We start from the raw sequence: 252,433 nt of genomic DNA on the forward strand, positions 1-252,433 counted from the left end.
TTTTAGCATATGTGAGCTAGTATTAAAGTGGGGGTGAGGCAAGGCAACAGGCTCAGGAGGCAAGAGCAATCTGGCAGTTGGAGGGTTGCTGGTTTGCTCCCACCCTGGGGGTGTCGAAGTGTCCCAAACACAACCCAAGTGTGTCGAAGAGCAAAACACTCATGACGAGCTGGTTGGTGCATGTGTCCAACAGCAAATGTGCTGTGAGTTCTCAGTGGCATCACGATAAAATAATACGCAGTACTAAGAAAAGCAACTAATGAAAGTGATGAACGCAGTGATAAAGATCAGCCTTTTTCAAATAGTTTTATGCATGACGAACTAAAACTATTTGACCCTAACAATGACATGTAAAAGCAACATCGCCTTATGCAATAGAGCTTATATGGGACTAGGTGATGATCAATACGAGCAGCATAAAAGTGACAAGCAATACCATTTTACCAGGTATTCTTTCTTGCAAAAGTAAAATGCCTCACCGAGGGAGTGTGTGGGCTGGAGCGTGCACGATTAAATGGCAACGGAAACTTTGCAAATGCAAGCTGCAACCTCCCCGGTACAAAAACGCACACAAGGAAGTCAGATACTGGGAATCCTTTCTGTAGCATAATTATGAAACCGTTGTTATTTCAGATATGTGTATTGCAGTCTTTAAAAAAATTATTAGCTAAATATCAAACCACAATCTGGAGGAGGCAGGGGCGGGTTCCCCTTGTAAATTCGAGGACAGTCTCAGTGTGGGGGTGGTTTGACACCGTGCCTTCATCATATCCAGTCAGTGTTGTTGGAAACTTCTAGTACTGCTGTATGAGCTTCTGCAGCCTCCTCTGGCCTGCTTCTTAATCTGATATCATGAGCATTTGGAGGCGGGAAAGCCTCACTCTACACCAGGCTGTATCTGTTTCTGGATTTCAGACCAACTTCTGCTCTTTATTATTTACATGATTTGTCATGTGTAGCCACATTCCATGATGTAAACCGCAGCTGACAAATGTTCTTGTCTTGTAGCATTTTATTGTGGTCTAATTTAGGGGTGAATCGGTCATGGTCCTTATGCCTAATGCCTGATTGAGCCAGGGTAACTGGTGGAAGCAAAATCCACCAGGACTGGAGTTTCCCATCCCTGGTCTACACCCTCCATCCCAACCCACCATTGCTGATGTACATCACCTTATTTGGAGGGAGCAGAGGCAGTGGTTTTATATGTGTGTTTTCTACTGCAACCAGGTTATTCCACACTTTTCAATCCGAAGGTGAGCTGTGCATCTCTGTATTTAGGCCGAATCTCCTGTTACTCACGTTTTACACTGTGGTTATGCGCACCAAGCCAGCTGGGGGGACATTCCTTTCTGCAGTTATGTGCTGCACTGCCACAGTCTGAGATCTGTGAGAATTCAGTACCAGACTGTAGGCATATCACTACACGGTCAAAGGGCACTTGGCAACCCCTCTTTAAAGCAGTATATTACTTACTGCTTGTGCTGGGCAACCCCGGATACACTGTCCTGGAGGGTTGTAATGGGCTGTCAACTTGTGGTAAATATTATTATTCCAGCCCTAGGAATAATATAAAAATATAATTTCATTTTGCTACTTGTGTTTTTCCTCTTCCTCTTTGAGCAGAGTGTTCTGTCAAATGGCACACCAAGTGAATGTGTGGGCCATAGCTTGCACAATTAAATAGCAACAGAAACTTTGCAGATGCAAGATACACAGACCTTAAACATCTATTACAGGGAATCCATTTTTGAAACCGCACACACACACACCCACCACCTGGAAGATGTAGGGGCGGGTCCCCCCGGTAAATTCGGGGAAAGTCTCAGTGTGGGGGTGGTTTGACACCGTGCCTTCATCATATCCAGTCAGTGTTGTTGGAAACTTCTAGTACTGCTGTAGGAGCTTCTGCAGCCTCCTCTGGCCTGCTTCTTAATCTGATATCATGAGCATTTGGAGGCGGGAAAGCCTTACTCTACACCAGGCCGTATCTGTTTCTGGATTTCAGACCAACTTCTGCTCTTTATTATTTACATGATTTGTCATGTGTAGCCACATTCCATGATATAAACCGCAGTTGACAAATGTTCTTGTCTTGTAGCATTTTATTGTGGTCTAATTTAGGGGTGAATCGGTCATGGTTCTTATGCCTAATTAGCTGATTGAGCCAGGGTAACTGGTGGCAGCAAAATCCAGCATACACACCAGCCCACCAGGACTGGAGTTTCCCATCCCTGGTCTACACCCTCCATCCCAACCTACCATTGCTGATGTACATCACCGTATTTGGAGGGAGCAGAGGCAGTGGTTTTATATGTATGTTTTCTACTGCAACCAGGTTATTCCACACTTTTCAATCCGAAGGTGAGCTGTGCGTCTCTGTATTTAGGCCGAATCTCCTGTTACTCACGTTTTACACTGTGGTTATGCGCACCAAGCCAGCTGGGGGGACATTCCTTTCTGCAGTTATGTGCTGCACTGCCACAGTCTGAGATCTGTCAGAATTCAGTACCAGACTGTAGGTACATCACTACACGGTCAAAGGGCACTTGGCAACCCCTCTTTAAAGCAGTATATTACTTACTGCTTGTGCTGGGCAACCCTGGATACACTTGTGGTAAATATTATTATCCCAGCCCTAGGAATAATGGAATAATATAATTTAATTTTGCTACTTGTGTTTTTACTCTTCCTGTGAAATGGCACACCAAGTGAATGTGTGGGCCATAGCTTGCACAATTAAATAGCAACAGAAACTTTGCAGATGCAAGATACACAGATCTTAAATATCTATTACAGGGAACCCATTTTTGAAACCGCACACACACACCCACCACCTGGAAGATGTAGGGGCGGGCCCCCCCGGTAAATTTGGGGACAGTCTCAGTGTGGGGGTGGTTTGACACCGTGCCTTCATCATATCCAGTCAGTGTTGTTGGAAACTTCTAGTACTGAGCTTCTCCAGCCTCCTCTGGCCTGCTTCTGCATCTGATATCATGAGCAGTGGAGGCAGGAAATACTAGCATCTCAACCTGCCTGTGCTGCCTTTATCCCTTACATGAGTCACATGTCAGAATCATGTGCTAGATGGTCATGTAATCATAGTTATTTTCAGTAAATGTTTTGCCTGCCACAAATTACGCAGACGTCTACACTGAATTTCAGGAAGTGAAAGCACAGATGCTGTCTTACATTTATGAACAAACATGCTTTTCCAAAGGCTATTTGATTTGATATATATTGAGATACAGACAATGCACTCTGTAAAACTACTGTAAAACAGAGTGATGATTATGTTGATATGTTCACTGCTATATAGAGTGACTATATTTTGCATAATCATTCTGGAGGGTGTCATTGAAATGGATATAAACGGCCTCTACTGTACTCTACTTTCCACTTTTTATAAAACAAAGGCGTAGTGGTTAAGGTAGATGACAAAGTCGGTGGTTCAGTGTGTGTGTGCGCGTGTGCGTGTGTGCGTGTGTGCGTGTGCATCACCACCTGGTTTGAATAACCGGATGAGTTTTATAATACTGTTCTGCCATTATAGTGCACTTGCAAATCAAACTGGACAGGAGGATGTATTGCACTTGTAACCATGACTACTTAGCAATCACTTTCAGTCTTGGTTCCCCTGAGTCTGATTGGTACACAGCAAAGAGGGAAGTAGACTGACGGGGGGAAATGCTAGGGGAAAGTACAGCACTCGTTTTCTTCCCCAAGTAGGATTGACTAATTTTGAAGGTACACGGGATGCATTTAATTCAATCTTATTGCAGTGCATTCTTTTTTTGTCACTGATATACATATATGTTTCCACTTCCCTTTGATCAGTGTGAATGTATCCAGACCCTGCTTATACAGGCTGGCCCATGCTCTCTGAATGACATTATCAACATGCTTTTGTTTTTTATCACTCCTTATGCTCCAGTTCCAGAAAGATATTAAACTGGATCACTTTATTCCTGTGGGTGATTTTAAAAGGTTAAAAGGTTGAGGTCTGCAGCTGTTTTACTTGAGATTGTATAAATGTGTAATTTGTGCTTTTGTATTGAATTTTATGTTGTTGTTGCCGCTTGCTCCTCCCTTGGCCAGGGCTCCCTTGTAAAAGAGATAACCATCTCAATGGGCCTCACCTGGTTAAATAAAGGAGAAAAAAAATATGGTCAGTTAGTCAGCTACAGTGTACTATCTCAGTATTGGCTCTCAGTAAAGCATGTTGATAAAAAGGAATTATAGATTATAAATGATTATAAATAAATATAAAGCTTTCTAAGACTGTCCTCGGGTGTACAGCTGTCAGCTCACCAAATTTGTTTCCTTCATTTGTTAGCCGTTACATTTTTAGCCTTAGATAGGTTTTTGTTTATTATCTTGTGATCTGTGAGCACATGTACTCTGCCATATTTACATAAATATGGGGATGGAATACACTCAGGTTACTCCTTAAATTGAGCATAACAGAAGGTCAGAACCTGCAGTGTGGGAATTGTTTTATGGAGTTTCCAGGCCTATTTTGCAACATTTTTGTAACCCTTGTGTTGTCTTAAGGGTCATGACCCACCACTATATTGTACAGCAGAGAAAATCCCCTAAATGATCTTTTTTCAACTTAAATTTAATGACAAAGTTTGTGATGAGTTGTTGTGACAGGTTGTTTCTTCATTTGGGGTTTAAAATTCAAGCAGCTTTATTTTAGGGGTTAGTGAAGGCGGGTCCTTTTTGACCCTTAGGACAAGGGGAGTTTACAGAATGTTAAGACTACACGAGGGTTAAAGGAGAGAAAACAGGCCCACTCCCCTTTCTTATATTTTATTTTTTTATTTGGAAGGAAGCAGCATGGATAAATTAATCGGGGCGACAACTCAGTGCCATGGGGGGATTGACACCCCCCAGTTGGGCCGATTTGAGTCGGCACCCTATGGTCTACACCGCACATCTCAACTTCACATTTTCATGTATTGTTTTGTTTGTTTGTTTATTTGTTTGTTTTTTCTTGCCCTCTTAGTACTGGCTCTCACCTGTATTGAGTGCTACTTGATTTCCACGGAAACACAGATCCACGTGCAAGGGAGGGGCTCGATTCCAGGAAAACAAACCCATTTCTCCTCAGTGCAGGAGGTAGAACTGCAAGCAGGGCAGATGCCAAGCACAGACTGGAAAGCAACAAAAGTCACTGGGAGTGTTTTTTATTTTGCCTTTCGAAAGGTCACAGAATATGCAATGAATATGCATAGCACGCAAAGGTATTTGACTACACAAAAGAAAATAAATAAATAAAAAGCCCTCAGGTGCTGGCTGTTGCTACAATGCGTAATGTGTGTTTTTTTGACTAATAAAGAAGTGAGGCTCCAACTAGACCTACCCATGTGGCATGACACCAGGAAGAAAGAACCGAGAACAATAACTTGGGGCCTGATAACCCTCTGAGCCAAAGGCTTCGCAAGGGTATGAATAAGGAAGTCAGATGCCTGTTTGAGTAACTCTTGTTTCCTGTCCTGCATGGTCTGAATAAATGCCTGCCTTACTTCCTCATATGACTAAGACAGAACACACAAGTCAGGCTTTCAATGCTATCAAAGCATTTCACACAGCTAGGAGTCTTACCCAGCGCACACGGCTTGCTCCTCTCTCCAAATAACCACAGAGAATGTAGGTAAGAATCTCTTCTGTCCTGTGTACAAACTGCATTAATCAAGCATTCATTTTGTGCAGGGGATTGATACAATTCAGGCTTCCATTCTAAGAGCGACTATATTAGCATTTGTGTGTGTGTGGGTGGGTGGGTGTGTGTGGTTCTCAGTCTGGGTCAGAGCACCCAGTGTCAGACAAGATGAAACAAAATGTGTAGGATGAGCAGAGACAATCATGTTGTGAACAATTCAGGGGAACTGACCCTTCTGTTATCGTACAACTAGCACCCCAGAGTTTCTGTTCACACAAAGGGATTTAGACTGAACGCAGTTAGGTTTGGGCAATTGTAAAATGTTAGCCTCTACATATAGCTTCAGTATCACAGCTGTGTAGTGTAGTCAATTGTTTTCAAACTACATGCACATATTTGCCATGGTTCTTTTCTGATATACAATGTGAGAAGAAATTTGTATTTTGAGTTGATGCAAAGTTGAAAAGTCAGTGTGGTGGTGGTTCTAGTTGTATTTTGTGCTTCAACTGATGCAGTTATTCTGGAAACATTTTGACAATATATTTCAACAGTCATTTTAGATGAATAGGTGAAACACAGCGTAATTAAATAACAGCCAGAGGGTGGATTGCGGTTCACATTAGCTTGTGGTGACAGAACATGTTTAAAAGATGGGGAGGAAGGTGGGAACACTGATTTAATGTGCACGCTGATAAATTGTTATTGATTAATAGAGTTGAGAAGAACAACTACAGATATGAAGCTTTCAGACCATTTTATTAGATGGGATTTTTTTTTTAAACAAGGAATTAATAATGTCACTTGGTCTTTGTCATTGCTGGAGTGTGGTAAGGCTTGAAATTGTCATGTTGTAGATAACCCATTAATTTTTGTATTTTATTATGATTATTATTTTTATTTAAGAGTGTGTGTGTGTGTGTGGTGGGGGACATCTCCAAAAGGCCCGGTAATCTTTCAGCCCTGGTGTTTTGAACCTGTGCAAATGGGGCGACATGGGACATGGGACATGGGACATGGGGCGACATGGCTCAGGCAGTAAGAGCAGTCGTCTGGCAGTCGGAGGGTTGCCGGTTCAATCCCCCACCCGGGCTGTGTTGAAGTGTCCCTGAGCAAGATAGCTAACCCCTAAATGCTCCTGACGAGCTGGTCGGTGCCTTGCATGGCAGCCAATCACTGTTGGTGTGTGAGTGGGTGAATGAGAAGCATCAATTGTACAGCGCTTTGGATAAAGGCGCTATATAAATGCCAACCATTTACCATTTCAATCCCAATATGCATGTGTAAATTCTCTTTCTGTGCTATATTCATTCCTTTTGGGTTTTATGTCCCAAGACAATAATATCAATAGCACAAATGTCAGACTTCATAATCAGGCCCTTTGTCCTTCCATACCGAGTATTGAGACAGAGTTTTTAACAGCTGTGACGTGTGTCGATGTCTGTGTGCATGTGCATACATGTGCGTTTGCGTGTGTGTGTTATTCATACATTTAAGAATCTTAAGTATTTAAAAAACTTTTTACATAATACAAGCATTTGGGCTGAGCAGATACATAAAAAATATATATATATTATACATTGTTTAGTGAATGTCCCTTGTAGTGTAGGTTTCAGCATATACTTTTTTGGAGATTAAGACCAGAGAGTCTTTTCCCCTATAGGGGATGGAATTGAATATCCAGATCTTAAGAGGATATACCAGTACACAGAGCTTTCTTTTTTTTAGAGTAATTTCATACAAATAACATCTATGGAAAAGTGTATAGATGTATCTGTTGGGGTGGGTGAGTGGTCGAAAGGTCACATACCACATGACAGTGTGTCACCTAGGAGTGAACTTAACTTCTTTTGCATTAATGGGTTTCTTGGGACTTTCCAGGTGTCTCCCTTGAAGAGACATAGTTACTACACACTGGAATGATTCGGGGCACCACAGATTCCATGGAAACACACTTTCATAAGACTTTCATAAGAGGGCAAAGCCATTAAACCCACTAATCACACTCAGAACAAATACAATGTGAATCAATGTGTGTGTGTGTGTGTGTGTGTGTGTGTGTGTGTGTGTGTGTGTGTGTGTGTGTGTGTGTGTGTGTGTGTGTGTGTGTGTGTGGTGTGTGTGTGTGTGTGTGTGCACAGGTGCATATGTGTGCGTGTGTGTGTGCGCGTATGCGTGCATGTGTGTGTGTCCGTGTGTGTGTGCGCGCGTGCGTATGTGCGCGCGTGCGTATGTGTGTGCGTGTGTGTGTTCCAGCTTCAGAGTCGTCACTGATCATATCACAGAGCAAGCGACCGCACTGAAAGCGCCTGTGACAGCTTCTTGGGCTTCCTGTGTTTACAGTGTCAGAGCATGCCTCACATCTGCGCAGCCACGCAACTTTTCCAAAACTGTGGCCGTCGCCGTGGAAACTGCGTGGATGAGATAGAAAAAGAGTGCGAAGGCGGGCTTCCCTCTGGCAGAACCCTCCGACGCTGAGTGCTGACAGACAGACAGACAGACAGACAGCATGGACAGACAGCAGAGCAACGTGGAGCGCTTTCTAAAGCTGGGATACTCCTCCCAGGACATTGTGCGGGTGCTGCAGAGCATGCCGCGGGACTCCCAGACCAACGACATACTGGAGGAGCTGATCAAGACCTGCCGCAGCATTGGGCCTCTGCACTCCTCCCGGCCGGCCAACCTCAGCCCTCAGCTGATACCCAGGGGCTGCAGTCCTGTGCAGGCACCCCAGCCTAGCCCCACCACCCAGGAGAAGGAGAAGGAGCCAGCGGGAGGCTTCAGACCCGTCGTCATCGATGGGAGCAACGTGGCCATGAGGTGAGCGATCTGGACTGGCATCCATTCAAACACAGCATCGAACACTCTTTATGAGGCCGTGGATGGCTGCAATTCACATTTACTAAGGTTCACCAGGAAACTTCCACAAGCTGATCTTTATAAGACCAAAGTTCATTTGCACAAGAATTGAAACAGGTTTTTGCTCAACAGGTCGTTCTTGAAAGGGTGTTAGTATAATGACAATAGAATGAATGGGAATTACATCACTCAGTGGTTCAGCCTCTCTTCCATTTTAAGATCAGGCAACCGCTCGGTTCCAGGAACGAAGCAGTGGCTGAATCTCAGCTCTCCAAAGGAACCCTTATTCTGATCTCTGCCGTGTATGGGGTTGCCCCCTCTCACATGAGGTGTAATGGTGTGTAGTAGCCTAACTTGCAGGTGAGCGGTAGTGAGAGTTCACATCCAGTAGTATAATGTTTGTCCATGCTGTTTTTCAGGTGCACAGTTAATATACATTCTTTGGCAACTTTTGTTTTTGTAAAAAAGCTTTATGATGTTGATCTTCTCCATTCAGAATCAGTTTCTGAAACAGGACAAACAAGATACTCTAGGGTTGGGTGAGTGAGGGTGAAAGAGCTCAATTCAGTTTTTCAACAAAAATGAACGAGAACTCCTTTAGCCTATTAAAAGCATTACCTTTTTCCGGTCAACTGAACTTCACGCACAAAATCCCATTAGCATGCGTCCCATAAATTTGTTCATTTTAAGCGTGTGAACATATTGACTAAGGGCTACACACGTGGACACCAATACAAAAGTCTCTCAACGGTTTAAAATTAATTCTTTGTTTTGCCCCTTTGTACCCGGACGGCAGCTCTTCCCACGAGACGATAGTTTAATTGCTGTGTGCCAAGCTTCGTCTGACTTCCTGTTGTGCTTTCTTGAGGGCCGGGGAAACCCCCGTTGCTCAGTTACACCAGCTTGTAGGCAAATATCTCTCATCAAATTGGTAGTGACTAGTTTTGAGAGGTGTCACGAGGACCCCAAAGTCAAGCTCCGGGAAATGAGTCTACTTGATATTCACACGCCATCAACATTTACTGTAATTGTGTTATTTTTGATGATTGATGGCAGGGATCATCAAATCCCGATGCTCGAGGGCTGAGAACTGCTGGGTTCTCACCCTTGATTTTTTCACCCTCAGACTTGATGATCCCTGATCTATGGTAATGTATTGTGGCAAACGGGTTAATTCTGGCCAGTTGACGTCATCAGTTTTCAGATTTTATAATGTTAAGCTGCAGCACAATAGACCTACATCATGTATAAGCAAGCACGCGGAACTGTTTATGTACTTTGGACTTTGATATGTGCCCATATTGTTTACTAGCCATTTGCAAAGTCACCATGCTATCATCACCAGGCACTTTCTACATGCGAGTAAAAAATAGGATTATCTGAACCAAGGGCAGATATTTGCTGACATTACTTTCAAGACCGAAATAATCTGTATTCTGATTTCTGTAGGTTTGTCAATGGGTAACTATCCATCGTAATATACACACTCCTACTTGTAACTTCCTCAGCCTATCAAGGGTCGGCCGTGTTTGAAAACATTGTAACTTTAATTTTGTTTCTTTCCTCTTGTTGCAGCCATGGTAACAAACAAGTGTTTTCCTGCCGTGGGGTGCAGCTGGCAGTAAAATGGTTTTGGGAGCGAGGTCACCGTGACATAACCGTGTTCGTGCCACTGTGGAGGAAGGAGCAGGCCCGAGCAGAAGCCCCTATCACAGGTGAGACGCACTGTGCTGCTTCAACCTGCCTGCCACAAGAGGGCACTAACAGCTAAAAAGTCCATCACAAAATCTTCAGTACTTTATACCTGACCTGTACGCGTTCCGTTTCAGACCAACACATCCTTCTCGAGTTGGAAAAGAAGAAGATACTGGTGTTCACGCCCTCGCGCTGCGTGAATGGGAAACGGGTGGTGTGCTACGATGACCGCTACATCGTCAAGCTCGCCTACGACTCCGACGGCATTATCGTGTCCAACGACAATTATCGAGACCTGCAGACTGAGAAACCGCAGTGGAAAAAGTTCATCGAGGAGCGCCTGCTTATGTACACGTTTGCCAACGACAAGTAGGTCATCTTAAATTCATGTTGGGCATTCTCTACAGGATGGGGGGAAATGCAATAATGCATGTTGTTAAAAAGTACAGTTATTCGAATAAGAAATGCTTGTCTAAATCAAGGAGAATCAAATAGTTTATAGATAGATGATGCATTGCAGGTGGCACAGAGCTTCCCTTTTGATGTACAGAGCATCATTGTTCATTCACTTTTTTTTTTGTCCAGGTTTATGCCTCCAGATGATCCGCTGGGAAGAAACGGCCCAACAATAGACAACTTCCTGAGAAAACACCCCAAAGTCACAGTAAACAAAAGACAGCACTGCCCATACGGTACGTTCCTTACACATACACCGCCCACATTCAGTACAGACCCAGAAATATAACTCAATTAATTTTGGCAGCTGAATTAAACTATGAAAACTTTCTGGAACAGAGGCATGTGCAAGGTTCAGTTCCAACTTGTGACGATTCATATTAGTTGTTTTAAGCAAAATATTTGAAAGGCCTGTTCTTTGATTGCTTTCAAAAGACATGAGGGCATTCCACATTGAGCTCACTCACATCAAAGGCTCAAATGACCAAACTCACAGATTGGCTGTCTACAGCACTGCATCCAAGCAGAAACAGCTGAACAGTATAGCATATTTTTCAGCAACAGTAGGGTCAACATGCTAATTTAACATGGCTACATGTAGGTCTCCTGTAGGCACTGAAGGCAGGGCTCCAGCCCAAGACTGCAGCATGTCGTTCACATACAAATCCCCCCTATTTCCCAACAGGGAGGATAAAGGGAACTGCAGAACCAATGTCAGGCCTGTAATTATTTCCAGGAAATGGACACAAAGGGCCAACATAACACAAAGCCATGTAACCACAGAACACCAAGTTAGAGACTAGACTTCAGTATCCATCTACAGAAGAAGCACAGGAGAAGCTTGTGCTATTTTTCAATGATCACACATCTTTGCTAACAGTTGATATTAAGTGACACAACACTGAGAACTGTTAGTCTGAAAACCTATAAACTGTGCCTGTTTGTTTCTCATAGGAAAGAAGTGCACTTACGGCGTAAAGTGCAAGTTCTACCACCCTGAGCGCAGCCAATCTCAGATGTCGGTTGCCGATGAGCTCCGTGCGAAGAATAAACTGGCTTCGGGCAGGGATCAGCTGGCTGACCCACGGCCCCGTTCCCCCGCCAACGGGAGTCCCCCCTCCACACTGGCGTGTTTCTACGAGCAGGACTGGAGCCGCAATTCATACAACAGCCCCAGCACCACAGCGCCCCCTAGCCAGGAGGCTCCACACAGGTTCTCTCCGAGCGAGCTACTGGATAGCCCAAGAGAAACCGGCAGCCCGGCTCACCTCCGAAAGTCCCCCACCTGCCCGAGCCCCGATGTGGATGAAGAGTTCTCGTCCATTGAAGCCTCCGTGTTCGGGCTGTCCATCCAGGACCCAGCGTACACCACGGGCTCCTCCTACGGCTATGGCGGTAGTTTCGCAGGCCAGAGTCGGAACCACAACAGCGGGGACTACTGGCTCTCCAGCGCTCTGAGCAGCTACACGCACAGGCCGTGTCCACGCGGTCCCGTCCCCGGCTGCTGCTGCTCCCCGTTCGTGCGGCACCAGGGCAGCCTCGAAGCCAGCCAGGACTCGGACAGCTCGGCTTCCAGCCTGGGCCTGCAGTGTCACTCACACAGCCCCTACAGAGTCGCGGTGCCCAGCAGGGAGGCGGGGCGCTGGGCGGAGGACCACCGGCAGCCAGCCCAGCCCGGCCTCCACGGCCCCAGGTGGGCCAACGGGAGCGCAGACCCGCTGAGCGAGCAGAGGAGGAGCCTCAGGATGCAGCTGGGCACCATCTTCCCCCAGCACGCCGTCGACGACGTCATGAGCCAGTACCCGCGCACCCTGGACACGGTAGAGCTGGTGCGGCTCATCCAGGCGTTCAGAACCAGCCGCAAGCGCTTCTAGACCCAAAGTCAGCATTACGCATGGCGCGCGTCCCTGGCTCCGCAGAGGGGAAACCAGAGACTGTAATGTAGCAATGAATAAGGAGCTTTCACTAAACTTAGCAGTGCAATGCACTGTTCCTTCAAAGCATCAGCAGAGAGCCAAATGTACAGGTGCAAGGTCTACATTTCAAAGCATTGTTTGAATGGTGTTGAATGTATAGGGTCTTGCCAAGGCTTGTGAAGAGCACGCAGATTCGTCAGTGCTACTCAGGTGTGAATTTAGCTCAATCTGACCAGTTAAGGTTTCTCAAAGCAGCATGTGTTGTTTTACTGTGTAGCCTCAAATGAGGAATGTTTTAAATGTATGCAAACTGCTGATCGTGAGATCACATTGAATAACTACTTAAGATACAATTTCCAAATATGACTGTTGTATCAACCATTTCGTTGGATGTAATAAAAATGTATATTGCCATCTGTGTTCATCGTCATTAATGCAGCAATTATCTTGCTTCGAAGAGCCAGTCTTTCCCCTGTATAATCTCTCAGTATGCAACATATACCCTCACTCAGCACTTTATTAGGTAGACCTCTACACCAGCTTGTTAATACAAGCATTTAATCAGCCAATCGTGTGGCAGCAACTTAAGCATACAGACATAGTCAAGAGGTTCAGCTGTTTCACATTCTGACATTTCAGACCAAATGTCAGAATGGGGAAGAAATGTGATCCAAGTGACCGTGGAAAGATTGTAGGTGCCAGACACGGTGGTTTGAATATCTCAGAAACAGCTGATCTCCTGGGATTTTCACACACAACAGTCTTTAAAGTTTGCGGATGTTGCGAAAAACAAAAAAAACATCCAGTGAGTAGCAGTACTGCGGGCAAAAAGGCGTTGTTAACAAAGATCAGAGGAGAAGGGCCAGACTGGTCAAAGCTGACAGAAAGGTGACGGTAACGCAAATAACCACACATTACATCAGTGGTATGCAGAAGAGCACACAACACATGAAACCTCTGAAGTGGATATGCTACAGAAGCAAAAGACCAATAAGTCTAATAAATACCTAATAAAGTGCTCACGGAGTGTATAATGCACCACATCCTCTCATGAAGATAAAACACTTGAAATGTAGCAAGCTTTGAAAGTTCTAACATGACATTTGTAGTGATTGTCTGCCCTCTGCTGGTTGGTGGGGGAAAATCGTTTTACACAATTAAACATGATTTCTCACTGAGAGCCTTTATAATATGAACAAGGGAGGCAAAAAATGTGTATTAAAAACATTTCAGAATAGATTTTTTTATTTTTACAAATAACTTATCTGTTACAAAGACAGTTTCCCCCAACTAAAATCAAAAAAACAACTTTAGATATCCAAATTAGTTTTTAATTAATAAAAGGTATGAACCGACTCGATCTTCACACAGAGCTGCAGAGGAAGCTGAGAGCTGGGTTTCTTTTTTAACGTGAAAAATGAACGAGGAGGTCGTAAGTGCTTCAGAGACAACTGAGATTAAGAACTTTTTTTCCCCCCCAAATTAATATTCATGATCTTATGCAATTGATTTCCTTTTTTCAAAAAACACATTTCGACTGGCAACTGCATAGATTTATAGAAATGATAATACTATTGAAAACAAAAATGTGCTGCGGCATATCAAAACGCGTGACAAACTTCACAAATCTCTGAAAAATACTATTCCAAAATACAGGTAAAAAAAAAAAGAAAGAAAAAAAAAAAAGGTAAACGTTGAAACCGTCCTCATCAAACCCTTTAAAGAAAAATTCGGGACAAATTCGGGACTGAGTGGGTAAAAAACATGTTATTGCCCTCTGTCTTCTATTCTCACTGAAAAACACAATATTTTTTGACATCAACAAAGAAACAAGGCTCTTACAGAAATATCTCGTGATCAAAAAGAGTAATTGTATTGTTGATTTCCTTTGGCAAATTACGATTTCATGAATCCTGAATAGCAACCCCAAGTCGGTCTTGCGACCACACCTCTTGCATCTTAATGCAAGTTATCGCATCGTAAAAAACGCACGTTTCTCGCCATGGAAGTTTAAAAATCCCCAAACGTTACACCTACATTCCAGTTGTCAGATAAGATGGCAGTTTGTCATTCGTTCTTATATGGGCTTTTGCCAGTCCCAGAGATCTCTGGCGTTTCAGAGAAAACTCGCGTTTCTCTTTGACGTGGCCGCATCTGCAGATCATACGAGGGAGAAACAGCATTTACAGAAGCCATGAACAGACGGAGCAGGAAGAAGGTTCGTGTGTGCATAGATTCATATTATTGCTCTTCCTTTACGTAAGGCTTCACACTTGTCACAGACACCGAGTAAAAAGCTTAAAAGGGACACCGTGCTTACAAGGAAAAAAAAAAGGTTTATCAAGTCTACTAAGCTATAGTCACAGGAAATACAAGTGATTCATAGTGTGAGGAAGTAGGCACTTAAAGCACATTCTAGAACTATGTACAGTAAGAAGCTCGAGGGTATTTTTTTCCACTGTGTCCTGTACATAACATGCATGCAGTTTAATTCTCTTTTTTTTACTTTTTATTTTTACTTTGGATTGGAGGGGGAGAGGAGAAAGGGAGACGACAGAAGGCACGTTTTCGGTGGCAGTAACACTGCTTAATTACCCCGGTCATCCTCTGGAAACATCAACCAACTAGTCTTAGAGTAGTCTTGATCTTCTGTTTAGATGCGTTCGCGACAGCTGTTTGGCCTTCTCGTCCGTCTCCACCCCTGGCTCGGTTGGAGAACAGACGGAGAGGCACAGCAACACCTCGGAGGTGTGTGTGTGTGTGTGTGTGTGTGTGTGTGTGTCTGTCTGTCCGATTGTGTGTGGGTGTGTGTGTTCGCCACCACACCGAAAGGTTAACACTCATTAATACTGCACTGGGAAAATTGCGAGGCCCCTCAAAACAAAGTCACCCAGGAAGCAGGAAGGGGATCCCCCACGCATGTGCTCGTCTCCAAGGTGAGGTATGAACAGCTCTGCTGGCTTCTTAAGTAATACAACCTGTAAACACTATCCAGTCAGGCCTTCAATGGACAGCAATTTACCCCCAAAAAAGTATACAATAAAATCTTGGAAGAAAAAAAAAAAAAAAAAAACAACAACAAAAAAAAAAAAAAACAACAAAGACGACAAAATTAAAAACCCTGTCCATATCTTCTTATGGCTGGAAAAGAAAATCCCTTTTCCCGACGGATGCGGATTGGATAGCGGTAGAAAAGAAGGGGTCTTTGGGTGCCGTTTGGCTCAGAAGTGGCGTGGGAACTCGCACTGTTCACAGCGGTTGAGGGCGGGGTGGTTGAGGAAGGTGCAGGCTGTGCAGCTCCACTGCGTCCCCTCGTCCTCCTCTGCTGCCTCCCCTACAGTCTTTGGGTTCTTAGAACTGGACTCTGGCAGGAGAGGAGGAACGCAGCAGCAGTTACTCACACGCGCATACGCACGGACAATCAAACACACGTGCACACATGCACGCATGTACAATCAAACACGCACGCACGCACGTACAATCAAACACGCACACATGCATGCACGTACAATCAAACGCGCGCACGCACGCATGCACGTACAATCAAACGCACGCACGCACGTACAATCAAACGCACGCACGCACGTACAATCAAACACGCACGCACGCACGTACAATCAAACACGCACGCACGCACGTACAATCAAACACGCACGCACGCACGTACAATCAAACACGCACGCACGCACGTACAATCAAACACGCACGCACGCACGTACAATCAAACACGCACGCACGCACGTACAATCAAGCACGCACGCACGTACAATCAAACACGCACGCATGCACATACAATCAAAAGCACGCACATACAATCAAACACACGCGCGCACGTACAATCAAACACACACGCATGCACGTACAATCAAACACGCACGCACGCACGCACGTACAATCACGCACGCACGCACGCACGTACAATCAAACACGCACGCACGTACAATCAAACACACACACGCACGTACAATCAAACACACGCACGCATGCACAATCAAACACACGCACATACAATCATACACACATACACAAACACACACATGCAGACACACACACACACCAGCGTGCACACTCATACAAAATCTCTTCCACACACACACACACACACACACACGAAAGAGACATTCACCCCACACATACTTTTAATGGTGAGAATGTTTTTCTTAAACGGGAAACCACTGTTTGCAACCTAGTTCCCAGCAATGACTCCTCGTAAAGTTATGTTTGTTTCACTGGAAACATGAGTGTATACACAACTACTATGGTATTCCAACATTTTTGCTGTTTTAATATTATATTGAGCTTTGAATTGATTTATGACTAATGCATATTCTCGGTCCAACAATTTAAGGATTTTATTGCAAATTCATACTGTGAAACATTCCCCTGAATATTGAGCAACACATAAAACTCAAAGTTTTAAAGTATTTAAAATGACTTCCGGTCATACATCATACAAGCTGAATTTCAGTGCTGAAAAAGAAAATGTGTCATAAACAAACGATGAGATGAAAGGCAGTATGCCACATGCTGCTGATGATTGTTATTGCACTCAAAAACATATTTGATAATCATGAAACCCAGGTACCCGTTTATGAAACCAAAAAATCAGGCCTAAGATTTATCCACTGAGATATCACTTGGGTGTAGCTTTTGGGACCAAAGTAAGCATAACTGAAATTTACAGCCAAATGGTACATGTGAAGTTTTTAAACGGCAAATTATTCTCCATTAGGCCGTAAAGATCAAGGAAGATCAGATCCCTTTATACAACAAGCAAGGAAGGGCAGTTTTTCAAAAACTGGAAAATCAAAAGATACAGAAAAGTGTGCAGATGCAGAACAGAGCACACCGGTTCGAGGACAGATCTACCGTCCCAGAGCATCTTTAACAGGTGACATTACTTCCCCCTCCCTCTCCTGTCTACCGGCCCCATTTAACCATTTAACGGCAGGAACAGAGAGGGAGAGAGAGAGGGCAGCACAGCAAGGCGCTTAACCCCACATTGCTCCAGGGGTGATGGTCCCCTGCTTAGTCTAATCAACTCTAAGTTGTCAAATAAAAAACTATAATGGACAGTAATGTAATGCCTTGTAGCTGCAAAGCAGGTTGACAAATTGTTTGGGTTCAGACGCAGGACCAGACGGAGGAAACAGGCCAGACTCACAGGAAGCACAGACTAATAAATCATAAAAGATGAAAAGCTCGGAGCGATGGCACCTATCAGAAATGGCTGTATGCAAGTGCCCTCTGTGTACTTACACACAGTTTTTGTGCGTGGGCAAATACTAACTGCTTAAATAAACACCGGGCTAGCACGTCCACGTCAAACAATTGCTCAACGTGCAGAAAGTGGGAACCGAAATGCAAGGGACAGGAAGTTGGCCTGGGAAGGGTGGGTCAGCATGTCTCAGCGTTAACGCGCAACCCTCAAGACTTACCGACGTTTATAGTACCTTTAGGTTTCGGTGGGACAGGACCGAGGAATCCAATGTTGTCATAGAAATTATGAATTGCACTGGGGTTAAAGTGTGGTCCTGGAAAAAAAAAGAGAGAAGGTTAATAAAGGTTTCATACAAATCACCAACGGCATTAGCAGTGAAAACTGTTTTGTCGTTGCATACATGCACGCAGATTCATCGATGGAAAATTATTCAGGCTATTAAAGTGAAATAAAGTTAAAGAAATAGGACTAAACAGAAAGAACCTAAATGTATTTTGCCATAATACGAACAGAACTACGTTTCCCAAATAATTCAGGCTATTAAAGTGAAATAAAGTTAAAGAAATAGGACTAAACAGAAAGAACCTAAATGTATTTTCCCATAATATGAACAGAACTACGTATCCCATGTGTACTACAGACTACAGAATCCAGAGCTCCATTCGCCCAGCAAGGTTCTCTTCAGAGCCAGTGTGTTATTACACCACTGCCTGAGTGACACAGGGTCGGTTGTGTGCAATCGCACGAGTGGAGAGGTGCCAGGGGACCCATAAATCCCTTTGCTACCGACCAGGAACAGGATGCAATTCAGGAAACAACTGCTCGTTAACGGCACAATGGCAGCACCTTTTCAGCGTGAGCGGACCACAGGTCTGGCAGCACAGAGAGGACTCAACAGTTTTCTGCGCTAATCCACAGCTTTTAAAAACACTTCAGAGAAACACTGCCATGTTGGGCGCCTAATAACACGCTGTTAGAAAATGGTGGGGTGGACTGGACCGCTGCCTAGACACAACAAGAACGTCAAAATAAATAACAATTCTTTTGTGTACGGGTCATGGGGGCGTAAGACCTGTGTAATGTGTCGGCGGATCTTATAACGGCTCGAGTGACTGTTGCTCGTTAGACTCCAAAAACAATCAATGTTTAGTTTTTCAATTGCTTCAATAAACATACTGGACACGTGTGCACTGAGGCACTACAGCCTATGCCTCCGACACTCTTCAGCAACCGGGGCAGGCCTCGGCAAAACCGGTAACACCAAGACACGGTGTGAGAGGGCAGGGCTTGTGAAAGGACAGGGCTTGCATACCTCTTGTCTGAAGGAGATCGATTTCTTTGGTTAGGCAATCGATGTCGATCTGCAGAATCCGGTTCTTACATCTCAACTGCTGCATTTCCTCAATCTGCGAAAGGAGAAATGAAACCAGGCCTCAGTTTGCACCCGGGAGGGAGAAAAAGTTCTGCAGAAGCGCGTGGAGGCGGTTAAACGCCAGCGTCGGGCCTGTCCGCACTACGCCGCACATTTCAGGCGGCCAGGAAAGGTTCCAGGCCCGATTAGCCAACTCTCCCCTGGAAGCGCCGTTTCGCGCCTTCAGTTCTCACTAGCGTACGGCTACGTCAGCAAACGATGACAACCCCAGCAGGAGCACATCACGGTCTCGCCGAGCGTCCACTTTTCACCTTGCTTTGCGGGGAAAGCGGCAGCGAAAAACAGCTGACATAACAAAAACCCCAGGCACCGCACTGTTTCCGTCCGAGAGGCTTCCACTGACTCACAGCTGCGAGTTTAACATAAACAAGACTTTCGCTTGAAAAAAATGTAAGGGGAGACTTCTGCTATTTCACAAAACTGCACTCGCAAAGAACTTTCCCTTTGGAAAATAAAACGTGCAACACATCTTAGAGCAGTTCTGCAAGGACATTTTAATGGGAACCTTTTTGAACATTTATGTCTACATCGTATAAAAAACAAATACCATTTTTTATGAAACATTTTATTTAAGTAGAGGCTATACAGTTGTTTTAATAGCCAATCATAACTGTAGATACAGGCTTGTTCTGCCTGAAACGGGTGTAGCCAAGTGCTTCTAATCATCTCTGCACTATACTGAACAGGGCAGTCATTACACAGGAGCGCTCCACTAATGACATCACAGGTGACTATTGTTGTATTATCAGGTGATATTGTGCCAGTTACAGCACCCTCCTAAGTGTAATTGTGCTGTGTCCCAGATGGGATCCCGGCCAGTTGGCACTGGTATTATCCAAATTTGAACAAATAACAGGCACAGCACCATACAAATAACAGTCACCTCAGCTGGGTGTGTCGCCTGGCAGTTCCTTGCCTGCCTTTCCAATGTAAGGACCTCTACTGATGACGCCAGAAAAATATAAACTCAATCCATTATACCAGGGCTGCCCCACCATGTTTCTGGACCTGTAATTTTTCATTTAAACCCTAGTTTTACACTCTTGATTCTGCCAACGTGATCTCTAGCTGTTGAATGAGGTGCGCTTTGTTCGGATTGGAGTGAAAACGTACAGGAATCTCCAGGAATACGAACCAAAAGTAAAAGCATGATCCTCAGCATATTGGAACAGCCCACAGAAATGGTCCACACACACTTCTCTCCAAGGGCCCAGGCTGAGGGGCCCAGGTGAACCGTTTTCTCAGCAGTGAAAAGCGCAGCAGCGCCCCGGGAACTTACAGAGGGGATGGTGGAGACAGAGTTGGATCTCTGTAGCCGTCGCCGGGTGAGGTCGTTCTCCATCTCGTTGACCTCTTCTTTTAGCTTCTCCAGTTTCTTCTTCTTCAGCTCCAGCTCACGCCAGAGCCTCTCCATGCGGGCCTTCTGGTGTATCAACAGGGCTGCAACGGACCAGCACACAGTCACAGGCTGGAGGACCTTGACCACAAACACCCAACACCCAGGCCTTAACCAGGCCCTCTCAGGTCCTTAACAAACTCAACTCAAATCTGCTTCCCACATCTCATGTTCCCACATCTTTAAAAAAACTTCACAAACCCACTTTTCAATAACTTTATGCCTCTGGCTTATATCCTTCCAGAGACTTTCGCACACAGCTTTCAGATTCTGAATCAATCATGTGCATTGAGGGTGTGTTAAATTTGTCTGGTTTCTCACCGGTTAAAAGTCAGCTGTTAGCTGCCATTTTGTTATACAGTGTTGTTACTGTACCAAGCTACAGCTCCCAACAATCAAATATGCCTCAGTGTCATATAAATGCTCTCCCGCTTATATGGTTGAATAGTGGAGCAAAAACCTGACCACAGAGAAACTTCAGCAAGTCATGCTGGGTCACGTTAAAACCCTGTGCAACCAATGCCAAAATTCAAACTGCAGTATGGTACATAAGTGTGACATAAAAATGTTATTGTGCCATTCTTATTACAATAAATGCTGTAGTGAAATAATATACTGCAGCCTCATAGAAAATAACCGACTGCATATCAGCCACAGTTCTATCATTTTATTGCCCCAAATAAAATAAAAAAAGCTTTTTAAAGTAATGCATACATTTTGGGGAAAGTGGTAGTGTGGGCTGGAGGTGTGTCTGACTGTAAATGTAACCTTTCATCGACTGTGTGCTGAACAGACGATGGCCCACTCAGAATGCAGTTTCCAGAGAATTAAATGACTAATCCACCTATCAGGAAGAGGGCTAAAATCTGAACGGCTCCAATTTTCTTGGCTTTCCTGTTGGCAGTAGTGCTGGGATTATGATTTAAAATGGTGGAGCCAAACATGGACGGCAGTAAGTGTGCAAATGCCCCGTTAATCTCCGAACAGGCCGCTCACACTCACAGCTGCGTCCCTTTCCTCCTTAACGTTTGAACTACATTTCTGTGCTTCGGGTTGTGATTCACCAACCTCAAACTAACTTCCCTTTGTTCTGCTTCTTAGAAATGTCTGATACCGCTCGTCCCTTTCTCTGGACACTGCAGCTCAACCTCTGCCCCTTCCACATGACCTTTGACCTCTTCCACTACTTTGTTTTGTCTCTGCATAAGAAAACAGGCCAGGCACCTTGAGAGAATCTTAATTGCAGTAAACACTAGCTAATGCAACAGTACACAGTTCATTTGACTTTTTCAAAACCAAACCAAAACAAAACAGAAACATTTTCCCAGTTTATATAATGCATTGTATCATAATATCGGGCTGGTATTTCCCCCCTTTCTTCCCTTCTGTTACTCTGTAAAGTGTCTTTGTGACAGTCCTCTGTGAAAAGCACAATACAAACTAAAATTGAATTGAATTACATACGGTATAGGCTACTGTAATACAGGCAATTGGAACTGAAAGGTCACAGCTGCTGTCATTATTAATGTATTGACTACAGAAAAACTCAAGGAGATCACTTAAAGCAGCTCATTTCACCCCATTTTGCTCACAGGGCTGTTGACCAGACTAAAGCAGCTGTGTCATCCAGGAAGTGCACGTACCCGTCATTACTGTGTGCTTATCTTTCTGAGGAAGCATCTTGTTTCAGGCTTGTGTAAGATTTTCTTCTCTTTTGAGCGTAGTTTCATGGTCAGTTTTATGTTGTTGCCAGTAACGGAGTGCAGTCTTTAACCTTATTATTATTATGATTTCACAAATTTTCTGCATTGTAAATACCATTTACTTCACCTGTCCTAATGACAATAAACAATCATCTTTAACTTTTGGTTGACGCCATTGGTTTACCATCACTGCAAGCTCTCTCCACTACAAGCATAAACAGAGTTACAGATGCGGCAAAGCTGAGATATACATGGTGGAGAAGAAAGACCACAGAACAAGAGTTTCAATTTCCAAAAAGAGCAGCTGGGCCATCTGCAGAACTTGTAAGCGAAAATGTAGATGGTTAGATAGCCAACAAAACACTGTACACAAAATCTAATTGTGTGAAACATAATAGGTAATCAACATTACAGAAAAAAAAAGGTGTCAGACTTCTACCCGCTGAAGTTACAAGCCGGATGTTGGCCCCGCATTAGTATCGCCGCGTAGCGTAAACAAGCAGACGTTCAGCGAAAACCGCGGCCAAATCCTGTTTGTGTCACGTGGTGTAAAACGCACGGCCTACGCCGCACATCTGCAGTGAAACGAGAGCGATGACTTTGCCTCGTAAACTTTTTAAAAGTTTTTTCCAGGACACTCAAATGAAGTGACAGCAGAAAGAGTGAGGACTTAGGGGGAAGAGTCATGCGGTAGTCACCAAAGCTCAGGGGTGGGGGGGTGGTAGGAGGGGGAACTTATCCAGATGCACACTATCCGGTCAAAACTCCAAAAAAGGAAGGGCTCTGCTTATTCACCTTTGACTCAGACTACTGTCAGTGGAGCGTTGTGTCAGGCTCCCTGTCAGCACAACTTCTCCTAAATTAATACAAATGGAGTCCAACGTTTACCGACGGACTTACACCCTTAACCGTTTGCATTTCGCTGGACCTTTTTCCCCCCGCATCTTTTGTGGCTTAGCCAGGACACCGTATTAAGAGTAAGGAGAGTGTAATGAGAATACAAGTATATACAATTTGGCTAGAGATGCATTAGTGTCAGCGTTATGGAAATCGAGTTAAAAACAGGCGTAAACACAACTCCCGGGTACAGTTTCCTTCTTGGCAAGACGCAGTGGAAAAATCATTTACTACCGGTGGATAAAAATGTATACCATCCCTCATTCTCACGTAATGAGGTAGAGGCCGCAGTCTCAAGGGATCTTATGGTTTTCAGGAAAAAGTAGCCTTACATTTGAAGTGGTGTCTGGAGAGACGCGATAGGCTTTTCTTTCACATGTATTTCAGCATAACAGATAATACTACAACTTTATATGTTAAGACAATTGTTTCCCCATGTGTGTATACAGCAGTATTCAAGGTATGTTAATAATGTTTTATATGTTGACTGATATATACATCAGATCACACCCCCACACTAAGACAACCTCCATGTTGATTTTTAGTTATTTTTTGATGCATTACAGTCTTACTTTGTCTCCATTAGCTTCTCCAGGTTGTTTCTTTTTCACTTATCCCCACAATAACAACCCCAAACCCAGTTACTCTGATGAACCTGCAACACCCCAAACCCAGTTACTCTGATGAGCCTGACATGTTAACCCTGATTATGTGAGGTGGTTAGGGCAGAGGGCGTAGCGTCGCTGGCGTACGCGGGCAGCGCTCACCTTGCGTGTAGGCGGCGTCGTCGGAGCCCATGCTGGGCCGGCGCGGCTCGCTGGGCCTCTCCCGGTGCGCCGACAGCGGGTCCGACAGGTGACGCGGGTCGGGCTCGGCGAAGTGGTCCGAGGGCAGGCTGAGGAGGTTGGTGGGCTCGAAGGTGGGGGACACCACTCCGGGGGACACGGCGGGGGGCTTGTTGGGGGACACGGTGATTTTGAAAGTGTACTTGGTGTTGGGCTGGGTGACCACCACGCGGGGGGAGGTGACCGAGCCGGGCCCGCCCACGGAGGACCGGGACTTGGGCGGGTGGTGGTGGATGTAGGCGGGGCCCATGCTCACCTGGCCCGACATGTTCCGGGGCCCGGCGGGGCCCTGCAGGGGCGGGTTGGCCGAGATGTAGACGGTGGGCGGGTTCCGTCCGCCGCCCTCGTCCCCCGCGGCGTTGGCCGAGATGTAGAACTTGGGCTGCGAGCGCGAGCCGCAGGGGGCCACGGCGGCCTCGTCAGACGCGGTAGCAGCGGTGGGCGGGCTGGTGGAAATGTAAACGCCGGGGCCGCCGATCGACAGGGGGTTGCTGGGGGCCGAGCTGACGGAGGAGGAGGAGGAGGAGGAAGGGGGGCAGGAGGAAGCAGCGGACGAAGAGGAACGGGCCCCGCCGCCCGAGCGCAGGAGCCCGGCAACCGAGTTGCTCCGCTGGGGCGATTCAAGTTTGATCTCGATCTGGTTCTTGCGCGGCCCGGTGGAGATGTTCTGGATGTTGTACTGGCCGGAGGCGGAGGACGCGCCGGCGGCCGGGGAAGGGCCTCCGGACAGGGCCTGCAGGATGGAGGGCGGCTGCGGGTTGGTGGGCGAGCTGATGGGCATGTAGACGTGCGAGGTCTGGTGGCCCTGCGACTGGTGAGGCGAGGTATGCGAGGGGCCGTACTGGGACGGGAGAGCCCAGGAGCCGGGCGGGGCGGCGGGGTGGGAGATCTGGTACACCTGCTGGGGCTGGGATGTGGGGCTGTACTGGGACCAGCCCGCCTGCTGCTGCAGCTGCTGCTGCTGGGACTGGCGGGTGGAGCCAGCCTGGGTGACGTAGGGCCGGATGTAGATGGAGTTACCCTGCGGACTGTTCAGGCCGGCCTGGGGCCCGCCGTGTATGTGCAAAGAGGTGGGCGTGTTGCGGCCCGTCTGGATGTTGGGCGCTAGGGTGACGGTGATGGGGTTGAAGCGGGGCGTCTTGACGCCCGGCTGGTAGAGTCCCAGGTGCTGGGGCGGCTGCGGCTTGCGTGCGGCCCCGGAGGGGTCCGAGGGGCCGAAGACGCCCAGGCCGGGGGGCACCTGAGCGGGGGCCGACTGGGGCTCCTGCTGGAAGGCCTGGCTGTTGGGGGGCCCCGTCTGCAGGGGCCCGTCGCTCAGGCTGTGGGACAGAGTCCTGCTGCCGTTCATCCTCAGGCCGTCACGCGGGCCCGGCCCATGCACATTCTGAGACTGCAGGCCCAGGGTCAGCTGGGTCATGTGATTGCGGAGTCTGGCCAGGCCCGGGTCGTCCGAGAAGCTGAGGTTTCCTTCGCCGTACAGGTACCCCGTGCTCAGCTGGGACAGATACTCGCAGCAGGCATCCAAGTTGTTGTTGTTCTGAGGGAGGAAGTAAGAGAACTGTACAGGAAACGAGCACGGATATCCCCATGTTCAAATTACAGAGCTAGATAATGAAGCTGGGCATCAGTGTTGTTGATAGGGGCCTTCAAACATCGCAACTGACAAAGACGGAGATCTCGATTCAGCACATCCCAGAATCTGGATATATCGTTGCACTTTTCACCCAGCACGCACCAATATTGTTCAAATCTGTATGGCTATAGAAATAACACCATGTCAAGCTAATATCCGTAACTGCCCAAAAAAAAAAAAGCACGGAAAAATCGAAGAATAGAAATGGCAAAAAAACTGGAAACATGGAAGTGCCAAAACAACAACTGTACTCACCTGTAGAACACACCGGGACACAACACCCTCTGGCACTTCCGGAAACTTCTGGCGCAGGTCGTGCAAAACCTGGATGTCAATCTGGTGTCTTCCCTGTGCCATTCGTGTACTGCCGGGTCAGGGTGGATGGCTCTGTTCAGCAAACCGAGGCCTCAGTGGTGGCAGCGCCCCGCCCACAGCTTCAGCATCTTCTGGAAGCAGAGGGGAGGAGGAACGTCAGGCTAACCTCTCCACGCAGACGGATCTGCTCTACTGTACAGTCATACGGGCCCCCGCACACTACATGCTACAGCCACGTTCTCAAGAGGCCGCGGTTCAGAATATGAATAATGAGTTGTTTAGCTGACGCTTTAATCAAAAGCGACTTGCTGATTGTTATTGTGATTAGACTAAGCAGGAGACAATCCCCCCCTGGAGCAATGCCGGGTGAAGGGCCTTGCTCAAGGGCCCAACAGCTGTGCTGTGGATCATATAGTAGCATAGCTACACTGGGGATTGAACCATTGAGTCACGTACCTTAACCACTAGGCTGCAGACTGGCCCACAAAAAAAATATATATATTTTTTTTCTTTTTAAAGAAACTTGCACACGCCGCGCAAAGCCATTCAGAAAAGCCACATCCGACTCAGCCCTGCTTAATGCAAAGCCGATGCTCGAGGCCCCCCGCCCACCCCACCCCCATTATGGAAATAGCTTTCAAAACTATTTTATCAAAAGGAGGCGTCCAAATATGCGGAGGGCACACAGGCCGTAATAAAGAGCAGGAAGCGGCTCTCACGCCGGAGTCCCACTCTGACCCCGCGGAGGAATTCCCAGCCCCGTGGCCATCCGCCCAGCGTCCGTCAGCAAACTGCACCGCTCACGACATGCGCCAAAATCTCCAGCCCGTTTAACAAACTTTCGGTTAGTGCAGACGACAAAGGAAGACCCCAACTAGGGCGGATTCTAAAGCCCCCAAATGCAGTTGTCCTTGATAAGAAGCAAAGTGACAACACATCACACCGAGAGTGGCCTACCTTCATGGGACTCAATCTTATGCCCGGAGATGGACTCGGTTAGTACTCTAAAGTCTGACGTTACTACATTCCAGTGTGGACAGAAGGAAAAACCTAATGCTAGTCGAAGCATCATACAAGACATTAAACATATACTGTTTTCTGCTGATAACTGATAAGAGTATAGCTCACAATGCATTCATTTTGCATGCCCAAAGAGGGGAGCCATTTTGCATCGGTAATCCTTAAAAGAGCTGCAATAAATGCCGCCTGTGAAACCTCAGCAATACTGATAAGGGCAGAACCTGTGGAGCTCCTGTCAGGAGGGGGAGCAAGCAGCTACACAAACTCAACCAAGCAAAACACCCTTTTCCCACACCGCCTCCCAACCCGGCACCACAGAACCCAGGTAATATTTACAAATCCAAATCCAAATCCAAAGAAAACATATCAACTCCAAAACAGCTTTTTATTCATCCAAAAAAATAAATTAACTACACATTCAACATAAAACCATGTTAAGAAGCTTTAGGTTTTAGGGAACAGCACTGAAGAAGCAGACAAGCCTCTGCCTGCACACATTTGGCCTTTTAGCACAGCTGAAGTAGTTTCACTCATACTGAGCTGCAGAATTAATCTTGTTTATCGACAGAGGGGACTGCGAGTGGTCCAAGGAGCTCTTAAATGCAAAACAGAAGAAAAGTGTTTTTGCCATTTCTCAGATTACTTGTTTTAGAGTGAACCCCAGAGCCCATGCAGGAGTGGGTGGGACTCAGAGGTTTCTTCCAATCATGCGAAGCCCTGAGACAGCTCCTCCAATCACGTGCAGCCCTGCGTGTGGTCTTCCAATCGCGCAGAGCCATGAGAGGGCTCTTCCAATCGCGCAGAGCCGTGAGAGGGCTCTTCCAATCGCGCAGAGCCGTCAGAGGGCTCTTCCAATCACACACAGCGGAGTCCCTGCACACTGCCGTCAGTGCGCTCTGTCTATACCGCAAAAAACCTTCCTGCCCCGTGGGTTGGCCTTGTCCAAAGAGGGGATAGCTGTGGGAACGGAAGCGCACCAGTTGGCGAGCGACCAAACGGCAGGACACAACATCGAATCCCTCCCCAAAGCGAGGGCAGCGTTTTGAGTTTCGCTTTTTTCCACGGCTAAAATAAAAACAAACACAGAAGTCAATGCACGGGCCCCTGCTTTAGAGCGTGACAAACACCGAAAAGGCAGCGGCCCTCGCGAAGGGCCCCGGACCCCCCTGCCCCGCGCGTGTTGGCCAGCGGGTTAGGGGTGTAACGGCTCCCCAGAGGAGCTGGGGTGAAATGAGCCGGAGAGGGGGCCGCACAAAGGGCCCCATTGCTGCCCTGTTATTGGCGACGCCGGCGCGATGACCCGAGGCCTGGCGCTGGTTGCCGGGGGCGACAGGGGCCGGGCTCTGTGTCAATGGGCCCATTCACGCTCCGGGGGCCGCGCGCACCGGGGACGTCCGCCCCCATTAGCGCGCCGACGCAGACAGGTAACGCTCTGGCGGGAAACGGGGCGCTGGAGAGGTGGTCATTGGATACGCTTGAGCAGCTGTGGCTACTGGTCGCTGAGGCACTGCACAGTGTTAAATACACAAACTAACACGGTGGGGGAAATTACAATATGAGCTTAAATTCACACACGTTAAAAAACACAACCACCATATTACGAAATGGGGCTGATCTAAACTTCAATGTGCACATCCTTTTGTTCAACGCGGATATTCTGTGTGATAAATCCATGTCACGCCTACTTGTGAGGACCTACAGTACGGTGTCAGCAGTGACTAACAGGGGTTTGAAGAAGACGCCCTCAGGGTACTCTGCACCCCTGCTGCCCCTCCCGATCACGCACGCCCCCAGGACCAGGAAGGCCGCTGTGTGGTGACTGCCCAGGCCTGCCCTGAAGAAGTCGCCCCGGCGACGGCCGTACACTCCCACACTCTCCAAACGGGAGTTTCCCCCAGACTCCGGCCACACTGGGCGGAATGTCCGACTGCCTCACAGTCCGGGGAAAATTTAAACAAATAAAGGGACTAATTGGCAGTCGACCCTCTGAAGCCTGCTGGCAGGAGCCCCAGTTATTCTGCACGGCCTCTCACACAGAGAGACACACACACACACACACACACACGCAGAGAGAGACACACACAGGCGCACACATGGCCTCTCACAGACAGACAGACACACACACACACACACACACACACACACACACAGGCTCACACACACAGGCTCACACAGACGCATAGACACATAGACACACAGCAGGAATGGGGGGGCAGCATGTTATAAGCACAATCACTGGTATAGAAGCACTCATTGTAGTAGCACACACTGTGTGAAGGAGCACTAAGGGGTCTACCCGTGGTACAATTTAGCTGAAGACCTTCAGCAAAAAATACCAGTGAAATGAAGGCAAGTCCCCACAACATTACCAAAACAAAAACACAGTAGGGAGTGAATCTAGAGCAGTAAAAGGAATCTGCTGAGTAAAGGGAACATTTCCGAAACAACAACAGAGGACAGAGGATCCACCAGAGCCTCTGTTCCACATCCCTTCATGGCAAAAATATTTACCAACTGCTTTAATTTCCCCTGAACTGTGGCTGAGACCACCTTCAGCAAAACAGTGTGGAGTTACGCGTGGTGTACCTCAGATTACAGGCCTGTTTGAGACGCACTGCAGCATCTCTCTCCCTCTGTACCTCTGTTCTTCTCCCCCTCTCTCTCTCCATGCTGCCCTCACAATCTATGTCTCTCTCACTCTCTCACTCTCTCACTCTCTCACTCTCTCACTCTCTCACTCTCTTGGAGACACATGCTCACATGCAAATACAACCAAAGACATACACACACACACGCACACACACAGACACACACACACACACACACACACACACAGGTTTTAGCACATGCACGTGTGCGTGCACACACACACGCGTGCGTGCACACACACACGCACACGCACACGCACAGCTGCGCTAGGCGCTGGGCTCATCCCGTCCGGGCCACCCAGAGCACGAGCCTCTTATTGGACATTCTGCAGCACCATAAGTAGCCCAAATTCCTGCTGGGGTTTTGGAAGGCTGGATATAAGCTATGGAAACTTTACAGAGGTCCCGGTCGGAGTAGAGAAATATTTACACAGCTCGGATATCACGTTGGCCATTTCACTGGATCTTCAAAGAGCCTATCACTGCATTAATGTGCCATTACCACTGCATTAATGTCATCACTGGTGAGGCTGAAATGTTTAACGCCATGAAAGGTCACAAGCACTTTTACAGACCTGTCTTTTAATAAAAAAGAAAGAAAAAAAAAACACCTGTATTTAAAAAAAGACTGCAGCTCATTTAACCAGAGTTGTTGTTAGCTGGTTAACCATCCCTTCAAAGAGTTTCAGTGCGGTCTACTCACAAGGACAATTCAAACAATGCATGAGGCTAAACGTAAATGAGTAGGACGTTGTCCACCGCGGCAAAGGGAAGGAAACGTGTTTACTTCTCTATGGGGCTCTCAACAATGCGTCCTAAACCATCGTGCAGCCGTTCTGTCCGCAAGAAGTACATTATGGCATTTATGAGTACACTTAGTCCTGTGTTCTTAAGAGCGCTTTCATTTCCTTTCTGGCATGAAACGTACTGCTGCAGATCTGGAGATGTGGGTTCAGTGAAAAAAGAAAGAGAAAAAAAGCCGATCTGTATTCTCAAGTCGCAGTTAGCGAGTCAATGCAGTTCAGGGAACAGTAGTTGCTGTGTCAAAAGAGCCAGTGAGAGGAGTCGCCCAAAACAATAAAGTTTTTTAAAAGGTCGAGACGGTCCACGCACACATCTGGTGTGTCACACACGTCTGTTGCAACACATTCCCCCCCTTTTGCAAAGTGATTTATGAATGGTGCATGTTTAAGCCTTCACCACCGAAGGGAAATCTGTCCGCATATTAATGACTGGGGCTCGCTCTACCTGTGCCGGCAGGTTCCGTGAAACCGCACTTCAAGGCTTAATTGGCTCTTATGAAGGAGTCAAAAAAGAAGCACAACTGGCAAAGGTTGAAATTGGGGAAAGGGCCCAGAGTTCTTCACAATCTTCAGTTGGAGAATGTGCTATTCTATGGTTCTCACACACACACACACACACACACACACACACACACACACACACACACACACACACACACACACACACACACACACACACACACACACACACACACACACAGCGTGTGTCGAGGAGGGGGTGGAGAGCAGGAAATCAGAAATTGCTCGGTGCGGCAGCGTGCAGCTGGCGGCTGATTGGAAGCAGGCAGAGGCAGGGGCACCAGCTCTCTCTGGGGGCACAGTGGGACACGGGGGGGGAAGTCTCTCCCTCCCTCTCTCCCTTTCCCTCCCCCTCAACCACCTCTCCCTCCTGTCCCTCTCTCTCCCTTGCTCTCTCTTGCTCTCCCAATCCCTCTCTTTCTGCTGGGGGAACTGTGGGTCCTCAGCTCTGTTCACAGGCACCAGTCATGTTTCATAGTCCCCACCTCTCTCCGCACTCCCAGGGCCTGTCCCAGTCCAGTGTCCCTCTGCCGCTCTGAATAAGAGGCCTGAGCTGCCCGGCAGGTTGGGTCTGTCCTCACCATTTAAGGGATTATCAGGGGAGGGGGGTGACTGTCTCTCCAAGGCACTTGCTGCAGCTTGCTTTGCCTTATTTTCCCTCTCCTCCTCCACCCCCGTGCTCCCCGCCCCTCCCCCACCCCTACAACACAACATTTCTGTGGGCAACCGAACGCCGAGTTCACCTAGCTGAAGTGGAAGCGCTGCTGCATTCCATCTGCCAGAATGACAACTGGGCCCAAGCCGCAGGGCTAACGGCTAACGGCTGCCCGCTAAGCTGCTAGCGGCCAGCCAACCGACCGACGGGACTACCGTCGCTCGCTCATTCACACAGCCAACAACTGCTCTTCCTAATGCAGCGAACAACTGCGCTTTCTAACACACTTTGTCTGGGGAAACCTGTCTTATTTTTACCTTTATTTTTTATACTTTGCAGTTCAGGTTTCCGTGGCCGGTCTGTACATCAAGTGGTGAAAGTGGCAGTTGGTGTGTTCGGAGAGGGACGAGCACAGGACCCTGAAAGCTGAAGCCCCGGCCCTGCCATTGGGGCGACTGCGGCGGTTGGAGACACAGCTGGGGATGACTCAGTTTCCAGGCAGGGTATGAGCAACAACAACAGTGACTGGAGCCCCGGGGTTTAGAGCTAAAGCTCCCCGCTCAACTCCCCGCAGGAGAGAGAGAGGAGCACCGGGAGCGGCCCCGCTGCACGACGCTGGAACAACAACAGCAGTCATTCCAACAATGCATCATGGGAGAGAGGAGAGGAGAGGAGGAGCTCTCCATGGCGACGGGAGCGCCACCTTGGGCCCCCGGACTGCCAAACATTCTCAACTGGCTGGGCATTTAACTGGACCGGAGGGAGGTGGGAGAGAGACAGAGAGACAGAGAGAGAGAGAGAGAGAGAGAGAGAGAGAGAGGGGCAAGGAAGAGAGAGGGAGAGAGGGAGGTAGAGAAGAGAGGAGAGGCAAGAGAGAGCGAGAGGGGAGAGAGGGGAATATAAAGGGAAAGAGAGAGGAAAAAGGAGGGGTAGAGAGAGAGAGAGAGGGAGAGAGAGAGAGAGAGAGAGGAAATCAGGAGGCCATTAAAAGCAGCTGGACTGCAGCCAGCACTGCACCCCTAATAATGTGTGCTCTGTGGAGTGAGTGCCTGAGCGCGGGGCGAGAGCCCCATCTCATACCGCACTCTTCCTGTGCGTTTCACACTTACACGCCGGTGTCCGGGACGCTTCTGACTGCATGCGCAGCATGGAAAAAAACAAAACAACAACAAGTAAACAAACACCCTCCAGCTACATTTATATACGCGCCGTCAACAGGACGCATCTGGACCGTGTTACACAAATTACCGCGAGAAAAAATGAAATTAACGTTTAACGCCGGGCGATGCAATTTCCAAACGGCCCTGCCAGAGAGGCTGTAAATAAGGCATCACTTCCAGGCTTCCGGCGGTTTCTACGCCGCATGTGGGGAACACGGAGGCGAGAATATTCCGTGTCAGTTCTGAATTTTTTTAAAAGAAATAAACTAAACCGCCCCGTGGGGGGTGGGCTGGTGGTCCCGTTAGTGTGGAAAAATGTAAAACCTGAAAAAAGTAAAATAAAAAATAAAAAAATAAAAAAATAAAAACCTCAGACGAAATTCACGCACGAGCGGGTTCAGGAAAGCCGGACCGCCCATACGTTCCAAAAACCAGTTCTGGCGAATCAGGGCTTGAATAGTGTGTGAAAACAACACCTTATCCTCAGGATGACATGCCAGAGGTCTCTGCTTGTTCTGAATGGGAAGAGACTGCGCAATCTTGGCATTCTTCAAATAACAGCTTATCAGAGTCGCAAGTGCAAACTTCGGCATCCAGCCTGTCGCAACAAAATCACAGCTCAAAATCACGGATTTTGCATTTAAGCACGCAAGCGTACATACTTGCCAATTTCTGCTTGTTCATTCAAATCATGCTCAAGTGGCTGAAGTGATCCAAATACTACCACTACGGAGGCGACTACCTGGGCGAGAGAAAATTTCGATGTGAAAATCCATACTCGGTTTTGCAATCGGTACGTTTGGTTTACCAATCCGTACACCCAGTGTTGCAATGTGTGTTTTGCAAAACCGTACTCTAGGTTTTGCATCGGTACATTTGGTAAACCAATCTGTACACCCAGTTTTGCAATCTGTGCATGTGGTTTTCCAATCCGTACTCCTGGTTTTTGCAATAGGTACGTTCGGTTCACCAATCCATACTCTCAGTTTTTCAATCTGTGTTTGCTTTGCCAATCAGTACACTCAGTTGTGCAAAAGAATACAAATTGCCAAACCAAAGTCTGAAGGCGAGAACGAGTGTACACAGATTCCAAAACTGAGCCCAGGATAGCAAAAACGAGACTTCCATGTCTAGCGCGGCACCATAGGTTACTGTTCATCAACATAGCAAGAAAAAGAAAACGTATTGCTCACCATTCTCAAAGCCCTATTTCCACACAATCCATGGAACAGATAAGCGATCTGAAATGGGTGCACTTCCATAATCACCTTTATTCAACCAGACTTTAGGAGTAACTGGCAGTAATAAGACGTCTGAATTGATGTGAACTTCACGGTGAACTTGAGTAAAGTGCTTTTGATCAGTTCCTGTATTTACCGGCCCATCTGCAGAGCTGTTGTTCTGCAGGTATATGTGCATATTCGACAGGAGGAAAGGACAAAGCCCATCAGCTCAATGAACATGCAGCTCAATCAGCAGACCCCCAGGACAGGATATGATGTCAGACGTACATTCAAAATCACATCCTGTGTGTGCAATGCATGGCCACGCACTGCTTCATTCCAGCTCAACCCAGTGGATCTACAGCAGTGAGTCAATGCAAGGTTTGTATGTACAATGTTAACCCTACACTGACTCATCTGTGACATGGCACAACAACATCACGGCCACCGCAAAAAAAATTATTTATTAAGGAGGAACATATTTAAAGATGCACAGCCTTTGCTGATTAATGACCGCAGTGACAACAAGGCAATGAAAGGTAACTATTTCTTTACCCCCCTCCCCCTCTCACATCCACCATTACAATATCCAACCCCATTTACCCCCCACCTCGCCCACTACCCCAGCTGCCTATGCTATATACAACACGTTATGCCTCCACAGATGACCCACAAACCTAAGGAAAACACTGCTAGTGTCCTGGGAAGGTCAAATCTAAAGGTACGATGGGATTCGCTCACAGTCCATCACATCTAACGTGTAGCGTTTCACAGTTCAAACCAGGGGGAAGTATGCAAACAAAATGAGACCTGGTCTTCCCCATTCAGTCAGTACCCAACGCTTGTGTGAGCAAGGATCACTGAACAGGGTATAGTAAATAGTGAGATGACTACACTTTTGACACTATAATCCACCTGCTCAGTACACATCTTGGGCAGACAAAATGATAGCATAATATAGGCCACATATCATAATTTAGACATACTACACATACTACAGGTTAAACATACTACCGCCAACATATTATAATCTGCACATGGCACACATTGTAAACATACTACATATAATCTACATGCATGACTGAGACCATGCTAGTTCAGCAGTCCACCTCCTGTCAGTTTAAGGCACCTCAAACTCTCAAATTGTCTAATCTCTGAGCGGCCAATCAGCGACCGACACTGCAGCCCCCTTCACAATCTAAACCTGCGGCCCTTTCGCGCCGGGATTCCAGAGGAATGCAAGGAGACCGCTGTTATCGAATAGGACGTTTTTATGAATGGCGTTAAACCCCGGGGAGAGAGCAGAGGTGCTTCTCCGAGCTCCGGCGTACGGTTGTGCAGCGTTCACCCACCTCTGCCGCGGAGTGGCTGTAACCCTCCCCCTAATGAGGACCCCCACCCCCCCTCCGCAAGCATTCTGTAAGACCACAGCCCACGCTCAAAATAGAAACTTTAACAACAACTAAAATGTTAAGCTAAACCACTAATCTCTCTATTTGCTTTCTGCCAACAACTTTTAAATTCGAGAAGATGGGAAGGAAAGAATTTCAGGGTAAAAAAACAACGATTTTTTTTAGGATCAGTGAAAATGTGCAGCAGCAGGGAAGGCTTTGGTTAGGAAACTGCGCAGAATGGTGTTCCACGTTGTTCAAAATGGGCCTCCCACCCTGGCATATTAAATGAAAATTGAATCCCAAATTGATACACCCCTTCAGGGTCCAATATATTTGCCTCAATGTAAAACGGTGTTGATGTTTTTGTTAGCGCTGCGGTTTCAATGAGTTTTGGACACAGCTTTGCATACTTCGGTAAAAGACAGTTAAAAGCTACTTTCGCAAACCAAACAGTCAGACTTCAAGGACATCTTTGCGAAGCTCACAGTCCGCAGCCCACCCAACCATTCTGGAACCTGAAATTTCTTCACCAGTGGGATCAGAACAGTTCTATTTGTTCTGGGGGTTTTTTTGCCCTTGATAATTGATTCCTTGACTGCACTCAGTCTTCATTTGCAACAAACCCCGCCAGCTGCACAGGAACAACTGTCCTGCATTCTGACTGTGCCACCTGCAGCTGTGCATGCAATGCTGTTGCTGTGCATGGAACACCGCAGTGCGGCAGCTGTGCATGGAATGCTGTTGCCCTGCACGGAACACTGCAGTCCTGAAGCTGTGCATGTAACGCTGTTGCCCTGCACGGAACACTGCTGCAGCTGTGCATGGAACGCTGTTGCCCTGCACGGAACACTGCGGTGCTGCAGCTGTGCATGGAATGCTGTTGCTATGCATGGAACACAGCAGTGCACAGTGCCTCAGCGGCGCATGAAGCACCGCAGCTGAGGCATATGCGCTCCTCTAACACGGCCTCCCAGGAGTCAGTGGCAAACCACACGCTGCTCTGCAGAGCCCACGCAATGCGCAGCAGTGGCAATCCATCACAGACGCCAACTGGTCACCTGCAAGTGCCCCGCTGAGCATGCTCAGAGGAGGCATTGCGGCAGAAACCCGAGGAACACTTACCGACCCAAGCCCAGCCTACCATGGCAGGACCAGGCAGAACACAGCTGCGGGTTCCAGGCCATTTCCATTGAAGAAATAGGCCAGCCCCAGACTTTGGAAAAGCTGTGATGACAGATTTAACAAACCGGGCTGTAGTCTACATCAACTTATCGTGATTAGAATTCTTAGCGGCGCAAGCTCAAGACGAAGCTCGCGGCACAACCGCCCCGCATTCCGTTTGTCTCCAAGATGTCTTTTTCCATGTACAATTTTCACAAGTCCAGCGGTCACACCAGCCAATGGAATGCTGCTTCTTTGAAACTCAGGACATTTCAAAATCTCAAGTTTTCTACAAATTCACTTGCGTTCCGATAAAAATAAAAAATGTTCCCATAATATTCCAATGTCATCATAATAGCACAATAAATTATGTTGTTCATAATTTTATTATAGGCAAGTGGGATGAAATACATTTTTGGCGTTGATCAAAACAAACAGACTAATAATAGCGTGAATAAAAGGAGCGATTTATGTTTCATTTACTCATGTAGCGCAAGCTACAGTGGCATCAGCAGAAACACATTTTTGGGCTTGTGAAAACGTGGGTAGGCCGACTAGGTAGGTTTTTTCTGAATATATTTTCCACACCATCCAACAAGCATCCGACAACAGTGTGCCCTCACACTGGCACAAAGTCGTTCGCTATACAACTTAAAAAGGCCAACACATTTTGTAAACAAACTTGATTTTTGGATTCAGAAAATCTCTAGTGACAAACAACAACAACCTGTTAACTAAAAACAAAACATTACAGTAACATTGCCAAGGCAGTCATGAAAAATCTTACCATTGATGGCTTGTTGCAGAAGATGTATTACATCACAAATTGGAATGCACTTCTTTAAGAGGACAATCTTACCTCTGTACAACTAGCCTTCTAATTTTACCATGTGCAGAAACATTGTACCAAGTTGTAATTGCCCACAATACAAAGATGGCAATCCAATGAAAACCAGTCAAATGCATTAGATTTAGTGACATTTCATTTGAATGAAGCGCTCTTTGAAACACACAAAGCCAACAATAGCTGGGTAAATATTATGATCAATTGGCTCAAATAAACAGGAGTAATTATTTTGTTGTGGTTCAAGTCTGGGTCATCTGGGTCAAACACAGAATCCTGCATCAACGCGACCTCTGAAGACGCGAAGGTCCAGCCGAGTCCAAAGGTGCCATGGATTTCACTGCACAGATAGTCTGGCATAGTCAAACAGCTACAGCAAAACCACTCAAACTGCAGAGCGCAGCCCAAAATCTGTAGACAACAGGGCTCACCAGCCCAGCGCAATCACGGAACTGCAACAGTCTGCAGCTCCAAATGCCCAGGTTAACCCCTTCTGCTCCGCTAACATAAACGTGCAGATGCATACGCTGTGGAATCATTAGGCGGGATCGCTGCACATCGCACGCCGCTCCTCTCGGCTCCATATGTTGTTATTTATCATTTCCTCCGCAGCGGATCCTTGTTGTACTTGGACGAACTCTTTGGGCTGAAGCCTGTTTTCTTTTCTTTCTTTTTTTTTTTATCATGAGAAAAAGCCGGTTCCATCATATCCAAAACAATTTATCAGGGCCAGAATAATACTCCAGACAATGAGTGTCCGAAGAGCGAGGGGAGAGGAGACGTGGAGGCAGGAAGGAGGCCGGGCAGACGTGACGGGGCTTCCGGATGGAACAGCGGGACGTAGTGGGGAGGGGCACGTGGTCTTCTTCCCTCTCATCCTCTCACCCCTCCCCTTCTCCTGGCCTGCTTTCAGCTGCTCCGAGTGACGCCCCTTATCTGGGTCCCATGGGGGGAGGGGTTCACTGGGTGGGTGGGAGGTGGCGGCGATGTTTGCCCGGGCGCTGTTAAAACAGCCGTTGCACGTCTGTTCCCCCCCCCCACAGCCCCCACTGTCGCCCCGCCGTAATCCGGCGAGCGGCGGGCCTGCGGGGTGGGAGAGACCGCACAGAGAGACGGATGGTGGCGCGGGTCCACTGACAGCACAGCCGCGCCCGGGCGGGGGGGGGGGGGGGGAGGGCCTGGGAATGGGAACACACACTGCAGACACAGACACGTACCGCAGGTTCAAAGACCGTCGCAGGCCAAATTAAACCGCCACCCCGAAGCACGCGGCTTTTCCAGCATTACCGCTAGGCTCTATATTGCTCGGGGGATTTACAATGGCACAGACAACACATCTTCCAGCAACATGTGCAGCGCAGCCCGTCCTGCAGGCCGCCGGGGCCTCAACCCACTCAGGCTCACCGAGCGTTCACACAGGAAGGTGTGCTATTAATTCACTGGTCGCATTCAAATGTATTTTCATGCTGTATGCTGATAATAAAAAGAAAAAAAGCGTGCACATTCTTACAGCTCAGTTATTTAAAAAAAACTTTTTTTTAAAAAAAACTCATGTTTTTACACCACTTGCAAGCTGTAGAAAGATGAGGTTACCACACCTTTGTTTTTGAACCCTTCCAGTCTGGGAACATAGGAACACAATGCAACTGCTGGTAGTTTAAAGAAAGGCGAGGGTGAACTGGAGGAAACGCAGGGAAAGTATGTGAAAGCTAATCCGATAGCTGTGAAACTTGCGGGTCGTTTGGGGGGGGGGGGGGCTAAAAAAAGGCTCAAACTGTTGGTTCTGAGAGATTTTCCGACAGGGGTTTCGAAGCCCGCTCGGCTTCACTGGCCCCGTGCCTAGCAACGGATTCCTGTGCTACATGATTCACGATTAGATTATTTGTTGGCTCCGGCCCCATGGAAACGACCCCCGGAGCAAGCGCTTCCGGGTCTCGAGAGCGGGGGAGCCCAGTTTCTCACCGGTTGCTGAAGGCGATCCCTCGGGGAGCAGCGTTCGTAACGGCGTCAGGGCCTGCAGATGCTGGGGCAAAGAGGATGCACTTATCTTATCAGTTCAGTCAGGGCTTAGTAAGGCTCACTGTGCCCTTTCAGGGGCCCCAGGGAGACTCCTCAGACCGCATAATACCGCTGTGTTCTTGAACAGAAGTGCAAGGCCGCTTTTACCAGTTCGGAAGTACGGTTGTAAATGGGTGCGGTAAGGAAATGGTGATGGTGGGGATGATTTCAGCTGATAGCATCAGCCTGCAAAGACCAGGGGCACATTTCTTTCATAAATGCATTGATGCTTGGAAGGTATAAAGCCCACAGCTTGTTTTTTACCATCTATATGTGCCCATTCCATGTCACAGAAACAATGGCACCATTTGTTTGGTGTCTGAAAAACTACACAGCAGGTCTGTCAATTGATTTGTCAATTGACTGAACACAAGAGAATAACTGACAAAACGGTAACTGAAAATATTTCAGCCACTGGTGAGCCTTCATAGCATTAGTTCCGTTTGTGATGTTATTACAGAAGGCTTGTTCAAGCTTCTTCCTGGGAGGGGTCCAAGAGTTCTCTTTTTGGCAAGGCAGTGGAAAAACACCAGTACTTCCTGGGGGCATGCTTAAGTTCCTGGGAAGAGTTCCTGTGCTGATTGAAAAGTTCTTATTATAAAGTAGCTATTACACATTCTGCAATGAAGATAATCCAAGGTATGAGTATCTTCTTTGTATATAACGGCCACGAACAAATGGTAAGCAATTTTGGTCCGTGAAGAAGAGCGTGGTTGAGGACACGTGTGGGACTGCCCGTCTGCTGGAGAGATGGTCGGAGAGATGGTCGGAGAGATGCAGTAATGCGGCACATGCCCTGGCCTTGGGATGCTGTGGCTGACTCAGAAGCCACGAATGCTGGACATGCCTCTTATGCCGATGGTGTACCGCAACCACACCTTCAAGAGGAAGTCGGGCACCTCTCTGATGCCAACACCCACAAACGCCCTTTATTTCACTCGTGTGGGCTTTGTTCACACTGTGGGCCAGGACCGCCCCAAACCTGGCCCTCAAAGTCAGCAGCACTGCTGGACTTGTTTTCTTCATGCTAGTTCACCAAGCAATAAGGTCACAAGAGGTTCTACGCGCCGCGTGTCCAAGAAGACACCAGTCTCTGGTTGAAGGGGGCTGGGGTACAGTGCAGGTGTCGAGGGCCAGGTTTGAGTGACTCCGTCGCGAACATAGCGAAACCACCTCCCGAGCAAAGGCCGCGAAGCCTCAACCAACCGAACACGCCACACATTACACCAGTGAAGCCGTTTTCAACAGGACATCTGGCTGACTTGCAGAGCATGCGTGAGCATATCTTCAGCCTTTACCGCAAGACAAAGCTCGCTCCGCTTCCAGTCGTCACGCTCGTTCGAGGAGACGGCACACGGTGGCTCCCCCCGGCTGTTTGGCCTCCCTTTACAGCTGCGCCTGGAACACGTCGTTCCTCTCGCTCGGACCGAGGAGCCCGAGAGCAGCCTGAGGGCATCGTGCACTTGTATTACCACAGGAGCGCTCTAGTGCATCGCAGGACCTCTGCGTGCTCCGCTAAGGAGAAAACCCTCCACCGGAAATGCTTTCAGCAGCTGCTAGGAGTATTATTCCCCACCTTGAGGCCAACCGAAAAAGACAAATGGCAGCCAAGTCATGTGACGACTCGACGGCGGGACGGCAGTGGTGGGAGACCGCTCCGGCCGGTCGGTCTGCAGCATCGCGCTCCAGACTCGCTGTCGAATTTCCGTCTCGAGCGAGCGTCCGTGTTTCACGGCGCATTGTTACGCTGGGTTCTCGATAGTGTATCTTTTTTTGGAGCGGTGCTACCGCTGCTAGGATGTGCGCTATTTGCGACTTGGTTTGAAAAGCGCCGGGGGTTGGCGGCGGTGTGGAGGGGGGCGCGATGGCGGTGCTGGTGGAGGACAGGAGGGACACTGTTGGAGAGGCCCAGACGGGCACTGACAGGTGTGGCACAGACGGTGCCAAAGGCCGCCGGGCCTGATCCTCGCCGCGGACGGCAGCCAAACCGCACAACCACCAGGTCTGATGGCAGTGCATTCCCGCGTGCCTCGCACATTCAGGGAGAGCTTGTTATGGGAGTAAAGAAGAACAATATGGCACAATTACTCAATTACAAACTGCTTTTACTCTAACGATTGTGCATTGGGTTATACAGAGAGGGAGCTGTGTGGTTAATAGAAAGGGGAGGGGGGGGAAGGGTGCAGGAGCTAGACTGCGCTATGTTGCTGTACGTGTGTGTCTGTGGTGGAGGGGGGGGACTGGAGGGGGGTCTCTAGATTTTGCTACCCTCCCCACACCCAGCCCCTCCCCTCCAGCCCCTCTCCGTCCGCCAGCTTCAAAGTCAAGAAAAGTTTCCATGGATCAGTGACAAGGAAACCGGCAAAACGACCAAAACAAAAGGAGTTCAGGGGTTGCTGGGAAAAACAAGAGAAGTCCAACTCGTCCCGCACCTTCTCCACTACAGAGAGTTCCAATTATCTTCACTCTACAGCACAACCGGTGGACTAATAAAAAAACAAAAAGTACTCATTAAAACACAAACTTGCAAACTAAAAACAAAATGTCACTGTTGTGCAACCATGCAACAAAGCAAAAAAAAAAATTATAGCAAAGGGGGAAAAAAAAGCAAGTAAGATCGAGCTCCGAAGACAGCCTGTGAGACGCAAGAGCTGCAAAACAAATGTAATTTTAATAAACCGCTACTGCGGCAGGAATTTCAGAGAGATAGAACCACACAGTCAGTTCGCCTTGGCAGGGCCGTCCCAAACCACAACAAACAACAGCGTTTACAAGAATCCAACTGTGGACTTCACTGTCCACCACACCCAGACAATGTTTTTAGAAACAGAGGTCTAAGGGGAAGAAAGAAAGAAAGAAAGAAAGACAGAACTGCATTCACCGTACCGATACCGCTGCAGGACATTAGATCAAAGGCACCAACTGTGGCACTTGTGGGCCTTTGACATTATTAGTGTGTAAAACTTGAGAGAAGGGATGAAAGAAAAGCAACAGACTGCGGGTGAAATGATGAAGGACAGACCTGCATGGAAACCTCCAGAAAAATACTGAAATGGGGCGAGTGTGTCTGCCAAGAAACTTACAAGGAGTCTGGATAAAGAAATTTTCGAAACAGGAGAAGCGGCAGTATGATAAGGCAACCAAGTTCAGCGTTCGTAAGATTCAAGCATTAATGAAGACCTCAAACACTAACAAACAGCTTGTCTAATCAACAACATGCGATGGTTATCCATAATGTTGCCTTCAGAGTTGCAACGTTCTATATTTTTTACATACATACAAAACCTGTTCAACGACTTTGGCAAAAATGTCTATTTCTCAGACGCTTGTTACAGCGATAAGGTTTGCACGTTATCTTGAATTGAAAGTTTACAAACAAGCCCTCAGCCCTGTACGACAGTGGCGAACGGTAGAATCGGGGGGTGAATGTCCGCATCACTCCAGGCCTCGCTTTCCATTTCACATTTGGACTTTCCACCGCTTCGCATTCACATTCTTCCTGGAGGTTTGGAGAGGTGCCTGCGTCAATACGGCCGAGACAAATATTAGTAAATCACGACCGATTTCCCTTCTCACTAACAGTAGCTTTTCTGGACAGGACGCAAGTGCTGAGCTGTGCAGCCCAGACCCGTGCTGTTTGGGGGGAAACCTGTGCCGTCAGCAGACAGGGGAAAGGGCCACTTATCTGCCTTATCAGGTGAAGCGCTTCTCCAAACCTTTCACTCAGAGATCAGATAGTCGTCTGGCCCACTTCCCCCGCCCCCTCTGGCCTATCTTTGGTTTCCCCCTATCTGCACATTTCCCTTAAAGGCTTTTGAGGGCCTCCTCACCTCAGAATAAATAGCCGCCTGTCACTGGTTTCCGCCGTTTTTAACGTGACACCGTTGTCTTGAGTGGCTTTCGCGTTGCAGTTGGCCCTGGAGGCATGTGACCCCGCGCCGGCTGCAGTGACATGGGCCGGCCAGAGGGGTCGCCACCCGTCCGTCATCCAAAGGTGAGGGCCTCACAGTCCGATGGCCTTCTGTCACATATCACCGAGGCCCCCAGGGAGGCCACATGAGCCGGCAGAACTCCCTGTCCACAGCCATGTACCGACAAAGAGACAGGGGCCGAGGCCTTCCAAAGATGACCTCAACCACCCTGGTGCAGGGATACACAGATTTGGCCCACAAAGCCAGAAGTAGAGCTGGTTTTCATTCTTCGCTCTAATCAGGGACTGATATAGACCAGGGAAGCCACACGAGTGGACTCAATGTTCCAAACAAATTGATTAATGGGGTATAACAGAAAACCAGAAGGGCCAGATTTCATTATACCTACCCGAAAAGGTCGCAAGTGCATCACAATCATATAGTTATTATTATTGTGCATAGGGCTACTGCCTCTAGAAGCACTTAAACATGGGTCCATTGTCTTGGTTCGAAATACAAGTGTGTGCTGTTCCAGGGGCAATATTTTTTTCCCCCCATAACCCCCGAAATGTCTTTAAAGACCTTTTCTGCTCTGCCACTTTTCCAAATATCCATGGTTTAACACACAACTGCTCTGGTTTTAATTAGTTTAAATCCAGCCGAGGCGCTTCTATATTCCGTAAATGGATGGTTTTGCTACTATCCTATTTCACAGCAAAATTACTACAGTGAGGGGAACTTGAAAAGCACTTCATTAGGAAGAAGGGCAGCTCTTTAATTATTTAGCTTTTTTTTTTTACGCTGATTTACGGCTTACATTACTGAAAAGGGGGCTATTTTTGTAAGCTGATTTAATCATATTTCATTTCAGGAAGTTTCAGGGGGGGAAAACGTTCAGGAGACGATGCTTTGACAGGACGTAGGAGTGAAAAAGGCTCTGTAAAATAGTGCAATAGTTCTCCACAGTGCCAGTTCTGGAGTGTTCAGCACAAATCCAATACACCGCTCTTAACCTAGGCTTCGGGGAAGTGGGGGTGAGGTTGGTTATTAATTACATGGGTGACCTGGGAAAACAAAATCATTGTTGGAATGGGGGTTGGTGGGTCGATATGAGGCAATCTTCCCTTAGGATCAAATATGAACCAGCTCCCCAAAGCAGTAATAGGGACACTGAGAGGTGCCAACTGGCAAATACAGCCTAAACTGATGTTCTGCTTCACTTCCAACTATTCATCCTCTTTTTAAAAACAATAAACAAAACAATGGTTTAGCATCAAATGATCCACGCTCTACTGCATACAATTCAGGATTTGCCTGTTCAGGCTAGTCCTTGACACAAATAACAAATATGCTTCACAGATACTGCATTCTCAGGCAGTTCACACTGGACTAAAATAATCTCCATTCAATGACTGGGTTCACAAGTTGGTCAGTGGGTAAAGGTATCCAGCAGAAGTGCTGTGCAAGACCTGTATCCAAGCATGGCGCTTTGGTTATTGGCCCTTTTTGACAAGTCCACGGAAAGGTAGATTCGAGTCAGACAGATTTTCCTGGGTTACCACTGCATTAGCTCATCGCAGGCTATGAGTTACAGTGAGAGAGGGATATACCTTGGCTCTGATTGGTGCGAGCTCTCCGGTAGACAGCGTGCTATGCGGTCTGTAGAGTGGAAAATAGTTACTGGCTTGAGGACAAGTGCATTGGAGGAGTGCATTCCCTACTGCTATAGAACAGCAGTGATTTGAACTGAAATTTGGGGAGGGGGGCGTTGTGCATGCAAATGTAATTCTCAGTACAGCCTCTTCCCACTGGATTGGCTGTTAAATGAATCGATGAAGTTACCCAGAATAATGTCCTTTGTAAAATGGTTTCAACATCCGACATGCGCCGATTGCGAAATATGTCAGACCACAGTATAGGTAAACACTAGTTTCCCTTTCCTTCCTAGGGTTCTCCATGCTGCAAATGAACTACTTCACTCATTGCCTTGCAGTTCAAATCATTCATTTGAAAGCTATTTCAAATATTTCTCTACAAATATAATGCACCACAAATTTAAGCTCGTGAAAATGACCAGAAACGATTTTTAACGATTTTTAACGATTTTTACTTTCAGTCATTGTGTCTGCGCACGCGTGTGTCGGATCAGTAAAGGAGAAATAAACTGTGGTGTATACCATGTAAGGTCAAGAGGAGGAAGGGGAAGGGAGAGTGCACCCACGCACAAGGATGTACTGGGTTTGCCATCACCTATTTCCTGAGGCTGTAAATGCATAAAGTCAAATACCATTCTCCTCAGCAAGACGCAAGCAGCACACTCCATTACGACAATCACAAATGCGGGAACCCTAAATCAATAAGAGTAGCAGTGTATAAAAATAATGCAGCGCTCTGATGTACGTCAATACAGGGAAAAAAAGGCCTACAACTAAACAAATATTCAATAAAAGAGGGAATGATAAAATGATATGTTCAACTTGTGTTCAAAAGTATGAAGAAATGGCTGGGGGGCTTCTGAATTTAAAAATAAAATAAAATGTTTCTCAAAACAAATATAGATTTGATTTGGTTTTTTGGATTTACATTTTTATTTGAGCCCACTAGAAATCTTGAAAGATGACGTCCTGACTGACAAGCAACCAAACATCCAGATTCACCCCAACATCACCCCACCTTCGATTACTTGGCCCCAATTTGGAGGTCATTTGCATTTACTTCCTTTCGATGGGTACACTTACCTCAGAGGTCAAATTTGCCTCATTTCGCTCCTATACATGTCACACCCCCACATTGTTTGTGTTATCATACAAGTGGTCCCGTCAAATGTATTCAAGCAAGAAGCAATGAAATGGAACTTGATTGCGCTTAACTTGACAATTTTGACTTCCTTTAAAATCTGGCCATTTCAGGAAATTACGAGTTTGACTTCACTCTTCGGCACATGATTCGACCCAAAGCAGCTCAATGAAGCACTAGAATGGTCAACCAGGCACTACTGCATCTGACCGCAGCTGTGTTTGCAAGGTTATGAAAGTGTCGTTCACTGCAATGTAATGTGTACAACATAAATAGCTATTGTGTGAAGATTTGTTGCAGCAACAGTCCTCAAACCACCACCTCTTGTCCACTCTTGTCCCATAGTGCTGGAACGACCTTCCACAGTCAGTCACGTTCATTAGCTGCTATGAAAACAGACCTTTTTGGATGACAAAAAAATAGTCTGCTATTTGTTGCCCCCCCCTGCCCCAAGAGTACCACATTACAAAACAAGCAGGCGGAACCTGGGCCAAGGTAATCTGAAGCTAATGCAAACGCGACCGCAAAAATCATGGCTGCATCGAGACCCAGCTGAATCTGGGCTAGTGTAAACATGTTACAAGTGCTACTTTTTACTGGCCTACTTTGCCAAACAGGTCTAGCAGCTGATCTTCATGTTGAGCAATGATGCTTTTGGATGGCTTCAGCAAAAAAAATGCTGAAAAACAGCCATGTTAGGGACACCTAGTTAGCCTTAGCCAGATACTGTCGGTACTACGGCTTGAACTGCATTTACAATTCGCCGACGTGGGGACGAGGTGATCTGGAATTGGCTAGGGAAGCAGAGGGGACTGGGTGAGAGTGCAGGGACGTGCGACACACATGCAGTAACAGGATGAACAGAAACTAGGAAGCCCAGCTGAAGCGGCCGTGTGGCCTCTCGCAGCGCTGTGAACCAGCTCTTCTGCAGTCAAGCGGACCAGACACATTATTTGCCCGGTCACGGTTGCTCTGAAGCATAGCCCATTGTCGCCGTTGACAGAAGACTTTTTTGTTCTTCAGGGCAAGCAATGGATGAAATACTGCTTCAAAATTGATGCTTGACAAATGTTGTGATTTCACTTAGCCAGAGATAACTGGATTACACCGTTTAATATAGCGCAGTTGTTAAGAGGAGTCAACGCTGATTTACGGGACCTATGTGCGTAGTTAATAAAAAAGAGAAATGAACACAGTTAATATCCCTTCACTTAATATATCAACCTCCTTAATATCATTTCATTTTATTTCTTAAACAACTGCCATGCTCCACAGTCTTCTGGCTTCAACTTACCCTCTTCTCATGCATCGCGTGGACTATTCATGCTTTATCTTCTTTAATCTTACAGAGCATGACTGTTTCTGTTTGTACAACATTTTAGTTGGTGGTAAATTTAATGGTCGACAACAGTTCATAAGTAAGATGTAACCGACATGCTCCTCTTTACAGCAGTTGGTGGTAGGAATGCAAAGTCTTGTCTTGTTTTCCTAGGAAAGAAGCCCAGTTTTCTGCTGGCTTTAGACAACATGCTTTTCTACCTGTCATACAGGAGGTGTGCTTGAAGTGCAGAAATCAATGGTTTCCCCAATTTAAATAGAATTAGCAAGAGCTAAATATTACATCCCAATGGTATTGTATTAACCCCCTGAATTCAAGTGGACAATCCAAGCACACTTAATTAAAGCACACAGAAATTAGAATAGTACAAATTTAGCATAGTGTGAATCTAAAGCGGTCTGTGATCTACTAGATAACGGAAATTTCACAACCAATTTTTAAATGGAAAAATACAAGCACTTCATAACATGCCCAGGGGCATGTTAAACAAGATTCACAACCATTCAATTAAACTATGACAAATATAGAAATATAGAAGTACTGTATATGATGCTTGTTTTCATCAGTGTTTCACTGCATTTCCCCCCCATCTGTCAACATACCAGACTCAAGAATGCAACAGAACTTAGATTATACCTTATATGCATTGCATTGTCAAAAAGTGGTGTGGCCATGGTCATACTAAAAAGGATTTGTTGCAAAATGTGCTAGGTGCTATTAATCTCATATACTTGTAGCAATTATATATGTTTGCAGCAGAGTGTCATGAAAAAGCAATGTATGGCCATGGTCAACATATTTAGGTAATGGGGAAAATGGACAGAAAAAAACATAATAACTGCTAATCTTCAATGCTTGTAGCAATTTCTATAATATAAAGGTGTGAAAGGCATGAAGTGAATTGTTCCAACTTATGGCGGCCTCAACTTTTCCCTTGTTGTGCCACAGCAATTTGACCCGTGACCTAGGAACCGAGAGAAACAGTCACTCTGGTTGGTGGGGGGGGAGGGTTCTTCTCAGAGGGGGATGGGTTAGGACATAAAATCTTCTCCCTGAGAGGGTCAGAATACATACCTAATGTACGTTAACAGCCAGGGCTTATAAGATATGGGCTGTGTCAAGCCCAAAAGTTTTCAAGAAAAAACTAAACAAAATGATGAGCTTCAAAACAAGCAGAGACAAATACCGGATAATTATTAGGTGACGGGAGAAGCCTATTCCCAGAAGTGCATTTCCGATATGCCGTAGTAAATGCATGTTCGAGCTGGGTCAGTTAAAACTGAGCAAGACAAAATATTGATGTAGACTGATATTTGGAACATTAATGTTATTCCGTCCTTTAAATTAACATTCAAAATATTATCAATGAAAGAAAATAATCTAACAGGAAATAGTCAGCCAAAAAAAAGAGGCAGGTAAATCTTGTCTCCTCAGGCAGACAACAGCGGTTTCTTTATTTTTGACATAAAAAGGGCTGTCAAACAAGACTGTTTACAACACGCTTGAAGTCTCTCTCATTATGTCTTTCTCAATTCTTAATTTTAAAAGAATACCTGGTTGCTCTGCAAATGAAAAACCTGCAAACAGGTTTTTCCAGATGCCGTCTGCCCCTGTCTCGGTAGCTAATAATCAACTACACCATTTTGAAATGCACACCCACCACCTTAAACAACTCTCGTCAAAGCAGAGAAGGAATATCATCAGCGGAACCTGATTAAATATTTTTTACGTGCCCTAACGGTTTCCCTGCTGTTAATCAAAAGTGTCAATGCAGAAGAAACAAGAGCCTTTCTCAGGTACAAGGCCAATCAAAACACCTCTCATTGATAATGTTATGGATTTGTATCATTTTTAGCCACAAGAACTCCACTCAAAGGGTGAACAACAAGCTTGCCTATTTAAGCTTGCAATAAATATATAATGCCCCCCCCCCCCCACATCAAAAGCACCTCCACTTTATTTATATAGTATTTCAGACCTTCCCCCTCCATGTAAACATACAAAATATTTAGGCTATGTTTTAAAGTCCATCGGATGCACTTATCTATATGTGGCTGTAAACCTCTCTGGCAAACACAAATAACAAAAAACAGAGTGGGTATTATACAGATGCTTATTAGCCCTGATCAAGGTTTCAGTACAAAGATGGTGGGCCAATTAGCCCGTCTGAATGTGTGATTTCGCCATCAATAAGTGCTAATCAGGCCATGCCAAGTACCCTAAAGAGTGCTAAATCAGAATGTCCTGACCGTGCATCCACATGTTAGCCCTTTTCCAAGCACATATGGTTTCAGTTAGGGGTATGCACCTACAAACACTGGGCCTCGGCGCCCATTGGTCAGGATGTGCAATGTTGACTGCAAGTCAGGACAGGCAAAAGCTGCTAATGAACGATCCCTAACCACCCCACTTCCTTACAACTGTACACAGCCCACGGACCTGACTGGACTTTGGCGTCTATATTCATACTAGGAAATTAATCTCCATGTGGTCGCAGCGCAATATCACAACCATTCTGTAGAAACTGTACCGAGTGAATTTCGGACATTTTAACTGGCCTCACTCAGTGATCCAAGTGATAAACCGGCCGCAGTTTTTATAAAGATAATGGAAATATTCTGTGTGGGGTGAGGAGCTGAGGAATTGACATGAAACAATGTGCAATAAGATCAGGACACACCCAACACGCTTTCCTGTCTAACTTTTTGCGGATCCAGCGGTTTCTGAGAGTACCACTTATTATTATATATTAATCTTGAAATGAAACATTGTATTTTGTATATATTTGATGATATAAGAGATGTTGCTGTGAAGTACAAAATGCGTCAAATGACTCGTTTTGAAATGACACTAACTGTAACACTAAATTCAAACCAAGTTCACCACAACAGATTTCGAAGTTCATCCACTCAAGATGAAATACTACAGGTTATTTATTTTATTTATTTTTTGGCTGTTCGGAGTAAAGCATACACTTTAGAGAAGGTGTAACTTGGTGACGTCATAAAAAGAGCCAATTAACTAGCCTACAATGCAAGCTAATTCTCAAATAATAGCATGCAATGGCATTAACACTCCATATATACCTTTTACAATGTGGCACTTCAAGGGGTGGCATGTGGATTTCAGAAGGATACAACCCCTATTGGGAAACCTGACAGACAAATCAGACTGAAACCCCAATAACCATACGAGCACAACTTCTAAGCATTCCTCCTTTAGCTTAAAGAGGAGACGTAGGACAGCTGTCAATTTACAACTATGCTTGCGGAGGAATTTATAATGCATACCCACTATAAGATACAGTCTACTTTGACTACATGCCTGCAGTGTTATGTTTCAACTATGTGCATGAGTACGAAGCATCCCACGCGTAACCAAAACTAGCTATATCAAGCTAACATTTTACTCAGCACAAACATTCACAAGAAGAGGAAGAGACGTGGTGATTGCACAATAGCTAGCAAGCAAATAATCCGGCTAAATCAGGTACATTCATTCGCAATGATCAATGTTACGCTGTGTCAGCGACCCCTTGCCCCAATTGCTTTTGTTAACTTCGGGGCCTCCTCCACTAGCAAACTGTACGTTATCAGCCACATAACCTTCTGTTTATTTGGGGACAACGTGGACCGCACGAAGTGAAAATGACAAAATAACATAAGCCGTCTAGCTAGCTATCTAACGTAGTTCGCACAACGAAGCAAGTCGTAACGTTAGATGCCTAGCTAGCCAAGCCGTTAGCTGGCTAGCGTTAGGCAACAACACATTGCTTAATCCAGACAGTTAGAAAAATAAACACAAACGTAATGAGCCCATGTTTTCCATAACGTTGGCTGACTGGCTAATCAGCGCCAATGCTTAATTTACTTAGGACTTGCTAAAGCCAGAAGTTCAAACATTGTTAGTTATTCCACCATTGCAGCTAGCCCGTCAGCTAACTAATCAGCTGGCTTCAACAAACTTTAGCTATCCAGTTTATGACAACTTTAGCTAACGTTAGCTAACTAGTTAGCATTCCCAGGAGCTTCACTAACTTTTGCACGAGCCCGAGTGAAAAAAATACTTTTCTTACAAAAACATTTACCTTACTGACACAAAAAGTTAGCTAGCTACATTGTCGACTCACAACTTCTTTATTTTTAAAAGCAGCTGGCAATCTATCAAATTGCTAGCTAAGTAAAATAATGTACTTAGGTTGGAGCTTGCTAGACAGAGTAAACCGAAAAGTTACTAGAGGCTAGCTAGCAAGCAACCGCATATGAAACCATCAGACACAGTAAAAACTCCATACACCTGAGAACGAATGCTAACATATGCTAGCTAGCTTGCTACTTGGAAAGTTTTTAGTTTTTCTGAAGGGGGGGTGGGGGTGGAGGCGGACATATTAAAGTTTTATGTACGATAAAAGTATAGCTTAAAGTACATTTACACAGTAATTTAAAATCAAAGAAGTAATCCCACATCCCAACAGCTACTGTTGGGCCTGTCCCGAAACTTTCTCTTACCGTCTCCGCCGCCGCTCCCCGGGCCACCTTCAACACCCGAGACACCGCCACCGAATCTCCACAGGGCCGGGGTGATGACAGAAAGGCGGAGAGGAGGAACTTTGGAAAGGGGGATGAATAGCACCCTGGCCTGCTCTGTTTTGACGGTGGAGTGGGGGGATACTATGCCGCAGCCCCCCGCTGTTTCAGAGACTCCGGAATTCTTTTGACAGCTCTTCTTCTTTATCCCCCCTCTACTCCCCCCTATTTTCTCTTTTCCTTCCTAACTTCCAACAGATACGAATCAAAATACTGTCACACAATATGGCGGCTGCGCTAGCAAGCGCCTATCGCGAGACTGCAAAAATTTAGACGAGGGGAAACTACTGGTAAGGAAGAAGGGGAGGGAGGCGAATGGTTGGGCTGGGTTCTTCGCAGGGTGCGTTAAGGAAGAGGCAGAATTTCGTTTTGTTGTTCGAGTGGAAACTACCACTAGACACGTGGGAGGACAACAGGTGGGAGTATTTCGGAGATGCCAAGCAGGTCTGAGTCCAACTAAAACAGAAGCGTGTTGGACTGGACGGTCTTGCAATACTAGTCGTGGCTCCACAAGAAATGCATGAGCAATGCACGCAGCTACTTAATTGATGTAGGCAACGAATGCATCCTGAGAGAAAATAGGTTATTCTATCCTTATGAAAATGGTATGAATCATAGTCGTATGTGAACGGACATTCGTTTTTGATATATCCTACCTATTCATATTACTACTGTAGCCTACTAAACAGGAACCATTGGAATGACTGGAGAACAGGTTGGAATGTAGTTCAAGTAAAGGAATGACCTACCGAAAACATCAGGACCATTGGAATGAACAAGGGACCACTGCAGTACAATGTGTATAGCAAACTATGAGTAAAATAACTACACATCACTAGTTTCTTGGCTGTTTCACAAATGTGAAAACCAAAATACATATTGGCCTGATACAAGACCCCACTTTGAGTTTGGGGATCATCCATGTAATCTGAGGGTCATCAGAGCAAGAGGTCCTGTGCAGAGGGACCATTCTTTTTGTCAGATTAAAGTAATACATTTATACATAAACTGTAGCCTACATTCATTACATTACATTACATTATTGGCATTTGGCAGACGCTCTTATCCAGAGCGACGTACAACAAAGTGCATACCCATAACCAGGGATAAGTTCGCTGAAAGACCCTAGAGGGAAGTACAATTTCAACTGCTACCTGTACAACAAAGATAAGGACGAGGGCCCTTTTTTTTTTTTTGAGAACAAAGAAACAAACAAACAGAGCAAAAGTGACCAAAGTTAACTATCCAAACACTGCTTACCTAGCCAACTAAAAATACCGATACACAAAGCAAGTCACAGAGACAACAATTAAGGTTCACAGGGGGAGGTGCCAAGCGGCCTGTGGAGGCTGAACGAAGAGGTCTGGCAGGGGTGTAGGGTCTGATGATTTTTTGTAGATAAGCTGGGGAAGACCCTTTAACATTCCTTGTCACAATGCACTACATGTCACCCACCCTGCTAGACCTGCATAATTCTGCTACTTGCCAAGTATCCTTTATTTCTGACTTAATTCCACATTCTGTTGCTGCTGTGTTAATTAACAAATGTGGCCGCTTGGCACCTCCCCCTCTCCGAACCTCCACCTCACGCTCACGACTACTGTCTATTCTGGCTCCACGGTGGTGGAATGAACTCCCCGTTGAGGTCAGAACTGTAGAATCTCTCCCCACCTTCAAGGGCAAACTGAAGACGCACCTCTTCAAGCAGCACCTCTCCCCATCCCTCCCTACCTCCCTGTGAACCTTAATTGTTGTCTTTCTGTGATTTACTTTGTGTATCGGTATTTTTAGTTGGCTAGGTAAGCAGTATTTGGATAGTTAAGTTTGGTCACTTTTGCTTTGTTGTTTGTTTGTTTGTTTATTTGTTTGTTTAAAAAAAAAAAAGAAATTCAAATAGGCCCTGGTCCTTATCTTTGTTGTACAGGTAGCAGTTGAAATTGTACTTCCCTCTAGGGTCTTTCAGCGCAAATGCCATTAATGTAATGTAATGTAAAAATATCTTCCAAATTACATTTGGCATACAGCATTTGGTAGACACACTTATCCAGAGCGACATACAGTTGATTAGACTAAGCAGGAGACAATCCTCCCCTGGAGCAATGCCTAAAGCCAACGGCTGTGCAGATTTTATTTTGGCTACACCGGGATTAGAACCACCAACCGTGCGTGTCCCAGTTATGTGCCTTAACCACTACACTACAGGCCGCCCTACAATGGCTTGGTCGATGCACATCTAGAGATAATTAGTGCTCCTAATCAAGGCTCCTGTAATGTGTTTACCAACAAATATACTATCAGTTTTGTTTGTTTGGGATTTTTAGCTTGACTTGTGTCTAAACTGAATTTCTTCTCACCATGGCTGTTGCATGCGATACTTAACATAAAATAAAGCTTGGAATAAGAGCTAAAATATGTGCTTGGGATATTGCAGCCTAATAAACAGCTGCATGTGAAAAATCACTTTCTTGATTATATCTGTCCTTATCCTACCGAGTCATATATGTCTGTTCAATTGAAGTTCACTTGGGATTGTACCACCCTGTTGGACTAATTTAATAGCCATTTACAAAATCACTGTGCAATTTAATGAAGTGCTCCGAAACTGCTTAATGTTGTGGCTCAAAGGCAACGTTCCGACAGTCTCATCCCCTCCCCAGTTTTTCATGACAGGTACAGTATTTTGTGAGATGAAGGTGTACAGACAAAAAGAACAAAACTTCCAGCTGCTTTTCATAACCTATTGCTAATGCCCTACTATTCTCATGTAATGTCCTTTTTCTATTATTCAAGGTGGAAATTGAAATATACATGATCTCAAATAATAAGGGCAGTCAGACAATTTGGTCTGTCTGGAATGACACAACATATAACCAGCAAATCATATAACTGTTCACGCAGCCTGAAAGCCATGGCAGTGGCCACGCCCAGTCCATCACAGTGGTGCACCCACAGTAGATCATAAACATGTGTATCCAATGTGCAGAAGGAGTAAAATGTGCTTTTCTGTGTCATTTAACTGTTCAATTGGGTGGTTGAAGTTGCCTGTGAGCACATCATAAACAGGTGTCCTGTTCAAGAAATTTACGGCTTAATTGCTGTGGACCGAGATTGATGTGGACGGAGACTCTTTTTCTCTGCTGCATTAACCAACACAAGGGCTAAGTGACAAAACAGATGCTTGTGGGAATTTTCTTGTGAAGCGACTGCACATTTGCTCAGTGGACGGAGTGGAAACACAAAGCGTCTCGTGTGTCTGCGTAACACAGTGACTCACGCACACACAGACCTCTCCTATCCGCAAACACTGAGACTTCTTTGATTGAACAAGGAGCACTGTCATGTTCTTGAAAATCCCAGGCATGAAAATGGAAATAGTCTACATTTTTCATGTCGAGATGGGGGTAACTCAAGGTTTTGTTGTGTGTTTGCAAAATATGCATTTTCTAAATTCTCCATCAGAGAATATGCAAGTGTGGGGGCATGCCAATACAAAAAAGAATATCCAAAGGCAAAAACCTGTAAAAACTGGCCCAATGTGTCAAAGCCTTTCCTATGGTCTCAGTTGTGGGCCTGGGATAGGGAGGGGGGAGTGTAGACCTCCCCCTGTCACCCTGAGAGATTGGTCTCCAACAGTGCTGAGGTGTCAGGTCCTGGCGGTGTGTGTGTGTGTGGCGGGGTTTCAGGCTGTGACTCACTCCCAGATTTGTAGAAACAGCACATAACATTCTGTGCCTCTCTATCAACAGTTGTTTTATGAAAGCCCTCCTAATAGTACACAATATACCCACAGTCCTTGGCCAGTTTACGGCGAAGTGAACATGGTAAGACTTAGTAAAGGTTGCTATGACTATAAAAGCATACATAAATATTGACACCTTATTTTCTTATGGTGCTCATTGCTCATAGATACACAGTTATCCCTGCTAACTGCCTTTACAGGGATTGAAGCTCACCTTCCTTGATTCTGCTATGGAAAAAAAAAAAATTCTCACGGTCTGGAGGTGTCGTGTGTCAGACGTGAGACTGTCATTTACAATGCCTCCAGGTCACGTGTCATCATTTTGTTCTGTGCAAGCCTCTTAAAAATAGGCATTGCTGAGTCACAACAATAAGAATGAGATGGGGGATGTGTGTAGGGGTTGGGTAAGGGGGCAGGAATGCAGCCCCCGGGCATGAGCAGTTAACAAAATGAGGGTTAGGGCCTGCAGGACAGGCCAATCCTAATCACACTGAAACTCATACTCTGAAGTGCACTCCGATCTCACGTACCCTGTGCGGCAGTTACGAAATACACCTCACTTTAATATTGTTGTTTTTTGCGTCCCGTTTCTTGTGCCAGAACAGCCACACGCCCTGATCAAACCCTGATGTTAAAATTCACTTTTTTCCCTCCCCAACTTTAGCCACCTGAGTCACTGCACTGCAGCTGAAGCATGCATTTTCCTACGATGAGCCACCAATGAGCTAGCAACTATTTTCCACTCTACAGACCTCTGAGTACCACGAAAGAACAGAGCAGAGGTGTATCTATTACTGATGACAACTAGCTGCCCGTGGGTGCCTAGAATAACAGTAGGAGACACTAATGAAGTGTTAACCCCAGGAACCCTGACTAACCTAAACCCACCTTCCACCTAGAAGAACAAAGGAAATGGTCCTGAATCGTGGCTGTAGGCAACATGGCCGTGGCTTGAACTGGTAATATCCCAGTTATTCTGGGAATTCAGTTCTTGTTAATTAGTATCAGTCCTAGTACAATAGGTACTGCAACTTCCGAAAAGGTTCCAGTCAAACTAGATCAGTTATTTTGTATTCATTCAGCCAATTCATCTTTTGTGTAAATAAGGGTTTGTGCAAATCAAATCTGGAGGAGAGAAAGAGAGATTTTACAAGGCCAGGACTAGAATCACGGGCAGAAAAACTTGTAACAAGCATTTGCATAGCTGCTGGACGAGCAATCGAGTGCCTGAGATTTACTCAGGTTTCACGCTGGGCCCCGGTATTCACATTCTGCGTGTAGCGATGAGCACTCTATTTCTGTGGGTACGTGTGAAAGCACTCCAAGCTTCAGACCGCTGTCGGCAACGCTCGGTCAGCTCAACCTTCCGAGGAGAGGGCCCACATTCTTTACCGACCAGGGAGCGGTGATGGAAGACAGGGCTGACCCCCTCCCCCCCATCTGAGGAGTCTGGGAGAAGGCCACGGGCAGCAAGCTTATCCCAGGATGCTCTAGCTGGGCTTCAGACGCCTTGCCTGACCCCACCAAGCCCACAGAGGGAAAGTGAAGAGCCTCGCCGCAACCTTGGCCCTGTGGGTGAGTCCGTGGGCAAGCTTTTCGACAGTCTCTTCCCCTCCCCAGCTGACGTACGCGCACGGGTGTCTTATCACGAGAACCCTGGAGCTCCAGCAATGTCAGTGTCCTCCCTGTGACCCTGATAACACAGGTGTGGCAGCGCCACAGAGAAGGCCTCTCGTAGGGTCATCGGAGAGGCGGGGGGGTGTGGAATGCGCCCCCCCCCCCCCCCATGTTGAGGGAGGCTTTTATGGGGGGCACTCTCACACCGTTCGACCACCCGGGCTGTGGGGCTCGGTGGTGCAGGCAGCACGTAGAGTAACGGGCGGGGGCTGGAGAAGTTGCCCGGGGGAGGGGCATCTCGAGACAGCGTGGAAATGTGCTCACATGTGTGTTAATGCATTCTGCGGCAATGCCTCCGGCTCATAAATTCCCCAAAGTGATTGGAGTAATAAGTCAGGGCCCGCCGGGTTCACTCGGTGCATTCTGCGCCGCCGCTTGGCTGGTGTCAGCGCCTGGCTTACCGGTTCTCGTTTGGATTTTCAATGTCTTTTGCGGTTATCTGCCACACCTATGAAATGCAGTTGAATGTGGCACTTGTTTGATACAGCAGGCAAAATTCCACTGAAATAAAGGTAACTCAGTTACTAGGCAGCATGTAGGTGGATTCTCTAGGAAGCATGACACAAATGAGGATATAAGAATTCGAGGAATTATAACCAAATTGGCTTGAATCGGGTATGATTCCTGAAATCCCACAATCCAAATAAGCACCTATCAAAACCTATGACTGGGTGATAATTACAATGTTATTTTGAAGAAAGGGAGTTGGCTAGTTGAGATTAATGACTAGGGGTGTTTGTGAAGAAGAGAAGTTTTTTTTTTAACGGACAAAGCACTCATTCCCATGCCCTCTTGGCACAGTGCTGCAACTTAAAGATCAAACGGTGACATCTAGGGGCAGAACCATGGATCTGCATTTATTTTTCTGCCTCTAAATCATTTACAACTTCACTGGACGATCAGCATTCATGTTGTATTGCCAAGATGTAATAATATTAAATACTTATAATGATCAATAACCTGAAGGAGATTTTAAAAAAAGATGTTCTCATTTTAAAATGAGACCATAACAAAATACAATTTCTGACTGATATATTTGTTAGATATTGCCAATGTCAATGTATTAAACATTCACTCCACATACCTTTGGGAAAAACTTTGGGAGTGAATGCACTCCAGTTCACAACAGTCAAGTTACATTATGGCAGCGCTACTCAACTCTACGTCCTGCGGGCGTAGGTATTTGCTCCTACCGTGCGCTAAACCACCTGCTTTCACAAATTAGCTTATTATCTCAACCAAGCAGGTAAAATAATTAGTGAAATCAGTTGGTGTAGAGTTGAGGCAAATGCATGCAGACACTGCGGCCCGCAGGACGTGGAGTTGAGTAGCGCTGCATTATGGGATGGAAAAAAGACACCTTTCATCTGAAGCAAAAGAGATTTATTACAATAGAGGATATAAAATAAATATACATGACTTTTTCTCATTTAACAGTCATTTGTACAGTGAAATTAGGACAAATTAGCTAGAAGCAGCCGTAGAGTATAAATGATTTTTGTTTATTTCCTGCACTGTGCTATTCTCATATTGCCATAAGCTATGGAGACACAGTATAAGTTCTGACCATATGCTTGCTTTGTGCATATGTGTGTATTTACACACATAAACACACCTACACAGAGACTGGACATGAGTCACACAGGCTTGCAAAGTAACCATGTTCACTGGGGGAGACTCAAACTGTACCCCAGAGGTACGCTCCACTCCATGCAGCAAAAGACACCTTATTTTAATGTTTTTATTTTAATTATTTTACCTTCATTGCAATCCATACGAGAGCCTCAAAACTATTTGCAACAGGAAAAGAAGGGTAATGTAAAAAAGGGTAAAGGTATAATAATAATTTTCAAAAATAAAATAGAATTCTGAAATAGTTTGGATCATAGTTACCGAGCCTTACAAGAATAAGGCCCACTGATGAGGGGTCACTTATATGTCCAGTTTTAAGGACAGACAAATATAAACCCATATAAAGCACTTAGCATACAATAATCAATTGTATATGAGATCAAATGTCATTAAAAATGATAGAAATGTGATTATAATTTGAGGCATTTACCATCGGTCGTATCTAAGGAGTAATGAAGATTGCACTTCCTGGAAATGAAATGTTCTCGTATGTGCCCTTTACAAGCCAGAGGTCTTCGCTGCAGTCTCTGTACAAGTAGTCTCTGTACGTACTGTTGAATGAGTAAAGTAAGTGCTAAAGTTTTGGATTGGAAAAGACAAGCACATGCAACATACATACACTAAGAAGGGAAATGTGAACAGGTGCAGACTTAGAAGTGCACTATCATTTATAGATGTATACTATAGTGAGTCTTTATATATCTATACATGTATATAAAAACTCCTTAAAAAGAGCATTTTCTGGCCCTATTGTCTTATAACTGCCATACTTTTAGTGTCTAAACAAGACAGTAAAAACAAACAAAACATTAAATAGTATTCATTTACCACTAAATATTTCAGCAATAACAGTGCATTAAGGACAATTATCATAGCATTACGTTTCAATGAAGATTTCTTAAAATGTGTTCTTATGTACAGCATTTAAAACTTACGGTTACTGTATTTTAATGACGAAAGGACAATATTAACTTGAAGAGACAAACTTAACATTTCATTTGTTATGTTGTTTTTTTTTTTTTTTCCTAAAAGTCACTGGATGACTGACATCAAGAGTGATATCTATCTGCTTGCTGCCACTGTTTGAAGTAAATTAATAAAGTTCTGCAAAAGACACAAACTGGTAAATGAAAAAGTAAAAAAAACTAAAACAAACAAACAACCTCTACTGAGAAGGCAAAATGAAAAACATGTCCTGAATGGTGTATGAGACGGCGACCTTGAGGTTTAAACACTCAGACTTAAAAAGGCACTGTCCACACATTGAAATATATTGTTTCAGTCCAGTAAAAAATAAGAAAACATGATGATGAGCGCGGAAGTCTCTGCTTCCTGATGACAAACAAACAAGACCCAGATAGAATAACCTGACGGACAACCCACAACAGTAACACGCCTACTATTCAAGCAAAAATCGTTACTATTACCGGCATGACTGTCCGTGTCCTCCTGTACAATATCAGAATAAGACCATACAAAAAATTAATTGCTAAGCATTATACTATCAAAATATTGATATGATTTTGCTTTTACAGCGCAAAATTATGTTTTTATTTCATGGACCTGACAGGCAAGTGTACTGTAGCCTTACAATTATTTAGTGATGTGGGTTTTGTCAGACATAGGTCCAGTTCTGTCTCAAGTCTCCTTAACACAGAAATATCATAAAACACACATATAAGTAGGTTTATATATGGAAATAATAAATATGATTGTATACTATCCATATACATGCTTCCTCTTAAAACATTTCAGTTTGAATATAGATATTGTGATGCAGTATCTAACCAGACAGGAGATGAGGCTAAAATGAATGCCAGGTTCTATTACTCACTACTTATTTGGAATTACAATACAGAATGGAAATTCTATTTAAAATCGTTAAAAAAAACAATGAGTCTTCAACCATATGAAACCAGTGATTTTCATGCCCCAAAAAAACAAACAAAAACTGAGGCATTACACAAGTACTGTAAAAGCTTTTCTTTCACTTTTGCATAGGAACTGTATGGATTTTATTACCTCACCACGGTCAGTGGAAGCCACATACAGTATAATACTTTAAAACCTCGCTTAAGTAGAGTTTTAATTCAGAGCAGTATATTAGTTACACACTTTGCTCTTTAGCCATACTTTAAGCATAGAAAAGAAGTTTGGCAAAGAACCCCGGAAAAGCTGCTGGTTCCATTTCCCAGAATACACCATATAGTTTTGGAAGGCTGCTGCAACACCTGGCCTTTGTGCCTGACCAAGGGGAAATTCAAAAAACAACAACAGTAAATAAAAAAAACAACACCAACAGTAACAAATCTTCATATAAAGGAGATATATAAAACAGTTTGGATCACTGTTTAGAAATCCACTTGAACAAGGAGCAGTGCCTTTTCCTTATCTGGCGTCCTGGCAACGACCTCAACTCTCGCAGTGCAGATTCAAAAACTTCTAAGCACAATATTGCTAGGCTTCGAAACATCACAAGGACGTTTGTCTGCGTAATACTCATAAAAAGATCGGGTCAGCCTGTACCTGTAAATGTTGTCAATTTTTACTTTAGAGGGAAGGAGAAAAGACAGTAGATTTATAGACGTCATTAAAAAAGAGCGTTCTCAGCCAGTAAAAAAACACAAGAATGGATTAGGTAGGATCATTAACTCAAGGAGTTGAACACGGTCACTGCGCATCTGTGACAGGTGTTTAACTGAGCCTGGTTGATACGGAAAGCTTCCAACAATCGCGCGTACAGCTTTCGTTCCAAAGTACCTTTTGTTTGCGACTGTGATGCAGCACCATGTCGCAGTGTAACTAAGCTGTTCCTCTCTTAAAACGACTGACTTTCCATAACTTTCAGAAGAGACAGTGTTTATAGTCGGTGTGTGCCAGTTGAGTACGGCTGGTGATTTCTGTACAGCTCAAAGGCAGTTTTAAACAGTTTACAAACATTGTCTTCCAAAAGGTCATCGTGATCCTGGTTTGTGAGTAGAAAGGGGTGGGGGGGGGGGGAGAGAAAGAGAAAATGAGAAGGGGGGAAAAAGAGGAGAAAGAGAACGAGATAGAGCCCCAGTTTTGTGACGACAGATAATAATCTCACTACTACTGTAACTGCAATACATTGCTTCCACCACCATGCGATAGCACACCCTTTCGGAGTACTTTGGAAAGACCGCGAGAGTGAGAGACATGGGAGGAGAGGAAGGCTCAGTTCCGTTGATAACCACTAGATGTCCCTGGTGTACAATGTCCTTGTTTCCCAGTTGGCAGAATGTCACGGGGGGGTGGTGCAGTCGTATCACATCTCAGGGTATTAGGTCACGCAGTGCGGCTGCAGTAGACTACTTTTCACAGGATAAATAGTAGAGAGAAGAGTGGTGTCCACTGCTCTGCCTGCTGAAATTGTCAGTGCTCAGTCAGGGGTGGAGGGAAGTAGAGGCAGAGGGAGGGTCTCTTCGCCGCGTCTTTGTTCCAGGGCCTCGTGGAGGTCAAAACGGCAGTGCAATCCCTTAGACAGAGTTTGGAGAAAAATGTATAATAAAAAAGATAAAGGTTTGAACTACATTGATGGAAACAGAATCGTGATAACACAACAAACATTAAAAAGAAATCGCCAGGAGGTAACAGTCTGTGGAACGGTTTAGAAACTGTTAGCTGCTTTTTCTGGTGATGTGCATATTGCGTGACCTTTGACCCCCCCTCTGGCCGTTGCTTGACCTTTCCGCACGGTGTGCCTCTGCCCGGCGTCGCTCACGGCATGCTCACCACAGGCATACACTGAAAGTTGGGTGCCAAAAACGTTCACGCAGTAGTGGAAACGGCCTCGCCAAACGTCCTTGCAGAATGGTCAGAGGATGTTTGTTTCCTTCCCCCAAACAAAAAAAGATCCCAGACAAAACAAGACAGCGCTGTACAGTTCTGTAAGATAAACGACCCTCCGTTTGTGATGCACGGTTAGTGTGATGAGTCCAAGGGGTCACGGCGGTGGAGAAGGCTGCAGATAAACAGAGCCTGTTACTGGGGTCACAGAGAGAGTGGACACAAACTCTCCTTCCACTGCACTGTCCTAATCTATCTGTACAGGTCACTAAAATTCATTATTAAACAAACTCTAATAACACATTTATATAGACTGTATGTTTTATATTCCCTGCAATGACATCAGCTGGACAGCTGATATTCTATCTGTACAAATGCAATTTCAAAATTAGATGGGAGAAGAATTCCAAAAAGCTTGCTTCTTCCATTTCAAATCGGTGAAGTGTTGGCTTTGATTTTGTTCCTTTTTAATAATATGTTTTTATATTATTATTATTATTTTACATTTGTCTGGTTGAGATAGAAATCCTTAATGTGAACTGTACAGTGTGAGAAAACCATAAATGTAAAGGGCTTTGCTTTTCCTGCTCTTCCCAACACTGTTCAATATGGAAAAAATATTTAGCAAAACAAAGGCTGAAGTAAACTTGAAAACTCTACAGAGTGCACAATGTCTCTTTTTAAACAAATAGAAAAGGTGCGGCATATTAACGAACAAAGCTGCAATTCTTCCTCTTGAGGAACATGTGTTTTTAAGTGCTATGGTTCTGAGAACATTGTCTTTGTGTAGCAGGGTTTATCCAAGAGGTTGTACCTGACCCTTTCTTCTTTTCTTTAGTCTGTATATTTTCTTTCTTTTCTTTTTTTTTTTAAATAAAGAAATGATTTCACTACCCTTGGGCTAAGGGTAAGGGAGGGTTTCGTTTTTGGTTCCTATGTTGAGTATGCCTTTGTATTGCAAAAGCCCCGAGTTAGGGCAGGTTGAGGCCCACGTCAGAGCAAGGGCAAGGTCTGGGAGGAAGAGGGGGCTCGTCCTGAGAGGGAGTGAGGATTTGGAAGAGTCAAATGGAAGTGACGGCTTTGTCGAAGGGGGAGGGGACTGACGGGAGTGGAAGGAGCAGGTGTGGCATGAGGGTGGGGCTTGTGTGGAGAAGAGGGAGGGGGTTGTGTGGAGAGGCTGGGCATGCATGGGGAAAGGGGGTGGGGCTTTTGGGGGAGAGAGGGTGGGGCTTGTGTGGGAGGGAGGGAAAGGTAAATTGCAGGCAAAGGCTAGGAGGTGAGGGCGAGACTTAGGTAGGAGAAAGGGCGAGACATCCACAGGACCCTCAGTAGCGGTGTGACTGGTGGGAGTACTGGGAGCTCTGTTGGGAGGAGGATGAGTACCCCATGGTGCTCTGGGACTGGGTGGAACCTTGGACGTTGCTTTGGTAACCAAGGCGGGAGCTGGAGTGCTGAAAAGATAAAAAAAGAAACTTTCAAAAGACAGAAACGATAATATTAACCAAGCATTCACAACTATCACTCTTACTATTGTTTGTGATGTTTGTGACCTGGTTTTGAAGTCTGCCCAATTAATTTTTTTAATATGATTTTAAATAGGATACCAGAAATGAATTCCTAACCTTTAGCTTAAATTGTGAGTGAATACCACTGATTCCAAAAATCCTGGAGTCGCCCGTCCCTAGACGTGCCCGGACATGCCTCCTTTGCCCTAAGGGACACTTTCTAGCACGGTTCAGGTGTCATCAGGGCAGAGGCAAAACAACCTTCATCTGAGGTCTTACCGGCTGACCCCAGGGGGCTCACATAGGGAGGGATGGGCAGAGAAAGAGAGAAGACAGAGAGAGAGTGAGGGAGAGAGAGAGAGAGAGACAGAGAGATAGAGACAGAGAGAGCGAGCGAGAGAGAGAGAGAGAGAGAGAGAGCGCGAGAGCCCCTGTCGTCCTCCTGGGCCTGGGTCGCCCTGACCGCACGATGCCCTATTTATACTCATTGGCAGAGAGTACACGGGAGAGGTGCACTCTGGGATAGCATAGAGGCAGCCGATCAATGAAAGGGAAAGTGGGCCGGGGTTCACCCTCCAAGCTGGGGAGGAGGAGTGGGGGGTATATTTATACACTTGCTGAGGCCTGATTTCAGTGCTGCTCGCAGCTGTCTCAGTGCAGGCTCAGTTCTGACTAAATATAGCGCCGTCACCACCTTCAGCGACAAGCTCACAGCGATGAGCAGGGGGCAGCAGAGGTTCGGGGGCAGTTCAGGAACACCGCACCTCCTCCCCCGTTTCCCATCTCTCGCTCTCATTCTCCGCTTTCTCTCCCACACTCCCTCTCTCCCTCACACTCCCTCTGCGACTGTGTTCCAGAGTCCAGGAGGCTGATAAGGCCGGTTCCCTGGAGAAGCTCTATGGTGTGAGGGGGAGCAGGAAGCAAGGTCACCTCGTTTATCTGGAGCTTAGACGGTTCGGTGTAACAATATCACCCCGTTATCGCAGGTCCGGAATTCCGGAATGCTCACGCGGTGCTCCTCTCAGACAGGGTGGGGGGTAGGGTGGTGAGGGGTGTGTGTGTTAGGGGAACGTTTGGGTTGGATGACATCGCCTCAGCCTCTCTCCGCATTGGACTACTCAACGGTCACGGGAGCGTGCGGGCGAGTTTTCTGCTTCATTTGGTCAAACCTTTGAGGACAGATCAGCCTGTGTTCTTTCAACATAACAGTGAATATGATCAGTGAATGCCCTTACATTTCCACATGTCCCTTCACCACATGGAAATGAGGTGCAGTTACAATCAGCAACTCATTTGTGAATCTGAATATTTAAAATAAATGATATTTCATGGAATGATTTTTGTCTTCAACAAACAACAAGTCCTGCCAGAGTGGATATTGAGGGATTATGGGGGCCAGGGGGGTAAATATTTAACAGGTCTTCCTCCTATAGATGCGGTTTCTTTGATCAGAACCATCAGGATTTCAGAATACAGCTACTTAGAGCTCTTCTAGAGCCCTTGTGTGGTGAAATAAATGTTGAATTGATGTCAAATGCAGACATTCAACTGGGTGCTCAGTGTACACTCTCAGAAATAAAGGCATGAAAAGTGCCCAAAAAGGTATGAATGCTCGTAGCTTGAGCGGTAGGTATGAATAGGTTAGTAGTTATTGTATCCCTAGCCAGCAATATATAATTAATTTGTACCTTTTTTTACTTGGAAAACATACTCATAATGTTGTCAAAGAGAACATTACTGTACTTTTATCCTTGAAGAACAAAAATGTACCTCCACTGTCACCATCTCTGAGAGTGTAGATCTAAGAATCCAAAAGGCCTACATTTGGAAGAGCGGGATGTACCTGGTACTCGGACTGCATGACCCCGGTGCCTGAGGAGGCCCCCGAGGGCCCGATGCGAGGTTTCTTGTTGGGGGGCCCCTGGTCCTGGCCGTGCTGGAGCCCCCCCCCCGCCGTGGCCCCTGCGGCCCCTGCTGTGCCGTTGGTCTGGGCCGAGCTCTGCTGAGAGGGGGCCTGCTGCCCCGCCGTCTGCTGTTGCGTCTGCGCGGTGGTCTGCTGGTGCTGCTGCGTCTGGTTCTGCGCGGGAGCGGGGAGACGGTGAGGCAGAGCCCAAATACCGCCGCGGAGGAGCGCGTCTTCAGTCAGCCTCGGCGTATACCTCTATGCACTGTTTACTTTTATCCACGCAACACTGTCCACAATTAACAGAATCTCATGGCACACGACACTCAAAAGTAATCGACGTACTGCCGTTGACGTGACATGTCGACAGTAGGCCTAAATGTCCTTTCGGGATTTTAATTGACCAATATATTATTTTTTTCACGGGGCACGCCTGATGGCACACGAGAGTTAAGGAAAATGTTTCCGGTTGGGAAACAGTCTTAATGTACAGCACATATCGTTTGGATTTACCAATGTCCATGAACATGTAACAGAAAGGGCTCTGAATTCTAGAGGGTCACAGATTTCGTTCTGGGGTGTCTCAGTGGCGGAGCGACATTGGCGGTTCGAATCCGCGCGATCTTTGTCGCATGTCGCTATCTCTTTCTCGCTCCCATTTTCTCTCTACTCCAACAAAGCTGAAAAGCCAGTTTCATTCTGCACATGAATGGCTTGAGAAATAAGCGAGCTATACGCTAATCAGGAATTTCTCAAAGCAGCTTACTGGTGCAGGTTTCAACATGCATTCAGGGGGCTGGCATGCGTATTACCTGAAGACTGTTTTGTGAAAGTGTATTACACACATCCACAGGTGTAGCCCAGGACAGAGACCCTTCAAGGTAAAAAAAAAAAAAACATGCCTATCCCACAGATGCCTACAGGATCTTGTGAGTAAACTCACGCGCTCCAAACAGAACACAGAACGCTTCCATCAGAAGTTAACGTTCGTTCAAAGGTAGAGTTTCTCCCAAGGAACGCGGTTTATGATTATAGTTGTTTATTGACTATCCCACGCACAAAAACACTTTGATTGATGTGAATTGGACCAATATTTATAGAGAATAAATAACTACACAATGTCCCTGTGTTCAGAAGACCATGTTAGTTCATCATGGTCCAAACACCTATTCACTCTGTTTTGCAGGCTGCGGTGTATAAGCCTGCCCGGTTGGTCTTCTATGGCTAGCAACAGCTTCCCCACAGTGGATCACCATTGCCATGGCACTGTATGCTAAACTGGATTGTGTCCGTGACTCATACCCAGTTTTTATGAAAACGGAAGGAATTAGACTTGCACACACACACACAAATCAAAGATGATCTGTAAGTACTATTTTTTTTATTCATAAGGAAAGTTGCACTATTTGAAACATAGTGAGCTGACTTGGTGTTCGGAGTTTACTTTAGTGCTAATACAGTATTAGCAATCCTTGAATAGGAGAATTCAGCTAGCACTTCTAGCCACGTGGAAGGTAGTCTACAAGTGGCCTGGCTGGTTTATTAGCATATTTCCTGGTTCTAGTAGCAGGGAGAGTCACAGTGGCTCATAAAATATGTTGTTTTTCAAAGAATGTGAGAAAAAATGATCTGTCAGAGAAAAGTAAAACATTTATCCATTTTTCTGCCAATCATAAAATAACAAAAACAACCACAAGAATAATAATAATACCATTCAATAAATAATAGTTAAGCATTACCTTCTCTGTTTTTTCCTCAGGTTCATCCTCATTTAGAAATTCTCTTTTTGGATAGGGTATCTGACATCCAGCAAATACACTGAGGAGAAAAAACAGAACAAAAGTTGTGGTTGGGTGCAGACCTACTACTGTCTTACAATAGAACAAACAGATAAATGTCTGAAAAGATCAGAGATTCAAACCTCCCACAGTATGCCTTTCTCCTCTTTGACAATAGTTTTTTTTTTGCATTACAGAACTACAACAGACATATAACTAACAAATTAGATTGAGTGAAAAACATGGTGCTAACTCAATCATTGTAGGCCTGCAAATCTGTACTTTATAAGCATCCCAAGTTACTTGTTGTCATGTGTATTTGTCTAATGTACCAGCCTGCTTAAAAGATGATAGTACACATAGTATAAATAATGTTCAGTATTAAGGCTTGGGTTCAGACCGACTTCACTCTAGAGTGTGTATCATATTTCACACATCTACTCTGCCACTGCTGTTATTCCTGTTTCGTAAAATACGAGAGGCCTACCGGCGTTTAACGTGCGTGACACAAATTTGAATGAATAATCTGAAGTGAGATAATTAGTAATGCAAAGCCTTAATAGGTAACTTGGTGTTATGTTTTAATCCTGAACTGACATTTAGAAATGGCACAACCATCTCGCTAGTTACGTTAATAACTAACTCTCACTATTAATAAGTGATGGGCCAGGCTGGCTTCTGTCTGCTACATTGTATCAGGTTGAAACAATGACGGTGCATCTCAGGTAGCTTCTTAAAACTGAATTCAGGTGGGAAAACAAATGGTGGGCAGAGGAAGCCGGTTGGATCAGGACAGGAGCAGGTTATTCTGGTCCCCCCAACGACCAATAAACAGTAACCAGTAAACAGACCAGGGAAGACCACATAATGCAAAGTAATGCATTTACGGGCATTCCTGAGAACTACCAGTAGTTCTACAGAACGGGAAGAACAGACTGCAGTTTTGTCTGTGCGTGAGGAATGTAATTCAAATGAGAGGCTCACTCGGACGTGGGTAACGGATCTTCCAGGAAATATGGATCCTGCAGTGCCTGTTCCGAGGTGATCCTTTTCGTGGGATCCATCGTGAGAAGTTTCTGGAGCTAGAAGAATCGCAAAGTTAATACTTATCCCACAACCCACTGTCTGTTCTTGCAGGTGTAGTTTTAGATCTGGGCTGCAGGCCTACTTATAATTAAAGGAATAAAATTTGCTTAATTTGTCCACGAAATCAGCACTGTAAAATTCAATTGCTTTGTATCTAAGTCTGGAGTTACAGCACATTATAAAAGATAATGTTATTTTTACAAAACAAAAAGCACACATGCAATGTGCGATGAATATACGGTGCACTTACCAACAGGAATACCTTGCTGTCTGGTTTCACTTTATGCTTCTCCATGTACTTGATGAGGCTGCTGTTTGCATACCTGCACTCGCAGATAGAAAGTACAAGAGAAAGAGAAGACCACTGTAAACACACAATGGATCCAACTCCCATGGAAATGGAACGGATGCAAACGTTCATCACACAATAGAGTAAAATAAGTTTTAAGAGTTTTAAGAGCCTGTTTTAAGAGCCTGTTCTAAGAGCGCGATGAGGTCGGCGTTTGACGACAGGGGAAAGAACAGAGTCGACACCGTGTCCATCTCCCCACTCACGTTGTTCTCCTGAAGTCCTTCTGAAGGGTGGGGTACTCGGGCATCTTCCTGATGTCTTCCCAGTCCTTATCTGAGGAGTTCAAAGAGTGAATTTGACCTATTTAAACGAGGACCGGATAAGCACAGGGCAGGATTTTTAAACACTAAAACTGTAAACTTTACACAAGTACAGTGTGCGCATGTTGTAAAGAACTCAGTTAATTGCTCTGCCACACCTATCCTTTTATGGAAGGGCAGCCAAAAACACAGTGAATATTCTTTGCCTTAGGACTTTAGAGTTTTTAAGAGAACATTTAAATTATTTTAATCTGATACCAAACTGATACCAAAACAGTCTGAACATTCCAAACATATTTTACAAGTTGCATAAGTCAAATGGCAGGTAAATGTGGAGCATTAAAATGAGCTTCTGATGACAGCCACATCTTCATACTGAATCTTGGCTGGCTTCGTACTTATTAATTCAGGTTATTATGGTATTGTAAAGGTATTTACGGTGCTAAAAGCCGCAGGCAATGTCTGAGGCGTCAGTACGAACCTGCAGGGAAGCCCATGACGCTGAATATCCTGTCCAGCTGGTCATGGTGGAAGGGGTTGCTGGTTTTGATGTCCTCCTGGCGGCAGTGAAAGATGGGTTCTGACGTGAGCAGCTCGGCGAAAATGCAGCCGATGGCCCAGATGTCTGTCAAAGAGAAGCAGTGGTCAACATGAGCCCCCCAGAACAGCACTGGGGGTTCCAGGGGTTACTATTGAGCTTTTAGAGAAAGAGCTCTGTATGTAGAAGACAATTTCTGTGCAGAGCTGTAGGGCCTTCGTAACAGGAGGATTTGTATTTTGCTTTGACATGGAACTGGAGGACAACAGAAAAAGTGTTCCAATGCGATCCCCTCAACCAAACTCTCCTATTCTGCTTCAGCTATGATATAAATGGGCTTCTATACATTTGCAATGAGTAGCATGCACATCAATTATTTAAAAAATTGTGCACAACAGCCAGGAATGATGTCAGAGGTTGACTGGCATTAGATGCAAGCAAATTGTAGGTGTAATGAAAGTACAAATGGAATGGGCCAGCTTTAGCACGTGCTGTTAACCTTTATCCTAACCTTCAGAAGGACAGACAGGTTTTCCACGAAAACAGGCTAATAATACTAGGCTCATGACACTGTCCACGGCATGATCCGTACTGCATTGCTTGCTAGGCAGCTATCTTACTGACAGCCATGTAAGCTGGTGTGAATTCCAACACAATCTCTTGGCTGTCGAATGCGAGGTTTCTCCAGCCAAAGCCCAAAGACGATGCCTGAACACCCACCTTTTCACCCTTCGCTTCCATCACCACCCATTGAGACTCCTACCTTTAGTACCTGTATCACGTTATGATAGTGTTTTGTGGTTTTATGTTTTTGTACCTAGGGCATGTTATGGATGTACTCTGTAAGAATTTGGCATTTGTATTTTGGTTCTTGCTTAACATAGTTGCATAAGTCAAGTCAATTTGGGAAGTAGTCAGGTCTGGCAGTGTACTTGTATAAATCAGGTGTCTGCTAAATTAATGTAAGGTTAACGGGGTGTACGAGGCATAGGGCTTGTGGGTTTGGCACTCTCCATATCGGTGCAATTATCATGCCTGACCCAAGGCAGATGAACGCACGCCAGTAAAAACACAAATGCCGTCACGCGCTATTTTACATTACATTATTGGCATTTGGCAGACGCTCTTATCCAGAGCGACGTACAGTTGATGAGACTAAGCAGGAGATAATCCTCCCCTGGAGCAATGCAGGGTTAAGGGCCTTGCTCAAGGTCCCAACGGCTGTGCGGATCGTATTGTGGCTACACTGGGATTAGAACCACCGACCATGCGTGTCCCAGTCCTTTATCTTAACCACTATGCTACAGGCCTCCCTGCAACTCAACCAAAGACGTCTCTTGGCTCTTGGGCCCCGGCCTCCTAAGAGGTTGCCATGGAGACCGCTTTGGGCGTGTGCGTCCTGGCGTCACTCACCGATCGCTTTGGTGTAATGTCGCGCCCCGAGCAGCAGTTCGGGCGCCCGGTACCAGAACGTCACCACGACCGGGTCCAGGTCCGCCAGGGGCTTGAGAGGCGAATTGAAGAGCCTGGCGAAGCCCATGTCCGCTGGTGGGACGCACAAGAGGAGGGAAACAAACAACGTGGTCAATAACCGTGGTCCATTTCTTTAAAAACACAATTTTATTGTTTTCGTCAGCCTGTTTCACTACTACAATGCCCTGGGTCGATTCAGAGGAATGCAGGCAAACGCAGGTACGGAGGTACACCAGTTGAGGTGTGTAGAACACTTCACACATCGCTATTACGGGACAATCCCAATGGAGCTGTCTGTGGCACGTGATGAGATGAAGGCAGTTAGGTGATGCTACTGCTAATAATATGCCATCCTATGGGGCTACTGGACAGAGCTATACAGTGGTCCTGTAACGTGGTTAGCTGTAACGATCAGGATTCACTACACCACCACATAGTGCATCACACACTGAAACACAGCATTTTAAACATGCTTTCTATGGTCCCATGGCAGATGGTCATTCAGCCAATGTATAATAGTGTAGCGCAACACTGATGATGTGAGATAACAGGCCAGATCCTCTATAGGTCTGCAAATCAGGCCCTGCCAGCTTGCAAAAACCTGGTCAAGCCTGCTGAAAACATTTGTTTTCAAGACAAACATTTCAACAAAACTAAATGTGAACAAATCAACATCAGAATGAGACCCCAAAGAACTCTCTGATAAGATCCTAAGATCTGTTTTTTTGCCAGTTTTAATGAAAAAAGGGGTAGGCAGGTGTCTCTGACAATTCTCTATCAAAAATTCCAATTGAAAAAACAAGTTGAAAAGCTACACGCTAATCTCCAACACTCAACTACAACTGAGAATGTGTTAAAGGAGAGCTAATGTTCAAATTAAAATATGATGCCTTACGATACGCTTCAAATCCTCAAACAAACGCTTGAATGTTTCTAACTGCATCCTGCGAGCTCAGAACCTGACCGCTCTTGCCGGCCTCGTTCCGGAGCTTGAGCTTTAATACACTTGAGCGGAGAAACACAAAACCCGTCCAAAAATGCCTCTTCTTCCTCATGGACAGCTTTCAGAGCTCTCTAATCACTTAAAGACACAGCACGTGAGATCACCACAAGAAGCTTCTGCTCTTTGCACACGGTCACAGCTTCAGTGATAGTCATAAGAGAGCCATGAGCTGGGTTCATTAACAGGGTACTACAGGCCTATATTCCATCTAATGTAGGTCCCTGGGTTCAAATATCATGGGTTGGCTGATATCATCAACTGAAGAAGAAGAAGGCCAGCAGCAAGCAGCTTTAAAGCCCAATTGTGCGTGCAGTGGCCTGATGCATATCATATAACGTTGCATTTTTAGATAGCTGCCTGGCATCCAGCGTAATGATGCTAAAAATACATATGGGCAGGGCTGTCAGCCAGCGGTGTGCCTGTCCTCTCAGCTCCAGCGGGCGTTCGGCTTGGAGGCGGCCGCTTCCTCACGAGCTGACACGGGCGGCGCCAGCAGTGCCAGCTTACTCCAGAGCCGCCCAGCCATCCAGCTGGCATGAGGGGAAGCTGAAAATAACACTTATCAGATCTGCAAAGGGGTGGAAACAGGTCCTGTTTTCAGGCCTGCGTCGTCACCTCTGAATAGCTCCACGTACCTTTCCACAATACCGGGAAGTGGCCGTTATGACCCCCACCAGAGTATAAAACCCTCGGGAATGTGACTGACAGTTGACCACTCTAGCCCATTCCTAGTTGGTCCGTGGTCATCTGATGCTAACTCAGTGGCTATGCTTGCTAGCAACATGGTGAAAAACCTGCGTCATGACATGAAACCTGCTGCAGATTTTCACTCAGGTGAGATATCAGTGCTGTTTGGGCATCTCTTTTATGGTTCAATATTTCTTATATTTCATGAGGGCTGAAGTACATTTTAAGCATCTTAGCTCTCCTTAATATTTATGACAGAAATCTGTAAAGCTCTCCGTAAACTAAAGGATCAATACAGCATTACAGGTTTAGTAATTACTTGGATCAATAATCTACTGTGTGTAGTGTTGAAAAGAAGAGAGGAGATTTTTGCATTGCTCACCGATTTTGACTCTTCCTCGTTCAGGACCCTCCCCCATGACCAGGATGTTAGCTGGTTTCTGGGGAGAAAAAACAGCAAGCCTTAGGAATGCTACTTAATCACCATGCACGTGTACAAAGAGACACAGGGGGGCAAAGTTTAGCTCAGCTAGCATGTGATTAAAAAAATAAAAAATACAAAAAGACCCTGTGTGAAAAAAATGTAAAAACAAGTACTTAAACCTCCCACACCCAAAGCCCCCATTTTGTTCACTTGTCCAGTTTGCAGGGAAAAAACAAGTACAAACATGCAGTTAGGTCGGCAACACGTTTCACTGAAATCTACAGGGAGCATAAGCCTACAAATGTAGAGTGAGATGGGCGTTCAAACCAAACCACTGGATATCAATAGAGCAATACTGGCTGGCCAGCCAACCCCCGACATAGCACATGGAAATAACTTCTGCAAATGAAAAAATAGACAAAAAGATTTTTTATTTGATTTGGCATTCCTCTGATGGATACAGTGCATATGCGCAGAATGATCTCACAGGACTTAACTACATATTGCAAGAAAATGTGATAACGGAGAAAGTGAAGTGGCTTTCATGATCGCTGGACTCTTTATGGGGGAGGGGAAGGCTTACGGTGGGGGAGGGGTGGCAAACTCTATAGCACGTGATACAAACATTCGAGCGACATAAATCTGCTAGGAACTTGACTTGTGGAATCGGGAAGGTTCCGGAAGGAATGTAACAGCTAGCCTGGCATTTAAGACAGATGTGGCTGCTCAACTCAGGCTAGAAGTGCGTCCTAGCCTTCGGCGCAGTGGGCTCCCAGCCCCCGTCTCTGTCTGCGAGGAGAGCACTCTGCAGCGCCAGTCCACGTGCAAGCTGGCCATCCGCGTGCCTGACCCCGCCCCCTGGTGTTTTGCACACAACCCCACTCACCTCGCCCATTCGGAGCGCGCAGGAAGGCTGTTTCAATAACACTGACAAATGCTGAGACTCAAAGTCTACCGGCCGCACTGTAAAACAAACACTAATCTTTCAGCTTTTATTTCCTGAAGTAAAAAGAAACAAAACCTAGCCATAAGGTCTGTGACTATTCTTATAAGAAGTCTCAGCTTATCCTTAGCTGAGACTTTCACCAAAAGGATATGAAGCGAACATTGCATATTTATGACCCCCATTTCATCAGTCAATTTCGTCTTGCATTTTTAAACATCCATTTTCATGTGTGCATGTTTTAGAAATGTATGTGATCATCAAAGACAAACACATATTTTCTATAAGATACTGTTTCTATAACAATTTAATTCACTCATTCATATTAATGCGAGTTCACACTGAAAACATAAAGCCCTGCATTTACATGAAGGTTTGTTTAATGAATCCTGTTAAACATTATTATTTAGCTTTATCGTAGACACACCTCATCTGTGATGATGAAAGAGATGTACAATATACAACCTGACGTGAAAGTCTCAATTACAGAGCCCGTAAGGTTGCATCGCACGGCGTCATTATGCAGCATTCAGTCTTTCAGACACTCGAGGTTCTGTCTATGAATCTAATGTGTCTCTTTGGACTCGGCCTGCTATCGAGGCAGTGTTTGTTGCTATGGGAACAGCGCTAATAATGAGCTCTATTATTCAAAGACACAACAAGGCTCCGATATCGGCAGACACAAACACCCTCTCTTTCAAACCGAAATCACTGGGACTATGAATGCATGCAAATAGGTTACTGGGGGAAGCCACAGTCAGATGATATGAAAATATTTCCGTGGCGCTTGCAATATCTTCAACAAATTCTTCAAAATAAGAGGTTTGCTTACAGAAAGCTTGGAGAATGGCTTAAGTAAAGGTTAAAACATTTAAGATACTGTTTAAAGGACAATGTACACTGAATATGGCATTTCCTTTTCATTGTAATATTTTAAACTGTAATACACCATGCCATTTCCTTAAGTCACAGCCTTTGTGACGATAGATGAAGAAAACAAACTCCTGCTGTCAAACGAAATTAGCTCTCAAACTTTACATCGTCAACTGTGAAAATTAATTTCACTCAACCAAAAAATTGTGGGTGGATGCGACTCCTCAGCCTGACAATTCAATCTCTACACTCTCATGAATCATCGCAACCAGTGAACTTATCACTTAACGTTAGGCTGATGATCATGTTTGTGTTTAGCAATTCCAAGTAACTTATTTCCTTAGGGCAGTTTATGATAAGATTTTGATCCCATTTTGCAAGAGCAAAACAATAATCTTAGGTTTGCTGAATCTCTTCCTTGTAATTTCTGACAGTACGGGGGAAGTGTTCATCTTCTTCACGCCTTTGCAACACGTGAATCCCTCGTAGCAATTTCTCAGTCTCAGGTGAAAGATTTCTGCTGTGTGAATTGAATAATTTACCTGCCATTTTCATGATGTTTGAACTACACTACACACTCTAAACATGCATCTATGCAGGGTACATTTTAAATATGGAAAGAAAAATTTTAATTCTTTCCAGTACTTTCTACCATTTCTCCCACAAGTTAGGGCAGCAGTGTAGTATAATGGGTGGCGATCTGGTTTGTGGGTTTGATTCCTAGCTGTAGTGCTGCCATTGCACCTTGAACAAGGAACTTAAGCTGAATTATCTGAGTAAATAAACAGCTGTATTGACTCAATGTAAAAATCTTATCTCACTCCTGTCACTCTGGATAAAGTGTCTGTATCCAAAGTTACAAAGCTAAGAAGAGGTTCCAAACCACTATGGGCAGCTATGTTTTTTTAAATGGGGTCTTGAACTGTGATTCTCCAAGTCAACATCCCCAAGCCATTCCTCTACCCCCTGGCCTGCAGAACAGTACCGGTATAATGCAGCAGCATTGGGATAGGGGCCCCAATGAGAGGCAGCGAAAGGGACTCGCCCAGAGAGGTGTGGGGCTCTGGGACAACCCTTGTTACATAAGCAGTTCTGGGAAGGCTTGGTCGTACTGCTTCAAAGAAGAGTGGGGTTGGGGATAGAGTTGCGTAAGAGGACAGACATACTGGTACCAGTGTACGCCCATCTGGTTGTCCGTACATCATTTGCTACGATAACAAGCCCCCCCAGGAGAGGAAGAATGCGGTTGCTGGACCCAAACATGGCTCCATACTGAAGTATGGAGAGCCACTTCCCAAAAGTAAAAAAGGGGGGGAGGACTGGCTTTTGTTTTTTTTAACTGAAGTTTTTTTTTTTAAGCAGAAGTTAGGCTACACCAGCAACATGAAGAAAAGCACACTCTTTCTGCAGGAAAGAAAGTCCTTGGCCCATTGCTTTCATAAAAAAGAAACATTGTAAGTTACACAATGCACAACACTCTAAAATTTGACCATCTTACCAAGCGTGTTGTCATTGTCATGTCAATGTTTAAGATCTTTTTTGTTCATTTACAATGGTCTTGTAACAATGTTTTAACACAAAAATCTTACCTATTGAACCTTTAAGTTAATGTTTGCTTGATAACTGAAATATTCTTATTCCCATTGGAGTCAATTTGTCTTACCTCATTGGCAAAATCTTCATCTTATTTAGTAAAAGAAATATGATTGTTGTGAAATACAAGCTATGGCAACTGAAGATTATTTCACAACAATCTGTAACAACCTATGATAGCGGTCAGGAGGGTTTTCAAGAATGAAGAGAATGTGAAGTCCACTGTTTAGCGGCCTGTATTTATTCAGTATATTTTGTAAAACTGGAATTGTTTCTAACATTTATACAATCCTGGGGATTGGTTTTAATCTTCAAATTGGTTGTTCACAAAATGAGATGAGATTGTGATGTGGATTCTACCAGCAAACAGGTAACAAATGCAGGTTAAAAAGTAGTTAATAATGAAAGAGAACTTCTTTGGGCTAACTTGGCTGTTAATAAACACATAATCTAACTGCATAGCCTCAAATTTACCCTGTTGTCACCCTGCCAAAGGTGGATCATTTATTTAACACAGCTCTGGATGATCACCTATGTCCACAAAAGGGAATGGAAGCTCTGCTTGAAGTACACAGAATAAAGCACAATGCTGTTGTACCCACATTGTGGTTCCACATGCAGCCAGCTCAAACAGCTTCTTCAATACACAAATTAGCCATCGGCCCTGTTCTGGGGCACATTCTGCCGATAGTGGAAAAGGGTAGAATAAGCCATGTTAAAATAATGTTGGCACAGGGAAGAAATAAATGAAAAGGAGTATGAGAAAAGGAAAATGAATTCCTTTAGTCAGAATTAATGAAATGCATTAAAAAGGCACTAAAACTGTAAATGTTGTTGGAATATGATAGAACAAATATTATTAATGAGATCATTATTGTTTTTGTCATGTCATTATTTTCTGTTCACTTTTGTTGAGATTGCATGTATGTATGGCACTGACTTTCCTTCCCAAGCAAATATTGTTTAATGTATGTCAAATGTTTGAAATATATTTGTATATTAAATATATATGTATATATTTGTTTATGTAAAATGTTGTCCCCCAAATTATGGGGGGCGGGGGGCGGAGGGATTAAAAAAAACAAATGTAGGCACTTATTACATGTAGTCACTGAAATTATCCTTCTGGCAGACAGCAACAGTATGCAACTAAGAATAGTTTAACTGGTCGTTGTAAATATCTAGTTTATGTCTGTAACTTTAAACCTTGTTTATTCTTGTCAATCAATCCTCACACAATATCAGCGACTTAATGTGTATGCCAAACTAAAACAAGCATGAATAAGCTTATGGGGAAAAAAGCTCTAACAATAACAGGAAGTGAAAGAATGAAACAATATGGTGGCAACAATGTATTAACTGTGGTCAATGATCACTCACAACAACAACAACAGAAAAATTCATTCTGTGGCAATGAAAGGCGCTATTCATGGCCGGAAGAAACAGAGCTAAGATAAGGCATCTTGACCTCCAGTGAGAACAACAATGCGGTTTGCTTGGCAAAATGTAGCTTATTCTGATCGCTGTGAACGTGTGCCTTTCCCCAAAACTCCATCACCTACAAGCAGACCATTTAAACCGTGTCTTGTAGCCATTAAACTAGACACCACATTAAATCTGGACCATACTATAGACATAGACACATTTAATCTATACCACATTTTAACACCAGATTTATGTACATTTTGAGCTGTTGAAATTCAACACAGCTGTCATCAGAGCTGCATTCCAATCAGCAGTAGTGTTTAACCACAGCGAGATGACTTATCCAGTAATCCCTGTCTTTCGGGGAAAACACCCTGAAACTTAATGATTTACATGGAATACATGGAAAGGAATCTAATAAACTGTCTAAATTCATGAAAGAGAGTAGTATATGTATCATTTCTCTGGCCTTCAGCACCAGACTGTTTGCTTGGAAATCACCCTGGGAAAGATCCTGGGAGATCTAGTGTTTACAGTTCCGCAAAGTTTGGCAGCCTAGTAACAAAGCTGAGAGTCTGACTGCAGCAGAATTCTCAGCACAGGAACCACTGAGATAAGGCACCTTCCAGGCATCTGTGTGTGAGTGTGTGTGTGTGTGTGTGTGTGTGTGTGCGTGCGTGTGTGTGCGTGTGTGCGTGTGTGTGCGTGTGTGTGCGCATGTGTGTGTATGCGTGTGTGTGTATATGTGTGAATGTGTGTGTATGCGTGTATATGTGTGCATGTGTGTGTATGCGTGTGTGTGTGTGTGTGTGCGTGCATGTGTATTTCTGTGTGTGTTTATGTGTGTGTGCATGTGTGTATTTATACTTGCGTGTGTGTGTGTCTGTGTGTGCGTGCGTGTGCGTGTGTGTGTGTGTATAGGTATGTGTGTGTGTCTGCGTGCGTGTGTCTGTGTGTGCATACTTATGCGTCTGTGTGTGTGTGTGTGTGTGCGTGTTCACCACTCCTGCGTGCGCTGAGCCCACCGATCCTTCGGCAGTGGCTGAGAGGAAAGCTGACAAGGCGGGAGTCACTTAACCATGCCGAATGACCGATGGCGGGCTGGTGCCATTCCACGTAATTTCGAGGAATGCCTTTCTCCTGAATGACAAACCACATTCAAAACTGATCAAGCCCCCGGGAAGAAAGGCAAGTGTCAAAGCCGAAGTGTAGCCCGCGCGTTACGAAACTCCTTAACTGTCACTCAATGAATTCCACTCACAGCACTTATGAGCAGTTTCTTCCCCTTCCCGCCTTAACTTTACGGAACGAAACCACACCTCGCGCTTCGATCATCTTTCTGAAACACAAATGGCCGACAATCAGAAATCAATACAAGCAACCTCAAGAGCCTGTATTTTCAAAGATAAATGGCCTATTTCTTAGACAGCGCAGCCGCTGCTTCAGAAGAGATAGCGTGATAACGCGAGCATTTACAAAAGTGTTTGGGTTTGCGAAGCCAGATAAGAGTCTGGAAAGGGCCAAAACCCCCAAGCCTTGCTGAAACAGAGCGACAGACCATTTCCCCAAACAATGTGGGGTGCAGTCAGCGTCAGGTGAACGGCAGTTCCTTCCAGGAAAGGACTGTGGGAAAGCACTAGCAGAATGTTTCACAGGAGAGTCCGGGGCTCTGGAGGACTGCGCGAGTAAGACACAAACACCCAGCCAGAGCACGCTGTTCAAGACCCAGGTGCCCCAACCATTTTATCTCCGCAGAGAGACATCAACACGCTGAAGTCAGGGCAACCCGCTCTAAGTAGGTCTCCCAAGGCTAAGATATGCACCATAGGAAAGTATCACCACACACACAGCCAAAACATCTTAAATCAAACGGGGACCTAACTGCAGTAACCTTCTCGCAATTTCAGGCAGGAGGCAACGACTACACACTCTCCAGTGTGGCCACAACCGGCTCAACAGGGCTATTCATGAGCCTGCCGCATGAACTACTCCAACTTACATAACAAACAGACCGACCACACCTTAGACAAACATTACTAATCCTCTCACAGCTTCAGAGTGCTAAAATAGCCCCGCCGTGTGCGCTAGCCAATGAGACCAGGAGTCCTCTCCAACGCCACGTCATCACAGGTTTGCACCTGCTGCCACTAGCTGGAAGCCTTCAGATCAGAGGGAAACTGCTTTCGACATTCTTCAGGGAAAAAATAGCGCATTACCTATAACTATTACCTTTAACTCCTCAATTTCCCCTGAAAGGAGCAGATCTCCCAGAAAATCACACAAACAGGATTTTCTACAAAATTAGCATCATGGGTAAAATAAGAAAGCATGAAGAACAAAACTAGGAATATAAGCAGGCCGAGGTTCAAATAGTATTTGTTTAGGATTCAAATACTTTTCTGTGCTCTGTTGATCTTGCCTGGTGCATTTGAGCCTGGAAGGAGGAGCAAATGAGCAGGGTTTACACTTTTGGAATCATTGAATTTGTTCCAATAGAAAACAAATGCTATTTCAGCCCAAGTCTGCATATATGGATTCGGCAAAAGCTGAGGTCATCAAGGTAAACAAGCAGGAACACAAATAGAGAAATGTGTGTCATTGTGCTGGACACTGGCCAGTAGTGGGAAAAGGGGAGTTAATGTGGCGGCCCCAGGGAAGCTAGTAAAGTTACTCACAAGATCCCTGTGTAGCACCCAGTTGGCATGGAGGTAATGAATCCCATCCAGAATTTGATAGAGAAGGGATTTCACCATCCCTCTTGGCAGCTGCATGGGCTTCTTATTGGCCTTTGAAGCTCGGTGAAACTTTATAATGTGCTGCAAAGAAAACATGTGGGCAAACGCTGTGAGTCAAAGGAAACGAGCTACATAAAACTTATAATACATAATAGTAACAATCGAGAAGCCTTTTGAAAGCAACACAAGGTGTAATTAGCATAGTACAACTCCAGAGACATAAACAGAATAATACGTAGGAACGCTGTTCCAGAACCAATTCAAGCAGCCAATACAGCTCCACGTTCAGCGGCCTGCTCAATGAACATACGCTGATTAATTTGTCGCTTTAGCAAACGACCGTATTCACACAACAGAGAATAAGCAGAGCTGTACGGTTTTTGTGGGCAATCCTTGGGAGACACGTACCCACAGATCGTGTTCGGCGTAGTCGAAGAGGAGCCAGACCTTCCGGTCGCTGTGCGACAGGAACACCTTTTGCAGCGCGATGACATTGGGATGTTTCAGCTCCCGCAGCAGCTGGAAGAGAAGGCCATGGGCGAGAACGTGAGGAAACACTTCAAAACTCATTCTTCAAACACTTTAAACACTCATTTCTCAATCACACATGAATGGGCTCTTCAGGAAAGAGCTGTTTTACTTCCCAACATTGCATTTTTCAAGAACAAAAAGACTCTGAAAACAGATGTGACATTTATTAACACAACTACTTGTGTGTGGGATTTTGCCACATTTTTGAGAGTGCACGTCATACTCTGATTAATGCCTTTACAGTAGGCCTGTGATATTCTGTGTTATTTTTTTAACAGACAAGTAAAGTCACTGTGGCTGAAGATGAAGTGAATTTCGAGTGCACAAAGCAATCAAAATAGGCTACATTTCTGTCGCAGGAAGCATTTTGTATTTAACAGAATTTAGATTTAGATTTGGATGCTTGTCATTATTAGCATTACTAATGTGGTTAGCCATCTCTGTGGACCACAGGAGGTATATGCTTTTGTAAGTGCACGTGTGTGCGAACGTGTATGCATATGCATGTTTGAGTGTTTCCATAGGAGCACATCCAACATCAATACAACATCAGCAAAAAAAAAACCAGGCAGACATGCAGTGAATACACTCCCAACAAAACAACGACCCTTTCCTCAAATCTACTGAGAATAATTCTCATTTCACAATGGATGCCATTCAGTGTGCCAGTTCAGACTTGGAGCCAGAACAGGGTGAAGATTCAGGAAATGTAGCCTTCTCGTTTTAATTCCCGCCCGCGGTTAAGATGGATGATGACTTGATGACATTGGGATTATGACGCTAGGCGGAAGGTGAGAGGCCAGGGCCCCTCTGAGCTGTAGGGGGTCCGCCGGGTAGTCCAGCTCAATCTCCCTGAGCTGTGGGTCTGCAGCCAGCGCGGCTGATGGACACATTACATAAGCATGCAGATGAAGTGCTCTTCCTGGTATCACACCACGTGCCGTGCTAATGCAGCGGCAGATGTTCCAGAGCCTCAGCGACAGGACAGAGAGCCTGCACATCAACAGCAGAGTGTGTTTTCCTCTCACACGGACACACACACGCACCTACACACAGCGGAACACAGAGGGGGCAGGCAGGGCGAGCGCCCCAGGGCCTCGGCCCCCAGAGCCTCGGCCCTCGGGGGCCCCACATGGGGCCCTCGTAATGCACTGAGATCATAGACCGTAAAAAGGTTGAGATGTCTAAGCATTTACAACGGTTCACTGCTGTAAGAAATGTTACATTTGTATTAATGTGTCACTGTAAGAATTATATTACAGTCAAATGACATACAAAACACGACTATGGTGGGTTGTATGGTAGCTAAACTACCTTACACTACATATTACATTGAATGCCCTTCAAGTAGTGGTAAGAAAGAATGAATTACATTTAACCGGTGTTTAAGTTGCATTGAGGCCACAGTGCCATTGCTTTAGCTATTTTGCTGGTTTTACTGGCTACTCTGATGCAGGGCTACAGCTCTGTTATGAACGTTATATCCAAATAACATAGCCTGAACCTGTTTTTCCACACAAGCTCCAGTGCTGTCAATGTTCCTGAACAATTTCTCAATTTAGCCTAAAGCAGATCCAGTCCAGGTCGCTGTTGTGTTGGAATTGTACAGACTGTGGGCTATATGCTACATATAGCTACGTATATGCTTCGGTTCTACACGCCGATGCACAGACACACACAACGAGCACACGCACGCACGCACACACACACACACACACAATCACACACTATCTCTGCAGGTTAACACCTCCCCCACCCTCCCTGAAGAGCATTCTTCAGACGAAACTGTTTCCGCCGCACAGCGACGAGGTGCAGCTGCCCCCGGATGCCGTCCCCATCAGCTAATAGATAAATTATTCACGCCTCGGCTAATGTGATTACTGCAAGCCACCTGACCTGAAAACTAATGAAAACGGATGCTCATGTTGAGGCTATCCACGTTGCCCTCTTTGACAATCAAGACTAAACCAGATACAGGGGCGTTGGCTTTCAGGGCCAAGCTCTAATTTCAGGTTTCGGAGGAAGAAGGCAGGACCGAATGGTGTACTGCAGTCCCATCACGTGCTCTTTGACTGCAACCCCCTCCTGGTTCCACCCCCCGAGCCCCCGAGAAGGCCTAGGCACAGGCCGGGGGGGGGAACCAGACTGAAGGGAGAATAAAGCGGCGATTGTGCATCTGTTTGATTTGGTCATTGGTCGGGGAAATGAAGAAGGGAGCTATTGAGGTTAGCGTTTAATCGCGGCCTAATCCCCCGGCTATGACACGCCATTGTGCTAATGAGCCAGGGCTTACAGGAGCGACCCATGCTCTGCGGCGGCCGTATGGGACACTGCGAGCTGCTCTGCTGAAACTCACACGCACAGACACACACGCAAGGACACACACAGACACACACGCACGCAAGGACACGCAAACACAGACACACACGCAAGGACACACACAGACACACCCGCACCCACACACACACACAAACACAAACACAAGGACACACACACACAGACTGATGTACACACACACGGAAGAACACACACGCACAGACACATGTACACACACAAATACATACACGCACACACACACACACATGCACACAAGGACACACACACGCACGCAAACACACAAGGACACACACATACACACACACACACACAAAGAGCTCATGTTCAGGTCAATATAACATTTGCTCCAATACGCTGTGACTCCATTTTATTTGCTGTTGCTTGCTGTTGGCTGTCGGCAGCTTGTGATCTGTTCAGACTGGTGAGGTCTCCATTTGCCACACGGTCCCACTGTGTTTAATGAGCTCCTTTTCCAACACCTGTTCTGCTAAAACAACAGGAGGAAAGAGCTGCGTCGGCTGCAAAAGAAGGCAGTCGAAATGGCAACGACATCTGGATGCAGATAGCAAAGTGGGACCCAATGATAAAATATGTTCAGCATTTTTTCTTTTTTATCGCTTTTACTTTCATATATGGGAACTTACATTTTTGAAAATTCATCTTTTATTTGTATTTTTAAGCTTATTCCCGGCAACACACACTTTTGCAAACTGGAATTCCTTATTTGTCATCCATTATTTTGGATCATATTATCTATGTTCCTGCATAACCTCAACAGATTTGCATCCAAACTGTACAGCAGTAGCCAAATGTCCGTAATCCTTGCAGTAACCGGAATCCATTTGGCTGTATTGCCTGGGGATTTTTGCTCGTAAATAAGACTCTGATTCAGTGTTCTGAAAGGGTCAGGATAGGATCTACTTCATAAGTGATAAGGCAAGAAGCTCCAGTGACCTGCTCAGAGCAAATGAATGTTCTGGAATTCTACCATACAGGGCATTTGGAAGAAGGTCGAGAACCGCCTTGTTCACTTACGTAATTGATTCTCAACATACTAAGCTCATATGGAACCCTGTAATCCACTCTACTCTTGAGAGCCGAGGTCAAATGGTTACAGTTTCACTTACAAGGAACGGCATAACACCATTAGCACTCATGCCATGCAACCAAAAGGCACCTTTTGGCCTTTTTTTTTTTTTTAAACTACATCTAATGCAACTCAAGAATGCAGATAAACAGGCTACATATTTGTATCTATATAGCTATAGGATAAGAAACCCGAAGAACCTTACGTGTCGAACATTCATCTGAAAACACAGAAATGGCGATTACTCGTGACAGGACTTTAGACCGACAGCAGCTAAAATAAAACAAGCGAAAAATGGGTCATGTTTTCACAGTAACCGCAGTGAGCAGAGTCGGAATTGGCTCCAGAGATGCCACAGCCACGCTGCACTGCAAAAAAATGTCTGTGCTTTAATCTTCTAATGGGGCGTACATTTTTTGTCCTGTCAAGTAGAAAACATTAGCTTGTTTGAAGTTGGCAAATCTTGAAATGAGTCAAACTATCTCACATCATTGGCAGTTGTTTTAGCAAGTCTTATTTAGCAAAAAAGCAATACAAATCAGATTTGAAGTCAGAATACAGGACTGAACTACTTGTTAAGACTGACTTATCTTTTGGTTGTTGCAGTGTGCTCTCCCCTGCTCGAAGGCCAAGGAGAGTTCCTACATTTTACATGGTAGTCTGCAACAACAGTATGAGCCACATGAAAAAAACATGGTCAAATTTGAGAGGCCAAAAGTTGAAGACATGCTTTATTAACCCATAATACAGTAGGTTAATGTGGCATTTTGAGGCCATTTTGTTCCACTATAAATGTGACAGTGTTCAGGGAAAGTGCTTAAATTTGATAGATGGTGATGATGGATATATAAATGTATGTAATTTAATAGGCAATTAAACAAAAGCTTTCTGCAGGTGTATTAATATTACATAGAGGATGGGTTGAACACTAGTAAACACGACTTATCCTTCTCCTTTTCTTTTTTAAACATGAGTGCGCTGTGTATATAGGCATTGTGTGTACAGCAGGTGTGAAGTGTATCAGAGACTATTGTGTTTAAAAGTACCAAGCTTAGCAACAAAACCTTGTGCATGTGACTGTGTGCCAAAACACACACACTCATATACACACACACACACACAAATCTGTTGTTTTTATGCTGTTGCACCCCCCCTCCAAAAAAAAAAGAAATCTGCAGAGTGGACCATTTCTGGAGTTCTGAATCAAGGTTTTTGTGTCCTTAAAACAATTTGGCCATTGTTTTGCTCCCAAAACCGCGGGAAGGAATAGTCACAAAGGACTTCCATTATTTCAGCAGTGCGAGAATAGAACGGACCAGAGCGAGGGCAATAAGAAGCTGAGGTAAACAGGGTGACCACGGCCTGGGAGGATGAGGACTGACCCGCCCTCTTCGTCCCCAGTGTGGTTCTGCAGCTCTGAACCAGCCAGCGGGCCTGTGCTGCTGCAAATCAGCCCGAAACCCAGCGCTTCTGTCGTCACGTCAACATAACCCTGCTCACGTTATTCAGCAGGCGTCCCTCTCCCCATTCTCAGAAGCTAAATAGAGTTTATGGACGTAATAAACCACAAGGCACAGCCCAGCTCTCTGAACAGCAGTGTTTGGCCAGTGATAAACTACTGACTGACATGGGATGACAGGGTAAAATGAAGGATTGACTTTTGGTATGTAGGTTGCGTCACTGCACCAGGTGGTCCGAGGCCTTGGCTTGCAGCAGGTGGACTTCACGTCACAAAGAACTGGCTCCCCAACATCTTCACACTATTCACCTCGCAAATGAGCGGCTGTTAATACGACCTTTTATTGATTTGAAATTCCCGAACCGCTCCGCATCGCACACACACGCAAGCGCTCGGCTCCCCCCATATAATTTCATTGCTCTGTGCGATGACTAATGCGGCCCGGAGACCCAGAAATCCACCGCGTTCTGATTAGATTCAATTCTACGTCCCCACTCCGTGACAACCTCCGTGCATGTTGGGGTAATTACGTTGCTTCGGCACCGAAGTGCTGACAGGCACTGATTTCTTGCCCATGGTAACAGAGTGGTAACCGAGGGCCAGTTGACTGTGTGCTCTGCAAACACAACCAAGGCATGCAGATCTCTCCCTCCTCGCTCTTCTCTCCTTATGATGGTTTGATTCAGACATAAGGGAAGCACAGTGGTTTCCAAGCCTTTTTGAAGCCTTTATTCAGTACTCCTATCTGGTTCTTCCAACATTCTTTGCATCCCAACAGGTTAAATTAATTCTAAAATGTATGCATTGGCCTACTTCATGTGAATGCCCACAACCATGACGAACGACACCAGTTTGTCACCGGTTAAAACTAAGGTATGCCTACTCTGGTTGGAAAACTGGTTGAATATGAAGAGTTCTAAAACTTAATAATAAATCTGTAATTTAAGACACGTGTAAGCTCATTAATAAAATGTGTCCTCACACAGTTTTATTTAAAAATCCTACATGGATTCTGCCACTGGGAAAGGTATCCTATCTGTCTCTTCCTGTTTTAAGATCATTAGTGAAGCTCGCTCTCTCCATTCCAGTCAGGGATCATAAAGCAGCAGAAAGCCTGGGCACAGGAGGTAGGGAACCTTCCAGAACCCTGACACATCCTGGCACTCGCCAGACGGCTATTTTTAAGCGAGAGCTTCACAGCGTTTGCCAGGTACTCTTCAACATGCTGAAGGCAACAGCTTGCCATAATGTCAGCTTTTTCCCTGGAAGCTCCGCAACCAGTCCAGCACTGATTTTTTCTGAACGAGTACAAATGCTGTCTTCAGCCATTGGCACGCTGCGACTTCATCCATAGGCCCTGTAAGCTAAGCGAACCTATATACTCCTTTGTACATTTTCACTGTTAACACCAATCGACAGACACAGACACTTGATAATGCAGCTTCTCAGTTAAAAGTACACCTGAAAGATGGCGTTTTGAGTGGAGCTCTGGTCCCATATCACCTATACTTAACTCAGCATAATCTATTGTGAATCCAGAAGAGAATTCCATGGAAAATTAGAAGGAAAAAACAGCTATTGTTTTAGGAGAACGATTATTATTCACAAGGTCTCAAACGTCTTCACCTCAGAAAAAAGTCCTCCGAGACCAGCTGTTCAAAAGTAACTTGGTGCGACAATGAATTTTGATGGAATGTGAATGGAAAAAAGCATACAATGACCTGACCTAACAAAGCTGTCTGACTGAAACACCGGTGAGATCCAGTTTCTTGGGAGCTCCACAGGAAAACACTGAATCCACCATGACGTAGGATTGCACTAGCATGGAAATTAAAGCTGCCAAACCAGAAACACTACAGATAGGTACAGATGGGTAGTCTCAATATGTTTGGAAATTAACCCTGTACATTTGCGATGCTGATGTATGAAAGAAAATGCACTCACATTAAACTGGAATTGAACCGAAAAAAGGACACCGAAACAAGGTATCCTGAACTGACATGCTTGCCTTTAGACGTCAGAAAAAATACAGATTAGAAATTAACTTGTGAAAGCACCAACTAGGCTAACATATAATGCCTATAATGTCTTTGTGTTCCCATCATCTCCAGAGGAATTATGCCACAGGTTAAAAGCAAGTGAACCAGCAGCAATTAAAAAATCCATTATCATTTAAACTTCAGAACAGATTTTTTTAGGGATCATTCTCTAGAGAGCAGTCTTCAAGAATTTCCAATAATCGTCCTGATGTTGTTAAAAAAGGACACAAAACTAAAGCAATAACACATGGCAACAAAATGTTTTCAGTAGTGAAAGCAGGATGCCAAATGTTAAACCCTTACATAGCTCAAACCAACGGTTCGGAATGGAGCACAAAGAGCCCATTGTTCTGTTCAGCAAAGCTTTTCTGGGAGACTTTAAGTGCAACCAATGCCTGTGGCAAGCCTCAGATTCAGTGGAGGCTCACTGGCTGCATTTCTGTTAAGATTTAGGCTAGATTTTGTCACTCGGTCCAATAACGTGAGCTACTAGCCATGCTGCACGGCCTAATCTGTGGCCCCCCAGGGCTCTTCAACGCCCACGTCCGTAGGCTGCTGTTCACACAGCAACCAGTGCTCCAGTCAGTGTCTGGGGTTCCTCAGCCTGTTCATTTTAGACCCAATCACGTATTTGGCTATTTACATTATGGGCCTGATTTACAAAGACCTTCACCACAAAACCTTTTAGCACACGTTAAACTCATTACACAACCAATAATTGGTGCAAAACAAATACCATGACCAATCATTGGTCACGTTATAGGGTTTGCACGTACTGAATCAGCAAAGCAGTACATCAGGCTGTAGGTGTTCTAAATGTGTGTAGTTACTGAAGCTGGATCTTAACCCGTACCCATTATTCTCCTTCCCGTTTTTGAGTCCAGGGAGCTCAGGGGCACTGCCAGACCTGCCTGATGAATATCTCTGGACTGCTTAAGAGCTGGTTCACAGTCAGGGGACAAAGAGGCTCCCCCAACCACCACATTTGAGGAAATGGAGAACAGAAATTACTAATGGAGAGATTTTTACTGATTATACACAGAAAAATGATATATTAATTTGTAGAATGCGTTAGCTATATGAATACATTCCTAGGCCTACTGCTGCACATTAATCAGGACGTTAATTCATTAGAGCTTCATTAATCTAGCACAGAGAGGAACTTGCCTCTGTACAAAAAGTTGTCTTCTCTGTATGTCTCTGAAGTTAACAACAAGTGAGAGGACACAGGGGGGGCGAATGGGTGGACCACGGATCCAACAGGGAGAGTCCTCCCCCAGGACAGCACGCAGGAATGACCCGCATAAATGTGCCTGTTTTCGACATCCCTTTTGTGCGACTCGCCTCATCTGCGTGGAGGGGACTCAAAGAATTGGTCCAATTTGCAGCCTATCATCACAGCCTGATTGCTGCCGCCTGACAGAAGTGGAGTCTGAGCTGAGAAAGCAAATAAATGAATGCAAAAGCCGAATATATTGTCAAGTCAAAATACTCAAATAGCCTACTACTGTGGTTAACTTGAACACCCATAATATAACAACACCACCACCACCTTTACGCAGAAACACTTCAAAGAGTTCAACAGCCAATGAGTTCCCTGGGAAGTATAACCTGCAGCTTCTGCACAATCTTCATAACAGCAACAAACAAACAAAAAACACCTGGAACTCAGGCGTGTGTAAACACAATTATGTACATGAACACAGGCAAGCAAGGTCAGAATTCATAATACCAACACTTTACAAAGTGGTTCTCAGGCACGGGCCCAAGTAAAATTAAAAGTTCTATCATGTTCTGCTGCATTTGCAAAGCAAAATGGCCAAAAACAAAAAAAAACAGATGCGGTCTGTTGTCAGCTACCATGATCACCAGAGGGAGGGACTTCCCCGTGCTACTTTCTTGCCCGTGAAGAAAGTAGAACCTCCCTTGAGGTGAAGTAAAAATCTCTCGCATGACTCATGCCAGTAATTGGATTGCAACTACACACAATAATACACAGCCCCTGTTTTTTGACTAGAATCATGCTGTAGATGTTATATTACCTGTATACAAGGTGACCAAAAAGTTGCTGACAGTAGGCCATCACTATTACCCCCGGATAGGGGTTGGAAGGGTGGTATTATTGCCACTACGTTTGCTGAAAGAAAAAATCGTCACACCAGTAGAGTGTCCACAGAAAACAGAGTAGTTCTTCAGGTCAGTCCTGTGGTAGTGAACCAGTCAATCTTCCCAAACCAGAATTCCTGTCTCCCCCAAGGGATTCCCTTTTGACACCCAAGCCCTGGAATGAAACCTGGGTCTTGCAGAGTTCTCACAGCAGGAACTATAAGGATGGATGGACTATAGTATTGTGGTCTTATCAGAATCAGCCAATAATATTTTACAACTGGTTTATCAGTATTGGCCAATAAACTATTATGACCAATTTAATGAGGCAACTGAAGCGGATGTTGTAGGTGCTGTAAATTATGTAAAACATTTATGTTCAAAAGGTGGCCTGATAATACCTATAATGTATCTATAATGTAAACAACATTAAATGTTGAAATATTTCTCATTACAACCTGATGTAATGATAAGACCAAGAAAAATATTTGATTATTCAAATTTTTTAAATAAAATTGCACATCACATTATATGAATTTATTTAATTTGCACCATCATTTTTTTCTGTCATATCAACAACAATTGAAGAATAAAAAAAGTGTTTGATACTAACTCTAAAATATCAACTAATGATTACATCACCAATCAACACACAAAATAATCCCAAATCATTTTCTTAGCTACAGTGGAAAGCAAAACATTATGTCACAGAGGAGTTGACCTGTGACCTTTGACCTTTTGGATATAAAATGTCATCACTTCAAAATTTTCAGATATTTTTTAAGGCTTTTTCAGCTTTATTGGACAGTATATAGAGACAGGAAGAATGGGGGTGAGAGAGAGGGAAAGACATGCGACAAATTGTCAGACGGTCGGATTCGAACCGTTGACGTCGCGGCTCACAATGAGCATGCGGTCAGTGCTCTGCAGGCTGCGCCACCGAGACACCCATCACTTCATAATTTTTGTGTGAAATTTTGGTCTAATTAGCGTAAGAATTCTTGACTTGAGAATTCCGAAAAACTACAAAATGAAAATCTAATGCATTACATCTGATAAAATAGAAAACTGTGAAGCTGCAAAAATTAATTCAACAAACAGCTTGTTTATAGCAAAAAAAAACTACCAGTGGTATTTCAAACACATAGCTTGAAACATAGCTTGGGCTGGTCAAACTATGTTGAGTATGGAGCTGGTCTAACTGGTCAATCAGATACCAAAAACCTAGCTTGAGCTGCAGTTTCATATTCCCATGGTACAAGTGGACAAACTTGTTGACTTGTTGAATGGCAGGAGACCACAGTGAACACCATCAGGCCAGAGTGCATAGTGTCCATAGTGTTGAGAGGTCAAGCTGACATTCACCCCCCACCCCCCACCCCCCAGCCCCCACTTTACTCCTGCTTCTAGTCACAACACTGCTGCACTGGAACAGACAAACACACTACTCTCCCCACCCCCAAAAAAAACAAAAAACCTCATTATCTTTCCAGGAGCTATGGGCTTGGAAAGAGCTCTCCGTACTGCCAATCTGCTGACAGTCCCTCTTCTAAAAATAACCAGCTGTGTGTTTTTGAAGCTACTCCAGGAACCCACTGTTCTCTCTCTCTCACCCCCTCCCTCTCTCTTTCTGCCTCTTTCCCCCCTCTTTCTCTCTTTCTGTCGCTCTCTCTGTCTGCTCCAGCAGGCCTCCAGTGCATGTGACATGGAGAGGAACACAAAAACAGAGGATCAAAGAAGGGTATGTGACCACAAGGCAATCAAACCAAGACCCAGTCTTCTGCCGATAATTTACCTTTTACAATTTAGTCATTTGGTCCATACTTTGAGCCGAAGGGACTTACAAAACTGCATTAAACATCGAACACATATCCAGGTTAGGCTTTTAGCCGAGTGACTTACACAGTTTAAAATTGGTTGGATATGTTGAGGGATTTCTGGATGGAAATTGACTGACGCTCGCTCAAGAGTACAATAGCAGTCCCTCTGCCGATCAAACCCACCGCAGGGGTGGAGCACACGGCATTCTTTCTTTTGGTAAAAAACACAAAATGGGTACATTTTTACTTATTGTGTGCAATAGGCATAAATATTTGTACTGGTTTAGCAGCGAGTGCACCAAGTGCACAGGAAACTCGGTAAACCGCTGAATCCACATGGTAGCAGAAGTAACCTTTGCTGCTGCAGCCTCCGTCCTCTGTCTGCAAGCACATCTGTTTAAATGTGTGAGGGCAGCACAGCGTGCAGTGCAGGCGTTCTTACATAACACAGCCCCCTCTCACAGGCGTGGGGCTGTTCGTCTCAGGAAAACAAGATTAATGACCTAACACTGATACTCTTTATTCAAACTAACAGGCCACAGAAATCTAACCTGTCCACACCGAGTGGTATTGGTCTAATTTAAACCACCTCTGCCTTCGCAGACCCACGTGCCAGGCTCGGGGCAAGCAGCGAAGCCGAAGTTGGGTGCTGAAAGGAAGCCTGTTAAATCAACGGAGCTTCCGTCACACCTCATGTTGTTTCACTTCCAACAAACAGCAGTGTGGGGCATAAAATGGAGGACCAACAGCAGTCTGTAGGCACTGTCTGCCTGCCTGTGGGCACTTGTGCATGTCAGGTGTAAATCAAACCCAGTCAGGCGATACCATTTGTCATGAAGAGGGCAGTTTTGTGCTGCCTACACATTGTAGCCATTTTAGCACGCTAAAAGTGGTCATTGTAAAACCAGTAGAAAAATGTACACTGAAAACAGAGTGGTTCTTCAGGTCCTGGCCTGAAACACGGCGCCATACCTTCTAAACCTGTGAGTCATAAAGCGTGAAACCAGGCAATGTGCCCAAACCAGAATGCCTGTCGCCCTCAAGGTTGGAGTAATTCCACAGGAAAATAGCTATATATATTATATATATATATATATATATATATATATATATATATATATATATATATATATATTGTCTGTTAACAAACTGCCATTGTTAGACACACACATATTAAAATAGCAAGCTAGATACCTAGCATTAAGGTCTCATTTCAGCACACTAGCCATCTGAGCAAAGGGACCATGGAGAAAAACGTGGTGTTGTGACCCTTTTGGTGTTCCATACACAGCTTGTCACATTTGTGGATCGATAGCTATTTGTGTGTGGATTGCACAGGAACTGCGGACGGAAACTTACAAAAGAAAAAAAAGAAAAAAGGAAACGTACAAACTCATGTCACTGAATGCACGCATGCCATCTGATCCACTAATGCTGATTCTACACTTCTCAAACCAATTTTACATTTGAGACTGGGTTATTGCAAAAAATACACACAGAATGTTGATACAATTTCTTCTCTTCATATACAAATATGTATGCATTTCTACAAATCAGAAGACACAAGTTGAGAGACATTTGTGGATATACAAAACACATTTGTGATACGTCTCTTATTTGAGGATCATTTTACATAATATTTAGACCATTCTCTCTCCATATAATCCTAGTGAGCTGAAATATTCCATATAAATTAAACGGGTTACATTTCTCTTCAAACATAAATATTTGTGCTCACTTCTTCCATGAGCATAGAAATTTTCAGTATGTGGCTGTAGTTTGGATTCATGTTGTCATGTAAACCAGAATATGGGCATCAGCTGACATTACCAGTCTAATGTCAGCTATTGATATTGACCTCAAAATCTCCATAGGGTGCTATAATGTGCTGTGTTGACACCTGTGTTGAGAAGACAGTTTTTCACTTACCGCAATCTCCCTGCAGGCAGACATTGATATTCCAGTACCTTCAATCTGTTTCAGTGCATATTCCTTCTCATCTTTCCTGTAGAGAGATATGTAAGATTGAATCAAACATACAAAACATATACAAATACACTACTGGTCACAAATTAATCCACTCCCACACAATTCGCCAACACTAGGGGTGTTCAGAGAGGCCACTATTTGTATAGGCATCTGCATCAGCAAATTTGTATTTGTATTCGGATAAAACAGACGTGGGTGGATTTGCCGGGGGAAATACAAACAAACTAACTAATATTTTTTTATCATTGACACTCCCGCTGTTGGGATATTAAAGCTTATCACAAAGCTTCAAATAAATCAACTGAAAAGTTGTTGTATGCTTTGCAAATTGGTCTACAGCAATGTGACATAGGCCTACACAGAATTTGCAATAAGTGTGTAATCATTTTGTTCATTAATATCAAAAAATATTGGAATAGTCATTAAAGTTTCAAAATAAGTGAGCAGGAGTTTATATCACCAAGCAAGAACTGAGTTAACAGGCCAAATGCAAGATTCTTTGCACTTCACACAAACTAAAAACCTGTTTCGACACTGCACTGTCTGCGAGTGTGCCAGTGCATTCTACAGCATGTGCCAACGCAGTGCAGTCTGGGACTGGCGCGGAGGCGAGAAAGAGAAAGCAAGCAAAGAGAGGGAGAACAAGCGCGCGAGTCAAAGGAGAATGGGGACGGACAGCTTGTGTTGTTGTGCAGCGAGCAGCGAATGGCCTTCCTGCCATTAGCGTTTCCCCCCGGCTGGAGACACGCCCGTCCCCTCCCAACAGGAGCTCCGTGTTGTTGTGGTGCGCAGCCTCTCCCCAGAGTCGCCACGATCGTTAGCCTCACGCCCTGGCAGCGGGCGACGGTGCACTGCGACGACGTGCAAAAAAGACAAACTGCACGCACTTCCAGTCTGACATTTTCTGCAGAGACATAGTCCAACCACAGAGCCACATGCAGGAGGCAAGCTTCTGCCTTTCCTCTTACTCATACTGAAGGTATTTCGGTTCTCGAGCGAGGTCCACTGGTGAGTGGGAGTTCGCAGAGAGAGCCCTGCCTGCAGGCTCGGATGCGCAGAGCCATGCCCATCACACGGGGGAAGCGCCTGGTACAGTATGCAGAGAATTGACCATTATTTCCTCACAGCTTTACAGCCAGTGGCACGGGATCATCGGTGTTTCACCAAGGGGAACGCTGACCTAATGATGACACCCCTGAGCACATTAGAAGGCCTACATAGGGAATATTATGTCACAAAAGTCCTTCGAGGAGCTCTGATTTAGGATGGCCGTATCAACCCCCAGACTTGCTCGCACTTTAATTAGTATCAGCAGGCTAAGAAACACTCACAATGCCTCCCTGTAGACATATTGTTTCCCATCTGTTCACATTTAGCACCGATATAAAACTGCTACCACAGACCTCGACCTCTAATATAAAAAAAAACCTTTCAGAGACAAACGAGAGAGAAAGTTGTCACGTGGTCAAGGGGAAAGCAAGAGGCGATGTTTAAGTGTGGGCCGGCCACTTATCTTTCCATCTCTGCCCTTCACTTTGTTCCGAAGCGCCAAGCGGCCTGTTCAGTTAAGCCTCTCGTAATGAGCGGGGGGGAATTACAGCTGTTATGGGCATTCGCATTCCATTAGTGCCCAGAGGCTCCTGGGGCTTCTGGCCGGGAGCCAGAGCGGCCGGCAACAGGGCAGAGGCTGGACGCGGACTCCTGCACCTCGCTCCCTCGCCTCTCCTCCGCCCCCGCTCCTCCCCGCCTCCAAAGCGGGCCCCGCCCTCCTCGAAGCACATCCTCCCGCTTCTAACGCGAAGCAGACCACTCCGAGGTGGGAGAGGGCGGATACTGTTTTAGTATCAACCGTTGTTAACGGTTTCTCAAGATTAAATAAATGTTTGATGAATTAATTGCTTCTTCAGAGGTTACGGACTGAAAGGTTGACAATAACTCTCAACCTTATATCTTTTCAACCAATCAAAATGACTGCTTTACTTATGTTTTGAGCCCCTATTAAAACCCTACTAAATTCTCTCAACTTTCTCAATTTTCTCATCCCACCCTTTGGGTGGAGCCACTTCATATTGGGCTTGGGACTGAAAAAACAGAAACAAAACATTTAAATAAAATACACCATATAGCCTATCTAGTTGTCTGAGCCAGCTTCTTATGATCTATCTAAGATTATGTTGAAATGAAATCATATAAAGAATAGATCAAGATTTTTTTCAGTTTTATAATAAAATTTCTAAAACTGCAACTACTTTCTGCAACCAATATTGTATTGAGGCAACAGTGGCAGCCCAGGAACCTCATCCCCACTCCTAAGGGCAGTCATACTCCCACTCTGTGTACAATCATATTCTCATCTGCAATACCTCCACAGTATATGCTATCTACCTGAATACGAGAACAATACTCAATCATCTCAGACCCTCTGTCATATATCCTTAAAAATACACATGTACACAGCTGAAACAGAAGTGGTGCAAGCACGTTTATTCAAACTCTGGCAAATACTTGCTCACCCTTGAGAATAAAGATAAGCATGCAGGCCAATTCCGACAAACACAATAAACTCAGAGGCAGCTTTACTGTTATCAGAAACAATACACAACAGACAGACAGGAACCATTTATTGTACATTTTCCTGTCCTTCACTGCAGTAGATGCTATTATTCAGAATTAATTTAAGTTAGTATTTTATAACCACATCTTACACACAAGATATTTATGTGCTGTAGGAATTTACTTGCCGTAGAAATGTAGCCAAACCAGATTCAGGTACTACAACACTCTCCCACCACCCACAATTTAAAATGTCCTTTGGATCTGCAGTTTTGTATGACTATATTTTGGTCCAGTTAATTGCCGTGTTTGAAAAACACACACCTGTTAAAAAGTGAACAGGGCTGAAATGTACTAGGATCAGGTCAATGGATTCATATCAACATACATGTGCAAAACAAAACAGCTTCATAGCACATATGAAATGTTACTATATGCTGCAGTAAACATTACGGTATTCTGTGCGTTTGAAATGTTTTCACAAAAATTGTGAAAAGTTCAGTTGAAGTGTATTGCTAAAAAAAAAAGCTAACTTGTTTTGATGCATTAAATACAATAACCAATGCTGGAGCTATTTTTCATGAAGCATATTGTAATGAAATTTGTTTGAGCAGCAGCTGAGGTCAAGTATATATACAGTGAGCACCATAATTCATTGGACAGTGGCACAAATAATAGCACCTTTCGTGCATTTTAAGGTACTACAACAACCTATTTCTTGAATTCGCTTCATGGGTGTGTTCCGTCAGGCAGGCGCATTCAGAATACAGAACAGAGCTGTTGATGTCCAGTCTCGATTTTAGACTTTGGAGATTGGTGTTGGGGTGTGACAACATGATGAAGACATCGGTGTTCATTTGCAGTGCTGATGCAAATTAAGCTGGCCGTCATAAGGCTCAGAAATGAGAATCAATCAGGAACATTCCAAAAATCCTGGGCATGCCCAAGTCAACAGTTTCATTAATTATTGAGAAGAAAAAAAAACAACAACTCAATTATTATTATCAAAAGAATACTCTATGGTGAAGAAAACCCACCCCTAATCAAAAACTCTCCTGGATGCAGGTATAGATGTGCCAAAGTCTACCATATGTAGAAGACTACACCAGACTACAAGATGCAAACCAATGATACGGTTCATGAACAGAAAGGCCAGATCACAGTTAAAAAGCACATAAAAGAGCTCCAAGAATAATGGAACAAAGTCTGGACAGAGAAGACAAACATTAACATGTACCAGAATGCTGGAAAGAGGAAAGTGTGGAAAAAAAGAGAAAATGCCCATGATCCAAATTTCCAAAGCATACCACCTCATCCATAAAACATGGAGGACGTGATGTTATGGCTTGGGCCTGTGTGGCTGCCAGTGGAACAAAGTAGAATTCTGAATTCTGAAGTCTACAGAAATAATGTATCTTCTGAGATAAAACCAAAAACCTCCAAACTTATTGGAAGGCTCTTCATCTTGCAACAAGTCAATGGCCCGAAACATACTGCTAGAACAACAAAGAGGTTTGGATGGCAAAAAAGTGGAAAATTATTGACTGGCTGTGTCAATCACTGGATCTGAATCCACTTGCACGAGCATTTTACATGTTGAAGAGGAGACTGAAGGCAAAAAGTCCCCAAAACAAGCAGGAACTGAAGATTGTATCCTTTCAAACTCAAAGGGCTAGAGCACAGAACCAAAATAACCAAAAAATGTGCCACTGTCCAATGAATTACGGTGCTTTGTTGGGGGGATGCTGCAGTCGATTCAACAACAAAAGTAATGGGTGGATTCATTTTAAACCAATTTACAGTCTGTTTCTATTTCTGTTCATTTCTATTACAAAAGGGAACGACTACCCTGGCTGGCAATAATACTTGGGAGATGATGATGAGGTTTCGTTTATTTGTAAATAAGGCATTTGGAAATGGCTGTTCAGTGATGCAACACTGTAGCAATTACATGACTTGGTGCTTTCAGAAGTAGATAAAGATTCAACGTAATTTCTTCTAGTTTCCACTACCCTTAAAAATCACCTTGTGGCCTGCGGAGTGATGGGTCGAAAATCCAAAGTCGTAAAATGGCTTAAAACAGAAAATAAAATACTTGTCTGTGGCAGTTTTTGTTTGGCTAAGTGTAATGTGATATGCGGCTACAATTAGCTAGCTAAAGGTAAACACAACTTTGGCCAATAATGTAGTTGACTGGCAGCAGCTCACCAATATGCGTTATGCAATTAAGTACTAGATTTTTTTTAAATCTATACTGTGTTTGAAGCTTGGTATATTCGCCAAGGGACATAATATACACTTAAATGTCACTATAAAGTATTTGCCTGCAACTAAAAACATCTGACTGCATCAATTTTAAGCGAGTGAATGCCACCGGCTTTTCCCTCCCGTATAGGCTACTTCTTCAAAGTGACAGGCGCTTGAATTGTGTTGTACACCTTTTAAACTTCTCTTGTTTGATCCGAGTACTTTCCCTCCTTTTTAGCTTGCACTGTCCAAGTATTCAAATACCAGAGGCATGATCTCGCTAGTGTATACATGCAGTATTTGCATTTTTAACTAGGGCTGTTCGAGAAAAAAAACTGTTAGCAAGCTAGCTAGCTGGTTAACTAGATGTGCAACTCGCCATGTAAAATAATAAACAGAAAAAAATGTTAAATGTCACTATTTACCCAAATATTAAGCTTCGTGTAATCACCCCTTCCCCTGCACAGTCTGACAAAAAATAAACATCATCACACCGTGTGTTGTTTTGGGGGAGGACCGTTGTGACTGTGAGTGAGTGCATGAAAACAAAACAGTCTCAGCAAGAGCACAAGGCAATTCAAATAAATTTCATGACGAGCCAGTCGCCTCTAATATGTGTTTAAAAAAATGTCCGTGTTTAAATCATAACAATAACGTTTTCAGGTTCTCTTACCCGTCTTTGCGCTTAGCTTTATAAACATGCCCGTAGGTGCCTCGACCCACTTTGCAACCTTCATATTCGAACAGATCTTCTACTCTCTCCCTTTCGGCCGCGAGCTTTGTTTTGAAGTCGTAATCCATTTTCACCCATAAATATTTCTTAATTTACAATAAAATAAAATATTAATTATTACATGCATTAATTAAATAATCTGATCGTTTTATTCCCCCACCATTTCCTTGTTTGGGATTTTGGTCTGCTCCGCTTAATGTTCACTGGCTCGTTGACGTTTCTAGTTGTCACACTCAGTATTCTGGGAGTAGTAGTTTTTAAAACACCAACTTCACTATGTCTATTTCGGAAGCTCTTCGATCTAAAACTACAATCGTCACATCACTCTGCAGTTACTGCACTTGCGTAGTATTATGCCTTGGCTCAAAAAAAAATGCAGCAATGGGCAGTTCGTATTTCTTTTTTTAGCAACAATAAATGCTGCAAATATTTGACCCTAAGTATTTCACGGTTTGCTTGAAAGCTAGATAATACATGCTTAAGTTATTAGCATTTTGAGCTATCTTGCTAATTGCATAGGCATTCTGCATTCTGGAATGTACACAAGCTAACGTTAGTTGGCCAGCTAAATATGTACCTAATTGCCTTCATTACCATCCCCAACCCTGCATTTAATTTTTGTTGAATAGCCTGTTCAATTGTGCAGTGCCATAGCGGTCATTCCAATAACAGAATGGAAACGGTATATTACATCGTATTCACGCTGAAACTGCGTATGCACCGCAGATCTGCGTTGTCTGTTTCTTGTGGGCGTGTTCTTGGGCGTAACTGGAGGGAACTTTTTTTATTGTGAAGAAAGGTTACAGAACAGAGGGTCCGGTTGCCAGGGATCAAATTAAGATGTTGAAAATAATAATAGATGTTTAATAGCTTGAAAATAGGAGGATGTCAGGATAGTTTTAATATATGGTTTGGCTTCATTTATTCATAGGCTTTGTGAGGCACATTAAAGTGTTAACCGATGTGTCATTCCTAGCAGTGTATCAAACGAGGCAAATAACAGTAACATTTTTGAAAGCTGTCATATGCACTACAGACCTGGGTCAAATACTTAATTGTTTTGGATTCAAATACTTTTCTGTGCTGGATTAATCTTACCTGGTGTAATTGAGCCAGCCAAGAGTACCAGAAGGTGGGGTTACACTTTTTGAGAATATTTCATAGGTTCCAATACACCAGACAAGCTCAGTATAAGTGCATAAAAGCATCTATTTACCCAGGTCTGATTCACTAAAGTGCTGCTTATAGCTAACTAGCCTTATAGGCTTTATGAGGTAAATGATCATTAACATTTTCATTAACCAATCATGTCTAATATTCTGTGTCTTGCTAGCTCAAAGATCTAGCTTTTAGTCTTTGTTAGGTAAACTTTAAACACACATATTTTGTTTGTTACAACATAATAAGCTTGTAGCCACACTGGCTATGTGCCAGGCCATCTCTACCCATACACTGGAGATGTATTGAATAGCACCAGGGGCCTGTTCCATAAAGCAGGATTAGTTAGTCAGGTTACTGCAATGAGTAAATCCCGGACGCCAATTAATCTCGAACATGGACTGTAAAAGTAAAAATAGCTGTTCCGGGTTTTTGCTTTGTGTAGTTATCGGTGTAACTCAGTAATCCTGCTTTGTGGAACAGGCCCCAGGTGAGCATCAGTGACAATCCATTTTTTCCTCTGTCTTGTTTGAAAATTGTTTGCACCAGGGCTGTGTAATTCCAGTCCTGGAAGGCTGCAGTGGCTGTGTCTCAAACCAAAGGCAGTTGCCTTGGTGCCTCACTGCTGGATTAGTCCACTGTCCTTCAAAGGCGTCTTCGGAAGTGCTTATGCAGCACGTAATGAGACATACTTTGAAGGCAGAAAGACATCAGAGTCAATGTAACGTGAGTATGTGATGTGTAAAACATTTTGGCCTTGCTGTATACGTGCACTTGTGGATGAGCTCTTTTATAGTTATGTGGTTCTGTATGATCTCCGCCACTGTTTCAACAGCCATTAATTTACAAGACATTACATTAGAGGCATTTGGCAAATGCTCTTAAACTAAGTAAGAAGCCGAAGGTTAATTGCAAAGAATTGTGGGATAGCCTACCCAGCGATGGATGCATTGATTTTCATTTTGCCTTCAAAATCATCCAAATGAAGGCACCTTTGAAGGCCTAAGGCAGTGCATCGCCTGCCTTGTCTTTGAGATGGAGCCTTGTGGTTTCTCCTTCCAATCAACAGTCAATTAAGGCCTTGAGAATAAGGTGTGTGAACTCTTTAGCCAATCAATGACTGAAATGAATCACTCATGCTGAAACATACCATAAAACCTGCAGACACTGCAGCCAACCAGAAATAGAGTTTGACACCACTGCACTAGTCTAGACCTGGGACCATGAAATCACGGTCCTTGAGGACTAAGGTCTGCATTGTTAATTATGTCACCCAGCTGTATTGGAGGGGCGACATTGGCAGTAAGAGCAGTTGTCTGGCAGTCAGAGGGTTGCCGGTTCAATCCCGCCCTGGATGTGTCAAAGTGTCCCTGAGCAAGACACCTAACCCCTAATTGCTCCTGGCAAGCTGGTTGGTACCTTGCAGGGCAGCCAATTGCCATTGGTGTGTCAGAACAACTTAATTGTATCTATTACACACTATTCCACAAACCTGATCATATCCATTTTTATTTATATGAGCTTACGCCTGAAGAACAAGACAGAGCCTAGCAGGTGTGCATCAAATATAGTAATGAGCCAATAACTGCTCTTTTTTTCAGCAGCAAGGTTTAGGTGGAAAAATAAATCACTAGAAAGTTTCACTTTTGCACTTTAATGACAATGATCATCAACTTCTCCAATTGAGACAGTAACACTGCTTCTATTCATATTTTCTTTAAACTTTCAAAAAATGTTTTACTCAATTATAGCAGCTTTGAAAAAGTAGTCCATTGTACAAAAGCCTGGATAGTCATGTGTTGAGTAGAAGGCATAGTACACCCCCTTCTTCCCATAGCCAAAGCCATCTTGGAATGTCTTGATACACGGTGCCATATTCTACACATTCTGTGATCTGGAAGGGGATACGGTATTCATTCCTGAAGGCTTTGGTGAAGAGATTCAAGTTGACACTGCCTGTATCAGAGGGTGATAAAAAAAGTAAATAAGTATATTGCTTATGGTTTCTTTTGGGGGACTTTTGACCCCTCTGCGATCGGGAGTGTCACCGGCGACACCGACAAGATCAGATCAACTTTCTATAGGATGATTAACTTTGTGAGGTTAACTTTTTTACCATACATATGCAAAGAACATATTGACAGAAACCTTAGAATCTTGACTTCCCAAAGCACCTATTGACACATAATATGAATTGTTTTAAAATGTTTTAAATGAGATGTATAAGACCACTGCTATTTCTTAATCATTACCCGTTAATATGTGAGTTTTGCTCAGTTGGAATTCTGGCCCATCTCATTCACATTAAAAAGAGGTGATAATTATTCTCTGAAAGGGGAGGGGCCATGTGCGAGAACACCTAATGTAAAGCACAATAAAATGACATACAGAAGCATATGCTATTCACTTCTATTGAGGTAAACATTTTTCATCATGGAAAATGGCACGAATGACTGGAGTTCAGGTTTTGCATGCCTTGTGGGAGAGCGGAGATGACAAAGACGCGAACCGACACTGAAGCCGACACGGACAAAGTGGTGTCATTTTGAACAGCGAAAGGTGAACTTCATGAGTATATATTTCTTGGGTGTGTACTGCAACTTCTCCAGCTTCGTTTGAATATTCAGTAATATGCGCGTTTATAAATTCCCACACTCGAACCATTGCATCATACAATGCAACGTGATGTAGTGGCGTAGCAAGGATTCTAAAACTGGGTGAAGATGCAGAACAACAAGTCCACTACCAGCTGAGGATCAACTCACAGAAGGTACCCAAGGAATCTGTTTGTAAATGGAATCTTCATTGTATGTAGTTTGTGTGGTGATTTAAAAAAAATCCTGAATAAAAAATGTATTTGTTTCTGTCTTCTAAATGGCTCACTGAGTATTGCTTTGTCTTAGAGGTAGGGAAAGGTCAGGCCAGGTATGAAAAGCCTATTTACCTGGCAGGACCGCATACCACATAAATATTCATTGAAGAAAGGCCATTAGCCCTCCCATTGTCAACAGGTGCTGAAAAATAGTCTTGACAACACTAAGTTTTTGTAATTGGGATTTGCTACAATATTTTGATACCTAGACCTTCATCCATCCATTATCTTAACCCGCTTATCCTGAACAGGATCGCAAGGGGGCTGAAGCCTATCCCAGCATACATTGGGCGAAAGGCAGGAATACACCCTGGACAGGTCGCCAGGCCATCACAGGGCACAGAAACCATTCACTCACACACTCATACCTATGGGCAATTTAGACTCTCCAATCAGCCTAACCTTTATGGCTTTGGACTGTGGGAGGAAACCGGAGTACCCGGAGGAAACCCACGCAAACATGGGGAGAACATACAAACTCCACGCAGAGAGGCCCCAGTCGACAGGGATTTGAACCCAGGACCTCCTTGCTTACAATTGGTTAGTGTGTGTATTTACAGCATTCCTGTATGTGTTCAAAACTAGATTCTAGAGGAATTTACAACCAACATATGATTCTCACCTACATACTGTTGCCATATTATTGTAGCTGAGTTTGTGCTGAAAACAAAGATATGAAACACTGTGTAATCACTGTATATAAAGTTGATTCAAATGACACAAATGTCAGAGCATGGCACAGTCACCAGTTTTCCTCATTTTGCCCTCAGACCCCAGAGGGTTAAATTCGTAATGTGGCCTATACATTATTTACATTTATTTTGCCAACAAAGGGTAGAATTGTGCATTTGCTGCCTATCAGAAATCATAGTTTTGCACCATTGCAAATTAGTGTAAAATCCCAGATTTTAAAAAAATGGTTGCTCTCTTAAAGCAAATGAAAGGCTTGTTAGTCTTCAGGATCGGTTCAAACCTCCTACAGCAGTGGTCTCCAACCCTGGTCCTGGAGAGCTACTGGGTCTGCTGGGTTTTGTTTTCACCTTAAAATCAGCACCTTGCTGAGACCCGGGTAAACTGAGCTATGAGCTGAGTGAGCTGAGTTAACTGTGTAATCAACGGCTCTAATTGATTAATTAAGCGCAGACTAACAACAAAAACGAGCAGACCCTGTAGCTCTCCAGGACCAGGGTTGGAGACCACTGTCCTACAGTCTGAAGGGCATAACTTAAATGACAATGATCATAAGACGAACAGTAGTGTTAGAAATTAAGTAGAAATGATACTTTATAATTTCATAGTTTATAGTTACTTCTGACGAGACATGTTTCAGGATCAGAGAACTGTTTAACCCAATGGCCTTTTTATGATAGTTACAAAGGAAACTCCACACATCCGGCGCCATTCCGGTGCAAAACATCAAAGAAATGAAGAACCAGGAACCAAGTAACAGTTGTAAGGCAGAGTTGATAAGCTTCACAGATGTGGTCTCTATGGGCTCATTAAGCACTCGCTGTACCACTTTACAAGACCATCTTTTCAACCTCGGCAAGCTGCTGATTGGCCCTAATAATCTTTTTTGACTCTAGTCCTACAACATTTAATCATTTTCTATCTGCTTCATCTCTATTTACAATTGACTGGACAATCCATTTTTATAATGGCTCAACATACTAACTAACATATACTTCCAATTTAGAATTGTTTTATGTGTTATTAGATACAAATGGTGCCCTTTAGTTGACATCCAACAAAAATAACTCCTGGATTGGACTGACGGACACGGTGTAGTGGTAGGCGACCTACACTGTTGGAAACAAATGCACAGCGACTTATGTGCCATGTCACAACAAACTGGTTATGATATAAGGATGCATCAGCATACTTGAGTCGCCGCCCTACTTACTTCCATGCTGCACAGCAGTCTGTGCGATGCACAGGCTCGGCTGGTACACACTTGTTGGGCTAAATGAGCAGCGGTAAAGCGTACCACCGACGCACAGTTCTGCAATGGACGGAAGCTGACCTCGTAGTTGAACTGTAATTTGTTGCTATTAAACACAATAACGGGATGAATTGTGAATGTTATGAGTTATGGGATGAATGAAGTGTTATTAACTATCACGTTCCATGTTTCTCTCACGTTGTAACCTGTCGAAGCTTGTTAACTACCTAGCGCATATTAATCAGCTAATATTCAATTACATGCCCTCACTTTTTAATGTACGGTTCCCTCAGAAACAGTTTTGAAACGCACGCTCCTTTGGAGGATACATTTGATTGGATAATGTATGTGACTCAATGAATTATCGACCAATGCAAACATGCTTTTGACAGGCCAGTTTTAATTATCGACCAATGGAAATATGCTGTCAAAACGCCCCTTTTGCTATTGGAACGCCCCTTGCTGTCAAAACGACAAAAAGAAATTCAAGCCATGAAAATGTTAGTGACAGTCATTTCAGCCAATCAGCACTTACCATTCAAAGTTAGTAATGTAATAGGTTGGAACCAGAGGATGACGTTTTTGGGAAGGTAATAAAACTGCTGCGCTGCCTCGCATCTTGGCTTTACACAGTATGGCCGGCGATATTAGCTAGCGCTCGCTCTACGGTATTCTCTGTAAAAGGGAAGACGGTAAATCCAAGAAAACTACACCTAAACTGCAAAAGGACTGTACTAAAATATTAAGTTATAGCAATCAAGCAAGGATTGATAAAGCTGAAAAATAAACAACATATATTTTCTGTTGTTGGTGTCTGTTGTCTCACGATGGAAGAGAACGGTGCACACTTCTTTGAAGGGACCGAGAAGCTGTTGGAGGTGTGGTTCTCCCGACAGGATGAGACCAAAGGAACAGGGGACCTCCGTAACATCCCAAGGTTAGTGATCTTAAATTATGTAGAGGTATCGGCAATGTTTGTGACCCAGGTTGTATTGGGTAGCTTATCGCTTCTAGTTAATGCTATTTTTTTAATTGACCAACCTTAAATAGCTAGCATTAGCCTTAGCGTTCTAGCTACACATTGGTGCCACGCCGTGGCGAACACGCTGTATAAAGGCTAACAAAATAGCTACCGTGGTAATGTTAACGCTAACGTTGACTAGGCAACGCAGCAAAAAACAATATAAGATGCAGGTGCTAGTCCAGCTTGGTAGACCTGGCTAGATAGTACTAACTGGATACGCTAACGTTAGCTCTACAACTTGGCTAGCTACCACATTCGTAGAGACCGTTGACTCATCCATTCGGCTGAAGCTTGTCAGCTATTACTGGGTCGCTTTTGAATTTCTAGCTGTTATGAATATATTTTACTTTATTAGCTACTTAACAATGGCTACGCAATTGTCGGTTATCGGATTGCGTCCCAACGCACAAGTTCGTCACAGCTAGGTGCAGTTTAGGTGCGTAGCTAACGGTTGAATTGGAAAATCTACATATACCCTGCTAATCCATGTTAGCTTGCGAATTTGAGCTCACGCAAACCAACAATACGCCACAGTTACTGTGTACGGATTTGGTCGGTTACCGATTAATCGCCAGTCTGAGCATTGCCAAAACTTTTCACTACGTATTTGTAAATACGTTTTAAGCTTATATTGTCGTATAGATACCCTATATTATAGATTCATTTCGAGTTTGCGACAATTTTCCGTTTGTCTGTCTGCGTGACGCATGTGGCCCAAGCATGTGGTTCTGTATGAACACGGTGCTCTTTCAAGTGCACTTCAAGCTAACTAGCGACTGCCGTCGATGGCACCAGATGAAATGCCGCATTGACAATCAATTACATTTTCACGATTTACTGTCACTGCAGTCCTTGGGAAGTAGATTACTCGGTTACAGTATCTAACAATATGTCTGTTTGCTGCGTATGCTTCTGGTGTTATGTTTAATTTATTCCGCGATACTGATATTAACGCTTGCATATAGCGGACTTGTTCACTTGTTCATTTATTCGTCAAATTGTTGAGAACTATCTTGCTAAAAACAAGCTGTGACTATGAAAAGTAACGTATGACCATAAAAGGAACCACTGTATAATCAGACAAGTAATTTGATATACCACGTGTCATAATTTTGAATTGGACCAGAGCCTGTTTATTGATCCTTTGCAACACTATGTTTCTGCAACTCATTGACTTTGGTTTCGACGAACATGCATTGGCCAAGGAGTTTACGCCAACTATCCAGTTAGCTAAGTGTAGTGTAAGCGTAAGACCGTTAACGTAATTTTCTTGAACTTTAATGACTAGGATAAAATACGTGATACTTCATGTTCTCATCAGGCCACTAGATAATACATGTTCGCTAAATGTCTAACTTACCTACTTGCCTCATCTCCCCATGAGACACGGCAGAAAAAAAGTATTCGCATGTTTTTACTGTCTTCAAAAACTTAAAACGGCCAAGAATTAAGATGTTTTCATAAACATTGATTTAGGTGAAATTGGCCATCGCGAGTTACGATTGATTATGATTGAGCGGGTCACATATGTTTCTTGAGATTAAGACCAGAGACTAATTTCATCTACAGGGTACAATGAATGAATTGCTGGCTCATGGGAGGTTGTCATTTTGCATTTGGGCCTGGCCGGTCACTTGAATTTGCATTGGCACGTGTCATTCTTCCTTTCTTGGCCATTTTGCTCCACCCATACCTTCAATTGGCCAGTAGGTTTCCATAGACAGATAGTGGAGCGACACACTGACTCACCCCCGCTTCCCAAGGCGCTTGTCTTCGACAATAAGGGCACAGACAAAATTGCGGGTACTTCTTAAAGGGACCGCGGCATAAAATAGTGGCTGGACGGCATGTCATTTTCATGCGTTGTGTCAGGCATTACTTAATTTCCTGTGGGCGATATATTTCCACAGTAATGACTGGGATCACCCAATTTAATACAATTTATTTTTATCAGTGTTATTTCAGCAAAGTATTCTATTTTTTGATAAATGCCTTGTTCCCCAAGACAGTGAAAATAAATGATCCAAACTGGAGGAGCTGGTTAAAGCAGTGGTCTCAAACTCGGTGCCATGGAGGGGATGCGTGTATGTGGGTTTTTCTTCCAGCCTCAGATATTCATTATACAATTAGTTCAATTATTTACTGAACTGTAGGTTTGCACTTAATGTATATGAAGTTAAATGTTATTTGCATTGTCTAAATATGGATATAACCGTTATTTATATTCTGTGCTTTAATGCGGTTAAATGCATACAGCTGAATGAGTAATTGTATGTAAGGCAGCATTAATTTCTTGGAATGAAAACCTGCATACACACAGCACCTCTGTGGAAACGAGTTTGAGACCCCTGTGTTAAAGCAAACTGCAACATGCTAAATTCACTGATTATTTAGGACCATGGGATTGCATCAGCATTTTTATGTTGAATAGGATGTTTTTTTGAAGCAGTAGGAAAGCTCTTCAAAAAGAGTTTGACATTTAATTTGCTCATAAATTGTGAAATTGTATTAACTCTGAAATAGTTTCCAGCAGAGGTATATTAAGAATATAAATAAAATGTATGTGGTGAATCGTATTGACTTTTACCTTGCATTTATGTTTCATGGATATCAGAACCTAAGATCAAACCCTGGAAAGGTGTACAGTATGGGAAGTTTAATGAAAATTTCATGGCCTAAACCTGTGATTCCCAACCATTTTCCTGGAGATTTCGACCCCAATATGTCACACCTGATTCTACCAATTAGACTCAACAAGATTTATGATTTATAGCTGTTGAATAAGGTGTAGTAGACCTCCAGGGACAGGGTTGGGAACCCTGGGATATTTAATCTGGCCCTTTAGGCTTGTAGTGCTGTTGGTTTTCATCCTTCCCCTTCAACCTGGGACACCAGGTCAGTTAAATATCGGGCTAATCTGTGGCAGTAATCAACCATTAACTGTCAAATAAAAAGGAAAGACTGGTCTCAAGTACCGAAGTATCCTGGTCTAAACTGCTTTAATAAAAAATATTTTGTCATTGATTGTCCATATGATGAAGAACCTGTGTTTCTGTACTAACAGAGTTGGTTGCAACACAAGTATCATCTGGCTTTTAGTGAGATTTAGATTTAGATTTATTTTTCAGCTTACACAGAATTCTCCCTGTGACATTGCAGTGCTGTCAATTTCTGAAAAATTAAAGCTACAGATGGCAACTTTCTGAACTGTTGCAATATTGTGAAAACATTTTGAATTAATACCATGTTAACTATGTGGTCTCTTGTGAAGTTACTAGCTAAGGGCCATGGTTGCATGGCTGGATGTTTGTCATTTCACAGGGCCAGCATTTGATCCTCTATCTTTGTTTCCCACTGTATTGTTGGGTGAGAATTGGAAGAAAAAATAGCCACCCTATACACGGTGATATCAGTTAACAGGCTGCCGCACATGGACAGTTTCAGCCAATTTAGATGACCAAATATCTCAGAGGGTCTGATGGTTAAAATGGCACTCCTTAATGTGAGATCTCCATCCAGTAAGACTTTTATTTTAGCTGATAACTGAGACTTGGTTGAAAATTGAAGACCAAGGCTTGCTTAATGATCAATGCCCAGCTGGCTATGAATCCATTTGCAAACCTAGGGCCAGTGGGTGAGGGGGGTGACTTGCTGCTGTTCACAGAAGTAATTTAAAGTATAACCCCCTTACTGTGAATGATTCCTTCTCATTTGAAGTTCTTCGGTTTACTATTCATCTTGAAGTTGAACTAGTTCTGTATGCTGTGATCTATTGACCACCAAATCGTAATACTAGCTTGTCTGAAGTCTCTGAATGTCTATCAGTACTATCAGTGTTCGATCAGTATCATCAGTTAATTGTTGTCGGTGATTTTAACTACCGCTTCTGATTTCTTAAATCTTGTATTAACTATACAACATGTCGCGAGCCAAACCCATAAACATGACCATACGTTGGATTTGGTTTTCACTCTTGGATTGGGTTTGCATAATATAGCAATGGAGGAAGTTTTTGTTTCGGATCATCTTAGCATTATTTTTAATGTTCAGATTCCCTCAAACCTATGAAGCAAATCTTCTACTCTCGTATTATAAATTCACAAAGTTTTCATCTAGATATGCCAGTTACAAAGTAAGTTTAGGAGCAACCTCTCTATTGATAAAAGCTGAACATAATTGGAAGACTTGTTCACCCACATGAAGGACTTGCTTATGTCCTATAATAACACAATTAAGGATGCTAAAGCAAAATATTTCTCAACAAATCAGCACAATTCCAGGTTTTTTTATTTAAGACTATATATTACTTTCGGAACCAAGCTAGTTAGTTCGTGCTGTTGCCTCATCTGATGTGGATTGTGAAGTTTCTTTCTTTTTGGTGGAAAGTTTGTATTAGATTTAATAAGAATAGTACTGTGCCTTCTAGTGAACTGCACTGCCCTTTAACCTTAATCTCTTGAATTATTTTACTGCTATGTCCCTGCATGAATTTATGGATACTGTTAGTCTAATTTAAAGTCCTTTTTCAATTCTCTAGATGTTTTACCTACCTGTACAAACAAAAGCTTCATATGGGCAGTAATTGAGAGCTTAAGTTCAGTTTCCCTGTGGGTACTTTTTCTGTGGGTTCCTGTCATGTTGGTTGAAGTAACTGTCCAGATAACATTCCCAACAACTGTGGTTTGATTTCAATGGAAAGTGGCGCAATGTTTTTTACATTTACTAATCAAAATACAAGATTAGTCCTACCATAGTACGCATAGTAAGCTCTGGAACTGGTGCTCCCCTACAGAAAATTAAACATGATATTTGAAGATATTTTATGAATGAAATATGAGTCTCCAAAAGTTTCACCATATTTGATGACATCAGCATGGCATGGAGTAATGGTTGCCATTATATCCCTTCAGGCCACTGTGGACACATTTTGAGTGCTGTTATTATTCCTGCCAAGGGTGTAGCACAGGGTGTCCCTGTTTTTTTGGCTGAGGGAAAAAAAGAAAAAAGAAAAAAAGGCTGCCAGCCATTTGGGAGCTGTTTTAGTTTTAGTTGTACTTTTGAGGTCATTCATCAACGTGTCCAAGGCAGAAGTTGTGCAATGCGACCAGGCTCATTGCCAGTACTTGCATTACATGGACCTTGATGGTCACAGCCACGTCCAGTCGGTCATTGTGACATGCCTCGGATGACTTGGTAATGAGTTTCAGGTTTTTGTACATTGTTAGAAAGTAACACTTTGTGTTTGTGTTTCTTTGTAATTCCAGTACCAATGGTTCTTTTCAGTCTGGCAGGAGCTTACTGATGACTTTTCAGAATTTTCTGCATTCTTAATATAAATGGCTATTTTGCCATTGGATACGTTTAACTATTAAGAAATATAAAAGTTATTTATGGCTTGTTGTTTCTCCCATTTGTTTGTTCAAACAGCTGTTGACCAATCCTGGGTCGTACCATTGCCTTCACATTTCCAGGAAGCTCGCTATAAGCTCGGTGATCAACCTATCCCCTAGTACTGTGCTGATTGTAGGGTATCGAATGGCTGCTGACTCACAAGTGAGTTCATATGAGATGAGCATGCGCTTGAGCTTTGGTGTGTGGGTGTGGTGCACTGAGCAGCGACTCCAAGAGTCAGCAGTTCTGCATTGGGGGTGGAAGGGAAATGGAGGAAGAGGACCGAGGCATTCCAGCATCTGAAATCTCAACACTTTGGGACGTTCCAACAGGGAAAGACCGAAGGTTTACTTGTTATGTTGGAAGTGGACCCAGGGTTCATGAATCCTGGACTGCAGAGAAATAACCTAATTTCCTCTGCTCTGTGATTGAGGCTCTGTCTGTCTCTAAGAGGTGCCTGAGGAGTAAATGGGGACGGGTGGTAGTTCACAGCCTGGGGTAGATTAACGGTTCAGAGAGGTGTTAGAGGATCACAGGAGCTGGACACTTGCCAATGTCCAAGTAAGTCCAAAAGGATTCACAAATATTACTGCCGTTTTCTGTGACCGGGCAGGTCTGAGCTATACGCACGGCCTCCTTAATGAAGAAACTGGCACCCTGCCCAGTGCCCCAGGAGCTGGTTTATTCTGTTGGTCATTCTTTTATCCATTTTCAATCTGCTCATGGAATGTAATCAAATTGTTGGAGTCTTTCACCGAATATGCCACCTGCATGGCCTTGAGTTTTTAGTATGAACAGGTTTTCAGATTATCTACATAAGGGGCTGGATGCTTTTTTTGTAAATCTGTTTTACGAAGATTACGGATTGCGGTCGCCTTCCGCATATGATACGACTGCATTTACAACGATACAATACGACTGCATACCCAGACTACATTTCCTCTAGAGTATTGTTAAATATTATTTTGGTCTCAAGTCCTGGCACAGGAGAAATAGTCAAGTGTATCTTCAGTGCGGTAAACATTGCTTTGTAAATCCGTCTTATCTGCTACAGTGCGTCACTGAAGAATCTTCAAGTGACGTGCAGTCCAGGGCTACATAAATTGGCTGCTTGTTTCCAGACCGTGGTATCAAACAACCTTGTGATTAGTGGGTTAAACCGTTGGGAGTGACGCTCAATGAAAATGAATGAAGTGAGCCATGACACCGTGCGTCAATGTGGCCACTCCCTGGCTTCTGACACCATGCGATCAGAATGTGTGCTCAGATGGGTATCACCTGGACACCAAAAATAGCACCGGTGTCTGTTTCGTGCTGTCGGGGGAGGGGGTGTGCTGACCCTGATGCGTCCCCTGGGAGCTCCGTTGCCAGGCCCACGGGGGTTGGGGGATTGCAGGTTCCCGGTGTCGTTTTTCGCAGAACTCCTCCACCCTGTCCTGGAGTACGCTCAGGGCCCGGGGTTAAGTGCAAAGCCTGACCCTGCGCAGGTCTCTCGCTGTGCCACAGTTAATAAGAGTTCGCTGGGGGCGGTCGTCCGTTCGTTGTGCGGTCGCTGGTTTCCTGTGCGGCTGCTCGCCAGCGAGCATGCGCTGCGAGCACATGTTTTATTCAGGGACGCGGGATTAGGTTTGTGCTCTTGGCTCTATCTCCTTCCTCCTCATTGCTGTTTGCCTCTTCTTAAGGGGTAAGGGCGCGCTGGGGCCTTCAGTGCTCTCAAAACCAGATGCCCTGTAGTGCCGCTAACTGCTGTACCCTCGGGAAACAAAGCCGCCTTTTTGCTTTGTGAGGGTTTTTGTTAGACTTTTTTCTCGAGACGGTGTTACGCTTTTAAGTTGGTTGCAACGTACCTCGCAACCGCTCTGGTGTAAAACACGGACATAAGTGGGTGGGTATGGCATGGCTATTCCTGGAAACCGTCACACACCACACTGTTTAGTGACATTGTGTGGCGCGCACAGGATTTTGCCATCAGTTGTAACCTGTTTTTTTTTTTTTTTTTTTTTTTTTTTGGAAATGTAGTTTCCAAGCTGCCATCCACGGTCTGTCTGGTGCAGTGTCCTTGGCCTGTTCCCTGCCGTGTGCTTTGACTGCTGTGGTCTGCGGTCCGTGGTCCGTGACGGGCTGTGAAAGTGTGTATTCTGCGCGGGCAGTCGTGCAGAACTCACTTCTGTATGGGAATTCGGCTGCATCTCCCTGACACAAATGCGGTCCTTGAGGGGCAAGTGCAGCAGGAGGTAGCCACTAAACAGAAGCTCATGAAGGATCGGCCATGAATCCTGTTTCTGTGGAGAAATAAGCAGGTTATAGCCGTGACGTTAAAGTTAAAAAGATGCCATTTTTATGGCCATATCAGTTTGCCCTTAAATATTAAATTACCCTGGTAGCTACGTTTCAGGTCGGGTCATCCCAAAAGATAACCTTGTGTCATCTGTCAAATGATTAATTGTGTATTGGAAGTAAATGAGTGTAAACCTCTTTTTAACGTTAAATTATTTTGGTTTGCTTAAAGCAGTCTCTGAAGTTTCAGAAATTACAAGCGGGGAAGTGACACAACCAAACCTTCAAAGCAGGATGAAATGCTTTGACCATGTATTCCTGTAATACTATCTCTAGCAACCATATTCCATTTCATGTTGCCACATTGGGGCTGTTCTATTGTTTGGAAGCATTTAAGGATTTGAATGTCTCTGAGCTGTTCTCTGTTCAATGTTGGACTACTTCTTCATGTAGTCATCAAAGGACACATACACAATGGCCAGTGTTTTGCAGGCAAGTGGTGGATGAGAATGCTGAATGGCAAGTCCTGTAATTACCACGTGTTTAGAGGTTCTTGTCCACCTACCGTATTCTCCCAGTGTACCTCAAAGGAAATTGCCCAATCCTAACTGATAATAACCAAAACTTGTCTTTGTGTTTTTCAGGTTTGAGTGGGACAAACTTTTGGAGAATGTGCATTGTTTGATCATTAGTGTGACAAAAACCGACAAGCAGGAAGCTTATATACTCAGGTGAGCATCCTTGTTTTTCCCACTCTCTCAGATTTAAACCGCTCGTCTTTCCCTTTTCCGACAGATTAGAGAGCGAGGATTAGACGTAACTGTAATCCTCTCTGAGACTGCGATCTCTCTTGGGCGAGACAAACCAGGAAGTCTGGGCACATACAATGGTTAGAGCAGGACACCTGACTTTCTGCCAGGGAAGAATATTTCATTGGTTGCCCCCTCAAAACCATGCCAGCTAAAGGATTAGTTTACATATAAAATGCATTGAGTTGCGGCCCAAGTCTTCATGCCCTTTTAAAAGATTTGATTCATTAAGAGGGCTGTTAGAAAGCAGGCCTTGCTGATAACTTGGGGCATGTGACTCAGGGAGATAGCTGGAGTCCTTGGCTCACCCTACTGTATCATTCTGAGTCATCAATCATCAGATTATAGGAATAGTCAGCCTTGGGAGAATCTTGTCCGTTATGATCAGCGACCTTGGGTGACATGGCCCTGACATGCCGAGCCCTTCCTTGCTTATTCTTTTCCTGCATCTTCTCCTCCCGACAGTGAGAGTAGCATGTTTGTCTCCAAGAGACGTTTCATTTTGAAGACATGTGGAACCACCCTCTTACTACAAGCACTGGTGCCTCTGCTGGAATTGGCGAGGGAGTACTGCGGCTTTGACACCATTAAGGTAACCATACGCACATGCACGCTCACACTCAAGTAAAAATTTTATATTGAACTTCATCAGTCTTTTCCACAGACTGATACTTTTGAATCTCTGAAGAAGCTAATGACACAGTTCTGAAAGCATTCTGGTTTTGTTTTTGATAAATTTTTTTTTTTTTTTTTTTTTTACATTTTCCAAGGTTTAAGATTTAGGTACTTGCCATTTACTTTTTCTTGAGCATTGTGTGTGCTTCTTTTGACAAAATGAAACTCAAGTGATGATTCCTTCATTCCTTGATGACTGATTTTTAATTTATTAATTTATTTTATTAATTTATTTTTTCCTTCTCTGCAGAATTTTTTTTATTCCCGCAAGAACTTCATGAAGCCAACCCATCAGGAGTTCCCTCACCGGAACTTCCAGGAGGAAGTGGAATTTCTCAGCGAGATATTCCCAAGTACGTACCCTGCTGTTGTTACCTGCTGTGACTGCTTAAAGCAGCTGTTCTGTCCAATACGGTGGCACACTTCACCTCTTGTGCTCTACATGTCAACATAGTATGTGAACAACAGCCACAGGTTCTGGGACAAACCCCTTTGATTACGTCTTTTCCAGATGGAGCAGCCTATTGCATGGGACGTTTGAATTCTGATTGCTGGTAAGATGTTGCATCAACGACCATGCTCACTGTACTGCACCCCATCCACATGCACACGGCTTAACTGCCCATTTTATTTAAAATGCTAAGGAGATGGTGAGTAGCCGCTGTATGTGTGCTTCGTTGGTTGTTCATTGTGTGTTGTTCCTAGGTACCTGTTTACTCTGGATCTGCCAGAGTTCTGGGAGAACAAGCATGCGGATCAGACGCTGGAAATTCTGATGAGTGACCTTGAGCCAGCGGTTATGGACCAGTTCTACATGAAAGATGGTGTTTCTGCAAATGACGTCACTCGTGTACGGGTCTTTATTTCCGTCATGGTTTATGGCTGTTAAGATATTCCTCAAGATTGTGTTCATTAGTCATGTCACTTTTAAAAGGGGCTTTGCCTGCATCAGTCCTGAGAACAGTTGTGAAGTGTTCATTGTACACATTGTCCGGGGGGCTGAAAGTTCCGTCAGTATAACCGCTGTCTTTAAAGTTTGAACAGCCTTTAGTTTATGGAGCTGTTGCAATAAGCTACTGAATTAAAATGGTGGATGTTTGTATTACCATTCTGCAGCCTAAAAGAAAGACTAAAAATGTGCATCTCTTCCTTCAGATGAGTGGAATACGTGACCTGATTGCAGGTTCTGTGATTGATGCCACAATGTTCAACCCTTGTGGCTATTCTATGAATGGAATGAAAACTGATGTAAGTTGGCCTTTTCCCCTGTACCTTTTCCTCTGAATGTCAGATTTGGTGGCTGTACGAAAGGTTATCAACCTGGTAAAATGTCCTGTTTTGGGGGTTCTCCACAGGGAACTTACTGGACGATCCACATCACCCCAGAGCCAGAGTTCTCCTACGTTAGCTTCGAAACCAACCTGTCTCAGACCTCCTACGATGATCTGGTCAGGAAGGTGGTGGATGTCTTCAAGCCAGGGAAATTTGTGACAACGCTTTTTGTCAATCAGGTATTTCTATTAGTTGATTCTACTGCCTGTCTGATTGATGCACTTTGCCCCATGCCTTTGACCGTATTCCGAGAGGTTACATTTCATACCTTCCCCTTTGTGTTTTGCAGAGCTCCAAGTGTCGCAGTGTCTTTTCTTCCGCCCAGAAACTCGAGGGTTTCAAGCGCCTCGACCGCCAGTTGGCCCAATTCAACGACTACAATTTTGTTTTTACCAGTTACGCCAAGAACCGCCAGCAGAACCAGCAGAGTTGAGCCGCGGAAATGAAGAAGAAGCGTAAAAAGAAAGCGGTCTGTCAGCGGGGCCCCCCTGGCCCCCGGCTCAGCCCTTCAGCCCGCTGTTACCCTTTAGAATTGACCAGCTCTGGTAGTGCCCTCGACCCTAGTTTAACCTCCACTTTGAATCGTACGCATTCTCGTATCTACGACTTAGCTATCTTGCATGAAAGCTCTCTTCTCCGTTTCGATATTCTAGCTCACTCTTGCTGTGATCTTGAAGTGCATGTAGAGGAATTAAACGCGCTCTGTTTGAGGATCTTCGCCCCCGCTCCGCACACCCATCCATGTGGCCCTTTCCTGCAGGTGTCTCCCCTCATTCCCCACAGACAGGGCTTCCGGGCCCACTAGGCCAGAGCCCTGACATGCTCAGATGGGACCGGTCTCTACTGTGCGGTTACCGCACTCAAAACCATTTATAACGGTGAATCTCTAGATTTATAACTCTTATCATTTGTAGATGTGGTCTTCATGCATTTTTGTCGTTTGAGTGCACTTTAATGCCCTCCTTATACATGCACACACACACACACACACACACACACACCTCATTGGCCTTTCATTTGCTGTTCCACTGGCATTGGGATGCCTGTAAACAATGACGGACCCCACACTGTTTTTAGCACTGAATGTAACTGCAATCCCCTACAACTCACTTAGGAATTTTATGAAAACCAATTCTGTGGAAGTGAGCTGTAAAGTTATTGACCGACTGAACTAAGCCACATAATTGTATTTGTGCCCAGCCGATCTGAAGGCGTTCCATGGGTTTTTGAAGCTGTTCACAACACTGAATACAGTATAACACGGTTCACTTGGTCTCTTCTTGGTTCACTTTTTTTCTCCCCAAGCTTTTGATTATTCGTTTGGTTAAGGCAGAAAACTTACCACACCATCAGTTACACAATTTTATTGAATGTTACAAAACTATGAAATGGAATGGCGCTTTCTGGCAACACACGTATCTACCGTGTAAATTTGCACTTTATTATTTCAGCGGACAAGGTTCCTCTATCACTAAAATCTCAGCTCTTCTGCAAGAACCATTTTGGACTGAAATTTCAAGAACGCATGAGCCAGGATATCCAACGAAGCCACAGTTTTATATAGTTTCCCCTCTTTAGCTGTTCCGTGTTTGAATGTTTACAGAATTATGCAGTCTGTTCCCTTTTAGAATGTTTGTGTCCCTGGGGGGAGCGGGGGGGATCGAAGTCTGTGTCTATCGAATGTTACAAATCAAACCTGAGTGGCCCGGTTTGCTGTGGTCGGTCAGCAACACCCTCTGCCAGCCAGCAGGAGGCCCTCTGCCCAGAGCGAGACCGTCCACTGGCCCCAGAACGATGCCTGACACTGTCGCTCCCCCAGGCAGCGGCCCTGAATGGGGAAATAATGAATCGGACACTTTGCTTAGCACAGCGGTTGCCCAGCAAAGCATTTTTCTTTCGCTAAACAATATACACCCTCTCTTTTTTTCCCGCCCTGTACAGAAATCAGTAACCGCACAATAGACGTCCACCCATCTGAGCATGCCAGGGTCACCCCGGATCATTCCACACATAACCGCTGCATATACTGCCGTTTTATTAATTTTATTGTGCGCAGACGTTTCGCAGTGAATTGGTCCAAAATGTGACTCCATTGCAGTTTTTTTTTTGGAGTAGCGTCAATGCCCTTTTGTTCAGTGACGGAAAGATCCTGTCACACCGTGGTGCATGTGACTACTAGTGCTGTATTGCTTGACAGTGTTGTAATGCCGCAGTCAGTTCCTCCTGTGTCAGGTAATCGATGTGCTTAATCTTCCTCTTGGGTTTATTGGCTGTAACTTAGATAAAACTGAGACATCCTGATAATGTATCGTGTTATATTAAATAAGTGGTTGTGCTTCCCTGAGAATTTGGTTGATTTTCATTATACATCCAGTAGTGCTGAAAGCAGGCCCTGAAATATTTGGTTAAGCAAAATAATATGTTCAGGCAGTTGTGGAAGAACTTTTTTTTTCCTTTGGTTTTTCTATTCTGTCATGTTCATGAGACTTCTGCCACAAACTAGATATTAACTAGACTCTGCCATTGGACCTGGAGTCGGCAGGAAGAGTCTGCACTTAAGGCTGGCAGCCCTGGACTGCTTTCAGCACTTTGGTTTTGTACTACTCTGTTTTTGTTTCCTTGTTAGGAGTGACTTGAAGGATGTTTCAGGAAGCTCCTAAAACTCCTCTGAACTGTTGGTGTCATGGGGTATTGCGAACAGGAAAAAATGGTGGTTTCAAAGAGTTCTGACAAAGGAACAGCCAATGTGAAATGTGCTCCCGGATCAAGCTAACCTGATCGTTCAAACGTTTTCCCTCCAGTATGTCTGTTGTAGCTTTTGGAGTGGTGTCCGTTTTGACCAGAAGTATATTTGATCAGGGATCTTTCCTAAATCACACGGCCCTGAAAGAGGTCTGGAGTCCTAGCATTTTAGGAGCAGCAGCATAGATCCATAGACAACATGAATGTGATTGTTTTTTTGTTTTGTTTTTTTGGGGCGGGGGGGTGAAGTCATTCAAACTTTAAATTGGTAAATTAGAAAGTGTCTAAATGAGATGTCTTGTTGAATTGGGTTGGAACATTGCTTTTTATAGAAAAAAAAAAAGACTACCTTTCAGGGGGGAAAAAATGAAAAAAATGGGGTCAAACTTTTCCATTTTATAGTAGGGTTTTTTTAATCTATACAAATTAAGGGATTCAATTCTGCTGCGGACCAACTTTGTTTTACTGTTCTGTTCTTTGTTTTGAACCAGTGTTCCAAACCAATTCATTCTTAAATTGAGATGTTCAATTTTTCCTCTCTCCTCACCCCTCTTCTGCTTTACCCACTAGCTCTGTGTAGCATTTCCTGGGGAAGGGGTATAATATGACTTGTAGGACAATGAGGAAGGGTGCCATTGCAGGATTAAGTATTGGGATGTACTGAAGGGAAAATTTGGTGTTTTAATTCTCTTGCTATTCTTTGGTTGGTCAAGATGTGCTATATATATCTGTACTCTGAGCTTGATGCTTTAATAAAAAAAAAATATTGCTTTCTTTTTTTCCCTGCTTCCTTTCATTGAAATGTGGATTTCAGCAAAATCGCACATATGAACTGCCTGCCTGAACTTCCATATGAGCTGAAGCTAATCCAGCAAATGTTTTAAATTGAATGCAGGAAATTTCATCACTAGTGCAATTCCATTCAAAAAGTGTCCTCAAGGTATCCTTATGTGACTCCTTGCATGCTTGGAAAATATTGCCCATTGCATTCAGTAGTTAGCACTTCATAAATCTAACTTTAATTGAACTTACCCAAATTATTCATGGGAATGTATTTACACAAGGGGAGCCAGCTATTGAAAAGAAAATTGTTTTTCCATACATGCCAACTGTCAGCTCAGTACCTGGTTGCATATGTGTACTGCTTATGCAATGTATATACTGCAGTACATCTGAGTTTCACAGTTTTGCCAATTCTGCTATAGTGTGTGCATTTCAAAAGACTAATGCAAATGAAAGGGAAGTACGGTTTACTCCCATATTTGCTTGCGTCCATTGAAAGTCTTCCTTTGCTGAACTTGGGTAAAGATTGGTGCAAATGAAACCTTTCTGTATCCAGAAAGAGGGCTTTGAATGTGCCTCATGTGCCTACACTTGTGTATACAATGTGGTATGTGAATGATAAAAATGGATAAACTTGTCAAGTCAAGGTTATGGGCTCAGTCATTACCCCACATGGAATCCGATGCAACGGCCTTGCATGATGGAATCGCTACGTCTAAGAGATTGGGTTTCATCTCGGTCTGCCCTCTTGCTCACCATTGTAAACATTTCACAGTAATGTAATTTCCAGAATCATCTGGAATCTGATTATCTTAACATCCATTAGTTATGAAGTAATTTAAATTCAATAAAGGTCACAAGTGAACCACCTTCTGCTGGCAGGAAACCAGCACGTTACATTTCATGTAATGCAGGGGTGTCCAGTCTTACCCAGAAAGGGCCGGTGTGTGTGCAGGTTGTTGTTTTAGCGCAGGGCTAAGACAGCTGATTCTACTCCTCAAGGTCTTGATTAAAGACCACGATTAGTTCATTAGTATAATCAGGTGTGTTTCTGCTGGGTTAAAACAAAAACCTGCACCCACGGCCCTTTTAGGATAAGATTGGACACCACTGATGTAATGAGTATTTGGTCACAAATCAGAAAACTTACATTTATCTATAGGAATGAGAATCTCTCATCTATAAGGCCCACTTTACTACAGTCACTGGTTAATGCTAAGTTTCAGTACTAATTTGATGATGACATCAAGATGATGCCAACAAACTATCTTGGAATGCCTTTTTGTATTTAAAAATATTTCATACCTTGCAAATGTAGCTACTCAAACCCCAGCAAAGGAAAATAAAGAATTATAAAAAGAAGGAAAATGAAATACAATGAATAATCATGAACAGAATTATACTTTCTTTAGTTACTTTAGTTTAAATGCACAACTGAGATCATCCCACCCAACCCCATGTGAACCACGTACCTAACACATGGAATGGCAGTCACAGACAAAACTCTTGTACTGATGCACTGGAAAGAGAATCCTTACTTCATAGCCTGGAGCTCCTCCCTGTCCTAAAGCAGCAAGAATAAATCTCACAAGATTATTAACATAAAATATTAAATTCAGGTCGCATCAGCATACGAGTGAGTAATTGGAAAAGAGCAAAGTCAGCGATCCTGTTCACCCGCTGCGCAATCAACATCAGTTACCTCAGCATGAAGACACAGGACAACACTGTTCAAATCAAACATGGCTTGTTTGGTAAATGGCAGGCATTTATATAGCGCCTTTATCCAAAGTGCTGTACAATTGATGCTTCTCCATTCACCCATTCATACACACACTCGCACACTGACAGCGATTGGCTGCCATGCAAGGCCCCGACCAGCTTGTCAGGAGCATTTTGGGGTTAGGTCCCTGTCTTGCTCAGGGACACTTCGACACAGCCCGGGCGGGGGATCGAACCGGCAACCCTCCAACTGCCAGACGACTGCTCTTACTGCCTGAGCTATGTCACCCCTGGTGTTTGTCATTTGTGTCATCCAACATCTCGCCGTGATGTAAATGTTCTTCTGTATGTCTGTCTACATATATATATATATATATATACAGTACTGTGCAGAAGTCTTAGGCGCCCTAGACTTTATTATATATATATGTTTATTTTTGTGTGTGTGTGTTAATATAAAATAACACATTTGAGATATATTCATTCCAAATATTCATTTTCCAAAAGATTTAATTTCACAGAGACATTTTAGTATTTAATTTTAAAAAAAGTAATATATTACTGTAAGCAATTGACTACTTTTTTACATAAAAACTTGATCAAGGCTTTCTGAGATCAGAAGCAAGGAGGCAACCAAAGAACTATGGCAAGTTCTCCCCATATATATATATATATGCTCTAACATGAGAGGGAAATGGATAAATGAAATGTTCACCCTAAATACAGTTGTTGGGCTGTTGCTATATGGCCAACAGCAGCATGAAGGTAACAAAAATATGAAACTGATCAAATTCAGAACTGAGGTGGCTCAATAGGCTCTTAATTGGGTTGTCAAACATGTGCGGTTCATTTCTTTCATAGGCAAATTTTTTTTCCCCTTAAATTTAACACAATCCAGGTTTGGCTCATTATCATTTGCTCTGTCTTTGAACTCTTAATTATCTAGCAAATTGTTAATTTTATTAGCCATTTGTTCACATCTTCACCACTTAGGAGTCTATTGAGTCACCTCAAATTCTGGGAATGCAATTGTGGTTGGAATGAAAACCAGCATACACAGGGGTCCCCCAGGACTGAAGTTGAATAACCCTGTCTTAAAGAGAAAAATAGGAGTATGAAAAAGAAGATTTTTGGCATATCTAGTCCAGACAATCTGTTACTATCTTTTTTTTTTTTTTCTATTTTGGACTCAAATAAAATGGTACTACTCTTCAATTCCATTTTCATTCTTCATACTTGTTATTTAACATAAAATAGTGTGCATAAAATAGTATTTAAACTTGGACATACTGTGGCCATTTTACCTAAACAGTCTGGTGCTGCTTCCCCTGAATGATACTAAACCTGTACTTTTCATGGAAATCAAACAATGTAAATGTAAACACACTTTGAGTTAGTAACCTGGTATCAATGGGGAGGCCAACTCAACATCAATGCCTTACTCATCTTAAAATCATCCTTCCATATCCATACTATTGGCACTAGCCAATTTGCAATATCATGTCATTCTGCAAGTCTAAAACAACTGTCATGAGTCTCAACGAAGACCACAAAGCAATTGTGTTTAGGTCGAAATCAGCAGGCCACTGATTTTTTACTGCATTTTACTGCATAGCCTGCTGTATGTATAAAACCTCTTACCAACCTGTTTTCAAGGAAGGAATTGTAGACAAAGAGTTGGCCTCTGAAGACATCTAGTGGTTCTTTCATATAGTACACAACATGAGACAGAATATGTTGCCCATCAGCTACTTTAATGTCAATTAACATTATGATGTAAGGATATAAACGGACTTGGCACTGCATGCGTACGCTTTGGCTTTATGGCTATTTCATGTTGTTGTTGGAGGTATTCGCCAATGACAGGCATTTAGAATGAGATATCACCAGCCATGATAAAACAAAGTGTCAAGAAACGCGACCATTATTTGCTGAGAAAAACACCAGCTCAGGTCACCTACGTTGCGTTTTTACTGTATTCGCCTACTATACTATAGGTATATCCGAATGATATGTTACGTGATCCTAAATCCTAGATCTTAAACATAGATGAATATCCCCACAATACGTCTGAATCCACTAAAATTGTGCCATCGAAACGTGGCTACTGGAATTTAATGTACCGTAGGTTATAACGAGGTGCTGATTGGGTTTTAGCGCGCCAAAAAAAAAATCCTGGGATGCACGAGCGAAAGCAAACCTTTTCGTGAGCTAGAAAGCGCGCATTTCAGCAATTTGTGGTGTGTGCGCAATATCTTTTATTTTACACCATCTTTAATCAAATAGCCTGAAGACATAAGCGCTATTGCGGAAGTGATGTGGAACAATTGTGGAAATACGTCATCCGATTTCCTGTTAGGTCTTCCGTAGAAAACTCACGTGGAATTCAACGGATAAAGTTGAATCTGTATCGCAACACACAGCTATCAAAATGACACAAAGGGACGGAATTGTGTAAGTTTGAATACTACATTCTAATGAGTCAGTGTTTAGATGGCTATTTGTTCAAAGGTAATTGATGTTTTAAAGCCACATGATAGCTATGCGTTAGCTAGCTTGATTAGCAGACGTCCAAACAGTAACTAGGCTAACTTATACATGAACGTGATACTTGCTGTAAATAATGTGCGTTTTCTTTAAGTGTCAGACACTTACCACAATTAGCCACCTCTAATTAACATGCATACGGCTAATGATTGCGGGAAAAAAAAAAAATTCTTGGCATGGAGCTAGCATGGTAGCTGTCTAACTAAAGTAGGGAACGTTGACACCAGCTGCATTAAGCACTTCATTCATTTTCATTTACTGCACCTTTTTCTTAAGCATTTTCATTTTAAATATCTGTATCTGATGCATTGCTTCTTTTTTCCTTCATAGAAAACCGAAAACCAAACGGTCCAAAAGATTTCTTCAAAGCAGGGAAGCCAAACTAATAGAAAATGTTAAAAATGCGATGATAATGAAGGGTGGAAACACAAGTGAAACGGTCACACAAGCCCTGAAGGATATTGTAAGTGTCACTTTTCTTGCCCTGATATTCAGTCGAAACGACTAAGTATCTAGTTGAGCAAATTGAATCAAAGGCCCTGTGTAACCACTTTTTTGTCCGCGTTTATCATGCAACAAGATAAATATATATGTATAAATATGATTCTGTTTCATTTAAAATATATTGTCCTAGTTCCTGTTCCTTTCAAATGTAAATTTTTAATGTTTTTTTAATATGTACAGTAGAAATATGTTTTTGTTGTTGTAGTGTATATAGTATATATATATCAATATTTTTGGCTTGCATACTGTTCGTAATTAAGAAATAAAGCTTGCTTTTGTTTGTCACCTAATCCTAAATACAAATGTTGATCACAATGTTGATCCTGACTTCCAGAAAAAGAGGCAATTCTCATTCATTCTATTGCATTTTTTTCATAGTATGCCCTGAAGAAACCAAATGCTGTTATGTACAAAAAGTAAGTAGCCAAACTTGGTAAATTAGTATTTTTAAATGACTATTTCCTTGGTGATGATGGAACATCCAAACAAGTGCTGTTTGATTAAATGCATTTCTACATACTAACAATACAATAAAAACGTGTATATTGTCTAAATTGGCTGAACATTGCCATTTTAGTAAGATTTGCTTTTACAAAACAATTTTAGTAAAAGCAAATCTGATTACCTAATCACATATAATTTAGAATGTCAATGAGTCTTTTTGAGGAAAATATCCTTTGCATGCAGAGATGGTCATTTCAGGTAGTTTTGTCTGCCAACATAGAATGGTTCATTTAAAGGAGGAATCTGTCTTGCAGGAAAAATATAACGCGGCCATTTGAAGATCAAACGTCATTGGTGAGTACCCAGCCAGTAATGAGAACGCTACTTGTGCTTCCGAAATATTAAAAGTTTCTTATGGGCTAAATGGTACCAAAAGGTCCTAATAAATTGTTATTTTTGTCATTTTGGTATTTATGGTTATCGTTCACATGACCAGCACCATTAATTTGAACTTGGGTGATTGGCATGTTTTAGGGCTTTAGTTATCACTCTGTTTCCCTGAGGATATTATCCAAGTTGTGACACTGTAGTGTTGTTTAAAGTAATGGTCTTTTGCATGTCATGTGGTAGGTCTTTTGACGGGTTGCATATCTGGATTTGTGCACATGTTGACATCTATACGCTGCTTAATACAAAGTAATGAACAAGTGACGATGTTGTGTTAATGTCCTGTTTTGTCATGTTCAAGTTAAAGAAACTGTATCTATTGTACCTTCCTCCAGGAATTCTTTTCCAAGAAATCCGATTGCTCTTTGTTTTTATTCGGCTCCCACAACAAGAAACGACCAAACAACCTAGTTTTTGGTAAGAATAGGTCTACTAATAATAAAATATTATATGTACTGGGTACTGCAAATTGTACCTTTTTTTTCTTTTTTAAGCTGATCATGTTTTTAATTTTTAATTTCATATTTCAGGTCGCATGTTTGATTTCCATGTATTGGATATGATTGAGCTTGGCATTGAGAAATTTGCTTCTCTTCAGGAAATCAAGGTAACATTACAACCAACACTCGAGTGTTGTATGCTGGAGTTGAAATGTGAAATGTGCACACAATTTCAGAGCTGAGAAAAGGATGGATGTTGCCTATATTTGACACACATCCCATATTCCTACTTGCCACGACTGTGTCCATACAAATTGTTTGGAGTAACAGTGAGTGGTTCAAAGTGTTGTTTTTTTCCACATCAAATTCAAAATAACAAAAACTGCAGAAGTGTGTATTTACTCTAAAGGGACACAAGAACACAATGTTAAGCTAATCAAACTTTACAACTGCCACAAAAAGGTTAATGAAGGAATGGGTAAATAAGTGGGAACATGTTTGCTTATGGTTGCACAGTTTTATCTGTTTTTCAGAAATTGTCTTGTTCTTGAATTAATCTAGAAGAGCACGTGCCCAGAAGGTACCAAGCCACTGTTGGTGTTCGCTGGGGAGGCCTTTGACACTGATAACGAGTACAAGCGTCTGCGGAGTGTTCTCACAGGTACTGCATCCACATATTCACTGATGTCATTGACGCATAACCTCCTGTCCTGCCAAATTTTGTGAACGGCCTTCCAACAGGCCATAGTGGAATGAAGGCTCTCAATTTGGTTGACATGCCCCGTGACTTCTGCCGCACATTCCAAACAAATAGAGGTTACAGGACACCTTCCCTTGAGCTTTGTGCACAGCTCTGAGTGCATGGTTTACCCTGCATTTGTCAGTTCCATGGAAATATCCCTGATTCATGTCTGTCAAAAGTGAATGTGGTAACACTTGCCAATTCAAGTAACCGTATTGTAATGAACTAATGTTGACTAGCAACTGAAGTCAATCTGTGCCGCTTTATGTATTTGTGCATCATTCATTCATGTTAACAACTTCATTGGTTCATGCCGGGTAATCTTTAGGTTTATGCATTTCTTTAAATGGTTAGTGCATTTGTATCTCAATTAATGTTAACAACTAATAATTACAATCATGTACCATATTGTAAAGTGTGGCCAGAAATGCAGGTGAGTTTTCAGAACATCTTCCATTGAGCTCAGTGCATAGCGCCGTGTGCATTGTTTACCCTGTGTTTGTCAGTTCAATAAAAACAGCTTGTCCCAGAGTGTGTGTGTGTGCGTGCCTGTAAGCCCATGTGATGTGGGCTTTTGACACACCTCTGCTCTCCCTCTGTCAGACTTCTTCAGAGGGCCGAATGTAACTTCCGTGCGCCTGGCTGGCCTGGAGCACCTGCTGCACTTCACTGCTCTCGAGGGGAAGATCTACATGCGCAGTTACAAGTACGGCCTTCCGTCTGTCTGCCCCGTACTGCCCTGCGAATGCTGGCATGACGCATGCTTTTCATAGCCCCAGCACGTGAAGTATTCATGCATAAAATATCCACTTGTCAGTGCCGTAGCTAGGAGTAGAACCGGTATTTTAATGTAAAACGTGTTACTTTTCTATATGCTATGGTATTTGGGTGCTGTGTGACTAATATTGGCTGTGGTTGACAGATTGGGTACTGAGTGATATTTTGCTATTGGTGGTGAGAATCTAGGTTGTATTCAGGTTTCATCCCTGGCCAGTATATTAGTTTTCCAACTGTATTTCTCAAGTAGTATTCCTAAATCTTTTTAGCATTGAAAACCCAGGGAGTTGCATGGGTGCATGTGTAAGTTAGCTGGTAATCGAGACTGCAGACAGTCAGGAAGGGACAAATACTACTAGCCTCCTTCCCTTACACGTACACAGCACCATCCTGTGACACACATAATCATTGACGTGTACAATAGACTGTCACCCTGCCTGGACTTTGGAAGATGTCAGTGATTGTCAGACCTTCCATTTACCAACAACCACCAAGTACTGGGTTGTGGAACCACTTCCTTACTTACTACACTTACTTAATGCATGATAGTCAATTTATATTTATATTGTTTGCGCACAGAGGACTTAGAATGCATAATTAGAAGCTTCCAATCTTTACATGGTCGATCAGTTACTCTGGGAACCCTAAGATTCTGTTTTGTGTGACAATTACTCTTTGCAATTGTCTTGATACATAATTAACTCTGTCCACTTTCCTACACTTCTGCAATTGTGCCTCATTAGTTCTCACATATGATACCGGATACACAGTCTTGCTCTTTGTTTGGAGCAGAGTTCTTCTGAAGAAATCGGGGTGTCGGACACCGAGGATTGAGCTGGAGGAGATGGGCCCATCATTTGATTTCACCCTGAGGAGAACACACCTTGCCTCTGACGACCTGTGCAAGGCTGCACACCGGCAACCCAAGGCCCTGAAGGTATACAATTACAGTAAACCGTGAGGAGAAATGTGCTAAATGAGTCCATTGCACTGTCTGGGATTTTTTTCTACAGCACTGTGTATGTCACTTATGCTGTAGAATCTCAAGAAAATCCTGATTGGCTTGGGGGAACATGGTATTTTGATCTGTTACCAGCATTATTAAGTGGGAAGTGGGAAAGAATAATTTAAAAACAGAAACGCATAATCTGAAGATGACATTATTCTCTTGAATTTGTGGGGTCATGCAAGACCTGTAATCACTAAGGTACAGTACTCAAATTGAGACCAAAGGAGTAAGCGGTAAATGTTTTTCTGATAAATCAGCCAAATTTGGTTGGTTTATTGAGGTCAGCATTGACTTCAGTCAGCAATCTCACAGGGTGATGCATGATTTGTCTTAATGTGCATCATGTCAAATGGTGGGGAACGCCAAACTGTCATTTCTGTTCTCAACCCCTGACCACACATGACCCAGTAGATACAGTACTAACAAAACAAATGATTTTTCCCTTTTTCCATCACGCTCATTTAATGTTAATAAATGCCATATAATGCAAGCATGCATTCCAATTCACAATCATGAACAATGTAACAAATGTTCCAAAGACTGCTAATTTTCTGTTGTCAACACTGCATAGTGAGTCATAAAACCTTTAAGTGATTTCAATGATTCATTTTTACTTTACCTCCCATACCTCACATTTATTGTACCTGAAACTTTGTACTCATATTTGTACTTCATTTATACATTGCATAATAAAATGTTTGATAGATTTTTCTGATTATCATATACAAAGAGTTACATTTCTGTAATTTCTTTGTCCCAGCCTAAGAAGAAGAAGAACATTTCCCATGATGCCTTTGGCACCAAGCTTGGACGACTGCACATGCAGAAGCAGAACCTGGCGAAGCTGCAGACACGCAAGATGAAGGGTCTGAGGAAGAGAAAAGGGGATATTGTTGAGGGAGAGGAGGAGGCGTCTCTGAAAAAAACCAAAACGGATGAGTGAAGGCAGATCAGGCCTCCATATTTGGTCGGTTTGATGAAGTCTTTACAAAAATGCTGCATATTTGACTGTGAAATGTGGTACTTCTGGTAGAATCAGTCTTTCAGATTTCTCATTAATTCGTTGTAACGGTCTGAGCATTGATTTTCACTTATTTTGATCATATCCTTGTAGATTTGGTGCATGAGTTGCTCAATCAATTTCATACTTTCCACTCAAGTCCCAAACGCTTTAAAAAAATGTTTTAAAGTGCTCAGCCATCCTCAAACGGACAACCAATAAATTGCACTGCAATGGTTGCATTAGCAATAAATTGCCGAATAGCTACTGGTTAATAACCAAGTTAATCAAACACTGTCTGAATGATAAATGTACGTGTAAGCATGTATAGATTTTAATCGTATATTCCCCTAAATATAACGAGTGTATCAGAATTGTGTTTTATTGGAATACCTAAAACATTGTATTCGCAATGTATTTTTTGATGCAGGAATATCGGAATATGACGATGTGTAATTGCACGCGCTGATGTGCGTCCACGGTATGCTGAATGTCTGTCACTCATTGAATTGCACTGCAAAAACACAAATTTGCTCATTGGTGCTAATGTTGCCATTGTTTTACGAACACGAACATACACTAGAGGTCGCTAAAATCACATCAAGCAAAGGGCCGACCACCTACAGATGTTCTAACGCAGCTAACCTGTGCTAGCCTAATGTACCATACGTTTCGACAGGCTCTATATGGACACATTCAATTCCGTCCAAAGCCCATAATTCGAACAGTTGGCTGTGTAACCTATAGAGTGGACTGAGCTTGACCTTCGGTTCGGAGTCAAATTTTGAACAGCTGCCGAATGTCATTGAAATAATAGACTTCACAAATATTTCGTTAACTAGAACTAGAAAATTCACAAATTAGCTCTGTGCAACAAGTTCCTGGAATAAACATCCTTTCATCAGATTCAAGTTAACATCAACTTATCAATGTTCCATTTTCATAAACGCCATATAGAATGCTAAAATCAGGGAAAATGCAATATTTCCCTTTATTAATGATACAGACAATGATGTATATTTCATTAAGTTTGAACATATAAATGTAACGTTAAGTCAAAAGACGTAGCCTTACGTTAAAAATGTTCATTTTCTGGCCCCTTTCCTTCCAAGTACAGGATTTCGTACACTATTGCGTGGCCTTCATTTTTTTAAAGGGCGGTAATATGTCCAATCTGCTACCAAAAAAACCCGGTAAAATACGAGCTCGCTCCGCCCATCTGTACCTATTTATACAATATCGCAACACTGCTTGTCAGTTGCAGTGGAGTTTGCCGTCGTGTCAATAGCCCCTGATGGAGAGATTTTTGAGAAGGTTATAACGTTACTTATGATTCACTTGCAGGGAATTCATAGAGCATAGCTAGCTACTTGCCTGCAGCACATTTCAGTTTTCCAGTCTCTGATCCTCCAGAATTTACATACTGCAGCGATTGGGATCTTGCTTGCTGCATGAATTGCTGGAACGTTAGCTAACTGTTAGCGAGCGTATCTCGGCATAAAGAAAAAAAAAAGCTTTACGTGTTAGTCAGCTAACTGCCAGCATTTGGTGGTATTCTTAATTTTAAGATACATTCAAGAGATGACACAGGGGAACAACATGACTGAAAATGAGTATGATACGACAAAGGGCAACATCTCTACAGTGCCGGCTGAGGTGGACGAGAAGAAGGCAGAAGAGAGTTGTTTGAATGAAGAGGAGAAGAAGGAGAATGGGGATAGTAAATTAAAGGTCCCCGAGACTGCTGAAAAAGAATTCGAGCCCCCGGAGGGAGGTTGGGGATGGGTGGTCATGCTGGCTGCCATGTGGTGCAACGGGTCGGTGTTTGGGATCCAGAATGCTTTCGGTATCCTCTTCGTGTCTCTGCTGAAGGAGTTCGGCTCCGAAAAGGACGAAGACCTCAGGTTTAAAACAGGTCAGTTTCCACTTGCCCATATCGCCGCATTCCAGCCGGTCCACACCAGCCTCTTCGATCGGAAAATGTGTATTGTAAAAGTTGATGTGTGTCAGAACTGAACGAGTATCACATCCGCTGGCTATTATTGGCTAGAAACGACGGTTGCGCTTCCACCTTGGAAGCAGGCACCGCAATTTGAATAACGTAAAGCTGAACGTTAGATTCCATATTCACCTTTGGGAAGAGATACCTCAAGGCAGATTCTGTTAAACCTGTTCAAACTTTAAAGCCGACGATACGTGTAGTGTAAAGTTTGAACAGGTTTAACAGAATGGGCCTTGAGGTCCCCGTTCACGTGTTCCTGATTGCAGAAGTTAAACCACCACCATAGCTTCGTGCAGTATAGCCCTCATATGACAGGCTTTGCGCGTGGGTAACTGTGATGTCGTTCTTGATTTCATTCAGTAAGAATGTTTCTTCAACCGTTATGGTCGAATAGATTTGTCGGAGAAAAGGGCTGTAAAGGAAGAAAGAAACGCAGTCTATAAGCTTCAGTAGGAGCACCTGGCAAACTGTTGAGTGTTAAATAAATATGATATGACTCATTGGATTCATGTATCCCACGTTAATGTTTTACAATTTAATTAACACATTTTACAGTGTTATAAGTTCAAATTGGTCCACAGATAATTTAGTTTACTCTATTTTAATTCATGTCAAAATGAAACATTTAAATAGGCTCAAAAGGGCATAATCTGAACAGAAGAGTATACAGTAAGTCATCAGTATAATTTAGAGCAGTTAGCCTAAATATGTCTATGTGTACGTATGGGACTCTAGGGAGAGAATAGCCAATTTCATGTCAGAGCGCTGTTATAGCAAACTTTATGAATTTTCTGCTTTACTTATACAAACGATTCCTTCAGTGGTCTTTGATTTGCAGAATACGCCACTTTCTAATACTGATTGAATGATGTTATTCCTTATCACGCGTCATTCCATTTAAATCGGTAGCCCGACAACAATTATTATAAAACTCACCTCATATCTGGCTAGAGATGGTGTCGCAAGCCTGTTTTGCGAGTGGACGGGGCTAGAAGCTAGAATACTCCAAACAAGCCTATTTAAAATTAACCATGGTTGTTGAGTGGCTCATCCTGGTGCATGAATAGGCATGAACCCCAGGGTGGCGGTTCCTATTCTGACTGCCAGCGCCAAATGTGACGTCAGCCAAAGGGGATAGGTGCCACTTGCCTGAATTAATTCCACGTAACGAAACTCCTCAAACCACCCTGTTCAATTGACTCCCATACAAATTTATCTCTATTTGACCCCCAAACACCCCTTTAAATCCCCCATCTGTCATTGGCTCCCATGCATTTTCACTGTAAAACTCTCCATATTAATGTTTTAAATACCTTACATTTAGGAGTAGTTCCCCAGTCAGGCAACCCTGAATGGTAGGGTTCAGGTAGCTAGGGGTCTGTGTTTCATTGCTTTCTAGTGACCCATGTTGGTCAGTTGGGCACCCTGGGTCTGTTTCCCAACGCTGCACATGAGGTGTCTTTCTCCGACTGAGGTCTTAAGTGCTAACAGATTATGTGCATTAACAAGATGTATCTGATCAAAACTAACTGTTTTTCGGAGCATAGAATATCACATTCATATCGTCCTGCATGCAAGTGTGAACAAGATACATTTATCTTGGCATTTTCTAAAGGGACTTGTCTCACTGCACACTGGAGGTGCATTATGAGGCACATTATGCTTATACTCCCACTTGTCTACTTTGACTCTGGCCTCTGGACTCTCTCAATGTAGATTCCTTGGCAGAGTGCCTTCTTGCCATGGTTGTCACAATGTAAGCAGGGCTGGTGCAGTCATTATTGGAGAGAATTTAGGCTTTTCAGCCATTTCTGAGACTTCTAAATCAGAGTGCATGTTCAGGCCAGGAGGGAGGGGGCCTTTGACGCCATTTTTTTTGTTGCCATCCATTGAGGTGTGTCAGTGATGTGTCATTTTGTGTTTGCATTAGTCTTGTTAAACAAGTCTCCCTGTAGTAATGCAGTCATGAGGACAAAGGCACGGGGGAAAGGTCAATTACTGTTCTGTTGTCCTCTGACTGTGCTTGTGAATAGCCTTCATGTTTAAATGGGTGAACTCTATTGAAACTGATTAAGAGTGGATGTTTAACCAAGGGTCGTGTATATTTATGTAATGTACACTCAGTGACCTCTTTATTAGATACACCTGTACGCCATCTTGTTAATGCAAATATTTAATCAGCCAAACATGTGGCAGTAACTAAATGCATAAACGCATGCAGACATGGTCAAGAGTTGTTTTTCAGACCAAATGTCAGAATGGGGAAAAAATGTGATCTAAGTGACGTTGAGCGTGGAATGATTGTTGGTGCCACACAGGATGGTTTGAGTGTCTCAGAAACTGCTGATCTCCTGGGATTTTCACACACCAGTCTCTAGAATTTGCAGAGAATGGTGTGAAAAACAAAAAAACTTCCAGTGAGCAGCAGTTCCTTGTTAATACAAGAGGTCAGAGAAGAAGGGCCAAACTGATTGAAGCTGACAGGAAAGTGACAGTAACGCAAATAACCATGCATTATAACAGTGGTATACAGAAGAGCATCTCTGAATACACAATGCCTCCAACCTCTAAGTGGATAGGCTACAGCAGCAGAAAACTAATAAGTCTAAAAAATAAGTCTAATAAATACCTAATAAAGTGCTCACTGAGTGTATTATGTCTGCTCATGAGACCGCTGGTCCTGTGATGAGAACAGTGTCTTGATCAGCCCTTGCTTTCTTTTCTTCTGTCCAATTACCACTCAGTTTTACATTATTACAAGCTCCATGACAGCAGGGTCTTTACATTTCAGAGCAACAAATAGCAACCCCTCCTAAAATCCCATCCCATTTATGGGTATATCTATACGGACAACCACGTTAGCATATTACCTGCAACACTGTTCAGCATGTAGTTACTGTGCCAGGTTTCGTGTTATGAAATTTCTTCATGGAGACAGTTATTTTGCAATAACGCATACCATTTATTTGTACTGAGAAATTCATTGACATGACAGCTCATAAGCTCTACACCAAGGGGATCTGCACAGTGCCCTGGTAGACTTTTAAGGCCGGATAATGGAATTAATGGAATAATACTCATTCAACAAAATGCCTGCAACTGAGGTAATTCCATTTGGATTTCTGATAGCAGAAGTCATCAGTCTTATGTAGCAGTCAATATCAGTGAGTGGTTAGGTTCTTGATTGCATTGCTTGTTGGTTGCTTAGCAGCTGAAACTTCTTAAAAACTTTTAAATTAGTTTGTCAGCTAGTCAATTCTGAGATGTTGCATTCCCTGGTGTTGAACGTGAACTGAACATTAAAGTTGAATATGAAGCTATGGACATAAGCTGAGGCCTTTAGCCTAGAAATTGCTAGGCTGGGCTATGTCAGTAATCGTATGACAGGAAGCCTGTTTCTGTAGGACACTTGGCATCGTCCCACCAGGATTTGGGGGGGGGGGGGGGGGGGGGGTTATAAGTGGGCCGGAGTTCCTTGGCTCACTTCAGCATATTTCCCTTTGCTATTCACCAGATGTCCACATGCTGACACCACAAGGTCTCCTGTTGTACACTGCGTAGCTGGTACTGTGTGGGCAACAATACGGGCAACTGCAGTGCACTGTAGGTACACATGGTACAATTGAGATTCCAGATGTAAGTGAAACAGGAATTGTTCTCCCTCACAAAATTTGGTTTGTGATGTACTTCAGCACAGTAAATGTGCCGGTTTTTATAAGCAGGTAAGTTATCCTTCTTGACTTTTACACCACGTCGAGTTATGTCCCAACAGATGAGATTGCAGGATGGTGTGCCTTAATAATTAGATTGATAATTGACTTTATATGACTCCCATATATTCATTCTAGCTGCCATAGAAAATTAGAAGATTAAATTGTTGCTGTAGATTTCACGCCACACCTTTAACACAACTTGGAATACTTCTGAGCCTTGTATTTGAAACTGTTGGTTCCAATGGTTCATACAGAAATTCAGCACTGTTTTAGGGGGAGACTATGTGAAAGTGGAATCTGTGGTAGGTTGGAGGAGGCAGGCAGACAGCAGCCTGGTCAGAGGTACAGTAGAGGCTGTCAAGGAGATTGCAGGGTAGGGGGAAGAAGATTTGTTTGCATGTTTGGCTGCTGGCCATGTGGTGGAATCCAAAGAATATATTGTTCCTTGTGACTAATCATATCTTGTACCATAACTCAAGATATGCCAGTTTTAATCGCAACATTAATTTCACGGTGTTCTCCAGTTTCACGGAAATGTAATATAAGACGTAGTACAGAGAGCATTTGTTCTGAGCAGTTCCAGTAAGCGCAGGCCAAGCAGACAGTTCATAAGCAAAAATATGGTTGGTAGTTTGCAGGTTGTTTGAGGACCTTTGAAGGCATGAAGCACTTTGTTTAGCTTCTGTGGTCGAATGGGGTGATCAGGCTTTTCTGGTGAAATGTGTGGCAGGGATTGCATCAGCATACATACAGCACAGCTGTCCTCGCCATTCTAGTCTTCCCAGAACATTAATAGCGTCTTACTGCAGTTGTCAGGTGCCACCATTGCCAGCCTTGTAAATTGTAGTTGAATACTGACATGGTTGGTCACAGTGTCCCATCTACATGCATAGGATAGTCCTGTATATTTGACCTCTGAAATTATTGGCAAACTTTTAGATCTCCCCATTAGCCTAACTGTCTAAATAAAGTGAATGAATTTGGTGCACCCACATGGCATTTCTCTGGTGTGGCATTGTTGAGCAATGAAGAAAGTGCAAATAAACTGTGTAATGGTAGGTGCGTCATGAATATTCGCTGTTCTGATTTTGGCAGGATTTCTCTTTTTTTTTTTTTTGTACTTATTCAGCAAATTCAGTTTTGGCAGTCATCTGACCGGGGTCCAAAAAATCTTCACTTAGTCTCAAGTCTTTGACTGATTCCAGTGTTGCTTGATAATTAACAGAGTTAATCAAATGAGATCTTCATGATTTAAATCTCTGTCCACCTAGTCCAGTCCAGATTGTCATTGTCCAAAATTTACAGACGTGCAAAATTCAGACAATTTGTTATTTATTGCTACGGATGGATATATTTGGATGCTCTTCAGAAATAATGGATGGAGGCCACACCATACATCATTAGCAGGAGATTCGGAGGGAGTGGTCCCATTGTGTTTGCACAGTGTCTTAAGTTGTTTATATTTATGTTTTTAAGATGTTGGTCCATAACACCGGAGATGAGGGTTAGCCACGCACCTCCCAGGGCTGGCCTTCCTGTGCTGTGTACACTGTGCATGTGAAAGCTGTGCAAAGCAGATGTTTCCTTCTACCACACAGGAAGTTTTGAGGGGACAGGAAGGGGCAGGTGACAGATAAGTAGTGTTCTCAAACTGTAGCCTGGCATGGAAGACCGGAAACCTCCCAAGTAATAAAGCACAAATTAATTTGCTAATGTTCCCTTTCTTCCTTCCTTATACCGAATGTTTGTGCTTGTCGGAGATGTGCTCCTGGGTATTTTTATTCCTTTGTATACGACACATAGTAGCCGAGTGAATTTGAGAAGTGGAGAGGTTTCACAGTGAGAGAGCACACAAATAGTAAAACGATAAATGTGAATGGGTGGAACTCAAATGTCGGAATGGAGGGTTTAATCTTGGCTTCAAGGCGTGGTTTGAATGACGGGAGTAATGAGGATTGCACTACTGTTTGTGTAGCACTCCAGTCTGCGCTTTCCTGTGTTCATATCTGGAGAATGCATATGGTGCTGGTCACTGTTATCAGAGCTGTAATCACCCCTCCAATGTGCAATCCTCCCACTGTATGGCCCTTGCTGTGTTCTGTCCTCTTGTGACCCCTCTCTCTTACTCTGAGAGAAACAAACATGTTTACCAAGTCTGTAGATTTTCCTTGATCACATATCCACAATCTCTGATTTTATCCAGACCTGTTGGTCCCCAAGTGTCTGCAGGTTTTTGCGGTTTCAGTCAACTGCCAGTTTAGGCTTCGGGGAGATGGTGTGCAGACTCTTCAGTCAACTGCTGATTTGAATGAAGGACTTAAGACGTTGTGACCTTGTGGAGTATGTGCTGCCGTCAGCTCCCAAATGGTGCTACAGAAAATGCACAGAATCGGTATACGGAAGCGGTGTGTAGTGTGCTATGGTGGTCGGCCCTGCAGTAGCTGTCCATTTGCCTGTGTTAGTATACCCAAAGTACACCCAAAGTACATCCCCGCCCTTGGTCATGACGCCACTGGAACTGTATCATTGGTAAAGGCATAGTATGTGTCCTCCTTATGCTCAGGCAGATAAAGTGCTTAATTTCTCGGAATAAATGTGTGGTTAGAGTAACAAATATGCTAGAAATATTATATTTTGTTATCATTCATTGGACTGTGAAAGTTTGACTAATTCTATTGCCTGAAGAGGGGACGGCCTGATACATATTGGACATAACTTGGCTGCGTGCCCGCTGAAAACGATTTTTCACCGTTTGGAAATTTGACAGGGAAGCAGTGGAATGTGTGACATTAACACAGACTTAAGATGGAATTTAAGGTTATCTGGAATTGGTGGAGAACTCCTGTGTGCCAAGACGCAGGAACTATCCATCAAAATGCAGTTATGTCAAAAGATAAATGCTTTTGAAGACATCTTTGTTAAACATTACAGTATAGTGTACATTCTAAAGATGTGTTCTAAAACACAGAAAGTACAAATGCTTAAACAGATGATTTGTAAATATCTCAATGATGTCTGGGTAATTTATGATCTCCTTCCATATGCAACATTAGTACCCAGTTGGTGCCGTGCACAACACCAGATGCACCTGGCTCTGGCAGGAAATGAGGAGGGCCCAACAATGAAGTGCAAAACTGAACCATGCGAACAGAAGCAACCCAAATAATTAAAGCTGAAAACATTCAGTCATAGTGCTGTTTTACAAATTAAAGCACTTGAAATCCTGACTGAACTGTTTCAGTTCAATGAAATTAAATTAAACTTTTCATGAACCCAAACTTGGCCTAAATCTTACTTAACATTCATAACTTTAGAGAAACCTATCTAGGTACAGATACAGTATGTTACATTACATTACATTACATGGCATTTAGCAGACGTTCTTATCCAGAGCGACGTACATCCATCCATCCATCCATTATCTGAACCCGCTTATCCTGATCAGGGTCGCAGGGGGGCTGGAGCCTATCCCAGCATACATTGGGCGAAAGGCAGGAATACGCCCTGGACAGGTCGCCAGTCTATCGCAGGGCACACACACCATTCACTCACACACACACTCATACCTACGGGCAATTTAGACTCTCCAATCAGCCTAACGTGCATGTCTTTGGACTGTGGGAGGAAACCGAAGTACCCGGAGGAAACCCACGCAGACACGGGGAGAACATGCAAACTCCGCACAGAGAGGCCCCGGCCGACGGGGATTCGAACCCAGGACCTCCTTGCTGTGAGGCAGCAGTGCTACCCACTGCACCATCCGTGCCGCCTCGAGCGACGTACAATGAAGTGCAAATCAAACACAAGTATGAGTGCTAAGATGACCTGAGAGGACAGTACAGTTCCGAGTCCTAGTGTAAACATACAGATAATGTAAACATTTGTTTTAATTGTCAACAGTGAACTACTCCTTTTAAAGTGGAATGAGCTTCTATTAAGGGTTATGCCTTAAATGTTTTTATTTAGTCAAATGTGTTAACGTTCAGAGGCATTTTATAACATTGAGTACATTCTTCCCATTTTAACATTTAAAAAGTAAACAGAAATGACTGCTTTCAAACAAATAATATTCCGTTTTTTATGATTGTGTATTATGTTAGTCCTTATTTTATATTTCAACACCCTAGTATGGGTTGCTCTTTACTGTCATTACACATGATAACATGCAGTAAAGGTACACTTTGAGTTTGTAGAAAGGAAGGTTTAGGCTACAGCCCTGTTAATGAAGGACATTAAGCCACAGCCATTAAGCCAATATGAAGATAGTGACAAACAGCATGTTTAAAGTATATGAAGCCAAGTGCATGAAAACATTACTCCACAGATCCTTCCATGCTTGTGTCCATGTGTTGTTTTGCAAAGAGCAGGAATTCCCATTTCAACCCCATTGTTTGTTCAGTCGCTCAGACCATGAGAAGTAACACGTGGCCCCCCAAATAAGGGGAAATAACATGTTATTGGGCCACCGGTATAGGCCAGGGACGACTAGTGCTTCACGCGGGTGCTGACGGATGACTTTTAACTTCCCCGAGGTGTGAAAAGAAAGTGAAAATCCCCCGGGAGTCTCTCTTAATCCAGTTAACATCGCTCGTCCTGCATTCTGTCCAAATGTCCAGGGCTGTCGCCTGGCCTTTTTACGGCTCTTAAGGGCGAATGCAAAATTGGAAAGCGGCATGACCACCCCATTCATCCTGCCCTGATTTGCAGGCAAATCACTGCTGGCTAATCGAGGGCTAATTGCCAAGTGGGGGTGAGAGAGGGCAGAGGTCGTGAGGTTCAGAGGGCTCATGTGTCGTTTGATCTCGCCTCCACCCCTCCCCCCATGCAAATGTTTGCGATCTTGTGCAGGCTTCCCATGTATAGCGAGTACAGCCTCCAAGTCTCAAATTTGAAATGTATTGTGGCATGTTGAAATTGTAGCATATAAAATTTGTACCAGCATATAATTTTTCCTGGGCATTTTCTTATCAGTTGCCACAAACTCAAAATGAGATTAGAGGTTAATAGCAATACATAAAAAAATATTCACCCACTCATTGTGCACACCTGATCATTTCATCACACTTGCACAACCTCTTGTACTCACCATAGCCAGGTGTTTTAGAAGAGTGCAGTTATTCTGCAGGAATTTCACAGAAAACCACATCATCTGCATATCAGTGAGTTTTTTTTCTCACAAGGGGCACTTTGCCACACCCATTCTCAGAGCTTAGAAAATAAAATGTTTTATAGCTGCCAGTGTGCCACAGGGCTTCCAGCTTATTCTCTCTTACTGTACTCTAAATGTACTGTACTCTACATCTACTCTACTCTAAATACAGTTTTTATATATTACTGTGAACAATGTCTTCCTGACAAAACAAGAATGGTATACTGACAAGTACCTGTAGCCATCTAGTCGACAAGCACTCGTTTCTGACACAGCCTTCTACCTGGCTAATACCTGGAAAATGTCTAATACCAGGAAGATGGCCTCAATGTGTCTAATTCAGATTTACAAGTGTACAAAAGTTAAAAGAAGTGTTGTAAACCTCTCCATGCTATATTGATATTTTATATACCCATATTTGCTTCCAGTTACCTTAGATAAACTTCACCATGTTATCTGCACTTCCACACTGGGTCCCAGATGTTTTTTTCTCATTTTTGAGCTGAATGATACCTTGTTTTCCAGTTTCTGAAGTGTTTTACACAAACATGCTCCAGCTTGCTCCCGCTTTCACTACAAAACCACAGTCTCTCATATCGCAGCAGTTCCAAACCACATCTACAGCTCTAAGTCATTTTAACAAAAAAAGCCAACTTTTCTTACTTTGAATTCTCCCTAATGCATTCTAAATAGTTGTTCCCGTGTTTTTGTCTCTTTCTGTTTTCCCGGTTTTATTCTTTCTATAAAAACACTTACTGTGAGGCACTTTGAATGCTGTATAAACAAAGTCTAATATACTCTTCCCCGGGTGGTAACATTCTGTGTTAAAGCCTTAGACACAATTCATACCTTTTCAATACAAACAATACAAACATTTCTGAACTGCATGCTTGTAGAATCCTGTTATCACATAATTATTATAACTTGGCATTTTGGATTTTCGTAAGCCCCCAATCCTGACAATCCACCTCCTCACAATCCCTGGATGCTGTTGGCCACTTATTGGATCTGAATTTGAGAGATAAAAATCTGATAATGGACTATAGATTTTGTTGAGTGCACTTTGTACCATGTGATTTGTTTTCACAGCAGATCCTGAACACTGCTTTTCGTGAGTGAACAGGTCAGCTGGTAGTTTTGTTTTTGATTGCGACATCATTTTGGGGGGACGGCACTTTTGGAGGTGGGCTATGGCCGATGGGGTAGGGACCAATCAGAGCCTAGACCCACCCACCTCAGCACTCCAGCTCACCCTCACCCAACATCATTTCCAGCTGGGGTGTTTTGTGTGTCTGCACCTGTGCCAGGCCTGACAAACGACTAATGGAGCTGTAGCCAATCACGGCGAGAGATGTCAGGGGGGCGTCAAGGGAACGTAAATATTAAGCTCAGGTGCCAGGCGACTAGCCTTCACATTTCCACTTCCTGTCTCAGGCCTGCCAGAGGGGGTCATTTTTCTGCCTCTAGGGCAAATCTCAGTGCCCTAACAAGCCAGATATAGAGGTGCTATAAAAGAGGTTCTGAAAGGAACTAAAACCAATTGGATTTCTATTCTGAAAATACTATACTTTTTGTTGTGCTGAAATTTTGCTTTCTATTAGTGGTTTCCTTATTGTAGTATATGCTCTTTACATTCAGAAAATTTGAATGAAATTAACCTCATTCTAAAGGATGGTTTACATAATGTGTATATTAATCAAAGAACAACAAAACAAAGGACAAAGAAAACATTAAGAAATGAAATTTAACCTGCAGAACTGATATTGACATTTCCCTTGGCTCACCTCTTGATGCTGTCAAAAGTTTGTCTTTGTAGACAAAACAGGACATGTGTGTGATATGAACTTACTTTCACTGCCAGTTCAAATTGAGCTTCACAACAGTGCAAATGAAAAACAAGTGTGTGGTCCTGGTGTGTGTGTGTGTGTGTGTGTGTGCTGTACTTCCCTCTGGTGGGAATGACAATCAATAAGAAAATGAATACCAAAAGAATGCCAAAATAATATCAGAATACAACACCTCTTTAGTGCTGGGATAAAACAAAATCCTGCACCCACACCGGCTCATTTCGGATAAGATTTGACACCCCAGGTTTACACTATCTGATATTCTCCCTACATTTCTCGATGAGCATATGAATGACAACTGAAGACTGTTCTTGTATCCCTAATGAAACATTTTACTATGATCTAATCAGCAGCACTGTGGGTGAACCGTATGCAGCCAATTATCTAATTGGTTGAAAGAAAAACCGGCATGCATAGCAGCCCTTCAGGACTGGAATTGCCCACTCCTGGAATAGAAGAATGACACAAGAATCCAGTGATAAATAGTACTTGCTATTGTTGGCAAAATGTGTAATTAGTTTTATGATGAAATTGCCCATCATAAAACTTTGAACATCAGCAGTAATAATTACACAAGTAATTAGAACATATAGCTGAGCAAAGAGCGCCAGAGACATTTTACAGTTAGGTTTGTCCTCTTTGACTCCATATATTGTAATGGTGTTCTGTCAGTGTCTTTAATGGAAGCAAGGCTTCGATAATCTCTATGCGGCAGCCATTCAGATGTACAGGAGTAGGCCTGGAGTAGGCTGATACTCCCAACCTCTGTTGTGTTTTAGAGTTCATGAAAGAAAGGGTTCAAATAGTGTGAAAGAAAGCACTTGGAACATAGACAAAGAAGTCTGCTAGTCCTGGGGCTGCCTGTTTTTATGGTAGATGGCTTTCTCTAGAATTGTTCAAGGTTACCTTTGGACCTAGAAGGAGAGTTTACTTTATGTGTATCTTGATATCAGTCCCTACCCCAAAGGGTCAAATGCATGGGTCATCACATTCAAATTCAAGCTGGTTCCAGTACGAAAGACTTCACTGATGTGATTATTTTTCCATTTTTGTTTTCCTGTCAAAGGTGAACCAGACTTACGATATCAAGGAACCTGACCAAGCCTGGTTGGGTTGAGGTTGCAAAAACATGAGCTGTAGCTTTTTGGAAAACATTGAAGAACTGCAAGTGCACTGCAGTTAATGGTTAACGAGGACGTTTGATCTCTGTCTCATGTTAGTGTGACATTGAGTTGGGTGAAGGTTGTTTGATAAGACAGGGATAAGATAAACAAGCGAGTGTGCGGTGCGTGTCTTTCTGCACAAGCCTCTGCTCTGGGGCAGGGCCGTAACCCATACCGGCAGCCTTCCAGAAACGTCCGTTAGCACACCGATTCGGCAAACAGAAACACCCCAGCCTGTACTGATGGTGCCTGAGACCCAGCCCCTAGGTCACTCTTTGGACAGCTGTTGGACAGTGTCACTGTATATGCTCCGCCCACTTCCATAAAAGGGTATTCAGATATCCTCCGTAATGTACAAAAAAACGGTGATGGGCATGTCCTGTTCCTGGAATTATCTGAAAAAAAAAAAATCCCGACAAGCGACTGACCTGAACAGTACATTGCTCATAGTGTACATATGAGAAAAACTTGGCAGATTGCATTTATCCCAAGTATTGCTGGGACAATGGGCTACAGTCCCAGAAATAAAATAATAAATAAATGATTGTATTACTTTTGCTGGAAAAGCTGTTAACATTCAGAAAAAGCCATTTTTACTACTCTACACTGTGAAAACTAGGCTACATATGATCTCTTACCTGCCTCTTATATACCCTATATAAGGGAAGGAAACTGAAAGGAAAGGAAACTGTCCAATCACAATTAATTTTCACTGCTCCACCTTTTGATGCCCTGAAGTGTTCAGAAGACATGCAGTTGACATAGCTCGTAATATGCTATTTGGCAGAATTAAAGTAGAAATGTACTGTTTTTTCTAGTAATTTGGAGATTTTGTCCGTTTTGCCTTAAGAACGATCCGCACATTTGAGCACCAGACCCATCCATTATGTGGTTTTTTTTTTCGGTGGGTGGTTTCAGGTCAGGGATTAGTGTTGCTTAAACCCAGGCCCCAGCCGGAATTCCTCAGCGCGTGAGCTGATGGCATGATGCCTTCCAGCTGTGAGCGGCCTGTGTGTGAAGTGGGGGTGCAGTTCTGGTGCTGCCTGGGCCCAGATGTGGAGGAAGCAATGGAGCCAGAATGGGGCCCCCGAGAAGATTAAACAGAACCGGTCCAGTAATAATGATTGGTGCCATTTCTGCATGGGGGGCTTTTTTAATCACGACTGCCGCTGTTCTCATTAATGCTCGGCATCACAGGGGATCTGATTTGGAGGGTGGGGGAGGGGAAGGGGGGTGGGTGTGGAGGTGGAGAACAGCTACCATCAAGAGCCATTGCGTCAGAACGGTACAATTTTAACTGAGGGTATAATGTTTAGTCATGGTTCAACCAGGACAACCTCTCCGGTCCTTGATGACCCCTTCTAGGTCTCAGTCATAGAATATGTGTTGGCCGTTTTTGTTGTCTGTGCTAATTTCACTGTCAACGTCCTTTTATCAGGACTGTGTCTGTCATTGTAGACTCCGTTTCCTGGCAACCCAGGGGATATTGGCTGCTTTTGTAAACATGTTCCCAAATGACTTGTTTTCCTGCACAAATCTACAGGGAATTTATTAGCTCATAAAATCAATACTTGCCTATCGATGAAGAAATGGGCATACTGGTCATTTAACAGGCAAGAAATCAATGTGTAGGAATATTTAAAAAATGAACAGATTGTGTGTGTTCTCCAGAACTCATTCCCCCTTTGTTTTGCCATCGCAGCCCTTTCTCTGATATATTATCTATGCAAAAATAATTATCCTGTTGTTGTTTCAGCCGCATGCAAAGTGGAATGGTGTCCCCAATTCAGACGTTCCCCTGGGGCACATCAATATGAGACACGGCGGTGCGAGTTAGTCGGCCTGTTCAGCAAAGGGGCCTCATGTCTTGCTTTTTGTATTCCACATGAATCAATAGAATTCAAACCGCATCCGGAGAAGTAGACAGTGACGAAATTGGGGGGAAAAGTATACAGTGGGGGGTAAGTCTCACCGACCGGTGACCCAAAATGATTATGCCCACAGTCTGGGAGATTTGCTGGGTGCTGTATTTTCTGTTGGAGTTTAAGGTGTGTTACATGCTGGTATAGGTCTATAATTAGAAGCCTGGTGTAGCCAGAAGGATTGTAATTAGAAACTGCTGGCATTAGCGTCTGGGGGAGTTGCCATGGCGCAGGATTATGTGGGCACCAGTCCAGGCGCAGAGTTGTAATTGACCGTTTCCTCCGCCTTCCCCTTAGTGGAGTCGGAGCGGGCGCTGTCCTGAGGTGACAGCCCGCTCCTCCAGCGCAGGACGGGGGGTCGTGTGTGTTCGCCGTGGGAGGGGGCTGGAGTGGCGCCAGTTTGTCAGCATCGGGAAGCTTAACCAGCCAGATCAAACCCAGGCCCCGGGAAACGCGCTCTGGTCCCCCGTCGGCATTGGCTCGGCCGTAAAGACAGACCCCTCTATAAGGCTTATGTACCTCTAATTCCATAGCATAAACTTCAAAGGCGTTCCAGCAGTAATCAGAAATCTTAATACATCGTGGGCTGAAATCCAAGGGCTAATGTAATGTTTGGAGGTTTTCCCAACTTTTGTTGGATGACAACGCAGTTCGATAGGGTCACAGCTCTCCATTCTCTACACATTTAGCATCATTTACTTTGCGTACATAGCTTTTCTGCAGTCTTTGTACTGCAGGCTGATGAGCTTGGCTGCAAATGTGACATGTTACTGCACTGTCAAGTTTTATGTTATCTTACTAGTTTCCCAAAAACAGGCTTGCATTTCACAGAGGGGAACAAAATAGATCAAGTTCAGTAACAGTACACTCTCGATTGTGACATTAGTGACAAATCCGCTTGTTGTTTGAGACTTTATACTGGATGGTTCAGTACAATGCGGGCTTACAGCCGTGCTGTAAAATCCAGCTATGCCAGCTTGACCAGCTTGAAAATTGCTGAGCAATTACTAGGTTAAAGGAAAACACCAACATTTTGAGAAATATACCTTTTTTCCTACTTACCCGGACTTAGACGAGATGTTCGATTTCATTTTCATTGTTGTGCATTGACTATGTTAACATAATCTGTTAGATTAGCATAAAGCATAAAGACTTGAATAAAGCATAAAGACTTGAATCTTATAGGAGTCAGTAGCCTACCTCCTACAAAGTGAAGAAATACACCTAACAGCAACTCCAAAATTGCCTTATTTAGATGAGGTATCGTGTATTTCAAATACACATGCAACAATTTTTTTTTTTTAAACAAGAGACGTTGTTTTCAAAGAAGTTTTACTTTTTAAAACCTTCAGAGGAAGTGTGGATCACTGCTCTCAACTGGCAGAAGATGGAAGAGGATACATTTGTGTTCCGCTGTTATAGTTCTAGTTATAGTTTAATCTTTTCTGCTAAAGGAATAAGGCCTATACTTGATAGTACCCTATACCTTCTTCTTGGTTCAGCTGTTTTCAGCTATGATTTTCTTTGACTTTGGTTCATTTTAGGCTAGACTGACCCAAAACTCGATGTGCAGGTCAAGGGGTTGCATACATGCATAAGCCCAGAGAGGTTAGGTGTCAGACAAAAAATCTCACTTGTTATGAAATCAGGTGCCCTACTTTCTGTGATGCGGGGTGTTCGCAGCCCACAGCGAGACACGGTTGTTTGAAGATGATAGGTTGGTGCGAGAGAGTACAGTATGCGCTTTAATGAAAAATTGCGTTCGAAGCGGATCAGGCCTCGTGACGAGCTCACTGGATGTCTGGGTGTGGTTTAGCAGAGCTAGGTCAATTGACGCATGTCACATGAGATGCCATGGCCTCTCTGCTCCACCCACAGAGGAACCCAGGGACCACTCTGGGCCTCAAAAAGCCGCTATGAGCATCCTTTGAAGCAAGCAGGGGAGGAGGATGCGCTATTTCATTTGAAAGTTTCCAGGTAAAGCAGGCCCATTTCCTACTCGGGGGGCCGGAGCTTAGTTTCACATCAGCGTGAAGAAGAGAGGCCCTGCGGGGCCCGAGCCTCAGGAGCCGCGGGCGGTTAGCCTGGGGCCCGCTTTTTTAACCTGTCTGTTTTTAAGAGCAGGTCTGTGTAACGACTCTCTTTACCAGCTTGTTAACAGGTTGTCAGACCGTGCTGTTGACTTAACGGGCCCTGGCCTTGGGTCAGTGGGGAGGGAACGAGGCCCCAGCACTACGTCTGAAAGTATCTCAGGACTGGGGCGAGAGGACCAGTGTGGGAGGCCCGGCCCACAAACCCCATGGTCTACTCAGGGGACCAAATGTCTTACTGTACACCAGGAGGAAACGAAAACAGGGCAATTAACATCCCCTCTCCAACATGGGCTTTTTTCTTTTTTTTTCTCCTGCCATTGCTTGGTACTCGAAGTTTCTTAGAAGGCATTTGTTAGGGGCATGTCAGAATCCAACCTGACAGGACGTTCTGCACATTTCTCCTGGAGGAGACGGGTCGCTGAAGTGGGTTAAGTATACTAGGGCTCGGCGGGGGATGTGTGGGCGCATTGTGGCCTGCTTCGGTCTCCTAACATGTGCTCCTCGCAGGGTTTTCACATCAGGCCTTATCGTTTCACCTGCAAAGCTTTCGCTGAGGGAGCGCGTCGTTAAGGGACACTGGCGGCCAATGGTGCGTATAATCGGCCTGCACTCTGACCATTAGCCGAGGTCCTGGCTGAACCTTAATTTACGCAACTGATGACAGGCCTGGACCAACAGTATAACGGCGAGTTGCTTGTTTGTCCTGTGAGGGAAAAGCACTCCGCAAACATTGCTTCCCGGTGTCAGTACATGTCAAACAACTGCTCAGGCTATTAAGAGTTTTCATTAACCTTAGCTACGTACTGAACAGACCCCCACTAATGCTGCCTGATGGTAGCTACTTTAGACAATCTGCCAAGCAGCTGCTGAAAATCCTCTCTGAAACATTGGGATTTTTTTTATGCTGTTGCTAGGATTGAATGCCTGTAAGCATGTGAATTCAACCAAGTGATGTTGTACATCACGATTCAAGCGGAAAGGGCAAACTCTTACACCTGCTTGCAGTCCGCATTTAAGGAACTACCGAATAGCCTACTGTCTGAGTCTGAAATTGAGTCTGAAATATCATCTTACCAAGGCCTGCAGCAATCAAGGGATGTCACCTGGAAAGAAAGTATCAGTGTTATATTTTCGATTCTTCCTCGTCTCAAACTCAAATACGTCAGCACATGAAAACGGCAGCCATTTCCGGTGCTGTGATTGGACAGTTACTTTGTTTGGTTATCTAGCTGTAGAAAGGCTTCAGTGGAAATGCAGAGGATTTGGGAGGTGTTGGCAAGTACCTTGCCCTGCCATTGGCCTCTGGCTAATTTGTGAGTAAGTGGTCAATCACTTTTGCAATCTTTTGAGGTGATTTTTAGGACTCAGTATAACATCACTATAATTAAACTGTTATACAAAAAGCCATGATTCTGCATCATGAATCTATTTTGCTCCAGACTACAGATAAGTAGATCAATTTATTTAATCTCTGCCAAACTGTTGCTCAAACAGAATCTTAGGGCTTGATGTGGTATTTTGTCAACCCAAGCCAGGGTTATTCAATTTTTATTGAGTTTCTTTTCATGAGATATGCTTTGAGGAATGATGTAGTGTTCTTGTCAAACTCTTTAGATGCACATTCCTCGGTATTCTTGTACCAAGATTGCTTGCAAGTGGTTCACATTCTGCTGCTTCTTCAGGAGAATTTGTTTGGACTATTTGGTTTACTTTCTTTCAGGCAGGGAAGTTTATTTAACTTTGCAAATACAAAGTTAGTGTGGTTCTCTTCAATTTCAGATGATGATTTTTGCATTCACAATGTAATTTTTTTTTCAATTCCTTTTCAGCAATGGTGTTTTAAACTTTTCAAAACAGCTTGCACCTTCTCGTTAATTTCAGTATTTAATATAAATTTTCATTTGATTACATATGCAGTTGTAAAACAAGCCCACAGCAGTATAAATGTTAATTTGCTTAACACCAGTAAATAAAGTGATGTGATGTTTATATATTAGATATTTATTGAAGAGGAGAACGTCATTGAACTGAGATTAAGTAAACATGAAGTAGGTAAACATAAGCTTACCCTGCTCATATTTAAGCATGGAGGCATCTCTATCATGATCTGCCCCATCCACATGCTGCCTTGTATACTTGTATACAGTATACTTGTCTACTGCAACCAGTTACACTCATTCTTACTGGACAAGACATTAGTCTTAACCTTCCACAACGGTCATTTCCTGACTCAGCTGCATTTCATAAAATCCTTGTAAATGTTTATCATCTGACACTGTCAATTGTCAGTGCCAGGTAGTAGCAGTTTATTGGTCGTTAAATGCGTAATTACTGTAAAATACCTGAAGTTATATAAGCTTTAGTGTTACTGTACTTCGATAAGGAAGTATGAAAATATGAAAAGGATGGCCTGTGGTTTTTTCCCATGATGTCTAAATTATATCACGAGGGAAGTATATGATTTGGATTAAGGTCTGCACTGTCTGTGTTTTCTTTTGTATTTTTTTTACTTTTAGTGCGTACTTTCATTGCTGATGTACAGACAGATGTCAGAAAGTGTGATTTATAGAAAGGGGGGGAGGGGGTGCATCTAAAAATGCAGCTTCCACATAGCTTAGTAAAAAACAGAAGTGGACGTCACTGAGTCAAGCAGTTTCACATGTGAAGCAGCTTTTCTTCTTTCCTGCTGAAACCAGGTTCCTCTCCAGAGAGGAATGTGTGGAAGCAGCAGTGTGGGCAGGCTCCCGGGTTGCTCAACGCCAGCAGACTGAACATAGCCTTAACATATCCTTCACTTGGCACTATTTCTGTTATCGTCACAACGGTCAAAGTGCACGCGGGGCCTGTTGCACAAGCGCTGACGGTGTGTTCTTTCACCGTCGCTGCTTGTTTTCCTTTCTTCCTCTCCTGTTTGTTTTCTTTGTCTCTCCCTACAAGACAAAAAGGCTGGAAACAATATTTATGGAGTGCCATGCTGAGCTTGTTTTCTCAAAGCCGCAGGCTTGTTTCCGACGTTTTTCCAAACTCTCACTCGTCCCTCCGCAGCCTGCTGGGAGTTTTGGCGGTGGGAGCTCCTCGCCTGTGTTTTGGTGCCCAGAGGTCAGAAAAGAAGGACCACTGTTGAAGGGCACTGAAAGCAGATGGTGCCCTCAATCACTGACCCCGAATAAGTTTTTCCACAAAATGACTCAGGATAAGGTTACTGTTGGGGCTATCTGATCCTTGGCCAGTGCACTATGATAAGGAAGGCCAGCATGGGGTCTTCACTATTTATTAGCACGGTGTGATGTTTTGGGCAGAGGCACCTTACACTGTAGCAACCAGTCAATCAACAACCTCCTCTGGTTCCTGGGCTCCTTGGGTTTTCATGTCTACTTTCTGATTTAGTGGTTTCATGTAGCTTGTTGTTGGAAGTCTACTTGCAGAATCATATTTTCTGGTTTTCTGGCACTTATCTTAGAGGTTTTGTTTTCATCTGTATAACCATGGTACTGAATGAGGATCTGAAAGAGAATTGTAGAGGACTTCTCTAGTTTCAAATGTATTTTATTTGTTCTATTTTAATAGAGGCAGACTAGTTATGCAGTTGTTGTCAGCTATTTCAGATGTTGGACGTGTTGTTCCAAAATTTCTGTTCGATCCATGTGTTTCGTTGACAGGACGCCAGGGGGTATTCTTGGCTGATAGTCCTGAGCATATGAGAGACCTCTCGACTCAGATCCGTGTTTGGTGGATGGCGTTTTTCCTGATCTGCACTTCCTGCTGAGTGAAGCCAACTTCCTTTTGCTGTTTGCGATTCTCATGCTTGGAAGAGAATAGCTTTGTCAGTTTGCATCACCGGGAAAAAGATGACATGTTTAATCTATATGGGTGTATTTCCATTGCCTTTCCATTTCCATTGTTTTCGCTGGGAGACTGAGGATAAATGAAAAGCTAACTTGCGATACATTGTAAATACAAAGCTTTTACCTGCATAATTTTACAAATCAGGTTTAGTGTAATATGATTTGGGGATGATTGTTGCAGCAGTGTTGGTGCTTTTATGTCAGGAAAACAATACACAATGTTACTGTATGAGCAAAAAACTTGTAAACGTGTGTCAAACATGTTAGAGCACAGTTACTCGCTCATTTGTTTGTGATTTGGCACACCATCTTTTTACATGTATGGGAAAAAGGTGCAGTGGGTAGCACTGCCGCCTCACAGCAAGGAGGTCCTGGGTCGAATCCCCGTCGGCCGGGGCCTCTCTGTGCGGAGTTTGCATGTTCTCCCCGTGTCTGCGTGGGTTTCCTTTGGGTACTCCGGTTTCCTCCCACAGTCCAAAGACATGCAGGCTGATTGGAGAGTCTAAATTGCCCATAGGTATGAGTGTGTGAGTGTGTGAGTGAATGGTGTGTGTGCCCTGCGATAGACTGGCGACCTGTCCAGGGTGTATTCCTGCCTTTCGCCCAATGTATGCTGGGATAGGCTCCAGCCCCCTGCGACCCTGATCAGGATAAGCGGGTTCAGATAATGGATGGATGGATGGATGGGAAAAAGGTGCAGTGGGTAGCACTGCCACCTCACAGCAAGGAGGTCCTGGGTCGAATCCCCGTCGGCCGGGGCCTCTCTGTGCGGAGTTTGCATGTTCTCCCCGTGTCTGCGTGGGTTTCCTTTGGGTACTCCGGTTTCCTCCCACAGTCCAAAGACATGCAGGCTGATTGGAGAGTCTAAATTGCCCATAGGTATGAGTGTGTGAGTGAATGATGTGTGTGCCCTGCAATGGACTGGCGACCTGTCCAGGGTGCCTTTCGCCCAATGTATGCTGGGATAGGCTTCAGCCCCCCTGCGACCCTGTTCAGGATAAGCGGGTTCAGATAATGGATGGATGGATGGATGGATGGGAAAGAGTTAGGCTAATTCTTGATTGAAAGCGGTTATTAGCTGCCTCTGGGGAGCCAAACAAATCCAAATCTGATTCAAAATATCGCAAAAGTGTCAATGTAGGGTAACTGCACCTATTAAGCTCACGTACCCATTAAGCTTGGACCAGACCTTTCACATTTTCATAGATATATCTTTATTTTAAATAATAAAAGCAATTAAATGTAGTATATCTTCATATGAGAGATTAATATGAGATTAATCTTTCATTTCAACATAACTTCTCCTGCTGAAACCAACTATATATATAAAAAATGTGTCAACACAGATTTTGGTGAGCGCATGCATTATTTGTGTACAGCACATGTGTGTGCAGTCCAATTTCATCATGAGTCACAAGCTGTGTCAAAGGGAACCCAAAATTTGTCAGCAAAAAAAATGTGTGTCAGCTCGGTGTATTTCCATGAAAAGCACATGCAGTACAAAAGCATCAGCAGCCAGCCAAGTTATATTACTGCAAGGGTCAGACCTGCTCTAAAAAGAACATGGAGGGCTGACTGCATATACAGAATAGGCACAACAATGAAAATTGTTGAAGCAAGAACTAGAATCCCACCGACGTTACGCGAGAACAGTACATCAAACCGCGGTATTTGCAATGCGAACTGAATGCAAATTCTGTCATTTGAATTTTCTTCTTTGGGCTGTTCTTTTCAATTGGCTGCTCCTGAGTTGCCAAAAAACATTGAGTTGGTCTTTCCAAATTAAGGATGAGGTCTGAATGGCTCTAATAAGTGTGGAAAGTCCCGTACCAATGGCATTTTCGTCTATTACTTCTTTTTTGTCACGGCTGTTTGTTGACTCCTTTCAAAGTGTGCACATGTATATTTTTTTTATATCAAATTACATTTGACATTACATACACCTGAAAATGTGAAGAATGTATTTTTTAAATGGCAGCACCACCTCTACATAATCAATTGGATGGTGTATGTTCTAATACAGTGTTGCCTGCAGAGTGCTGGAGCAGTGCGGCTACCTGTTGTGTACTGTAGCAATGCTGCCATCTTTGTAAAGCAGTTTGCAGCAGCAGTGTCCGAGTTGTCTGTTGTGTTACTCTCTTATGTGTCCTTCCTAGTTCTCAACTTTGTCGTTGTAGGTCATATAATATTTCATTTGCTGTCATTCATTGTGTAACGTACCTTGTGTCGTAAACGGTCTGGAGTGTTGTAAAGCTGCTGTTAGCTGTCTGAACCTTGCTGCCGTGCGTGTGTTTGACTCCTGCAGCTTGGGTTGGCTCCCTGTCCATGGGTATGATCTTCTTCTGCTCGCCCATCGTCAGCATCTTCACCGACCTGCTGGGCTGCAGGATTACCGCAGTGGGTGGGGCGGCCGTGGGGCTGGTGGGACTGCTGGCCAGCTCCTTCGTCACGTAAGCAACTTACTCCTCCTCCTCCTCGCCGTCTCGCGTGTCCACTGTAATGTCGAACAACTGCTACAGAGCGACTGCAGATGGCCCCCGGTCAAAGGCCCGCTCGAGCCCTGAGGTCTCAACGGAGCGTGCCTGATCGTTCGCTCTTGTTATAAAGAACTCAAGGACACAAGGCCTCTCTCTGCTTGATTCTGACTAATCACCTCATGAGATTACATTATTCCAGACTCCATTATTCCACTGTGGTCTCATTTTATCAAATCAAGCCAATATTAACACAAACACTTATGCCTCTTGCTTAAAGTTCAAAACACGTAGGGCTGGTTTCACAGACCCAGATTAAGCCTAGTCCTGGGCTAAATTCAATTTTGAATGGAGACAAAACTCAATTTAGTCCAGGGCTAAGGGTAAGGTGTGTCTGTGAAACCAGCCTTTAAAATCACAATATTCAGCAATGCATACCACTGTTTACATCTACAGTGCTTGTTATTGAAGACAGCGTACATACACACACAGGCACACATATCCTCCTGAGACCCGTAGTAGAATGTTTGTTTCTTGAGAAACCAGAAACAGGGCAAGAAATCAGTTGGACAAAGTAATTGACAAATAAATACATTTTATTTAGTACTGTGAGTATCGTTCTGGTCTTAAACACTGCCTGGAAAAAGAAAGCGGGTGGGGAAAGTGGGAACCAGGGAGCAGATCTAATGTTCCTGAGGTAGCTTGGTTTTGACCACAGTTCTCATCTAGTGCACCCTGTTTCTGACTTGCACATCACAGGGCTATCTCAGACCTGATATTACCCAGCATGCCCTCTGTAGCAGACACTTTTGGCTGACTCTCTGATGCAGGTATTTCACAGGAATCAAATTAATCTTGCTTTTCACCATCAATCATCAGATTTTTGGGGCAGGGTACGATGGCCCTGGAGCAGTTCTTGCCTGTACAGGCAACCGTTCCCCAGGCAGCAAGCTTGAGAAGTTCAGGCACGGAAAAGAGTTGGAAGAAAGCTGTAGAAATGTGGCGGTAAAATAAAAAAAGCTGGTGCGCCACGTTTTGGGTTTCTTTTCTGCTCCAGGTCCCTGGGCCCCCTCTACTTCACTTACGGGATCGTCTTCGCCTGCGGCTGCTCCTTCGCCTACCAGCCCAGCCTGGTCATCCTGGGGCACTACTTCAAGAAGCGTCTGGGGCTGGTGAACGGCATCGTGACGGCGGGCAGCAGCATCTTCACCATCACGCTGCCGTTCCTGCTGTCAGGCCTGTTGGAGAAGGTGGGCCTCCACAACACCATGCGGGTGCTCAGCATCTTCATGTTCATGCTCATGCTGGCCGGCTTAACCTACAGGCCGCTCCTGCCCTCCGGCTCCTTCAACAGCAAGACCGGCAGCCGCTGCCCGCCCATCAACAAGGTCTTCAACGTCAACATCTGGAAGTCGCTGGGCTACCGGATCTGGGCTTTCGGCATCCCCGCCGCACTGTACGGATACTTTGTGCCGTACGTTCACTTGGTGAGTTTTTTTTCCTGTAGTTGGTTGTTTTGAATTTGTTGGGTTTGTTTACATAAAGAGCCTCCAATCCAGGTCCTGGGATGCCACAGCCTATGTTTTTCTTTTCTAAGGACTGCTTTGTGGAACAGGCCCCTTGGTCTTCACATTACACACTGCATGTGCAGTGCACAAACATTTGGGCCTGAAAGAAACATATTCCCTTTACATATCCCTGTACAGTGTTTGCCCTGTTTGGTTCAGTTAGGGTTATACGGCATTGAGTTCTTGGTTGGCCTCTCATCGAGTGCTGACTGCTCTAATGAGTCGGCTAATACCCCTTAGACCTTCTAGGGCTGCTTTGATTCCGCCTCATTGCCCGTGACAGCTCATGAGAGGTTGATTATTTCCAGGTCTCGCAGATGCAAGAGTATTTGTTTCTATGCAGCATATGCAAGGGGAGAAATGACTGCCACACTATAAGGAGACTCTGGGGAACAAAATAGAAAACCCACATATTTCTCGCCGAGTCTGTTGCTACTTATGTTTCTGTTGCCGTGTCTGTCTCCAACATGTCCGTCATCTCGATCTCAGAGACTGTGGAATTGACAGCAGGAAATTAAGGCTTATGAATCAGAGGAAGGGTTTATTAGATCCAGTGGAAGAACGTCTTAGACCTAGAAAAAGTGAAGCAGTGTGAGATGCTGTTTGAATGCGACCCACCGGTCTTATAGATGTCAAATTCTGGCTCATACACATGTATTGCATGCGCACCAACTGTAGGTCATTGACTGGAAAAAAGCATACGTTATTTTGTTGACCTAAAAATATTTTTGTTTCGGTGCAGTACATGAGACTAGGTTTGTGTGGAAGTTGCTATGACTGCTATTAAGAGGAACAGAGAGTTGCTGACAGGTCAACAGGAAAAAGCATAATTCACTCTTAACTACAGAGCATCAACTTCAAAACCTACAGAAATGTTAGGGGCTCCACATGGCGAATGTATGTGAAGTTAGCATAGTGAATCTATAGGCCTATATTCAATAAGCATTAAATTCCTTTGCCTTACGGTATACACTAATGCACGTGCCAATTTTCCTTCACATTTTATGAATTCAACTGACACCAAACTTAAAGAAAAAACTAACATTTATTTCACATTTATTATTCAAGTCATCCCCATCACACAGTGACCTCTATGAGTTTGATTCCTCTCAGTGAGTGTAATGACGTAGGACACATACACAGCTGGTGCTGCTCAAACATAAAAAGGCTTCCTTTAGGTCTGTGGTATTTGAAGCAGCCTGCATTAAAATGTTATAAAATAGCCTACGGACTGAGATTTTGTTCATGAATAACGGGAAGTACTGGAATTTTTTTGGTAGTTCAGGGAAAATATAAAACTGCTAAATGATGGCTCTTCTATATTTATATTCTGCCTATATTCTGTTATGTCAAAAGGCTCATTATATATGGCAAACGTTAATATTTACTTACAGTAAGTACTTGGTCCACATGACCTGTTCATGTGTAAGTGTAAAAGTTATATGGAAAGTGAAAAACAAATCAAGCACAGAATGTATGGGGCTATTGTAGATTTGTCTGGAAAAAAAAATCCGCTCTTGGAATTCTGTTGGTGACTATGATAAATGATCCCATTATTGTTACAGTATTCCATACCCTTTGCAAAAAGGAAGGTATTATTTATTTTCATAGTATTTATTGCATTACATAGGCGTTACATTGAGAGATGGATCTCTTTTTTGGCTGGGTGGTCTGGTGAGTGGTTCAGAAGTTCAGTGTTTATTGAGAGGCCAAGACCATGTTAATGAAGGGAGATTAGGCCCACCGGTGGAGCCATCAGTGTTTGCTTTATTCTGCAGCGATATCTGAACCTCCTCAGAAAGCTGTCCTTCCCAGCGTGCCCCTGCGGCGTCCTGCCTGACACAGGCCGCGGATCGCAGTGGCAGGCCGGCAGTCCTTCGGCCTTTTCAGGAAAACCTTGTGTGCGACCAACGCGTCAGCCCAGCGGTGAATGTTTGACCTTTGCAATCTCTGCTGACACGCTAGCAAAAGCAATGAGCTCAGCTATTACCCCGGCAGATCTGCCATCTTATCAACATCAAGTCCCGACGGCCCTTTCTCATACTATCTCCGAACTGCTCCAGACACATAAGGAGCAGATAGGGACAATGTTTATATACCCCTCGATGAATATTCTTCAGGAAACAGTAGGCTGATCAGCAATGGCCTATACTGACAACACGCGTCATTAAAGGATGTAAATAATGGGTACATTGAATAATCATCATCAGCATCACAATGTAAATGTGCTGAAACAACTGGAGAATGATTAACTGCAGCATGACCTCTGTTGTTCTATTAGCTCTAGCTTGTCGCTTTATGCTGGTTAGCCTAGATAGTATGTACCCTAAGTAAATGTTTTGGTATATAGCTTCAGCCGGTCAAAAATTTAAGAAGCTAATGTTCAAACATGACATGCCTGGAAGTTTTCTCCCTTTCTCTTCACTTTTTGCACCAGGTGTATTCTAGATTATATCCTGCCTACCTTGTACCTGCCAGATAACACCAGACACAGCAGCCCCAGATGATATTTGCATTGCTCCGAGCATCCCGCTTATAATGACACAAAGGAAAAGCGAAGTCAATTAAAAAGATACAGTGTGATAGAACTACTTGTCAATGTCAGCTCTGATTTAAAATATATTGTTTGCAATGCAAACGATAGATAATGTTACTTGTCAACTCTCCTTCAACAATCTGTTTCATGAATGAAGCCAAAGTTAGTGTCTATGTTAGTGTCATATGGGTGTGCCGCACCCACGGCACCCCTGCTAATTCCACTTCGGTGAGGAACCTTCATCTTTGGCAGTGGACTTTGCGTTAGAGTCAGAATTACCTCGGGTCTGGGAGCCACAACTGCAAAATGTGACAGATTTTCATACTGTTAGGTAATCCAGTCTATATGGGTTTGGCTAATTTACACATTACAGAGTATAACACAACTTTTCACACCGTCTCATTTACATTAAGTATGTGGAATGGGACCCCATCCAAAAGGAAGATTACAACGTTTAAATGCTTTAATATGGATAGATAGTTTAATATGTTGCTTTTAGTCTGAACTAGGGCAGAAGTGCATTACATCAATGAGTGGTGACTTGGCTTCTCCAGCCATTATTTTCAGTACACCTCTAGATGATACTCTGAGCATGATTATTAGAATTATTAGAGAGCGAATTGCTGTAAATGATTAATGAATCTCTTGTCTGTGTTCTGTTGTAACAGTTGGTTTCCTAATTTTAGGGTGAGACCTTGATGCGGGAGGAAGCTTGTGGGTGTTAGTGCAAACAACGAGCGTACAGAGGTGAATGTCACCTGAATTTGGTTTATGAAAGAAAAACAAAACAGAGACAAGTCTGGAACATCAGATCCACTGTGTGGGGGTGTACTGTATGTATATGTGCGTGTGTATGTGTGTGTGCATGTGTGTGTGCTTGTGTGCATACCTGCCTGTGCCTGTGTTTGTGAGGGCAGGAGTCTGTCTGTGGGCATTGACTGGGTGCTGTGGCTCTCTCCTCGCAAACCATGGAATGTAGCTGTTTACCCAGAGGAGTGTGCACTTGATGGAAATATGTCCTCATTGTCCTACTCTTCAAACCTAACGTGACATCACCTAAAATGGCCCTGGTCTAATACAGAGAGGCAAATTGGCAGTCTGTACAGAAGACAAAGCAGAAAATGTCAGAATGACAGAAAAGCAGGAATAAAAACTTTTTGGACATCATGCAAGCCAATGAGAAATGTTGCTTGAGGTTATGGCACAAACTGCACTCAATGTGCAACTCTGCTGCGATACCGAGTTCAAATGTGCCTTCGTAAGGCGTGGCAGTGCAAATCATGAAATACAAAAAAAAAAGGGCCACGTGTTGATTCATGTGCCACGTGACGCCATTCCTGACAGGCCTGTTCAAAGTCAATACAGCTCGAGGTTATTCAGAAGATAGCCAGTGGTGTGGCCAGATATATATTTTGGGGGGCAGGGGGCAAACAAATTCAGAGCGGCAGAACGATTTTCAACTAGGGAAAGAGGAGGGTTGTGCTTTGGTTATGTCTCTGCGACAATCAAACTTGATAGTGTTTTACTATATTAGTTTAGTTATGTATTAGTAGTGGTTCAGTGCACTGTACATGCTTAGACAGGTCATAATCTCAAAGTGCATTTTATAGTACCAGACCATGCATGCATGTTTTAACCGTTTGTCGTATGTGAAGAGGGCACGTGCCACAAAGTGGACTCTTATGAAGCTTTGGACTGGGAGTTAAATAGTCACTGGCCCTTTGAAGTGGGACGAAAATCTCCTGGAAGATTGAGGCAGCTTCCGCCCCTGAAGTTGTACTGACTCTTTGGTAATGGAGGATGGTGGCTCTCGTGACCTCTAGATCTTCGCACCCGTTAGAGCAGGGGCCAACGGGGAGCCCTTTCCAAAGCATTGGGTCAGATTTCAGGCTCGAGGGTGGACTTTCTGCTGCCTGTCGAAAGGGGAAAAATCCCACATGGTGTTTTTTCTGAGCATTATCTGTCCTGGATAAGGAGAGATGTTCAGGAGCTTGTTCCCCTGCCCCCCTGATAAGAGTTTCCAGTGTGAAGGACTAAGCTGCCTATCACGAGCAGATATCCCTGCACAACTGCTCACAGAGTACCAGCAGTGAACTACTTCCTGGGTTTTCCTGGTGTGAAATCAGCATTTGGAGTTCCTCATTGTTGTACTAGTGCGATCGCACGTAGGGTCATCCCACATTGGCTCTTCTATGCCTCTGACTTCTCTCCAAACTGGAAGCAGCAATTGTGCAACTGTACTATGCAGTGTATTCCCTGCTCCTGTGCAGGTAGCACTATGCTAATGCATTCCCCTGTGAGGGCCACACAGTACTACAGGAGATTGTAGGATGGGTAGACTATGGGGGTAGGAGCTAATGCAATGATAACCTGAGGGCCTCTTTAAACCAGTCCTCCCCTTATTTGTTTCTGTCAGAGATGACTTGACATAGGTTATAGGTGCATAAATTGTACCCCTAACCAGCAATATACTATTAATTTGAACTAATTTGTATCCTAAGAGAACAATACTGTACTTTGAGGGTACGTTTGGGAAATGTAATCCATCAAGAACAAAAATGTACTTCCACTGTCACTTTAGTGTCATGTCTAAGGTGCACCGTTCATCCTTTGACCCAGTTTCCTGGAAGCAGGAGGGCAGGATGGGAGAACTCAGTTCACACAGAGGGTCTTTGACTCTGATTCCCAGAGGGCCGCCACTGGCTGGGTTTCCAGGTATCGGGCCCCTTGTTCTGGAGCTTGTGCGTCGGTGTTCTGGAGAAGGCGGGAGCAGGAAAAGCCGTGGACCGTATTTCTTGCGCTCCATGCAGAGATGAAAAAGGCAGATATCCAGCTCTGTGTGGTGAAACGCTTTCCTTGGCCGTGATGAATGGCTAACAGTAGAGAATGGAGAATGCGGTAAATGTGAGTTATGGGTGTGAGCAAACTCCACCTTGTTCCCCTCGCCTTAAACTCGCGCAGGGCCGAAAGAAGAGGTGGGGCCCCCCCTCTCTTAAGTGGAGCAGGCTGTGCAGGCCCCGAACCAGGCCCCTTCTATCCCAGGAAACGCCCCCCCCCAACCAGAACTCACACACACACATAACCGATCACACACACATGTCATTCCAATAGATTTCTCTGATTACGTGAGGCATGCAGAACGAGCAGAACGAGCAGTGCGGCAGCACTATCAGAGCATGCTCAGTGACATGTTTCTGTTTTTTAACACTTCCATTCCATTCCATTTAATGCATGCAATTCAGATTTTGAACATGTGAAAATCACTTAAGCCGTGGTGCATGTATCATTTTCATGGCCGCAGTGGGACAGAGGAGCTCCGCGGGGTGAGCGGGTTTGTAATTGCGAAGGAATGTTCTCTGAGTTCGTCTCGCATCGAGACGCTTCCAGCCAATGGCAGCGTGGCTGGATGATGAAACCGAAACAGCAGGAAGGCCCGGCGGCCTTGGCCGCCTGATAAAGAGACTGGTACGGCAGGTGTGCTTTGACCTGCCGCGTTCGGTCTGTCAGAAGCGTCACATGCTCAACGTCTGTCCCCTTCCTTCAGATGAAACATGTGGAGGAGCTGTTCGGGAAGGACGCCAACAAAGAGGTCCTCCTCATGTGCATCGGCATAACTTCCGCGGTGGGCCGGCTGATCTTCGGCAGGGTGGCGGACTATGTCCCCGGCGTCAACAAGGTGTACCTGCAGGTAAGAGACAGACCTCTGCAGACGGAGTGCCGGAGAAGCCTGTCAATTCTACAGAAGCCCTGGATGCAGGATCTTAGAACATAAAAATACATGAATGAACATCTATAAGAACAGGGGCAGCCTGTAGCCTAGTGGTAAGGTACATGGCTGGGACCTGGAAGGTTGGTGGTTCAATATAGCCACGATAAGATCCACAGCACAGCAGTTGGGCCCTTAACCCTGCATTGCTCCGGGGGGGGGGGGGGGGGGGTTGTCTCCTGCTTAGTCTCATCAACTGTAAGTCGATTTGGATAAAAGAGTAAGCTAAATGACAAATTATAATCATAGAATATACGAAAGGCCCATATTAGCTGGTCCCCCACATTAAAACCAAACTGATAAAACGTTTTACTACTCTGAAAGCCTGAGGCTAAGAAAGGCATTAGACGTCTGTTGCGGACTCACAGCTCTTTCCCTTCCTGTTGCCCTCTAGGTTGCGTCTTTCTTAGTCATCGGCCTGATGTCCATGATGATCCCGCTCTGCAAGATATTTGGCGGGCTCATCGCCGTCTGCCTGCTCATGGGCCTGTTTGATGGCTGCTTCATCTGCATCATGGCCCCCATCGCCTTCGAGCTGGTGGGTTCCCAGGACGTGTCCCAGGCCATCGGCTTCCTGCTCGGGATGATGTCTGTGCCCATGACCGTGGGGCCACCCATTGCAGGTACGGCACAGTGCAGGGCCGGTGGGCTTACAGCGCCATCTACTGACACAATCACGGTACAACACAAGGTCTGAAAACAGACTGTTTTATATATGAATAAATAAATAATCTGAAATATCTTTTTTGGTTTAATTTTTATTATGAAGATAAACATATTTAGTTTGTGATTTTGTGCTCCCAAGGAACATTTGTCAACAGGAGGCAAGAGCTGTTTTTCTTTGTGCATTTCTTTCCTCTTTAGCACCACCTGGTGTTACATACAGAGTATTACCTCAGTGTTGCTTGCAGGGATCAGCCATTTTATTTCATTTCACGATTTCCTTTTATTTAGTATGGCTCCATACCATGGCAAATATAGATAGATACATTGTCTATATTTGAATGTAGACTATGCTTAAATGTGGATACAATGTACCAGTTGATTGGGTTTTTGTACAATTATTCCTATTTTAACATTTTAGGTTAGATGTATGTATGTTGCATTTATATAGGGCATTTATTTTGGATGGAAGGGAATGGGCTATACTATACGTAGTACATAATGTATATTTTATAAACTACCCTGGCTTTAGAGAGCCTGTCATGTTCTTCCTGTTATGCTGTCTGACAATGCATTCTTTTTGCTGGGAAATAGTCTGGAATTCTAATGAGATACAGGAATACTACAAGAATTCTGAGCAGGCTGAGGAATTCAATACTCAAGGGTCCAAAAGAATAAGGTCAAGTAGAAGTAGGGGTGGAAATAAGTAGTTTGACACACTACTTTGTATTGCTCACATACTCAGAGATACTTGTAAAGAGACCCAACAAGGGGGTCATTGTTGTCCTGATTCTAGCCCCAGGAGACATGTGGACTGTGTCTCCATGCTTAAGGAATTCATCTCTTCATTCAGAAGGTCATACGCAGGTCATGTATGGTTGCACATCTGTTAACGATAAGCAGTGAATCATGAATATTTGAAGGTTCTTATAAGGAAACATATTTTCTATGTACTTGGGGCATGTAGGGGCCACACCTGTGTGTGTGCATCTCTTTTTCTGTGAGTGTAAAAACCCATTTCATTAATTTTCTCTCCCTCCGTTCCTCGTGTCTCTCCCTCCACAGGTTTCTTGAGGGACAGGCTGGGCTCCTACGACGTAGCCTTCTACCTGGCAGGTATACCCCCCCTCATCGGGGGAGCTGTGCTGTGTACCATTCCCTGGGTGGAGGCGAGGAGGAAGAGGAGGGAAAAGGAAGCGGAGGCTGACGCTAAACTGAACTACAACAAGAACAGCGAGATTCTAGAACACGACTCTGTCATCTGATCACCCGCCATGCACATGCATGCATGAACACAGGCGTGAATTTAAACCCATTTAAACAAACTGCTGAGTATGTTCATAATACACACTTACACAAGTACACATATTTACCTGTATATGTATATACATAGACAGTATTATATGGCTGCTCTTGCAGAAAAACTTAGGGAAACTTAATGTATTTCAGTGAAAAGCATATAGTAATACACAAGTGATTTTTTTAAATGAATGTGATCTTAAAGAGCTATGCATCGCAATGCCACATTCCCATGAGTATTCTGCGTTTAGAATAACTTAGAGATAAACATGGAAATGAAGAAATATTTCTTACAAGGGACAGCACACTTTCCAAAAGCATTTATTTTCAGGCTGAAAGCACTTCGCTGCCTAACGAGGAAACTGTGTGAAGACGTTCTGTCTTAAGAGTAGTTTGAGGCTTTCAATCAGCAGTGGCCCGCAAAGCCTCGTATATATACATGTATATATCTCCCTCATGGGCAATTGAGGTTAATCTCTATGGTAAAGATAGATGGTTGATTTTCCATCGAGTTCATGCTCCTGTTTGGAGCTTGTAATTTGTTCCATTTTAAAACAAAAATAATTCATTATTTAAAAATAAAGCCCAGGGAAAGTGTTTGATTGAACATACTAAGCATTTGCCAAGTCGATTTACAGGGTTGACTGTGTGCCATAAATCCAGTCAAATACTTTCCCTATTCCCAGAGAACAACCCTAGGTGATTTTGAAGAGAGAGCATATTTTTGTAGCCAAAGAAATCGATAATAGCTTTTCTGTATATGTCTGGTTTAATGTAACTAGTGTAGACTCCAGGGTCTGCCATAAGTTGGGAGTAAGCTATTACCAAATCCTAATAGATTCCCCAAAAGAGAGGCATTTGCCTAACACACAACACTGATAAAGATATTTTAATATCTCTTGATATATTTTAGAAGTCTGATAAATAGATTTGTTTATAAAGCATCATTCAATTGAGGGGCTGCCTAGAGAATTCCATTGTTGACTGGAATTGAGAAATTGCAAAACAATCTGCCTCTGCTTTTTAGGTGAATCTTAATATGTGGGTTCATAAGATTCTCCTAAATATGCGAAGATTGTCAATGTGTGGGGACTATGAAATGATATGACCTGGGCATACAATATCACTTCAAAGAAGTGCATTATTACATAGTGGGTGGGTAGGGTCGTTTTTTTAAAAATGGTAGTACATTTATTTTATGAGTTTAGATGGTGCTGGGACGGCTCAAGAGAGCAGCTTTTAGCACATTTGCAGCATCTACAGTGTCCTGTACTTGCGAAAACTAGAGCTGAAGAATGTCGTCACGAGTCTTCACCGGACCTGACTTTCATTGATGCTTTTTAATGTCATTGATCTCTTTGCGTTTTTTTTTATGAGTTTCCAAGTGAGTTGGCAAGTGTGGCTGACAGAGTGAGTGGAAATCCTCTTCAGTGTTAAACCATTATTACTATGGTAATCTTTTACACACATTTTACGAGCGTTTGAGGTTGAGATGTATTTCTCTATGCAACACAATGTGAAATCGCTATGTATTGATTCGCCACAGATTTTTGTAAAAAACAAGGAATAAGATGCATTAATTGCATTGTAAAAGTGGATGTGGTCTATAAATGTGTATTTTATTCAATTTAACGCATATCAATAAGCCGGGATTGTATTACCAGCTCCTTAGTGAATATTATGCAGGCTTACCTTAAATGACACAAATATGTCTTAACCAATATGTCCCAGTTTCGAAATTATATTGCTACATCAGAAATGTGAGCCATTTTATCCATTGTCTTTGTGTTCAGTTATATACAACAGAAAAGAGTCAATTAACTAATTTCTATTTATAGTTGCATGTACTTTTTTGAGAATTTTAAGTAGTACAGTTCACATATTACATTAATTGAACTCAATGCCATAATGAATATATGTTGCTCTACATATTGTTGATGTACAGTTTATTTGATGGTCAAGTATATTATATTTTGCTTTTTAAATGCTATGGGTACCCTTGAATTGCACAAAGAAGCTGAATGTCATAGGAAATCAGTTTAAATTAGCCACAGTGCAGTGCTTTGGAAGTGTTTTTCCAGTTGCGTCCGTCCAACAACCTTGCATTTGTCCATCCGCAAAACTTGATTCGTTTTTTTTTTAAGCATTTCACCAAAAACACCTCTAGATAGTAGTTATCATAATTCAGGGGTGTCTAGGAAAACTACAATTCAATTAACTCTATATCATAGGGCATGACAAACATCAACAGATCGCATTACTAATATTCAGAACAGAACTGAAAGTGCCCACACATATCTGCTTTGTCTCATCAAGTTTTTTTGTTTTTTTTCCAGGACACCCCTTGCAATACAATCTACCTCAAATGAATAATTCCTGCAATTTTGTCTTAAAACTAGAAGGGAATCATTGCAGTGCACATTCATGACAATTCTTTGAGGTCTGATACAAATAATTTACTCTCACTACTCGGCATGTTTGTAGAGAACACTTACCCCATCATTTCTAAACAGAAAAGTTGTTCCGCCCTTAAGATGGATACTCTATTGAACTACTTTGTTGCGAGCTGGCGCTGTTTGCTCGGCTGGGTGTGTTGTATTGCACAGCCTTCTCAAAGAACAGCATTTGTGCCTGAATGAATAGCCGGTTTAATTTTATGACGCGAGTATAATGGAAACGTCATGAATTTAAAACAATGTAAATATTAGCCTTTTGTGGAATTAGCGCCATGATACTTGAAAGCTCAACAACCATATCTGTATAATCTGTTTTCTTTTAATTCACCATTTGAATCATCACTACGGAACCGCAATAAACTGAAAGTATACCCAGGAGTTGTTCAGTTCAGTATGTGGTTGCTGTGTCCTATACTTCAGAAGACCTCTGGGAACAAATAGACTGCTCTTCATTGTGAAATGCTCTGGGGTTAAGATCGGAAGTTGGTGTACACCACATTGACTGATTATTGCCATATTTTATTTTCCTTTTACAATTATATAGGATCTTCATCTTTTCATGTTGCCATTAATATGACAGAGGAATGTAAAGGACTTGTAGAATCCCCTTAAAATGACAGGAATCTGTGTTGGTTTTTTTTTCCACACCAGTGTTTGTACTGTGTTTGCTCTGGCTTCCCGATAACAATGTTTTGTTGTCACTTCAACTTTTAAAAAGACTGCAGTTTTTCCAGAGTACCTTAATCCTAAGAATAAAAATGATTGAATTTGTGATTTGTGAATTTTATTTATCTGCAAATGTGGTGACTGCAGCTCTCTGTCTACCTTTCACTAAACTTTAAAACACATTTCAGTGTAGAGTAATTACATGTTTCTGTTTGAACCAATCATTTAGATCTAATCTTTTCTGCCCCACAGACTAGATTTAACACACTTTATTTTTGTGACCGCCGGTAATTCCTCCTTAAATGTTTATGATAGGGCACCTTTCTGAGATGATCTCTCTGGATTCAGCCTTTGAAATAACCCAAGTATTGATGCAATTGAACAATCCAAAGAATTACTTGTTTATTGATGTAACGTAAAATTATAAATGTATAAAACAATCCAAAGAATTACATGTTTATTGGTGTAACTTAAAATTATAAATGTATAAATTAACCATACATGTTCACCATTTTTATTCAGCATTTTCAGTAGCTTATGGCCGAAATAAGCAGTATCACCAGTAACTATGACAATACTACCATTCTACCATGTATTACTGGCAGTAGAAACTTCAGAAACATTATTTAACACTGCACCTCTACAAGCCTGTATGCAAAATAAAATGTTTAGTCTCGTATGTTTCCTAAAGGATTTTGTAATTCAGGTAGTAGAGCCAAGTCTACTTCTAGTACACTGCTTTGCTCTGCACATTACAGTATATGCTGTGATTTCATAAAAAATGGAGTATATTGCTTCTGTCTTTAAAATGATCTTTTAAGTCCTATTTTTCTGCACTTCTGTATCTTTTAAGCGCTATTTAAAATATACACCTTGTATATTGGTGATCATTTAAATCTTTCATTCATGTATTAATTTCAGCATGGTTTACTTTTTATTTTCAGTTGCATGAATCTGTTTCATTTTGTGACATTCAATGTATTTTGCAGCCTGCAAAGTGTATCACAGATTTTTAAAGTAAAGATTTGTTCAACTTTTCATTAAACATCTGGAAAATGTTTCTTATTTCACCATGTTGTCCCATTGCTTTTTTTTTCTATCAGTTCTGCTCACCCCTTTACAATATTTACAGTACAAATTTACAGTAGAAATATGACTCATTTTTAAAATCACACACCCCGCCCTCCATTTTCTTCCCAATCTGAATCAGCTCTTGAGTCATCACTGTTCTACTGGCACCTGGGTATGGAGAAAACCAACAGAAAAATGTATACCCCTCTGATAGCTGCCTTCAAGCTACGACTCTTATGCTCAAAAATGTGCACAGTAGGGGAGACCGGGGCATGTTGTCACACTTTTTACACTCTTTTATATATCTTGGGATCAATACATCATATTGTTAAAAATGTCATACCAAATGAAAGAACAAAGTCTCAGGCATATATTTTGTATTCATTTCATTTTCATATCTTGTTTCAGTACAGACTCATAGGCATTTAAATAGTGAGTGTGAACATGTGACATGTTGCCCCATGAGCGGATAAGTTGTCCCAAACTGCCATGTTTGCTAATGTTAGCAATGTAAGCAATGTTAGCTTAAAGCAGGACACTAGCTAAAGTGTAACAAGACACACTATTCTCTCCTCTAACAAGTGCAAATGTATAATTGTTATGATTTTTAACTAGAAGAAGATTATTACAAAACATATCAAGTTGATATTTTTTTACTTTTCAATGTGATAAATAGGAAATATGTGCTCACCTCACTTTACAGTGTGCTCTGGTTTTCCCAGACAGGACATGACATCAGACCATATAGAGGCACAAAACTAGTATTCCACTTTTAAGTAGCGCCCTCTGATTGTGAAAATATTAACAGTGTGACAACTTACCCATGTGACAACAAGCCCCGGTCTCCCCTACTACAGAAGACTGAGCTATGATCAGATGAGATGCATATCTTTCAAAAAAATCAATTCACAAGCAGAATCAATATCCAGGAACATACGCTGCTCATATATTATCTATACAGTTGGATGCTTTACTGAAGCAATTCATGTTAAACATCTTGGTCAATGTACAACAGCAATGCCCACCAGGGAATACTATGATGTATGATTGCACTGAATATAACTAATTACAGCAAATGATAAAGCTAACGACCTGGCTAACATGATACAATGGTACCTTGAAGGGATACTCTCCTGATGTAAAATAACATTTCACTAAAGCTGTGACAATATGATCCCAAAGTTGTTTTCATTAGCAAATAATTTATGCACAAATGTTCCGGAAACAAGATTATTACATCGATTGCAGCGTGTGCATTGCACACTGTAAAGTTAAAGTTAAAAATATTAAAATACTTTTTAATAGTTGTTGTACACAAAAAGCCGGTTTAAATATGAAAATGCCTGTTTTGCATGACCACTTAAAAAGGATGGATGCGTTAACTACGATTAAACTGTTTTTTTTAATTTTTTTTTTTTTTTATTGCATATATATAGCCTAACCAACCAGTTTAATCCCAATTGGTCAATTAATTACAGAGTAACAATAAAAGCCAGCAGACCAGCTCACCAGAATCCGGGATGGGGACGGTCTGCTGTCGAATTATGGTGACCAAAACCAAAAGTGCGCCCCTGAATGCATTATATAGCACTGCATGCATGTTCGGTTGCAATGGCGCCAGATTCAAGACGAAAACAAACTGCCATTCATCGCTGTCATCTGTACAGCAATAATCAAACCAACTTTCCCTATTCGCAGCCATGTAACCACGTCTCGCAACAGCACGAGGAACTAAAAGGTAACTGGGGGAAGTAAAAAGATGATTCAGCATTCACGTTGAAAGCGATAAGGTAATGAAATATAAACTATGGTATGATCCCACTTCACAGTTACCTATTAATAATACTATACGTCACATGACAACCCTTGAATCAGAACACCACTTCCACTTCCTGTAAACTGCAACGCTCCTTCAACAGTGATGCGCTGTATAACGCCAGTCGGACTCACCACAGCAAGCGTTGGTCTCTGTCATCATGTTAGACAGGCCCCTATGGCTGACTGAACATGAGGAAACATTACGAAGACCTGGTTGAAATTAAAAGGACAGCAGCTTACATTCCGTACTAGCGCCGATTTCTTTTCATCCTACGCATGACACGCAAGTCGCCACGGACTGTGTGTTTTTGTTTTTAGCTACTAGCAAACCTTGAAGCTACCTTACTGACGCGTTTTACCAGTCATTCCATTTTTATTAGTCTAGCATGTCTGCTTCGGCCACCGGCGAGCCGGCAGTGAAAAAGAAGCAAGTTCGTTTCGCCAGAATGGAGGAAGACGATGATAACGATGACCAAGATGAGGACACACTGTTTGACAAACGAAAGGATGCGAGGAGAGGTGTAAAGAGTGTCATGAAGGGGGGAAGAAAGCTGGCAAACTCGGGATCCGACCGGGTCGCTGTGCGAGGAAGCGGTTCGAGCGGTTCTGGAGGATGTAGTCGCTGGATAATCACCTTGGCACTATGTGGCTCTTTTCTCGGATTGGTAATGTCGATATACTAAGAGATTAATCTACAACGGTGACTCCTACCTACACCGTAAAGCTAAGCGGCCAAAATTACGATACATAAGTTATTGTTTGCATCGATGACGTCACATCTCGCTCCACTGGTTGTGGTCCGAGGTGGTCGGACATCACCTGTTAGGACAACAATCTGTAATGTACTGAACACTGAATGTAATACTGGAACGGTGCTTACAAAGAAAATGTCGTATTTTGTGTCCGCTTGCAAAGTGTGGAGGGGTTTATATTTGACTGGAGATATAAGGATATTTGTATATCATGCTTGTAAAACCGGTTGGTCTATATCTCATGTTTAACAATGGGCGTTAAAGTTAACTTATCCCACCAATGGTGTTTCCTCTGGGAGCAACAGAAATGTTTTACTGGGTTGCAATAGAAAGTGCTGTTAAAAGCTGGAGGGGCCTGACTGAGTGTGGGTCAACAGTAGCCTGCCCTCAGCCAGCTGCTAATACTCCAGGCCATCTGAATTAGGTGGTTCTTAATTCAGTGCTTTTCATGTTTAGAGGGATTATTTACCCTCTTATGTCAGAAATAGTTATGCATCCCAAGAATAATAAGTCCAATATTCACATTGTGCTTATTGTGATATATTGAAAACAATCGCATAAAAAGCGGTAACAAAACTTGCTGATTCATTTAAAGACTGAGGTGAATCAACAGGCTCCTAATTAGGTTGCTGAAAGCAGGTATTTAAGTTCTTTTATGATTTGTCCCTTCATAATATTAACACAATGCAGGTTTGGCTCGTTATCATTTGCTTGGTCTTTGAATTCTTTATCATCTACCTAACTGTTAGTTTTTGTAGCCATGTGTTCCCATTTTCATTCATTGGGAACCCATTCATTCATCTCCAGTCTTTAATTTAATCAATGAAAACATTGTTTGAAATATATCACAAAAAGCACATTATGAACGTGGAAGTTTTATTCTTTGTGGCTTGCAAAGCTATGTATAGTGTAATGTGGCTTAAGAAGGTAAATAATCCCTCTAAACATGAAAATGAACAGTTTGTTTAAATACTGGGATTGCAATTGTGGTTGAAGCAAAAACCAGCATACACAGGGAACCAGTGGTCTAGAACATGGGCACCTTAGATATACATATCAGCTAATGTTTCTTCATAAAAGTTGTAGTGCACTTTGAAAAAGTGTTCTTTAGAAACAAAAATCCCTCTTATGGAATCTTCTGGAAACTCTGAAAGGCGTTACTTTGTTTTGGTGTGTCGCAGGGGATGAGCATCTCTGTTTTGGGCCCCACGTTTGAGGACCTGGCCATCAACGTCGGAAAAAACATCAGCAACATTTCCTACATCTTTGTGGGTCGCTCTATGGGATACATTGGAGGATCTGTACTGGCTGGGCTTCTCTTTGATCATATGAATCACCACCTGCTCTTAGGTAAGGCAAATGCTTTGATTGAACCTTTGATTGAACCTCCCTTCTCCTTTCATTTGAGTTTTGTGTTTACAGTCAGAATAGAACTGCCCCTTGAACTGTGTTGGTGGGGGGGCTAGTATATACCTGGACTCCAACAGAAAGTACATTCCTGATTTCAGTACCGCAAATTCCCTGCTACCGAGAAGCCAACGAGCTTTTAGCACTACTGGCACAGAGAGCTCTATGAAGGCTCTGTGCCAGAATTTGGGATTACAATTTAACTAAATTATAACTCTGGCTTTTGTTCCCTCAAGGTAATGTGTTCTCACCCTCAGAAATCAAGGGCGGTTCAGTGATTGTACAAAGCTAACGGGATGTTTGATGTGTAAAAACAAACAAAAAAACATTAAAAATACCAGCCATTTATAAACCATGATTTTAACCTGGTATGGGCTTGGTATATTAACCTGTGTATATACCTATGTATTTTATGACATTTACTGACTTGTTTCAGAAATGCTAACCATATACGTACAGTATTCAGATATGCTTGTGAAATGGGGACAACCTTTGTGCCTTTCCACCCTTGTGGTATACAGCTTCAGCTATGTGTATTTCAATGGATATGCATATTTTCAATTGGCGTAGACACTAAATTTGGTTAATTATTAATGGAGGGAATGTGCAGTAGTTAACTGGAATTTGACCTGAATGTGCTTTTATATGTAGAAGTGTAGTTAACTGCAGTAATATGACACAAATTGAGATGTAACTGAAGCTGAACAATAAGTAGCTTTACTGGACTGAAGGAATGTTGCTCCCTCAGGCATATACACACATTGCACATTGAACAGGTGTATACAGTAAGCACACATTTTTTGCTCCTGGTTCTGTAATCTAGCACATTGAGTTTGAAAGGATACAATGACAATGAGGTTGAAGAGCAGACTGCCAGCTTTAATTTGAGGGTATTGTGCTAGATTACAGAACCCATTAATTATGGTGCTCGCTGTATACATTCCTGCTTTCTGTTTTGTTCCATTGATTCTATCAGCAGAATATATATGACATACCTGAACGTATTTTTTCCTAGGATTCTCAATGTTGGTCACCGCTTTTGGGATGTGTGCGATTCCGTTTTGTAAAAAGGCCCTCCTGCTCACAGCTCTAATGTCCAGTGTTGGCGTGTCCATGGGCGTTTTAGACACAGGTAAGACCAGAACTTTTGTGATTCTTTTTCCTCATAGTTAGGGTAAATGATCGCCTGAAACAAAATCATGATGATTGTTGTTTCTACTTCTGGTGCATAAAAAATTCTTCACACGGTGGCGTTGTAAGGATTACAGGACCAAAGCACTTTTATGTTTGTATTGTGTGACTGGTTCTCATTCACTGGCTTAAGGTTTTGTTTTCCATTGGCACTGATATAGAGGAAAAAAAAAAAAAAAAAAAATTCTTGTGTCCCTTGCTCTGCCAGGTGGCAATGTGCTGATCCTTAACACTTGGGGGGACCAAGCGGGGCCGCACATGCAGGCTCTGCACTTCAGCTTTGCTGCAGGGGCCTTCATTTCGCCCATCATCTCCAAGCTGGTGTTTGGGGACGGTCACGATCTTGCTGGGAACACGACCGTGGAAGCCAACACCGTGGAATTGTCCTCGCTGGACACAAACCGGCTGACCAAGGCCCTCGGGACAGCTGCCCGATTCCCACACAGCTCCCTGAATTCCATGTGGGCCTACATAGTGATCGGGGCCTTCATCCTGTTGGTTTCCTTCCTCTTCTTCCTCCTGTACTCCCGGACCAGCCCCTCCCATGAGAGGGCCAAGGCGGCCTCGGGAAAGCCTCTGGTGGCCAAGCGCCACAACGTCCTGATCCTCCTGCTCTTCTTTTTCTTCTTCTGGTACGTGGGTGCTGAGGTGGCCTACGGCTCCTTCATCTTCACCTTCGCCAAAGACTTTGCGCACATGGACCAGACCCAAGCGGCCGGACTCAACTCCCTCTTCTGGGGGACTTTCGCCACAGCCAGGGGACTGGCCATCTTCTTTGCGGCATGCATGCACCCGGGCAGCATGATCCTGCTCAGCCTGGTGGGATGCACACTGTCCTCCTTGCTCCTCACCCTCTTCAGCGGGAGCAAGATGGTCCTGTGGTCCTGCACCGCCCTCTACGGCATCTCCATGGCTACCACCTTCCCCAGCGGTATCTCCTGGGTGGAGCAGTACACCACGGTGACGGGTCGCTCGGCGGCGATATTTGTGGTGGGGGCGGCGCTGGGCGAGATGGTTCTGCCGGCGCTCGTGGGCTTCCTGCTGGGGAGGATACCGGAACACCCGGTGCTGATGTACCTGTGTCTCGGCACGGCCACCGTCACCTCGATTCTCTTCCCTGTCATGTACAAGCTAGCCTCGCAGCCCAACACCGGGCCCGGAAAGAAGCTCCGGGACCGGGGGAAGCGAGACCCTGAGGACAGCGAGTACCGCCAAGCATTGCTGGACTCGGGTGCCAACGAAGACGAGGAAGAGGAGGAGGGGGGGGTAGAGGGAGACAGAGGGGCGGGTGGGGATGAGGCAGACCAGTGGAATGACGCAGACTTTGAGGTCATAGAAATGGAGGACGCCGGCCTTTTGAACTCGCCCAACAAGGTGTTCCTGCCTACTGCCATCGTCGGGACCTTGGGGGATAGCCCTCATGCTGTTGTCACGACAACCTCTGTCATCTCTGGCCCATCCTCTGAGCCGACTGGCCCGTCCTCACTCTCTGATGATACCGTCACCCTGCTGGGGGACTCGCCGCGTAAGAAACTGCTGATCGCTCTGAACAGAGAAAAGAGAGACTGAGTGCCACTGCGTGCTGAAAAGGGATCCTTAAATAGACATAAGAGTCACATAATTTAGGAGTAGCTTTGTTATTGGAACAACATCTGGATTCTGTTAGTGGCCTTTAACCCTTTCAGTCCCACGCTCAATATGAAGTGGCTCCACCCAAATCCCAAGGGGTTGGGTTTTGATCAGAAAAATTTTGAGTTGAGAAGATTTAGTATGGTTTTAATAGGGGTTAAAACAATAGTATTGCAGTGATTTGACACTCTTGGGACTGAAAGGGTTAAACCACACCTAGGTGGTGTTCATCATCCCAACGTGCAAGCCTTCATGCTTCAGACAGCATCCATCATCCAACTTAAAGCTAGATATTTAACTGCAATGGTTCACAAATGCTTTCGATTGGGGTACACATCAGTTACACATATTATTTACTTAATTTGCAACCATTTGATAGTGGTTCGGTACTAATAGCACAAGCATAATTTTCCTGATTTTACTCCAATTCTGCAGTCAATTTACTGCAAGTACCCCCAGCCAGTCCAGGTATTTGAGGTGTTCCATCTCAAGGACACCTAATACACCTAATCAAGGGCTTGGTTAGTTATCAGGTGTGCTTGAGGTGGAGGTACATTAGATATTTATCAGTTGATTCCAAAGCACTGCATGAGCCCCACAGCCAAATGTCCTTTCTGTTGATGCAGTTCGTGGGTGGGCAGTTTCAGTCTTGGAGAGTCAGTGTGTATGCAGGTTTTTGTTTCTACCAATTTGTCTGCCTAAATGAGCTAATTGGCTGTATACGCCAACACTGGTTCATTCGTATATTAGATTTGTAAAATGTTTCATTTAGGGTCCTTGGCTGTCATTCGTGCGCTTATCAAGAAATGTAGCTAAAATTTCAGATGGCGTAAATGTTAGCTAGTTAAAATAATTGAGGCCTCAAGTTGACATGAAATCCAGAAAAGGATATGGTGTGAGTTGCAAACCTCTGGTCTAGTCCAAGGGTGGACTCAGTGGTCAACTGACCAGTTAAGGAATGCTTGTATTTTTTTCTATGAATTTTGAATGTCTTTTAGGGATATTTGGAGGAAACCAAAGTGTCACAGAATAAGTTTAATAGATTTGAGACAACAGATCTTTGATTTCAGTCTTTATTACCGTTAACATACCTTGCAGGCATACCTGGAATCATGTGACTAAATCACAGGTACGACTACTAATTTTCCATATTTAAAACATTTATTTCTCATGAAGAAAAAAACTGATCAAAAGCAAAAAATTAAGTTGCCATTGTGGCCTGAAATAGATTTTCTTTTGCAAATTGTCAGTGAATTGAGTATTCTTTAAATTTGTTGCAGATTTATGAAAAGTGTGTAAATGTTAAAAAGAGAATTGTGATATTGTGTGTATTGTGCTATAAAAATGTGTATATTGTAGTGATATTTAAGTTATGTCACAACTTTGTTGTTCTTTGAACCTTTTTCTTAGAATTTTGTGTCAGATCAACTAGGATACAAGTTGCTCCCGTGATGGCTCTTTACAGAATAAGATTTAAACTCATGACACAGAATGGAGTGAATGGCGAGTGAAGGTGTACAGGGTTGTACAATATATTGTCCAGTCCATGAAATCCAGTTTATCGGAAGAACATGGTTTTTCATCCTTCGTGTCATTTAGCACTATGAAACCAGTAAAAATGTGCCCAAAAGGCATTATTTCAGAGAAAACTGTCTGGGAACTTGCCTTGTGAAATATGTGAAAACAGAATAGTTGAACAGTTTTTCAGTCGAGCAACTGAACATACTATTTGTAGAGACTATGAGAACATGCGGTCCTTCAGTGATGGAGTCAAAGTGCTATCACTGGAGACTAGATTTTGCTTTCAAGAAACAGCAAGCAATGTATTTTCATACATTTAGTTTTATTATATCAATCTTTAACCTCCACCCACAGAAATGTCCATTAAAAACAAAAAAGCAAAAAACAAAAAGAAAAAACACACTTCCTTCAGATTTTTTTTTTTACAACTATACAAATACACAGATCTTGTGTACAATTGTTTGGGAAATTATAGAATCAGTCTTTACATAGGTAAAGGAACATATACCGTTGAGCATAGAGAAAGCATTAGAAATGTGTGTAAAAAACAAATCTGCACAAGGAAATAATATATACTCTCGCCATAAATTATCAAAATACAGTATTGCAACAGTCCCAGAAGTTTAAAAACTCTGACACGTAGGTAATAGTTTCTGCACTCCCAATCCCCTCCCAGTTTCCTGGAGGCTCAGAGTTTAAGGACTATTCTTTGCAGAAAACATACTTAAATAAAAACATCCTTTTCAAGGCAGGGAAAATATGGAGACAAAGCACATGGCACCCTGAAACAGAATTAATAAAAACAAGTTTCATTTTTTCCCCCCCATTATCATTAGAACTGTTTGCAAATTCTGGTGCACACTGAGAAATTGCGGCCACTTTACAAGGAAATAATTTCTATTTACAAAAAGATTTTATTTTAATATAAAAAGAGTTGAATTTAAACAGTGGTTTAATTCGTTGCCCTGGTGAGCCGGAGGGGGCCCCCTAGGGAAAAATCGGTTGGACTTCAAAGTCCAGCATTTACAAATTGCTACAGCGCTCATGAAATAGTTGTGATCGTAGAAGAGTCCTCTGATCGGACCGCTCAAAACGCCACATTGACGGAGCGAATCCGACCGCAATTCAAGCTCATTGTCCGGAGAAAACACAGATTCACTTACAACCAATAGCAGCTAATAACAATGCAGCGAATGGGAATGAGGACAACACAAGCTCTGAAAAACACTTTTTCACTGGAGGCCAAATCCAGCAACCTCCAGCTTGCTTGAAACACTTGTATAACAAATAGCAACAGGACGAAATGGTAAATCGACAGGGTTTAATCAAAGCACCATTTAAAAAAATGAGAAAAAAAAAAAAAAAAACGACACGCAAAAGCAGCTGAATTAAAAACAGCGTTTAGCACCAATGTAGCTCTGCGTGCGAGGCAGTTCCGGTTGGTCAGAACTGGTCCAAGAGTTGCCGGAGGTAGGGGCCCTTGGAGAGCTGGCGGGTGACCCGGGACAGCTTGTACAGAACCGGGCAGTCCAGGGACACGCATGGAACCTGGCGTTCGGCACCCCCGCTACAGTTCCTGCAAATCTGGAGGAGCAAACACAGAGTCACTCTGAGGTACGGGCAGTGATGCACCCGAGAAACAAACCCATGCAAATCATAACGGTAACTTATGCATGCGGCACTTAAAGGGAAAAGAAAGCTCTAGATTTGGTTCTTTGACAAGGCGTTAAATCATAACGCGTATACTCGCCTCTAGTTATTACACGCCACCCAGATACGTGGGATACCAACGAAAGGCAGACCTGTCTTTTCTGGTGTATTGTAACCTGTGAAATACTCTCAAAGTGCAAACCCCCACCTCCTGGTCCTCTTGGTTGGCTCAGTGCACCAGGCAAGCTCAGTCAAGCACAGAAAAATATTTGAATCCAAAACAATTACATATCTGACCATGGTCTGTCTTTTATATATGACAAACATAATGGGGTGCTGTGTAATAACTACAGGCTGGTCCACACGTTATGCTAGCCATTGTTTGATGATTTAACCCCTTATGGGCGGATGCGTCCTGCACATTTTATCTCCTTTAACAGACAGATGCGACACCAGCTTTGTATTTGATCATATGACCGTTTTTCCAAGACATATGACCGTTGAAATACATTGTGATTCCTAGGCATTTCTATGGGTTTTCTATAGGGGCCTTAGTCCATAAAGGGTTAAATCCTGGTAAAAGAACCAAACCTAGAGCTTTCTTTTTCCTTAAAAGTACCATATGCATAATTTCGTATTTGACCCAGGTCTGATAAAAGGCCATTAGTAAAAGCACTGGAGGCTGGAGGCAGGATGCAGGAGGAAGTGGCTCCGACGTGCGGACGCGTGGGCTCACCCTCAGCAGCTGCTCCTGCTGGCTCTCCAGCTGCCGCAGGTCCTGCTGCAGGGTGACGGCCACGCGCTGGGGCTCCGCCCGGCAGCGCTCGCACACGCCCAGCTGGGTCAGCTCGTCGCACACGGGGCAGTGCAGGGTGGTGAAATACTGAGAGATGGTTCCCTTCCTCCCCACGTCCTCCCCTCCGCCCGCTGTCGAGTGCGCCTTCTGTATCTGGGGGGAGGGTCGAGCACAGGGGTTGGATTTTTAAATGACAAAAATTCAAGAATGCAACACAGGAATTTAGAAGTGATGTAACAAGCACTACTGGTAACTGAAAGCATTCGAGCCATTAAAAAAAAAAGAAAAAAAGATGTGAAATACATGCAGAACCACTTCATAGCCTATGGCCTATAGCCTTTAGCTTTTAATGCAATTCAAATGAGTTATTAACTGTAGCAAAGCTCCACTAACTGAAGACTCAAACTGTTTTGAGTTTTATTAAATATCGAGCCCCCTCCCATCCCTCCAAGAGCAGGAGCGCTTAAGTTGCCCATACAATATATTGCCTGACCATTGCTCAATTTACCTAAAGTGGATCAGCGTTTTCCTGTCTCAGTGTTAAATTCATCATTTTCATCATGATCGGCGAAGCTAGCTTGTTCGCTCGTGTATTAGCAGGCCTGGCAGGCAGCAGTGTGTGGCTGAAAGAGATGTATTCTTCTGCAGTGTGGCACTTTCTGGCCAATTCTCTCCACCGTTGCAGACTTGATTTTCTGCCCTGGGCTCGCTGCCCAAGTTAATCAGTCTGGAGCAGGCAGAGTGCCTGAAGAAGGCAATAAATACCTTAAAGTGATAGTTCACATTGTTGATTTTTTTTTGTTTTGTTTTTTAGGCATTTATTATGTCTTTAAAGAAACTAAAACTAAAACATTAAACATTTATTATGTTTGTAGTGTATGTTTTTAACTGGCCCAGACAGTTAGCTGGGCCAGTTGTGATGCGTCTGGTGACATGGTGGCCTTTCAATAGCATGTAGAGGGCATTCAGGGGTTTGTGGTCTAAAGCAAGAAAATACACCTCAAGTAACCTCAAAACGACTTGTACAGCGACATTATGTTTCTAAAGGCTGCACATCTTTAAGCAAATGAAACATATGAAATGGATCCAACCAAAAAATAATATTAAACACAATTTTCTGAAAAATAATTGGGAAATGTACATTCAGTACAACCTCTGGAGGCATAATGCCACTGTACAAGCTGCTTTGAAGTTACCTGCAGTGTATTTGTTGATGCAGACCACAGACTCCTTACTGCCCTATAACTCCCAGTGTAAAGCTGGAGGGGCTTCAGAAAAGTCTGCAACACCCAAAGTATCATTCATTGAACTGGCTGGGCCAATTTAAAACTGAATCTGAAATAATATTAAGAAAGCTCCAGAAAGAGAACCATCCCTTTAATGTTAAACTCAACAGTGCCACTTCACACTGTTGGCCACCAGGGGGCTCCTGCACTGCACTAATCCGCTGCCATGTCCTCCAAGGTTCTCAGGCTCCATGGTAACGAGCAGTAACATTTCTCAGGAAAAGCAATTTATTTCCTGTATCAAATAGCCTGACCATGGTTGTTTTATCTAATACTTTTAACGGCAAATGGAACAAACCATCAGTATAAATACAGACAAAAATGGAAATGGTGATAACCCATTCACAGTCCACAGAGTTACAGTGTACCAGCTTTCCCATGAGTTAGAGTGGTGAAAGTATGGGGTGAGGATTTAAAAACCAAGGTAGTGATTGGCTGGAGCGGGAGAATAGGTACTCGGCCACTCTCTGGGGGGGGGGGGGGGGGGGTTGTTAATCCCAGCTTTAACACACGCTCTGCCACACTCACCCTCGGCAGCTCCTGGTACCAGCTGAAAACGTCCACCCCGATGAGGGCAAAGACTCGACTCAGGGGGGGCAGGATCTGCTTGGTGATGTAGTAGGTGGCGTTGAGCCGCAGGCTGGGGTCCTGGAGCACCTCCATGGGGCGGCGTACCAGCTGGATCAGGGGCACGCCCGGCGTTCCGTACACGATGACATAGGGCACCCGCTCTCCCACCCGTGGCTCCAAACGCCTGTCATATGTCAGCATTCGCCTGCAAGGAGCACCAGAACACTCAGGACAAGAAATAGGATCCTTCATCGTACACCCTTAAACATGTTCGGTAAACTTAACTGAGGGCATGGGCAATTTTACTGTAATATAATATTACAAATGTATCTGCATAATATATCAGTAATAGTGCAATATAGACCCCCCCTTTCCTTTTTCTTTAATTTAATTAAAATATTTAATTGTTAATCTTCTTACCATATTAGTTCACTTAAAAGCATGAGTAGCAGCATTTCATTATTTCATTCAGAAGTAAAAAATTATAATTTGATAGACATGATAGACAGTGCTGCTCAGATAAATTGTCACATACCATTCATGCATTAAATTGTATATTATTCCTTTAACCAAGCCTCTGAAATAAGTTTTTTTTTCCTTTTTTTTTTTCTCCCACTAAAGGCAGAGTTGCTAAGCAACCGTCTCAGGTACGCTGAGGCTAGTGGTGGAGTCTGCAGACAATGGGAGATGTGGAGAGTGCATTCACACGGTCGGACTATAGAAGGGTCACTGGCAAACAAAGACACAACTCAAATGCAAAGATTTCGCAGGTAAACAAGAAGTCCAGTTCAGGTACAGATACGCACCAACACATACACTGAAATGCACACAACCCTGACCACACAATACATAACACACAAAGAACCGTGAACCGTGAACCGTACATGGATGAGAAGTTGAACCCTGTCCTTGAACAAACCTGGCTCGTAAAACATTTTTTTGGATTTCATATCCGAAAGAGTGTGATTTAGCCTCACCAGAATGTGAAGGGCCCTGAATGTGAGAAAGCAGTAACTGGATGGAGGTGCATTCAGAATGCATATAAAGGAGAAGGGTGAGGTATAAAGGGGAGGGGCACACAGAAAATTGATATTTTCTTTAGCAGACCTAAGAATAAGTCTCTTGCTTTGTAAATTGCCCTGTAGCTTTGTAACTGAACTGCATTATGCGTATAGAAGGGAAGGCAGTATAATGGGGATGAGAGAGCAAAGCAGGGGTGGGGGTAGTGCCCAGACTGGTGACTGACGGGGAGGTACGGGGAGTACCTGGTGAGCTCCAGAGCTGGGACGCAGGCCCCAGGCCGGTAGGAGTTGCTGCCCCGGTACTCCTTGGCGAAGGTGAGGTCTTGCATGCTGGCCTTGGCCTCTAGGATCTTCACGCACTGCCGCTGGACGTACTGCTTGACCTGGCTGATGTCTCGCGTCTCAAACAGCAGCTTGATGGAGCGCTCCAGGATCTGGGAGGGTGGGGGGTGAGAGATGAGCAGTGGGGAAGCAGCGTTCACCCCTGACTAACTGCACACCCAGTCAACCCCACATCCCTGCTGAAAACCCCAGCCAGACACTAAACCAGGGTCATCAACTATCCAAAAAGGGCCAGTGTGGGTGCAGGCTTTTGTTTTAGCTCAGCTCTATGACTGTACTTACCAAGGTCTTGATTAAGGACCATGGATTATTCCATTGGTTGAATCGGGTGTAGTCCTGGGCTGAAACAAAAACCTGCACCAACCATACTGGCCCTTTTCAAATAAGATTGGACACCGCTGCACTTAACCTGTCTGAAATGTTTCCCATTTTGATTAGAACAATGAACAGCACTTATACAATAGCTGTGCATGTGTTGGTGAATTCTGGCATGACCAGAAAGGGGGAGTCGACGATTTCTCCCGGTTACCTTGGAAACAGCAGGGCAGCCGTCTCTGCGCACCGTCTCAATCCCCTTGGCATCAAACACAGGGTCCTTCTGGTCCAGGCTCTCATACATGTAGCCCACGTACCTCTTCTTTGTCTGCAGAATGCTGGGCAGATACACCTGTAGATGCGCGCAGGCGCACACACACACATTCACAGACACAGCAGAGTGAAAGAGCGAATAAGAGAGGATCATTTAAATCTAATGAGTCAATTGTATTTTGTGAAGCTATACACTGAAAACAACTATCTGTTATGATTGCTCCTTACTGGATGAATAATTATGATAATAATTATTGACTAATCATTTAGATGCAAATTATAAGCAAAAATGTTATTTTGTCGTCAGTGGTAATGCAGAAGAACAAAACCTCCTAAACCTTTGTGAAAGGGCACAAAGTAAAGTTGAGAGCTTGTGGTCTGGCTTCTCCGATCCCTGGCGAGGAAAACTAACCTTCTCAAACTTGAGCTTTACCGGCTTGGGGTTGGTGGCCGTCACTGCCTCAGCGATCTCATTCCCGATTTTGAAGGCCTGCTCTTTGGTGGCTCCCTTCAGCAGGACAAACATGCTGAGGGGAAAAAAGCCAAGGGGGGTGAGACGGATCTGGAGACACATCCCAAACAAGCAATGGATCTCCCAGAAGTCCACAGCCAATTTAAATCCATCCTATGCTAAGCACAGTGAGTTTGAAGCCCCATCAACTGGACTGAACCTTTCCTCTCAGAATTATGGGTGGTTGAATAACATGAAAATGGACATCACATCAGACACAATTTTACAGACAAATACAAAGACTACCAATTGGAAAAGCTCTGGCAAAAGCTTTCCAAATGGCCATGTTCTTTACAAAAGATTTAGACACAGCTAGACACATTCTACAAAATATACACAGACCCAATCCCTCTAACCCGTAAATGCAAAAAAGATAATTTCCGGCTCATAGGCCTTATAGTTGTATTCAGAAAAGCTTTTTGTTTTTTAATGTCAGCCACTATACTACTTTACCCTAACATTAATTCAAGTAGTTAGCTGGCAAATCTAGTCTCCCCCCCCCCCCCCCCCCCCCACTTTGCATTGCACCAACAGTCCAAGTTACCTGTCCGTGTCACCATACACAACATGAGCACCCCACTTCTTAGTGTCGTTGACCAGCTTTATGGCTCTCTCCAGGGTCTCCCTGGCTTTGTGAACAATACTGTCGCCGACCTGGAACAGGCAGACAGGGAGACGTTGCATTACCTCAGGTGCTCTGGGAGGCCAGTGTGTTCAGTAGTACCCAGAAAACACCACGCACGAATATAGTGCTTTTTAGAGGCAAGAATGCCCAGAACAGCCATTCCTTTACTATAACCCTCCTATTAAATGTGTGTGTGTGATTTCTTAAGAAACCTCCCCTCCGATGAGAATTTCCTCTCAGTCATGATTGATAGTCATGATGAAAATCTACCTTGCTGAATCAAGCCATGTTCTTTTGATAGAAAGAAATGCATTAATTCAGTAGACAGCTCAACAGCTTATTGCTTCTTGCCATCAACAAGACCAGACAGAAGAAGAGCCTTAATTGAATGAGATGAGACGGTTTGCAGGGGCAGTCTGAGCATTGTTGCACAGGGAGGCTCATTACCATGGGATACCAGCCAGTGCCCACCCCATCCCCTCACCTCCACACTGGGCATCCGGCCGGAGAAGTTGGCAGCTGTGTAGCCGAAGGTGACATTGGCGATGAGCTTGAGCCCCAGCTGCCTGGCGTGCAGCAGGCGACTGAGGGCCTTGTCGTGCTTGTAGGCCTTCATGGACTGTTTAACCATGATCCTGGTCTTCAGGATCTCCTCCAGCATACTGGGCAGGACCCCTTTGCGCACGGACGACTGCACAGAGAGAGACAGGAAGCTTCAGCGGCATGTCGAGGCTTTCTCAAGCGAACATTTTCAGGGATGAAAACTGACCTTCCTTCACCCATTTCAAGCAATCAGGAAAAACCACTTCAACAAAAAACCTTGTTAAATTTAGAAACCCAGAAATCTTATCTGCAGCACTTAGGAGCTTATGGCATAAGACAAGCTCATTATCTTCATCCCCGGTTTTAGAATAACCTGATGAAAGCATTCATGTCATCTTAAGCACAGCTCAGTAACAGTAGGCCGCGTAGAATCAGTTATCGGCCGCGACCGGTACCTTGACGTAGGCGACACCATTGGGCGACACGGTGATATCATTGCGCAGCTGGTACAGGAGGTCAGGGGGGACCCTCAGGGAGGTGCAGCCAAACTTGAACTCATCGTGCCTGAAACATCAGCAGAGAGAGTGTGTTTCACCACATTTCACAGCAAACCTCAACAAAACCACAGATCAAAGCATCTGCGATTCAAAACACGTCTGTGTTTCTGTGCAAAGTGCCTGATTACTGCGGACGCTTCAAACTTTTACACACGGATTTAGAATTTCGATTTTGAAAACAAAAAAACTTGAATGTCAGCTATGATACAGGCTTTATTACCCTTGTCATAATCGGTGCACGTCTCAGTAAAAAATAAATGAGACTAAAATTACTTCTTAACAAAAGAAGTCAACTGTGATATCGGTCCTGGCGCGGGAAGCCAACCGCGAGAGAAGCTGCAGAGATGAATAAAAGCAAGCGTACGTTCCCAGACTCTCCACGTGACCCAGGCAGGTGGAGTAGCAGTAGTTGTAGGCGATGACGATGGAGGGGTAGAGGGACTGGAAGTCCAGCACCACCACCGAGTTGCTGTAGAAGCGCGACTCCGGCTCCATGATCAGCGGAATGCACTGGGGCGCCCTCTGCTGGGCCCTCTGCCGCGTGCTGGGCGTGACCGCAATGTAGTTCATGGGCTTTGCGATGCGTAGCATCATCGACTCCACACGGTACTGCAAGGAGGGGGAAGGAGATAAGAGCTTTGGCTAAGATTCAGGTCCTGCAGATTGCCTTCCAAACAGTTAACACGTTAGGTTAATTTAGCCGACAAGCTTACCCAGACTGATTTACAATGTAGGAGAACTTACATGCATTCACATGATTTATGAAAGCATGTACTTGCGCCAGATCTGGCCAACAATGTTGCCAGACCAGCAAGTATCCATGTAACAACACTGAAGCACTAACACATTGTTATAAGCAAGATCTGAAATTCAAATCTTGAATACATACAGATTACATCCATAAAAAGCCCCAAGAAGAACAAACCTAAAGACATTTTTAAAATACCTAATCTGAACTAGTACAACAGGAAGGAGTATTATGTGGTGGGCATGGGAGGGGAACCACGTGGTCTGAAAATTGATTATATTTTGGTTGTCTAGACCACAGGTGTCAAACTCCAGTCCTGGAGGGCCGTAGTGTCTGCTGGTTTTTGGGGTGTTCTGGGTTCATTCAAGTCATTGATTGGTTAAAGAATCAAGGCCTTAATTGGCCTTAATTGGCAGCTGATTGAGAGGAAAATGTTAATTTTTATCCTGTGACATGAAACATTGACTCCCAACATTTTAAACTGCTCTGGATTTGGCATAAAAGCTTGTTTTTGGAATGATCTCATTGTTGGTTTCAGTCTATTGCCTGAGCACAAGGGGGAGATGGTGAGTAAAAATAATCTAATCTCTCACCAGCTCTCTTTCTGATACCTATAACCCATAGGACCAGAGTCCAGTGCACTGCCAATATCACACAGATGTTGTCCTTGTATACAGCTGAACGCATTAACACGCATTGATTGAATTGCCTCAGATGAATCAGATGTTGGTATCTAGTCTATTTTTCATGAAACCACTTTGCAGACAGAACGGTATGCTCACACACACAAGTATAGGGCTCTCACCTGGGACCCTCTGGTCAGCACATGGTAGAACTGGATGCCGAATACCCGGGCCAGTTCGCTGGTTCTCCCGATGATGTCCTGCTGTTGGAGCAGCTGCATGGTGCCACACACACGGCTGACATAGTGATCCACCATCTTCCACCTGCATCAGACAAGAGACATGGTTAACCAAGCCAATTACGAAAACACACAACAGAACAAACAATTACAGATTAAGAATTATAACCAATGGTTCAGCACACCTGTGCAGGTCGGTGGTGTGGTCGAACCAGTCGGAGAGCGTACGTGGGCTATAGAGCGGGAAGCGTTGGTGAAGGATATGGAAGGCCACATTCTCAAAGCTGTAGTGATTTAACGTCGCCTGAAAAATAAAACACCAGCAAAGTTCTCATACATTCAGACAAACCAAATTCAGATTTTTGCCAACAATTTGACTTCAACTGATAGAACAAGAAGGCACAAGGTGTTAAACAAGCTTCTAACATTCTACATTTCTCGAAAGTTGATTCTCACAGCATTTAAGCATTAAAGCTGAAGGAGCTACCTCCGTTTTCATTATTCTCCACAGGTTGATGACGATGCGGCCTATGATGTTGATTTCCGACATGGTGTCAGCGCCGTATTCATCCCTTTCTGCTGAAAATCGGTTCTCTTTCGAGTCGCCTGCAGGAGAAGGGCAGGTGGCCATTATATCACTCATAGGTCGGCCCCAACGGAAATAGAGTTCACAGTACCCTGGGGGAGATTAAAGATCTTTTCCACTTTGTGGGGAAAAATGATCATCACAATGTTCGGGATTGATTTTTACTGAAGTCTTCTCTCTGGCTCATTTGCTGCCAAGAGTTGCGGAAAGTAGAGAGCAAAAACCCACAGGCTTCCACACATTTTACTCCCAGCTGCTTGCCAAGCTGGGACATATCTTTATCTAACAATGAATGTTTTCTCCATTTTGGGAAACCCCAAAAATAAAAGATCACACACTGATCACTTTGGTCAAGTGGGAGGCTTTCTGGCAGAACCGCTGGAAGTATGTAACTTTACTCTACCTGGCACACAACCCATCCCTACCTGGCACCCTTGACAGCTGCTGGCACAGGTCCACGCCCAGCGCAGACGCCCGCTGTAGGAGGTATCCCCAAGATCGCATCTGTACCTCGTACCCAATCAGGATGTCTGGGTCAAACCTGTCGAACGTGTGTACCACTGAGATAAGACAGTCTCAAAAAACGTATTCACATTTAGAAGGATTGCTTCCCCCCCCCCCCTTTTTCACTCTCAGTGAATTCGGGCAATTGTTTCCAGACACTTAACAAATTATTTTTATCACATTGCTTTTACGGCCTGTGACGCAGTTCTGCTGAAATAATTAGTTTTTTTGTCACACCATCTTAATTTTCTGTCTCCCTCTAAAATGCGTTCCCTGCACTGGATCCTTAGAGGTCATTGATTGATTTACATCTCTCTCCCCGCAATAAATTATGCTCCTAAATCAGGTAACCACCCTTGCTTGCCGCAGTCCCTGCCACAGCTTTACCCATAAAGATCCTTCATAAACGTTATGCCATAGAAAAAAATGTGTGTGCGCGCACTGCTAGAGTGTATTAAAGCAAAATTAAGTGTCTTCTTGCCGTGTTCTTAATTTAGGTAAGGCTAGCATTTAGGTAAGGTGAAGAAATGCTGCAAACCTCCTCATTATGTTGCCAATTTCTTGAAAGAGATGCTTTTCGTCAATGGTGTAGGTGACTTGTAGACCAGTAATTCCAGATCTGACCAGTAGAGGTGCTGTACTTCTGGAACCTGCACAGGCTTAGAGATGCATCAATTGCATACATTTTCAGTGTATCCACAAATCCCAGACATGGCCAAGAAATATACACCACAAACTGTGGGGCAAAAATTCTGGCAATTTTACAAGCATTATTGCTAATTCTGTGGACAGATTCAGTTACCTTGCCCCCAGCTGTGACAATCCTTGTCCACAACAATGGCCCCAGTCAGCTGGGTCTGATCAGAGTCAGGCAGTGGCGCGTCTGAGCGGAGGCAGTAGAATAAGGCACATATAGGGTCAAACTCTGGGTCGGGCTCCAGATCCCGTCGGGTTCTTGCATGGAGCTCCATACTCATCAGGGTCAGGTACTGCACCTGTTGGTGGGGGGCACGTATGGTTCCATCTTTTATTATAGCCATATGGCAATATGACGCAACAAAGTGCTCCAAACCTCTCTTTGCCCACAATGAAACCCAACAATGCAGTGCTCTCTAGAGCCTCACTCTAGTGGGTGCAGCATATGGTACAGGAGACAAGAGCTCACCTCGTGCAGCGCTTTAGCATCTTGGAGATTCTGCAGGCTGACTTTGAAACCATAAGAGTTGCTGATGGACGGGCCTTCGATTTGAGAGCCGTCTTTCTTTGGAACATTCAAAGCAGCAAATTGGTTCTGGAAAAGAATGAAGTCAATTTTTCTTTGTGATGATGTCATTTCCTCATTGGGGGCCAGGACTCCCGGAGATTCTTCGAGTGATTTAAATGGTGCGCAGTAAAAACTCCACTGTATCTCATGGTCAGTGACTATATGCCATGACTAACCATCTTACTTGTTAGTGAGACAAGACTGCCTCATGAGCATTTCACTTGCATAGAGCTTTCCTAGCATTTTACAGACAATTTAAAGATTTTTCAGGACATTCATAAGTGTGTGGCCTAATCACTGACCTTCATCTGTGTGGTGAGCAGCACTCTCCTCAAGGTGTCAGTGTGGCCCCCTCTTCGCTGCTGCACTCTTGGGGACTTGGACTCTATATCTGAAATAAGACCAACAGAAACATTCCCAGGGACTGAAAACAATTACACACAACACACACGACACCTCCCCTCCCCCATTAAAAACTTAATTTGATGCATTTCTGACATATTTACAATTCTTGCATGCCCTATTAGTCATGATCGCAGCCTTTTAATAGCATTCATAAAAGAAATTCCCACTCTGAAGAGACTTCAATAAAATGTTTATGCTGGACAGTAATTTCTTTTAATTAATGCGGTAAGACATGAAGGAATAGGACGGTGGATACCTTCAGTCATGGGAGGGCTACAGTTGGCCTCAGGGTCCACTTTGCTTTTCCGCCTCCTGTAGACAGGGGTGCTGTGAAGGAGAAAGGGGTGGGATTTCTCCTCCCTCTGGGCTGAGAGAGAGAAAGGTGACGGGCTGAGGAATTCCTTGTCTGGTCTCCTTTCTGGAGAGGTACAGGGCTGGCTACTGGGAGTAACAACCTTGGGTGATGCTATGTCTGGTTCTGATTCTTTCACCTCCCCAGGACTCTGCCAAACTGTTTGTTGCCAGGGCGGCAGAACTGGGGAGTCTGGAGAACTGGATTTGCCAAAGAACTCTTCTTCATCCTCTTCCTCTCTCGCACCGGTGTCCGCAACATGGATCCTTGGCCCACCAGTGCAGCTTTCAGCCTTGTCCACCAGACAAATATCTTGCCTCCTCTCCTTAATGGCCTGCGTGCTGGTTCTCTCAAACTGATCACATGCCCTTTCAAATTTTTCTGTCGAGGCCACAGTTCCACCCACATTCTGATGTCCATCCCAGTCCAAGTGGCCCCTCATCTCTTCACCAGCATGTGCATGCTCCCTCTGAGGACGCTCAAACTCCCTCTTGGCCTGTAGCCACAGCTGCACCCTTTCCCTGCTAGGCGCACTTTTGCAGGGAAGCAGAACCACCTTCTGGTCACTGGCAGAGGCAGGGGCAGGACTGAGATCTGGCTGCCCCTTGAGGGACTCCATACACGAAACTACAGGCGCTGATGGAGACCCTGAACGTGTCATTGCAGAAAAGGCGGCCTTCCAGAACTGCAGGCCTTCTGAGGAAAAATCCCCACAGAACTCTGTCAGCTCCTTAGCTAGTCTGGTCTCAACCACCAGTCTGCGACCACCAATCTCCCTGTCGACAAAAAATTTAAGAGGAAAAGAACAAAATGAAGGCAAGAGAGTCAGATGGACACACCACAGTGAATACATGTTCACTGATCTTTACACCACCTGAAGTATTTCCATGACCTAATTTCTGCCTTACGAAAATACGTATCTAATATTAAGCATGTGTTTTAGGGTCAGGCAAATTATTTCACTGTAACACTGCTGATTAATCAGACATACCTGGGTTTTCCTGGAACATCAGCAGGATTACTACAGAAGGGCTCCTGATAGGTGGTTTCTGAGAGATCCAGATCCAGGAGCGTGGTGAGGATTTCATCCCGGCTCGGGGGGGACATAAGGGGCTTCAGGATATGGGCACCCCCTGCACCTCTCTGGGACTGACTGCCCATCTTAACCTGTGACAATGAGCTGACTGACCTAGGTGAACTGCTGGGTGTTGTTGTTGTCAATGCATCATTCCCTTCCATTAGATCCACACAATGAGAACTAAGGATATCTGTGAAGGACGTGGAGTTCAATGGCAGTGGAAGGAAGGGATCAAAAGAAAAGAGCAAGTCTCTTCTCTCACAGTGAAAACCCTGAAAATGACTAAGACCATGACCTTTGCTCAGGGAAGACCCCCATTCCCTGCTCCTCATAATCCTGGCAGCAGCAAGCTCTTGACCACTGTCCGAGTCCAATAAAGATGCTGACAGGTGAGTTGGGAGTCCGTCTCTGGTTTCTGCCGATTTGTCAAAGAGGTCGGGACTGAGTGGACCCATTCTGTGCCATTCTGCTCCACCTTGTGGCTCGTCCACCAAGCCTAGGACCCTCTCAGGCAGGCTCTCAAATCCCCGAGCTAGTGCTGGGATAGGCTCCTGGATTATGTCACTGAGGAACTTCTGGGGCAAGTTCTTGTCAGCCAACACAAATTGGCTGCCTGTGTAGAGACCGCAGAATTCAGTTTGGCCTACAGTGTTGATATCAAAGTTGTAGTTGTGAGGGAGCTCTGGAGACAAGCTGTCTTCGATAGAGTAGCAACTATCGAAACCAGGGTCAGAAAGGAACACTGGGCTATCATCTGACAGGGGAAGTTCTGACTTAATTGGTTCTTCTTGCTTGCAATTTTTCCCCTTTCTACTTTTAGGCTTTTTCTCCTTTGGGACTTGCACCTTAGGAGCCCTGGGCTTACGAGGGGTAGAGGAGGGAGCCCTTTTGGCTTTTGCAGGCTTGCTCTCTAGATTTGGAGCACTGTTGGCTGGATTAGCCAGAATAGGTGATGCCTCAGAGGTGCCTGCACCCTCAGAAACCTTCTGCTGCCTTTTCTGCAGAAGCTCTTTAAGGACAGCAAGCCCAGATGGAGTCTCAGGAAGTAGCAGTCTCTCCCCATTCCTGGGGGCTGGTTGAGGTGAACAGTCTTTGGCAGTTTTCGGTGTCTCACCAGACTTGGGTTTTGGCAGGGGCTTTGCCTTAAGTGATGTACACTGCAATACTGCCATGTCTTCTTTTTCCTTCTTTTTTGATTGACGCCGTTTGGCCTTTGCTGGTGTCTTGCATTCAGAGGGCTGCATGGAATTCTGGCTTTCCTCAGAGCTCAACGGAATCTGGCATGAGGTCTCAGTCTCAGTCTTTATAATTGAATTAGGGCTCTGTTGTGAACCAAGATTTGAACTCTGCACCTGTGTATTTGAGTTGGACCTACTGTATGTGATTACAGAACATGGGAAGCCAATGCTCTTTACAACAGGTGTCGAACAAGTGCTTTGTGATTTTCCAGCATCTGATGGTTTTGATGTCGCTGGAGAACTACAAGCTAGTGTGGGGTCATGGGTATTGCCTATGCCACCGCCTTGAAGCAGGTCAGGCTGCCTTTTAACACCATGTGTATCACAGGGACTTGGGCTCATTTCAGAGATGGAAGTCTTGCAGGTCTCTGGCTTTGGTTCAATATCAAATGGCAAGGGCTGACTTATAGAACTAGTGACACCCTGGGAGTCAGTATCGTCTTTGCATTTTTTGTCAGACATTGGCTGCTGAAAGGGAGGGAGGTCTCCAGATGATTCTTCCATGGGAGGCAGGTCTTCCTTGGGAAGTGGAGGCTGGGAGCTCTCAGTCCCCTGATTTGAGAGTGGATTTTCAGCCCCTTGAACCTGCCGTTTCTTCTTGCGTGGTTTCTTGGTTGTTTTAGGGATTGACTGTGCATTTCCCTGGCTAGATTCCTGTATAGAATCTGGATCTTTACTTTTCTTTCTTTCTGCCGCATTACAGGTTTTTCTTTTTGCACTCTCTTTCTTGACAGACTGTTCTTCCAAATTCATAGTTGCGGCCTTGGCCCTTCTTTTAGGGATAGTTTGGGTCACCTTTCTGCATTTGCTTGAGCGGCCTCTGTTGCGAATCCCTTTGCCTAATGACTCTGTGCTTGTTTCCTGAAATGTGGAGCTAAGACATGGGTCATTTAATGGGTTTATTAACTGATCAGCAGAGATTGTGTCCATTTGGGGACCACTGGGAGACCAACACCGAGGTGGTGTTGAACATGTAGGGCTGGGAGCTCTGTCAGACAGATAACCAAGCTGAACCATCACATCAGTGTACTCTGAAGAATAATCATCAGTGTGTTCATTGTAACTCGGTGTCGGAAGTGGCAGAGTAGGCAAAGTTAATGGCTTCTTACTGCCTTTAGTCCTTTTAATTCTAAATCCTTGCCGACATCCGGCTTTGGGAGGGCTGCAGATTGTTTTCTTGGATGTGGCATTAACCTTGGCTTTACGCTTTGGGTGCTTCTTTGCCTTTGGCTCAACTAATGGATATTTGACAGCATTCGACTCCGGTACCTTGGGCCAAAATTCCTTTAGTGGAGCAAGTTTTTTGTAAAGCTCCAGCCTTCCTGGTGTCAGTGTCACTCGCTGTTCATCTGCACTTACCTTGGCCATCTTCACTAACATGTTCTTCTGTCCTTTGAACCTGTTGATGATGATGTACTTAATGATAATAGGAGGTTCCTTTTTTGACATCTTTCGTCGTTTTTGATACTTGTACTCATGACCACTCAGCAAATAATCATCTCTTAAGGTCAGGGCAGGCTTAACGTGGTGAGAGCCCCCTGAAGCCTCTCCATCTTCGCTGTCGTAGCTCATCTTGCGCTTTGCCCTTAGCGTGTACTTGCTGCCTGGTGGTCCAGAGGGTTTTGAGTGTCCAACCTTAGAAGGGGGATCAATGGGGGGTAAGAGTCTTTCTTCAACAGATGGAACAACAGAGCCACAAGGAGCAGGGAGATCTCGAATTGGCTCTGGAAAAGGTCCCATCTCTACCTTCTCCTTTTCCTCACTCTTGTCATTTATGGATGTGAAGGCTGCTCCATCCGGGCTCACAGAACCCGTGTCCTCCTCAGGAGCCAACTTGGACTTTTGGCTGGCTGAACCAGCCCTTTTTTTGCCCAGTTTCAGTCTTGATCTCCGTTTCTCCTGCTCAAGCTTGTTGCTACCATCTACAGGCTTATTGCCCATGCACTTTTTGGCAGGCCTGTTGAGGCAATTTGAGAGAATAACACTGGGGAAAAACTTATAGTGTGCCTCCTGCTGAGCAACTATTGTCCTCTCGGTTTTGTTCTCCTGATAGTCCTCGTACCTGATCTTCAGCTCTCCCATGTCCCCTTCTTCACTGTTCCTTCCTGTTTCACCTTCCTGAGGAGCCAATGGGTCATCTTCTTCCATGGGGCTTGGTGCTGAATTGAGGTTCCTCTGCAGAGGGCCTTTTCCCTCTTTCTGCGACAGCTCCAGTTCCACCTTGGTAGGACAGTTTCTCAGCTCTGAGTAGCAGAGCGAAAAACTCCGGTGATTTTGTAGAATGGATAGGCGATTCTTTTCCACATTTTTAATACTGCTGTACTTTTTCCTGCTCTGTGTAATTTTCCCATTTCCAAAGGGCAAGCCGTCAGGGTCAGGCTTGTTAAGGGAGATTGCTTTCTTTTCGTAAGTGTAGAGAGGGTGCACGTCCATTTCGTCAGCACCCATTGGGGAAATGTCAGTCTTATTTGTGATGCTACAGGGAATAGGGTGTTTAACTGGCTGGATGTAGGGACTCTCCTTGTTCATCTTGAGCCCAGCTGAGCCAGCCTTGCTCTCTGGGCTGATGGTGCCTTTGGAGAGGAAGTGCTTGTCTGCCGGTTCCTCCTTGTCCAAGGAGAGGGTCTGTCTGTGCTCGGGGTGTTTGCACTCCAGCAGGATTTTGGCAGAGGATGGGGGCTCCAAATGGACAGTTTCACTTGGGAACGGGTTCCTTTTTCCCAACATCTTGTCAGTGGCTGTTAGAGACGAGTGAGTTCTGGAGCCTTTGTCAGTCAGTGATGAATCTATTGAGGGGAAATAAAATATTTATTTCTGTCATAAATCAATGTGATGGCACTGATCATTAGAAGCGTTTAGTGAAAGATGAATGCCTTCAGCAGTCCCCTGCATTGACCATAGTAAAACCCACCACTGTTTTCGTCTGCAGCTCCATCTAGTTGAGGGATGGACAGGTTGGCAAAAAGAGAGTTATTGTTGCTCCAGTCCATCTCTTCATCTGAAGAGTCCTGCTGCTCCTCACTAGAGCTGTCATTTATTTCCTTCATGGAGAGCCTGTAGAGGATATGGAGAAGGTTGTTTTAAATATGAAGAAACAATTCACACAAAGCACAACACATAATAAACTGATTCAAATATTTGCCTGTATAACCAGTCTATAAATGAATCCCAACCAGAACGTAAAGCCAGTGCTAACTGTGGGTGGCAGTCCCAAGGAGCAAAATATAATATAGCCATAGGACTGACTGGGAGGGTGTCAGTTGGTGGAGAATCCTGGCCTCACTGTGCCCTCTGGTCATCTGAGCATCTGCACTCTGCTTGCTCTAATAGTGCAGGAATTGCAGTACTCTAGTGAAAGGGTGGTGTAGACCGCAGAGCAATCAGAAGCACTGGTTGCGCTGCAAAGGTTTTGGTGCAAGCTGTGTCTGTTGTATGGGATTAACGGAGGACTCTGCAGTAATGAAAAGGGCTATAAACTGTGATTAGGTATTGCAAAGGGCAAGAAAAAAAGTTTCTATGGTATAGATACTCTTGAGGGAGCCATGCAATACCTCTGTCTAGAGGATTGTCCCGGAATGTCACTGTCCCATCTTTGCGACATCATCAGACTGAGCTCGGTGTCCTGCCTCTCGAGCTCGGGCGCCGCCTCCTCCTCATCGCTGTTGTAATGAGAGAGTATGCTCCCTGACAGCTGCTGTTGAGAAGACTTCCTGGGCAGGTCAGCCTGGTAGCCATCATCCTCTAGCCCAGCCAGCAGGGCAACCATACTTCGGTCCTGGCTTGTATCTGTGACACAAAGACACCAGATTGAGATTGTCATTAATGGTTTAAACATCCCTGGATTTATTCATTGCTCTCATAGTAGTCCAAGTCCATTGCACAGTAGTCCAGCATGCAGATAATAAAAGATTGGTCCTCTTCACTCAAACTACAACTGTAGACTAATAAAACAAGGAAGTAATTAGGTCCTACACGTGCGTCAGGGAATTAGATAGGAACTGTAGAATTTTTGAGACACACTGTACCAAGAATGGGGGACTGGACAATTCTCTGGGACAAAGGAAGGAAAGTCTGGCTGGTCTCCAACAGGCTCAGGATGGCTTCCTCGTCCAAAATAGCCACCTCAGAGTCCTTAACACTGTGCCTCTTGGTGTCTACATGGGGGAAAACAGAATTTAGAGAAAAGATCACTGGTACTGACACAAGGGCTACTGTGTTAAGTACATCCCCACACCACTCCAATTCACCATGTGCCATCTCTGACTGTCGGGGTTCATCTGAGTATTCTATAACAGGCTGAACAGATCGATTTCAAGGATTCAGATCACAAGGCATCCCACATGTAAAAACACAACTACCAAGTCAACAAGAAGGAATATTAAAAACATTCAAGGAAGTGAAAATAAATCATGTTGCACTTTGAGAAAGACAAAAACAACTGCATTACCGCCATCCCATTACAGTGAGTCAGACGAGACAGGTGCCCACCTGGCTGTGTGTCCTTGTGGACCTCCACTAGGTTGGCGGGAGTACAGTGCAGCGCCTCGGGAGTCAGGACGTCGGGATGGAGTGAGAGTTCGACAGGAAACATTGCCGACTCGTCTCCTTCACCCACAGATCCCGACTGAGTCCTAGACACATGCAGAGACAAAACAATTAAGAGCGAAGCCCTGCTGTCACAGTCTAATTGCGGAGGTTATCACCTGAATCGGGCGGAGGTGGGGGGTGAGGGCAGGAATGCGATCGGCCCTGGGACTGCACTTTCACGCAGTCGCGCTTTATTAGCATCCCTTTCTCTCTTAATAAGGGGAAATGGTTACAGTGTGTGCCGGAGAGATGAATGGAAAGCTGGCAGACTGCCAACAGATCCTGGGCCGGTTCCAGATGCCTCCTGGCTCCAGGCTGCTCTCTGCATCTCCGCACTCACTCTCGCTGTGCCCCGCGTACCTGCTGACTCTCGCACCGCCGAAGCTCCACGGACTCACCCAAATATTCTACATGCACAGCCACAAGCCCTCAGGGGAATGCACCCTAACCCTTTAACTGTGCTTTCACAGTTTGACTGGTGAGGCCACACAAACGAGCTTAAGTGTCGGCAGCTAAAATGGACATTGTAGAATAGAATATCTGCTTCAGAAGTATCTGAATCAACAATCTCTTCCCTCCCGTCTGTTCCTCCAGTTTCAGGGGGCTATATTTCCAGTGAAAGGCTCCAGAGAGGGGATGGGTGGGGGGGATACGGGTGCCCATTTCTTTCTGTCTTAATTAGTTGTGCTGCTAATGACTTTGGTGGCTCCAGGCATCGGGGAGCCCAGCAGGTGTCAGGAGATCCTGCCGTGATGAACACATTTTACTGCCGACTCTTCGCCGGCACCAACATCCTGGGGTACACCCACATGAAAAATAAATAAAAATGGAAGGAAAAAAAACTAAACAAAACTGCAGCATTGCCGCCAGAGGAGCCCTCAGCTGCACTGAGCTGCAGGGGATGGAGTACAGTACTGCAGTGTCACATGCGATCAGACCTGTCATCTGCCAAGCTCCTTTCATTCAGCTCAGTGTATGAGGGATTGGTTTAATTTTGCTCTCTGGGCTGGGCCCCTCCCCCACACCTTCTTTAGCAGCAGCAGCAGCCTTTGTGAGCAGAGCCCATCTGGGGTTCATGTAACCGACACGTCAAGCCAACTGTACTGTATTTACAGCAGGAAATTCTTTGTGCTCGACAAAGGAGGAGTGAGTTGTGAGGAAGGAAGGAGAACATGCAGATCCAAGACACCCCAACACCACCCCGCCAGTGACTCGGCAGCCTGCAGATGAGATGTGCCAGGAAGCGCTGCACAGGACATGTCCTACTGTTCTGCCGACTTAGAAGTCATGAGAATCTTCAACATTGAGAAATGCATTTGATAGGCGAGCATGGGTGGAGGGGGGGGGGGGGGGGGGGGGGGGATTCAATCCATCCCAGATGTTGCATTTCTCTGTACACAACCTACACAATTGACCACTGAGGAAAAAATATGTTTAAGCATTGCTGACATTCTCTCAAACATTTGCCTTCGACTGCCCTATCTGACAAAGCCTGCTACCCACAACAATTCATGCATTTGAGAGAAAGCTCCACTGTTTCCGCAAACCATTCACGCCATCCGTTTCAAATCTCTGCTCCAAAAATACACCTATGCATCTTATATCCAGCAGACGCACAAGCTGCAGCTAGTTAGCAAATAATGAACTAGCCAGTAAGCGCCCAAAACATGTGATCTGATGCCAAGTGCAAATCTCGTTCCCTGAGAACTGCCGTTGTGATGCCATGTCACTCAGGTCGATGCTGTTCATCCATTTACTCACATATTTGTCCAGACATCCATTGATCAAGTTTCAAGCAAAATGAATAACGAATCAAAAAACGCATGGCATTATTTAAGTAGTGAATACTTAAACAATTTAAACCAGTCACATAACTATCTACCACCAATTAAGTTCTCTCATAAACCTCAATTTCAATAAATGCCTCAAGAAAGTAAGCACTTACATGGAGAATTCATTTTCCTTCAGAATTTCTTTGAACCTCTTCATGAAGAATTTCTCGCTTTCGGCAGAGGTGACAAGCCCTCGGTCTGGAATAAGACACAGCACAAATTCCATTACACTTTTAAGATTGAGCACACAACTCCATCAATGCAAATTTCAGACACTTATTTTGCGCTTTTCTCTCATAAACATGAATATGGACATGCCATATGATTCACTGATGGCACATGTAATATGTGATACCAGGCAGAATTGCGAGCACTTGTATTGAAAAAATAATAAGAGCAAAGCACTTTCTGCAATGTAACTGGCAACACCCTTGAAACTATTCTGTGCCTGGGCTCGGAAAGATTGTGTATACAATGTGAAAACAACTCATTTTTATCCTATAATACAACTAGCGTTTAGTCAGAGGAGAACACATTTTTTCCACTTAGGGGTAAAAATGGCAAACTCATACAATTTCATTTGTGCCAAAACCAAACATACCAAATCTTTCTCAAAAACATACCGTAGATGGCTGTGCACGTGACAATCCGTAACAGCACATAAAACCAAAACGCATAACTCAACAGTACTGATATGCAATAAGTAAGCCTAGCAAACTAAATCTAAACTAATGTGTTAAAATAATAAACATAACACGATAAAAAGGCAGGCCAAGAAAAAAAAAAGGCATGAACTGCAGTAAGACATGCAAACAAATGACTTCAACCATATATGGATCTGTGACCACACATGGTTGACATGTTCACAAACGACATCTGAGGCGAGTAACCAAATGAGAGACAGTGTCAGAGAATTGGAATGCTGGGACCAGGGTTTGCCCCCCAAGTTTAACACTGCAGTTGCAAGTCATGGGAACTCGAACTCAAAGGATTCTGCCAGACCGTCTCTGTTGGGGGGGATCGTGACTAAAGATGTATATCAGTGCTCTGGATAGCTCTGGTGCCATTGAAAAAAAAAAAAACTTGATTTCTTATTCCTGCACCCAAAAATATACTAAATGGTAAGAATCCACCTACAACTGGATCACACATCTATGCCAGTCTTTTTTGACAGAATTACGTCCACCGTTAAAAAAAAACCCCGGCAGCCTGCCATGGAAAACCTGCCTATGGTTGACTAATACCTGAGCTGCAGAGTGAGTCAGAGTCCTTTAGAAAACACAGAGCTCAGTCAGTATTATTAAAGTATGACCAAGGTCAAACCCTATAGTCAACGACCAGAGCATGAAATGGCTGTATATAGGCAGCCTCCATGGTAACCAAATAATAAATAATGACAGAAAATGAGTTGGTTGGAGTCATGAGTCTATTTTTGGGGGGGGAAAACATAAAAATTGAGGTATATTCTTTTGCTTTCCACAACCATTATCCAACTACTGCAGTGCTGCCAGTGGTGAGCCGAGGCAGCTCGTGTACAGTAACTGGTGACGGCGACCCAAGACACAGGGAGGTTCCCGGAACCCTTGCGGCTCACCCTGAGAATCTGGAGGCTCGATCTGCGATGATTCACTCTTCTCCCGACGGCGCTGCTTCTCATCCTCCCAGATGGCCTGCAAGCCCGGGTTCCTCCCAATCTGATCTGCGGAGAGCAGAAACACACGCAGTTAAGGCCCATCCACACCAAGATCTAACCATAACCAGAACTATAACAACGTGAGCATCCACGCCGACGAACGATAACGTTCTGTACATAATCTCTCAGTATGTCAGCCGCCATTTTGTACATGACGCCCTGTAAATTCGGTTGGATGTTGACCACATAACAGGGTTTAATTGTTCAGGCAGCTGGAAAAAAATTGCTCTGAAAGTGATCCCAACGATACCGGTTGCCAGTGTCATTGTCGTTATAGTTGTGGTGTGGACTCCGCCAACCACTTGGTTAGAACTATTTTCAAAACAATATATTTATAGCTATAGTTATCGTTATTGGTCTGGATGAGCCTTTACTCCTCACATGCACTGAATTTCATCCATTGTCGTACCACCCATAGTTACTAATACCAATCTCCAGAGACACCGCATTACCCTACATACAGGATTTAATGCAGTGCCATTCCACAGAGTCCAACAGACTGTATTAACCTGCACACTGAATTTATTATAGCGCACCTCCGCAGACTCCAACGCACTACGTTATTCGACAGAATGTGGCTAGAGCTCATAACTTCAGAATGCCAACACACACTTCTCTCCTTCTCACCTCTAGAGCAGCCAACACATTGATTCAGTGAATCTCTTCCTGATTAGCTTGGCTCCTACAACACGTCAGGCAGTTTTTTGGGACTTGGATGGAAACAAGCACATCTGGTAAATCCTTCCCATTCTGATAATGTGTGAGATCATGGCCAGCTGCCCTGGATCCACGCACAGCGAACAGAAAACACAATCCACCATGCAAGCTGGATATCTTTGCTATGCCTGCAATGCCACATTCACTTAAACTGGCAGAAGAATGATTAAGTTATTAAAAGTCACTAAACACCACAGAGCTTACACCTCTGATGCACACTGTCCAATACCACAACCAATAACATACTGCACATTTTCTGCGCATTATTCGCATGACACATAACTAATACAAACTGCCAAAGCAAAGCAACCATGACCAGCGACAAACAGGTCTGTGTAAAATCTCAACAACCTTACTAATACATACATGCATTGTTTATATTACTTGACTGGCATACTAGATGAAGTTTGCACACTGAGCAATTTCCCAAAGATGAAAAAGGAAGTAATAAAATAAATGTGATATTATTCCTCCTTGCTTTCCCACCCTCACTTTCTCTCACTCTCCCCGAGTGGAGGACATCTCACAGGGAGGAACGGGAGGGCAGTGAGGGTGTTTGTTTTAGGCTGAACGTGGCGGCCAGAAACTTATCCCATGCATAGGAGCGCGGGGGCAGCTGTCGGGAGGGGAACTTACAGAGACGCTTTGATCTAAAAAGGCCTCTGGAGTTCCTCCTGCGCTGCCAGATCGTGAGGGGGAGCCCGGAACCTTCCGCCTCCCACTGCCTGCCAGAATCGGCTGGGTCTGGGCTCTCGGTCAGATCCGCCTGAGCAACAAATTGACCCAAATGTCCCTTTTTCCCCTCCCTAAGACTCCGATCAGTATCTCCCCGGGCTTTTGGCAGAGATGGACCGTCCCATCGGTGGTTCAATATCTCTGGGTTTCAGTGATTTCGGCAGTGTCCCCGGAGGAGACAGGCTTACTCTCTATCTCCAGACGGTTGAGGATGTCTGCAGCCACAGCGTCTGCTTCCAGCTCACAGGTGCTCTGCTTTTCCACTTCCTCCAGGACCAGTGAGCTGCAGGACAGACACACAGACACACAGACACACAGACACACAGACACACAGACACACAGACACACAGACACACAGACACAGTTTTAATCCATAACAAACAGGAAATGGGGCTGACAAATGTGCGAAGGAGAGAGATTTCCCAGAACTACTAGTTTTCCCTCCCCCCTCGCTATCGCTGTTGAACACGCATGCACACACACACACACTCACACAGACACATACACACACACACAACGTTTTAGTCCATCACAAACAGGAAATGGGGCTGACAAATATGTGAGGAAGGAGAGAGATTTCACAGAACTACTACTTTTCCCATCCCCCCTTTCTCACTGATAAACACATGCACACACGCACCCAGACACACACACATCCCCCCCGCTCACCAGGGGATGGCATCCTCCTCCCAGCGCACGAAGGTCCCCCCCAGCGTGGAGTCTCCCCCCAGCGATGTGTCACCCAGTCTGGAAGCACAGGGGCTCTTCCCCAGCCGGCTGGTGCTCCTGCCGCCCGGCTCCGATCTGCCCTGGCCCGAGGACTCCTCTGTAGAGACACACAGACGCCAGAGAGCCCATTTAATTCTTAAATTAAATTCCTATACATTTTAAAGCCATTTTGGGTTTTTCTCTGGACCAAAAATGCACTGAGCATCATATTCTGAATTCAGATTAGCTGTCCAGTCAAAAAACCGTAATCGATCCGCAGCTTCAAAAAAGAAGAAAAAAAAATGATATCAGAATTCCAGTTCCACGTGCTTACGGGTTGAACTTGCGAGATTAGGCTACTGAACTTGTTCTCTGAGATGTTTTTTCCCCCTCTTCATCTCACGCCGATTCATAATCCTCCAGTCATTACCAAGCAGAGACAAAGAGTTAAAAGTGTCTGCTGGCATCCGACACATTCAAACAGAGAGAAAAAGAAGAATGTTGAGAGGTGTACTGAGCTTTTGATTGTAGGTAGCCGCTTGCCTGGCTTTCTTCTTAGTAGGGTGGGGTGGAAAATCCCTTTCTTTTTCCTTCTGCCAAAGGGAAGGTGAATTTACCATTAAAATCTGCCCTTTGTTTGGGGAGAGCGGTGCATGAAAGTTTTAAGAAGCCATTAATCTCAGGACGAGATTTCCTGCCGATTCATTAACTCTTTTCATGCGCTGTGGCTCCACGCTGGGCCTCCCAGAGGAACTCCCCTGGGCCGCGGAGAGGGGGAACCTGCTCACCAAAAGCAGCAGATACCGGTCCCTCAGAGCAGCCCAGGACGATTAGGGCTTGCCGGAGATCAAACGCCAAGGGCTTGTCCCTAACTCTATTCATATGCTTTGACCGTGAAGAAAAGAAACAGGTCGGCCACCAGAAACCTAAGTGGAAGGGAAAAAAACGACCACCTTCCTGCCCCCGCCGAGAAAGTTTTATAGTGGAAGATTACCTTCTCCCATTTGTTCTGCTGCCAATAATCTAACTCCAAGGCACTCCTCTAATCTCACTGGCGGGCCCGGAATAAGCCATTTCGCTTACATGTTTTGGTTGTGCAAAGCAAGGGCTGTGGCAAGCTGAATCTCATGAGAACAGTGAGGCGCATACACGTGAGGAGTAGTGTAAAAGTCTTGCTATGTTTCTGTGTGTGGTGATTGGAGCAGTGCAGAAGGGACATGTCTTAGCAGGAGGGGATTAAACAGGTTGGGGGGGAATGCACGTGCCTTCCAGGGCAGCGAGGGGGGTGGGGGTGCCGTGGCCTGAGCCAGCAATGGCAAATCTGGCGGGCAAGCTTTTTTTTTTTTCTTCCGTGAGAGCCTGCCTGGTCTCTGTCTCTCTCGCTCTCTCCCTCCCTCTCGATATCTCTCCCTCCCTTTCTCGCTCGCTCAGTTTCTCTCTCCCTCGCTCTGTCTCCCACTCTTTCCCACTCAGTCTCCCACTCTCTCGGCCTCTCTCTCTCGGCCTCTCTCTCTCTCTTTCTCGGTCTCTCTCTCTCTCTTTCTCGGTCTCTCTCTCTCTTTCTCGGTCTCTCTCTCTCTTTCTCGGTCTCTCTCTCTCTTTCTCGGTCTCTCTCTCTCTTGCTCGGTCTCTCTCTCTTGCTCGGTCTCTCTCTCTCCTTCTCGGTCTCTCTCTCTTTCTCGGTCTCTCTCTCTTTCTCGGTCTCTCTCTCTTTCTCGGTCTCTCTCTCTCTCTCTCCCCTGCTCTCCATTTATTCAGCGTGCTGGAAACTGTCCAGAATTTTCTCCGGTTTCCAGCAAACGCGTGGGATCAGAAAAAGCGATTATCCTCCCCTTGACCTGGCCTACCAATGAGGGAGAGAGAGGAAAGGAGGGAGGGAGAGGGAAGGAAGAGAGAAGGAGAGGGAGGGGCCCGCGTCAGAGCCGGACTCAGACCGACGCTCCGTCTCCGCCCGCCTCGTCGTTTGCCTTCCACCAGGGTGGGGGGAGGGGGCGAGCAGTCGCAGACGAGCGGCAGGAGTGTCCTGCGGTGAACCTAGCGCTCGCTGCCAGGACTGCGTCGCATTAGAGCCGGCGTTCTGCATGTGGCGTCACATCCCCGGCTGGCAGTACTAGGACACACAGACTGCACTGTCTGGGGACTGTGCCGCACGGCGGGAGGCTTAGAGCGGGAGGGAGGGGAGAGGGGGGGCTATGGGTGACAGACTGCTGGGGGAAACAGAGGAGATTCGGTCTGGCGAGCGGGCGCGGATGCAGGTTTACAGTACTGCCGGTCGACCTGAGATAAACCTCCAGACCCGGGCTCCTGGGCTTTCAGGTTCCCCCACGTAGTGACTCCTCACAGGGAGGAAACATCGATGTGCGATGTCACGGTCACGGCCAGCAAAGCCCTGCCTGAAATCAAACACCAGGAATCCTTCATGACTGAGCAAAGCATTCTGCTGAGCCACAGTATTAAACAGTACAGAGAGGGAAAACACTGCAAGCGTGTCAATAATTGCTACTAACGCAATTTAATATATTTATGTATATGCAGATCTGTATATTTGATGCATTTATTAAGATGTTTGTCATTGCTCTTTAATGCCTACACGAATACAGAATACACAGCAGGGTATGAGTCAGCAGTGTGTGGTGAGAGTGTATTCGCAGAGGATGCTCCCAGTTTTCAGAAAAGGAATGCGTCATTGTTAATTTAAATCTTAATTTCTCTCCCCTGGCATCACACAACTGATGGTTGAATCCATTCGCTATCTTTTTTTTATTTTTTAATGGAAAAAAGTAGGCCAGATATGTTATGGGAGCAGCTGCCCTCTGACACAGCCCCTTTTCCAATTGACCAATTAATCAGTATTCTAAAATTCCTCTCAACAACTCTGGGGTCAGCAGTCTGGGGTTATCGTCCTCTGCTAAAATTCCAGAGGAATGCAGGGGATTTTCCTTTTTGTGGGCATTATCCCAGTTGCTACTTAAACAATAATTTTCACTTGTTTGTAGTTGCAAATTTTGATTAGTCACTAATTATTAGTTCAATTCTCTCTAGCTCTTTGGGCAACTTTTCCCAATTCCCAGTTTATGGATTAGCCCCATGATAGGGATTTGAGTCTCCACCTTCTCAAACCGAGCAACGGACTTAGCTATTGCAATATGGCTCTCGGTAAAACCAGGAAAAATTATATTAGTGGAGAAAAATACAAAAAAATTAAAATAAATTGGCATTCAAAGATCCACAAACTTGCAGTGAATAGTCCCAAGACCAACCTTGAATCTACGGTCAGAGGCAATTAAAATAAATTTGGTCTGTGGAATACCGATACCTTAGAAAGAAAACGTACAACGGCATAACTTTCCAGTTATCGGAACTCAAAAAGGAATTAATATTTTCTGGCTACTGTTGAGCTCAGAAATCTTTGAAAAAAGAAAAAAGGCTCAGAAAAATTATTTACATTAATTAAACTACATTTTAAGAGTGACATTACCCTTAAATGTTCTGAACAACATTCCTTGTGGTTTGTCTAATTCAACCAACCCAAATATACAGATATAACAGCCAGCTGAACACCCCTCCTGATGTTTATGTTCTGGCTCACTGGAGGGGGCAGAGGCAGTAACCCTGCTGCCAGTCCCAGAGAGCGGACCCTACCTTTCCGCCGGCTCTTGCGGAACTTGACCGCCCCCAGGTTGACCAGGTTCATGCCATAGAGGTTGTAGTCGATGAAGAGCTGCAGCAGGTAGGGAACATGGGACTCGTGGGGCTGGTAGCTCTTGTTCATGACCGCGCCGCCTTGTAACAGCTCACACACCCTGAAACAGAGGGATTCATGGGTTAAGCGTGTGCACCGATGAGAAGGGAAAGCGGTTTCTGTTATCCAAGGTCATCGTTACATTTAAGAGCTTGGTTTAATTCAGGCATAAAAGGCAGCACTGGAGTCTGCACCTTCACCAATCACCATTACTGGAATTCACTGCACAAAGCTGAAGAGCCTTGTAACGGAGGGAATGAATTGTTCACGGACTGAATGGCGAGAAATGTCAGAAACTCCAGCTAGTTCTCTCTCACTGCCTTCAGAATCAGTATAATCATGAACAAAACCTGCTACCTTGAATCTGTATGCCAGTGAGCTTTACCGGCGTTTAGCAGACACTCCTATCCAGAGCGACTTGAACAACTTCCTAATTTTTACACGGTAAACCCCTTTATACAGTCAGATATATGAAGCGCCGTGTGCAGGGTCCAATGGCAGTGTCCTCTCGGGGAAACGAACCCGCAACCCGTTACAAGCCCAGTCCCTGAACCAATACACTGCCCCAGTATTACGTCACTGCCACTCTGTGGCCTTGCAAGGCCCTTGGGCTCATGTACAAAAAAAAACATGGCTACACACAGCAACCACTCAAAAGGCCCGCCAAGCCATTCATATAAACCAGTGGTCTCCAACTGTGGTCCTGGAGAGCTACAGGGTCTGTTGGTTTGTGTTGTTACTCTGTACTTAATCCATTAGAGCAGTGATTACCCAGCTCTTACCTCACCTGGTTACTTGTGTCTCGACTGGGTGCTGACTTTAAGGTGAAAACAAAAACCCAGTAGCTCTCCAGGACCAGGGTTGGAGACCATGGATATAAACCCACATTAACATGCACACAATGTGAATACAGGCTGAATCGTGTGGAAAGAAAAAAGAAAAAAAAAGAAGAAAAAAAGGATTCGTTCTGTGAAAATCTGTGGTCCTAACCACAGCTCTTGCACATAAACTCTGCATACGGAGAAAAGGATGCTCACCTTTTAACCATCTGAGGATTGTGGAGATAGATTTTCATGAACTGCTTCTCCTTTGCATGGTATCCGTAGAAAGGCCTGAGGGAAAGAGACGATCAGTCGTGTACGTGTCCAGACTGTGTTGTGTTGGCAGAATCCGACTAGACATCGATATTATAGGACAACTAGCCTGCTTTGCTCCAAACCTCAGAGGCAGAATGCCTCCCCTTCTATTTTGCTTATAGCTGAGGGGTGGTTGGGACTTTAACACAGGGCTTTTATATTCCACCGTGAAACATCTTCACATCTGAACTTCATAAATAAATAAAATACCACATGAAGCCTCCTCTTTTGCGATCCTTCTCACATTTACTCTTCCTAATAACACCATTTCATCTTCCTGTAAGCCATTACAAGAGCCTGCTGGAATAACCGTGTGCTTTGTTTGGCTTCGTGTCCAGTCATGTCCTGGGGAAGACAGGCAAATGTTTTCCGTATTAAATCAATGGCAACGGATCGCTGCACTGCGCAGTTTCACTCTATTCAAGGTAGAAAGAAACGAAAACGAAAGCCAGACAAGACATACCCATGGTTATATTCTGCTAATGTGGTCGCAGGTGAAAATCAAAGGCTCAACTGTTGCCTTGTGCATCTCCTCTTTAGGCTTTTTGCTCATGAGCCCCTGGGACATATACTGTATTAAGATTCAAGACAGAGGTGCACTCAACTGTGAGGCAATTGGATGCTGCAGCTTATAATGTTCAGGGGTCACAGACAGGGGGTAAATATATAATGAAAAAGTAGTAAGTAGAATCTATTATCACATTTTTCATTATCAGGGTGTTATGCGCTCAACGGTTAGCAGGCTGTAGTGCTAGGTCAAGGCACTCTGTGAATATTCTAGTGCGCAGTTACTCTTCGTGGTTTTAAATTTAGATCTATTATACAATCACCAACACTAAATATTTAGTTTTGAACCGATCCCATGTTGCTAATCTGGCCCCAAAGACCTCCAGACATCTTATATATTCATAACAGGCATTATAGTGTATTATCCGCACAAATATACACAGGGGGAAAAGTACTTTGTACTACTGTAAAATCTGGGACAGCACAAGAGATGCAGGCGTATGAATGGACTTACATCCCGGACACCAACGCAACCTTGAAGACATGTTGCGCACTGGACGAGGGGTTCCCCATGGACACGTTGAGGGCACGGTCGATGCTGTAGGCCACCTGGCGGAGGTAGCGGTCGGGCTCCTGTCCGTAGCCATCGTAGGGGACGTAGATGTAAGGGAAAATACCATGGAGGTGGAGGCACGTCTTCTGGCCTGCAAGACAGGAGAGCAATATTAAGTACAAAATACATAGCAAAAAAGAGTCTTCAACCCATAAAATATCTATTTATTCCATTCTTTTGCTTAAGGTTATTATTCTATTTTCATGCCCTCCTTGATTTCAGTACCTTCCACTTGGACATATGAAAATATTAACAAATGTTAAGATGTTTATCTAAACATATATAGATTTATATGAATATGATATAACATTTCTTATGCATAACGCACAACGTTTTGAAATATGAAAACATGTCATTAAAATTGCATGGATGTTGCCTGGCATGATGTGTAAAGGTAGTCATGTTAACAGTCTCTTTAAGAAGGGGAAAAAGGCTGTTGGTTCCAGGGTTACAGTTAATGGGCAGTCTCTCTTAATGGCCAGTATCATCTTAAGAGTATCTCATTAGCTGAAGTATCAATGATATTGCTTTTTTGGCGATTTGCCCCATTATTGCAAGGAGGATTAGTGATTGCAGACCAGTAAATCATCATAGTATGCAGTTTGCACCATATCATCTGAATGTATACTGCACATATAATTATAACAATAATCATAAATGTTATTTATATAGCACATCTATGCAGCATATTTATTTATAAAGCAGGTTCCAGCTACGCCTCCTGCAGTCCTATTTCAATTCAAACCGGCAGTTATGCTGTATCATGACCAAAATGTACAAAAATAAAAACACATTAAGCACAGGACAGAACATTAGAAAGCAAGTAAAATTCTTTTTAAATAGATTAATCTGGGTTGTTGAGATCTAAAGGTCCAATTCCCCATTTCGGTTCCTGGACAGTTTTATATTGTTTTTACGATTATAGCTGTGTTCAATTTGACTCCGTATAGTACAACACAATGAACTACATAGGCCAGTAATAAGGTCCATTTCTAGTTTCACAAAACTTATGAATGCCCCTAAATAACACTATGAACACAGTTATCAAATTAAACGCAAAATGATTGCATAAAAGCCTAGCTGTAAAACTGTTTGAATCTTCCAACCACTAGTGGGAGCTAGCCAAGTATTGAGCAACTGGCATTAATACACTTTAAAAGGCACTCCCTGTTTGTCTGTCCAGCAATGCATCCCCTCAGGCATGTATATGGGCCTGCCTGTGAGCCACTCTCAGAGGATCATGGGGTTACAAAGGGCCCAGATGTGTAGAGTGGGGAACACAGAACTGGATTTGCCGCAGGAAGGTTGCAGTTCCAAGTCCAAACAGAGTGCTGTTTCTGGCTGACTTCAGTAAACAGCAAACATAAGCAATATGCACTACATGACTTATGATATCTAACAGATGATTTAGATCAGAGTTTCCCCAAAAATGTTTGTCTTTGCTGCACTTGATTAATGAATACATTTTCTGTGACCAAACTACTTGTAAAAGGTAGTCTTTGTTCAAATCTATTTAAATAATTTTATTCCATATGGCACTGCCTGTGCATTGTTCAACACATGTGCACGAGCCAGCAGAGTGCTGAGTTTGATTAGAAGGAGCGCAATATGTGCGTAATATGTTTCTGCTCTGTATCTCACCACTCATCTCAACCTCTCCGGTGGCCCATCAATGCGTCTCTGCTCGGAGTTCATAACCACTGAATTAGGTGAGACTGTGTGAGGAGACAGCCATACCAATAGCTAGATTGTGCAGTAAAACAGAAAGCTTGCAAAGTTGCAGCTGCCTTTAGGTGCAGTCTTAGCATATCCCTGCTTTAATCGGCTGAGAAAAGGCTTGAGTATGTTGCTTGGAACAAACATGGACATGTGACACTGTAATTGGCATGGTTAAGGCCATTTTTCAGAAGCAGTGAGTGCCGTTCAGAGTCCATTCTACTCAGAAACAGGAAAAAATTATAGAAATTTTAAAAAAAGGTAATAGGAGATCTTAAATTAATGCCAAAAAGGTACATTACCAACCAATCAAAATGAATGCAGCATCGCTGTTTGCCGACAGGACAAAACAATGTCAGTGAATGCAAATGCACTCTATGAGGAATAATTAATCATCGCAGCATTACGAGCAGTAAAACAGCCAATTGAGGGTTTGTCTGAAATAGAGAAGGGCTAGAATGTGCAATATGCTAGAATTTGAGCAAGTTGTTTCAACCTGAACCATGGCAAAATCTTTACGTTAAATTTACAGCAAAGCAGATTGTGAGATTGAATGATGTAAGCATACATAAAATCAGATGCACAGTCTACAAACACGGAAATATTTGCATTTTTTCAGAGCGGATTCATTTAAATCTGCCAGTGTAAAAATCAGATGCGTTGTTAAGCCGTTAAAATGTAGCTAACAAGAGAAAAGCAAAATCGGGTTTGCATTTCAGCCGACTCATGTCACAACCAGACAGGTCTTTTCTCCTCACTGCCACATACAATTAAGAGCGCTGCGCTAATTAGCTTGGTAAGGAGTCGTTTATAAAGCCGGCCCCACAGGCAGACAGAGCCAGAACAATACATGGTCTGGTCTCCGTATGTTTACAAACAAAAAACAAACAAAAAACCTAGCCCTGTGTGTTCATCCTTTCACATTAACCCACAGTGGGGGTGGGGGAGGGGGGCTACAGGTTTTAGCAGGACGGGACCCCCCGAGGAGTCCGGGGGGGAAAGGGGTCGAGACACAAAGTTGAAACAGTGACTCCTCGGTGAACCGGTAGTCTGAGGCGCACACAAAGGCAACAGACTGTCAGAATTCTCAGGGCAGTCCTTAATCATTCATGACAGAAACAACCGGATATACAGACGAGACATAAATGGACAGTGGGAGCACATCTGCACCTTTCATAATGGCTTTCTACCGCATTCTGTGGTACGCGCGTAGCACAGACGCTCCCTATTATCCTGGAGGCTGCAGCATCTGCTGACTGTACTGCTGGACAGGACCAGCATGGTACCTAGAGACCGTCCGCCTTGCGCAGACCCCATGTGTCTACAGTCTATTACTGTAATCTATGACTCTGCGTTTCTACACAACCAGCTGTTCAAATTTGTATTGCAGGAATTTATTTATACACCTTGGCATTAAATATTGCAGATAAAACTGAACAAAAATAGACTGGTCTTTGTTTTGTTTTTAGGTTGGAACCGCCTTAATCCCATTAACAAACCTGGGTTGTTTAATGGCCTCACGTCTTGAAAAATGTTTGTGAAATACAGTTTCAAACACAAATTAGTCTTCGAAGGCATCTGGCTCCCAGGACCTGCTTATGGGTAACTCTGATTAACCCTTGAAAATCTTCCTGTTTTCAAGGAACTGCACTAAAAATGAGTAAATCTATTTTCATTCTATGTGCTGATAGAATAAAAATGAAGCATCCTCCTCCTTATTCCAGCATAGATATCGCAGATATCATAGATATCACACACAGTGAATGTGTTAATAATCAAGTGTGTTAATTAACTGTGGACACGTTTGTTAGAACACTGATGCAGTTCATTGAAATATACATTTAATATCACGCGTGGCTGCACCACACCACCGCAGCAACACATCGACCTATGGAACATACAGACATGTCAGTTGAAGAACACTTCTGAATCAAATCATCCTGGTCTTTTTAGAAAAATGACGATACATATAAACAACTGAACTGCTGAATGAAATGTTTTTCCCCTCTACTTCTTCAGAAGTCAATCAAGGCTGATGATTGCAAATGGGAGGAAAGGGGAGGGACATAAGAGACCTAGCCAATTCTTTCTCTGAATGAACCTGAAGCACATGACTGAAAACAGACCACATGCAGAGGGAGCCACAGTCTCAAGGATCCACTCAGAGTTAAATTACTGCTCTACTCAGTCAGTCCATGGTGAAGAGGTTCCCGCAACCTGCTCTCTCAGGACTACAGCGTCACAGGGCCCGTCTAGACAGCCACACGACTGGGAACGTTTGTACAAACAGACGAGCTTCCCTCTCCACCGGGACCTTCAAAGACTCCCTCCTGACTTAGCACTCTAATTCGGCATCTCATTCAACACAGTTACCCGACTGTCATCGCCATCCCTGCCACCATCTATACCGCAGCCAGCACCACCTATAAAACCATCACCTATAGCAGGACCCAGTGGCATGCAGTATTACAGCTGTCAATGGGACCATATAAGGAAAGAACCAACAGAGCGTCTCAATCAAAGGAGAGCTCCCTGAGCATCGCACGGAAGCGCAGAGCCGGCTGCAGCCAACCAGGAGAGGGCAGGCAGTGGAGCACGCCCACAAGGCGCCGTTAGCGCTCTTCAAACCCTCGGCACGCGCACTGCACAGCACTGCACTCCCCCCCTCATTGCCATGCAGAAATATGCAGAGCTGCGATAAAGGAGAAAACCCACAGCACGCACTCGGCCTTATCACACACATCATTCATCACCGGGAATAAACTGCAACCACATGGGCAAATAATAATAAAAATGAATAAAACTAAATAAATAAAAAAAAGAACACTCTGTTTGTTCCTTCTCTCAAGACAAATATTGAGAGGGACACTTGCAGGACGGGACCCCCCGAGGAGTCCGGGGGGGAAAGGGGTCGAGATACCAAGTCGAAACAGTGACTCCTCGGTGAACCGGTACAGTCTGAGGCGCACACAAAGGCAACAGACTGTCAGAATTCTCAGGGCCCGCTTGCACACATGCTTGCACGCGTGTGTGTGTGTGCGTGTGCGCGTGTGTGTGCGCGCGTGTGTTAACTCAGACATATCCCCGGCGCCATTGGCGGACTGCTGCAGTTGCTAGGCAACCGCGCTGGTGAGCACAAGCTTGGGCGCAGACAGAGGGGAAGGCATAAACCAGTCATTCTTTACACCCAGCTGGCCGGGGAGGCGGGGAGCGATATCCGTCTCTCAGGAGCTCTTCCTGTCGGAGTACTCCCCGGGCTGCCCGTCAGCTGCCGAGCCGCCGTGCTGTTTTTCTTCCAGTTTTTATGAATGAACGGGAGCCCTGAGGTGTGCCTGCAGTGGCACCCTGACTGGGGGGGGCAAGCGGCGACGGACCAGGTGCACGTGCTGCTCAGTTCCGACAGCTCTCCGGCCCCCTCCCTCCCTCCCTGGGTTTCGCCGAGCGTCAGAATGACTCAGCATTCCGGCAGCTTCCTTTTACTACTGTACCCGCTCCTTTATTACTGTACCCCGGTGGGGAGACGGAACCGCCCCAAAAACTGCATCCTGAATAAGCGCCGAATGGAAGGACTGAAGCCACTCCTCCCCTCCCTCTGTACTGGACAGCAAGCCCTCGGCAAGCAAAGCCCGCTATTAGTAAAAACGACCATATTGCGTGCCACGCCACCTGCACTGCTTGCCCACTGTAGAGACCAGGGCCCCGTATAACAGCGCTACAGTGTGCCATCGCAGTCTCCTTTGTTAACCCTCTCCTGCTGAGGCTGAAAGGACTGTGGAGCTCTCAGTCTGAGTGGAGCTTCTCCAACTGCAGCAATGCAGAGGCCATGAAAAGACACCTGCTGCTGTTCTATGAGAGCACAAATTCCCAGCGAAGGCAGTCGCTTGGACGTTCCAGGCTTTTATAAATCATTCTCGGAGACCGTTTATGGCCAGTTGTGTGTTCCGTGAGTCTGAATACTTTCTTTTGAAGGGTTTTTGTTGTTTTTTGTTACCAAAAAGGTAATTTCAAGCTTGTCTGAAATACAATATCAATAAGCTTAAAAATGCTTATTTGTAGTTTGTGCTAATCATTAACATTTTAAATAGTCTGGTCATATAATCCCTACCTTGAACCTAAAAGATGACTGCTGGTGAAAGAATCATAAAAAAGACTGCACCATCTCTGTAGCCAAGAACCACATTCATGCACAAAGGGAATATACGTAGAGGAACAGTATATGAAGCCTACTCGTGTCAAAAAACTGCTAAGAAACCTCCTTTCACATCCCTTTCCTCAAATCACCAAAGCTGGCGTTCCTGGGTATCACAATTCTAAAACAAACAGTGGCAAATATACAGTGTACCTGCAGAACAAAACAAAATCAGGGAGGAATGTGGAATGTCTGTCAGTGTCCAGCTAAAACTAGTGGCATTTGCTCCTCCAACCAACAGGAGGAGCTACTGTGAAAAACCCCCTGGAAGCAAGACTACTGCATTAAACTTCTGATTCCATCAACTCCTGTCCACAACAGGGTTTAACACGTTAATGCGTCCATCTTATGCAGACCGACAGCTCCATCCTCACTAATCCAGCGGATGCATCGGCGCAGTAAAAACAGCAGACATAATCGCAGAAGCAACCACACATGCACGCATGCGCTCTACGGTGCAGCCACAGAACCAGCAGTGCGACGCATTCTGAAAACGAATATGCGCCGCATGAACTCACATGCCAATCAATAAGGCTTCCGCCAGCGGCGTGGGATTTTCACCATAATTCATCCTCCACTTCATTTTTTTTAATGAGTTAATTGCAGACGGGTGATTTATAACTCGCCGCTGCAGTACCAGGTCGTTCCAAACGCATTACGGCGAGCATCCGAACAAAAGCAGCCAGTCTTTTCTGCTTTTGTTTTTCGCTCATTAGCGTGAGCATTAATCTTCATAAAACATACCGGGTTGAGGTCGATTCGCTGCACTGCACCGGATTGTTTTTACGGTATGATACGCGACTGGCGCGATGGCAGGGGGAGGGGATTTGGGGGGGGGGGGGCGATGTTTGGGCTCCTGAGAATCATATTCATCCTGCCACCGGAGGGATCCTGCAGCACAGGAGGGAACCCTCGCCTCCCCCTGCAGAGAGGAGAGGAGGGGGAGACACCTCCAGTGCTCCCCTAAATCACACACCCTCGCCAATGGATTTCCTCCAATCTTTTGGCTCACTAAATTAACTTGGGGTGTCCTCGTCAGAGTAATCACTTTGCGAAAACAAGAAATTTACGCCTCGCTTTATAAACCAATTAACCAGGGATCCTACAGAGCCCTCGGTCTCCTCGTACCCTGTAGTTAGAGCCGGTCCGAGCGAGACTATTGAAATCCTGCCAGGCTTGCAATTTATGAAGCTGCGCTCTTGGGAGCGTGCCCAAGACAGGATCATGGAAGTGAACGGGACTGGCAGAGTGGTAGAGGAAAATGCTAATTCCCTCCTCACTTTATAGGGGTGGTGCATGGAGGTGGGAGTGGTGCAGGGGGGAGTTGGCAGTCTGCGCTGGCACAGATGCCGGGGTGAGAGAGGAGCTATTTTTGTCACAATCAGCACGAAGTCTGCTGACCTGCTGCAGAGGATCCCAGGGCACGAGGGGGGATCCTACCAGGAGGAGGGGACAGGATACAGCGTTTTATTGCCCAGCCGTACTTACACCCCGAAAGCAGGGCAACCCAGCACACCCTTCACGTACACCAGCTGGGGAAGGCAGCCGGAGTGCGGAACGACTCCTTACGAGAGGAACCCAGATTAAATGGCACGGAGGGTGGGTCAGCAGATAAAACAACATAGGGTACGTGCCTGGGTCAGACATAACAAAAACTTATGAGCCAGGTCACCACCGTAAGGTCAGCGAAGGGCCACTCAGTATATGCTGGGCGTGTCGAGGCAAACGATTTCCCCAGAGTTCACTTTCAAGTAATTGAGGCTGTTAACCGGCACGGTGTGCCTGCCGCAGCCCCCCCCCCCCAGCCCAACCCCTCCCCTAAAACAGCATTGCACGCGCACAACGCCGCTGATTAATCGCTTTAATGAAAATTAAGCAATCAGTTCCACGCCTCCCGATGACTGTTCTAATCACTTTTCATCTCCTCCCGTACGACTACTTGCAAAGAGAACAAAGGCACTCATCCGCAGTGCCACTTCACACATTCAGACGGGTCGTTTTAAAATGCAAACAATCTCCCCGGTGACCTGGTGTTGTTCCTCTGAGGGGGCTGCGTTTGATAGTGTAGCCTGCTTTTCATGCAGAAAGTGTAGGGCAATTCATTTTTCCCCAGCTTGGAACAGAAGCTTGAAAGGAGCCAGTGTCTTTATGGAGGAGGGGGAGAAAGCTCTTGGACAGGAAATCTATTAGGACAGACCTGCAGGTGCTATCCCCTGCCCAAGACGATGCACGGAATCATCTGCTCCAGACAAATTCTCAAACATTTTTCCCAAATCCAAACCTCCCCCACCCCCCACCCACCCCACCCCACAGCCAGCCATTCCTCACCTAACTTACACATACAAATTCCTGGGAGACTCCTGGGAGTCAGAAATTCCCCGTTTATGAGATACTTTTTCTCAAAAGGCCCACAACCAACTGCTGCTGGTGCACCGACAGTGGCATTGAGTTCCAGGCTTATGAAAGGCTCAGGTTTTCCATGGTCTGGGGCCCGTCCCTTTCCCGTCACCCATCTACGGCCACGAGGAGAAAGGAGACTTCCCCGAAACGCTGAGTCTGACTGTGTGACTGGCTCCTTCATGCCCCTCTGTATTTCTTCATTCCACGAGAGAGATGCGAATTGAGTCCAAAACCCTGCTGAGACTCACTGTCTGCAATGTTTACTGGGGGCCCGTTTCCAGCGGCAACGCCGTTTTGGCCGGGAGCCGGCGGACAGAGCATCCAGAACGGAACAGAGCCCGGCCCCATGTTGTATTGATTACACGCTGGCACAGGAGCTCAGAGAGGAGCCCCTCTGCGCAGCTCCACCGTGAGGCCCTGAGGGAACCGGAATCTCCACGGTGTTCCCTCCCATCTTAGGCCCCCTGTCATTTTTGCAAGGCTCAGCCCAGGCCTACACGTCGGGCCCTGCCCGTAGTGCCACCCTCAGGTCCGAAGGGTACATGGCACCTCGCACTCGCGAAAGACAGATGGAAGGCATCAGGGAACATTGCGTGCCAACTGCTCTCCCCTCACAGGGAAGAGCGGGGTTAGCTGGGAGTGTCTTCAGCTGCAAGAAGGGAACTGTACAGCAGAACTGTACATGAGTCAGTTAATCCAGAACGCCATACACGGAGCCCCAGCCTTAAATATGCATGAGACTCAACAGCTGGGCCTGTCCAGCTTCCCAGAGTTTTGCAGGGGACTCGTTAAAACTTCAGTTAAAGCACACCCAGCAGGCTATACATCATAACAGAACAGCTGGAGCGATATACATCATAATGGCACACCTGGACTGGTAATATCACCATAACACCCCGCTGCCAGCACCACATTCAGTAGTCGATACATCATAAAAGCTGAACTGGACAGATATTACACCAAACTCAGAATACACCGTAACAGTGCTCCCAATGCGTATAGCGCTTCACCCAAAATACACTTTAACCATATATCCGGACTGGTACACATCCAGTACACCCATAACGTACATCATGACAAGACACTTCGTAAATGTAAAAGTCCAAGCTCAATCAGTGTTGGCCTAAATTACAAAAGCTAAGCAACAGAAGAATGGAGCGTTTCTTTAAGCTACCTTTTCCAGCTTTACAATTCCGGTACTTGTCATCGCAACACCCGCACGTCTTCAGGTTCACCCTATTGGACCCCTGCCTCTGCAACCGTAGTAATTAATTTCAGCTGTAAGATTCCATAACCTTTCGGATACTCCTCCCATCCATCTCCGGGGGAAGAATATGACTCGTCTGACAAGGTGCAGTTCATTCATCAATTGCCGGCGAAAAGGCACTAACGATCCCTCTCACTGATTAACAGTCGCAGATGAAGCCTGGCGGCGGGAGGCGGGGCCCAGGGAGAGGACCCAAAATGGCTGACCAGGCAGACGCACCCAGACCGATCGGAAGGGGTCACTCCATGTTTGCTCAGATTAGCACGGGCTCAACGGTCACCTCGCAGTGACCCGCCACCAGGACACTGGTCCCTGTGGGGACGGGGAGGCGTGTTGGGGGATGTCCGTCTGCAGGTCACGGGAACTGCCAGAGGGCTGTTCACTAGGTCAGGCAAGAGCATGCTTACTAAGAAACAGAGCCTCTCTACCGCATCAAACATTTCTGACATCCAAATTCAAATCCATATCATCTTCTTTTGACATTAACATTTAGCACATTTCTCCCCCACATTCTGCATGGAGAATGCGTAGTGATTTCCCATCGGAGTGGAGGCGGCGGGGAAAGGCAGATCGAAAGCAGCTGGGGGAAGCACTGCGGCAGCCACAACACCTCCACAACCTTCTTACACAGTCGCTCTCTCCAGAGCACACCTCACGCCATCTCACCTGTCACTAGCACGCACACGTTCGTCAGGGATACAGTGGGATTGGTTACAGTAAAAGAACCACAGCAAAGCTGATGCCACCGTGGGAGACCGTGGGCACCCGTGGGTTCCTGCTGGGCTGGTGGACCATCCACACCTGAGAGAGCTCTTCTGCCGTGCACAGATTTGGGGCTATCTAGCCATCACTAGGAATAGGGAGGAGCCTTTGCTCATCCATAAATGCCTTTTCAGACAAAGGCGGCATTTATTTGTCATTATTCTGAGCAGCAATAAAGAAATGAATGTGAACCAACAAAAGAAAGAGAGAACGGTAAAAATATCCCCGTCATTATTTTTTTTTTGACAGGGATTTTGGGCCAGTGCGGCAGGAGTGGTAAATGGAAGCTTTTACCAGATTGGTCCCTTGAGAGGGGAGGGAGGGGTACTCCTCCATCTCTGCAGCAGCGAATAGAGAGATGTATCTGCTGAATGCTGCATCTCCCTGCTGTCACCTGTAGCCGTGTCTCCCACCAAACCACCCCACAACTTTTCATTCACGGAAAGCAGTCTGCTTTAGTTATCAGCGTAAATGGAAGAACCTGGTCCACATCTTCCAGACACAAAGCAGCATCTTTTTATCCAAAACGATTTCTCTCTCTCCCTCTCCAATTAATGACTGGGCTCAAAGGGAGGACACAGGTGAGGGTGAGCAAGTGTCCAGGGAGATGGAGTGAGGCCATAACTGAATCACCGCCAGGATACTACTACCATAATAACATGACTTCCACCGCTGAAGCCTGAAGGGCAGGGATAGGCACTAGAAAGAGAGTGAAAACTCACCTTTTTAGACTGCCTGTCCCCACGACATAGCAATCCCTCCCCTTGAAACCTTTAACCTTTTACAAGGTTTATAGTATTTTTATTGTTTCGAGTAACATTTTATCGCTTCTCGTAACCTCTTCTTAGGGCTTCTTATGGATGTAGTCTGCATGCATTTAGAATTTGTACCTTGGTTAACACTTGCACTGGTGCCTTAGTTTTGTTGTGGCTTTACTTGCTGGTCTGGGAATGTGGTTATCGAGGTCTGACACTACAGCTCAAGTTAATCAGGTGCGTTTTAGCCCTCCATGCACACATATGCAGCCACCTGTATGGAGCACATGCAGGCAGCTTGTGTATGCCACGCACCTCCACAGGAACTTTTGCCAAATATAAGGCCTTACTCAGGCAGGCCAACTAAGCTAAACAGTGTTTTCCATAGTGGTGGTTTCTTTATATGGATCCCCTTCCTAAAGCTGAAGAAACACAATCACCTAGGCCAACAAATAAAAATGTTTTTAAAAACAATAAACCCCACCACCACAAATCTTTAGTGGCTCTCGACAGGATCAGAGCACTCGCCATAAGCACAGGTTGAGCCCAACAGCAAAGACGTCACAGGTTCACATCTCTACAATATTAGACAGGGAGCCTGCTGCAGTGGTCAAATATATATGACTGCATGATGCAGGAGGGGCAGGGTTTCACATCAAACCCCTCCCACTGTTATGTGCACTTGGTTAAAAACAATTCCGGCTTTCCAGTCTCTCCGATGGACTAGGGGGTAGGATGTGTTATGGTTGGGTTTACGCTCCTGCAGACTGCAGTCAGAAGCCTCTTAGATATCAGTTGTTGGAAAACAACTGCCTCCATCCAACCAGGTTCAGGCTGCCACAACAATTCTCCAGGTGTTCACAGGCTACCAGTCTTTGTGCTCATTCCAATTGCTTATTTTTTCCACTTTTTTCCTTTCTTTGCTCCTGACACAGAAATTGATCAAGGTCCACCATATTTAAAGACATTCTAACCACTTGAATTTTCCATCTAGGAGCTAGAAGTAGAAGTTAGGAACACCCAATTTTTCCTTTGAGCAAGAAAGCATCAGCAGATAATTTACAGCAGAATTTAATCGGAATGCCAGACGTATAAATGTTCGACCTGTGGATCCACCTCTCCCCATCTGCCATGCATCCGCCGCGTCTAACTGACCATGGCTTCGAAATGACGTTTGAAGGAGCATGGACATTCCATTTGACTAATTCACATTCTCGATTTCCATGTCCTCATTTCTTTTTCTTGACGCTTTTCCTAGCCTCTCCCAATGGGTGGAACTATGAGTAGAAAAAGAGCAAGGAAAGGAAAAAATAAGCGATTGGAATGAGCCCTCTGCATGTCATGAACCTTTCCTCAGTCTGCCATTTGTACTGTGTGGCCTAGGGTGCAGCTAAGCTGGAGACATTACCCCCTGACACACTGAGGCCCAGATTCCAGGCTTCGTTTCAGGAGCATCTCGACAGACTGGATGTTGGCCCGAAGCTTTCAGCGATGTGTCTGTGACCCGCTGAGCCGCATCTCGGCCTGCTGCTAATCTCCGCCACCGACTCACACTGTGGTAGTATGGCCGATGATCGGCGTGGTTCAATATTAGATAGAGGTCTGACACTAGCTTAGGCCCTGTACATGTCACACACCCGACTCACTGCAGGGAGCTGTGGAAGCCCTGGGAAAGGGAATGCAAGGCGCCACGAGTTACTCACTCAGAGAACCTGCCGGCTCTGGGCCAAGCCTCATCGCCGGTGAGCGTTTTTCGAGTGGCGCGGTGGGTGGCAGGAGACAGAGTGCCACAGACCGTGACCGGTGGCGTAAGGAGCTACTACACTGCAGTGACTGTCGGACCTCTGAGACAGAGCAGACAGGCGGAGGCTGTGATCGTGGCAGGCACGTAGGCAGGTTCAGCAGGCACTGCTGAGTGTCCAGTACAGGGATGACGCTACCCTTTGCTGGTGCCAAACAGTTTCCCTGCTGCTGTGAACTCCTGGGCATAGTTGGCTAATGACACGGTCTCTGAGTGCAAGTCTGCATGCTCTCAGTTGAATTAATCAGAAAAGAAACTAAAACCAAGACATAAGCTAAATACGACATTTACAATACAGGCGTTTTTAAAAATGTATTCAATAAACATCGTTTAAAGAAAATTCACTTGGAAGGACACTGCGTTAAATGTTTCAGTATCGTACACTACGAGCTTAATCTTTGAGCTGAGCCAAGCAATAGAAAATAGATTTTTGCTACAAAATTTCTCAGAAATCTCAATGGCTCTAAACATTGCAATGTTCCTTTCGAGGACACTAAAACCTGCGTCCCTTGGGCCCTGATGTTTGAAATCAGCAGAAAAGAAAACACAGCATGGTTCTTTTAATAATCATGCAGCCAGAGTACAAAGCTCGGTGCTTGCCACAAGACTCCACCATCTCTGATTGCTTTTTAAAGATGTTCACCGCTTACTAAAGCAATACAGCCTGCACTTATACAACGCCGCTTTTAAAATAAAATTATTCAATTTAAACAAATGGTTCAAACAATATAAAGGTTTTGTTTGCTGACCCATTTAATTTGCATATCTCAAGCAATTTGGCAGTCTGTGAGGCTCAAATGCTTCAGACATACACTGAATAAAGTGCATGTCTGAAAACCCAGATGTACTGCGTTTGAGGGAATTCTGGGACACCGTGCTCTGATACCTTTCATTGTGATGTGAATAAGCCGGATCTGTCATTCTTTACCGCAGAATCCAGTACAGTGACATGAGAGAGTGACCCTCAGCGAAGCAGCAGGGGACTAGCAATGGTTTGACGTAGTGCCAGCAGTTCACGGTTTCCTTCAATATAAACCAATAAATCTGTCCCTTTTTGTTTTTACAATTTTACGATGTACAAATCCACGTATCAGCACTTTTAAAATAAACATTTCAACAACATCGTTTTCTTTTTCCTGACCATTTCAATTTAAGCTGCTTGATTAGCCTAGAGTAAAAACACAGTTTGAAAATAACCGCGAAACATGGGCATTTAGAGAAAATAATGCAATAGACCAACAGAGCTGCGCAGTCACTGTACTGGAGAACTACGTTTCCCATGAAGCTGGTGCGGGTCGAACACAGGTACCCAACAGACCAGAGCAGTGCTCCTGTCAGGGAACACGCTGACCGAACCGTCCTTCCATGGGGAACACTATGGCCCAATTAAGCGTTGCCAATGTGTTGTGTCACGCGTTCAGGGAGAATGTGTGCTCCAGCAGCTAGCGCCACCCCCATGCCCGCCAGTTTACACAATGCCTCTGACTAATTAGGAAATGGTCCCTTTCACGTCAAGGAGGAAAGAAGGTTTAGTTTAAAAAGGACAAGAACTTGAATGGCCTGAGTATCAAAGGACGCTTTAATTGTGCAGAATATGTCTCACAGCGGCAGAATAGTGTCCTTAGAATCGTGGAAAAAACCTTTTCAACCTACCATTTTACAGGTGACCATGAAAAACATGCTTGACCACTGCTAGGCTAACAGAAGACAACTGATGTGTTGTTGTTGGCCCCCCCCCCCCAAAAAGAAAATCTTATCCATCTAGATCACATCCCTGGACAGCAGATTCAATCAAAAATTATTTTCAATGAACACTTCCACAATTTTATTTCCCATTGAAATACAGAAAAATGTCCTTGAAGGCATGCACCATAATGGGTCTTGCTTTCCAAACGTTCAGCAGTATGTCAGGCTAGGAGAATACAGATGATTTATACGCACTGATACAGCAGTGCCACCAGCTCTAACTCATTGGACAGCCGAATAAAAAAGGTCCGGTGCGACAGCGGCTATCAAAGCGCAATCTGAGACTCGAATCTTAGCCGCTCGCACGTTCCACAGCACCAGAGAGAGACCGTCTGCTGTGAAGTGGTGTGATCAAGCGAAGCGGGCCAGACAACAGCACATTTTCCTTTAACATGTCTGCCTGCCTGCCTTTTTTTATTTTTTTCTTGCTCGAGTAAATTTGATATTCATGGCATGCCTCCCTGCCACACATCAGAAGGCGTAGGGGAGGCGGGATTGGTGCATTAGGCGAGTGAGAGGTACACGTGAGCGGTACACGCACGCACGCGGTTCTCTGCAGCTGAAATACTGCTGTGGAGACGAATCAGGGTGCAGTTAAAGGGGGGGGCAGCTTACCCATCTCTCCACACAAAAACAGATTTAGACGCTATTTTTAAACAGGAGCTGTGAAACATAAGCTTAGGGAATGCTGCTGATTTCTAAATAAATGCTTATTGCGTGTTTTCATGCTGTCGGGTCAGCGCTTATGTGTAATATGCGTTTTCCCATGCTATACTCCCACAGCACTGTCAGAAGCAAGCTTGGTTGCATTTCAAAAACAAGTCGTGCTATTTTTAGAGGCAGCCCTCCAGACCCCCCTTAAATAGGCCTATTTTCAAACAGACTGCATTGAGGGCTACAGCACTAAAAAAAATTGACAATTAGGTTAGTTCCAATGGACGGAAATAAGGAAATAGGATACGACAACCGGTGGCTTTAGAATAACACATGATAAAGGTGCACGGTTTTATTTATAAACATTTGTTTAAAAGGCAGAGGTCTGTCTTAGACCAAATCTTTTATGATGGAGGCAGTTTCCATAAAGGCTCCACTGAGTGATACCAAAATGCACTGATGAAAGCAAATTTGCATTCCTTTTCCCACTACTTATGCGCTTCTTTTTGTGCAATTTAGCCGTGTCATTTACATCCAGATATGACTTCCAGCAGAGAATTATGGATTCCAAGCATTCTACTTTACAAATCGTAAAACCTCGCCACCAAAAATCTTTGGCAATTAAAAAAAAATTAGCTTGTAATCTGCCTGAAATTACAAACGACACTAATGGTGAAAAAGAGACGCGTCTGATCTCTAAAAAAACAGACATACAGGTGAGAGCTCTGTCCCAGAATGCCTTGTGGTGAGTCTGCAGGGCCTGGATGGGTCAGGGTCAGGGCAAGTCACAGCAGACTCTCACGTGCGCAAGCCCAACTTCCTGTTCTCCACCCAGATGCGGTGACTCAGACAGACACACACAGTGTGTTCGTACTTCCTGTGGTGTCTCCCCGGCGTGCTGCATGCTAGCTGCAGCACAACAGCTGGGACAGAGAAGCCCTTCGTGCTTCGTCTTTCCTCAGTCCGCGTCCGGCGACGAGAGTGAAAGCTCATTTCCAGTCCCAGTGTAGTCACTTCCTGTCCGCCTCCAACACAGCCGAGGGCAGAGCTGGAGCCCTGACCAAAACGCAGAGAAGTTGGCTCGCTCGGGCCCGGTATTAACCAATCAGAGCCTGGGCTGTTGGAGAACAACTGTGCGGTGTCAGAGTTTGGCGCGGTGCGGACAGGAAGCAGAGACCCCACAGGGCAGCGCAGACAAAGGCCTTTTAAGGCCTGCCTGTGAAAACGGTCGCAGACGCGAGTCGATCTGGGGCCGTGCGGAGGAGGCTCGGCCAGTCACAGGCAGCGCCGGACAGCGGAGGCATCGAGCAGCCGAAAACACATCCTGACCCAACCCCCCTTTCCCATACACACACACACACCTCACCACTCCCCCAGACCCGCCTGTGTGGATTAACATGGCACATCTATCGATCAAGTCTCTGCTCCGAGACTCCAAACAACTCGGAGCAGAGAAAGAACCTTCTCTTTATAATTCCGTGTTAAGCTACCGCACACCGTACAACAATGGCTCTTCTCTAAGCCAATATAGCTCTCAGAAGCACTGGGTCAGTTTCTTACCAACAAAGATGAACGGTACATTTACCCTCCCCCCACACTGGCTCCCGCTTTAGAGTTTACAGGGCAAGGGGAGGCACTACCACAGCTACACCACCAAGACAAGGAGCAGGCACATCAATAACCTGCCAGTCCGAATATTCATCAAGCATGTTCCCTACAAGCTAATCTATCAACCCAGACACTCTTTAACTCTGACCCACACCTTCACTTTGGATCTCCGTACTCAGTATGTAGATGCAGCGTTCATTCATAATTTATCCAGGTTAGTCAATTCTGAGAAAATTGATGGCAGATTCACAGGAGAGGGGGAATGCTGCTCCATAGCACATAAACTGGGCCTTGCCAAAGTCGGAGGGCTCGAGAAACTCTCAATAATCAAATTGGGTGAGAAATCATTTTTGCAGTCTACAAATTCAATGGATGGATGAAGAACAGCAGCTCCTTTAGTGGTTGCTGTTTTTGCTCTGGAAAACAGCAACCACTAAATGTGATGTAATGTAGTAATGTAATGGAATGGAATGTACCGTAAAGCAATGCCTTTCAGATCACCATAGAGACGTGCAGAGAGGGGAGACTGGGGTGCACACTTGGGACTGGTCCTGTAAGCGGTCATATTCGCACTAGTTTACATTACAAAAAGCGGGCAGAAAGACCCTTCCCCTAGCATGGCAAGGTCTCTGCGAAGCACACTGTGGCAAATCACACCAACGAGGCCTAATGGCACAAATATCAGGATTGCCGGGTATGAAAACAAAGAAGCAAGATGTAATTTGAGATCCAGTGCATGTAGTCCAATCACATTTCCATTTTTCGTAATGCTAAAAAAGGCAAACATTATTATTGTGGTCACGGCTCCGTAACACGGTTTGCAACCCTCTAATTCCAGCCGAATTAAGGACGTGGGCCGTGAATTAAGACGGTAATAATAATAACAACGCAGGCCCGCACGTGCTCATTACGCGTCCTTCCCGGATGACTCACGGTGAGGCCGGGCCTTGCGCACTGCCTGCTTCCTGCGGCCGGAGGGATCCCCTGGCCACGGTCCGAGCCGGAGCCCGAGACAGGCCGGCAGAGCCTGGAGCACGGGACAGTGGGCGACTGGAGCTCTGACGCTCTCGTTTGCCTTCAGAGCTCTCTGCTGCAGCCGCCTTAAAATCTCTATTGTCGAACAGCTCACACCATCAATCTGCAGACCCGCCACTGCAGCAGGGGTACCTCACGGCAAGAGCAGGCAGGAAAGCTCCGGGCACCATGGAGGAAGCACATTCATTGGAATGTGTTGCATGAGGGCAGCATTAGATGGGATTGGTTCCATCGGGCGCCCAATCAAAAAAAGGAGGAGGTGGAGTCAGCATTCAACAGCCTCGTATGCTGAAATGGCAGCCAGCCAGCAGATTTGGTGTGGAGGTTAGTGTCATAGTCTCTGCTGCGGGAGACCTAGGTTCAAGGCTTACCAGTTCCTTTACTTTTCTCTATTTTGCTCACCAAAATAAAAATAAAAATACTAACGCATTATATTTTTCAGCTAAGTCCAAGGGGCTTGGAGAAAGGCAATCTTAATTCCTCTCGCTCTGTACTAATATCTTTTGTCTAACAAAAGGGAAGAATTAGTCGTTGACCAAACAAAATATGCTGTCGGTCTTAATGGGAAATCAGGCCTGCACTTCCTACTGAAAATGATCCAACCACCTTAGGTTTTTGATTGGACACCTGATTGGTTCTATCACATTGCACTTTGATTTGATATGTTTTGTGTTTCATAAATCTGGACGGCGCTGGTTCAAACTGCAGCCAGAACAGCATCGTCCAGGGCAGAGGGGTATTGGTCGGCAGGGTATCCCTGACTACATCAATCTTGTGACCCCGCTGTTCCCTGCCTGGCAGTCACACAGTAACCATAACAACAAGGGACAGTTGACAGCTTGCAGTGACTGCACTAATTTTTAAAGAAAAGCATGCTAGTCTGCACTCCCCTGGAATTGAAGATGATGTGGAAGGGATGAAGCAGGCCTAAAATTATGACTGTGCATTCAAATTTGGAAGAATGGGAATACATTTTAAACAAATAATTAAACTATCTTTCTACTGAGAGAATTCCTATGTCCATAAACTACTGCATGGATCCACTTACACAGGATGAAAACTTGAGGAGTTAGGGTAGGGCTGCCCAACCCTGTTCCTGGAGATCTACCAACCTGTAGGTTTTCATTTCAACCCTAATTTGGCACACTGGATTCTACTAATTAGCAGTAATCAGTGAGATCGCCGTTGAATGAGGTGTGCTTTGTTAGGGTTGGAGTGAAAGCCTACAGGATGGTATATCTCCAGGAACAAGATTGGCCAGTGCCAAGTTCGAGCACCGGCTCAGAACAATGCAGCAGTAGCTAATTCAAATGCATGAATAAAATGTGTGGTCGTGAAGTCACTGACACCAAATCACACAGGTAGAATAACTCCCCACATAGGTGCTGTTGGTAGAAGGTTATCGTTAGCCATACTGTAGACAGCACTCAGCTGAAGAAGTTAATTTAGCAAATTCTCGCAATGTACTGCCCTGTCAATCTTAAGAGGAAAACGACCTCATTCTTACTTTTTAACATAATAATAATACAAGTCTGGAAATTACAAATATTAAGAACGGAAATGTGCTGGTCTGTTAAACTGTTTTGAAATGTTCATATCAAATCATTTAGACCAGAATGAATTAAATAATTTTTGCTTGTGAAAGAAAAAAAAAGCCCAAACAAAAACGGAATTGTTACTGAATTGTGATGGGGAAATCTCTCAAATATACAAAGGAGGGGATTTGTCCATGTTTCCTATTTAAATAATGCCCTCCATTGGCAGGCCTTCAGTATTCGGTAGATTGCTCAAGGCAATTCAAAAAGGTAACCACATTTTCCGACAATTTCTATGCAACAAGGTTTTTCATGCTCAAGAGTTAAAAATATAAATAAAATTCTTCACAATGATCCTACAAAGGCTGCCCACATCATGAAAAAAACACAATGCAAAAGACTGGAATTGATTGATATCTTGAGGATATGGAAAGTTTGTTTTCAAAACTCAGAGTGCAGTGGCCCATCACGGAATCCTAAAACCCCTTGAAACCAGATAACTTTGTGAAAGAGTTCCAAAATTCCTCTAGCGACACACAAAAGCTTACCACACAGGCCTAAAGTCATTTCGGAAGTACTGGCACATGCTTGCGAGCAGTACATTCATCAAACATTGAAAAGGACATAAAAATCATTGATCAAATCATAAAAAAATAATGCAGCAGTATGGTGGAGGGCCACAAATATCATCACGGAACAGACAGGTCGCGTTAATGGTTAATAAAGCCAGGCACGCCAGCAGAGAGGGGGGTCAACAAGGTCTCTGCTCCTAACTCTTCAAATAGGCTTTTAAAACTGCTAATTGCCACCGCAGTCACGAGAGATCTCGGCCCAAGTTTCTGCACAATAACATCACAGGCTTGGGAGGATTATCCAGGGCACCGACCAAGATTCCCTTTTGTATTTTATGGATCTATGATTTGGACACAGTACACTTGTGCTAAAACGTTGAAGCTACTTCTGGAAGACCAAATAAAGCGTATTTGTGAATTAAAATATTCCAGGCACAGTGATATGCAGCATTCCCTGAATGCTTTACAACAGGGAAAAAAGGATTCGAATGCCATCATACAACACATTCGGATGATAAATAAACAGCCTGAAAATGCTAAATAACACAATTAAAATAAAGACGGGAATGTCATTTCTACAGAGACAAATACCTTCCCACTAATGAACCATCCAGTCTCTAAATCCCCTCCATTATCCTGTTAATGGATATGGGAGGAATTCCTTCAGATGGCATTAAAGTTTCCCGGTGTGATGAGTTTGTGGGGGTTGGGGCCTCACGATTTATCAATCCCTGTGTTCGACTGCTTGACCTCTCATTTCTGTCAATTGGTTGTGCAGTGCACCCACCCCCCTCCCTCCCTCCCTCCCTCCCTCCCTCCACTAAACCTGCACACAAGTGCAGGCCTATCAGGCCTCAACCAAGACGAGCAAAACAACAGGCTGTGTCCAATCCCACATCACAAGCACTGCCTGCCCTGAACACCAGAAAGGGCAGCATTATTCCTTCAAAGGAGAGCGTAAGTAGGTCCATTTCTTTTTAAGGAAAACTTCAGTGGCTCCTCAGTCACTCATTAATTTCTTAGCTTCAGGGTAAAAAAACTCCATGTTGAGTGAACGTCCATGCAGCTGTATTTTTAGGTTTCTTAATTACCAGCCACAGCAATGTCTGAGTAGCCAAAGCCAAATATATCAAGTTAACAAAGGACAGACTCAAATACATCTGGACACTGTGTGGAATTCCTTAACAACAGCATATTGGGAGGTATAGTGTTAGCAGAGTAGAGCAGAGTGCAGCAGTCTCCCACACGTGGAGCCCTGCAGATAATGAAGAACAAGGCACAAACAGGAAAAGTGGTGTCGGATGGCCAGGGGGTGGAGGAAAGGGGGGGGGGGGGGGGTGGGTTGTGTTCTGGCATGCCTGAGCTTGGCTCAGGTCAGGGGAGGACAGGGCAGTGTGAGAGAAATAAGGCTTACGTCACTTACAAACAGAAGCACTCAAAGAAATGGGTTTCAATAAGGGCACGTTCCCGTAAAAATGTAAACTCTGAGATTTTTTTAATGAATATTTATTCCAGCTTTTCCCACCTATACTTACAGGAGTGATTCATCATGTTCCAAATTAATAATGATTTCAAATATCTATCAACTATCCCTATTGCCTAAGGTCTCTTCATCAAAATTCACAACAGGATTTACAAGCTTGTGTTCCCAATTTTCCAGATACTTCTTACAGTCTTTGTGTATTAAAATAAATAAATAATAAATAATTTCTGACATGGCTTCCAGTTTGCAAGGTTGGAACTTATCTACTTTATGTGAGGATTTTAATGTTAAGTATTAAGTACTAAATATACAGAATGCAAGAAAAACTAAATTAGCACAATTATGTCCCAAATATGAATGTAATTGGCATTTATGAAAAATAGATATTTAAGAACGAAAAGTTATACTTGGGAATAATCATACGCTCATGAGACTTTCACAAATAAAGCATAGAGAATGTTGATATGTGCACTAGGTTCTTAATATATATATATAATATATAATATCATTCCTTATGGAATTCCTTCATGTTTAAAAATCAATGTATTCTTAATCCTGATTATGATTATGAACCATATCTTGATGCAATACAGCCTTTGAACTCAGGCAGGGGGGCGACATTTCACGACTATAGAAATAGAAAACATAACCTTGCACACTGAGGTTCTTTTCCACCCACAAGCAAAGAGTATATTAAAAGGTTTTGCATTTATTTAAACAGTGTTTTTCATGTTGGTAATGTTGGAAAGCCAGAACCACAAATGGATGATTTATTTCTCAATAGCTATTTGGTATCTAAAGCTCCAGCTTTAATTTTAGTCTTTGCAGATAAGTGGGGAAGGTGCAAATTACAATTTAAACCATTCAGATGAACTGGCTTGACAGCCAAGTCTGTTTTCTATGAAATGGCTTCCTTAGATTGAGGATACAAATGATACATTCTTATTATATCTTTAAAAGGCCATACTGTGTAAAAGCGACACTAATTTGATTGATTGATTGCCTGAAAAGAAACACCAACCAAATATTCCGGAGGTAGATCGCTGCCATATCAGACCATAGAGAATCGCAATCTCTGTGAGAGATTATCATCAGACCATAGAAAATCTCAATCTCTGTGAGAGCATAGCATGCCAATTTCTTTAAAACCCAATCAATTTGTTTATTTGGTTCAGAGGGTTTGAGTGGTAAGGAATAGGCCTATTTCAAGAATACATTTCTTGCTTGAGCAAGCTCACTAACAGACCAGCATTTATGTTAAATATTTTTACTCCTAGGTTACCTCAGACAATGTTGCAGCAACTGTGAATTACAATAAAGGCCTAAGCAATTAAATTCAATGATGATGGCTGAAAATTGGACTTAGAATATGAAACATCATACAAAATTCGCTGACACTAATCTTTTTTGCCGTTTAAAAAAATCACGACAAACTCAAAAAACAACTAAGACAATAAGGGCATTCTATTTGGCGAATTCACATTCTCGACTTCCCCGTCTTTACTTCTTTTTCTTTCATCTTTTCCTAGCCTCTCCCAATGGGTCGAGCGAGGGGCAAGAGGAGGAGGAAAAAGAGAAAAAATTTTGGGATTGGAATGAGCCCAATGATAATCAGGAAGAGGAGGGGGAAAACATGCATTTGGTACAGGCCTACTCCTTTGGTACAGGAATGTACAGCGCATACTGAAGCCATGTTGACAAGATTCTTAATGTCAGTGTTACAGCATACAGTGTGTTCTCTTTGCCAGGAGGGTGTAGTCCAAGTGGCCAGCTCAGCCAACTTTTGCAAAACATTTCAAAATGATCAAAAACACTGGACCATCTATTCTTTCCAGATGGCAACGCATATTGTTCAGGAAAAACAAAAACATAAAATGTCACAAGCAATGTGGGTGTCAACTTGACCAGGAGGTCATATCAAAATTGGGTAACTGTGACAAAAATCCCAAAAATAGGCTGGGCAATTATGTTCCTATATGAAACACAGGCACCTTCTATAGCCTACTTAAAATACGTAAACAATGCACCGACTAAACTCTTTGGCAACAATCAGCTCCAGTAACTCAAACGTTAAAATATAGACTACCATGTAACCAAAACCTTCCTCCAGAAACATCTGTCCATACTGCAAAAGCAACCGTGGGGGATTATAACATACATGGAAACCTAGCAAGATGTTCTCTCCTAATGGACAGCCTCCCATTCAAGAGGACGCTTATGACACTCATTCCACTTATGTGGAAAGATGATAATGACATGACATGACATTCATGACAATAAGTTATGGTTATTTTGTAACCATTAACCTCAAAGGTTTTATGCAGGATGGCCAAAATTCAAGTGCAAAACATTTAAGTACATGTTTGGCCAGGTTTCCTCCTACACCTACAACCTGAAAACCTTGTGAAACCTTTGTAGAAGTCCTCTGGGACCACTTCACCTCATGGGCAATGGGTACACTACATTTATCAACACTGACCACCTTTGGTTGAGAAACTACCTCACAGAAGACAAAGCAAAGGGCTATTTTATTTAGCCTGTTTATTTTTCTTATTCAAAGGCATGGTCAGATACAACAGAAGCAGTTTGGTACATACACATCATTGAAAATATTACGCAATACATTTATTGTTTCAATGACAGGCACCACCACATACATTTAAATTTGCAGTGAGGTTTAGCCACAAACTTGCTCATATTGTGAAATACAATTAATAGTTGTGTAAACTTAATGTACTTTTTATTTTTATTTTACATTGTTATAACGTTCCACAAACTGGTGTCAAATATTCTCAATTCCAAGTAAAAATCAGATTGGCATATCAGGATCAACTAGACCTATGCTTTAACATATAGTCACTGAATAACAGGTCATAAGAACAGACTTGCACTGAGATACCAGTCCTTGTATGCTTCATGGTGATCCAGTGCATCAGAACATTGTACTAATGAATTGCAGTGTCCTTACAGCATGTTAGGATACCTTGTTCAATGTCTAATCCCACAAGTCAGTCATAACAGGACATGATTCTAGGTCAAAAACTTTGTTGACTTCGAGAAAGGAGCATCTTAAGCTTGCCAAAATCACAGCTGCTCTTGGAAACACTGTTGTGGAAAGTCCTCAAGTATGGGCCAAATTTTATCACGTTCACTGTAAGGACACAAACAAATTTGCCATGTTCGCTGAGGAGCTACATTCTCGCAACAATGTCAAGAATATGATCAAATCCAAAATGGGTGGGTCCGCCTTTTTTTTGTTTTTTATGTAGATGCCAGATATATGGGTAGAAATCTGCAGACGTCCCTGAACAATTACCGGTTTCCACAGTAACAGAAAAATAATGATGTAGTACCGTACAGCAGAACGAGGCCTGCGCTCAAGAGTGGTTCAAGAGGTTAAAGAGATTGTATTTAAACAGAACAAAAGAAACAATTGAAAAATATTTCACTGTACGTTGATACTAAGGTTATCAGCTTCATGCGAAGGCTATCAGCTGAAAGTGTCATCGATTTTAGCGATGCATTACCCCCGCCCCTCTTATGTATGGCGGATCCAGTTAACCGCTCACTAGCTAGCTAGCGAATTCTTTTTCGTGATCTTATACCCTTTCTTATGCTATTGAAATAACGCGTTACAGTGTTAAGCACATCATTCAACTAATCGCAAACAGCACCACTAGTGTCATTAATATCTCAAATAAGTAGCAAGACACGCTTAAACAGGCTGCAACAAAGGTAACTGGAATAGCCAGTTAGCTTAACTAGATAGCTATCCATCCACCGTACACGTTGAGGAAAACACAGCTAACTCAACTGAAGGAGAGACATTCAGCCTCTAATCCTGGAAAATACTCACTAACAATGCGAGCATGGAAGAATGCGCCAAATAGGTAGCTAGGCTATATAAAATGCTCAATGCAACGTCGCCTGACCTTTGCATAACTTTTCGTAGTCTAAAGCGTTATGCCGTCAAGAAAAATAGACTTGCACAATATTTTAAGTCACACGGTTAGCTAGCTAGACATAATAACGTTAGCTGGGTAGCTCTTCAGATTGACTAACTTAGAGAAAATAACTAACTTAAGTTGAGAACTAAAACAAAGGCATTCTCGATTCACGTGGACAGGCATATTAAACTAATATTTTCTGAAATGTAGAGCAATAACTTGGCTGTCCACTCAACAACAACAGGCGTGAAGCGCGTGGCGGTAACATGCAACTGTAGGGGTGACCCTTATAATTAAAAACGAAATTGGCTCACATACCTGCCGGTGTTGCCCCGAAGATCCGAACCACTGGCACCCTCTTCACATCACTCTCTCTGAATTCAGAATAACAAACGTCCAGGTCTTTGATCGGACTTGCCATGTAGTAGTCTGCGGTAACGATGCGGACTGCAAACATGATTGTAGTGGAGATTAAAAACTACGAGCACGTAGAGTATAAACTGGGGCAACATCCAGGAAAAAACGAGATTTCTTTGTCCCGATGACAGTGCTGGCCAGTTGGGTTCAATGTATAATTACAAGCTTTTTAAGTACAACTAATAATTGCAAACCAAATCCTTGATATTTTCACAGAGGGGGCACGCGGAGTTGCTCCTATTGAGACAAACATGATTTCTAGCTAAGAAGTAGGAGTAATCCGAGCTGCAGCTGTTGAAATCATACCGTAATGGTGGTTCCTTTGCCACTACCGCTATGTTGCTCCTGGACCGATGTTACCCGACTTTTCGGCATCAAAACTGCAACCAGTCTTAGCTATAGATAACGGGGACAATAACGTGTTTCCACCAGGCGCTCCTATAGTTTTAACATCGAGGATTCGGTCTTCAGATAATCGGAAATCACTTTCTTTTCACTCTCGCTGTGTCCGGGTGTTACCGCAGATCCTCTCGGAAACATTTTTTTTATTGTTTGATTATCCTTTTGGAATCTTTCTAGCAATATTTCACTCAAAAGAAAGCACAGCTAGCAAGCTAGCGCGAAAGAAAAACCATTAGGGTTTAAAATCCAATGTGGCAGCCCTTCTGCCTTTGGTTGTGTGCTTTCAATGTGCCACTACGGGCATGTTCCCCCTTCTCTGTAATATGATCACAGCACTCTTCAGTAACCCTAATCAACACCATTCCTCTCCGGCAGACCCTCCCCTATCCTCCTCCTCTACTGGTTAGCTACTGACACACTGCAGCATTCTCAACAACACACAGGTCACCAGAGTCATCATCCAGTCCCGTTTCATGATTTAAGAACTATCTAAATCTCGTGTTTTAATTGGCTGTTTTACGGCTATATCTGCGTTTTCATTGGTTACATGTATACTGAGGCGGGACTTTATGATTTCCATACACACATTGAATTCTGTATAGCCTACTGTTATGAAACCGTATCGTTGGCTTTTTTCGCTGCTAAAATAGAACTAAGAATTTCATTGTACATTTACTAGATAAGTGGCTTCTTCCTCTGTGGTGGTGTAAAACGTCAAAATCATTAATCCATAATCATGAATGCACCCTTAAATAGTTCCATTGAAAACGGAACTGGATCACCCATATACAATTCGAGGTTGACTCTCGTCCCTGATTGAAGACCAATCAAACAATGAGTTTTGCGTAAATAACCAATTAAAGATGGTGATATAGATGATTCATGGTTTATCGTTCGGGACTGGACGGTATCTCAGAGTACCAGATGCCCTCCCTGGAAATTATCCCCAGCAGCTCAACGATTGGCTCTCAACATTGACTGACATTTTGTGAGACACATGCGTCGGCAAATACGGGGACAAACTATTATTCTTTTCAGCGATTTATTTTCTCAGTGTGTATGATTGGATTGCTAGTGTATTCTTAGCGCAGCGATTGGACATAGTCGGGGCGTGAAGCCTACAGTACGCAAGGCCACACACTTCCGGTTATGAAAAGGAAGGCAACAGAAATGTATTGAAACCGATTAAAGCACACCCCTTAACCGGTTGCTAGGGCTGGGCTTCTAGTTGTGGATGCTATTACACGAATGACGGGTTAGCTCTGTTACAGAACTGTTCCTGCATTTTAGAGAAATAAGGCATATTTTCTGATTAGTTAACCAATTTAACACGTGAAAGCCATATGTGGGAATCTCCCAATACTAGCTTTAATCGATGCAAGCTAATGATGTTACGTAGTTATGGCTAGCAACATTAAATTAGATCTGATCAGATGAGCAGTGCTCTAGCTAGTCAGTTAAATTTGCTGTTAGTGTTGCAAGCTAGTTGGAACTAATCACATGTTAGTTGCCTACTACTGAAAACAAATTAACTTCTGATTTGCAAGATATAGCGCGGGAAAGTGGAAGCTACTTCAAAAGGCTTAGCTCAAGTTTGTAAGTTTACGGTTGCTTAAAATGCTCTCGTGAACTTGAATTATCACGGCAAATGAATCGTTTTCATATTTCACAAGCTTTTTCCATGAGGCAAGATGATGCACAACGTAAATTCACGTGACCATAATTTCATGCTTTTAAAGTGTCTGGACCAGGGCTGCCCAATCCAGTTCCTGGAGATCTACCATCCTCTATGTTTTCACTTCAACCCTAATGTGACACACCTGATTCTACTAATTAGGAGCTCAACAAGCTGGTGAATATGATGTGCTCTATTAGGGTTGGAATGAAAACCTACAGGACGGTAGATCTCCAGAAAGGGGGTTGGGCAGCCCTGGTCTGGACAATGCTCTAAGGCAGAGGTCACCAACCCTGGTCCTGGAGAGCTACTGGGTCTGCTGGTTTTTGTTTTCACCTTAAAATCAGCACCCTGCTGAGTACCAGGTAACCAGGTGAGGTGAGTTAGCTGTGTAATCATCTGCTCTAATTGATCAATTAAGTGCAGAGTAACAGCAAAAACCAGCAGACCCAGTAGCTCTCCAGGACCAGGGTTGGTGACCTTGAGGATGCTTACATGAACGTTTTCAGTATGTTTTCTACAGCCCATTCACTCAGTAATGGACTTTTACGGTACATTCAGAAATGCATGCCATTCCAAGCTGAGAACAGTAAAATTGATAATATGACAGGCTTCCTATATTGGATTAAAACACTAAATATTATAGTGACTGTTTTCTTACAATCCGCTAAAACTGTTACGAATTCTTTTAGCAATCATCTCAGCTCACCTGAAAGCTTTTTTTATAGCCTTATATTGTTACTGCAGTTACATATTTAATGACTGCTTTTGTTTTTAATTCAAATGCAATTTGCAAATATTTGTCCGTTTCTTACTTCATTTTCTGGATTGCACTTTTGATTGACAAGATGTCTTCAAATGCTGGATAGAAGGAATAGCTGAAGAAAGAATTATGGATTTTGTACATCCTATTTTAAAGCTTTGTTCTGCAGTTTAAAACCTCTCACCAGGCCAATCGTAGAATGGTACTACTTTTATATTACCTTTATTTGCCTTAATGAAGAAACCTAGATTTTGTCTGATTGGTCATGGTTGTGTGAGACATGGTGACATTTTTTTATTTATGTTTTTGTGAGTGAGTGTAACAATGGAAGCTATTCTGTTTCTAGAGGTATTATTTGTCACAGGAATAATGCATGGGTGGTGAGACTCTATACGAGACAAAACTGGACCAGAACTATTTCAACCTTCTAATGGTGGTCTATTAACGTTAAAGTCATTGGAAAACATTACATTACATTAATTTAATTTAGCAACAGACTACTGTAGTTTAGCTTTAAAGGAGATAACTACTTAGCTACTGTTTTATACTGTGTTAGTTTACTCAAATAAGCTAAAGCAGAGTTTCACATGTACCCACTTGTGTTTACTGGTGTAATGGGCAGTATAGCTTGGTGATTGTACCAATGTCAACTGTTTCTGGGAATCTGACAGGGGGAGATCTTAATCAAACCTAGTATTTCCCAGGATTGGAGGGCTTGAGCAGACTGGGTTTGGTGCCAGATGATTAATGACTACCTCTAACTTCTATGGCGTTCCAGGAAATTGAATGTGGTTGAATATTTAGGAATCACTGTGTCTACATTTTGATTTGCCATTGCAAATTTAATAGAAGTCTGATAATTACACCAGGATCCAGGCTGGCAGGGTTTATAATGAACATTCCACTGTACACCAGGCAGCCTAGTTTTATCGATGACTCACCACCATCTTCAGTAACATTATTACAAGGCCAATGATGAACTAGATCAATGGTACACTTGCTGAAGGATTGGTAGAATTCTACTAGTCCTTCACACATTAAATTACTTTTAAAAACTCTGGAAGATATAAAGTAAAATATATTTTTAAGGATTATTGAAGCGGGTTAAATGTAAGACTTAGAGGTTCAGTATTTGTACATTTGTAAATAACAAATAGTTGGAAAATATTTTTTTAATATTTCCATACGACGATAACTTTTAAAGATCTTTTTAAATGGTTTATATGATCAAAAGCTCTCATTATTTTAAATGAAATGTTTACATCCGAATTACAATACATTTCCAAGACTAATGTGCTTTCAAAATGGTTTATATGACCATACAAATCCAGTTTAATATCTTTCTAGTACAGTCAGTGCACTCAGAATTCTGAAATGATTTCATCAAGTGGACACTTATATCGGCCTACTTTATAACAATTTGGAAGATCCCACCTTGTGTGTGTGTTTGTATAAGCAGTTTGGCCTGCTTGCCCCCTCGGTAACTCCAGGGGCCTGGGCTCTCTGCCGCTTCTTAAGACCACTTCCCTCAGTAATATAATTCAAAAACAAGCCCAGGAAGCGGAAAGGAGGCTTCATTACCCGCGCTCCGGATCGCAGACAGTAGCTGTCAGTTCCACAGCAGCCCTTTCGCACTGAGGTGCAGAAGGCCCTGTCTCCTCCCTCCCCTTTGGAGCAGGTTAGCAGGGAGGCTGGCGTTTGTACCTCTCTGGCTCCGCTCCCATTCCATGTAGTTCACATGAGGACAATGCGCAGAGCACACGCTCAGCCTCCCTCCGCGCTCCTGCGCATGCGCACGCTCCTCTGCCTCCGTCACATATCTGCAGATGGATCTGCGGGTGCAGCAACGCGCAGTTGTAGCGGGGCGCCAAGTTAATCCAACAGCCACTTGACTCCTCATGAGGAAATCGTGGCTTATCACTGCAGAATGCGATTGGAGGGGCGATGAGGATTGTTATAAGTCAGTGCTCTACAAATCGATACAGTTATGTAGCATCAAGTGTTTGTGCTAAGTAAAGGCTATTAAGTCTTAATAATTAAGTCTTTTAACTATTCATTATTAAGTGAAAAGCAATAAGCATGGAATATATGTATTTGCATTACCATTACCAGCTAATTTTCTTCTGTCTTATGTGACTTTTTGATGTATTGCTTTTAAAAGGGACATTTGCACACAGACATTCTATTTCAAAGGGAGAAGGAGTGCCATAGATTTATACAAAATGGCGTGACCCATGACACAGGTATTTTGCAGGTATTCCCTCTTGATTTAAAATCAAAAAGCTCACTGCAGTCTGTACTGCAAAAAAAGCTCCCTCCCTGCTCCAGAGAGAAGCATAAACCTCACCGAGCCCCTGGTTCACACCGGGCGCGTCACATTTAATGGCTTCCTGATGATGAAAAATGTTTCATTTGCATTTCATCTGGACTGAGTGCGGGCGGCTGCCGAAGCTAGCTTTGACTGACCTTGAGGGCGGACGGCCCGGTCTCTCCATAAACCAATCAGCACCAGGGAGAAATGTTACACTTGCCTCACAGTCCGCTGCATTTTTTTGCCTTAACTTATTTGTCTTCAGATATCAGGGATGACTTAAAATCCTGTGAAAATTGGCTGTTTTGGTAATAGCTTGTGCTATTTCACAAGTACTTCAGCCTCATTGTAGTGAGAGAAAATGCCCCTTCCCTTTGCCTCTTAAGCTCATAATTCTTACTCACTGTTGAATGTACACATTGTGTGCAAACTTTTTTCTAACAACCTGCAGCGAGGGCCTAATTATGTTGCCTGGGGTTTAGCCGTGGTTGGTCTAAGATACCATACATAAGCTTAAGAAGACTCACTGTTACCAAGAACCTTATCAGGTAGCCCAGTTCAGTTTGCCAAAGTTTGCCAAAGATCAATCATGCACCTTTCTGATAAGGTGACAGATTCCAGGTCAAAACAAATAATTTTAACTTTAGGTAGACTGTCTTAGTCACCGTGGTTTGTCCAGATAAGCCTGTGGTCTCTTGAATAGGACTACTGTTGCTTTTGCAAAAGGAAGAGATTTATGGATGCAGGAAACTACAGAATTTATGCTGAGCATTTTGTTGAGGAACGTGCCATAACAAACTATATCATAGCAGAATAAGTCTGGCCATTTTTTTTACTCATTAATCTATCAACAAAAGTATGAATTCAATATTTGGTATAACTCAAACATATTCTTTGATATATAGGTCTGCCATAAAACTGAAGATTAAGCCATTAAGTGATGTGGTAGCACATTCTGTATTCACTGTTAATGTGTTTTTAATAAAACCAAGAATTAAATCATAAATAATTCATACATTATCTATTCATATTCATCCCTGATTGTAGTGGCAGCAGAATTATTACTCGGCTTATTGTACATCCATACAATAGTAATTATATCATAAGATAAGGAAACACAGATAAAATGCATCATGGTGAATTTTGGGATACGTGTGAGACTGATATGGAAGGAGGTGACAGATTGATGCTTTTGCAAGTTGTTCCAGAGTAATATAAATCACAGGTAATACAAACAGAACTTCCCGTCAAAGGTATTTTCACACCCACTTCATTATATGTGCAACAATATGCATTCAACAAAATAGTTGTACAAGAAGTAAAATAAGAAGTGGAAATGTCCTGTCATGAATTCTGGGAAGGACTGGAATGTGCAATCATCAACAAATATTTCATTTCTGTGGGTGACTGATAATAACATTCAGATGTATCTTTCTTGTACTTCTGCCTGATATGCTGGCATTCCTGAATGTTACCTTTTGGCTTGTAAGTCTTTTCCTTCATAGTACTTATTTCACTTAAAATATAAGAGTCACCTATCTGTCAAATAGTTGATATGAAAATAAGAGCACTGTTGAATAGATAAGTATTCTGTAATCTTCTTGCTCAGTGCATATGTAGAACATCTGTGTAAAGGTCCACTAACAGATGGAAAATATCAGATAACATGCCAATGTTTGCTTAAATTCCATATTCAAGAAAAATCTGTAACTGGAATGCATTAGACTCAGGTAAGTATTCGGTTAAGAATGAACCAGATGTCAACTAGAAATCTGGATCACTCCACATTAATCATTAAATAAACACTGCCCACTTGTGGCTATTGGTGGTTCTGCAAGTATGTTGGCATTGCTAATGCAGAACATGTAGCGGTAAAATGCAATGCATTTTAATGTGTGAGATGGTGAAAACATGAATAATGCATAATAATGAGATGTCTAGCTTGGTACATTGTATTGTATTTCTGACATTTTCCTGCAGTAATCCATATTAATAATTAAAATCATGTTAATCCACGACCACAATAATATCAGTATGGAAAGGTAAAATAAGTTAACATTTAATATATAATATAATAAACGCATATGCAAATTTTTTGCTCTATGTTTAATTATTTTTTACATTTAAAACAAGTAATTAAATTCCATGAAACTATCCAAGATGCCTTTCCACCTCACTGAGACAAGTAATCTTCTTAAAAGTAATGTGTGAGGCAATAGTTTCAAGAGAAATCTTATAGTTGAATACCTAATTTGCTATTTATTTTCAAGCAGATTTATTTTTTTTGATCAGCTGAGCCCACTATAAATGGCAGGCGTTTATATAGCGCCTTTATCCAAAGCATTGTACAATTGATGCTTCTCCATTCACCCATTCATACATACACCGACGGCGACTGGCTGCCATGCAAGGCCCCGACCAGCTCGTCAGGAGCATTTGGGGGTTTGGTGTCTTGCTCAGGGACACTTCGACACAGCCCAGGCGGGGGACCGAACCGGCAACCCTCCGACTGCCAGACGACTGCTCTTACTGCTTGAGCCATGTCGCCACTATGATCTTAATCAGTTACTTCCTCCCAAGGATGCGTTTACCATTCATGTGTCTGTAGAGTACTGAACTCACACATCTGTGTTGCATTTAGCAGTGAACAAGTGAAAACCATGTTGAGGAATATATCCATTGCATAACTAAAGGCACAAAGAAGCAACAGGGCTCATTTGGACAAAGCTTTCTGAGTGGATACATATTCAAACCCGACTAACCCGTTTGGTTTGATTGGCTTTTGGACCTTCCTAATGAACCACAGGCTTTGTGCTGTTCTAAGAGATTCATAGCACTACATGTTGTCCCTCTCTTCAGGGGCTGTTGTGTAGTTTCATGGTTCTGTAGCAATGGTTTCTCGTTTCTGACATGGCAATTTTTGCATGGACTTGAAAAGTGACCCAGCTGTTGGTCTTGCTAATTCCAAGACCACACGCTGTTCTCATGTCACAAGATCAAAGCTCAAGGTCACAGAGGCTCCCAGCTGGTTTATGATTCCTGATCTCTCACTCAACCAATTAGACATGGGTCTGTATTGCAACTGACATAAACGCTTTCCTTGCTGTTCAGCTGGAACCCCATACATTTAAAGGTCACAAGGTCAAAGACCAAAGATCCAGTAACTTCTGCTGGGTTTTCAATTTAGTTTTTTTAACTCCACTCATGTGGATTTTTGAAGAAAGTCAAAATCTTTCCTGTTCATGAGGAGGGTTTTCTGGTTACTAGTTCAAAGGTCAAGACTAGCAAAGCTCCCAATGCATGATTCATACTGAGTATTTACTACTCCCATTCAGGCAATCCCCATACCCATTGGTTATACATTATGATCTTATCTAAACAAAAGATAACCACATATTTGGTTACCATTTCAACACTAATATAGGTGGGAACCATGATTATAATGCTCATTGTTTTTGTTTTTGCTTTAAGTGGATATTTACACCCAATGAAATTACATCTTGGCTTTCCAAAAAAGTATCCGCAAAGGATGCGCTGACATTTTCTTGCTTGAAGGAAAGATTGTGAGCTCCTAACTTCTACTTCCTGGAATGTCCTTAAATATGGTGGACCCCGGATCGATTTTCCGGGTCAGGAGCAAGGAAAATAAAAAAGTAGAGAAGAGGTTTACTCACCCATGCCTCAAAGCTGTTTCAGCGTTCTCCCCATGCTCCCCTGCTGTTATAAAATGGACGTGCAGTCTCTCCTGCACCCTCAGGGTGCTGTGTCCTCAAAATATGGGTTCATCTCCATATGCATCTAACCATGTCTGTCATCCAATAAAATACATATCTGACTGGAAGACTAATAATGCAACCATGGCAATGAAATGAAACTTCTTTCAACTAAAAGATTTTTTTTTTAGGGGGGGGTGATTTGTTAAAAGAATGATGAGACCCTAAAATATTTGTGTATAATATAACACATTCCTCTCTTTCAGGTAATAGATCTTAGTCATTCCTTTGCTTTGTGTGAGTACTCAGTGTTGCCTGTCTCAGAGCAGTGGCATAATTCGTTTGGATGTTTGATTGTTTTTGAGTCTGAAGTGTAACTGGCAGCTGAACACTAAACATTTCCTCTGTGGATACCCACCCCACAGACTTCCCTGACCTACACTCTCTGTGTTCTCCTGTGAGATTATAGAGAAGGGTTTGCAGCCTTGTAGTTTTGCACCAGGAGCTAACCTGCACCTGGAGCCTGAAGAATGATGATCAATACTTAATGCACACTGACGTACCACAAGAGGGCGCACATCAGAAAATACATTATAGCGTAGGTTTCTAATGATAATCATAATACATTTGTATACATTTTTGAAATTCTAATGACGTTATTTAATTTAATTTACTTTATATTTTTAATAGCACAAATACTTTTGGGGGGTTTTTAGGGTTAGGGTTTGGGTAGGGGTTTTAAAAAAAAAGTAAATAAATAAAACTAAGTTTATGACACATGGCCAAATGCTTGTGTTGACTGTATTTGTTTGATTATGTATGTTGTGCTTGTGGTTGTTCTGTATTGTAGTGGCCTGTTTGTAAAATACTGGGCCTTGTGTGGGTACAGTGTTCATCTCTGGTGGTTTGCTACTTACCCTTACCAGATGGTCCTTGAAATGTTTTCTTTCTTTTTCTGTAGGCTGAGGTGATCTTGTAGTCCTGGAATAGGTCCGTATTTTGCAGGACCCTGTTTGGTATCAGTTTACTTCTGATTTCTGCTTGGCAGAGTCGAGGAGGTGGTGATGGGTGGGATGATTTTTCTTGTGTCCTGTTGGTTTGTAGTCAAGACAATGTTTCAAACCTTTCTGAGATTTGCATTTAATTGAAGATGAATGTGGTCTTGATAGACTGCAGGCCTAGGTCTTCTTAGTGTGACCCCTGTCTTCCTGCGATTGGAATCCTTTTGTGTACTGCACTGTTTTTCAGATTGCTGCTGATAACCTCACAGGAAGGAGTGATTAAAGACTTGCTGATGTGGGCTGAATTTGGAGTTCATTAGATAAACAACACTAAGCAGAAGAACAACAACACCTTAATGTGTCTATGCATATAAAGTCAATATTTATTTCATGAAATTAAATTTCAATACACAATTCAGGTGTTAACACCTCTGTACAAAAAGGACAAAACTCTTAATGAAATACAGTTGATTCAACCTTTCATACATTTGCGAATCAAATGCCAAGAAATACAATTTATCTGAGTAGACTGATGAGTGTGATAAACAATTGTCTGCTAAGAAAGGTAGTGTGCAAACAACACAAGCAAGACAATATTGTACAATATAGGTCTTGTTTGCAGTTGTGCACAACTATACCATAACTTTGCGTACTCTGAGCTGTCTTGGCAGGGTAGCTTTCATCTCCCTTACGTGAAGGCCTTTGAGCCACCCTCTGGACCGTCTCAGTGAAGGTGTCAGCTGGGGCAAGCAGACTGAATATTTACTTCCCCAGTGGCCCAGAGAAAGCTGTAGAATGCCAATGGACTGGAGAGGCTGTGATCCTGGTGCGTCAGGAGTGCATGTATGAAGTTCATTGCAGATTCAGAAAGGTTTTTTTCCCCAGTAAGGGGGTTAATGTTACAGCCAACTATATACCCTAGGGTGCTCTCAGTAACTCACATTCAGTAATTAATTTCATTCTTCACTTTGGGGTACATCATGTATGTGCTCCATGTACCTGCATTTTAAGCATTTGTGCTGAAGCGTAAATGCCTATCATATATGACCTTCCAAAGAGAACATGCAGCTTAAATTTTCATCTCTGCTCCACATATAAATCTTCAACATTTGGCAATTAAATATATATACAAAATCTGACAAGACAACAAGTGACAAATAACAATTATTTATAAAAGAGGATGTCACTTTTTAATATTTATGCCATCTCAAAAACTTTGTTGTGATTGTTTGATGAGGGTGACCGGTCCGATTATTTCAAGCATCCCTTTGCAGTGCACCTTGGGAAACTTAGTTGAAGGCCCTGGGTAGGCCTGGTCTACTCTGCTTGTTTCACTTTAGTGAGTACGATGCCTCCGGCCTCCTTGGAGGACTCTGCCTTGTGGTCCACGATGGAGAAGACCTTCATGGTAGTCTGTGTGAGGAGGGAGCCCAGCTTCCGAGCCCTGGTCTTGCACGTCAGCAGGTAGAGGAGCTCCTGCCGGAACCTTCTGCTCACCATGCAGTAGAGCAGGAAGTTGGTGGTGGAGTTGAGGTTCTGCAGCATGTTGGCCACGTCGCTGATGACGTTGATGGGGATGGAGTAGTCGTTCCTGTTGAAGGCGTCGTCGTTGTGCACGGTGCGGAGAATGCAGTAGGTGACGAAGCGCGGGAGGCTGAGGACCACGAAGGTGACGGACACGGTGCCCAGCAGCAGGATGGTCCTCCGTACCATGCCCTTGGTGGTCACGCCCTTCATGGTCCGCCTCTCCTCCTTGGTGAAGAGCTTGCTCGCCCGGGTCAGGTGGTAGGCGATCAGGGAGTTGAAGATGATGATGAGGACGATGGGGATCCCCCCGGAGAGGAAGGTGGTGACCCACACGATGACCGTGGCGTAGACCCCGTCCCTGTAACGGCACCGGGGCTGGGTCACGTTCTGCCCCCCCGGCAGGGTCAGGTTGGCGGGGGTGACGGCGTTGATCCAGCCCATAGGGACGGAGGCCAGGTGGGACACGAGGACGATGGTGGCGCAGGTGAGCACCGTGACCCGGGCCTGGGAGAAGTGCTGCTTGGCCACGGTGATGCTCAGGACCAGATATCGCTCGATGGTGAACACCACCACGATCCAGGAGGAGCTGTAGAGGGAGCCGAACTGCAGGAACCCCAGGATTCCGCACCAGGGGTTGGAGTGCCAGAAGGGCGCCTCCTGCAGGAATGTCAGGGTCAGATCTAGGAGGATCACCCAGATCAGGTAGAAGGTGTCCACGATGGCCAGGAAGCTCAGGTAGATGATGGCTGTCTCAGACATCCCACATTTGCGAAAGCAGATCATGTAGAATGTGAAGAGGTTGGCTGTGAAAACAAAATAGCAACAAAATAGTGCAATAAATAATCTGCAGTTATTTGCCCTTATCCTTTATGACATACTGTACACGGCCAGTATTTTCACATAGTCCATGTAGTCCATGATCTGCCTGGTCATGTAGTATAGGGAGAGACTCCAGGGGTTTTTAGGCTTGAGACAGTGCTAGGTACTCTCTAGCTTCTAGCAAATGGCAAGTGCTGGAAACTCTAGTTTGTAGGTACATGGCAATCGTAGACAGGCTAAACGGCCTGTTCCTATCATTATGTGTTCTTAATGTTCTGATGCATTAAATCTGGATACTTCCTGAAGCTGAAACAGCAATGCAGTAACTATTTATCTTTCTTGCAAAGATGCACTCCTGTCTTGGAATCCATACGTTCACTGATGAAATGCAATAAAGAATTTCAGGCCTTAATCAATCAGCTATGAAAATGCCCAATATAGCTACCATGACAATGAATCTGAATGGACAAAAATAGAAAGAATAGTGACAAACCTGGAATACCCATTATGCACAGCAGGGGGTAGTACACCTTCTGAACTGCGATAAAGATGTTAGTCCCATCCATTTTTCTTTCATCTCCTCTCAATGCCTGGTAACAGCAGCCATGCTAATGCCTACAATAAAACCATTACCAGACTAAATGTGATGCCCTTACAGATATAAGAGGTGAAGGGACAAGAAGTATAATGAGTGCAATAAACAAATGAGCAAGCAATGTTATGTCATTCAAGTACTGATTATTTCCTGTGACACAGCATGGTAAACAGCTGCTACACACAATCTTTCAACACTTTATAATTCTGGAAGCCCTCTAGCCTCTCAACCTACCACTGGACAAACAGCACTTGGATTGAAATCTCAATTAGTATCCTTTGTCATGCTGAAACTATTCTATTTTATTCTCCTTCACAGTCACATTTAAACACTAGCTGCCACAAAAACGAGCATTTAATAGGTAGTAACTCAATAGATTGGTCATAATGAATAGGTTGAAAATGCTTTGAGCATTTGAGAAGGGTTGGATGCAGGGAAGGAACTGCAAAAGAAATGAGAAGCAGCAATGAAGATAATCTCTAACAGATCTAGTGAAGCGTGACTGTCTGGAGGGTGTAGCTGGGGAGAATATTTTGCAGTTTACAGTCTGGAGGAGGGAGGGGGAGTTAACTCTGTAATGGAAAATGAAATATATGGACTCTCCAGGGCTAATGGCCATTTTCTCAGAACAAGAACATGAGCATAAAAAACTCCTAGCTGTCAACGTAACCATATAAGCGTCACAGTAACGTCTCAATAACACGTTCGGATGATTCCATTAAGTTCACAAGTGTGGATTATACCACTATTGCCTGTTGCCAGGACCCTTCAAGTATGCACATTTCTTGGAATCACTTAGCAGAAACCAGGTAAGCAGTCTCAACAACCTGATTTATAACCATCTGTCCATCCAAAAACACCTTCCCGAGGATTCATTTTCTCCAAGAATTGATTTTCCATAAATAAATATGATGTCAATACTCAAATCAGATTAAATGGAGACAATACATAAGCATAAATATATAAATAACCATTATCTTACAATGTAGCTTTTGTATATTATTTCTGCAAGTGTTCTACCAGTAAAAGTGCCATTCTATCATTTCATCACTGCAGATAACAACTGTTACCATCCTTGGGGAAAATATATTTAATAATAAAAGCAATTTTCCATTTGCAAATTCTCAACTGTCAAATAATACCAAAGACTAATACAGTCTGCAATATGATTTTATCACCAAAGAGAAACAATAATTCATTTCACGATCAAGAAAACCCTTAAACATTTTTTGCTTTGTGGGTCTGAGACACATTTAGATAAACTTTAGTCACTGCTATAGCATTGGAGGCAGAATAAAGTGGTACTTACACTTTAGGGTCATGGTGGTAGACAGTGCCACACTTGGAAAGGTGAATGGTGTCCACATAGACGGTTGGTTATGAGCAGGCAAAGACTAAGGGACTGACTGTGACTCATTTAAACCCCCCCTCCCCCGATGTGGGTGATCCATACGAAGGGGGCGGGGCCAAATGATCATGTTGATGGTAGGTAGATGGTACAGTACAGGAAAGGGCAGGAGATAATCTTTATCAGCCGTGTGCACATCAATTGATCTGTGTGATCTGTCTCTCTCTGTGGTAGAATATTTACCAGATCAGGCCAGCCTAACGATGGAGACCACTCGCAAGGCTCAAGAACAGGACGGCCAGGTTTGAGTTTGCTAAAACATACATTTAAAAAAAACTGTCGAGCTCTGGACCAATGTCTTATGAATGAGGCGAGACAAGTATTAACCTGTACCAAAGTTATGGAAAGAAGAAAGTGTGGAGAAAGAAAGGGACTGCGTATTCAAAGATCCAATGAAATCCCTCAAAACTCATTGGACGACACTTCACTTTGTAACATGACAATGACCCCAAACATATTGAAAAGCAACAAAGGACTTTTTCCAAGGCAAAAAAAGTGTAATGTTCTTAACTGGCCAAGTCAATCTCCTGTCCTGAATTCAATTGAACTTGCAGTTCAATTGCTAAAGACAAGACTTATGGGAAAACATCCCACAAACAAACAGGAACAGGAAGATAAAACAGCAGTACAAGCATAGCAGAGTATCACCCACTGTCTGGTAATGTCGATGGGTCGCAGACTTTGGGCAGTCATCAAATGCAAAGTATTTGAAAACAGGTGCTAAATATGACAACTTTATTTCAGATTATGTCCATTTGTTCAATTAATTTTGCTCTCCTAAAATGGGGGGGACTATGTATAAAAAGGGCTGATCCCTACATGAGTGATACCCTCAAAGTAAAGCTGACAGTCAACACTATAACCACATATTCATTGTTTTATTCCAAATCCATTTGGTATACTGAGCCAGAACAACAAAAATAGATTAACTATCCAAATATGTTTGCATTTAACTGTATGTGATGTTTATGTACATCAAATATTTTTCGGTTTGGAAAATGTATATGTATGTGGTACTCATGGGGTGATATGTGAGAAAATAGATTGCTTGAATATGAGGCACATGTTGAGAGCCATGCTACACAATATGTGAGACTCCCTCTTGTGGCCTACAGAGAAAATAACATTCAGATACAGGACAATGCAATCTCTCCACCTGCAAAAAACAAGGACAAGCATAAGCAATAGAACTAACAAACATGCAATCAAACACAATTTCACTTACAGCAAATACATAATGGTTGCAGTCCCATCTGGACAAAACCATATGCCACAAAAGGACAAATATTACAGATACAATTTTTATTTTTTGTCCGACTGAAATGGCACTGGCCTCAGCATGCTAGCACCCCCAATAGGCCACTGTGGGTAATACATAAGCATTCTGTTTACGTTCAACAAAAGAGAAGGGGTAGACGGCTAAGGAGAGCTATCTGGCTGGGCCTACCTCAAAGACACCATTGGGGTTGGTGACAGCTTCTGGACTGGAGAAAACATGTGAACGACACAGTGATCTAATCACTATGGCCTAAATAATCGTTGGTTTGTGACGCTGGCGCATTTTGTTACTAGTTATGTGTGAACTGATGTACCGCATATGGGAATTCTCATTAACAGATTTGGAAAAACAAAAATTACCACCAAAACATCATTGTTGGACGCCTTCTTGCTGTAGGCTTCATTTGGTGTGACAGTAGGCCACTTCTCACCAGCTGACCATGTGATGTCATGCTGACCATGTGATGTCATGCTGACCATGTGATGTCATTCATACTGATGCAGCAGAAACAGGGCCACTCTGTTGTGATGTCTGATTTAGAGAAATCTGACTCACTTCACTTAGATGAAGCAGGATTAGCTGGATAACTGGACTGAGCACATTTACATTTTACTCATTTAGCAGACACTTTTAATCCAAAGCGATTTACAAGTGCATAAGTTTCTCAACAAGTGAAAAGCATCAAATCCATGAATAGCTGTTGGTAGTTTTACTCAGTGCAGCTATCCATACATTTACTCAATAATCCTGCTTTGAGATATAGGCCCCTCTCATCCTTCTACAACAGATAATTCAGTCATCATCTTTATGAATTCTGACCCACCCCCAGCCTCCTTCCCTGCAGCTCTGTGAAATGCAGATGTAAATGTAAACACTCTACATCATCAGTGCTCTCGTCTTGGCCTTTTATATATTATATTGACCACTTCCTGACAGAAAGACGGAACATCCATCTGTCGGAAAAAAAAAGAGAATATCAGAAAGAGTGTAAAATGTTTGCATGTTTTTATTTCATTTATGGAAAATTACTGAATTAACAAAAAAGGCGAAGATAAAAAATGAAAAAGGAAGAACCAAAACTATAAAGGTTATTGACATTTATTTCCAAAAAACGTAATGCAAAAACTGGAAAGAAAGGCAGTTCAAAGAGCCCCATTTGTTCTTGGTCCTAAGTGACTAGACCAGCGTTAACCAGAGCCTGTGAAACAACCCTTTAGGAACCAACCAAATCTTCAACAGAGAAAAGTCTATTGAATCAGGTTAAATATACACGTATATTATGAAACTTAAGACTTAATATTCATGGTCAGTTCAACAAAAACAAAAAAGGAAACTACGAAAGAAGTGGTTTGACGAGGCCCAGACTGAGACATGATTACTGAGGTGCACATGCAAGAGGATGCATGGCGATCCCTGCGAAACCAATAAACATTTCTCTCAACATCGCTACACTTCACACCAAGTAAACAAAGAATGAGACCGCTGTGGGAATGGCTAAAAATGTTACTCTGTACAGGGTAAAGTTAAGATTGTTCAATGGAAACCATACATTGTTTTCTTCTTAAATAAACTGCATGTCATTTCAGT

General features: G+C 43.9%; 9 protein-coding genes across 16 annotated transcripts; 5 read left to right on the top strand and 4 right to left on the bottom strand.

Annotated features, from left to right (window-relative positions):
- The first annotated feature begins 5,525 nt into the window (after nucleotides 1-5,525).
- On the top strand, nucleotides 5,526-13,002 carry LOC133127894 (ribonuclease ZC3H12A-like). Of its 2 annotated transcripts, none has more exons than XM_061241009.1 (6): nucleotides 5,526-5,652; nucleotides 8,006-8,482; nucleotides 10,097-10,236; nucleotides 10,351-10,585; nucleotides 10,802-10,908; nucleotides 11,627-13,002. In XM_061241009.1, exons 2-6 carry the CDS (start codon nucleotides 8,172-8,174, stop codon nucleotides 12,544-12,546), a joined length of 1,713 nt encoding a protein of 570 aa, XP_061096993.1. In that variant the 5' UTR covers nucleotides 5,526-5,652; nucleotides 8,006-8,171; the 3' UTR covers nucleotides 12,547-13,002. The 2 variants fall into 2 exon arrangements, with proteins under 2 accessions (XP_061096993.1, XP_061096992.1); XM_061241008.1 differs by having other exon boundaries at nucleotides 5,528-5,656.
- Nucleotides 13,003-13,815: 813 nt separating this feature from the next.
- Nucleotides 13,816-52,390, bottom strand: tab2 (TGF-beta activated kinase 1 (MAP3K7) binding protein 2). Of its 3 annotated transcripts, none has more exons than XM_061243324.1 (7): nucleotides 52,070-52,390; nucleotides 25,971-26,158; nucleotides 24,005-25,619; nucleotides 20,521-20,681; nucleotides 19,122-19,215; nucleotides 18,027-18,122; nucleotides 13,816-15,952 (listed from the first exon to the last, which is right to left on the bottom strand). In XM_061243324.1, exons 2-7 carry the CDS (start codon nucleotides 26,070-26,072, stop codon nucleotides 15,810-15,812), a joined length of 2,211 nt encoding a protein of 736 aa, XP_061099308.1. In that variant the 5' UTR covers nucleotides 26,073-26,158; nucleotides 52,070-52,390; the 3' UTR covers nucleotides 13,816-15,809. The 3 variants fall into 3 exon arrangements, with proteins under 3 accessions (XP_061099308.1, XP_061099309.1, XP_061099307.1); XM_061243325.1 differs by having other exon boundaries at nucleotides 18,042-18,122; nucleotides 25,971-26,161; XM_061243323.1 differs by having other exon boundaries at nucleotides 25,971-26,161.
- Nucleotides 52,391-58,924: 6,534 nt separating this feature from the next.
- On the bottom strand, nucleotides 58,925-100,657 carry cdk19 (cyclin dependent kinase 19). Of its 3 annotated transcripts, none has more exons than XM_061243092.1 (13): nucleotides 100,422-100,657; nucleotides 94,889-94,964; nucleotides 81,989-82,099; nucleotides 81,521-81,661; nucleotides 73,970-74,027; nucleotides 71,838-71,969; nucleotides 70,368-70,511; nucleotides 69,830-69,899; nucleotides 69,525-69,597; nucleotides 69,173-69,270; nucleotides 68,150-68,228; nucleotides 66,351-66,584; nucleotides 58,925-64,453 (listed from the first exon to the last, which is right to left on the bottom strand). In XM_061243092.1, the coding sequence occupies exons 1-13, from the start codon at nucleotides 100,547-100,549 to the stop codon at nucleotides 64,328-64,330; spliced, it is 1,470 nt and encodes a 489-aa protein (XP_061099076.1). In that variant the 5' UTR covers nucleotides 100,550-100,657; the 3' UTR covers nucleotides 58,925-64,327. The 3 variants fall into 3 exon arrangements, with proteins under 3 accessions (XP_061099076.1, XP_061099075.1, XP_061099077.1); XM_061243091.1 differs by having other exon boundaries at nucleotides 69,830-69,926; XM_061243093.1 differs by having other exon boundaries at nucleotides 64,321-65,701; nucleotides 69,830-69,926.
- A 6,427-nt stretch (nucleotides 100,658-107,084) lies between these two features.
- Nucleotides 107,085-121,477, top strand: amd1 (adenosylmethionine decarboxylase 1). Of its 2 annotated transcripts, none has more exons than XM_061242896.1 (9): nucleotides 107,085-107,390; nucleotides 115,790-115,876; nucleotides 116,420-116,546; nucleotides 116,880-116,982; nucleotides 117,141-117,183; nucleotides 117,335-117,479; nucleotides 117,785-117,877; nucleotides 117,985-118,140; nucleotides 118,251-121,477. In XM_061242896.1, the coding sequence occupies exons 1-9, from the start codon at nucleotides 107,281-107,283 to the stop codon at nucleotides 118,392-118,394; spliced, it is 1,008 nt and encodes a 335-aa protein (XP_061098880.1). In that variant the 5' UTR covers nucleotides 107,085-107,280; the 3' UTR covers nucleotides 118,395-121,477. The 2 variants fall into 2 exon arrangements, with proteins under 2 accessions (XP_061098880.1, XP_061098881.1); XM_061242897.1 differs by lacking the exon at nucleotides 107,085-107,390 and adding an exon at nucleotides 113,408-113,429.
- Nucleotides 121,478-125,526: 4,049 nt separating this feature from the next.
- Nucleotides 125,527-131,647, top strand: rpf2 (ribosome production factor 2 homolog). Its single transcript, XM_061241420.1, has 10 exons — nucleotides 125,527-125,662; nucleotides 126,086-126,218; nucleotides 126,638-126,675; nucleotides 127,018-127,057; nucleotides 127,486-127,567; nucleotides 127,681-127,757; nucleotides 128,152-128,251; nucleotides 128,936-129,038; nucleotides 129,902-130,046; nucleotides 130,879-131,647. Exons 1-10 carry the CDS (start codon nucleotides 125,640-125,642, stop codon nucleotides 131,059-131,061), a joined length of 924 nt encoding a protein of 307 aa, XP_061097404.1. The 5' UTR covers nucleotides 125,527-125,639; the 3' UTR covers nucleotides 131,062-131,647.
- Nucleotides 131,648-132,351: 704 nt separating this feature from the next.
- On the top strand, nucleotides 132,352-169,350 carry slc16a10 (solute carrier family 16 member 10). Its single transcript, XM_061241419.1, has 6 exons — nucleotides 132,352-133,033; nucleotides 155,158-155,302; nucleotides 156,384-156,813; nucleotides 162,975-163,118; nucleotides 163,591-163,819; nucleotides 164,925-169,350. Exons 1-6 carry the CDS (start codon nucleotides 132,700-132,702, stop codon nucleotides 165,122-165,124), a joined length of 1,482 nt encoding a protein of 493 aa, XP_061097403.1. The 5' UTR covers nucleotides 132,352-132,699; the 3' UTR covers nucleotides 165,125-169,350.
- Nucleotides 169,351-171,273: 1,923 nt separating this feature from the next.
- mfsd4b (major facilitator superfamily domain containing 4B) lies at nucleotides 171,274-177,517 on the top strand. The gene is made up of 4 exons (XM_061243153.1): nucleotides 171,274-171,834; nucleotides 173,103-173,271; nucleotides 174,344-174,460; nucleotides 174,728-177,517. The coding sequence occupies exons 1-4, from the start codon at nucleotides 171,556-171,558 to the stop codon at nucleotides 176,086-176,088; spliced, it is 1,926 nt and encodes a 641-aa protein (XP_061099137.1). The 5' UTR covers nucleotides 171,274-171,555; the 3' UTR covers nucleotides 176,089-177,517.
- A 455-nt stretch (nucleotides 177,518-177,972) lies between these two features.
- rev3l (REV3 like, DNA directed polymerase zeta catalytic subunit) lies at nucleotides 177,973-236,085 on the bottom strand. Of its 2 annotated transcripts, none has more exons than XM_061241397.1 (32): nucleotides 235,255-236,085; nucleotides 209,368-209,557; nucleotides 208,248-208,322; nucleotides 207,111-207,271; nucleotides 203,430-203,586; nucleotides 202,949-203,043; nucleotides 201,210-201,314; nucleotides 199,729-199,813; nucleotides 197,685-197,827; nucleotides 197,222-197,350; nucleotides 196,748-196,982; nucleotides 196,108-196,250; nucleotides 191,872-195,982; nucleotides 190,785-191,656; nucleotides 190,426-190,514; nucleotides 190,025-190,150; nucleotides 189,662-189,854; nucleotides 189,398-189,509; nucleotides 188,781-188,896; nucleotides 188,257-188,375; nucleotides 187,955-188,073; nucleotides 187,713-187,854; nucleotides 186,524-186,768; nucleotides 186,058-186,166; nucleotides 185,544-185,750; nucleotides 184,979-185,088; nucleotides 184,336-184,450; nucleotides 183,865-184,002; nucleotides 183,237-183,427; nucleotides 181,930-182,176; nucleotides 180,056-180,268; nucleotides 177,973-179,253 (listed from the first exon to the last, which is right to left on the bottom strand). In XM_061241397.1, exons 1-32 carry the CDS (start codon nucleotides 235,391-235,393, stop codon nucleotides 179,113-179,115), a joined length of 9,372 nt encoding a protein of 3,123 aa, XP_061097381.1. In that variant the 5' UTR covers nucleotides 235,394-236,085; the 3' UTR covers nucleotides 177,973-179,112. The 2 variants fall into 2 exon arrangements, with proteins under 2 accessions (XP_061097381.1, XP_061097380.1); XM_061241396.1 differs by having other exon boundaries at nucleotides 189,398-189,518; nucleotides 235,255-236,084.
- Nucleotides 236,086-245,676: 9,591 nt separating this feature from the next.
- Nucleotides 245,677-249,522, bottom strand: LOC133129805 (probable G-protein coupled receptor 139). The gene is made up of 3 exons (XM_061244118.1): nucleotides 249,469-249,522; nucleotides 248,058-248,179; nucleotides 245,677-247,548 (listed from the first exon to the last, which is right to left on the bottom strand). Exons 2-3 carry the CDS (start codon nucleotides 248,128-248,130, stop codon nucleotides 246,536-246,538), a joined length of 1,086 nt encoding a protein of 361 aa, XP_061100102.1. The 5' UTR covers nucleotides 248,131-248,179; nucleotides 249,469-249,522; the 3' UTR covers nucleotides 245,677-246,535.
- Nucleotides 249,523-252,433: the final 2,911 nt, after the last annotated feature.

This window comes from Conger conger, chromosome 5 (genome assembly GCF_963514075.1).
Source record: "Conger conger chromosome 5, fConCon1.1, whole genome shotgun sequence".
Taxonomy (NCBI): Eukaryota; Metazoa; Chordata; class Actinopteri; order Anguilliformes; family Congridae; genus Conger; species Conger conger.

Bases quoted from the DNA above. Each gene is read 5' to 3' on its own strand.
- LOC133127894 (XM_061241009.1), top strand. From the start codon at position 8,172: ATGGACAGACAGCAGAGCAACGTGGAGCGCTTTCTAAAGCTGGGATAC. The intron at 8,483-10,096 runs GTGAGCGATCTG...CTCTTGTTGCAG, and splicing joins GGGAGCAACGTGGCCATGAG to CCATGGTAACAAACAAGTGT. The intron at 10,237-10,350 runs GTGAGACGCACT...GTTCCGTTTCAG, and splicing joins AGCAGAAGCCCCTATCACAG to ACCAACACATCCTTCTCGAG.
- tab2 (XM_061243324.1), bottom strand. From the start codon at position 26,072: ATGGCACAGGGAAGACACCAGATTGACATCCAGGTTTTGCACGACCTG. The intron at 25,620-25,970 runs GTGAGTACAGTT...TTCCTCCCTCAG, and splicing joins TGTCCCGGTGTGTTCTACAG to AACAACAACAACTTGGATGC. The intron at 15,953-18,026 runs GTAAGTCTTGAG...CTCTCCTGCCAG, and splicing joins TAAAGGTACTATAAACGTCG to AGTCCAGTTCTAAGAACCCA.
- cdk19 (XM_061243091.1), bottom strand. From the start codon at position 100,549: ATGGATTACGACTTCAAAACAAAGCTCGCGGCCGAAAGGGAGAGAGTA. The intron at 94,965-100,421 runs GTAAGAGAACCT...ATCTCTCTACAG, and splicing joins AAAGCTAAGCGCAAAGACGG to GAAAGATGAGAAGGAATATG. The intron at 71,970-73,969 runs GTGAGCAATGCA...GCGTCCCACCAG, and splicing joins ACGAGGAAGAGTCAAAATCG to CGGACATGGGCTTCGCCAGG.
- amd1 (XM_061242896.1), top strand. From the start codon at position 107,281: ATGGAAGAGAACGGTGCACACTTCTTTGAAGGGACCGAGAAGCTGTTG. The intron at 117,184-117,334 runs GTAAGATGTTGC...TGTTGTTCCTAG, and splicing joins CGTTTGAATTCTGATTGCTG to GTACCTGTTTACTCTGGATC. The intron at 118,141-118,250 runs GTATTTCTATTA...TGTGTTTTGCAG, and splicing joins CAACGCTTTTTGTCAATCAG to AGCTCCAAGTGTCGCAGTGT.
- rpf2 (XM_061241420.1), top strand. From the start codon at position 125,640: ATGACACAAAGGGACGGAATTGT. The intron at 125,663-126,085 runs GTAAGTTTGAAT...TTTCCTTCATAG, and splicing joins ACACAAAGGGACGGAATTGT to AAAACCGAAAACCAAACGGT. The intron at 126,676-127,017 runs GTAAGTAGCCAA...TCTGTCTTGCAG, and splicing joins AATGCTGTTATGTACAAAAA to GAAAAATATAACGCGGCCAT.
- slc16a10 (XM_061241419.1), top strand. From the start codon at position 132,700: ATGACACAGGGGAACAACATGACTGAAAATGAGTATGATACGACAAAG. The intron at 163,119-163,590 runs GTAAGAGACAGA...GTTGCCCTCTAG, and splicing joins TCAACAAGGTGTACCTGCAG to GTTGCGTCTTTCTTAGTCAT. The intron at 163,820-164,924 runs GTACGGCACAGT...CTCCCTCCACAG, and splicing joins CGTGGGGCCACCCATTGCAG to GTTTCTTGAGGGACAGGCTG.
- mfsd4b (XM_061243153.1), top strand. From the start codon at position 171,556: ATGTCTGCTTCGGCCACCGGCGAGCCGGCAGTGAAAAAGAAGCAAGTT. The intron at 173,272-174,343 runs GTAAGGCAAATG...ATTTTTTCCTAG, and splicing joins GAATCACCACCTGCTCTTAG to GATTCTCAATGTTGGTCACC. The intron at 174,461-174,727 runs GTAAGACCAGAA...TTGCTCTGCCAG, and splicing joins CATGGGCGTTTTAGACACAG to GTGGCAATGTGCTGATCCTT.
- rev3l (XM_061241396.1), bottom strand. From the start codon at position 235,393: ATGTTTGCAGTCCGCATCGTTACCGCAGACTACTACATGGCAAGTCCG. The intron at 191,657-191,871 runs GTATGTCTGATT...TTTTGTCGACAG, and splicing joins GATGTTCCAGGAAAACCCAG to GGAGATTGGTGGTCGCAGAC. The intron at 179,254-180,055 runs GTGAGCCCACGC...TTGCTCCTCCAG, and splicing joins AGCAGGAGCAGCTGCTGAGG to ATTTGCAGGAACTGTAGCGG.
- LOC133129805 (XM_061244118.1), bottom strand. From the start codon at position 248,130: ATGGATGGGACTAACATCTTTATCGCAGTTCAGAAGGTGTACTACCCC. The intron at 247,549-248,057 runs GTTTGTCACTAT...TTGTTTTCACAG, and splicing joins GTGCATAATGGGTATTCCAG to CCAACCTCTTCACATTCTAC.